Below are 247586 nucleotides of genomic sequence, written 5' to 3'. Positions count from 1 at the left end.
CTCGTTTTAGACATCTGAGGTGTGTGCGCTTCATCGTCCCAGCACAGTAAAACAAACTGGAAACAAACCACCTTCCACAGGTTAGAGATCACCAACAGCCTGTTAACTCTCCCTGCTTCAGTGAGTCTGCTTCAAATGAAGAACGACTGGCTAAATTAAAGAGGAAAATAAATCAGAAAGTTATTAAGCTGAGTGTAAAAATGCTTCCTGTACAGAAAAATCACCTATCACATTAAAAAATAATCAATAAAGGAAAGAAAGTGAACTCAGTGTGACGCCTAAACATCTACAAAATAAACAAAGCCTACTGTTATGAGCGTGACCAAGTGTTGCCTGCACATTCAAAGTTAAAACTTTATAACGTCCAGGTAACAGGAGATCTGCTGGTTTCTACTGGGATCAGACTGGAGGTCATCAGCGGGTTGGTGCTGCACATTTCCGGCCTCATCGACTAAGGCACTGACAGTCATCTCGTCGATTCAAGCAGCAACCACCACGGCTGAGCAGAGGAGGCGACGAAGAGGCGCCTCCTGCTGCAGTTCCTCCAAACTACATCCCAGATCTCAGGTTTTTTTTTTTTACCCCACAAGAAGTTTATTTCACTTCTCTAATGAGCTGATAAATGATGAGAATACCAAGGCTTAAAAATAATTCAACATTTTGGGAAATAAGCTTATTCAGAAGATCAGACGCAGCCAGCAGCTGGTTAGCTTAGCTTAGCATAAAGTTTGGAAAGATGGGTCTTTAGCCTTATGTGAGACCTGAGAGGTATTGATTTTCTCATCTAACTCAAAAAGGACGTGAATAAGTGAATGTCCCAAAATGTCAAAGTGTTTCTTTAAAGAGGAGCCCGTGTTTGACTGACTGACAGACGTTTGAGCCTCCTCAGCTCCGCTCAGACGTCGTCGTCTTTGATTAAATGTGGATTTTCTGTCTTCTGTAACTGAAAATGTTGGCGGCGAGCAGAAAACCAAAATCCAGGACCTGTCAGAAATCCATGGGCGGCGTTACAGAACTTGCGTCCATGTTTTTCTACAGTCTAATGTCTGTTCACGGCTGCAGGCCTCCGGAGTTTTCTCTGTGCCCGTAAAGCTTCTTTCCAACTACAACGTCGCTGACCTCGGGCTGAGTAAACAGCCTTTCAACGAACTTTTCCACTGGCTGGATTTCAAAAGCTCAAACAACAGAAAAAAATAATAAAATAACAATAAAAACAACAAAAACAAACTCGCTGACGGGTTTTACAGTGAGTCACCAAAGACTGTCTGTTTTCACAGAGGGCGTGTCTATATGTCCTGGCATCTTGAGTGTAGTTGTACCATTGGCTGGATGACCACGGGGGGGGCGGTCCATCAGGACGCGATCACCTGGACGTAGTTGGCGGGGTAGAGGCCGACCTGGCCGCTGCTCAGCTGTCCTTTACACCAGCCCTGCTCGTCCTCTTCACCCAGCTTCAGCAGCTCCTCGCCTGGAAGGAAGAGGATGGGAAGTCAGTACACTGTCAAATTAAAAGCCTGCAGGAAGCATTCATGACTGAGGTGATGGAAACTGGAGGAGAAGAGGTCATCTGTACTCACACAGGTGAACTGGTTTGGTTTATATTGATTCATTCAATTACAATTTGACATTTTTGCTTTAAAAAAATAACCCAAACAAATAATCTTTTATTAAAATGCCTGCCAGTTTAACAGGAGGTAAATCTGGCCACGGGTCCTGGTTCAGGCTAAGCAGAGCTGAGCTGGGCTAAGCTTTGCCAAACTGAGGTCTCTCCCTCTGTGGTCCCATCAGGTCCCATTAGCTCGGTGTCCTTCTAACTCCCCACGAAGCACGTCCGCCCACAGAGGACTGACTGAACCAGGTCAGGGCTTTACAGCAAAACACAACCAGCCACCTCCTGCTGAGAAGAGTCACCACACCGAGCACACAAAGCAAATTATCAGCAACTCTTTACAGCCTCTTTTAGCTCATTGTTTTGGTTTTAAAGCGCATCAGCGCTCACTTTTCCTAATTTCCTTATTATAAGTACAGCCCACTTAAATCCACGTCTTTAATGTTCCACTGTTCTCCAGCTGATCTTTCAGGACTCAGCAGTCTCACCAGAAAAACTTGTCTCAGTAAATAATAAATAAATAAGACGATAAAGACGCTAAAAACAATCCTTGTTACTCGCAGACCCATGATGCCTTGTGTGAATTCTGGTTTTTATTCCTTTCACCGATTCAGGCCAAACACTTTCATATACATAGATTTATTTTTTATCTGAACCACCTCCACCCTCTATCTTCATATTCCCCCTGATTCAGTGGCTTGAGGAGGATGTAAATGTGACGACCATGTGTCATGTGACCTACAATGAGAAGTTTCATGGCGGTAGCACAACCTACATAACAGACATAAGTAAGACTCGATGTTCATTTTGTGCCTGTACCATCATCTGGTGTTTTCACGATCAGTTCAGCAACAGAGTCAATGCAGAGATTTGTCAGCCTCCATTTATTTCCTTTTTTTTTTAGTGTTTAAGTTTTTTTCTTTTTAATTAAAGAGCTGAAAAGAACTGAAAAGAACTGCTTCCTTTTGAGCAGCTGACCTGACTGGACTTACCTGAGTGATTATTCTATGATAATCCCTCAAGTTAGGATGAACCACACAGCAGCAATATTCAATATTCAGATAGACTTCAAAACATCCGGTGAATCAGGAAAATAAAACCAGTCAGCGCAGGTTTTATTTCCAGCAGGAATACCAGTGAGTTCTGGGTTCTTGGGTGAGAAGAGTTAAGTTTTTAATAAAGCTCGAGTTTTACACGAAAACTGGAAAAGCAAATTGCTCCATCAAAATAAAAGCGCAGCCTTTCTGTTTGTCTGTTCTGATTTAAAATTCATTCGGAGACAAACTTAAAATGCTTTTACTTCCAAACATCATGCAGTGAAAGAACACACACACTTCTCATGTTATCAGCAATTTTATATGTGGATCTGATGCAGTGATGATTCATGTCAGGTCACAGAAATAAGTCAGTTTTATATCGTTAAAAGAATTTAAATATAACTTTAGAGGAGGAGAAAAATATTTTCTTTAAAGCTCAATAAAGTAAAGTTTGTTCCAGCTTCACAAGTTGTTTGTAAACACAGGTGGAAACTAAAGAGAGAAGCTGATAAAGAAGTTTTATCAGATTCTGTTTCACCTCTCTTCATTTATTCATTGTACAAAAGCTGATTCGTTTCTGTGACTCAGACAAAATCATTTACGCAAAATCCACAAACGTCCAGCGACCGACATGCAGACCGAGGAAAGAAGCAATGAGTGTGTTTTCTGGGTGTGGTCCCCGCTGCGTCACAGTCCTACTGCGTTTAATCATCAGAACTCATGACTGAAACAACGTGTTTGACATGAGTGTGTGTGTCAACGTGTTAAGACGAGGCATCACAGGTGAACAGGTTTTGTTCTTGTTGACTTTTAATTTTTGCAAATTTTATGAGGAAACAATCGACAAGAAAATAAGACCTGTCAATCAACCAAAAATCACCCCGCCCCTCCCCCCGTGATGCCTCCCATCTATCAGCATTAGTAAGGGTTAATACCTGCTTTAAAGCTGAGCTCATCAGCCTCCTGGCCCATGTAATCATAGAGCGCTCGGACTCGCACCCCCTCTACCTGCTCCTCCTCGTCCTCCCCTTCCCCCACGCCGTTCACCGCCAGCACCTTCTTAGGACTTTCCTCGTCTGACCAGTCTGAAGAGTAATCTTTCACCCTGAGAGAGGAGAGAGGAAAGAGGAGGCGACTGAGAGGCAGGAAATCAGACACAGACATCAGGGAGGCGTTACATCGGAGATCAGCGATCGCCGTCTCATCGGAAAACTGTCCATCTGTCCAGGCTAAAGCACTCGAATCACTAGTTCACAAAATAAAAACTGAACTGATTTGGTCTCTGTGTAAAAATCTTTCCACACTTACACTGATAAACTTTTCTCTCTGTTCTCAAAAAAGCATAGATGTGTAAAAGCATCCATTCAACACTGAAATGATCTGATCACTCAGAGAGGGACATATCTGATGTGTCTTAAATCTGGTCTGGACTTTCCACAGTTTTAATAGAGATGGACAGTTGATTAGTGTAATGTGACAGCTTCCTGTCTCATGTGCAAGAGAAACCTTCTGTTGTCCAAGAACAGTCTCAGCAGCTTTATTAAACTATGTGGACCAACAGTTTCACAGCGTGAAGACCAGTTGCCCCTGGGGTAATTACCCCCTAATCCTGCTCTCATTCTTCAGTTCTTTCAAAATACAAAATGTTGATGTTTTCAAAAACGTTTTAAGGATTTGAAGCAGAACCTGTTCTAAGTTTTGGGAACAGGATGGGATTCAATGAAGGAGCAGAGCAGGCGACTTACAGCCAAATGTTTGCTGCTTTTGAGAAAACATAATGTTAGAGGCGTGTGAACAGTGTCTAAATCTGATAACAAGGACACACACACACAGTCAGCTTTCTAGCTACTAATTAGAGTGTGTTATGCACAGGATGTGAACTCCTCAGGGTGACGACAAGGTAACAAACTAAACTACAGACTGCCTCTATCTCTGACACACACACACACACGGCTCAGATACAGATACTGTACTCGGCTGAACAGCCCACAGGTATGTGATGTTTTCAAACTTTACCTCCTCCAACAAACTCAGGAAAACAAAGAATTACTTTGGTCATACTGAGAAAACCAGTCGATGAATCCAGTCCTACAACGAAACGTGGTGATAACGACTGCTGTAGACGTGGATGTGTCCTCCTACCTGCCGGTGTCCAGGGTGATAGGACTCGGCGGGACGTTGTCTCTGCCTGAGGAGACGATGTTTGTGAGGGTGACCACATTCTCCTCAGAGTGTCCACCCCGCTCCTTCCTGCTGATGGAGCGACTCGTCTCCGGAGACCACTCCTGTACACACACACACACACACACACACACACACAGAGTTATCCTGTCATTCACTAAATTCAGCGTCAAACTGTGGTGAAACTAATTAATTTGTTAAACTTATTCATCTGCTTCAGATGCGACGTTAACACACACACACACACACACACACACACACACACACACACACACACACACACACACACACACACACAACACAAACACACACACACACACACAAATATTTCCCAATTAAAATTTAAATTAAAATGAGACCTGACATTAAACTGAGCAACTTTCATTCTTCTATAAATTATACAACAGGCTTTGATCTGGATCCGATCAAAAGCAGAGACAATAAAGCAAAAGTGTTTTTTTGGTCTTGTTGGTGAGTCGCCCTGTGGTAGATAGTCAATGGCGTCTATAAGATCAAACACATGCACACACACAGCCATAATTTGGCCATAATAACATGGTGCTGACAGAAGTAGGTGGCTGGGGATACAGTTACTGGTATTTACAGTCTCAGTGGAGCACAGAACAAACTCCAAACTATCAGTGCTACAGGAGAGGAGTGTGTGTGTGTGTGTGTGTCCTGTATGTCCTGTGTGTCCTGTGTGTCTTGTGTCCTCACAGATTTAACAGCTTGCATGCACAATATGTAGCTCTCAGACAGGAAGATAACAGAGTGTTTACTGCTCCTCGCTTTTTCAGAACCTTTACTTTTGAGGTTCAACTCTGAAACAGACAGAATTAAACTTAACGTTATGAATGAACATAATGACAGAGAGTCCTCACAAGTATAGAAAGGCAAACCTGTGTGTGTGTATGTGTGTGTGTACGTGTGTGTGCGTTGGGACAATGGCTCTCTGTTTGCGTGTCAGTGGTGCTGTGGGAACGCCAGGAGATTCCTCAGAGGACAGAGGAGATTCATTTCTTTCTGCCAACATCCCTCTCTCCCTCCCTCTCCCTCTCTCTCCCTCCCTCTCCCTCCTTATTTTTCAATTTTGGAAAAACTGGTGAAGCTAAATACTGTTCGCTTTGTTTGTGCAGCAAAGATTCTCACACTGGCACAAGAGGTACCTGGATTTCCTTATATCCCACCGTTAATAATTAAAAACACATCCTGACAGTGCTGCTAATTTGTCATCAAGAAAGCTAATAGAATTAAAAAAAAATCTTTTTTACCTCATTAATATGCAAATATATGCAGCAAGACAAACAAACTAAACAAACTAACTAACTAAATCTAATCAGACCGTCTTCTCCATGTGGAGCACCTGTGGCATCAGTACGAAGTTTCTACTATGGGTTGTTGTAGATTTGTCGTGTTTAAAAAAAAAAGTCAGCTCATTAATCTGCACAGATTTATCAACACAACATGTTTTTTTTTTTGCCACATTTCTGGTGTTAGCTTAACATGTTAAGATGTTACAGCAAATCAGTTTTCCCTCTTTAATACGCAACTTTCTGCAGGAACATGCTCCAAAATCTAACAGACTATCTGGTCCATACAGAGTCCCTGTGCTGGAGCCACTAACTGGATCCTTATATATCATCAAGTCTAACTGCAGCAACCAACACTTTCCATTTCCTCATATGATCCTCGTAAATATCAGGAAATCATTAGGAAATTATTTTAATAAAAGATGGCCAAAAAGATCTTTACATGAGGAGCAAACACAGCTCAGTCTGAATAAACTGCTCAGAGCAGGTTCTGTACGAACACACCTTCAACCTGCAGTGGGATTTTTACACATCAACAAATGGACCTGAAACATCTCAGATCTTCAAACCGACTTTCTGAGCTGCAGTTTCTGCATTTTAAGTTTTAGGTGTCATCTTCTTTGTATGATTTGAAATTTGAGGATCTCCCACACACACACACACACACACACACACACACACACACACACACACACACACACACACACACACACACACACACACACAAAGCCAATGTGTAGCTGCCAACAGTAAGTGGAGGGCGGGAGGCAGGAATCCAGATGATTGTATCTCTACTGTGACCTGACAATAGGGTCTGTGGATCTTTTCAAAGACAGAAAACGGGACAATACAGGATCCACAACGATCCCCTCAGTGTGTGAAGAGGGTGTGGAAACACCCGAGTTATATCATCCTCAGACCGGATTCTCAAAACCGCCAAACAAATGAAAGAACTTACTCTGAGGAAGAACCGATGCTCATGAAAATGGTGTGTTCAGATTTAACACTGTACAATTAGAAAACAGTGATTTGACTGAGTGGGTAGAATTATTAAACAAACTGAAACAAAGGTCAGTGACCACAGAGAGAACCAGGACCTGAATGTCCCAGACTTCTTAAGTTAATCTATTTGAGTGGAATCTTTAAATCTCTGGGAACAATCAGAAACAGTAGAAATAATATATTTATATTATATACAATAATAAATGTTGCAAACCAGAGAAAAAAAGAGAAGGTGATCAAATACAAAGAAATTCTTAACTGCACTGCTTCAGCTAATATATCCATGCAGTTACACTCCTGACCAGATGGTGGCACTAATGAGCAATTTCACAGTTGGTTTCATTTTGTTGACAAAGAATCATTTAACTGAAAGAAGCAAAAACAAAAGAGACTTGACTGTTTTCCTGTTATTGTCAGTGTGAATATGTTTTTTAGAGTTTGGCATTTTGGGAAATTCATGAGTGTGCTGTCTTGCAGAGAGCGGGGCAGAAGATACTGCTCTCCAGTCCGTACTGGAGTGTGAAACTACCCAGCCAAGAAATATTTGGGCACAAAGCCTGCCTACAAGAATGAATGTGACATTTTTATACTTTGGTTTTTGAGATTTAACTGTTTTAATTTGCTTCATGTCTGTTTCACGAACAAAAAGGAAGCAAATTAAAACAGCAGCTTGACAGAAAAGAAAATCCTGTTTTATGTTTGTTTACATCCCAGACACATGAGACATTTCTCAGAGGGTGTGATCTGAAAAGAATACTGGAAAATTTCAATTACACACATACACACACACCCAGAGACACACACACAGACACACACACACAGACACACACACACAGCTTTCGACTCTTTTTTGTATCTGTAAATATTTGTTTGTCCTTACTGGCCCCATCTGCAGCGTCAGATCTGTAGATTTCCACCAACAACTACATAAACCTGTGTGTGTGCGTGTGTGCGTATTGTGTGTACGTGTGAGTGTGTGTGTGTATTGTGTGTACGTGTGAGTGTGAGTGAGAGTGAGTGTGTGTGTATTCCTACATTCCTGACCCCACTCAGAGCTCTCAGTCGCACAACAAGGCTTTCACTGGAAGCCTGTTAAATATTCAGTTTGTGTCTCTGAAACTCATAAACACACACACACACACACACACACACATACACACATACACACACATACACACACACACATACACACACACACACAGACAGACACTACACAGAACTGCTGCAGTCCTGCACAGTGCTCTTGTTTTCATCAAGATGTTTGAAAAAAAATGAATGAATGAATGAAGTTACATAAACACCACAAGTCTGAATTGAAATAAAGTGTGTGTGTGTGTGTTTTTTTGGCGTGCATGTCTGTCTGTCCACACCTCAAACTGCGGCCAGTTCATGCTCATGCCCGGTCCGTGGGTGTTCCTCCACCATCTGAGGTCCTCAGAGTCACTGGCTGATCGGATGGTCTGACCCAGGTCCCGGTGCAGGTCTTTGAACCTGTTGGACACAGTGACTGTCAATCATCACATCCACCCCCAACATTTGTCATGATGCTTTTTCTAATCCTTCTTGTTTCCAGACAGATGTTATTATCTCTATCATAGAATATACAGATATTATTACTTTCAATGGAGCATTTAGCAGCTGAAGAGTCAGATTGTTCCTTCAGGAGTTGGTAGAAATAAAAGAGAGAATGTTCTTTGTAAAAAGTAATATGACAAAGTTGTGTTCACTACTTTCCAATGCCAAAAAAAAGAAATTAAAAATCGGTAATTGCAAGTTGTTGGCAAACAAATGCTCAATCATTCATTCACGTGAAGCTGTGTTTATGTCCATCTGATGAATCTAAGTCCAGTGTTCCCTCTCTTTTAGCTCTGTTTTTGGTCTCCACCAGCTCCTGAGGGAAATATCTGTCTCTTGCACCATGTTCACCAGCTGCTCTCTGACTGTGTGTGTCTGCTGTTTGCTGCTGAGCTGAAAACTGCTCGTTTCATTCTTTCTTAACATAAAAATACTGATTAGTGCAGCTTTCAACACAGGTAGAAGGCAAGATGTTCCACCTTTAATCAAGATTTTTAAAAAAAATAAGAAAGTACAGTGCTCATTTCCTGCATGTTATATTTACTGCAGCAGGTTCCTGATTACACTGTGTATTCTGGGGGCTGGGCCGTTTAAATCCTGAAACCTCCATTTAAAGGTGGAATTTCAGATAAGACCATTGTATGCTGCATATTTTCTAGTCGGCATTATCAGCTGCATGCTGCTGTGTTTACACTTAGATTTGATATGAAAAGAACAAACCGTCGACAGATACTCTCTTAACTTGTGCAACTCAGACTCTGAATCTGAATCTTCAATCTTTCAATGAACACACAGCGAGGTGAGAGCTGTATTAAGAAACTTGAAAAAGCTGTGAACCTACACTTTAAGGAGTCACATGATGAAAATGTTGGGAACCGCTGCTCATGGATGGAAATTCACTTCAGCTAATGAGAGACTCCATAAACTAAAGTTCGTCTGAGAGTCTGGACTCTGGGTTCGGACTGAGGTGACTGTAGGAGGCCCAGGTGGTCTTTCATTATTTGGTCTGGGTCAGGAACCTGCACATGGCTTTGATTTTTAAAGAAGAAACCACCTCACACCAAAGTAGAACTTGAGTAGAAAAATTAAATAAAGGCAGAACTTCTACATTCCCACGTAAAAAATCTTGTCACGGTGAGGTTTCTCTTCACAGAGTTAGACAAAGGTGAATCTGTTCAATATTTGGACACAGATCTTATTAGACTTTTACCGATCAGGGTTCCCATCGTAACAACGGCTTGTTTGAACAGAGTGAGGGCTCAGTAGTTAATGGACAACAGCACAAGTTTTCTATTAACTCCTGTGTACATACACACATGTTCACAAACCATGACATCTGCATGCCTTCACCCTGAGTTAAGGATCGTCAGCCATCTAATCGCCCTCTGTTCTCTGAGGTTGTATGTGGATGTACATGAGTGTGTGTGTATGTGTGTGTCCTACCCTTCTTTGGCAGACAGGTCGAGGTGCGTGTGGATGTCCAGCAGGACTTCTTTAAAGAAGCGCAGCCTCTTGCGCTCGGCCTCCTGCGTCAGGTCGAACACCTGCTCCATGTCCTCCATGTAGCGAGGGTTACAGCGGTTCAGCTCCTCCAGCGCCTTCTTGTAGCGCTCCTTCGCCTGCGACACACACACACACACACACACACACACACACACACACACTGAACTACTGAACAACCCTTTGTCATCTCCCATTCAGAAAGAGATATAAATGTGGCCCCATGTCATCGTTTAGTAGGGTGTCTAAATTTTCAGACATCAAACTGAGAGACTGCTCGGCGCTGTCCCCGACCTGAGAATCAAGTCAGGCCGAGTCCAAAGCTACCCAGTCTAATCAGGTCCACCAGGGTCTCGTTTTACTGCTGCTGGTCTCTGTCTTTGTGTCAACGTGTCCAACAATGGACCTGAGTGGATGTGATCACGTGGTGAATCACAATCACTGCAGAGAAAACTGTGTTTTTTTGGAATTTGACTCACAGATATTAAATGTTGTCTCTTCTCTGTTTGTCGTCCATCTCTCTACAGAATGTTTTATTGTTGGTGCAGGAGGTGGAAACAGGACTTTCAATGATTTATCATTGTTTCTGAAGCATAAAAAAAACAAATTATTTTTGTTTCTATAGCTTTACACTTGCTCCTTGAACATATTGTGTAGCTTCTCTGCTCAAATTAACTGATTGGTTAATTGACAGATTAATTGAGAATCATGCTGCTGTCGGTGCTTGTGTTCTCTTTGTGTAAATATCTACTCAGGTCGACTGCGCTTTGTATCGGGTGTAATCCTCCTCAGGTCGGTTCAGGTCGCGATCACCTTTGAACCCCACAGAGAAGGACAGGTCAACAGCCACCAGCAGGTTAGTGATGTAACAGACAAACTATGACACTGGATTTCACTCCTCCTCCTCGGTTGCCTGACACAGCTCGTGCGTCCCGACTGACCCTGAGTTTGTCTCAGGATTTCCCTGTTTTCGGTTGATCATTTCCCTCCTCAGCACCCGCAGCTTCTCCTCTGCCGTCGGGTTTGTGCAGAGCGGAGAACAGAGGAGACAAGTCTGGTCATGTTTCAAAGTCAAAAACACACACACAGGTATGTTTTTCTGGACTCCCCGACACACCCACACTGCTACAAGAGGAGCTCCGCATGGGACTCTGTGTCTGTGTGTGTGTGTGTGTGTGTGTGTGTTATGTGAGCTTTGTACTTTCTCGGCCTCCTGGCTGCAGCGCTCCACCCGGGCCGTGTATTTGCGGACTTCCTCCTGAGACTTGGACGGGTCAGCCTTGGCATGCGTTTCCCTGGTAGCCGCTGTCCACTCCTCCTTCCTGGCCTGATGGTAGCTCTTCTTACTGGACTCCACCTTCAGACACGAAACATGATTTTCTCAACTAATTCGTTTGTTCTGTAAAATGGTAAAAAAGTCCATCACAGTTTCCCACACCCCAAGAAGATGTTGTCACCAAAATTAATGTGCTGTCGCAGAGACTCAACATATAAAAACTCCACATACAAAATGAAACACTGACCTTAATGTGCCACTAAGGTCAGTGCATAACTGTGCATAAATTTGTAATTTCCATTAAGTCACCTTAGTGTGCACAGCGGCCACCATGATGTGGAAACTTACAGGTGAGGCATGTGCTACAGACCGCCCTCAGAAACCGCTCAGGCGGTTCTCACCTCTTTCAGTTTGCGGACCCAGGGTTTCTGGGCCTTGCGGAAGCCGTCGTCTGCGTCTTTGGTCTCCCTGAAGCCTCCCATCATCTGCTTGTGGAAGGCATCCTTCTGCCAGCTGCGCACCTTCTCGCTGTCCTCGCCCGCCAGCTGCTCCCGCAGCTCCAGGTGCAGCTCGCTGAGCCGATCGGCCGCCTGCATGAAGGCATGCCACGCCTTCTCCAAAGTACCATACTGAGGCCCTGAGGAAGAAGAGAGTGAGTTTCTTAAAACAAAAAAGACAAAGAAAAAAATCAAATATTTGCTCATCTAGAGTCAAATCTAACATCTGAACACTACGTTTAAAGAACAAAAAGAAGCCGGCAAACATCATTTTTAGCCAAGCTGAACTGTTCAAATAGTTCAAACTAACGGATAAATGGTTAAAACAAAGAGCTAAAAGTAATATATGAACAGTTTTTACTGACCTTTCTCCACGACGCCCCTCCACCTCTTCGCCCAGTCGCTCAGCTGCAGAGCGTAGCTCTTCTCTATCTTCGCCCTCTCCTGGAAGCAGCTGACCAGCTCGTTGCACAGCCGGTGGCCATCATCTATCCGCTTCACCGTCCTTTTGTAGTTTCCCGGCTGCAGAGACCCACACACAGACACGCAAAGAGTGAGGACACAGAAACAATAATTCACTGCTTGCTGATCATGTAGAGAAGAGTGAAGCAGATTTAACATGAAAAGAGTGAAAGAGGACAGACGGAACTGAGGAATTAAAGGTGTGGAGTTTTTTCCACATGCAGGGCTGTGAAGCAGACAGTCTGTCAGCAGGGACTCATTATGTGTCCCTGTCTCTATCTAAAGGCTGCAGACCAACACAGTGCCTCATCTGACTACTGTGTATGTGTGTGTGTGTGTTTCTGCTGTACCTCCCAGAAGCTGTCAGAGCTCCCCAGGTCACTGAGGTCTCCATTGGAAGACATTTTGGGGTCGGCCTTACAGCACGGAATGATGGCGGCTACAGAAAAGACTGGAAAGATGGAGAGAGACAGAAAACCTTCAAATTCTATTACATGCAGCTGATTTCAGATAAACACTGCATCAGTTGTACACCTGTACATTATGTCCCAGTTTTTAAGCAAAAAATAGAAAATGATGTAGGTGAGAGAAAAACAGTACATAAACAGACGTCAAGATCCATCATAGTTTCCCAGTAAGACGAACAAAAACAGGGGTGAAAGAAGCTTCCTTTTCCCTGAGGAAACTTCCTGCAGTGGAAAACTGACTTGTGTCAGTTAGATTTTTGCCACCTTTCAAACAGAATAAAGAAGTAAAACAACAGAATCAAATGGAAATAATACAGAACTTTAAAGTTTCCCAGTGGGACCTATGAGAGCCCGATTTAACGATAAAAGTCAATGCAGCACAGGGGCCGAAACATCTCGGCTTTATGGGTCAAGACTTTCCTCGACCGGTAAAAACTTACAAATACCATAAATACCACACTTTTTTGATTTCTTTTTGTCAACTTGTTTCCAAGAAGTCAGGAATGAACGCTGAACCTTAACTTTTAAACCAACTTGGAAGAGACGTCCTTTAAATGCTCAAAATTGTAAGTCTGAACATCTACATCTCCACGACAGGCAGGGAAAACTTCATCTGGTGAGGAAGATCATGTGATATTACCCAAAGCTCCAGAACAGCTAATAAATGGGCCTTGAGGTGAGTGTGTCTCCACAGTTTGGGCCTCGGGCAAACTGCAGCTCCACGCCAGCCGACACAGAAAGCCACAGTCTTCCCGGCCGCTCGGCTGCCCACAGAGCCGTTTTCTCCAGGTCGCTGCCCAGTTTTCCTTCTCTACACAACTGGACTGTGTGTGTGCGACAAACACTGATGCCCTGCCCGGACACATCCGCTCCATTACTGAGGCAGGAATGTGTGTCAGCGAGTCCCGAATGCACACAATGGGTCTCATTCATCAGGGGGAAGATGCACAAATCACTTCTGACAATAACTCGCACATACAAATCATTTTTAACTGTCTGATGTCTCCACCTCTTCAAGCTGAGACAGAAGGAGGGACAAGATACAACCTGAAGACAACAACACCTGCGCTGTAACCTTAAAGGTGTGTATTAAGGTAGAACACAGGACCTGACAGCCAATAAATCATTAAACCAAAGCATATAAATACATATACAATATGAATTTCTAACATTTGAATGCATGTCTCCAAAGAAACAAGCAATTTAATTTCAGTTTAACGCTAACCCGACCTGAGGGGCCGTGACTCTGCTGATGAACCCTGTCCACAGTTCACCATGACCTGACTTACGTACAGCCACTTCCTCCCTGCCGTCCTCCCACTGGACAAAACCGCGTTTGAAGGCCGGGCAGCTTCCTGTGGCAGACACAACAACCTGAGAGGAAAACATGCCACAGCTCCAGGCTGAGTGCAGCTCGTCCTCTGAGCAGCAAACGGTGAATGAAGCATTTTCTCTCTGACTCCACAGAGGTGGGATGATCTCCCCCCTGAGGTCAGCGCCTCACAGTCACTGCTCATCTTCCACCACACGCTAAAAACACACTCAGACTCTTTCAACAACCACTGCCAGATATTACCTACGTCTACTACTACTGGGACGTTTCTGCATAGAAGATGAAAAGTTTGGAAATAAAAATAATTTGCATGTGTGAAGTCAGAGTGAAGTGAGATTACCAGACCTGTGTCGTCTTCAAATGTCTGACCAACTGTCCTAAACCCAAAGACACTCAGTTTTCTCTGGTATATGACAAACGATGAATCGACTTATTTTTAATTATAAGGAGTTAAGAGACAAGAGAAACATGTTTTATCCATAAATCAGATACGCTCCAAGCATCTAAACTTTATACTGTGTGAATATAATTATAATTTAAGTGAGTCATTAACTATTTAAGGGGGATTCTTCCAGAACAGTTAGTAGAAACATGTCTGTTATGTAACCTGATTTTTGAGGTTTTATCTCTCTGCGATCTGAGGTTTGAACGGCTTCTGTACGAGACTCTACAGCAAAGCTGGACCTGCGAGAAGTTCCCGGTTATTCCTCCTCCTCCCTGTGTTTCACAATGTTCTTTCTCACTGTAAATAACCAGTTGTCTCCCAGAATAACAGCGGCTGATCTATGCACTGGGAGCAGGCTGGTGTTAAATTAAATGCCGTGCACTACAGTAGCCTTGGTGAACTCTGCAGGGAACAACGTGGGAGTCGGTCTAAAGAAACTCTACAGTATAAAGTCAGCAGTGACGGACCGGCCAGCCACAGGAGACGGAGCGTGCACGTACTCGTGCTGCTTGCTAACGTGAGGATGAGCCTTGAATGAAAGAGACCAGCTTTAATATGTCCGTGTAGGTGTGTCTTTGAGGGTGGGTGTGTTTTGCGGGCGTCTGGGGAGACGTGTGACTTTCAGGATCAAACCGAACGATGACGCTCAACAACACAGCAGCACATCACACCTCTCAGACATGTCTGCTAATCCCCCTCAGACAGCTGAGCTCTAATTTCCTCTCCTCGGTGTGTGGACTGTACGGCACAGGTGGAAGCAACAGAAGGACGACCGTGTGTGTTTGTGTGTGGGTGTGTGTCACACATAAGTGGTAAGTATGCTAATAGCAGAAACATCTGCCACCAGCATGCTGGAACATGAGTGAGTATGAGAAGACCGACTTCACCACGGATCACTAATTACTGCTCCTATAACCTACAGGACAGCAGTGTGTGTCTGTGAGTGTGTCTGTGAGTGTGTCTGTGAGTGTGTCTGTGAGTGTGAGTGTGAGTATCAGGGTGCGGCTCATTGAAAGCACGTTGCTTTGGCTGCCTACACTCGTATTCTCGCTGCACAAACCTGCTGGAGGTGTGCAGACGCTTCACCACAGAGACACAGAGAACAGACACTCATCAACAATTTCACTGCACACCGCTCACACACAGTCGACCACACTGGAACACACGCAGCACCGTGTTTCAGGTGCTGGAGGCTGATTCTCAAAACCCGTACATTCAGTCTTCCACTAGTATTTTAACTCTTAACTTAAACCTAAAGTAAACGAGGCTAAGCAGCTCTGACGCGCTCGCAGTGACAGTGTCAACAAGCTGATGCTGAACACGTAACAGTGACCGGGTTAAAGATCTCTGACCAACACGTTAGTGTGCCAACACGCTGATCAGCACTGAACACGAAGTACAGCTGAGGGTGATGGGAGAGCCATTACCTTTGTAGTTCTGTGGTCATAAATCAGAATAACAATCAATTTTTTTTTTTTTACTCATGATGACGATAAAGGAAAAGTCAGGTAATCACCAAGCTCGTTACAGTTCATCCATATTGGAACCTTTTCTTTTATCTGCTCGTTTTCTTCCTGACTGTGGGGTGTTGTTAACCTCAGCTCTGAAATGACCGGCACAACACAAAGATCCTGAGAACAGCTTAATACTGACCACGTCCTGAAAAGGCACAAAAGATTATCAATAACCTCACACATGTGCTCTATGATTACTCTCAGCTAATGCCTTCAGGAATGTCTTTCAGATTGCCTGTGTGTAAAACAGATAGAAGTAAGTTTGGTTTGATTCCAGGGGCCATTAGACTTGAACAAAGAGTGCCTTAGTGGTGTTTGTTGGCCAGATATGGAGTGGCCACTGATACAGATCCCTGTTTATTTTAACTCTTTTTTTTATTTTTGGATTGTTTCTCTGTGTGTAGGTGAGTTGTCTAGTTCTTCGTTTGAAGATTTGCTGCCTCGAACTGTCCCTCGAGAGACAAATAAAGTCGCATCTTGTCAGTCATGAATTGAAACCTCAGGGGAACACAAACGTCTGAACCGAATTTCAAGCTGAAGGCATCTTGTTGAAATACTTACTTTAAAAATGCCATTAAATAATCCCAATTAATTATTCTGCCATTAAGTCCTTTAATTCTTCTCAGCGGCCTGAGGAGTATCACCATGAACAGACGGTCGGCTGAAAGTGCTGTTCTGAGAACTGTTTTGTGCTCTCTGAGGTTGTTTACATTGCCCCGGTCACTGATCGTGAACTTGGGTTCAGTCCCCTCAGTTTAACCCCACACACACACTGCAACACACACAGACACACACTCTAACACAGACAAACCACGCAGACCATCCTGGAGGTCAGGGCACTGCTGGAGCTGTACAAACATGGATGGATTATGAGACAATGGGCCCCTGGGCACAGTCCTGTCAAAGGCCCCCAAACTGATGCAAAAACACCTGTGTGCGGCCGTTTTTCATCGCTTAGTCGTTTTGTCTCTCGTTGTGGTCATTTTGTGTATATTTGTGGTCGATCTGTGCCTTTGTATCTTTAAATTTTTATGCACTTTCGATGTTTACATTCTTGTCCCTCATGCAGTCCTCAGTCATCAGGGAGACGTCTGATCCGTCCCCAAACAGACAGGGAGTCCTGCAGCAGACGGTACAAACTTAGCTGTGACGAGCTTTTTCTGATCATAAGAGAAAAAAAAAACTCAGCCAACAATAAAAACTCTTCCAACTGTTTTCCATCACAGTTCTGTTTTGTCTTAAGAGCGTTTGTGTCAGTGCGACCCTGGGTTTCATTTTTCCTTTAGTCCATTAACCATCTGACAGCATCCAGAGACTACAGGTTGATCTTTGATCCGAAACAGGCCAGGAGCCTGTCAGGCTCGACCGACAGAGAACAGGAGGACTGTTAAAAGAGGGCAAAAGTGATGGAAGGAATGAGGCTGTGAAAGACTGAAAGACAAGAGGAATCAGAGGCTGAAGTTTGTGATTCGATGAGACGAAGGAAGAGAAGGGGAACATGGAGTCAGTTTGTTTGGGATGAGGTGAGAGCTGCTCGCCGCCTCAGCGTGGAAAAGAAATGTGAAACAGAGGCGGACGTTTATGAGCTGAAGAGACACAGCAGGACGGCGAGAGGGAGGAAGTTTGAACGCACAGCAACACACAGGAAGCTTCTGATGTTGTTTCCACGACACAGCAACAAAACACAGCTTTAAGGGATTAAAGGTGGAGCTGGTTTGTCGAGCTCAAATCAGAGAAGGAGAAATGTGTAAATACAGACGCAGACACACGGACACCAGCAGAATAAATAAATCACATATCAAATGACTTTAACAACAGAATTCTACACCTTCTCTCTGTGCCTGTGTGCTGAGGTGTGGTTATACAGCTCCATATTAAAAGGAACAGTTCGCTAAAAATCTTTAGCGTTTCAGATCAAACAATCAATGCTGAAACAATCCCCTGAAGGTCTGGTGTTGTGCTCCCTGACAGAAAATCAGAGCTTTGTAAACAGGATAAAGAATCAGGACGTCATCGTCCACCTTCAACAGAAAAATGGCGACAGAAAAATCATCAGCAACTATTCTGATAATCAATTTTCAATAATTGTGTTGAAATCTTCTGGTTTCAGCTTCTCAAAGGGGAATATTTTATGATTCCCATGATCTTCTTATATTAGTTAACTCAGCATGTTTAGGTCTCTTTATCAAACGAAACAAGACTTTGGAAAACAGGCAGACTTTTTCACAATTTTATAACATGATTGTTTCCATTATCGATTAACCTGCAGATCATTGTTCTCCAAGATAACGATAATTTCCGGTGTCCTCTTCAAACGTCTGCTGCTGCGTCAAAGCAACAGTTCAAAAACTCAAAGATATTCAGTTTCTAACCTGTATGACAAAGTAATCATCATCAGAATAGTTCAATTAATCGACTGATCAATTCAGCGCTAGTAGCAAGTTACAGAGTTTTTAGTTGAATGTCTCAAAATAATCAACTTAGTTCAAAATGTCTATCATCTGTGTTAGTGCGTCAGATTTCTGCAGCTGGAGCTGAATTCTGCTGAAGGTAAAATCACAACGATTCAGTTCATTTCAGTTTTCACGACTTTAAACATCACAGTTCATCTCTGTTCGCAAACACAAACATGAACAACATGGCGCTGAACGGAGATCTGCATCTAACACACGGCTGCTAAAGAGGTGGGTGATGGTAGGAGAGAGAGGGAGATGGAGAGAGTCATGGAGAGACAGAAGGAGATTCTGGTTGTTGGTTTACAGAGAAGTGGGTCAGGCCAATGAGGAGGAGGAGGAGGAGGAGGAGCAGGGGAGAGACCAGCTGAGGGAGGGATGAGGAGGGAGTGACGGATAGAGAGGCCAGTCCAGACCTCATAAGCTCCACTGGAAAACTCACAGTCATTAATCTGATTAATGTACAGCAGCAGTTCCCCTGCAGCCAGGCCCGGGTCTATGTGCCTCTACGTATCAAGCCTGTGGAGAGCGACGCGAGCATTAGCCTGTAAGCTCCTCTGCTGCGTCTGCATTCCAGCAGAGCTTCAGTTTGTGAGGGTCTGGAGGTATGCATCAAAACCCGGAGGCTCCAAACATCTATAAACAGAAGCACTATGAGATACTTTTTTTTTTTTTTTTGCTCCAGCTGCAGTTACTCTGCCAACAGCTGGCTGTATACCAGAGAACCAGCTGTGTACCAGAGCGCTGCTGTGTGTGTGTGTGTGTGTGTGTGTCTGTCCAACAGGAGAGACTCACTGTTTAAAGACAGACAACGATAAACATGCTCACAATGATTACAAAATGATGGACGCTGGCAAAAATAAACCGCATCACGGGTGAGTGTCCATCCTCAGAGAGGGAGTGAGATCGATTTCAAATGTAAATGTGCTGTTGTGGAATAAATCGCTTCTTCACCACAAGCTGTTTTATGAGCCTTGTTTCCATGTTGAAACCCACCGCAGTGTCGTGGCTTCAGCTGCGGCTGAAGCTTCACTAAAATGCCAACGGGACCTGATCCTCGCGGCTCCTCCTGCCTCAGAGGCGTCACATGTGCCGGGTTAGCAAACACACCAGCACACACATGCTGAGGTAGAAGACGACGACAATGCAGAGAGGAAAAAGTCCCTGCCAACACACCCAGCGCTGTCAAGTCAACAGGCTTTGGAAGTTAAATTTGGCATGCTCCCAGGCTGCTGTCATTTACAGCAACACAACCACACAACAGTAAACCCACTAACACAGTGTCCAGGAACAATATGAAGGGACACAAAAATGTGAAAATATGCTCAACAGAGCAGAAAAACAGATCAAACTGTTCGCTAAACCTGAACAGTTATGACTCCCAAAAGGTAGAATTACGTTTGTCATCCATCAACACTTTTAATCGGTTTATTAAATCAATTACTTTCCTTTTCCTCGCAGGAAACGGAAACATGACTGAGGACAGCGTAAACGGACATCACAGAGCGGTGACGAAATATGTGGTGAAAGTCCTAAAACCCCTCAACACATTAGAACCTGATCCAGAGTGAAATAAAACCAGTACGTTTTTCATTCCCCACCAAACAAACAAACCACCACATTAACTCCAAAATCCTGATGTGAAGCATCTGGTCAGGCTCCATCACACTTCAGAGGATGTTTTTAGACCTTAGAGTAGATCTGCAACCATTGGCTGACAGTTAATCACCAGCTTCTCATAATGAACCAATCATCTCTGTCGTTCTTCAAACACATTCTTTGGTTTTCAGCTTTTCGAATGTGAGGATTTGAAGAAGCAGCTGGTAGCAGGTGGACACTGAATCACAGATGCAGCTTGTTAAATTGCACAGTTCTGTTATTAGGCGACAGAAGAACAATGAGCGTGATCATAAACAGAACATATACAACAGAGAGAGCAGAGCCCAGAGTGACAGCAGGACTTACCTTATCAGAGACAAAAACAGAGACGGACAGATGTCCAAACAGAAGACAGCCTTTGTCTCCGCGGGCCTGAGAGACGAGAAGGGACAGACGGAGAGAGGAGGATCCCTCAGGAGCAGATGCGAAAGCAAAAGGGAAAAACACAGAGAGGCTTGTTAGACAGTGGCGCAGCAGGCAGGTTAGCATGCGGTTAGATCCCCCTGCAGACGCACGGCGTTCAGTCAGCGTTCAGTCGGCGTTCACACGGCGTTCAGTCAGATTTTTCAGACAGCGTTCAGTCGGCGTTCACACTGCGTTCAGTCAGCATTCACACGGCGTTCAGTCAGATTTTTCAGACAGCGTTCAGACCAGCTGCCCGTTATATACAGCCTGGATGCTGACTGGGAGGTGGCAGATTCTGGGAGTCGTGGTGAAATGCCACACATGGAGCCCGGGGTGGAAGGCTAATGAACACAGCCCAGGGACCGGCGAGGGGGTCAGAGCAGTTTACTCGCACCTCTAAAATTACCTGCCGGGACAATGAGTTGGGACGGGAGTGTCAGGTTTTAAAAACACCACAACAACGGTGGTTTTGCATGAGCCAGTTTACTACAAATCACTTCACTCGTTACGTGTTTAATCAATCACAGTAAAACTTTTTACTTTAACAGAAAAAACACAATACATACTACTGTACTAACTGTATATTTCCCTTTTCTTCCCAAAGATAAAAAGCTGAATAATTATCTTTTTAACATTTTTTCATTTAATTATGACACAGTAAACACATACATGAGGAAATGCAGTTTACCTGTTTGATTAGTTTTTATTTGGAACCCGAGTGATAGCTGAATATCTCAGCCGGGTCTGAGTTTGGTGCACGACCTGCTCTCATCTGACACCAGTTTCACTTTTGAACGACGCATGTTTCCTGAGCCAGAGTCGACAACCCCCACCCTCTGTCCTCAGAGCTCAAACAATGAGTCCAACTGGTTAGTAACAAACACGACATCAGATACCGCCAAGCTGCCTCATGACACGGAGGCTGGATGAACATCCACTCGCCTCATTTTAATGCTTCATCCACTGATGGTGCAAACGATGGTGATTCATTATGTCACAGCATCAACCTGCTGAAAGTAAAGAGCCGCTCATTCTGGCTTCAACAGTAAATATGAAAATATCTGAGTCACATTTTTTATTAAATCCTAATTTAAATACGAATAATAGGATCATGTGTTGTCAAACATACATGATATGTGGTCAATATCCTATCAATACCTATCCTATCAATACGTGAGTCATAGGTCGTTTTTTAATTATTAGATGATTCTGATTGAAAAGAATAATAAATGTGTTTGCTTCCTTTGTCATTACAGCTGGAGTAATAAGTAAATGAATCATTTAGTGGAAAGAGAAGAGAATCATTCAGGAGCTACTCTGATAATCGATTTGATGGTTCCACGTTCTCAGCCGTGAGAATCTGCTGCTTTTCTTGATCTTCTGATAAAGTAAATTAATTTTCTGTGGGACTGTTTGTCAGGACACAACGAGACTTCTAATAACGTCACCTCGTTCTCAGCGATAGCGTGACGTTCATTGTTTTCTGATGATTTAAAGACCAAACAGATTAACTGAGAAAATAATCAGCAGATTCATTGATAATGAAAATAATCAGCCCTGTTAGTCAACATATCCTTAAGATCATTGGTGATTTCTCAAGAGTTTCTTGTCAGCATCTTATGAAAGCACATTTAACAACCACTTAACCTTTAAAATACACCTGTGAGATGCTTTGGCTCTACGTCAGGTGTTTGTTGGTCTGAACTGGACTCGACCTTCACATTATACACTGCCTGAAAGCTCCAAGTCTCCTGAGTCTGATCCTCACATCACTGCAACAGCTGCTGACAGAGAACTGGTCCAGATTTGTATGATAAGTGTTTCCCACACAAAAGATCCTTCAACAGGCCTGAAGTTTCCTTTTATTCTACCAATTCCACCAGAATCATGACTGGGATCAAACAGGATGAAGAACCGTGACCTTTTTATTTTGGGTTCATTATACTAACAGGTACATCGTGATGTTTGATGCAGCTCATGTGAAACTCAACATTTCATTCTCTCTCTCTCGTGGTGATCTCATCCCTGTGACGCCTGACAGCCCGAGGCGACGTGTCTAACTGACAGCAAACCATGTGAGGATTCTCTGGTCGAGGCGAAGCGAGGACACAAAACAAAAACGAAAGCAGATCACGGAGGGGCGGAGCACAGCAGAGCAGAGAGCGAGTCAGAGAAAGGGACAACTCAGCCTTGTTCCCACACACACACACAGCTGTTCCTGCAGCTCATTTCTAACCAGAACCACATCAGTGAGGCCACGCTGGGCCAGGCCCGCCTCCGTGCCCGCTCCCCCCCCAGCTCTGCACAGAAACCTACAGTCTACAAAAACAGGACGCGGGCCTCGAACAGCTTGGCACAACCTGCTGCACGCTGAGGGCGGTACTGCCAAACACGAACCCAGAACCTGCTTCGCCTGCTGTTCACATCTGATTCCAGTACGACTGCATGAAGCCTGGTTTCTGCAGGAGGCTGCACAGAAAAGCCAGGACTCACTGATCAAACGCAGCCTCTCACCAAAGGTTCCTGACGGCAGGTTTTTATAAAAGAAACAGAGCTGAAACGATTCTGACCAACAGATCAACAAATTAAATCAGCATTGTGATAATGAATTAAAGGTTTGAGTGGTTTTTCACGCACAGGCACAAACATTTGATGGTTTCAGCTTCTCAGATGATGATGATGAAAATAACTGTTGCAGTCCTGCTTTAAAATACGAGAAATAAAGAAGTGGCAGGAAACTACTTTTCTCTTTAAGTAAACTGAAAGTGAATTAATTTCTAGATTTAATTTATGCTTTGTTTTTATCTTAAAATATTCCGATCAGAATCAGATCTGTAAACGTATTTAGGGCAGTACTTTAGGGAGTAAACAGGTTATTTCAGGAATTCTTGTAACTGCAAAATATCAAAAAGATCTTAATCAATGTTTCCAAACTAACTGTGAATAATAAATATTAGTTTTGGTGAACAGCGAATCATAAAAGGAGAGAATACTGATGGGGCACAAAACTGATCTGAACCATTTTAAAAGGCTTCTCGTACAGTCAGCTGGGTTTTATCAAAGGATGTGACAAAAATAAAACCGCGGCACCTGCTCTAAACAAAAAGTTGGTGTATTTGCAGCATGCAGGAATAATCCCAGTGTCCCAGGATGACCTGCGCACGAGCAGATAAGTGGACCAACCAGAGGACAGCTGAGAGACGGGAGGGAGTTTACGCTCTGCACTGACATATTTCACGTTTCCATGAAATTCCACTTGTTTGACAGGATCTGCAGCCTAAAGCAGGGGTGGGTGGGAGGGGGGGGGGGGTCCACCATGTGGATTTCTGTTAGCCAACAGGCCGCTAACTGTTAGGACTTCACCACATCCGAAGAAACATTCAGTGGTTAGAAATCAGCGACTGTTGATTGTGTTCACTCTGCACTGGGTAATTATTCTCTTTTTCCAACATGTGCTGCAGAGTCACAAAACATTTTTAGGTCATGTCTGAGGTTTGTAAACTGTCACAGACTCAAAGTCTTCAAACGGGCCCTGAATTAACCATCATGAAATGATGTTCCCATTATCATGCAAAACCAAAACACATGACAAAGAAGAAACTGGTGGATTACAGCACATTACCGGGATTTTTAAGAGTCACCTTCTTAAACTTCATCACACAGTTTTTATCTTTAATACTGTTGAATCACGTCATGTGATGGGAAAAGGTCATTTCTAGTGTCAAACCTAAATCTGTAGCTCTGTGAAGCGTTTCACCATCAAATCTTTGACTGCTTCTCTCTTTTTATTTCAAATTTATATCTGAAATAGTCTTTTTCTAAAGGGAGACATGATGAATCTCTTGGCTTCATTTCACATTTAATTTGTAGTTTTGCTCGGATGGTTCACGTTGGTTTCTATTTTCCAACAGTCGACTTGTTTGTGTGATTATTTATTTAGCTTCCGGCTGGTGAGAAAAAAAAACAAACATTCAACAGAAGAAGAGTGAATACTGGACTTAAATTAATCAGATGGACAAAAACACAACTACACTGGGATGCTCATGTTGTCCTGTGCCTGATGGACATCATCTGGTCCACAGAGGACGCCCTGTTGTAATATCCAATACAAACATGTATCTAACTTTAATTCAGGCAAACTGGCAGCAGCAAATATTATATTTCAGCTCTGGACTGGATCAACATCGTATGTGAAAACTCCACAGAGACACCAGATTCACGTCCTCTCTGAAAACATCGGGATTATTCGGATAAATCCATGTGGCTGCTGTGAGAAGAACGTGAAATAACAGCAGAACTCGGACAGTTCGGAGCCGGTTCTGAGCGGTGACTGACGCCGTTTCACAGGAACATAAGACCAGACATGAACGCAGACTGAGAAAGGCCTGTGTCAACAACCACGCAGGTCTGTAGTGCGTTTTAGAGGTTTCCTGCCCCCTACTGGTCAAAAGTCACACGAAGTAGCTTTAAATTGTGCGACGTTGGGATGTTGAACTGGTAAAAATAAAAGGAGAATGACCCTGTGATGTTTTGTGTGAGTCCACATGTTGGTAACAGTACAATCGAGTTGCTTTTCAAGCTAACATAGATACTGCTGGGTTTTAGTTGAGAGAGTTGTTAGTTTCTTATTCAGCAGAAAGCTCAGGGAAACCTGAAAGATGTTACAGGACGACGGATTGTGAAAGGGTGTCAGACTAAACAGTTAAAGCTCCGACACTTTTAAAACCACAGTTTCAGATCTGTGAAACCTTTATTCTGTTTGTGACATTAGTTTTTTTGTAAATCACCATTTACCATCTAGACTTGATCAGGTCCAGATCCAAAACCACTATAGTTAGACTTGGACTAGATAAACATGGAGCGTTTGAAGATTGTTTATTCAGTTTTGTGAAACCTTTATTCTATTTGGGAAAACTCCTTTGATACCAACACTGGACCAGGTCTAGATCAGAGTTAAAAAAAAAAACAAAACAAAAGAAAAAATATTTTGTCTAGACTTGTTTAGCTAGAAAATAGTTGATAAATAATAAATAAATAAATTTAAACAATGTCTTAAACATTGTTTAGCTTCTCTGGGTTGATCTAGACCTGATGACAGATCTAGGTATAGTGGTTCTGGGCCTGGACATTGGTCCAGCTCCAATGTGGTCTATTTCTTTGTGTTTTCACCAACAGAATAATGGTTTCATCGCCATGAAAGTGTGTTTTAAACCGTGTGAAGGCTCTGAGCAGGGTGTGCAGCACCCTCTCACAACAGTAACCTCACAATCATGTCTCCGCTTTATCTTTAAACTTTTCCTGAACTTTTCTACCGAACCAGAAGCTGCTGTTTGTTTCTGATGCTCGTCATGAAGCGTTAGAACCGTAAACATGTAAATATAACACGGGTTTACAATCCCACAGGTGTCAGCGCGTGCTGATGGCAGACAGGTGAGGTCGCTTACCTGGTTCTCTCCGGCCTGGAGGAACAAACCAAAACCAAAATGGTCGTGGAGCTGCAGCCGCTCTCCCCCCGGCAGCCTGATATTCAGACCTGTGTCGTCGTTTTAAATAAATAAGCCGCTGTGCTCCTGCTTTATTTTTTAAGCCTCCACAAACTGCGACATGTCGCTAGTTTCCTCCGCGGTCATCCGTCGGCCCCCCCTCGGCCATTTACACCAGGAGAAGCCCTGAAATCCTCCACGGTTTAAGCGTCGGTTCGGCTCTTTTTCCCGCTCTCCTCGGTTAAAAAGTTAGAAAAAAAAAGTTTTCCCTGAGCAAGAAGTTCAAATGAAATAAAATAAAGTGTGCTGTCTTCCTCAGAGGAGACCGAGCCGCAGTTTTCCTCCTCCGATGCCCGCACAGCGTCTCTGTGTAATCAGACGCTTCTCACCACAATCTCCATTCATCCTCTTACACGGTTTAACCCTTCACTGTCTGAGCCGCCGCTCCGTGCTGCCTTTACGGACCACCGGAAACAAAACAGGCCACATTAGTTATTAGTTTAATAAACTATAAATATAAATCAAACTAAGAAAAGTGTTTACACAACATGTGATATTTAATCAAGAAGAGACGAAATTTGACTTAAGCTCTTTGGTGTTTTATTGTCTTTGGTTTTTATATTATGTGTAAGTCCACGTATGTTTGCAGTATATGAATGTAAATATATGATGTGCATGTTTGTGGATTTTTTTTATTATTTTTTTGGTCTTGTCTTTATAACTCTTTAAGAGCGACTGAACATAAAGAAGCTTGATACCAACCCAAGCACACTTATTTATTTTAAAATAAATGTATTTAACAGGCCAAATCCTCCATCCTTTTTCCACCTTCTCTGCCCTGAAACACCTTCATATTAAGTTTTCCATGTTATTTCTGATCTTTATTGATGGGCTCATACAATTTACACAGTTTCACAACAAACAAGTGTCATTGTTATTTAATGCTGATTATCACACAGGCACACACACACACACACACACACACACACACACACACACAAACACAAACCCAGCCTCTAGCTCTCACATAACAGTGGTCTTAAGAAACTTTATGATAAAAATATATTATTTTCACCTGGAAACAGTTGTTCACCTCCACACACTATGTCTCTAGTCTATATTAAATTTTTCCAGAAAACTTTCCAAAGCATTTGGATTTTGCCAAGTTCATTAAATAAAATCAGTTTTCTATGCAAACAGCGCCATCCTCAGGACAGCAACAGAATCACAAAAACAACAGGCCGCTGTACAGTAAAATGTCTGATCAGGTAAAATAGGTTTCAGTTCAGGCAGGAACATTATCAGAAATTATTTCAGTCAAAAAAGCTTTTCAGTTAAAGATCAAGGTCTAAAATCTTATTTATATTCTCTGAATTTACAATCTCTGGTCTTTTCTTATAGCTGCAATTATTACACAACAAAAACAAAACAGTAGCAGGCACCTGGAAGAGGAGTGACTTGTTAATTCAAGAAAAAAATGCAGAAAAATAAACAGACTCTGCTCAGCTGATGAAATCTGGGCCTGTGTTTATCAAATGAGAGGCAAAGAGGCAAATTCAGGCTGAAACAGTTCGAGCAACGAGGCACGTTTATCAAGTGACTTCGTCCGAATTACTGTCAAGAGCAAAAGTCACATTTAACAGCAACTCTCAGCTGATCACAGGATTGATCACATGATTGAAAAGAAGAAATAACCAATCAAATATAAAGACTGACCCTAAATCTGCCATATTCTAAATAAGAAGAATTTATTCTAAATTCTTAAAAAAAAAAATCCTTACAGTTATGCAGTGGTTTGTTATTTTGTAAGAACATCCTGTATGCAATTTCTTATTTGTGTGAAATATTTAAACCTCTTGAAATACTATATTTATATTGTACAATAAATAAGGATGAAATAACAGGAAATTTGCTGAAATGGAAACAAAATTCTGCTGTGGTTCAACGAGGTACGTCACAGGAAGAAGGAGAATTTAGAGCCACACTGACAAGTGCAGGCAATGAAGATGTTTGGACAGTTATTATTATTATTATGTTTTCATTTCTATTTGTATTATTATCAGACAGAAAACAGGCGTGTTCGGTGTTCGGCTCTGTCTGTGCTGCAGTCATTGAGGATCTACTCTGAACCAACTTCACAGACCTCTGCAGCTTTCAACAGCACTTCTAAGTCAAAGGTTTGATAAACAGGTTTTATTCTTAAGTCTGTGAATTAAAGTGAAGAATTTCTTTTATTTTTCACTTGATAATAAACTGTAATAAACTGTAAGTTTGTATTTTGATAAATACAGGCCCTTTCTTCAGCCACAACAGATCAGGTTTTACATCAGAAGAGTTGATGGTCACCGCTCCTCTGCCAGCAGCGATCTGAAGTTCTTCAGCTCTCGGATGCTTGTGGAAATCCTGCGGGACATTTCAAGAACAGTTATCTCTGGAGGCGTGAACACGTGTTACACAAAAAAAAAACACGAACAGAAATTAAAGCTTTCTTCTTCTTCTACAAGGAGAAGAAAGAGTTGAGCCAAAACACAACAGTGACAAACTCAAAAGCAAAAGGAAAAAAAACTCTGCTTCTCTGCTACGACCTTTGTGGGTCTCTGGGGACCAAATTAAACAAGCTTTTTCACAGATGGTATAAATGGTCATATGACCGTGAGAGGCTCTCACCTTCCGAAGGCATTGAGGAGAGAGACGATCTCCTGCCGGCTGAGCTGGAAACTGGGTCGTCGGTCGCTTGAAGTGGGCAGAGCTTCAATCTGTCGCTCTGAAAACAAAATCTTAAGCGCTGTGCCTAATCCCTGAGTCTGATGACAAGAGAGAGACAGATATCAAAACAAAGAGCAAATCACAATGCGGCTGCACAAACAGCTCAGGATATTTGTTTTCAGCTAAAGATCAAGTATATTTTCCTCCACAGTGTTTTTTCCGCCGTGTTGAGCGGATTATTTCAGGGAGTTTTCAGCTGAGCAGTGACATTACCGCAAGAACGAAACTTATATAATCATTTAAGTAAATAAAAAATGAGGTAATAGATAGTCGGCCTAATAAAGAAAACACTATTTACTGTGCTGTCACATATTGTGTAAACCCCCCTGAGACAAATTTGTGATTTTGGTCTATTTAAATAAAACTGGATTAACTTGACTTTGTCTGGAACCGTTGTGAAACTATTTAAACGGCTTTGCCCGATGACGTCTCCCAACTCACCTGCAGTTTCCCCCACAGTCGACATTTGAAGCAGCCCACGCAGTCCATGATCCTGGAGATGTTCAGGAAGGCCAGTCTGATGTCCTCCTGGTGTAAACACAGCAGAGGAAAACACACACGTCACCGCGACAGCCAAAGAAATATGTTAAAATTGGTTTAAGACAGAGGCAAGAGCAGAGTGTATGTGTTGCGGTTTCACACTCAGCAGTTTTAAATGGCCGCCGACCTTCAGTTTGGCTGCTTCCTTTTCGTCACCAGCAAAAAGAGAAGTCTCATCAAAGTGCAGCGGGAAAGATCTGGAAGAGTGAACACGGACAAGCTGTCAGGTTTTACACTGAATATGAAAGAGCAGCACGTGCATCCTAATAACAGCCCCGCTCTGGACTCAGTATCAGCTCTCAGACTGACCTGGCCAGCTGCAGGATCTGCAGCAGCAGCTCTTTGTGTTTCTGGTCCTCCTCGGGTCTGCCGGTGTACAGCCTGAAGGACGGCTGCTGGAAGAATGGCAGGACTTTGGCCAGCGCTCGCAGCTCTATCAGGTACAGGAAGTAGAGGTTGCGGAGCCTCTTCGGCCCCTCGCCGGCCGTCAGCTCCGAGTCGAAGCGCTGTCTGAACTCCGAAACGTTATGACCCCACTTCTTCTGAAACCAGCTGTCTGAAAATATAAGAGCATTAACAGGCAGAGGGGAAGTTTTAGGACTGGAACAAGAAGACGACAGCAGCTGATTTGTACTAAAAAAGAAACACGTAAGTTATAAGAGCAGCTTTCAATTTTCTACCGTAAAAACTTTAGAAAAAAAACAGCCTGAAACAATAAAAGTGAGAGGGAAGTTCATTTTAAGCCTTTTATCAAATCCAGTAAAAAAAAAAAAGTGTGAATGAGTCAGTGAAGGTTTGTGCAGGTGTTCATTGAGTCTTACCTTCCAGCAGGTATCTGGCGCTCAGGTGTATGTTAATGCTGGAATGGAGGCCCGAGATGAGGCGGTAGAAAGCTCTCTTCTCCACACACTGACCTGAGAGAGCAGGAACAGAGAGGTGACCAAAAACAAAAAACACTAAACAACTCATCAAGCTTTTCTCTCAGTGTCAGTCATCTTCAGGTGAAACGTCAGCTCACCTTCCAGCCAGCTGTAGAAGGTCGTCTCTGTAAATAAACACAAAGTTGTTGTCAAACACTCAGAAACAAAAAAAAAGGTAAAATCCAAATGAAGTGAATCATGGTGCAATGCCAAGTAAACACGTCTCACCTTCGCCTCCAGACCTGGAGCTGGGAATTAGTGGTCGCTTGACAGTATAAGGTCTGTGAGGGAGGAATAAAGGGGAAGGGTTGTTGGCTGCTACTGTGAGAAAACTACTGAAAATAAAACTGTATCGTCTGCATGAAAGTGTTATTTCAGTGTTTTATTTAAGTGTTTTACATAAGCACAAATATTATTTATATATAACATCTAATGTATCTTATAAAAAGTCAAATTCTAAAGTTAGAGTCATCCACTAATCTGAGCTCTGACTGTTTTTATATTGCGTGTTTGTCTGAGTGTTTACTTGAAGCAGTTTTCCTCGTAGATGCTGTTCCAGATCTGCCAGGCCTCAGGTCCTCTGTAGCCCGTGAAGCGCTCCGGGTTCAGCAGCAGGTCGACATACTGGGAGTCCGGTGACTCCTCGTCTGGGAAACAGAAACACTTTTGTCAGCAGAGAGTCACTCGCTGTGGCACCTTTTAGTCGGCCATGTTTGATCTGAACCGCGGGAGATAGAAGTAAAAGTTGTGAAGGATAAGAATCAGGAGACACGTGTGCATCGCGTTATGTTTAGCCACCAAAGTTGGATGTAAAGGACGACTTGTAAAAGTGTAGAAAAATCTAAATGCGAAGGCATTTAGGTGTTCCATTACATTACCTAACAATACCCCATACTTTTTATAATCATTATTTCTTACATTATGTTTGTTCCTTCTTAACCTTATGCTTCTTAATAATAATTTCCTAAAAAAAAGTATGTATTCTATCTGTTCATAGATCCAAAACAAAATCGAAATACATGAAAGCTAATTTTTGTTTCTTCATTCATTCATTCATTCATTCACTCAGCTGATGGACTGATCAGTACCGTCAACCACACAGAAGCGTTCGGCCTCGTCATCGTGTTTGCTCCAGCTGAGCAGAGCCTCTCTGGTCTCGTCACTGGAAAAGAAAACAGAGCAGTGTGTTGATTCAGTTCGACCTCAGCTCTTTAACTGTAAACTGTTTCTGATTCCTTTTCCCTGCTTGTTCTGGTTGTTTACTTTTATTATATCAATTCAATGAAGGCAGAGCGTTAAAGACTAAAATAATGATAAACAACCTCAACAACCTGAAGTTTATTAAAGGACCTGTTTGTAGGATTTAGAGGGATCTGTTGGCAGAAACATAATGATCATAATGATGTTTTCATTAGCGTATAATCACCTGAAACTAAGAATCATTGTGTTTTCGTTGGAATGAGTCTTTCACATCTACAGAGGGAGCCCGCCATGTTGCACCACCATGTTTCTACAGGAGCCCAGAATGGACAAACCAAACACTGGCTTTGGAGAGACTACAGGTTTGTTTTGGTCTGTACTGGACTCAGTCTTCACACAACCTTGATAATGTTTTGTTGTTTAAAATCTCTATTTCTCCTGATTTGATCAGTGCAAAATATTTAAGGATCCACATATCACAACTGCTGCTGACACACAATTAGCAATATAGTAAAAGAACATAAGCACGATGTGGTGTTGAAATTAAGCATGTACGTTGTTTTAGATATAATTATATAAATATGTAATTTCCAGTTCAAATACTCTGAGGAATCATGTTGAAGCGTCTCTCTCCAAAAGGAAACAGTCCACATAAATGTTTACTGATCTCTTTTCTCAGTTATACTCAGTTATTATAAAGTGAGCTGAGTTTTCTTAACGTCTGCTCTGACTTTAATGTTTGCGCAGTGATGTTGTGTCATCTGGACCGAAGAGACTCACCTTAGAGAAACATCCACAGCTCCGAGATGCTGCACCTTCTCACATTCATCCAGCTGCTCGTTTGCTTCTGCCGAATACTGAATACACACACACACACACACACACACACACATACACACACACTCCATTGGATTAGAAATTATTTGCTATAATCCCCAAATCAGTTCAAGTGCCATCATTATATCACACATGTTAATGGAGGGGGTACAATGTGCTAGCTCACAGCATATGTACGTCTTTCTGGCTGCATGTTAAATATATTTTTTTTTACTTTGTGTGTGTGTGTGTGTGTTTTGACTCACCTTGTTGTGCGAGGATGATCTCAGCCCCTCTGGCACCTCGTTCTGTGACGGACAGTTTTAGTCAGTCAGCCATGAATTCAGGTGATTGGTTTGTTTACTGCAGGTAGATCAGAGGGTGAACAGCACAAAGAGGACCTGCAGAGTGGACTCACAGCTCCCTCTTAGCTTATCAGTGATTTAGGTTTCCCCCCAGCAAATGAGAAAATCTGGGATATACAGTATGTAGCTTAGTGACCACTAACATCACAAAGAGATCTGTGAGTCCAGTGTGTGGGTACTCTTTGTACTGCAACTACTACTATTTCTGCTACTCAGGTGAAAGGTACTCACAGGAGAGCAGGGCTGCACAGCGCAGTCCCTCAGACCACAGTGACTGTTGACCGTCCAAAATGGACACGGCTTATTCAGGTTCACCTGCGAAGGATCAAGTCCCCAACACATCAGTGTGTCTTGTCTGTGTGTACATTTGTGTGTTTGTGTGTTTGTGTGTGCTGTCCACCAGTTCACCTCACCTTATAGAACCTGAAGTAGTCAGACTCCAGAAGAGTTTGAAGTTTGGGGAACAGCTGGTCGTTGTTGAAGCCATCGACTGTCTCCACATCACAAGTGCAGTCGTCCAGGTCACCTGTGACCTAAGTGAGGTGGAAAACAAAACCATCTTAATCCGTTATAACCATAACAAAACAAAAAAAACTCCACAGGATCCCTGCCCTTGCTTTAGTTAAACTGTTTACTTCACAAAAATAGAAATAAAACAATCACCGGAACAAAGTTGTCCAAACTGAGAAAGATAAAACAGAGAATGGGAAATAAAGATAGAGAGAGGTCAAATAAAAAACTGTGTGGCTCCACTCCATGCTTGCCTGACCCACTCACATGCCCAGGTAACCACACCCACCCAGATCCCTACGTATTAAAAGTACACACAGTTATTAAAGAAGCCACAACATACCTCCCAAATCTTACAAGGCAACATGAATGACCTAACTAAACATTTTAAACATATGAGCAACAAAAGTGATGTTTAGGCTCCTACACCCTCTGTGCTGTATCCTGTCAAATGGAGTTCTGTTGATTCTTGCACACCTGGTAGACAGGTGCACAGAGAAAGAACATAGGGGGATAAGGTAAACAAATTCCCTTTTGTATCTGTCCTCATTCGAAATTTGAATTTTCTGTATTATATGTTTCCCTTTAAGGTTATGATGAGTATTTCCATTTTGGACATGAGACTTGGACATGGACTATTTTAACTTCTTGTGTTGATTAAAAAACACTTCTTTCAGAGAGCTGGAGATTAGGAAATAAACAAGCAGGTATAAAGTGAGCGGGTCAAAACCACAGTGGATGAAGGGCTGTGGAAAACGCACTCACCCAAGATGCTGTAAGAAAAATTAAAGAACATTAAATGGTAAAAAGACAATGACTTTACCATCGTAATAGGAGAGGGGCTTACGACAGATTTATTTTAGAAAAGAGATGACAAATGAAGTAACACAGGCCAAGATATCCTGACGGTTATTCTCTAGTATGAGTCAAGCTGTCTAAAAAAACTGAATCCTGCATATTTCACTCCACACCCACAGCTGGTCACACAGTCATATTATCAAAAACATGACATTCTGAGACGACTCTGAAAACTCCCTAAGGAACCAAAGAAGACGTTATTCAACAGATTCAAAGGCAGAGATGGACTCGTCCTCCCTCTGATCCTCCAGTGAAACTATAACAACCAATATTATAAAATGTCAAAACCACACTAATCAATCAGTTCTCAGCAGCAGCAGCAGACAGCTGTAAAAAAGCAGTGACAGACAGACACTGTCCTCTACCTGCCCAGCACCACACAGCATGGAGACACAGTCAGAGACCAGCTGGAGGACATTTGGCAGCTAAAGAGCTGAAAGGAGAGGGAACTCTGAGCTGACAGATGTTCAGTGGCCTGAAGCCTGACTCCACATCAGTGAAAGCTGATGCTGGTCTGTGTTTGCTGGATGAGTGTTTATACCTAAAGTCACTACTTGAGAACAAATCATCAGTTTTCTCCATCTGGTTTCTTCTTCTGCAGCAACAACAGTTTCCCATAATATGCATCTGTCACCTGTCACAGGCCAAACACACCTTTAAAAAGCAAGTGTCACTTTTTTTTTTAAACACGAGTGAAGTACGAGCAGATTACTGAATTTAGATAAAGAAAACAAAGATGAGGTGTGTTTCAGAGTCTGGTTCAGTCAGTGGCGGTCGCTCACCTGACAGAAACACCTGCTGTCGGCAGACCCGGACACCTGGAGGAGGAGCAGCAGGAAGACCACCAGCTTCATGACGACCTCTCTTCTAAACGCAGACCTCCGTTTGAGAACCGGACGAACACACTCTGCACGTATGTGTGAGGAGAGCTTCAGCTCTTCAGTCAGCGGAGAGGAGGCGGCGATCGGATGTGAACTTTTGCTTCCTGATATTTCCTCATTTCAATCCTCTACGTGCGATACGTGACAAATTGATCAGCAGCTGAAATCACAGGAAATCAGCCTCAGATAGATGGTCAGGCCTCACAGCATTTTCACATCTAAACTGTGAATAATAAAAGGCTTTTATTTATTTATTTTTTAAACTGGAAGCGCTTTTTTTCTTCCTGTTCGCTCACAAAACAGTCCGAATGAAACCGACAGCAAATACAGGATGGAATCATTTCTCCATTCAATAGACTATTATAGGCTTCAGCTGGATGTATGAAAATCACAAGAATGTCCACAAATATGTTTTCAATTTAATATTACATAGATTTTATACAGTAAAACAATCAAGTATGTTCCAGACTATGTTCATTTTTTTATGGATAACGTCAGTAATTCTATAAAATGTTAAGAAAATAAAAATCCGCAAACGTGCTGATAATAAAACTTTGTTCATTTTCACCCTTTATTCAAAAATGATATTTAAATGTTAATATGTTTATGAGCAGTGAGCTAATGTGATACCAAAGATCAGCCACACGGTGGAGCCACAGGACACTCGTTTATTTCCGTTTACACATAAAGGGACAGACTGCTCAAATGAACTGAAATGAAGTGTTTCTGAGGGAGTTTGGGCATTTACAGGCAAGAGGATGATTTTTATCTCAGTAATAACAGCAACACTATCTGCAACCTGCCAGATAATGTGTCAGTGTGCTCAGTCAAAGGTTTATTATGAAAAAATACCACATAAAATACAAATGTGACTGAAATGCCTTAATCTACTGTACAAGTCTGTTTTGGAAGTCAGTAAAACAAGGAGGAGACAAAGAAATGAATCCAAAATGACCACAAAGAGACGCACAATGACCACGGAGACACAAAATTACCTCAAAGAGATGCAAAAACTAACACACATTTTTAATAATTTCCCAAACATGCCCCCTTCTTTGAATCTGTGTCTCTGTCCATGTTAAAACAGGAAGTGCTGCACACACAGCATCCACTGTGGCCTGACTTTTATTTCTGTGACAGGGATTCATATGATTTTAATTCAGTTATCATCCATTTCCTCTGCTGTCTTCTGCCTTTTGGGGTTTTTTTGTTGGAAATCTTATCAAACATTACATCATGTGTTTCCTTCACATGGCAGATTTTGAAGATGTTTGAAGACTGAGGCTCCCTCTGCTGGAGGGAATTCACTCTGTGGATGAACAAATCCACCGTGAGCCAGAACATCTTCAAACAGGGAGAACAGGGGCACTGGCACACAAACTCAAACGAGACTCGCTGAAAGATGAGTTTTTGTGTTCAAATTAAACTTTAAAAAAAAATCCCATCCTCCACTGCTCTGCTCAGCTCTCTGCCTCTCAGTGAGAGTGGAATTCAGATTAATGTAAACATACAGCCATTCATCAAACATTCACCATGGTTCCAGATTTCTGTGCCCAGGACTGCAGGGGACACAGAACAGAATCAATCAGCGCAGTGGCCAAAAGAAGTGAGGTGTACGGAAAATGTGGAAGTGATGAGCAAAGATGGGATGTGACATGTGGAACGGGTAAATAAATAAAATGACAGCGTGAAGTCTGAAGTATGTGTACAGTATTTAATAAATGCACAAAATGTAGTGAAGAAGTTTAGAGTCACATGAAATTAAGATACTAAAGAAGCTGGAAGCTGAACCTGGAGTGTAAAACTTCAGTAAATGTCCTGAGTCAGATTCCAACTCTGTGAAGTATAAAGAAGCAGAAAGTGAAATTAATGGAGTCATCCAACTCCCCCCTCTCTCTCCTCCATCTGTCCTCCCTCCCTCTCCCTTTCTCTCCCCCTCTTTCACTCTCTGCTTCCCTGCTCCCCCCTTTCTCCCCCTCGCTCTCCTTCCTTCTCTCTCCCCCTCTCCCCCTCTCTCTCTATTTTGGTGCTTCCTCGCGCTGCCAAGCCCCTGACGTAATGCTCCGCTGTTAATGATTAGCATGTGGAAACGAGCAGCGCGAGCCTCTTTGCATCAATGCGGACTGAACGCAGCCGGAAGATGAAAGGTCCTGCCTTCAAAATAAAAGCGCTCACATTTGTCAAACGGTTGCTGCAGGTTGTACACAACAATAAGACTCTAAGACAATGAAATAAAGTGCATCCATTCATTTTACTATAACCCCCCCAAAACAACATAGTTTTGGTGTTTGCTGCTGGAATTGCCACAACAATCCTCTGATGGAAAGTAAGTGATTAAGCAGGCCTATTGAACTCAAGTACTTGAGTATTTCCATTTTGTGATACTTCTACCCCATTACAGTACAGAGACAAATATTGTGCTGTTTAATCCACTTCATTATTATAGTTACTTTACAGATTCATATTGATTATACAAAAAGAAACAACAAATAAATAATGATGATCTATTGTAGATCAAGATCAGACTGTATTAATCCACCAGGCAAGCTGTCCAACAGCATATAAAGTCATCAGTATATGAGCCTGGGACTGAACTAAACTACTTGTGTACAATTTTTAAGTAGTAAAAGTACCTCCACCTTGACCAATTAACTGGCGCTGACGAAGACTAGATTTAGGTTTTCCTACTTATTGCGTTTTGAACTAAGTTAATTGATAAATAAAAGCTATTCATGGCATTATGTTCGAAAGCATCCGGACGATAAAATGTGCCATGTTGTAAGCTGAAACTGGTCTTAACACTTGCTCGAATAAATCAGCAAAAATAAGATTTGGGCACTGGCTTTTCACTTTATTTTGAAAGCGGTAAGCGGAAGTTGTGTGCCCTGTTCCGTGTGCTTTGACCGCGTCTTTTAGACCGGAGCACCGTCTGCTGGGGAGAGACAGAGGAAAAGTTAGTCAAGATGGCAAATCCCTCAGACCCGGAGTGAAGGGGCACCGCTCCCCAAAAAAAGCCGAGCCTGTCGCCCGTCCCGAGACAAACCCGACGATGCAAACTGCGCCCGGAGGTAAGAGCCGCCCGGCCCGGTACTTCTAACTCCGTCCCTCCGACAATTCAAACAGACCCGAAGTTTCTAAAGCCTTTTTTGGTCGTTGTTTTGTCCCCTCTGCTTGAGTATTTATCCAAGGAAAAAAAGGACTAAGATATACTTTCTATATAACAGAACCAGCCTTCAAACTGAAATTACAGTTTTCCCATTTAGCAAACGCTTTTTCTTTTCAGTTAATCAAAGCCTTTTATTGGAAATAATCCGTGAATGTTTGTCATAACAGTAACTTTGCGAACTCCCTACATTTAAAGTCACTGTTGTTTTCCTATTGCGGTTATAGCTAGGAAAGAAAAAAAAAATAGAGATACGGGCAATGTTTTATTTGTTCGTTTCTCTCTCTCTCTCTCTCTCTCTCTCTCTCTCTCTCTCTCTCACACACACACACACACACACACACACACTCATATATCCGCCAACGGTCATTCCCTGTGTGCTGATGAAGCAAAGTGACAGTTTTAGACAGCGGCTAACGCTCAGCCCTGAAACCCGGAGCCTGCTCCCCCAGCTTCACTCCTCGGCGTTTCTTCGCCTGCAGCTCGCCTCTGCGGCCTGTCCTCGGTTTAAAAAAAATAAATAAAAAAAATACAGCTTTTAAAGCCTAACCTGCCATTAAAATAACGGAGGGAAGTCGGCGCTAACGCCTCTTACGGCAGTCCTCAGTCCTGCCAGCGAGCCGCCGTCGGTGACCCGGCTGCCTTTCTTTGGAAAATTCCGGGATGCAGCGCCAGTAGTACCGACGGCTGTATTTTTAGGAATGGGTGGATACCAAAAACGAAAATTATTTATTTTTGTCTCGGCGGTGAATGCCACAAGCCTATGCGCATAGGCGACGGCGAGGAGGCGACCTATAAATGCATGTATGAGTTACTGAAGGCTGGTTTCCTCAAAGCGGGTCTGTTGCAGCTGCAGCAGCACAAAGTCTGCAGAGCTGAAGCAACAGGGGACACTGTACTGTCGCATTTCTACTGAGGCTGTCTTCTCCTGTGCTCTGCAAAAGTCACTGCATATGTATGAAACAGAGGGAGAGAGGTGTACCAGGAGCCACAGAGGGTTATTCTGTTAAATATGTTTTTCTTTTTTTTTAAATTCCCTCCTCTCACATCTAACCTCCTCCTGCAGGCGTAAGAGGGATTCCCTGAAGAAAAAAATGCCAGTGAGGCTGAAGCTGATGTGACACAGCGTGTGCTGGAAGAAAGCTGACTCATCAAATATCAATCCCTCTGGGAGCGACTAAGCAGCCGAGAGCAGCTCATATCTCCTAATGCCTAGCTAGGAGAGCACCTCACACACCCCCTTCCGTCAGCGGAGATTATCAGACAGGAGAAGTCGGTGCAGAAATCCCTACAGCAGGAATATATCCAACACCGGCCCGGAGGCGAAACAAATTTTGGCACCAGAAGCCCTAACAGAGACTGCTGTCCTGCTGCCCCGGCCAGTAATGACAAAGCTAAGAATGGCACTACAGAGCTTCAGCTGAACTTCACCGACTGACTGACTGACCGACCCCCCTCCCACCCCCAGAGACATCAACAACCAGCTGACAAGACCGGAGTCCTCCTCCATCAGTTTTACCCAAACCATCGTTGTAAAGTTTGGGGGGAGGTTGCTCTCTGAGCTGCTCCCCACATCTCTCAGCCCAGCCCGGGTCCACCACAGTCAGTCTGCCTTTACCCCACCTCGCAGACCATGATGTTTCGTGATCAGGTGGGCGTGCTAGCCAGCTGGTTCAAGGGGTGGAATGAGTGCGAGCAGACGGTGGCTCTGCTGTCCCTGCTGAAGAGGGTGAGCCGGACCCAGGCCCGCTTCCTGCAGCTCTGTCTGGAGCACTCCCTCGCCGAGTGCACCGAACTGCAGGTCCTGGAGGGAGAGGCCAACAACCCAGGTAGGACAGCTGCCTGCTCAGACACAGTCAACTGCTACATCATGCTTTAGGACACAATGAAGATGCATTTACAGGCACTGACCAGAGTCATTAACTAGTTTCTCAGACTACATTTACTCCTACAACAACATGAGGACAGTGAACTATGAAATAATACATGTAAAGACTATATAAACACTATATTTGCATCTCTGAGACTAACTGTATAACATTTCCCACTGCTGTGAATTTGCAGCAGTGGTTACAGAAGAGAGAGAGACACTAGTCAGATTCACAAATTTTCCTACTGATTTAAAATTCATAGTTTTTTGGGGGTTTTTTGGGAGTTTTCAGGGACATGTTTTCCCAGAGCCACGGAAGCTTCTGACCCTGAAACAAACACAGGAAAACACACAAGTTCACACACAAGCATTTTCTGTCCTAGACATTCTTGCATCAGAGCAATAAATAGCTGAATCACTGATGAAATAAAACTGTGGAAATGGTTGCGCTGAACTGGAGCCAGTCAGTAAACCATTGTGGAAGGAGGTTGGGGTCACGTATAGTGTTAGATCAGCTGGCACTGTGGCTGGCTGGAGACGTCAGTCAGTCAGTCAGTCAGTGTGCCAGCCTATAGTGCTGTAGCGCTCCCTGGGTTGGTATCGTTCCAAGGCACCCAAGGGGGGCTCTGACTGGGTTTTGTTGCATCAGACTGCAGCGTGGCCATGGAAACAAAAACCCTGGCAACTGACTGGGCTCATGAAAAATAGAATGAAGTGCTGCTGCTGCGATGGAGAGCAGGCGTCTGTGTGTACCTATGGCAACATCTGCATGCAGAAACACATCTGCTGGCCCACAGAGGCAGGAGACATTACTGGAGTGACATAATGGCCCTGCCCTGCTGTGACACTCGCACACATGACATAGTTTCCACCAGGGTTTACAATGGGCAGTGGCTGCAGTTAATGTAGGCTGGTCTCTGTTATTGTTTAATATAAAGCTGGAGACATCAAAGCACAGCATATGAACTTTCCTAAGTCGACTCCTCCCAAAGTCAGACTGGTTCATACAGTCAGAGATGAAAACTGATTAAAGACATGGAGAGGCGCGTGGGGGGGGGGGGGGGGGGGGTGGATGTCTCAACAACAGGTCTTGCTCTTTTTTTGTACTTTTCAGAATACAGTGCATCATGTATGAGTCAAAGAGACACTGTAATGTGATCTTTGTGGTGAAACGTGAGTCACAGTCTTGTATCACTCTTATATTCTGATTGAATCTTTTTTTCCCAGCTAACAAGACTCTGATTTATGTTCTAGGCGGGAATGAGACATGAAGCAAATGTGCCTGTGGGTGGAGTTTTGGTTCGTTGTGTAAAATAACAAAATGAAAAAGTCTGTGAGTTTTGACTTGTGTCGTTGGTATTTGGGGATTTGCACAGTGCACGTGTCCATCAAACAGGTTGGGTGGCTGTGGAGGATATGGAGGCATGTGGAGGCATCAAGAGATCATGCTTTTATGAGGGATAGCAGTTTAACAGTATGGAGTAAACCGTAAGGCCTGAAACTTTAGATTTAATTGACCATGGTTAACAGATATTTTGATAGATGACAGATACTTTATTCATCCCCAAGGGAAATTCACACCGAGGGAAATTCACAAATTTCATTGACCACTGTGACTTTCTGAAAACTACGAGTATTGTAGAAAGTTCAAAGAAATAGCACCACATTAGCAAACATTTATGCAGCATGTTATGTTAGGCTTAAAAAATGCCTGTGCTTTTTTCTTTTTGCTGTGCACTCAGCACATTCTGTGACCTAATTGTATTTCAAACGATGAACCAAATTCCTTTTCATAATTCCAAGTTTTTAACTGTTTATGTGTAACTTTATTCACTATAAATCATGTCTGGTTGAGCATTAGAGCTTGTGCTGTTTTTTACTTTGTACAGTCATGTATGTCACTTCAACTGAAGCAATAGGAACAATTTCACCAAACACAATAACCTCAGACAAATGAGATCATTGAGAGACTTGCTGTCCAGGCTCTGTGCCTCTGCACAGGCTGATGACAGCCTGAACTCTGTGTCATCAGGTCAGGGATTTACACAGCAAGGTAATCTTGTAGCTAAGCTGACATACTGTAATAATAAAATCACAATGGTAAATGGTAAAGCAAACACAGTTTGATTTGTAAATGTTTTCTCTCTGTGAAGTACTGCAGAATATCTGCATGTTTAAATATCTGTACAACAACCTCTGTCCACAGTGGAATCAGGCTAAAGGAGATTTTAATGAGCTTCTACCTTCTGAGCGTCCAGACTGAATTTTGGGCCACGCCCTCCAGATTTCTCTCACCTGTGTCAGCTCATGGTCGCCTCCCGTCTGCTGATTCAGCAAAATAAGATGGAATCAGTGGGCCTGTTTCAGCACTGCAGACTTAACGTCAGGACACACGCTGCTGAAAAGAGGGAGATTGAGAAGGTTGCCCGGTTACGTGATCCCTCTGGTATGTTGTGGTAGCTTGTTTGAGTGCTTATGTGCTAGGGTAAGGCTGATGTATTGGTTTGGTGTTTTACTGGGCCAGTACTGGTCTTGTATTGATTATGGAGAATTTGCCAGTTTGTAATTATTTCTTACCACAGTAAAGTAAGGAGCATATTAAGTTTTCATATTATGCTTTGTTAGTCTTTTTTTTTAAATACATTTCTTAAAAGCCCAGAGGAAAACACAGTAGTTCAGTTGTCTTGGAAAACTTGGGTAAAAAGGCAGGATGTATCCCAGAGGTTGTAGAAGCTGCTGCCATGGACCACTGACTTGTTTGTTTCACTGGCTTTTCTTTGGACAAGAATATAAATATGAATCTTTGGTTTCAAACTCTGCCTTTTAAAGATGTACTAATTAAATAATAGGGATACACCGAAATGAAAATTCTTGGCCGAAACCGAAAATGAGGAAACCAAGGCCGAAACACCTAAAGAAATCATTATGCCAGTTATTAGTACCATTGCATTTATGGCTATGACTGTGTGCTAACCTCATTAAAATTGCAAGGCATTGCGATTACATAAATTAATATGAATGTTTCAAAGAATAAATCAATTTAAACAAGACTGTAAAATTAATATGTTCTCTCATAAAACCACAAAGTTCATATAAGTCAAGTGCATTTTAAAAATTTCGCTGTAGGACTAGAACATAATAGTGTATCAAAACAAAGACTGCCCTAGCCCATATGTTAACCGTAGGCCTTTAACAACAACAAATGCACCAAGAATTGCAGCTTAAAGTTAAGTTTTAAACTTCCTTGCCTTTTCAGAAACGTCCGTGGGGCGTGCTCGGAGGAATTTCCCTTTTCTGCGCTGCATTCCTCTCATTATTCAGCACAGCGATCGAAATTTCGCGATCTTGAAATTTCGACAATACATGTTTTTGCAAATCGCTATCCGCGTGTCTTTCTCTGATTTACTGAAATCCGTCCACGCCGCGGGCATGTTGGCCTTTCCAGACACGCTCGCGCAGGCCGCGGTTTTCGCTTGCGTCATCACAACATCCGGTTTCGGCCGCGTTGTGTCCGCGATTAAAGTCTTTCGGCCGGAAACCGAAAATGGCCGAAGTTTTTCGGTGGCTGAATATTCGGTGCATCCCTATTAAATAATCTAAACTTAAAGCTCCTGTTTAAATTGGATGAACCTCACAGACTCTATTGCAATATTTCACAACAGCACAATATATGTTTGTGGTTTCACTGTGAACGTAAGAGCCAATCACGCTTAACAATAGAGAAAACATTATTTATTTATTTATTTATTTATGTTTCCCTAGAATATTTGCTGCAGGTTGGATCAGTGACTGATACTACTGTTACTACACGAACCAGATTGTTTCTCATTCATTTATATGTATGAAGGCGAAGAGTAATGTCACGTGGAGAAACGCATGTCCCCACGCATTTACGTCAGGACGGAGGACATGCGCAGAAAGAACAGCCAGAAAGTAATCCGGTTCCCTTGTGCAGCTGGCCTTTAAAACCAGTTATAACTGGATTATTTTGCTTCATGTAAACATAACTAATGTTGGGGACGTCTGTAAGGATGGATTTTTCAAGTCCCTTTCCCACACTGTTACTAACATTCACATATAAGGGACTGGGTAAAAAAAAAAAAAAGTTAAACTTCCCCATATAGCTCCATGGAGCGACAAAGCAGTGCAAAATATGGTTTCAGAAGTGTGTCACTCTTGCCAGTTTAACCATCAAAAGGAACTAGGAAGAAGATTTTGGTGAGAGCTATACAGTAGAAAAATGAAGACTTACAAACACAGGACACTGGTTAAACCAGCTTAATGTCCCACACCATATCAGTTACTCTCCTTCTAAAGTACATACATCCTACCTCACAGTATCTTCTAAATATCCAAGATGCAATAAAGAGGATGCAGATCTGATTCGTATGTTGTGGGGCTGTGAGAGATTGAAGAGTTGTTGGATATCAGTAGATCAACAGCTGTACGTAGAGACATTAAGCTTGATCCAAGTAGTGGCTAAGATCTATTTCAGGGTAAAATGGTCTTTGTTGAAATGACAGTAGCTAAGAAATGTATTTTACCACAATGGAAGTCTCACTCTCTCCCCACACAACAACAATGGTGGAATGAGCTGTTATACTATACCACAGAGAACATTATGTTCAGTGTGAAGGGAAAGATGGACAGGTTCTGGAAGATTCTGTCCAACAGAATATTCCTGCACTTGATGTAGGTCAGGTGTGACTGTAAGAAAGAGAGATTTTCATGTTGTTTTTATTTTAGATATTTTTTGAATGAAAATGATTCATTTAAGGCACAGAAACATGTTAGTCTAAAAATAGAAATAAAAGCATGTCCCTCAGATTGTTAATCACGGTAAGCCATGTCAGTTTAGGACATAAGTAATTAGTGCCGGTGCAGAAATGAGGCGTGCAGGCCATTGAAGGGTTAACATGCAGCTGGAAGTCCTGGGCTGAGTGGAAAAGCGCAACTATTTGGAAAGCGGTGTACAAATGAATGGAATCCTCAGTGACCTACTTCTTTGAGCGGCTGAGAGGCTGCCTTGTTTTGGGACCCAGCGAGTGATGCGACTTTATTTGCGACTTGAGATGCGATCCAACTCAATGGGGTCTCTATCATGCTGAGAGACAAGCAGGGTTGCGTCACACGGGATTTATTTTTACTGTAGTAGAGTAATTTGGTTACTTTTAAGAGTTTGTGCATTATTAAGTCTCTGCATTTCTCTCTGAACAGAACAGGATAGATGTGAAAATAGATGTGATTTTCAGTTCAGTCCGAACTCTAAGTCAACAAGGGAGGTACCATCCATCACCAGCCCCGCCAAATCACTCCACAGATCTGGCTGTTTTGGATGGAGAAACCACAGTGAAAGTTAAAATCCCTGTTTTCTTCTGTGATGTTTGACAGGAGTAGTAGCCTGCAGCATTTCAGTTGTGGTTATTAAGGAATGTAACTTCCTGCCCCCCCCCCCTCTTAAGGAGAACAAAACTTCTTTTGAGACAATCCCAAGAGGGACAATATCGGATTAAGTTGAGAGGACATGAACAGTGCGCAGAGCACCGTCTGAAGAACCACGCACACACACACACACACGGAGGGTGTAGGGTTAGTGTAAGGGGTGGGGTGAGGATCGGACAGTGGGCCTGGTGTTCTGAATGACTAACTTCATTTTCGTGTGGTGTACTGCTGACCTGGCCTGCACGGCTGCTCGAGCGGGAAGGAGGCGGGCAGGGATTCGATATGTACAAGCAGCTGCGTTGTGGAACTGAAGGCGACGGAGGTAGAGCTCTGTATTCGGGATGAGTGACAGTGTCCCGGTGTTTAACTGGGAGTTCACCCGTTTTAGTGTGGTTAAAATATACTGTCATTGTCCAAATGTCCAGATTGTGAATGACAGCAGTGCGAGGTGTAAATGGTAGGAGAGATGGGTTTCTGACAACAGAACCTGAAGACTGTTTTTGTTTGTGTCACGACTGGATAAGCTACAGCATTTAAAGGGAAAACACCTTTGTTTACACCTGGAAGCACCAGATCCACAGAATTGTACAGAGGGTTGGGGTGTGGGGGCTGTTTGAATCTAGGTCAAAATATCACTTCCAGCAAAAAAATTACTTTTCCTAGAACCTGCCGACACTAGCTTTGTGTCTAATATTGGAGAGAGAGAGAGAGAAAGCATACTTCTGCATTTGTCTGTGTAAGGTGACTGACATAAAGGGAAAGTCTGCGTTGTATAATGGCTAGTATTACTCAGTGAATTCCTGTTGTGCGCTCTGCCTAAACTAGGTCTGATGAAAACCTGGGCTGGAAATCAGCATTCCTGGCTGAGGCGGTAAACGGTTCCGGTGTTGGGGATACTGTCTAGGAATGTGGGCACGTCGGAGCGCACTTGAGTCAGGCGCAGTTGAATGGGGGCTTTTCCAGTGAGGGGGGGGAAAAGACACAGTGGAAAAGGAAAACTGATTCCACCTTCAGTGGAGCTAAGGTCTCCTGAGTACACCGCGGTATGGAAGAGGGGAGGGTGTGAGGAGGAGGAGGAGGAAGAGGGAGGGGTGGGGAGAAGAAGGGAAAAGATGAAGACTCAGAGAATACTGGTGCCTTTTACAGATATAACTCATTTACTCCTTTCTCTGCCTAGTGTTAACTTCCCCCAAGTTTTTCATTTTTTTGTTTTAAATACTTATTTTAAAAACTAGCTTGAGTTTTTTCTGGAGGAGACGTTCATTTCTTCCTGTGGGGGATCAGGTGATTGGCTGAAAGCTAATATAATTTATTCAGCACTGATATAAAACTTAACAGCACCAAGTGATAAAACAGAATCTTTGACTAAACCAAGTGAAGGCTTCATGGACAGCAGGTCCTGGCACTGTTTTGGTAACCACGCTGAGACATAGTAAGGCAAAGTTATGACATACGCTTCAAAAAACATTGCTATCACCCTTTAACTTGAATCTGATGTAGTTGACCTGCCCTGCTAAGGGAGTGTATATAAATATTGGCTCCCATAGAGATAAAAGTTAAAAGTGGAAGTGATCTGATTTTTTCACACACTCATACAAGCTCCATTTGTCAACATCCTTTGTGCCTTTCTAAACATCTCATTGGCCATTCTGTCAAAGAGAGAGAGAGGGAGAGAGACAGAGAGAAACCTCTTGTCTCCGGATTGGGCGCCAAACTATTTCATCGCACCCACGCATGAGCAAACAGTTTATTTCTGGAAGTTGACGGCGTGTTCTGTGAACTCGTACTGAACCTCAGGAATGGGGACAGACAACCTGCCAAAACGACCAGAGGGGAAAACGAAATAAAGCTCGCCTTTTCCCCTCGGCTTCTACAGCAAAAGCTTTTTATTTTCAGTTCTAGCTTCCAGGTGTGTGTGTGTGTGTGTGTGTGTGTTTGTCTGTTTTCTGTTTTCTGTGTGTGTGTGTGAAAACAAGAGGATGGACAGAAACTGGGGCTTAGGACTAGCTGCCAAAAGGACTCCATGCTGATGGAAGCTACTCGAAGCCTCAGTCATGTCGGGCTCTTGATAGAGGTGGACGAGGTGTTACTGATAGCAGGGATTATGCAATCAAGCTCCTCACAAATCCTGGAGGTTTAGTTTCTCCGTGAATCCTTCTGTGCTTCTTTAGAACTTTGATCCCAGCTTTGCTTTCTCCAGCAGGTTGGATTACTGTGTCATGTGTGTGTGTATCTGTGTATGTTTACACCCGGCCTCAAACTAAAAGGCACACCATCACCGGTCATGATTGAGCAGCCAGCGTACTTGCACGAAGGGAGTGTTTCAAACCGACAGAATAGGCACAGACATTGAATACATTGCTAATACAGTACAATGGTAAACATGAGTTTGACACATGCTGGGATTTGTGTGTATTAAAATAGAAAACATAAGTAATTTGTCAGTATTGCTCTGACCAATCAAAACTATGTACACATGGAGGAATATTATAGTTATTGTAGGGGTCGACCGCTCTGAGCTGAGTATGGAGGCGTATCTGCAGCAATAAACACTCCTACGGTGCTGGTTTGGCCCAGTCTGAGTCTTTACTGCGGTTGGTTGGACGTTGCGGGGAAGAGGACTGGACTGGTCCTTCTGCCTGCTTTAGTAGTAGTAGTAATAAGAGCGGAACTATTTGGTTCTCAGGATGCATCCAACCAAAACAAGCTGTATATCAGCCACATTCCTTATGTATGTACAGTCACACCCTGTGTGAATTATGATGGTTAGAAGACAAGTGCCTCAGTCTAAAAAAACGCTCACTACAAATATATTAAGTTGAAAACTCTGTCTCAATTTACAACTGGGTGATCCGTGTGTGTGTGTGTGTGTGCACTTAGCCTGTAAGAGAGAACGAGAGAGGGTGAGAACAGGTGAGGGATACCAGCCTGTCTCGTAGATGACCAGTCAGTCTCGTCCTGACCAGACCAGACATACAGGCGTATAATGTTTCCCCATATAGACCCCCAGACTCTCAGCCCAGCCCTTCCCCATCCCCGCCCTGCTCTCGGGCAGCTGGCTGTGCTATACAGTACACTTCTTGTGTGAGGAGGCTGTTTAAGCTTGGGAGCCGTCCAGTCCCAACTGCTCAGACAAGATCTGTACGGACAAGGCAGCCCACAAAATAACGTAAGTTTGACTTGGAACGAGGAAGATGTTGGCCCTTAGACTGTACACTGTCACCCAGTAATTTGTCTCATATTCATGAGCTGGGCTCAGTGATCAATGGGTCTAAAGCGTACACCTGCAGCAGAAACTTTAGAAAAAACTGCTTTACATTTTGATAACAACGCAGGTTCAGTTCATAGTTTCTCGCTTCACTCAGAGACATCTGAGATCTCCTGACTTCTACACGTGAAATTTATAGAAGTAGTTAACTCGGAGACAGAACCCTGTTCTCAGCATCATGGATGGATGGAGTCCAGTCAGTCTGGGATCATCTGAAGAGACAGAGACACTGAGACAGACTAAGTTCTCCGGGTTGTTTGGAACAACTTACTGGCCAAGTACCTGAAAAACTGTGTGCGTGTGCACCGAGGAGAGCTGGTGCTGTTTTATACCGATATACTGATTATAATTTTTTTCTGCTGACTGCATTTTGTATGAAGTGAACTGATAGAATTAATAAAAACTTATTATGACATGATTTTTGAAAACATCCTCAGTTTAGTTTTACAAATGAGCATAAGAACCCCGAGTTGTTTATGTCTTTGTTTACCACAACACCTCTTATTCATAACATAGCACTGAAGAAGGCTAAGTGCATCTTAACATGAGAAGGGCTGCTGTTAGGGAAAAAAAAGTATTCTTGGCAGGAACAGCAGCTGAGCCAAAACCTTAATGTGGGACTCTGCTCCAGTCTCAGCTGTGTCTCTGACTGTCCCCTCTGTCTTCACATGAATGGACGGTGACAGTTGAGACACAGCAAGGCGCCGCCGACCACACTCGTTTACTTCTGATTGGCTGACACACTGTTGGCCCACGATAGACAGAGTGACATCAGCAGAACCAGCCCTGCAAGAGGGCCCCATGGCAACGGTTGCCGTGGCGGCCATACAACAGGAGACTCTGAGTCCCCGGTGGGTGGAAATGACCTCATCCAAACCAGACTCCTCCAGGAAGCTGTATTCACCGTCTTCAGCCAGACTCACCAGGGTGCTCACGTCCAGGACAGGTGTCAGATCTTATCAATCACCTGTGATTAGAAAAAATAAATAAATAAGTTTTCACCCCCTCAGCAGTAACAATTACAGCTGAAATTCCCTGCACTTTTTCATTTATGTCCACTCCAGAGGAACGTCCTTGTATTTTAAAGCGGATCCCTGAGTTTTTTTCTTTCCTTCTCATGCATTTTACCGGCTCAGTGTGAAATTTAGCTTTTGTGTGAAAATGGAGGAAGTGGAAAATGTTTTTGTCAATAAGAAAGATGGAAACATACTATTAACACACACTGGATAGGCCCAATGTAAATAGGTTCCTAGACTTTATGGTAATTTTGAACTGATGGTGAAACTGTAGCTCTCCCCAAACAGCTTAAATCAAGCCAGTAACACAGTAACGCCTGCTCACATTCTTTATTGGCTTTTATGTGGTTATTGCTGAGCATGTGACCATAGTCAGTTACACGAGCTTTCCCTTGAAATTTCTTGCATTTAACTTGAAACTTAACTTGATTTATATAATTCAGCTCAGTTTTTTCACAGTACCAAAATCTGTGGATGAATTGGCAGTGAAAAGAATTAGGTTTTTACTACCACAGATAAATATTTCAATTGCAGGGTTTGCTGCTTGCTTAAATGTTGTCGATTGTTGTCATGTTGTGTCGTGGTATCCTGCAGTTAGTTTGCTTTTCCAGGTGAGAAAAAGCCACCTGGCATTTTCAAATGCTGGGTGGATTTGGACATAATGCAAACTGATGTACAACGAGCCACTGCCACCTTTCTTTGCTGATGGACTGAACGTAGAGTCGAGCTCCCGTTGCCTCGGGCTGTTGTGCTGTTTTGTTTTTCTGAATGGGCCTCTGTTTGTGTTTGTGTTGCATCGACTCACACGGTGCAACAGCCGGATGCTGAAGCTGTACCCCTCAGGCTGTGGACAGCCGAGGTTTCTGGATAAACCGGCCTGTCTCACATTCCACATGACACTCGAATGTACATCGCAGGCTGCAGACACACGCTCTTTATTTAATCATTGAGCCGCTACACGCAATGGCATACTCATGCAGCAGTTCTGTCGATGAAGTGAACAGCGTAGCCTGAGTCCGACTGCTTAATATCAGATATCAGATAGTGAGAGAAAGCCTGACATCTAACCCTAGTATGATCACCTTTTTCTGTATCATCTGGTTTAAAGGCCAGGACAAAGCCTCTGCAAGTGTCTTTCAGCTACTTTCAAACTTACTCACTCTTTAACAGGCTTGTTTTTGTTTTTGTTGTTGTTTAGCAGACCGCAGCACTAAAGCAGTTTACGAAGACACATCCCTTTTACGTTCATAAACGTACCGCAAATAATTACCCAAACCGCACCACCAATACACTGTGTGTCTGCACCCTTTTCTCTTTGTGTGTGTGTGTTCTCCTTCTTCCCAGCAGGTACGGAAATAAACCTCTTTTTCCACAAAGGAAAATAATTATCATTCTTGTACAAGGAAGGAAAGGCTCTGAGCAGAGCGAGAGACAGACAGAGAAACGGAGAGGCAGAGAGAGCGGCCGATGGGCCCCTGACTGCCATTTCCTTAAATAGAGTTGTGGGCTTCTCCGGTCCAGCCCTGGCAGAGCGGAGGCTCACATTCCCAGCATAGCTGCGACTGCCACATTCAGAGCCTCCCCAGCACTGGAGCACTACATACGCTTCCACAGGTAGACTGCAAATCACCCTGCTTTCGGCCCCCACCCTGCTTCCCCCCAGACCTCCAACTACCAGTTACTACTGCAGCAGGGGAGAAGAGAGGATGTTGATGAAAGACTTAAGAGGAAGCGGGAAGGGAGGGGGGTTGGAGTAAAGGAAAGCAAAGAATTGTTCTCCATTCATACAGCAGCAGTGTCCTACTATTAGGAAATCTCCCCCACTGCTGGGAAAGAGATGAGACAATAAAACAGTCATCATCAGGCCTCTTCACTCGACCAGAGCACACAAAGTAAGGATGAGCCTTGTAGTCCTGCAGGACAGAAATATTTGTGGTGCAGATGCAGCTCAGGCAAACTTATAGTTTTATTTCTGTTAAAATTAAATCCAAACTCAAGTTATAATATTTGACCTTCAACATTGTAGAAAAAAATTATCCATGGTATCGATCTTTTTAGGGCCGAGAGGAATTCTGTCCATGAAAAAACAAGACCCTCTGTTAGACAGGAAATATTGGTTGATACCTGTTGTTGACAAGAGACAAGGAGCTTTTACCTGTCAGTCCCTCCAGGACGCCACGATGTCATGATCACAAATATTCAGCCAGTCCCTGTCAGTTCTGTGCGACCTTGGTTTTGTCCAGTTACTGCAACTTTTCCGCAACTTTGATCAATCATCGTAGTTTCCCACGAGTCTCACCAGTCATAGCAGTGCCCTGCGCAAATCACCAGTAAAGGTGAGTTAGATTAAATACACCTGGTTAGCAGAATAAATCACAGAGTGATAGAGGCATGCTTTCCTTGTATTTCATTGCAAAAAAAGCCTAAAAACATTGAAAAAATTTACTAGAAAATTTTACTAGTAAAGCTGCCGTGAAGTCAGGCACTTCACACCACAACAATTCCAACAAAAGCCTGTGAGATCCTGGAGGGACTGACCTGTTTAATCTTCATCATTTATGGCCTCCTGTGTTGGTGCCACATGACAGCAGTTGACTGGGCGATGTCCAGGTGAAGTGATGCGGTGTGTGGAGTTTACATGGACCTTTAAGGTTTTTGAAAAGTTGTGGACAAAATGACATAAAGTTGTAAACAGTTTTTTAAATCAGTCGATCATTTGGGACATAAACGATTTTCTTAAACAATAGATTTGTATAATGTGGTTCCCATATTCATTGATTTGCTTCATGTTTTTCCAGGATTAACACTTTTTATGCGGAGGAGTAATGAACGGTTGTGTTGATTCTGTAGCAGATTTTAAGGTATGGTTACCACCTGGATTCACTGACCGGACAGACCTGGTTTCGGTGGGGTTCAGAGTGGATGTGGAGTGACGTCAGACTGTGTTAAGAGCACTTTTCTCTGATGAAGCCGGCGCAGCAGGATGCTGGCCTGCACAGTAGCCGTGATGATTCTTTTCCTTTTCCTGTGAAGAAAGACACACACAAACACACACACACACACACACACACACCGACCGACAAACATGTCCAACTCATCGTTACACAGGTGCTTCCCACTTTGGAAGTATACGCATATGAACACACATGCACACACGTTCGTCTTGGCGACTGTTTAAAGCATTACACAGAATAAATACTTTACGCCTACTGTACACCGACACTGCTGCACACACACACACACACACGCGCGCAGACTCACGCACAATGTGAAAACCAGATGAGCGCCGTGCTTTATATAATGTTCTATAATTTGACCAGGTGTCCTGGCTGTGATGATGCATGACGACTATGAAAAGGTGTTTCTCTTCCTGTTCTATTATGGGTGATAGGAATCTCCCTCTGTGTTAGAAACCGGTCGATCTTTCACTGGGGGGGCTGTGCTTCAGTGGTTTCTGTGGAAACGACACAGTGGCCTCTTTTCCTTATTTAACCTGTTTTCCTATCTATCATAAAACACATTGCTGCAGTGTTTTATATAGCGTCTCCTGGTTTCCGTTATGAGAGAGGAGTGATGTGGCATGAAAGGTTGGACTGAGCAGTGGGTTAGGGTGAGGGATCAGGATCCTGGGTTCAACAACTGTCAGCCATAGCCGACGGACAATGGCATCTTCTACCAGCCCAATCCTAACTCACAGACCACACACACAAACACAATACAGCTGTTGACATATGCACATCTGTCTCCTTTGATTGAGGGAAACCAGATTTCTCGTTCATCTGAGGAGGAAATCACATTTCTGCAGAAAGTTCGTTCACTGCACGTTAACACGAAACGGACGTGAGTCAGTCATGTTTGTTTAAATCAGTCTGTTGTCCAAATATCCACATCAGAGCAGCACGTGTGCAAGTCAGAGGCATCCAGTGAGACCAGTGCAAATCACCTGCTGACTGGTTTCCTGACAGCTTGACTGCCTGTTTCCTGTCACTCAGATTTACCCACCTGGCACGATGACTGACACACTGATTATTTAGATGGACAGGGATAGATTTTCTCTCAATGCTCTCCTCTTCCTCAGCTGTAACTTCACAGCTCAAACTTGTCCTAATATTAATCTTGGAAGCCAAAGCTGACCTTAAAAGAATAATCCTAACAACACTACTACTGCTACTACTACTACTATCTATCTATCTGTCTGTCTATCTATCTTTCATTTTTGATCACATAAACATATACCCAGGCCAGACATGAACTTTTTCCATCTCTTTACCATCTATTATGTTGTGAATGTGGAATAATTTTGCTTCCTTTGCGTTATTAAGAGGCACAATGGGAAATGGCTGAACTTTAGAGTAGACAGGAGTAAACAGCGCTCCTCCTCCCCAGTCAGTTATGTGTCAGTAGGTCAGACTGAGGCCAAGGTCGGGCCGATCCCACAGCACTGACGCTCCCGTCTCTCTTTCAGTCTTTCTTTTCTCGCTGTTCCTCTTTTGTTGTCTTTCTCTTTTACTCCCTTGGCTCTTTGGTTTATTTTCTCCCCTCTTGTTTATTACCTGTGTGATTTTCCCGTTTACAGTCGTCCCTGTGTCTTTTTTCTCCCCCTCTAGTTTAAACCTGTTGACACCAGTGAACTTTCCAGTCCATCTCGTCATATCTTGTATCCACCCTCTGCCTTCTCTCCTCTCTTATCCCCAGAGTGCAGGGCCCCTCAGCTTGTGTTAGGGCCTGTGGGAGCCTGCCTGCTCTTCTTGTCAGGACAGGGACTCTGTTCCTCTGCCTCTCTGTCTGGGTGGGGCGATGCAGCATGTAGCATTAGAACATTTACACCATACGTTTTCTGTACCACGCCTCATTTACTGTATATACACCGTCCCTCTGGCCTTCCAGCTCCAGTATTTGTTTCTTTGTTTTTTGCTGTTTCACTGTTCTTGCTCTTGTTTTTTTTTTTTTTTTTTTGCTGTTACTCTTTCAGTCTTTTTGGTTTAGTATGGAAGGCTGTTTGTAATTTCATTTGTTTATTGTTTTTTTGCAGTTTTTGGTTGAAACTTTATGTTTTCTTACTCTTTCTCTACCACTCAGTTCACACCTCCTCTTCTATATTTGGTCTCTCTTTTTCACTTCATTTCCTTTCCCTGCTTCAGAGCAAACATTGATCAGCCCAGCTGGTGTGAAGTGCAGCTACTCCTTGAAATGTGTCCATATGTGCCTGTCACCTTGTAGGCAGTGATTAAAGCTGATCCAGTAACAAGAGCAGCTTCCCTCGTGGCTTCAGTTTTTGCTCTCCGGTCTTATCCAGTTGTCCCACCTGTAACCAGACCACTGATATTTGAGGATGAAGTGTTTTGGTAGGACTTGAAACTGGCATTATCCCAACAGCTGCTCAGAAATGTAAACAAAGAGCGAGGCTTTGACAGGAAGCTTCACCAAGTAAGTTCCATTTGCAGTAAGTTGTTTTGATGGATAAATAAATAGAAATAAGCACTAAAGGTTTGCAAACGTCTTACTGACTTAATTGATTATTTGATTATCAGAATAGTTGCAAATTAATTTTCTTTCCAACAACTAATCACTTAATTGACTAATCATTGCAAAAATGTATCTTATAATCCAGACGGCCTCGAAATCGAATAACTGCACAATAAAAAAGATAAACATAAACATTATCTGGTGTTACACAGTGAGCAGAAACACGGTGACAGTTATGGAAAAAACAAAAAACTAACTCTGTCAGTGTCATAGGTGTAATGTAGACAACCACTCATTCATGTGACATATTTTCCAACAAGCGTCCCATTTCAGTGTTTTGTGTAAACGACTGGAGAATGTGATATTGTGGCTCATTATATGTGGTGTGAAAAAGACCCGACCCGCCTTCGCTGGTGTTAAACAGAGCCATAGTACAGACCAAGGATAGGACTGGGGCTCTGTGTGTGTGTGTGTGTGTGTGTGTGTGTGTGTGTGGTGTGTGTGTGTGGTGTGTGTGTGTGTGTGACCCCGGCTGTGGATCCGTTAGGAATCACTGCATTTTTAAGCAGCAGGCTCTGTGGTATGCCAGCACATTCCCCACTGCTGAGCTGGAGAATCCACTCAGAAAGCAGGAGCGGGAACTTTTCCTTTCTACCCCCTCCCACCCCTCACTCCACCCATCTACTACTCTGCCTTTCTTCACTTTGTTCTCCTCAAGTAACCTCCACCACCCTATCTCCTTTTTCTCCTTCCACAACTTCTTCTGAGTTGCCTAAACTCCAAATTCCTTCCTCACACAGTGTGTGCCTATGTCTTACTGTATGTGAGTCTAAGTTGTGTAGCTGTGTTGTAATGTGTCAGTGGTTTAAAAAGTAAATTCCAGGATCTTTTCATAAATACATTCAATCCACATTTCATCTCCTCCAGTCTTCTCTCTCTCCCACTAGCCTCCTTGGCAGGTCCTTTCTTAAATTAAGCCCACTGCTCTGTTTATTGTTGGTCAGCGCTCTTTTCGCCTCGGGTTGCTGTCCTCTGGTTGGTAGAGGGGGACACGCTGTGTCTGACATGGTGTTGAATCAACAACAGCTATAGCAAGTTGCCGGTAGTGGGACAAAGTGAACCACTCTCGTGTTTGTTTTGCTAACAGGAGAAACGCAGGACAGAGGTTTACAGGCCACACAGTCGCACACACAGTCGCACACACACAGTCGCACACACAGTCGCACACACAGTGACGTGAAGATTTTCCATGGACGAGATTCAGTCCCTAACTCTCACCCTCCTTGGTTACACCTCAGCTAAAAGGTTTATCTTAGCCCTAACCAAAATGTAATCCTAATCTTTATCTTAAACTCAAACCCCCAAACTAACTTTATTAATCTTCCAATCCACACACACACACACACACACACAGAGTTGGTGTGTCATCGTCGGTGTGATTGGGAGTTAATGTGTCCCTTTGCTAACCACTAATATGGTCTTATCTGTTGTGCTAGCTGCCTTGTTGTGGCTTTGTGTGCTGTTGACCTATCTATATTTAGAACGAGAGGAATCATGTGTCTAACAAACAGTCTCCACAAGTGTGTGTGTTGGTGAGAGTGTGTCTCCGTTGGGGTGTGTTTGTGTTTGCACATGACCAATGTGTAACAAATGAGCTAAAACAATCCCACTGTTTCCACCACTGTCACTTGTGTCTTGTGATCACAGAGTCGGATGCGAAGAGGACACGCCGTGTCCAGCTCAGGGTCAAAGTTTGACCCAGTGAACATCTGCTGCTCTGAGGTTCCTGGGTCCACACTCGCAGGGACCCACGTTACTTGGAGATGTGATGTGATTTATATTAATTACAGAGCTTTTTCAGTTTTGGTTGCTCTTCTCGACTTTGTTAGTGTGTTGGGATGAAAACCTGGGACGGGAATCACTGAGCTACGGATTTGAATCCTGTGCGAATCCACGAGCTGATCTTTGAAATTTCAGCAAGCGACAGTTTCCACATAAATGGCTCATTTTGTTGACCCAGTCACTTTACTCTGGGATTTTCCAGGGAAGTGGCCATGTTTAGTAACATGTTCATGTTACAGTGAAATATCTTATTTAGTGAAGAAGGGCTTTAATTTCCTTCCCTTATGTACCCACATTCCCTTGAATTGACTTGTCCACTTGTACTTCAGTTTTACGTCAGCGCTTCCCAGAATGGGGCTGAACAACCCTCGGAGAACAAGAGTGAACTTGTTGAATTCATCTGTGTGTTGTACACGTAGGTGGGCGGCTTTCTATTGATAAATAATGCTGAGCAAGATGTTTTAAATTTTAGGGAAAAACATGAGTCACACCCCTCACCCAAAACTAAAAAAAAAGCACCTTGTCTTAAATGTTGTGTCACACACTTTTCAAGTGCTGATTTTTTTTTTTTTTTCTTTAATTGAAATACGTCTGGTGTTGTGACCGTCGGTATCTTCCCCCGGCTGAAAAAAATGTGCAAGTCAATCAGACCTTTGTTGGCAGGGTTGACAATGGGAACGTCATCTCTGTATGTCAGACACAGGAAATAACAGCTCAATCAAATGTATGGTTGTTTGTTTGTTTGTTTGGGAAAAAAAAAAAACAGCAACTGCTCCCAGCAGCTGCTGTCGTGTTGTATTCTGTTGACTGATGTCAACTGCCACTGATCAGTTTGGGGCAAAAAAAATAAAAAAAGAAAATAACCCGATTCCAAAGAAGATGGTTGACATGAACAATGAGATCTCGGCTGCTGTGTGGACGGTCAGCAAGCTTCCGTGTGAGAAAAGTCTCATTGTCATCTCCTCTCAAATGTCAGAGCGTCCTTCTCTCTTTCATTAGATTTCAACTCGTGAGTTTTTTTCCCATCCAAAATTTAGATCAACCTTAATATTAATCATTCAAAGCTTTCCAGTTCACTGCAGCTTTTTTTCTTTGAATGACTGCTGGAATAACCTGGACAGTTGCTGGACAATGGCACACAGAATTGGTCTGTGATGGCAGCCAGTGGTACCTGAATAAACCAGCTAAATAACTTCAGAGTACCTGCAGATCACTGCGTAGGTGAAATTAGAGCCTTTTACCCTGTCCACTGTCAGTTATAATACACCACTATACCATTAAACTTTTTTTGTGTGTGTGTGTGTGACTTGTGTAAAAGTGTAAACTCACACTCACCCACTCACTTCCCTGTCTGTCTGTCCGTCTGCTTCCTCTTTCTGTTGTACGTTTCTCAGAGACGATGAAGGGGCCAGGTTGTGGACCGAAGGTGGACAGTCTCTATAGTCAAAGAGGCAGGGCTGTGCTGAAAGCAGCACTATTGTCTTGGTGCCAGAGAGGGTGTCAGAGGGCAGTGCCAGGGCAGGATGGCACTCAGAGTTCAGCAGCAGACATTGTCCACACTGGGGAAACGCTGTGTCAGCCCCCGAGCAAATGACTCCGTCTGTGGTTTCAGTGTTTGTGTATGTCTGACTTTCTTTTTCTTCTCAATGATGCTTATGTGATTCACCAGTTCCCAGCATGCCCTTGTCTCTCTGTAAGAAAGAACAGATTTAACATCCTTTGTCTTGTTCGCTTTATCGCTGAATTTGTGTGACGCTTAGTTTAAAATATTTTTTGGACTTTGTTGAAAATGTGAAACTCACCGGACAGACAGTTATCTGACCGCAGGTCCAGGCCTGTCTCTGAGCTCTGTCAGCTGGGATGCAGAGGTGGACGAGTTTAACAGAGACACCTAGTTCCAGTGAAGTTCACACTGAAACTCTGAGTCAGAAACTACCAAAAAAAGAAAAAGAGGAAAATGAACTATTGGTATCACTTTGTAAGGAAGAATGGCAGCTCAGTGTTTCCAGTGTTCCTCCCCTCTGTCAGTGTCGTAACCTCAGTCTGACCGCACCTCTCCTCATTCCTCCTCCCCTCCTTTTTACTCCAGTTGGATGAGGTTAGCATTTTCCCCTCAGGGTGGGAGCGACAAAGCTAGGAAAGTAGAGAAGGAAAGAGTCAGACATGCATGGGACAATGTTCTCATCGTGTCTACTTTAAATTTAATTTGACTTGTGTGAATTAATGAACAGTTAATGGCTTCTTTGGTTATGAGTCTGCTGTATTTTCTCATAATTGTCAATTTCTGAGCATTTATTTAGACAAGGTTGGCTGAGACAGCTACTCAGTGCCTCGGTCTCTGTTTTGCTGGGTAGAGTCTGATCCATCTGTGTAATAGGTAGACGAGTGTTTCTCCCAGCAGTTGACCTTTGACCTATGCTGGCTGAGACGACTGTGACCCGTCTTTGAGCGGTAAGCGGCGCTGCCTGTTTGTTCACTGTGAGGGGGAACTGCTCCGGGGCTGACTCCTTGACCTTTTAACCTTGGAGCGGGACATCAGTAAGCCTGAGGACTCGATACCTGGAGGCTTCCTGACCTCCAGGTATCGAGTCTTCTTACCTTTTTTCAGCCTTTTTCTCTTCTGATTTATTTTTTAAACATATTCATTCACAACTGACAGGTGTGTGTATGTGGTGTCCATCCAGATACGTTGTGTACTCCTGATGTTCACTGTAGCTGTAGTCAGTTGTGAGAGAATTATTATAGATGTCTGCTGATTTCTCATATCCTGCACGCTCCACCTTGAATAGGAGTTGATGGGAGAGTTCTAGGCTTTGGCGTGTGAATGTGTGGGACTGCGTAGTGGGAGGACGTGACAAGATCTGAGATAAAAGGATTTTAGATTTCTGTCTGCCGCTCACTTACAAGCTCTGTTCAATTCAGAGACATAGCAAAGGACAACAATACACAAGCAAGCCGCTTTCACAGAGCCCATAGGATCGCCATGTTCACTTTTCTACTTTATGTAAAATGAAAGCGCAGATTGTGTTTGATATGATGTGACAGTCACAGTAAACATGACGAGCTAGTATTTTGGGGAACTAGCTGCTTTTAATGGTCCCTTTTTTTGTAGCTTGCCAAGTAAATGTCAAAAAGTTGAAAACATTTTACTGTCAAAAGTAAAATGGTGATGTTTAAAAGTTGGCAGTGCACCACCGCTTCTGTCGGCTCTCTTTGAGCATTTATCAGGGTTTCTGTGTTACATCTTAATGTTTTCCAGTCATTTGGAAATAAACGAGTTTTAATCATGGAACAATTCCTGTTGGACCGAGGCTTGCCTCATTCAGAGGAATGAAGGATTACATCATCCCTGCAGCACCAGAGTGGAGTAACTCCCTGGCTCCCCTCACACACCGTGCTCCCTCCCTCCATTTATTTTCTCCCCCCCCCCTCCCCTCTCAAACTCCTTTATACTTCAGTCTTTCCCCACCTCCTCTGTCTCCTTGTTCTCTATGTCCCCTCTCAGTATAGGCTGTCTGCTGAGCTTTGGGACAGCCTGGCCTAGTTCACTCTGTCATGTCCCTTCCTGTCACCCATTCACATTAGCTGACATGGCTCTGAAGAGCATTTCTTCAAAAAAAGTGCCTGTGAACTGAAGATGAGTTGGCTTTTTTTTGCTTTTTCATCCTGTTCACAGTTTAGTATTCAGTTTCACATTGTCTGGATATAAGAATACAGTTTATAACACAATACACAAGTAGATTGATCAAATAGAATTAAACTTTAATGGCCTAACCATACATTTAACTGTATTAGTTTACACTTTCAGTTGACAATAATGTATATAATGTAATTACTGTATTTCACGGGTTTGATTTGAAATTTTGTTGAACTAACTATTGAAAAAAATGTTTTGCCGGGACACTCACATGCTGCTGAACTTCCTGTGGGCAGAAAAGAGTGGGATTGTATGAGTAAACGTGTGTGAAACTGTCGGTGCCATGCTGTGAGTAGGCTTAAACCTGAATTATTTTATCCTCCAGTCCTGGTCATCCCTCATGGGATGAAATGAATGTGAACCTTGTTTGGAAGGCTCCAGGGTCCGTGGTCTTCCATCTGCCCGATCAGAGCTGCAGCTGTCCTCTCGACAGGGCAGACAGAGCCGTACATCACCACAAAGTAGACTGTGACATTGGGATATCTTTGGACAGAAGGGCTAACAGATGTATTTTCTAGTTTCACATGTTTCATATGTCAGATTTAGAGACAAGATCCTAAGGGTTAAGAATGGCCTCGGTGGTCAGATTCACACAGAAACATCTTCCAAGCAGGAAGTGAAGCCGACCTGCGTCCCGTTGCATCCTGTCTCTATTTGTATGACTGCCCAAAGCCGTTGCCCTGACCTGTTGGTATCTATAGCCCTGGTCCAAGATGACAGGAATGGGCTCCTAACGGCCTACTGACTCGGACAACAATAGAGCTCCATGACCTCCAGGTTATGTATAGAGCTGTACAGCCACCATCAGCAGCCTACAGAGCTGGGTGTGTAGGGAAAGAACAAAATAGAAGGATGACAGTGCAACGGGCCTGACATCATCTCTGTGTCTCCTATTTTTAACCGTACATGTGTTCACTAATCCATCTTCCCAACTATCAATTAAATTCGTCTTTGCTACCACCTTGGATATCGTGCACCCAGCATTCACTGTTTTGCTGTAATCTTAGATTATGTATCCATGGATACTCTGCTCATCACTGTGGTCCAGTCCTGTCAGTCAGGAGCACCTACGATTGGCTGGCAACTTAGTGAGAGGCTAACATTTGAATTCATAGCCATACACCACCACCATACAACAGCTGTTCACTGACAGTTCTCACTGTGTTCTGTTTCTTCTGTCTCCTCTGACAGGAGTGATCAGCCAGTGGCAAGGCGAGCCTAAGGAGCGCGTCATCTCGCTTGTCCTCACCCATCTCCCACTGCTCAAACCCGGCAATGTTGAAGCTAAGGGCGAGTATATGCGCCTGCTGCCGCGCATCCTGGCCCACACTATCGAGCATGGCCATCACCTGGAGGAGTCTCGTCAGCTCCTGTCCTACGCCCTCATCCACCCTGCCACCTCCTTGGAAGACCGCGCTGCCCTGGCACTCTGGCTCAACCACCTGGAGGAAAGGGCTGCTGCCCGGGGAGACTCACTGGAAAGGCCTCCTCCTGCTGGGCCGCACCACCACCACCACCAGTCCACGCCCCCATCCACCCTCACCTCATCAGGATCCTCCTCCTCCACTAACACCTCTTCATCAGGCAACCTGTACTCCTTGCATCACCACCAGCGCTATGGCTCAGACGACCGCCTTAATGGGTGGCAGAGCTCCAGGGACTCGGGGCTGGGCGGAGGCTGGCATCAGCAGCAGCAGGGCTGTGAGAACGGGCACCTGCTTCTCTACCCATCATCCTCTGTGCCTGCAACCATAAACACGGTTGGAACTGGCGGAGGCGGTAACACCAGTAAGTGAAATCCCATCTGTCCTCTGTCCTTTGTACTGCGTTCAGCCCGTTTCTAATCGTGCAGCTTTGACAGCACACATGGTCAGCATGCATGTGTGGTTCTTTGGCAGCAGCCACACGGTGCAGCACCTGATAATGTAATGATAAGATAAAGATAAAGATAAAAATGGGATGTAAAATCGTCGTATATTACTGAAAGGAATTTTCAGAATGTGATAAAACTATTAAATTGCCTAAACTAGACATACATAATATAAAAATGTCAGAATGTGCCCTTTAAAATTTGCAAATATCAACAGAAAACCAACGGGGAAACTGAAAGTTCTGAACTGAAGAGGCCTCTTGGATGAGAGGTTAAAGTTCTTCTACAGCCAAGTCCAGTTGTGCATTTAGAGTGTATTCTGTCCCGGCGTCCTCTGTCACGCTCTGTCTTCCTGTCTGTGTTTTTATTCCATCGACTTCAGTTTAATGGAGTAAACACTGGTGTGTTTTTTACTGGAGGACCCTCTGTATCAGTTAATTACAAGAGACATAAAAGTGTACATAGTGTGTCTGGTACCATTTTCTGCTAAAGATGTGGCTAAAGTCAAACTTCTGAAGTCAAAGTGGTCAAAACTACTGCATCCTGTGAGAACGCCTCAGTGATTACAGCCACCTACTCTGACCTGACCTGATGATCGCCTCTCTGTCTGGGGTGTCCACCCGATCGCCCGCGTCCAGGCGCAGTTTCACACCAGGGTCTTTAAGCTGTACCTCATCAACAGCTCAAAGAGGATCGCTTTAATCGTCAAATAAGAGGTTATGGCTTTGCAGTAGTAAGTGTAGCATTTGGCAGCACAACAGAGACACGAAATTATTTAAATTCAGTTAAAATGCAGGATTCATTAGTATTCCATTAAAGACTCTGAAGACTCAGAGTACACTACAAACTTACCAAACACACCCTGAACACACTAAATAGGCCCAGCACAGCAAATGCACTCTGGTCAGGCAAACTGCACACTGAGCAACCCACACAGCAACTACAGAGGCTGTGTGAGGTTGAAGACAACACACAGAGAGGGCAGGGCTGTTGAAATTGAACATAACTATGGTCAGAGCAGGATATTTCCAGACAAGAATGCAAGGGCTCTGTGTTTTTTTTTTTTTTTTTCCTGGGAGATGAAAGAAACAGCTGAGGGTTTATAAATAAAGACACATTTAAAGCCCTGCTCACTGCTCCAAGAAAGATCCTCTTGTATTTTTGACTGCTAGCAGCTTCAGTCCCACACAAAAGGCCTCAGGATTTCTGATAAACTAGAGTTACCCCGGCGAGCAGCCACGGCGCTGGTGGACACAGTGAGCAGATGCAAACTGGCACTGGCACAAAAGTCAGAGGGAGATGATAAAATATGTTTGATCAGTGCTTTTGTCATCAAATCTTAATATTTAATTTCTCACCTGTCCATTCAAAATGAAAACAGTGATCAATAAACATGCAGCATTTATCCTGTTACTCAGAGTCAGCCACCAGGTCCTCAGGCCCCCCCCCCCCTCCCTACACACTGTGGTCATCCGTGTCCTGATGATGATGATGACGACCACAGGAGTATAATTGTCCAACCACATCAACCTGTGTGCTACTGATAGAACATCCTGGTGACCCCCACCTCCCCCCACCCCTCACCCATCTCTCAGCCTCAGTCCAAGCCACAGCAGGACATACCACCCATCCCTTCCCTTGTAAGGCAGCCTTTGTGGGGGACTGTATTTAGGGAAAATGGCTAATATTTAGGGACTGGAACTTGTAATGTTAGCTGGGCACCTATTTTAAACAGGGCCCATGAAGTCCTATACATAGCGCCAACAGTAAGAGGACCGCATATAGGAGGAGGAGGAGGAGAGAGACTGGAGTGTTGGCGGCAGCTTACCCTGTCAGAGTGGCGACACAAAAAGCTCTTTGGCTCTCCACCTTTTAATTTTGTTTACCTCCTTTGGCAGGAAAAATCTGTGATGCTAGAGCTGCTTGTGTTGGGTTTAAAGTATGAGCATTTCAGTTGTAACGGTAACCTTGGTGTGGCCCCAGCACGTCATCATCGTTAAGTCACGCCGAGGAGCACAGCTTTCAATTGTTAATACAGAAATGAAGTGAGAAGAGAAGCTGGAGAAACAGAGGAGAAAGGTTTATCGTACAGATTTATTTCATTGCTGACGATACCACAAAATAATTTGTAAACCATCAATGATATTTCTGCCTCATTCAGGAGGTGTTGTTTGGTGTTTAGCCTCAAGGCTGAGTATTTAAACCAACAAACAAGTGAAGGAGAGACCTGTCTCCTATCTCTCATATATGGCCTTGTCCTTTCAGCTGCCTCAGTTAATTCACAAACAAATACTGTGTTGTAATTTCCCATCTGAGCTTCATCTAGTTTAGCTCTGGAGATCTACTGTTAGACACGGGTAAAACAAAATGCAGAAGTTTGACCACTGCCCCTACCTGACCAGTCTTGGTTTGTTCTTGCAGTCCTGACGAGTGGAGGTGGCAGCCAGCAGCACAGTCCCCTGAAGCGCTCCGTGTCCCTGACGCCTCCCATGAGCGGCCCCAGCAACCAGGCCCTGGGCCACGTCTGGCTGTCCCAGGAGGACCTACGGACCGCTAGAGGTCCGGCCCCAGACCACGCACCTCTCTCACCCCAGAGCAGCATCGCGTCCTCGGGTAGTGGAGGCAGTGAGCATCTGGAGGAGGCTGGTTTAGGAGGAGGGTCCGGTCTGCATCGCAGTTCCTTTCATGAAGAGGGCAGTGGCATGAGGGGTGAGTAAGAAAGACCAGCGTGTAGTCATTTAATGGTAATTACACCAAGTACATTTGATTATTTAAGACATTTTTATATAGAAAATATAACCAACATATATTAACACAGTGGTAAGGGATTTAAAATTGTACTTTTATATCCATGTATCAATGACATTGCTTTCTAAAGGCATGTCCAGCCCAGGTTCTCTTTTTACTGTTACATGGAATCTGACATGAAACTGGTTTTTCTTGTTGTAAAGTGTTTAAAGACATTCTGGTAGAATTCATGAGAAACAGCTAACTTAGATAACCTGCCCTGAATGCAGGCGTCCCTATTAGACCTGAGTGACAACAGGGAGAGACGAGTTCAGGGGAAAAACTTTTTTTTTTTAAACTTTCTTTTATGTGTGCCTTTCAAGCATTCGGCTGGAGGCTTTGGCAAGTTGTTGATCCAGTCAGAGCAGTTTTTCAGGGGAAGCAGAGGCCAGAGCTGCTGACCCCGGTGACCTTACTCCGTGGCTATCACTGTCTACACAGGAATATAGTTTCTGTCTTTTTCTTTTACAAAGATTTTTCATGTTGTCATCCAGCTCAACAGGGAAGCAAAGCAAACATTTCTCATCAGCAGCACCAAGAGCACACACTGAAGCTTTCATTCGTCTATTTCACCTTAGAGGAGACTGTTAGACCATTTTTCAGTTGTGTGTTACTGCCAGAAAACAGTGCACTGTTACAAGTTCAAGATTTAATGTAAGATTATGTGAACACCCTGGGACAGATGTTTTTTTTTCCTGCTTTCAGTTGGTTCAGCTTGGTTTTAAACACTATCACAATATTCATTATTCAGCTAAAATCAAACAGCTGTCTAACTGCAATCAGACACTCTGCTGAAGTCTGACACATTAGGTGGGGTTGGTGGTGGAGCTGGAAGACGCTCAGTGTCCATATAGTTCCTGGTTTGCATAGTCGTACATGTCCCTGTTTCCTCTCAGAGCTTCTGCACAAAGAGAGTCCTAACATACCATTAACATATGTAAATACAGCAAACGAGAAACATAAATTCATCGTGTTTATTAGTTCTCGTCTGCGTTGCACTAAAGAGACTTTGTTGGTACTGCTGCTGTTAGCACACCAGGCTTTACTCTAAACTGCAGATCATCACAGAGATGTCTCAACAACTCGCTAACGCTCTCAGCAGTTTGAATGTTGAGTACGGACAAGTTGAGCATTAGTAAGCATTTCCAGGAAACAGTGTCTGACTAAACATGTGATCAGTAACAGCTTGATTAGCTGATCAGTTTAACAGTGTGTGTGTGTGTGCTTTCTGCCCCACAGATGTTCCCTCGTGGCTGAAGAGTCTCCGTCTCCATAAATACGCCGCTCTGTTTTCCACCATGACCTACGATGAGATGATGTCACTGACTGAGGAGCAGCTGGAGGCACAGGTTCGTGTGCAGACAGACAATCAGACACAGTCAGGTTCAGTTTTCAGCCTCAGCTGTTATAGTGTATTTTGTGTTCTGTTCACTAATAATAGTAAATTGTGACTAAACCGATTCAGTCAACATTATCAAATACGTTGGAATAAATGGTACAAGACAAATTTAGTGACTGCTGAGCTTGTACTATAAGACGCTGAAGAGTCAATTCTGAAACGGAGGATGCAGCTAATATTAACACAGCTCACCGGGAAGTTGTATACTTCCTCCAGGTGCTGCTCACTGTTTCTCTGTCTGACCTGGAATGTACTCACTGTCCTCTGTTTGAAAGAACCTTCACAGCCTGTGTTCGTACCCTGCTCATCTCTTTATCTCTAACTATTGGTGTCAGTCTTTTGGACGAGTACTTTGCCGGTCACCAAAAGGATGTCTGACACAAAACTCTTTCCACCAACAGAAAGTCACTAAAGGGGCAAGACACAAGATCGTTATCAGCATTCAGAAGCTCAAAGAGAGGCAGAACCTTCTGCGGAGCCTGGAAAAGGTCAGAGTGACTGGATACCACATCTCATTCTCCTCTTCCCTCTCATCATACTAACATTCTCTCATTTCTGCCTTCTGTGAATTTGGAAATCTTATTTGTAATTTCTTTTAATTGGTGATTGAGCCTGTGACCTCGGTGGGCACCACGGGGCGCCGCCTCTCTTCTCCACTGTGTGTGGGACAGTGTGGGAGGGGTGGCCATTCTCAGTTGGTGTTACGTATCTGAGATGGCAGCTCAGGGAACACCTAATCCAGGAAGGAGAGTTTTGGGCTCCCAATTTAAACCCGTCCTGCCTCCCCAAGCCCCTCACCCCTCCATTCAGCGTTCGAAGCAAGACAATGGCACTCAAGGGCACACTGCAGGAGGGACTTCTTGGGCCGGCTAAATTCAGGCTTAACCTTTTCACCAACGCTTCATTTTAAAATTTGTTACCGCTGCATTTGTAGGGCGAGGGAAACAAGACACCTGTTGCTTGGTATTTTGGGTTTACACAGACTCATGTACGCCGCTGCTCTGTGATGGGTGGGTGGGGGGTTGGGGGGAGGCTGATATGATACACGTGGACACAAGTAGTGAAGGAAAACCAGACTTGTGTGATTACATGTAAATTATTGTGGGAGAGTAAAAGCTCCTACTGTTTCTAATCTTTCTGATCTGCTCCCCCTTCTACCTTTCCCTCCCATCATTTACCGTCACCAGGACGTGTTAGAGGGCAGTAATCTGCGTGCTCCGCTGCAGGAGCTCCACCAAATGATCATGACGCCTATCAAGGCTTTCAGTGGAGGTGAGGAGGCCTCCCTGCAGCGCCCCCTCCTGAGCCCTGAGGGCAAGAGCGCTGCACCTGGCTCCCACCTGTCCGGGGGAGGCGGAGGGGAAGCTGAGTCTGGAACCAGCGTCATCGCAGAGGGGGATCTACCTGGCCAGTTCACTCGCGTCATGGGCAAAGGTGAGCTGCAAGCATCAGTACTCATTTGAGATTGTTTCCATGGACTGAGAAAGGTTTTTGTTTTAATGTCTTCTTTTCCGTTTCTGTCCCGTCGTCAGTTTGTACCCAGCTACTGGTGTCAAGGTCAGACGAAGACAACATCAGCTCCTACCTACAACTCATCGACAAGTGCCTTATCCACGAGGTATTTCAATATACACTTGTAGACAGTATGATAAGAAATGACAGTTAGCTTAAAATTGGTCATATGACGTATATTGTTTCATAAAAGTTTCATAAAATAAAAATAAAAATCATGAAAGATCTTTGAGGGTAAATTCAGTGAATTCATAATAATTCCTCATACATTTACGGCTGTGTTCATCATCTCATCCAGACCACTCTGTCTCTATGAAACTCTTGAGCTAGAGATAAATGTCAGTGTCATTATGTTGCAGTATAACTGAGCAGTATTATGCTTTAGATTTTCTCTTTTACTCTAATGTAAATCACAGTTTGGAGTGATGGAGTCATTTGTTTGCGACACAATGCACCTGAAAATCCTGAGCCGTGCGGTCCACCGGTCATGCTTCATTTCATCCCCGATTCATACTCCCTGTTCTCCCCTTCCCCTCCCTGTCAGTCCTTCACTGAGACGCAGAAGAAGAGGCTGTTGTCATGGAAACAACAGGTTCAGAGGCTGTTCCGGTCCATTCCCAGGAAAACCCTCCTTGACATAGCAGGGTACCGACCGCAGAGGAGGTATTTTTTTTTTTTTTTTTTTACTTGTGTGTCACAAAAAACACTTGAAAAAATCAAAGTAACTTTAACTTTAATAAAACAACCAGAAAAATTAAGGTTGTAAGGAAAAAAACTACAGATTTGTGGCTGTAAATGATCAAATGAAAGGGAAATGTTCAGGGGATCAAGATGCAGAGCTCCTTACTCACAGAACTCAAAACAGATCATGACTGAGATCATTTTAAACCCAAACTACAACAGTTTTTAAAGAGGGATCAGTCATTTAGTCATGAATGATCCTCTGGTATTTTGATAAATGTTGCAAATATGCCAGTTTTCATGAAGATCCTCCTAATTTTCTCTGTGGACATGATGTGTACCAATGCAGAGAAACAGGTAAGTCAGTTAGAAAAGGATTTAATCCTTAGTTTCAGACAGAGCATTTCCTTTGTATTCATTAGCAGTGGCGTGTTTTTTTCCCCCATGATTAAAGTATCACCTCTGTTAGAGAATAAAGGTACATTCTAATGAACAGGATAATTAAATCTTTTTTAATTATTATTAACACAAATTCAACTGCTTCAGAACATTTGTGCCCAGCATCACAGCTTCATCAATGCAGAGGAAAAATTGCTGTTATGATGAGTTCTGTGTAAAAGAGTTTGCTGTTATTAAAATGGCTAAAATGGCTCTTATCATGTTAGCTTCACTGTTCAGCTCTTTATTTGTAAACCTTAGTTATCTACAAATAACGACGGTAAATCATTTGCTTGCCTGTTTCTGACTTTTTGTCTCGTCCTGCTGCTGCAGCCGTTTTGGCCAGTCCAACTCTCTCCCCACCTCTGGCTGTGTTGGGGGCAGCGTGTCGGCCAGGAGGAGCCTTCGCCAGTTCCAGATGCCCTCCAGGAGCTTGCCAGGTGCCAGGCTGGGCCTGTTGGGAAGCGGGGGGCTGCTGGGACCCACACCTCGCAGCTCCAGCAGCACACCCACTGGTCCCAAGCAGGGGAGACAGGTGAGTCAAACCAGCAAGGACATTCTAAGGAAAGAGGAAATAAAGAGAAAGAGCAGAATGAGAAAAAAAAACCATCACATCACAGTTTCCCAGAGCTCAAAGTGACATCTTCAAATAGTATTTTCCTTCAGAATAATTTTTATTATTATTACTTAGAATCTAGCATCAGTGGAGCTGGTCAGAGAAATGAGATGAGGATGGATAGTTCAGAGTATTTCCTGTGAAGTTATGTCCTCTCATAGAGAAAAGCTCGAGCTGAATTCATGCTCTTCTCCGATGTGTAGGTAGTGACTGTGATGCTGAATGGCAGCGGTGTTCCTGACTGTACAAAGGAACATTTTGAAATGTGAAATAATACATTCCAGGATGTTTACAATGACCTGAGCAGCAGAATTCCTTCTTGAGCACGTATTCTTCCTGAAATAGGTTTTTTATTCCATGACAAAAAAAAATGCGGGGTGAGGAAGAGGAGCAGTGGCGGTGTTTGGCGAATGAGGTGAGGTGAATGGAACTCGTAGGCAGGTCACCCCACATACCAGAGGCCCTGCGTCAGTGCCGAACACTGAAACAGGAGGAGCTGTGGAGCTGTTTCAGGCCCATCCTGGCACACTTTGGTCTGGGCTGACCCAGTTCATAGTAAAACTCTCTCTCTCTCTCTCTTTCTCTCTCTCTCTCTCTCTCCCCCCTCTCTCTCTCTCTCTTATCCTTTACAATGGGAGGAAATACCTCAGTTCCTCCTCGTCACGCTGGATCTTCTTGTGTGGGACTGTAGTGTGGATGTGCAGGGAGAGAGAAGGAGAAGGAGGGTGGGAGGGAAATATGTGAGTCATAGTTTGGGAGAGGTAGCTGTGGTGTTGGAGGAGGAGGGGCAATGAGAGAGAGAGAGAGAGAGTTTATATGAGTATGTATGAGAGAGAGAGTGAGAGAGCCAGTCAGAGGCAGTGAGAACAGTGCACAGGCATTTCCTGTTTTTCCCTGACCCACGGCACTGGAGAGCCGCGAGGGGGGGTTGCAGAGGGAGACAGGGGAGGGGAGGGGCATGTGGTGTTGGTGTTGGGGGTATAATAGGCAGGTTACAGTGAGGAATTCATGTGGTGAACGTCTCAGACTGTCATTAGGTGTGGGCCAGACATCCAGACAGGAGCGTGGGGGGTGAAACTGTTGAAGCCGTGGCCTTGATCTTACACCCGACTGCTTCTTTAAATCCATTTCACTTCATAACCTTCATGATCAGAGAAAGTTTGATCAGTGTTTGATCAGTGAAAATCAGAGATTTAGTGAATGAAAGCATTTACTCTGTGTTTAACTTTCTTTCCCACAAGCGACATTCAGCATTTGCCGTACACCCTAGAAAGTCATTACATTTTCATTTTGCTTGATCTAGTCAATTATTATAATATTAATATTATAATCATGTGGTTTTTATTTTCCAATACAGAATTAGTCAAGAGTTCAGACAAAACTTACATTAAAAAGTGATTTAATTTTAGTTTTTGTGAATAAAACTTCACAAAAACTGTTGAGCAGATTGTCTCAGAATTTGACGGCTGGCAGGAGATGAGACAGGTGCTGGTTCTGATCTCTGCCACTAGACAAGATGAAGTTACTGATGTTGCCGTGGTGTTAATGAAGGAGTTTTAATGTTCTGGTCAAATGTTCTCCTCAGGGTCTGTGGTTCGCCAACCCTGGAGGAAGCAACAGCATGCCCAGCCGGACCCACAGCTCCGTGCAGAGGACCCGCTCCCTTCCGGTTCACACCACGCCACAAACCATGGTCATGTTCCAACAAGCTGGTGAGAAAGGCCACACACACACACACACACACACACTCTGGCAGTGATATGACAGGTGTAGCTGATGTCTGTAACTTTTTTTTGTTTCCGCCTTCAACCGTTTTTTTTAATACTTTTTAGACTTTGTATATGGTGTTTAGTCTCACCTTGTCTCAAACACACAAACCTCACCACGGCCAGACTGTTGTGTTGGGATGAATGTGTCAAATAACAAGTGTTCCTATGGAACTGTTTTTATTTTGACAATGTTCATCCTTAAAAAGAAACTTAATCTGAAGGGCAGAACATTGACTCTTATCACTGTTCATTTTCTTTGTTATCAGGGCGAAAACCCCATGTTAGCTCATATTGTTTGGTATTGTTTCTTCCAGAACACACTCAGAATAACTGCCGTGGTCACATTAAATATATTTAATGTTGTTTTTGTTCATCTGCTCTTATATAAAGGCATTCTAAGTGCTCCTTGTAATTGGGGGGATTCTTTTTGTAATTAATGAAAGAGCTGACTTTGTGAATTTCTGACATGAGCTGCCTCTTTGCCCCCCCCCTGGAACCCTCCTGTCCCTGACAGTCCCCTCACACAGTGTCCACGCAGGCTTGGGTCATGGTAACCATTGACAAAAGCTAGAGTGACCTGTAGTAGCCTCTGCTGACTGGACTTTGTCCCACAGGAACAGTGGACAGTAATAGGACAAGCGAGGACTTCCTCTGCTCTGCCACACACGCACACACACACAAACACACACACACAAGCACACACCACAAGTGTCTCTTTTTAGAATGAAGAGGAAAAACAAATTTAAAAAAAGCAGGAGAGAGGAGGGAAGTTAGGTGGAGGGAGAGAGGAGGCTGAATGTGAGAGAGGAAGAGATGGAGGCAGGGAGGGAGGAAAGAGTCAGAGGAGGCTCACAATGAGGCTCTTTGTGCAGGAGGACGGGGCTCCCTGGCCCACTTTCCTTCCCTTCCTCCTCTTCCTGATTCACTCTCTTTCTTAACTTTCCCATCTCTCTCTCTCTCTTTCCCTATGTGCCTTCATCTCTCTCTCCCATCCCTCCATCTCTCCCTCTTTGACAACTCTGCAGAGTCATGCACACATAGCACTCACCCTCAAGGGTAGCTAGAGCTGGGTCTCGGCCAGAGTTACTGATTTGAATGGCGAGACATTGTCCACCCCCCCCCCCCCCCCCCCCCCCCACCACGCTCTGTCTCTCTGCCAGCCAGTGGATAAAGACACTTATTAAGTGAGACACAGTACAGAAAATTTGGGGGGGGGGGGTTGAAGACTGTGTGTCCATCCAGTTTTTTTCAGTGTGTGTTTGTGTCATTCTAAGTCTGTGTGTTTGGGGGTTGGGGGGGTGGGGGGGGGGGGGTCTATAAATAGCCTGCTGTGGACTACTGGGCCTAACTCAGCTTTTCTCTCTGGCCACAAGGGATTTTCACCGCCCAGCCTGTGTTGAAGACTCAGCTAGGGGCTAAATGGCTGGATAGGGTTGCCGGGCTGTACTGTGGCCCAAATATAGCCCCCCCCCCCCCCCAATGACACAAACACACAGACACACACACACTCACTCCTCCCCTCTAGCCTCAACCTTTCCATCTACAAAACAGACTCATCCTGCTCACAGTCGAAGCCAAGATATCCAACGGCAGACCTGCAGAAAGTTTGACACAAAGGAGAAAGGTCATGTGTACAGTTTAATTTATGTGATGAGCATTCATTACATTAACATACATTTAACATTATTATAGTCTTGGCTCTAGTCAGAAACTCTGAAGTGATTAAGTATAGAAACAGGAAAGAAAATAGCAAACACAAGCAGAAGAGAAAAAACATCGACTGTTTTAAATACGGTCAGAAATCGTAGAAAATAATTAGTAATGGGATTAATTTGCTGAACCTGAACCTGAATCATGAGGACGTTTTGTCCACATTATGTGTTTGTGTTGTTGTCACTGATCCTGATGTTGCTTCAAATGTGTTCCTGTACAGATCTCCAGTTACCAGTGACAGAGCCGGACATCAACAATCGCCTTGAGTCTCTGTGTCTGAGTATGACAGAGCACGCATTGGGAGGTAACACACACTTTTTAATGCATCCTAAATATTAAACCATGACATTAATACATGAGTTTAATACAGCTGTTCTGGAGATGTAAGGTTTCCCTCCTGTCAGTGTCTCTCTCACTCCCTCAGACTTCAGTCATAAGAGCTTCTGTTAAGTCCAGCAGTCTGACTCACCGGGACTTCTGTGTTATGTTTAAAGCCAAAAACAGAGTCCAAAGTGTCCAGAAGTCTTATCAGTCCATCGTTCACTGAGTCATTTTCAGGCTGGGTCACTTTAGTTGATCTTAACGCTGATCTTCAGGCTGACTGGCCCATTCAAACCCCGAGTCAATTATCCTGTTGTGTGAACAGATTAAAGTCTGGAGGTCCAGGCCCATCGATAACTCCAGTCTACTTGGAGCACTGCAACGGTTTTTCAGATGTGCATGATTTTGTTGGTCCAGTCTGGCCAAGCACGTCAGAAACCTGCCAAGTTTGAAATCTGACAGCTATTCTGAGTTCAGCTCAGGAGGGAAATAAAAGGGGAAGAGTCAGAGGAGAAAAGTTATTGACATCATCAGATATGATGCTGCTGTACGACCTTATTTGTAGGATTACATCATATTTAAAACGCAGACACTTATACATGGAAATCTCATGCTGAGTTTTTCATCCACGTTATCCTCTAACAATGCGACATCAAAGTAAACTAAGTTGAAGCTGGGACTCAGCACAGCTGTCTGCTGCATTCACAATGTGACCTCCCATCACCGCGTTTGTGAGGCCTCGTTATGGTCCTGCTGCTACAGGTGCATGTTCATGAGGACAGGGGACAGTCTGGTGTTCAGACGGAGACTTCAAATATAAAAATACTATTTTTTTGTCTTAGTTTTTCATCCAAGCCAATATCCTAAACCTTTCTGAATTTTGAAATGATGTGCTGCCTTTGAGGGGGTCTCACACATCTTATAAGCTGACTCCATCACATAAACCAGACAAGCCCACTACAGAAACAATGGACTTGGTCTGGTTATAGCAATTGTGAAAGTGAAAGACTTTAAGTCTATCACGTCGGTCATTGGCTGACCTGGGCTGTGCTGAACGTTCCCATGTACAGTGAATTTTAGTCTGGGTTAAAGTCGGTGCCAACTCCCCCCAATCCGAAAACTCCTGAGGTGAAGACAGTGGGCCTCAGTGCTCGGCACAGAGCAGTGGACAAGTGCTGCTTTGTGTGTGTGTGTGTGTGTGTGTGTGTGTGTCAGGAGTAGGCTGTGTTTTACATGTAGAGCAGAACTGGGCAGCAGAACAAAGGAGTGTGTTTAACTTCAGAAACTCCTTCGTAATCAGAGTTCTGCCTTTTTCTAGTCTCTTGCACCCAGACATCAGGCTGGCTGTGGTTGGTAACTGAATCCAAACCAGCACCAGGAATGTACCCAGAACACCACCCAGAGCTGGTGACTGATCCACAGTGAATCCAGCTGCTTGGCTATAAAATACTGTTTCTAATGTCACTTACATTCAGCTGCTCTTATTTACTCACTATAGTAGATCATATTCTGTGCTTTGCTGCGTTATTCAACAGCAGCTCACAGTGGCATGAACCTGCCCTTTCAGTATCATAATGGAGGCTTTATTTTTGTGTAATAAAAATGTCCGCCAGTGCGAAGCCTGATAACATTTTCCTCTTCAGGCCACACCAGAGCCAACAGCTGTCAGACTGTTGTTTTTCTCTGAAAGGCTGTATCAGTGTTTTGACAGATGTGCTGTTCTCTCACCGTGACAGTGTGGGCCCTGGCCCCTCACTGTTCACGGCTTGTGGCACAGTAGGATCACCACGAGCCTTCAAATCAGATGAATTTTTAGTCAGACAGTTGTACAGTAAACACTCTGCTGTCCAAAATGATGTGTCACGGTTAGGAGGAACGTCGAGTCATTGCTGTTTATGGTTTAAATAGAAATAGAAGAATATACACTCAGAGCCCAGTTAGGCTCTCAGTGTAGTTAGAAAGCCAGCGCAGGGTAATCTGAAGCATCTGTTTGTCTCTTTATGTCCATTTGTAAAATGGACATAAAGTTTGTTTTTACAGAGTTAAACCCTAATGCCACTTCTTCTCTCCGTCCCCTCTTTAGACGGTGCCGACCGCACGTCAACAATATGAAATGAGGACTTGAGTGAGAGCAGCAGGACAGCGCAGGTTCACGAGGCTCTCTCACCATAAGTCACCTCGAGGTCACCAGCCCTCCCGTCCCCTCTCCCTGTAGCCAATGGTAGAGCTCAACCAAAGGACCGGGCGGGATCCAAGAAACACAAGACAGCCGATCATCCAACGGCTAACACAAGCTATCACATTGGCACCGTCCATTGGGTCGGAAAAACACACTTCCTGCTCCGCCAGCATGCTCACGGTCACCTGCGTCTGGGTGAGGAGAGAGAAAAGCATTAGACATGGCCTGGACAGTGTGTGAACAGCGCCCCCCCCTCTCCCCCTCACCCCCCGGGGAGTCCAGAAGCAGTGCTGCAGTCCAGTCAGCTCCAGCAGAAGGGAGACGCTGGCCTGTGGATCAGGGCCCAGTGGGACTGAGGCCCCTTCCCTCTCCGACACCTTCTGGTCCCTGCACACTGACCACAGCTCGTGGCACCCTTCATATCCATAAGAGTACCTCAGACCCAAAAACAAGACGAGACAAGCAGAGCTACAACGACGCAGGAGGAAGTCTGGGATTTCCTGGACTGTTGTCAGTGAGGACAGAGTGTCCAGGATTGGAGCTTGGGAAGGCCTCTCGCTCAGTACTGGGTGGCAAAATATCATTTATTTGTGTTGTATGTATTTATTGTTTACATAATGATGCTACTTTCAAAGGGTACAGACACATGTATGAATTTCAGGTATGAATTGTGTGATATTCTGTAAAGCCTCTGGCTCTGCACCACCTTTACGTCCCATGAGTAGCCGTCACGCTAGTTTACAACCAACCTGCTTATTCTTTATTTTATCAGCCAACAACAGAGACGCGTTGGCTCGAAGATTTACCAAAAGAAAGGAGGGAGGAGGATGAGGGAGAGAGAAGGAGGTAGAGCAGCTGTGTGAAGAGGGATGAGAGGAAGAAGGTGAGGCGGAGAAAGACACAGAAAGTAGAAGAAGGAGGAATCAAGCTGAGGTGATACTGGAAAGGGAAGCGGATGTTTAAAGGAGAAGGACATCAGAGGCAGGACCTTTGATCGGCTGAGGGTGACGGAGGAAGAAGATGTCATGTCCAGTCAGTCTGTTCATGAGAGTGAGTGGAGGAGGGGGAGGGCGCTGGTCAGTTACACATTGTTTATCCACAGCATGTACTGTATGAACTCTTTGAATTCAGAGCCTTTGTAGGCACAACACACGAAAACGTAGGTTTTTGTACACGTAAATGGGAGATGAATACGGCTGTGTCGTCAGTGGCATCTGTCTGCATGTTCAGATACCGGGCTCAGTTATTTTTCTAAAGCAGGGTGATGTGCTTAAGCTGCATGTTACAACTAAATATCTTTCTCAATGGGAAGGAAGATTGTGAAATGTGTAAAGCAGAAAAAAAAACAAAACAAAACAAAAACAGGAGGTCGATTTGGTTTCCACGCTGACCGCGTTGCTGAGATGATTGCAACATTGGAGAAATCACACACTGTCAATCCATGAAGGGTAGTTTTCCCAGAGATTGTCTCGTTAGTGCTTACCTCCACCTTCTGGCCAAACACAGTCATGGCGACGCAGACGCTGAAGGCCGTGGACACGCAGGCACTGTGGGGGAAAATCAGGGCTGCAGTGTAACATGGTCTTCTGTCTGCTCTGCCGGCGCAGGCCTACATGGAATATATTTTCTTTTCTTTCTTTTTTTTTTTAAATTCTGAATCTCATGGTTATTCTGTGTCTTAATATTTATCCTCAGTTTATTGTGTATGGAAAACAGACTTTATATAAGAACAGGTTTATATGGAAATAAGCTGGTTAGGAAACTCCCTCCTGTGCCGCTTTCAGAGTCCTGACCCTGCGTGGTCGTCAGCGGGGCTCATTGATTATTATTGTTTAGTTTGTTCTTTAGTTTGTTGGAATTCTATAGTACTTCCTTTAGTATCCTGCACTTGATATGATAATGTGATACACTAAAATCCAAATGTTCAAGGCTCGAGCAACAGTTTTGTGCTTTGGAGCCGAATGAAACGGAGCAGATTGAAGAGATGAGATCGACACTCACTCTCCACTGCAGAGCTACAGTCTCAGTGGACAGAAGAGACACAAGTCAAGCGGCAGAGACGAAAAGCTCTCGCTGACAAAATAATTTCTGTTTGTCTGATGGTGGATGTTATTTCAGCCTGAACTGACACAGTTAAAGGACCATTTCAGAGTTTGTGCATGTTTTAGCCCTTTTACTTTGACTCTACATTACTGACAACTATTTTAGACTTTCTCATTAACCCAAGTTTCCATTCACTCTAATATGGTATTAAAATTAATTTGTATAGTCGTGACACTTTCCTAACAAAGTTCAAATCACACACGTGTCAGCATCTTGTGCAGACCAGGGCTGCAGCTTACGATTCTCATCATCGATTAATCAGCTGATTATTTTCTCAGTTAATGGTTTAGTATATGAAATATTTCAAATAGTGAAAATGGCATTCACAGTTTCTCAGAGCCCAATATGATGTTTTCAGTTCAGCTTTAGCCTGTTTTATCCAACCAACAGTCCAGATAGAGTCAGTTTATCCATATACCTGCTGATTCATTTTCTTTTTTTTATTCGTAGAGCTCTGCACCTCCTCCGACGAGTTTCAGGTCTACACAACCTCTGTCTCATACTATAATAGAAACCACTGGCTATCTACAAGTCTGGGAAAATGTAATATAGAAATCTAAAACACTACAGTGCACTTTAAAAACAGCCAGCAGCGATTCATTCAGCGTGTGACCTGGATTAAAGGAGCTAAAACATGCAGAAACACAGTCATGGTGCCTGTCTGGAGCAAACAGTCCACACACACACACACACACACACACACCACAGGAGAAGAGTGTGTGTTGTAGTTTTGCCGTCGTGACATGTCACGTGATGTGTTTTCTGCTCTCGTGCTTTGAGTGTGTAAGAGCCGATCAGACGTCACGTGTAGGTTTGTGAACGAAGATTCCACCAAAGCACGAATGTGACATGAACCCATTTGAATCCTGAATGGGGGAAAACTGATGTTACACCTCTAACATCGTCTTTTTTTTTTCTGATGCTCCTGCGTCAGGATCTCATCGTGTTCAGACTCTTTGAGTGTCACTGCCATATGAATCAGTACTTAAAGTAGATACAATTATTTATTCTTTTTTTTTTCATAATTTTTTGCAGAGGTGATACTTTTACTCATTTAGGTGTATTATTATTTAAAGTACCATATGTATTAACATGTTATGGCTGGTGACCATACGTACATCTCAAATATTAACATAGTTATTGTTGACTTTGACTATTTCCTTTTATTTGTTGTTGCTGTTGTTGAACTATAATCTCGTTTGTATCGATCAGTGTCACGTTGAGATGTTTCCTGTGACGTTTCGGTGTCGGAGCGCAGCGGGAAGCAAACGAAACAGCGATGGTGTTGTTTTGGCAGGCCAGGAAGTAGACTGGTCCGCTCCGGGCTTCCCTGTCATCGGGATAGGAATAGGATATAGGAGATCTAGGAGATCTGGAGTCTGAACCTGGTGCTGTGGTTTATGGTTCTGAGTGGGAGAAGTTTCTGTTACTTTAAGCGGTAACGGCGGCATTATTCTGTATTTTTCTTATTGTGGACGGATTCCATGAAAAAGCCAAGCACCGCAACGTGTTGGTCCATGTCTCAGAACGTTCTGAACTGCAGGAAGTTCTTTCCTGTCACTGGTTCTCATTTTTCATTAAGATGTCAAAAAATTTTACTTTCAAATTTTCAGTAATTATCAAACAAACATGGAATAGTGTATGTTTCTGTTGGGGACTATTTTCAGCAGCGGATTAATCCACATTTGGTGCTCTAGGGAGTATTTCTAACACCAGGATGGTGTGTGTGTGTGTGTGTGTGTGTGAGACCGAGTAACTACACACACACATACGCACACACAGCACTGAGGATCGAGTCATTGTTGGTTTTGGTCTTTTCATGGGATTTTTTGTCTGTATAAGGAAAAGTGGAGGATTTGACCCGACATAGCCTGTAAATGTTTTACATCGCACGTTAAGATGATCAAGCTGCACTCAGTAATATAACACAAGGGATTAGTGAAGCTGTAGAATTGTTATTCACTTTAATTCACTTTGCCATTTTTGAGTTAAAAACATGTTTATACACAGTTCAGGAGATTTTATTCCCATTGTGCATAAAAACACTAATTCTTTAATTCTCATCTGCGCCTCATTTGACAGAAATACTGACAGACAGTGTTTAAGTAACCTGAGTTAATGTGATTTTTCTAGGTGATAAAACAGAGTAAACTTACATGTTTTGTACGTTGACTAGAAATCAGCACCACAGGCCTCCAGTTTCTGCTCCACCCTGGTTTCCTGCAGCATCTCTGGGTCAGGGAGACGCCTGTGTGGGCTCAGAACATGGAGCCTGTGACGGGACAGTGGAGGGTTTCAGCTCTGAGGTCCGGATCATTTTACACATCTCCTCAAACCAAATGCTTTGTTTTTATTTTTTCTAAACGCGTATCGGCTCTGTGGGTGTCCAGGAACGCTTCTAACGCTGTGCTCGCTGCAGTATTAACAGTTAGATTACGCCTTGATATTCCAAAAAAAAAAAAAACATTTAATGTACTTTAAGTCAAGACATATATGATGTTTTGTATCCTTTATTTTTGTCATAGATTCTGCAGTTTATTCAGTTTATGTCAGTATGGGATGCCAAGACTTTTTTTGTTGTTGTTGTTGTTTTTTTGTTTTTGTTTTTTGTAAATTCAGCAGCATCCATTCTGTAACGAAGTGTTACCGCTTGACTGTGCGTCTTTTACTTCATTTAGTTTTATTTTATCAAAGAGCCGATGTCCTGTATTGACTGCAGGCTTACGTATATATTTGACAAAAGAATATTGTATGTTTAATAATAAAAAAACACAAAAAAGACAAAAAATTGAAGAAAACGCAGAAAAAAGGAAAAGGAGGAAATTGAAAAAAGTGTAATTTATATTTTAAAACTGCATGCACAAGGCTGGGAAAGTCATATTTAGAATAACAAATGGCAGTGCCTTTTTTGTACTCGAGACATTTACCCCAAATGTAAATGGTTTTATATGGACTTTAAAAACTGTAATGAAACTAGCGACAGCGGAGTCGGGTCACGTTCACACTGCAGCCAAACCACTGATGCTGCTTGTGCGTCAGCCTCCTCAGAGCTCACCACTGTGTGTGGAGATGGTTGTATTGTATTGTATTTTGGAGCGATTCACTGAAATTGGCCTCAGCTTTAATAAAAATCTGGATCATCCTTTGTTTAAATTACCAATTCTCCAAATCCTGAGGAGACGATGCCAGCGCGTCTCAGTGCTCGTCTCAGTGCTCACTTCATGAGAAGCGATGCACTCATGTCAAAAATACTAACTTTATACTTATTGTTCAGAAGTGATTGAAGGGTGGACAAGTTGGAGGATGTCTTCAAAGTTAAAGGCTCACAGTCTGATTTCAGTGACTTTTAAAATAAACTGATGTGTTTTGAGCCGTTAAACCTTCACTAATCGAATCAGCTTCATGTGTCACGTTCGTGTCTGTGCTGCTTTTGAAAAACTAAGCGACTGATTTAATGAAAAGACAAACTTAAATCTGAGTTGAACCTCGAAGCGTGCAGTGTGAACGTGGTCTGCGGCGGTGAGCTCGACGACCGCCCCTGTTGTTTCTCTACTCTGTAGGTACTTCTTAATGCTGATATGAAGTTATGAATTATTCTGGTCTGTACAACAAAAAAAAAAAAAATGTGTGGATGAGTGTGTGACAGTGAGAATGTGTGTGTCTGTGCGCTTGTGTGTTTGTGGAAATACATTCAAGTGTTTTTCAATGTGTCTTGCTGTAATTTTGTCGCAACAAACCAGAATGCTGTGACTTGGCATGCCCCGTTATACATAAAAAACAAAAGAAAAAAAAACGTAGCTCCTCCTGTGTGTCTGTGTGTGTGTGACTCAGCTTCAGTGGAACAGGGCTCAGGTGGATTTTGAACAAAAGGTCTTAACAAATTAAATGTAACGCCTAAATTCAGCTGTTTGTTTCAGAGTATTATGGGAAACAGATACTGAGTCTAACGTCTTATCTCTAAAAGAAAAAAAAAAAACAGTTTTAACCATTTTAAACAAATCAGCAAAAATCTTTCATCCAAAACTTTTCAACTCACAGGTTCGTCCTTGAACAGCTTCCAACTCTGAGAGCAGAATTACGTAGCTCGAGCTCAGTCCGAGGGGTTAAAGGTCACGATCCAGAGTCTGAAGTCAGTCAGAAATGAGCTGCATAAACAGAAAACACAACCAAAGAGTTTTCTACTGTGAAACTACTCATGGTCACAAAAGCAGTTTTTATTCTCTTGTTCTTTATGTAACTGTTGATATAAAATGAGCACAAATTCAAATTCAGTCGCATGTTGAGTTTTCTCCTGCAGAGCTGCGACTGAAGGCGAGACACAGCTGCTGTTTTTACAGGAGCGAAGGTTTGAGGGCATCCGTTTCTGCCAAAGGGTTTGTTGGTTTCACCACTAGAGGGCGCCAGTGTTTCAAAGTTTTGAACTTTGAATTTATTTATTTATTAAATTGAAGAAAAAACTATTTTGTTGATGAAGATTTTGGTTGTCGGCAGCGTTTGGTTGGTTGGGGCGACTCTTTACATGTGAATGAATGAATTTTCTTGTTAAAGCTGCAGTTTGTGACTTTTCACAGGTTCAAACAGTAGTTTGCAGTTTACACGACGCAGCCTGTAGGTCAGTGTTTGTGAAGCCGTCTCACCTGGTTGAATGTCATCACCTGACCAGGTGACGTAAGTAAAAATGATTTACTAACTGTTTCTGCAGGATTCATCACTTTTGAAGATGTTTAATGCCACATAGAATTCAGCTTCCTGTTTTACGTTTATGTGTGAAATATAATGGAGAACCAGTAAAGCAGCATACAACAATATCCGCTAATGATAAAAACAATCAAATGAATGTGACCTGAAACCAAACAAACAACGGAAAATGGATAAATTGATTAACTAATTAAAAATGATTTATTCCTTTAAGACACATTAAAGTTTATGCTAAAGTCTTCACTAACAGCCTCCTGCACAGGAATACTACTCTTGGTTTATAGGCATCATGTTTCCCTACAGCCCAGAATCAGATGCAAAGATATTTTATAATTAACACGAGACTTTAACTATTAAATTAAAGCCTTGATCAGGCCTTTTGAAAGGGAACTGAATTCTGTGCTTTGTGTCCAGATACTCTGTGCTTTGTTGAACCAGGTGGAAACTGTCAACGCAGACATATTTTTTTTTTTTGTTGTCATTTGTAGAGTTTGTATAGTTGAACATACGCTCTGCACAGGAAGGATCAGGTCTGAAGGCCGGGCCTCGCTGCTGTGAGGTGATGCTGAATGAAATGCATGAATGTGATGTTACAAAACTCGGGCCATAGCTGCTGAGTCATGCCTCTGTCAGGCTTCCAGACCACGTCTCTGCTGTTCGCACTGGGCCCAGTGCGGGCCCCTCAGAGGGTCAGATTCACCCTCTGAGGGGCCCTGGAGCAAAAAACAGGGCCGCTTCATCTGCCTCCAGTTCAGCTGACGTTTCCTCCAGTTGTGAGCTTCAGCTTCATTCAGCTGTGGAGGTTTGACTGTGGACAGATTATGAGACATTGGGCTCCTGGGGACAGAGTCAGAAAGACACTCCACCTCTTCTACATAACAGCAAGGCATCTCAGAATGAAAGAGTTGTCTTGTGTCTTTTGATTGACTTGGTTAACAGTTACGTCAAACAGAGGCTCTGGCTCCAGAGGCCTCCTGACCCTGAGCCCTGTGGGCCCGTCAGTGCTCCTTCCTGTGTCTGACCGTTTGACAAACTACCCATCTGCTTCACCTTCTCAGAGCCAATTAAAAACCAGAGCACAGAAACACGACACGTCAGAGACGTCTTCATTTGTTCTGCTGCCAAACAAAATGGCCTCAAAGGTCATTTTCTGTTTTCTTGACTTTATTTTTGCAGGATTTCCAGTTTCCACCGTGGACGAAGCCTCATCAAGAACAGAGTAAGTGCAGTTTAATTCTCTGTTCCTCTGAAAAGTTTTCACTCTCTTCACCTAAATGTTCATCTGCACCAAACAGACATGAAAAGTAATTACTTACTTTTTATTTTATGAACTCAGAAAATAGAAAAGAAAAAAGTTATTGTGGCCTGTGCAAACGTTTGGACGCTCTTCCACTTCAGGCCTTAATTACCTTGGTTAGGACTTGTATGTCAGGTGAACAGTCAGCTGATGATAAATTCTCTGACCTTGTGATAAGGCTCAACAACCAATGAGCTGCTCTCAGAACATGAAGCTAACTCAGTCTGTGATGAAGTGAGCATGTTAGCTACGAGCGTAGAGAAGAATCAGTCGTCTCTGTCACATACAGTAAAGATTTATTGTCTTTGATTAAAAAGTCTTTGTAATGAACACAGTACATAAAGTGACAATGATGGCGAAGGGGCCAGAGAACAGGCCGTCCTTCTCAACAAGGCCACGAAAACAACATCAGAGCTGTTTGTTAGAGCTCATTTTCCCTCCAACACACACACACACACGCACACACACACACACACACACACACACACACACACACACAGCTCCAGTCAACACGTTACACTAGTTAAAACCTCTCAAAATCTGTCTGGGGACATTTTGACGCATTGAATTGAAAAAAATCACAAGACTTAATACAAGGACACACACTTGTCTCCACAGTGTTCATCTGATGGGGTGATCACTGTAAAGAATACACACACACACGCACACATTTCATTTGCCTCTCATGGAAATGTATATTTTCTGTTTTCAGACAGTGAGTCTGCAGCGCAGCATCCCGCCGGCTGCCTCGTCACTTCAACTCGTTTTTGGTTTTAATAGAGAGGTGAGTTGGCACAAAGACAGATCCTTTCACAGGATGATACAAAAAAAAAAAAAAATTAAAATTAATTTACTTGTAGAACTGGTGGTTTTCAGATGCAGCCCTTTCACTTCGGTCTGCATTTCGCTCATTTTCTCCCAATAACTTTGCGCCAAACGTTGATCCTGAAACGGCTGTTTTTGTTTGCTTTGTAATAAAAACGTTCATGGCGTGAGATCTAGTTTTAAATCCACTGATATAACCTAAGAAGGTCTGAATAAAAGGAAAGGAAGTGACGGTAAAGTTTGTAAACTGTGGGTTTTGAGAAGTGACAGAGTGTTAAAGTGAGATTTCAAACGAAGACTCAGATCTGTTCACATGTGCCTTTAAAAGCTGTCGTCGTGTTTTAAACTAGGCTGGTACATGAAAATGATCCTGACCAGAATCTCACTGATCATTTGTTAGACATTATCACAGTCGCATGTAAATGTTTGGCCACATCTGAGCAAATTAATATAACACGTCACAATTAAATTTTCTCTAGTTTTAGGTTCATGTGCATTAACTTTTGAAGAAAGGCTCGTTTTTAATGTTGGTTTGCTGCAACTAATTCATGTCTTCTCCACCTCTGGCAGCACAGGTGGAGAAGCTTCTGCGGACAGACTGACAGACGGACGGACAGATGGACAGACTGTCCTCCAGCGTCCCTGACCACTCAGTATTTTTTCAGGGTGGATTTTTTTTTTTTTTTTGTAAACTCTTCTTCTGTATTTTGCCGCTGACTGATATCAGATAACTCGCGTGGCCTAAAGGGGGTAAAGTCTGTCCCGTCGCCTAAAAGTAAACAACGAGTCAGTCAACGGCCTCATCTGACCATTAAAACGACTGGAAAACACAGTAAACACTCTGCCACTGCCTCTGGTGAGATGGACACACACACACACACACTCACACACACACACACATTTAGCACGACAGCTGGTCGTGCAGGTGGAGGTAACCCCAGGCAACAGGAGGAGGAGGAGGAAGAGGAGGAGCCGAGGAGGAGGCGGAGCTTCCTCCTCCTCCTCAGCTCCTGATCAGCGTCAGAAACTCATCGCGGGTTTTTGGATCTTCCCTGAAAACTCCCAACATGGTGCTGGTGACGGTTTTACTGTTCATCTTCTGAACGCCTCGCATCACCATACACATGTGACTGTGGAGAGAGGAGAGAGGGAGGTGAGACGAAAGGAAAGGAAGTGGAGTGAAGGACGAGAAGTGCAAAAAAAGAACTATTTAAATTAAGAAACAAAAAGGAGAGGGAGGGAGGAAGAAAGGACAGGAGGAGATGTAGGAGTGTAGATGGAGGAGTGGAAGTAAATAAAAGGAAATAAAGTGATGATTAAGTGAAAGTAAAGAAAAGGAGGCAAGGAGAGGGTGGGAGAAAAGCAAAGGAGGTGAAGGGAAGGAGACAAAATCAGATGAAGGAAATGAAACCAAAGCAGAGGAGGAGATGAAAATAAAGATGGATGGTACAAAGAACGACTGAAGCGTGTGTAAAAACCGAGAAGCGTACGTCGCCTCGATGACGACGCCGACGCCGGTGGGCTGCAGGGCCTCGGTGATTGCCACGGCAATTTGTTTGGTCAACCTCTCCTGAACTGTGGACGCACAGATGGACAAACATGAACCAGGTTAGACAGAACAAACAACGTCTCATCTCAACAACACTGAACTCTGAACAGCAAAATAAAACGTCTGTGCTGGTGAAACAGAAAACTTATCCCGAGGACCTTGTAGTCGACGGCTGTAGATTTCAACAATCCTGAGGAGGAGAAAAGAGAAAAGGGAGAACACGGCTCAGTGGTGGTGTGGAGCAAGTATTCAGATCCTTTACTTAAGTACAAGTCTCCTACTAACAACATATATCTTATTCCTCTGAGTCATCGAGCTCCATTAAAAACACAAAGCACTTTGTTCGTCTGGTGTAACGAGGGAACGGAAGGAAAATGAACTGATCCTCAGAAATGACCCCGTCCTCCTCTTCGACCTGCTGCTCTTCTCTGTGAGCAAAACCACTTTGGACAAATTCGACCTCGTCCACCTGCGAGAAAATGTCACAAGACCAGACGGGCAGCAGGAGGAGAGGCAGGATGCACTGTACGTACACAGAGGACAGTCAGGACGCTACAGCTACAGCTCACGTGACACAAATAGATTCTCTACTAATCTTAAAGGAAACGACCGCAAACGTCAATGGAGCAAGAAACACGAGCAGTTCAACAATCAGACGGGTCATTAAAAAAATTTTTTCTCTCTGACGCGTAAATTAACCAAATGTAAGTGTAAATGGATCTTTGCAGCGAAGTTAGCAATATCAGATCGATCGGGACAGAAACCGGATGTTAAACGGTTTTAGTTAGCGCCACCCAGTGTGCAGCGGGTGCTACAGCAGCCGCAAAGCTTTGTTTGAGTCTTAATAATGTGAATGGATCAGCTGTTGTGTCATCGACGTGTGTCGAGGCGTCGTGTGCGTCCAGTCCTGGGTTAGTAAGGGGTGTTAGTGCGATAAGCCTTGAGGTATTGGGGTCAGTGGGATCAGATTCTACACTAGTACACACACTAACACACGTTTTAATAATCAGCTTAAACACACACTAGCTCTCTCTCTCTCTAACACACACACACACACACACACTCTATCATATTAGAGTAAATTTACTCACCTTGCCAGCTTACTGAGGCCCAGGACTCTCTTGTTGGGAAGGTAACCGATGTGAACCTGGACAAAGAGGAAAGTTCAAGGTCAAATGTTTTATACTGGTTGATGCGCATAATCTGCAGCTGGATCGGAGACAATACTTTTTTTTTTATTAATGAATGAGGAGACATTTGTTAACAGCCGTGGAGACACTGGGGTGTAGCTGGTGACATCTGAAAAACCCAAAACAACCAATCATCATCATGTAATCTGGTGTTTTGTTCCCTGACTTTAGCCTTCGAGGCAGCGTGAGTACACAGGTAAAACTGAGAGGCAAAAAAAAAAAAAATCTTTAAGAAAACAAAAGAAAATACACCATTATGAGGAAAAGCTGATGTGTGTGAGTTTCTGCACCATGGAACAAAAACACAGGACAATATTTTCCTCCTGATGCCACGTTACAGTCGGTCCAACAGGAAACAATCAAGAACCAGCATCATTAAAACACAGTCGAGTTCACACACTAAGCGCAGTACTCCAGTACATTTATATAGTTACATTACATATTACATTACTTTCACACTGAACACAGAAGTCATGTGGCCCAGTCAGGATTGGCCGGTGGAGGGAGGGGTGGGGTTCGTCACAGTTTACCCACCGACCGTGACACCACTGCATCAGGTACAAGATCATCGCTGAGGCGGAGTGAACGAGTGAACAGGTGGACGAGCAACAGACGAGAGGAGGAAGAGACGGAGTCATCAGCTGGAGAATCACTGCTGTGGATGGCCACAGGGTCTAATTCTCTGTCTCACACACACACACACACACACACACACACACACTCCACTCAAATGTCAAATGCAATTTGTTGACGAGACGAGAGAAAGGGCAGCAGCAACAAGCGTGCAAATATCTCCTTTTCTTCCAATTCTTTCTTCTGCTGCGTCTCTGCTGCAGCAGCCTGATATATGGACATCAAACAGAGCGGCTGTGACGGCTGCTTCCTCACTTATCTGCTCGCGTTGTTCACATTTACCGCCGCATGCTGTGAGCGACGCTGGGGCCAGGTTAAAAAAAAAAAAAAAAAAAAAAAAGAGGAAGAAGGAGGAGAAGAATGAGAGGAATCATCAAGGTTATAGCGTATATCTTAACAGCGCTACAACCGCTTTCAGTTCATGGCTTTTACTGATTGGTTCACTGCGCTCATCGGCTTTGTTTCCAGGCAAACGAGCTCTGATGAATCCACCACCTGAAGGACCGGAAGCTTTCAGCGGTTAAAGGCCCAGATGTTTTCCTCAGGAGTCGGTGGAGACCAAACCGAAGCTAAAAGGAGAGAATACTGGACACAAACACGACTTCACATGAAATGCAGATGTTGCTCTGTGTCTCTTAGACTGTATGAGGCGACAGTGAAATGTCAGGTGCCTGTACGCTTCCTGGAAACTTTCTCCACAATTCCCTACAAAAAAAATGTTTTAAAACAAAACTGAGGGATTTTCAATGCAGCTGAAAACTACAGGGATTAAATATTCTAACATGAGCTCACACAGAGAGCTCGTGTTAGAATATTTAACTCAACAATGAGCTGTTTCAACAGGAAGCGCATCACACGGGGGAGGCGATGACTCGAATGTGAGACCGAGCGACAGATGTGTTCTGCGATGCATTTTCTCTCTAAAGAGTTGATGTGACAGCCTGTAATAAACTGCTCATCGAAACAGTTTATCAAACAGCCAGTGGCTACCTGCACGTCGTCTGAGCAACAATGGAGGAGGGGGACAAAGAGGAGGAGGAGGAGGAGGAGGAGGAGGAGGAGGTCTCTGTGCGGTGAGTCACCAAAGAGACACGAAAGACAGACAGACAGATGAGAGAGGCTGGATAAGAGGCAACGCAAGGGGAGGGAGGAGGTTTAGGGACATAAACAGCCACCTGATGACCACCACACACACAGACAGACACACACACACACACACACACACACACACACACACACACACACACACACACACACACACACACACACACACACACACACACACACACACACACACTAACACATGAGGTGTGGTAAGTGTTTGTGTGATTCACTGCTGTCATCAGAGCCCATTTACACCAGTGGAAAAGGATCAGCTGCCAGCCCCTATTGTCTTAAACGACGTGCACCTGCAGGCAAAGATGGAGGGATAAGGCGAGCAGAGAAAGAAAAGGTGGAGAGAGAGAGAGAGAGAGAGAGAGGGAAGAGGCCAATCAGCCTTTTTAGTGGAGAGTAATGATGTCAAAGCAGCAGGGAGGAGACAAAAGAAACACAAACACAAAACAAAAAGTGAACGTCGGATAAACAGATCTCGGCTAATCTGATTGTTTCTCATGTTCCGTCTCTGCTGCTCAGACCAGAGAGAAATGTTGTCTCCGATTCTCGTCTCTCACCATGTTCAGTTTTTCTATATGCTTCGTCTAAAGCTCGGGGACAAACCTGAAGACAAACGGAAGACAGAGACAAACCACGCATAAAGACTGTTTCCACCAACCTGCACAGACTTTGACAGACAGGAGGAAGCCTGACTTACAGCTGAATATAAACAGAACAGAAATTTACTGTCACCAAAACATAAAATCTGCACGAGAACAGGTAACAGAACACACACACAACAACTGTGCACAAACACAAATGATATAAACCATAAAGGAAACAGTTTGTCAAACTGTTTATTGAACCAGCTGCTGGAGGCTTTGATGTTTATAACGTAAACCTGATGAGGCCCCGTGGTTCCACTGCTCCCCGCTGCACCAAGCCCCTGACTCCAACAGTATGAAAAAAAAAATCCAGTTTACTGATTATTTCACAGAGAAACACGACTCATTCCCGCTCACACGCTCTTCCCAGAGTTCAGTGGGACGTCTTCAGATATTTAGTTTGAACCCAAAAACAGTTTATAATGGTATAAAATCATCTTTCCATGAAGAAGGGTAACTTTCACAGTGTGTGTGTGTGTGTGTGTCTCACCCTGCCAAAGATGGGCACCAGGTGATGTTCACACATGGAGAACATGTCGATGTCCTTGACGATCACCATCTCGTCGTGGTCTTCGTCGAAGATGGCGTCGTTCAGCACGTCTGTGGAAAAAAGAGGAGGAGAAATGAAACGAAGAGGAAAAACCTCCTGCAGCTTCCAAACACCTCAACGATGGAACAAGTTTTTGTTTTTTTTTATTTCACGTCCCTTTCTGTTGTTTATCTCTGGATTTCTTAACGTGAATCAAAGCCATCCTGCGTTATTTCCTCTGTCCTGGAGGACAGACGGACGGAAACCGGCAGACTCCACCCACAGCCGTGTCAGAGGACGCCCGATTCACCTCGACCGCTCCCTTTATCGTCGGCTCCGGTGTTTCTCTCTGGCAAACACCGGCGTCTAATTATAGCTGTGCGTCTGCACACTCGTCTCTGCTGCTGCTTTATTGCATTTTTCGGTTGCCGGGGCTTCAATAAACCGCTTCTGTGTTTGTGACGCTGCAGACGCCGCTCGCTCTCACCGCGGCACTTTTTAATTTCCTGAGTTGCTATCTGTTAGAGGGAAGGGGGGGGGGGCGAGGGGGCCCGAGGTCACCACAACAGCAGAGAACAGGCTGACTTGTTGCTTCAGCCTCTGCTGCTTATTGTGTGACTGTGTGTGTGTAAACAGGGCAGCAGGTCTGCGTCGACTCTTTGTGTTGACGCAGTCTGCGACACAACACGATGGCGGTGTTCGGCCCTGGTTTTTGCAGCAGGTTGGGGTTTTGGTTTCTGGCGCCTCGAGTTTGACCTCAGGTGATGTCATTCAGGGCTGAGATGGATCCGTTTTCATTTCAGGTCCACTGACTGATCGATCTGATCGATCTGATCGCTGCTTCTCCTGAACATCACCAAACACTGAGACACTCGGGTAAACAAATGTTGGCTTTCATCGAACGTGTCTTAGTCATAACAAACTTTAGAGGCTTTTTTAAACGATTTTTAAGTTCAAAGGTCAAAGGTCAAGCTTATCTCTTATTTACTTCATTTTGCATCTTTCATATATATATTAACACACAGACTTGAAGACTGGAGAAGTAGGTAAAACTGTTTGTAAAGTTAAAAACCTGAAAGCATATGAACCAATTGATTTTTAATTTGGCTGAACGTGGCCACTCGGCCGTGTTCGGGGCTTAGTAGCTTGGAAACGGAGGCAGGAGCTAAACCATGTAGGACCTAGAATGGAGGATGGAAGGATCAAGGATCAAAAGAACCTTAAAATTGGTCCTGAACTTCACTGGCCACCAGAATGAACCTGAAAAACACAACCTGGGGTCACACACTGACACTATAATCGCACAATACGAGGAAAGATTTGACTTTACACAAATGTCCTCTGACAGGTGGGAGCAACAACCTTAACAAAAGGATTTTATATCATCAGGATGAAGAAGCACAGAGTCATTTTCTACTTCAGCACTTTAAAGAAAGAAAAGCTGATTATTAACATGAACGGTTTCTCTACCCTGCACAGTACAGCCGAGCAAGCGACCAGGACACGAGGAACAAGACTAGCTTAGCATAGCAGCAATCTGAGCCACAGGCAAACATCAACGTGTTCACGAGGGCAACGCTCAAACCACATGTGGGATGAAAACCACACACATCAGCCTCACGCGGCACCAGAGGAAAATCAGATCACCAAAGTCATTAAGATTCATCGTCTCGAGCTGTGATTGGACGAGAACTGATGAGCAAATCCATCCAGGAGATTCTGAGCTATTTCTCCAAGGGAACACTTCGCTGGTGGTGATACAGGAAAAGTCAGGTGATCAAAGTCAATAGGATTGTTTTTAAATGCTGCTTTAGGAAACACTAAAGCAAGAAGTCCTTCATCCATCTGAAGCCAACGAGCTCCTGGACACAAACCTCATCAACCCACAAACAGGAAAAACAGATCCTGGATCTGCCTTCAGCTCCACACTGTAATAAACTCTTAATCCTGTTTTCAAAGTTTTGTAATCAAGAACAAAGTTTGAGTGAAAGCAAGTTTTTTTTTCCCCTTGATAACATTTTCCTCACCAAGCTAATGATGTGGAGACACAGGGGCAACGATCCAAGGAAGTTAGCAACAACTAAAATAAGCAGAATTAACTGTTAGCAGCTTGTGATGGACGATGATTCACACAAACACTGTGGTTTTCTCAGTGGTAACGAGTTAAAACCTTTCTGATCGTCTGCAATTAACTTTAGGAGAGACGACAAAGTTTTTCTATCTGACAGGAGCAATGGACAGAACTATGAAATGAATAATGTGTTGCTGTGAGAAACCAGAATGGTCCAGTAAGGACACCAGCAGTTACAGTGAAAGTTGCATCTCACGTACACACACATACACACACACACACACACGCATGCACACAAACAAACACCCTGAAGGAAAACGGCGTTAAATCAACCTTAAGTAAATAAAGGGCAGCTGGTGAGGACGGTCGGCTTGGACGCCCTGGGTGACAGAAAGACGAGGCGGGTATCAGGTAATGACAGTGTTACTTATCATCAGCTCTACATTCAATAGCGTTGCACGCACACACACACACACACACACACACACACACACACACACACACACACACACACACAGTGGAGAGGCCACATGTTGACATGTTCTGAATGAAGCCGGAAACTAATTGAAAGACTAAATAAACATTTATGAGTCAGACAGATGCATGCGTGCGTGTGTGTGTGTGTGTGTGTGTGTGTGTGTGTGTTGATCACACACACACAAATTTCCTATACATACTGTAGTCGTAACCCTGGGCATGTAATGATGAGTCACCCCTGTACATTGCCCTCCTTTAAACACACACATAAACACATACACACACACACACACACACACACACACACGTACATAATGTGTGTTTGAGAAACAGCCTCACATCCCATAATATTCAGTCTTCGTGGTGTTTTCAGATCTGCTGAGTCTCAGGAAATTGTGTTTCTGTTCATTTATTGACCGAGTCTGACGACTCCCTGACGCTCTCTGCTGCCTTTTGGTTCCAGGCCACAAAAGCTCCTTTTTTGTGTTGTCGTTGTTGTTGCCGGGCAACCGAACAATCAGCTGTTCAACAGCTGTCAGTCCTTCAGACAGGTGTTGGGTATTGTGCTAAGTAATGTCATGTTAGTGTAGTTGTTATAAGTGCAGGAGAGTTCTGTTCCGGTTCTTTAAACCTTTTGTCTCATGGTTGTGTCGTCAGTTCCGTCGTGTAACGATCACAGATCTGAGATCTGGGAAAACCGTCACGTCTCTGAGAACAAGTCGGACGAATCGAGAAAAAAAAAAACAAGCAGGCGAACAGTAAAATGATTCCTCGATGAAAACACAAACTCAGGCTTGTTCTCTGGTCAGAGATTATTACAACATTTCAGGAGCTCTCACTTTCAGCTTCACCTCCAAACACAGTGGTTTCAGATAATCTGTGTAAACTGTTGGTTTGTTTACAGTCTGATCTGAACTGTTGAACTTTACTGTAGTGACGAAGCTCAATGTGATCACAACTGACAGAAATGTCATGAAGCTCTGTGAGGCTAACGGTGCTGCAGCTTATGATTATCTTCAGTAACCGTTAATCTTTTATCTGCTTCTCAGATCAATCAACTAATTGCTTTGTCTATAAAACATTAAAAAAAAGATGGTGAAAAACATTCATCACAGTTTCCAGAGTTCAAGCTGATGTTTCCAGATGTTCAGATCCAAAATATTCAGTTTGCAGTGATGAAAAGCAGCAAATCCTCACATTCGAGAAGCTGAAATAAGTTTTAAAAGACACGTGTTAAAAATCCTGCCTGAAAACAGCTCAGCTCTTTTCCACGACACTTCATTTAAAAATATTTGGGTTTTAAACTGTTGATCAAACAGAATGAGCCGTTTGAAAACATGTGAAATCTCTGATATTTTAGGGATTATTCACACTTCAAATCTTCTCTTAGCTGCAGCCATAATTCAGACGATTACTTTTGTTAATTAAAGGCAAAAACTAAAAACCGAAACACGTTTTAGTTTCATTAACAGGTTTCCTGTAACATCACACGCTCAGAATTCCTCTTAAATCTCTGCCTCTTTCCCTCATTACTGTTCTGTTGGTCATGTGCTCGACAACAAGAGGATTTTAGGCTCGTGTTGTGATGAAGGCTGATCCCATGACCTGCACACACACACACACACACACACACACACACGTGAGCACACTGCTCAAACAGCGTGACACTTCTCCTAAAACACTATAACTCTCCACAGACTTCCATCGTTTCAGGCTTCAGTCCCAAAAAACCTACATGTTGTTCTGCTTTCCAACAAGTCAAAGGGGAGGCTCCTGCAGCAGCCAATCAGCAGGCGGACAGAGCACCGCCACCACAGCCTGAACAACACACACACACACACACACATCATTATCTGGACCATCCACTGTCCAGAGGTGAGAGCTGGTGAGCTTCAGGTAGATGTAACCTCGGTGCTTGAACACGTGTCTGAGCCGGAGGAATCTTCTCAGAACCAGAAAAACCACCAGTCAAGCCTCGACATCTTGTCACTGGGTGCCCCCCACTTTCTTCTCTCGTTCCACTGCATTCCTTCCTTTAGCATTACAGCTTCATAACACACCAAACGCCCCCCATACCAGCCAAACTACCTCCAGATGGAGGTAGTTCTGGAGGAGGCCGAGGCAGAGACGAGGGGGCGGATCCCCAACTCCAGCCACTCTAACGCGCCGTAGCGAGGAGAAGCCACCCCACATGGACCTGACACCGCGTATCAACCCGCGTCCAGGTGCTTTTTTTTTTCCCTTTCTTTCTTTCCCTCTCCTCATCGCACATGATTCAGCAAATCCGCTCTCTGGGAGTGACTCCGGAGCAGCAGGCCGGCCGGTATGGATGGATCAAACATGAGCCCGGGGAGCGGATAAATAAATCTTAGAGACAGATCTGCAGCTTTCGTCAGCTGAGGGGTCTCATAACAACACAACACAGCTCTGACCCCGAGAATCAATATCAGTTTCATTGCTTGGACTTTCACCTTAAAAAGCCTTTTCTTCTTCTTCTTCTCTTTTTCTCAGATGTACATGATCAAATCTCACAAAGTGAAAGTGCAGCACATGGAAGCACAGGTGAAGCAGACGACACGTGATGAGATGCAGGAAACTTATTTTTCACGCTGATGGCTGCTGTTTGTCCAATCAAAGCTGGCTTCACTGTGGGGCGGATGTATAGATTCATCATGACAAACTGTACAAACACACCAAACTTCCATTTTAAATTCTGATCTTGGTCACCGCGTTTCCAAATCTGAGGATTATGATTAGTCAGTTAGTCAGAAAATGCTGAAAAATGTCTGCCACAGTTTCCTAAAGCTCAAAATAACATCTTCAATTGACTCGTTTTGTCCGACGAACAGTTCAAAACCCAAAATCACTTCACAATCAGATAAAACTGAAAAGAAAAGCAGAAAATTCTCATAGAAAAAAACAGAAAGTGGAAAACATTCAGCATTTTACATAAAAATGACTCAAACAACTGATCAGTTTTCAAAATAGGTGGAGATTAAATTCATCCAGTAATGGATCAATCGTTTCAGCTCCACACAAGTGGAAAAGTGACGTCTCAGATGATTTAATGAAGCTAAAGGGAAGATTCACTCGGATCTTCACACAGTTTAACTCCTGAGTTTAACTGATACTAGACAGTTTTGATTTGCATGATTTTAATTTGACAGGAAATATTTCAAAATAATAGACATCTGTTTTGCATTTAGGCAACAGGAAACAGGTGTGTCAGTTCTAAGCAGGATTAATTACAACATTTATCTCTGATTACTGCAAATGCAGCAATGGAAAGTCACAAAGTACATTTACACACATGTACTGCACTGTGAGGTACGTGTACTGCACTGTGAGGTACGTGTACTGCACTGTGAGGTACGTGTACTGCACTGTGAGGTACGTGTACTGCACTGTGAGGTACATGTACTGCACTGTGAGGTACATGTACTGCACTGTGAGGTACATGTACTGCACTGTGAGGTACGTGTACTGCACTGTGAGGTACGTGTACTGCACTGTGAGGTACGTGTACTGCACTGTGAGGTACGTGTACTGCACTGTGAGGTACATGTACTGCACTGTGAGGTACGTGTACTGCACTGCACTACACTGTTAAATTCAGCTCCACAACCAGATCAAATGCTGCTCAGTTATAATAATTCAGTTTTACACTGTATAATAATATTATGCTGATGGGGGTCGCTCCCTCTGCACATGAGCACATTTACTTTTGATACCTTCTGTACATTTTACTTTAAATATTCATTTTACGCAATAAAAACGTTGAATGTAAATTCTTTTACTGGCAGAGGCACATAAAGAGCCTGAACCCTGACATCTCCAGAGTAACATGGGTTTTGGAATGAAGGACTACACATATACACACACAGAGTTGAACCTGTGGCTGCGTCTGGAGGAATAATTAGATATTTAGCAGATGCATCTCACGCAGGTTGTAAATCATTTTCTACAAAGTCATCAGACATGGGTCATGATGAGCGGTGAGCAGCAGGACATCGTAAAACTCCAGCTTGTATAAACAGATAATGTTAATAAAACGGTTTAAATTAAACGTCTGACAGCGAGGACAGAGGGGAAAATACTGAACTATAAAACTTCAATAAAATAAGGCTCCTCCAATCAATCTCAAGTAAAAATACATGAACAAACATGGATTATGCAGCAGAATGGCTCCTCTCAAGTCTGAATGAATATGTATTATAACATTGTCTTATTATTACTGATCAATAAGCAGCATCTACATTGCAGGTGGTGAAGCTGGAGCTAATCTAACTACCTGATTGGTTATTGGGTAGTTTAATGTTTGACAATACTTTATAAACTCATCACTTGTTTTCTTTTGTTGACTTTTAATGTGCAAAGTAACTTCAGCTGTAAAATGAATGTAGTGGAGTAAAAAGCACAACATTATGCAGTGAAATCACTACTGAGGTCCAGCACTCTGAGCTGCGTTCAGTAAATGTTGGCTGCTTATTCCACCGCTGTTCTCAGATCAGTTAAAAAAAAAAAGTCCTGATTTCACATTATCTGAATTCACAAACTAAAAAAAAAGTTGCATCAACTCTTCTGTGAATCAGAAAGGGTCTACACTGGATTTTGGAGGTGTCCACTCTCCCCTGTCTGTCCTGCCACCTGTTGACCGCAGGACAAATCCCAGCCTCCTCTGAGCGGCTTTGTGGATTTAAAAACTCACCTATAATTTTCTCCTGGTAGCCCTTGGTGAAGAACTGCATGGCGGTGGCGGCCCTCCAGGGGGTTTTGAGGAGCCCCTGCCGCTGCGGGTCCTCCCCGAGCCCCCGCAGGATGGTGGTGTAGGCTGCGGCCAGGGACGGGAGGCTCATCTCGTTGTCCTCCACGCTCCTGGTGCGCTCCTCCTTCCAGCTCTCCATCACCGAGCTGGCCGGTCGGTGCGAGCCGGACTCCGCGCCCGGAGCCTGGGGAGCGGTGGCGCGCCCGGTGCCGCCGGCTGGCCGCTTCACCATCCCGTCAAAGTGTCCGTTGAGCACGGAGCCGCTGTCCCCGGCGTCTTTCTTCTCGCTTGAGCCGTACGGTGTCTGCTTGGAGCGCTCCATCACTTCTTTCTCTGTCTCTTCCTTCTTCAGCTGATCACTTCTCGGTTCGGTTTCTCCCGGACACACTTCGCTCTGACGGGTCACCGGTGCTTGCAGTTGAAGTGGGCGCTGCTCCCGCAGCCTCAGCATCCTCAGGCTTTATAAGAGCTGGATAATCCAGGGAGGGCTCCGATTGGCTGTCCGGCCCCAGGGGGGAGGGTTCGCCTCCCCTTTGACTCACACCGATCCTGAGGATGAAGATCTGCAGGGAATCCCGATCATCATTTCCTCAGTCTGCAGGAAAATAAAAGGAAATAAAAAGGAAACATTAAAAAAAAAAGTGGACATACAGAAATAAAGTCAGCATGAACTCACTGTATCACACATACAACCAGAGACAAGAAGGACAAGGAGTCCTGCATCAGATGGTCTGACCCCGCAGAGCCCTGATCTCAGCATCATGGAGTCGGTCTGGGATCAGATGGAGAGACAGAGACACTGAGACAGACTAAATCTACAGATGGACTGAGACAAGTTGAAGATGCTGGAACACCAGACCTGACAGGTACCTGAGAAGGTGTGTGCAGGTGTAGGGGGAGAACAAAGGGTGGGGAGGTCACAGTAAATACTGATCTGAAACAGACCAACTTTACTTGTGGTGCCTTTATACTGACGGATGAGCTTTTTTAACTCTAATGAATACATGTTTTTTTCTTTTCTTATTTAATATTTAAGCCTCACAACTCACTTAACTAACCGGTTGGTTCTAAGTTGTCTGTTCTGTCTCTGTAATTCTGTTATTCTGCACATTTATTATAATTATTTGTCCATATTCATACACATTTATATAAGAAAAAGTAATTTGTCCAGTTCTGTGGTTTATAACCAAATACTGCAGAAATAACAACATTCCCATCATCCTCAGCGGTGCTTTGTGTTTGGAACTAAACAGCATCAGCATGTTAGCATGCTAAGGCTAGTACACAGCTCGCAGAGCTGCTAACATGGCTGCAGACTCTTCTCCACATATCGTCTGCATCCATGTTACACTTATTTTTTACATTTCCGCTACAGTCGAGCTTCCTTTCTCTGTTTTTATCAGGACAGGGAGTTTGTTTTTTTTTTTAAATCAACTTTACTGGATCTGTCACTGGACAGCTGATCCGTACCAGTGTGAGCACAGAGGTTCACACAGTTCTGGTACCAGCTGTGCAGAGAAGCTGATTAATTTAACACAACATACAACATTAATAAAAACACAGTGTTTCAAGTAAATCCCCAAAAAAAGGAAATTAAAGTCTAAAACGTGACATGAGCTAAGGAACATTTACATTTATTCAAAAGTTAAAATACAGTAATATGTTATTAGAAATAAGTGTAAAGAACCAGGAAACAAAACCAAACGCCCGCTGTTACTGAAACTGGAGTGAATGTGAGTTTTTAGAGGTTTTAAATGTTTAAGTGCCTTAAAACTCACGTCACAGAACATGTTCATCAACACAGAGAACAGATTTAACACGTGTGGAAACCCAAACATGTTTCAGCGATCCCCTTCCACTGACAGGATCCACTGTTCGACTGTTTTCACACATTAATCTTAAAACAAAACAAATTCACTGTTTAGTTTTTGTTAAATGCAAATGCTGAGAGCTTGGAGGACGGATCCACAGATTTCTTCTTCTTGGCGTTATTTTCATCTGCCTCTGCCTGTCCGTTTTCATTTTCTGCATCTCCTCCTCCTTCTGCTGTTCTTTTCCTCTTCTTCAGATCTGCTGCGTCTCCAGTTTGGCCTTTTGCTCTTTCCGTCCATGACTGAACGACAGGAAAAAAAAAAGAAAAAGGACATTAAAAGCACATGTTAATTATCGAACAGGAACAAAACAAAATCGTATTGTTCTTCTGTTTGTATCCAGGCTCCAAACACCTACATGACGATGACTAAACGCACAAGTGGACAACAAGCGGACACTCAGGCGTGCGGTCTGAAATTGCATCCTGTCATGTATAATCACTATTGACAGGCTGCATCTCTTTGGCCTGCTGGCGCTTTTCCTCCTCGTGCTTTTATTTTTTTTTTCCCCCCTCTCTCTCTCTCTTTCTCTCTCTCCCCCAGTCGAGACAAAAGGAAGCGCTTTCCTGGACGTAATGGAGCTGGGATGAATCATCAGGCCTGGTGAGTGGACTGGCAGCAGCACAGGCCACACACACACACTCACACACACTCTTCACCTCCAGCGCCCGATGAAGCACTGTCATTAACCCCATGCATATCCAAACAAGCAAACACACAAACAGCATCGTTACAGAGCTGGTAGATGGTTCGAGCTGCGACGTCTCACCATTCAATCGTCGTTTTATTGTGTTCGGACAAAATAATGTAATTATGAGCAACTCACACACACAGACGTACACACAGGCACACACAGACACGCACACAGACACACACAGCCCCAGGGTCAGACACTAACGAGCTTTGAGGCTAACGTGCCCCCTGCAGGGTCGTCTCACGGCTGAAAAGCACCACGAGTCAAAGCTTCGGTCGTTACTGAAATTCATTTGAATTTTATAAAAAAAATAATTTGCAGGAGGTCGTGATGGTTTTGGCGCGATGCTACAGGCAGAGGCGAGAAGACGGAAACAAAGTCAGGAAGTCCAGGAGGAAGTCTACATGAGCCCATTCTCAGACCTTTGAGAAGAAGTGGACTGGTGGAACCTGGACTCAGGACCAAACAGGGTGAAGCTGCTTTGAGCTCTGACTTCCTGACTGTGCTGTTCCTCGAATTAAAGAGATGAAAAGTTGTTTTTTAAAAAAAAGGAGACGAACACAAATGAACACTGAAAGTGTCCTTTACAACAACTGACCCACTCACTGTCTCTCACACAGGATTATCATAAGATCAATGCTTTGTGCCCTCACTGCCAAAACACACTGAACACAGTTCCCAGGGCAACAGGCGTTCATCCCCTCCTCCTCCTCCTCCTCCTCCCCTTTCCTCCCCCCTCCGGTTCACATCCACTTCCTCTTTCCTTTCTTTCTGTCGAGTGTCATCCAGCCTCTGCTGATAGTCTTGATGTATGCGGGGTCAGGACTACTACACAAACCCACAGACTGACGTCTGTTAGCACTCAGGTGGATGAAAGGATGAGGTGTGTCACCACCACCCGACACGACCGCCCTCATTTATTCACCTCACAGCTGACCACAGCTGGCATCGTGGGCGAGGACGTCACGTTCGAGCGAAGGCTGTGTTTTAGAATCTGGATATTTTTGAGTCTGTGGAGACTTTAACCATCAGACATTAAAATAAAATCAATCAGTTTAGTGTTTTGGCAACAGGAAGATGTTCAGTCCCTTTTGTCCCCAAACAGCTGAGCGCCTGTGCCGCGTCTTCGGGTCGCGCGGTGAGGACGGGGCCAACGGATCTGCGGCTGATAATCACCGCTGTCTCTCACAGTCTAATTGACGGGTTTCACGGGTCAATTTGCTCTTCAGTGCAAACCAGATCAAAGCAGGACGAACTGAAAACAGCTCACTGCCTTCAGAGGGAGAAGATGACATTTGTGGTTTTAGTCAGCTGCTTCAAAAAAAAAATCATGAAAACACAGAGTGTAAATTTGTGTTCTGTGAGTAAACAGATGGAAGTGGAATCAGCAGCAGAAGCTGTTTAAGGATTTGTTGTAGAAATGATGTAAAATGCAGAAAATTTGATTCCCTATGTTCACAAACCACAGCTGGAATTCTAATTAAAGCGTAGTGATGAACCTACAGATGAATCTGCACCTGCAGCTCAGATTTACGGAGCTTTGCTTCAGCTCGTTGTTTATCTGTCGAGATCACAGCTGTTTACCGTTCGGGTTCACACTCACTGCTCTTAAAGCATCATTTTCAGCTACGACTCCAGGTTCCTCAGGATGTAATCAACCTCAGTGTTACGTACCAGTCGCTCCTCTGCTGACAGCGTCCTGAAGCGTCCCATGCCCTCTTTGATGACATCTGTCTCCTCCAGGTCAGGGTGGTCGGCCACGATGCTCTTCCTGTTCTCCTCCAGCCACAGCTGGAAGCCCGTCTTCGGCCTGAACAGACACAGACAGCGACACAACTGAGTCAGAAAATGTCTCTTTTTAAAAAACAAAACTAATCCATTTGAAGAATCTGCCTTTTTTTGCAGCAGCAGCAGTTTCAGATGTTTCTGGTAATTCCATCTTTCACCTCTTATTTTCGGTGTTATCTGCCGGCGAGGCTGGAGGCGGGACGTCCGGCTGTTTCTGCCGATCTGCCGTCGGCTCCATCTTCTCCTGAGTCTTCTTATTGGCTGCTTTTGAGCCAGTCATCTGCAGCAGGGTGGACTGAGTCTGGAGAGAAAAGAAGGAAATTATCAACAGAAAACACTGATGAGTAAATATCTCCAGTTTTATACTGAAGTCTGGCAGCACAGATGGAAGACATGCACGGAGACATCGACAGAGGAGACGTTTGGTGATGACGACACCTTTGTTTTGGGCCTGGGCGCCAGCGGTTTGAGGACGGGACTCTTGTTAGGTTTCCCTGCAGAGCCGCCGAGCGGAGCCGACTTCCTGCTCGATGTCATGTTGTCCAGGATGTTTGTCGCTCGGGGCTGACCAGACGAGGCCGACGGTTTCCCCGATCCAAGAACCTGAGAAGATCCCATTCAAACCTTTAACACTGTGGATGTTCCAAGGTTTCTTCAGCATTCACCAAGATCAATTTAAAACTTTATTATACAACACAGAATGAAATTTAATCGACCAACGTGTGGAAGATGTCGATATATCTTTCCTCCTTATCAATAGAAGTTTGTGAACTTATTGAAGTTTTTAAATCACATTTTTTCAGCACTTCCCAACAGCAAATAATAAAATGTCCTAATAATGCAATCAGTAGTTAGTTTGTTAATTAAAATCAGCCCCGACCTCGAACAATAACACTGCAGATTTGTTTTAGAAAGTTTTTTTCTAAAAAGAATCACACACAAAAAAAAACATTGTACAAGTAACAGTCCTTCCTACGGCAAAAAAATATTTAAGAGCTTAAATAAATGAAACTGAAGATTTTTTTAATACCTTCAAAGGCCTTTTTCTTTGAGGAAACCGAAATCAATAACCTGATATTCACATCAAATAATCAGAGGAAAATCAGATGAGGCTGCCGTCGAGATGTGTCGAGCTCTTACCTTGAAAGGATTTGCACGTCCTACTTTACCAACTGAAAAACAAATGAGAGAAATCAGATCCACGTTCATATTAAAACGATTTAACAACGCCCCGCCCTCTAACCCATGTTAGTACACAGTAAACATGATGCTTTAATGTTTCATAATGACGGACAGATGCTGCTCTAAATAAATGTTGGATGTCTGATACGACTGATCATAATTATCGTCGCCTGCAAATTAAACTTTTGTTCATATGGATTTCTGATCGACGTTTACTCACTTGGAGTCAGAGACACCTTCTCAGGTGAGCCTGCTTCTTTAGCGAACGGATTCACGCCTACAGGATGAGACATGAACGACATGAGACACGTTAGATGGTTTCACTCACATCTGCTGCTTCTGCAGAGAATATAAGGCACTGAGCAAACGTTTAAGGCCCCTTTAGATTCTTATTCATCATCAGCAGTAATCACAGAGACGCCCGCTTGGCCCAAAATTCATTCTGCAGCAGGATCGATCCCAAACACACAACCAGAGTCATGAAGAACTGACACAAACAGGTGATCCACAGAGCCCTGATCTCTCCTTCAGCACCTACAACAGTTTGCACAGGAGAGGAAATGAAGAAAAGAGGTGGAACTGACGTTTCCTGGTCTCTGTTGTCTCCTCGGTCTCCATCTCCTGTCCGTCCTCTTCCTCAGCGAGCTCTTCTCTTTGCTCCTCTTCCTCCTCCTGATTATGTCTGTTGCTGTAACGTCCTCCTGCGACCTCACTCTGGCCATACCTGTGAGGACAAGAAGCCTGTGAATCACACGTCCGTTCCCTCTGCGGGAGCACGGCAAGTTTTAAGATACACATCCTGTCACTGACTAACACTGATGGTGAGACACAAGGTGTGGAAGTAATTATATCACTGCTTTAGTCAAAGCGACAGATCTAGTTTCAGTATTACCCAGAAGTCCGTCTGATGCTGGAGTATTCTGGCTCCACTTCCTGCTCCTCTGGCTCTTCTTCCTGGATCTGGTTGGCTTTCTCCAGGGCGATCTCGCTGAGCCGCTGGGCGAGGGCCATGCGCCTGGATCGAGACGCGTATCGAATGGCCAGAGTCACCACGTTCTGAGTCATCATCTCCGCCAGCTCCACCGAGCGAAACTCCCTGTCCAGCTTACAGGCCAACTGGAAGCAAACATCATGAACGGATCCATCAGGAGGTACAGACGCGCTCTTCTACATCAGCTGATGTTTGCAGGTGATATCACAGCTCAGACTCTTCATACTCACCGCAAACATCTTCATGAGCAGCTCCTGTTGTTCCTTCTGTGATTTACTCTGTCCGTCCTCGTCTATCTCGTAGCCGCTGGAGGACAGGAAGCTGTAGTGGTTGTGGAAGAGGACTGAACGCCAGAACTGCTCCTGGAGGACGATGGAGGACGACAGAGGACGGCGGGTTGGATGGGTGCTTATAATTCACATTACAGAGGAGTGTGTAACTGTATGTCCTCCATCTCAAGCATACTGGTCTGAGCCATCTAAGGTGCGTTTGGTGTGTTTACCTCCATCTGTCCTTTCTCTGTGGTGGTCTGACACAGCGGCAGCTTGAAGGGCAGGATGGCCACCGCAGGTCTGGGCAGGGTGGGGGGGTACCTGGAGCCTTTACATGGGATACACCTGACAGGACAAACACACGCACACACACACACACAGGCAGACTGGATTAAATAGCGAAAAACAAACTCACACACACAAAAAAAAACAAGATTTCATCAGGGACCAGGATCAAATACTTCAGTGTTATTTATCTCTGTTTCCCTGAAAGCTTACTGCAAGTTTTTATATTTACACCTAAACTTTTAGAGCCTCTGGTTTCAGTTTACTTCTGTACGCAGCGTGAAAATCACATCCTTTGTACTGAAAAGTAGTTTTTTGTCATTAAAATCACATCAGTGTGAAATGTGCGTGGATGTGGAGTGAAAAATGTTTTATGATCAGAGGCGGTCTGTGTGTGAACCCATCTACATGAAGACAGGAAAAATTAAAGCCGTGAGCAGAGCGGGAGCTCTGATGTCGGCACTGGTATTCTGTCCGAGCACAGCAGTTCCCGTTTGCAGTGCAGCGACCTGAACGTGTCGAGACCCAGCAGAGCTCACCTGAGCTGCTGAGGGTTCTCGTGCACTCCGACCACCCAGTAGTGATCTGATTTGCTTTTGCAGGTCTCTCTGGTGTTACACACTGGCGTCCATGTGTTTCCCAGGGAGCGGTTCAGCATCCGTACCACCCCATCTGAATCCACGTAGCAAGGGGTACCTGAAAACACAGCCAGGCCGTCGTCTTAAAAATCCAGCAAGTCATCAGAGGGAAATGCCTCTTCTGTTAAAAGTGTTGATTTAATACATCTAAACTAAGTAAAGGTGAATTAAAAGAAGAGCATAAAAAAAAATCTCCTTCTTGACTGACCCTCGGCGGTGAATCCGAGCCAGGACAGGTAGGATTTATGGGAGAGTGGGAGGGGTTCGCCGTTGATGACTTGTCTCTTTCTCCGCCCGAACTGCAGCAGCTGGACACCCAGAGCTTGTTCGCCGTCAAAACCTGTAGCTGATGATGTAAAATGAGACGCACGCATCAACATAAGGCCTTGTCAAAGTGTGTGTGACGCTTCAGTAGAGTCTGCAGAGTCTCGAGCCCTTTTCCCATAGACAAAGACTGAGGGGAGAAAAGACTCACAAGCTGCTGTCGCATGTTTTAAACTTGTGGTAAAAAATAAAGAAAGACACCTGAATACCCATTCTCTACTACGTCTAGCACACTACGTCTGTGTGTGTGTGTGTGTGTGTGTGTGTGTGTCTAACCCCGATGGTAGACAATGAGCAGCTGCTCTCCGTGTCCGGCCATGCAGACCACAGGTCCAGGCAGGCTGAAGATTTCTCTCTGAACGCCTCCGATGGAGAAGAGCCTGAGCGTCAGTGCGCTGGTGGTGACCGCCGCCCAGCCCTGACCCAGACACAGCGCCCTGACGTCCTCGCCCTGCGGCAGGTCCACCATCCACTCCTTATTGGTGTCCCAAGATGAGAAGTGGAGGCACTGCAGCTTACTGTGAAGAGACAGGAGCAGGTTCAAAGATTTGCTAAAGTAACTGACAAAAAACACGAGCAGGATATAAGAGGCTCACCTGGCGAGCTCGTCTGTGCTGGGGCAGGCCAGCAGCACGGCCTCCTGGGATATATCGGCCATGGTGTGACCCAGCGAGTTGGTGAGGTGCATGGCGTGGTGTACGGCCGTGTCGTGAAACTCCACGTCGATGGCGTTGTCCTGCTCGTCGTTGTAACCTCGCACTATTCCCACTGAGTTCCACACCTGAGGCACAATTAGGCTGATTTATTTTTTAATTTTTATTTAGTTTTATTCACAAAGCCTCCATCTGTCAGCGTGTCCTACCATGAAGCGGTGCGTGAGGTGTGCAGGCGTGGAGCCTGACTGAAAGGCCTTCTGGGGAGGCGTTGGCAGGGGTCCCTCGTAGACGGGACGCAAGGGCACCAGAGGGGCAGACGCAGGCACCACAGCGCTGCCTGTGTCGTCATCGTCCCCGAATTTGTCCTGACCGAGTTTCAGTGATCCCGTGTCTAAACGAAGACACACATGAAAAGTGGAAATCATGTTTTACATGTGTTCAAACCGTCTGGCGTTTGTTTGTGGATCCATCTGTGTCCAACCACTTCCCACCCCTCCCCTCGCTCGCTCGCTCGCAGACTCAACCCGTCTTTCACTCACCCAGAGAGTTCTCATCATCCAGGATCGCCCCTCTGTTCCTCACCCGCCCGGTGGCTGGCATGAGGAAATCGTCGTCATCGTCGTCGTCTCCAGCGACATGTTTCTTTACTGGCGAGTTGGTGTCGCTCAGTCCTTCATCCATGAGTCTATCATCATCATCATCAAACAGGTCATCGTAGTCTTTCGTCTGCTTTTTTGCTGGCGCCTCCTGAAGGGGACAGGAGTGATGATGATGTTAATGAGAGGACGTCCACAGTCACAGATTCGTCCACGGTTTGACACAGATAGAGAGAAGCTGAAAAAACATCAGCCACTCGCTGCCTTTTAATTTCCAGCCTATCACCATCCTGCAGTTCGCACACCTGAGCTGGAGGAGACATTTAAATCTGGCGTTACCTTGGTGACGCCGGTGTCTGATGAGGAGGTGCCGAGTCCGTCCAGCAGACCCAGGCAGCCCTCTGTGTCCGTGTAGGCGATCTGACTGCCTGACGGATGCCAGGCCAAACCGCAAACCGTGAAGCCTTTCTCGTGCTTCTGCCTGCAACAGGAGAGAAAACCTCAACTGTAGAGATCCTGAACGACTGGTTTAGCTGTTAGGTGCATAAAACAAGACATGTGTCCTCTGGGATAACATGACGGGCGTCTTTCCAGTGTTTTCAGTATGAAAACCACATTGCTGTGGTTGTTTCTTCTTTTTATGGGAGCATGTCCGTCTTTTCTGTCCCTGTCAAATAAAACTTAAAAATAATAAGAATAATAAAAAAAAATAAAAAAAAACAAGACGGCCATGATGTTTTATGAGCACATTCATGTACTCCCCCAGAAAACAACACTGAAGACGTGTCTGAAACGTCGCAAACTTTTAATTCACCGCCTCACCTTCTAACAAACAGCATAATATATAAACATAAGAACTTGTTCAACACACCTTTCCACACACAGCTTGCTGTTCACGTCCCACAGTGTCAGTGAACCCCCCACGCTGCCGGCTGCCAGGAACTGCCCACACGGAGACCAGGCCACCACGTTGATGGGCTGCACAGAAAACAGGGAAATGTCATCCAGGACTGAGTCCGAAGCACAGAGCGACGGGGCCATTTACTGAACGCCACTTGACCGTGCACAGGAGTGTGTATTTGACTGGATCTCACCTGTGTGAGCAGGTCGTCTGACAGAGTGCTCACGTGATCCCAGGACCCTCGCTCGTACAGGTGCACCTTCGTGTCCACAGGAACGGCGAGGAACTGAACGTACACAGACAGTTCTCTGTTATTTTACGATTAGTGTTCTGTTCTGCTTCTCAGATAATCTTATTTTTGTTTAACACTGATTAATGACAGATATGTAATGACAGCCTCCAGGCTCTGCCATTCAACTGAACATACAGAACGAGTCACAGAGTCGTGTCACTGACCTTTGCCGTCCTGGGCTGCCAGGCCAGCCGACACAGAGACTTTGCATTACTGACGTCATTGGTCTTCTGCAGCAGAGGCCAACTGACCACCTGAGTCTGAAGGGACACACGGTGGATCAGCACACAGGGAAATTAAAAAAAAAAAAAAACTTTCATAAAGTCAGAAAGAGCGCTGACATACCTGCTCCTCGATGTTCCAAACCACGACAGAGCCATCACAGCTGGAGGACGCCTGAAACAAAACCAACATCCAGTCAGCTTAGGTCACATGTTACACTGCATTTACAACTGTAGCTTTAAAACAGCGCCGGGTTAACTCATCTTCTATAACAGAGGAATTATACCGCAGTGATATACTGATGTGATGATAAGAGCCTGACAATGTGCCTCAGGCTGCTAACATCCACCAGACAAATTCACTTTCTCATATTTCTCAGAAGCTGAAACTTGATTCTGAGGTTTTTTTGGTCCAGAAATCAGTTTCTACACATGTATGTTTTCCATCTTTTCCATTTCACAAAGACAAGTTTACTGACAAATTCATTCGTATAGCATCTTTACATTTTTTTTTCATTACAGATTCATCTGCCAATGATTTTCTCAATTAATCAATTAGTTTTTTGCTTTATAAAATGTTCTGATCACAGTCCCCTGGACTCCAAGACAACGTCTCCACGTCTTTTTTTTTGTCTGATCAACAGAATCCCCAAAATCCCCAAAATCCCCAAATATTCAACTCAGAGAAAAATCCTTGTTGAATGATTACAGTGACTAATATCTCTAATAAAGCACAGAATATACAGCGTGTGAAAACACTTGTAAACTGCTTGTAAAGAGGTTTACCCACCAGGAAGTCATCTTTGGGGTCAAAGGTGACACTGAGGACAGGTGCTTCGTGCCCCCGGAGTGTTTTCTGTTGGCTGCTGTCCGACACCTCCACCACTTTAACCATGAAGTCACTGAAGATAGGAGAGAAATTGAGAATAAATATGTTGCTGACATGTGCAGGCGAATCCGTGTTAACACGTGAGCGACTGCCAGCGAGCTGCGGCAGAATCGAGGGGAAGGGGGACGTCAGCTTGAACCAACACGAGCACAAATTGTCAAATCAATGAACAGGAGAAGCAAAAATAATCCCGATTTCCTCCAGCGTCTGCCAGAATGCAAATGCCAAATCCGCCCCGACAGCCCCAGATGCTTGAATTTTCACAATCAATATCACAACAGAAATTACCAGTGTGAAAACAGCAGCATCAATACGGAGCCATGCTCTGCGCTTTTATTGCTGTGATAAACCTGTTCAGGGAAAATCAATTCTGGCAGCAAACAGACGTTTATCTCCAATCAAGTCTAATCATAAGCCAATCCAAAGTGCTGCTCTGTCTGTGAGGCGGAAATATCATTCAGGTACACCGCTGTGTGCAGCTCATTCTGTGCTGGAACAACAATACCGAGCCTAATGAGATCATAGCCCGGGTTAGTCATAGTGTGCACGACAACGAAACACAACACACACGTTACGCACGACGGCTTCACCGGGCCGCCACAGGAGAAGCCGGAGAGGAGTGAACACACATGGTTTGACAAAGTAAAAGTGACATTCGCTCGTGTTTCAGCGCTGAGATCAAATCACCGGTGGAAAATATCTCAGGAAGAAGCGATGGATCAGCCCAGTCAGCTGGACTGAGCTGAATATATATTTACAATTCAGGTTCATGAAACACCCCCCACATCTCAGCAGTGTTAACTCTTGTATGGTTGGAGATTGTCCACAGTAATGGACCAGTCTGTGTAACTGTGATCTGCCAGTGATGCAGAGGTTTGGGTGAACACACAGCCAACACTCTCACGTCTGAGCCTTAAATCTGAGGCTACATTTAGCCTGCTTAGCTTAGCTTAGCTTAGCTTAGCTTAGCTTAGCGTAAAGACTGGAAACAGGGGGAGAACCCTGACTCTGAACAAAGGTAAAAAGTCCATCAGCACTGCACAAAAACAGAAGTGTAAAAACAACAGTGTGTGCTTTACCTGTTTTCTTGGTGTCAGAGAACCAGTGGAGACTCAAATAGTTATGTCACATAACTCCTCATAAAACCACACACTGTTGTTGTATGAATTAAACTAAAGAGATGTGGTGTGTTAACTAGTGGCTTTAGAGCTGGTGTTAGACTGAACCAGGCCTGCACTCCTCCCCTGCTTCCAGTCATGTTGTTTAATGTGAAGCACTTTGAGTGAGTACCTGGACCCGGCGGCGACTCTCGAGCCGCTGCTGTTGAAGGTGACGTGTGTGGCGTTGGTGGTGAACCGGGTCAGGATACCGTCTGGATCCCCATCAGGAAACGTGTGGATCTGCACTGTGTTGTTGGAGCTTGCCGTCACCAGTTTACCGTTCTGCGAGGGAAAGAACACGCCTCAATCCACCACTGACAACGTGTTGATTTATTACAATCAATCATACATCACGAGTCGAGTATCACAGATCTCAAGACAACCTAAATCTGCCAGAGGGCGGCGGAGGACCGACCTTGAGTGCCAGAGAGTAAGCCTTTTCACCGACTGTGATGAACTTTGGATCGTCATCATCCAGACCCTCCCATATCCGAACATCTCCATCGTTTCCACAGGTTACAATGAACCTGAGGAAAATTTGATCAAAGACAGATTAGTGATTTACTGAACTACTGAAACAAATCTACTTCTAATCCTGTACAACAGAATAAGGACTTTCATGTGAAGTTAAATGTCTAGTTAAAGTGCACTGTGGGTTAGTTTTAAGTCAGTGGGTTCCTTCAATCACTCTACACAGTTAGAGGTGGGAGGCAAACCATAGAGCAGAGAAATCTGTCAGTATAAACGGAGGTAGCTTTTCCTGATTGAGCATTTCATTTGACATTAAGTGCAGGAAACGTTTCAGATTAATTAATTTCATTGACTGGATCAGCGACAAATTAACTTTTGTACTGAACATTTACATTTACACACACAGTATACACATACACACAAAACGAAACAAATAAAATAAAAACTGAACCTTTTAACCTTCATTTATTGCATCGGCTCTGGTATGAGTGTATATAACAACTGATCAGTTAAAGGTAACAGCTACTTTTACTTCTGATACCTTACGTACATGTTGCTGATAGTACTAACACGGTTAAGCAAACGTTTGCAGGACTTTTTACTTGGTCCTGGAGCAGTTTTAAAATCGTTTAACTGAAAACATCGGACTTACTTCCCCCGGTCATCGAAGCAGACCTCGGTGTGTCCCTCGGAGTGACCGTAGCGCATCGGCTTCCTCTCACACGGCATTTTACACAAACCAGCAGTCTGGCGGACAGAGGGACACAAACACAGATCTAACACACGAACGGCTCACACACAACAGGGACACGTCCGTAGACCACAGCCACTGATCTCAGATAACCTGCTCGCTGAAGAGTTTAGCTAACGCTAACGACCCAGCGCTGGTTCAAACCCGAGGGTCGGATCGTGTTTACAGCCCGACGCGTTTAACTCGGACCAGACAGAAATGATCTCATCTACGATCTGAGAAGAAAGTAATCTGACAACTTACAACTTTCCCGGGCGACTCCACACACTCGATCCTCTTCGCCTCAATCTCCCGCGCTGCGTTGAAAAAAAAACAAGGAAACGCAGCGTCACAACTCCCGCCACCTACGTCACGACGCAAAACGTCTTTAACCCCTCCTACGTTGGAGCTACGCTGCATGAGGCAGATTTAGGGTGTTTCTTTAATGCATAGGCGCCATTTCTGCACAAATCTGGGGATATTTTGACACATTATGTAGAAAATCAAAATTTATTTTGGTAAATTTATATTTATTATGTAAATCTTGAAATGAGAACAGAATAGCTGGGTTTCAGTCACGTGATCGTGATGACGCACGTAGGCGGAGCGATTTCACATGAAGGATAGGAAGTAAGTTACATGTCAAAGCCAATGGAGGAAATATTAGCAGAGAGTCCATATTGTACGGGTTTAGATCCCGTGTCGAGACGGAGATACACACAATTAATCAAACAATATGTTGGATGTGACCCGTACTTCATGAAAATGAGCGAGTTTTCCACGGACGTTAGAGATTTGCCGACAATCGCGGCTGTTGAGATCACCAATTATCTCGTACTTCAGACCTCTTATTATACAAAACAGCAAATGAAAGCATATAAAAGCCTGGAGGCATATAACTTTTCTGTGAGCGGGTGGGTCCACAACCTTGGTTCCAAACGGCTCCAGGACGATTATCGTTTGGTCTTCGCCAGGGTGAGTGTTTATTCTAATACCGGTTATGTATAGCAAGCAGCTAGCAATAGCGGCTATAATGTCAACAAACACGTTACAGCGATACAAGGGGGTTTATTTATCAACTACATAGAAATACTAATGTATGACATGACAGTCATTGAAGTCCATATTAGACTACCGGCAACTTAATAGTTATTACTATGTAAATGAGCATTAAGCGACAACCTAATGATATAAACACAGCCACAAAAACCAAGTTAGCTAGCTAACATACCTTTGACGAAGTGGTCACTGCAGACACTGGCATTAGCAGACTGCTCCTCCCGACCGCAGACATAGGTTTAAGATCCACCTTTAACGGCGTTGTTCTGTAAGTTTTTTATATTTCTCACCTTTGTGTGTGACTACTTTTGGTACCCAGTAATAGCTTTTTTCTTTTTCTCTATTGGAACGAATTGAGCACCGGTAAACTACACAAAACATTTTTTTCCACTCGGTAGATTCTCAGTGTGTCAGCTAACGGCTGAATCACTTCCTGCCCTCCGTCTGAATTTGGCGCCCTCGCGCCGCTGCGTCGTGACGTCATGTGAAACCCACCTATTGAGAAACAGGATCCAGGGCTGGAACCTGGAACTAAATTGTTAAAACTTTGCACCACTGAAGTAGAACATCAGCTGTTGGCCCTGGTCCCTTCTCTTGATTAAGTTTATATTGAGCTCATTTGTTGTAAATGTGTTTTGTCAAATTGCATTCATTTTTTTCTGTCACGTAATTAACAGATAAAGAACATCAGGCAAGGTGGTATTATTCTACCACAAGAGTACAACAATCATTTTAATCATCAGTAAGCCAGATTTTTATTTTTTTAAATAATTTTATAATTTCTTAAATATAATTTTTTTACATGCCCAAACTGTGCTCCTGTACCCTCTGATGCATTATTCTGAATTCTGAACAGCAGGAAGTAGTACCGTATATATTTCCATCAGACTGGTGAGGGAAAAAAAGACAAGTAAGAAGGGAGAACAGACTGGTGGGTCAAGGGTTCATCCTACAAGATAATGACCAGAAGCATTAGAAGAAAAGAGCCAGATGGTAGATTCACATGATGGAAGACCAGCACAGTCTCCGGACATAAACTCCATAAAGCTGAATTATGAATTATGTAAAAAAACAGCTGGAAAAATCGATGTTTTCTAAAACTTTTGAATGGTGTTTTATCTGTAGGCTAAACATATTATTTGTATATGAAATGATTTGGTCTACAGAGAAATTTGTTGTAATTTAAATTTGCACCATACATCAACAGGCTGTCTTTCCCTATAAACAAGGAACAATTTGCAGAGTATCGTGAACATCATCCTGTAATACACTGTATATTAAAAAATGAACTACAATAATCATGCAGTGTAAATGAATCATTAATCCCACCCAGAGACGTCCATGCAAACTGTCACAGTTAAAGGTCGTTCACATGCTGCTCAGACATGCCCACAGGCCAGATCACATTTTACTGATGAAGTGTTAGAAGCTGTTGTTTTTGCTGATATTTGTTTTTAATAGTTTTTTTCTTTTTTAATTAACAATTTAAAAAATATTTGCACTGAAATGAGCAGATCAAGACATGGTTTATATTTTTGTCTGTTTTATGTTGGGCAGTGAGGAACTTGTTCCATTTGACATCGCTCTCATTGCACATATACAAAAGACTCCGTACATCACCTGTGACTCAGCTCAACATGTTATTTTTCAGACCTCTTTTTCATGCTGCAGTAGCGCCTGAACGTGACAGTGAGAGGTCAAACAAACACACCCAGAAACAAATATTCACTCGCTAATGCTTTTCATTTAATTATTCAGTCATCCGAGCAGCTATTAATATACAGTACATGCACCTCTTGGCTGTTTCCTAGGCTGCCAAAGACAACCTGACCTGGCGGTGGCTGACTGTCCGCTCGCCTGTTTGAGCAGCGTCTCAAGGGAGGATTTGATTAGTGCAACAGGAAGTACTCTGCTGGCAGGCAGCCTGGCATCTGAATATTACATCGCTGAACTCTGATCGTGTACAAGAATCAGCGAGAATCAGAGCATGGACATGTACAACAGGCCTGAAGCCTGATATGTGTGTATTTTGGGCTAAACATGGGTGTATAAAGCAGTCATGGATTAACTCAAAACAGAAAAACTAATGTTTCATTTGTCAGATTCAGATATCAGATGTTACCGTGAATCTAATGTAACACTAGATGTTGCCTCTGAGCTGCTGAAAAATGATGTTCGCTAACAGGATCATACAAGATTACATTAATATTTCATGTGTGTGGTTCAGGAAAATCAATAGATGTGGCTCCGGACTCCGTCCACTGGCTGAGCATTTACATGTAGGCAGACAGAGACACTGACAAATGGGTGTGAGATAAAGATCTAAGTTCATAAGCTGCACAAAGTTGTCTAGTTCTTAATTACTTCCACCAGTTATTGCACTTCCATTAAGTTGGGGGAATCACAAGAGATAATGTTTTTAATGGTCAAAATGGAAGCTGCACATTACGAAACATCCTGACTTTTAGTTCCTGAAGCTGAAAAAAATGCTGCACCCTACATTTCCCATAATACAACAATTATTATCTTAGACATCATACAGCACAAGCTGAGTGTACTCAGAAAAGAAAGAAGGTGCATCTTTGTTCAATAGTTAATGAATGAACAAATGAACAAAGGCTACAACAATGGCATAAAAAGGAAAAAAATAAACCCCAAGGCACCCTGAGCTCTGAGAACAAACAAAAGCTTTAAGGTGACAAAGGGTAACAAAGGCTTTTGACCCCTGCCACATAATTTTAAACTCTTTTTAACATTATATTCTGGACTCAGAGTTCTCGAACTGATATTTTTGTGTAAAATCGGACTTCACTTCAAAGTAGGACTAATTTCCTGTATTCATGGTTGAGCTGAACTCTGCAAATTATTATAGAATTTAACAGTCCATAAAAAAGACTTGTTGAGCCTTTGATTGGAAGCACAGTTCTGAGATAATCTGAGGGTGTGATGGGTAAAAATTGAGGATTAAAATGTGTTTATTTATGGTTGAAATCAGTCTCAAATTTGTTGAGACTAATTTGTTGTCTAACATTACTTTGATGAACAGGATAAGAACAGGAAACGGAGAAAATTAAACAACAGACCAGCAAATTTAAGCATGTTAAAGTAAAATGCTGATATCTGTAGGACAAGTACTGAAGGAAAAAAAAACCTTTCATACCTGAAAACCTAGTGGCTGTATGAAGAATGTGATGAATATTTCATGCGCTGTTTTGTATTCATATGAGCCACTCCAGGGAAGATTTTCCTTTTCTCACTCCTTGTTGGAGGGGGAGAGGCTGAATGACACATAAATCAACTGAAAAATCTGAATTCCACTCCAGTTATGAGAGGAAACAGTCTTTTTCATGTCCTTATCTCTCCATTTGCTCCAGTGAAGCGTTGGCATTTAAAGGTGTCCTTTGCGGAGAGGGCGATGAATTGTTTTCAGTGTGCTTCTTCAAAAGCCACATTTTCCATACCATTAGCCTGTCTGACTGTGACACAGCCCACAGCTGCAGCACCGGCCGTGGACGAGCGCCACCGCGATTAAATCGGCCCAGAGATGACAAAAACCTGAGGAACAGTCGTAATACAGAGGCAGTGTAAATGGCATTTATTGGTTTGTGTATCAGTGAGGTGAATACAATATATGCTTGGAAGGGGTATCACAGTGATTCAGATACTTTGAGGGTACCCTGTACTCCATTCCACCATATAAACAGTTTTTTTTTGATAACAATACTTGTGAAGGCTAAGACTGAACGGTAAAGAAGCAGGTGAGTGGTGTGAAGACAGACAAGTGAAGCAGCTGAAGTCTTCCCAGACCTCTGCTCAGTGCAGTCGTGCTGCCATCTTGTGGCTGCAGAGAGGAAGACAGTCTGACTGAATGAGTTCAAGTCTTCATTAGAAGCCCCCAGTTGTGTTTGAACAGCATGAACAGGTGACATTTTGTGACATTTACTGTATTTGAATCAGGTCATCAAAAATCTTTTTCTGTCTGTGTGAATCTATGTTTCTCTCACCCATATTGCCTGCCCACACTGTTTGAGCCCATTTTGTAAACCAGATAGAAACACAGAATTGTGTTTAGTTAGCTGCTGAAGAATGATGTTTGGATGTAACTAGAGGCAGTCGGAGTCTCTGTACCTTTAACTGTTGACAGCACTCGACGTGTACAGGACAAGACCATAGCAAAGCATCACGTTATGATATTAAGGTACATGAAAGAAGATTTTAGCAAGGTACCATGAAAGGTGCAGTTCCTCTAGTGCCCACTAGAGATACGAGATTCCCATTCAAGAAAACTCTGATTTAATTGAAGTCAAAGGGAAGGTGCCCCAATTCCAAGAGTCAATATTCCACAAAACGTGGGGAGCTAAAGCTTCATGTCTTGGTGATTTTTGAGCATCCCTACTCCTTTTAGGGTAGTGAATGTTTGGATGACAGACAGGACATTATGTCCATGTGTGGTGAATGTGGATTCAGACCTGTAGAGAAGGTTCATGATCCTTTGGAGGTTTGGTTGTTCATTCTCTTGATTGCAGCAAGATCTTTAAAAAAAACCCTCCAGTTCTGAAGCTTTTAGACCTCAAGGATTTGCAACAGCAAAACTACTTGGCAATGTTCTTGCCTCTTTGCCAAAGGAACCTGTCTTTGCTTGTCCTATATTTGCCTTCCATGGTGTGAGACCTGATTTGGACTGTCACACAGCGCAGGCCCCCTCACACTTGATGTTGTACTGTCGGAGGAAGTCCCTGAGCTGAGGTGGCAGCGGCAGGTTGCTTATGCCCTGGTAGGTGGTGCTGCTACATATCACAGCCCTGCACAGGTGCTGGAGGGAGAAAGGGAAGGTCCTTAGTAGTGGCCGAGAAAGGAGGGGCTCAAAGAAGAGGCAGGTGGCTGGGTCACTGTAGTGTCTCAATAGTCCAGTGACACTGGGATCCCGGTACATGCACGGGTCGCGCACATCGAAGCTGAAACGCTTGCCGTTCTGCTCAATCCGTGCGTGCAGGGAGCGGCTGTAGCGGCGAAAGCTGACTGAGAAGAGGAACTCGTCCTGGGCAGAGTCTCGCAGCAGAAACGTTCCCTCTGGCTGTCCCTCCAGCAGCTCCTCTGCCTCAAAGCGGTTCAACACACCCCAGTAACAGGGGCTGTTGTTGATCTGGAGGAGATCTGGGACCAAGATGTATTCAGTGTCACCACAACTGCCCTCTGCTCCCCCATGTGGACAAGAAGGGTCCCAGTCCTCCAGACTGGTGCTTCCAGGCCCAGGGGAGCAGCAGATGTCCTCCCAGGAGAGGGGTGTCTGTGGTGGAGAGGTAGACGAAGATGATACATTGGGTTTGAGGGGAGCCTCCATGTCCTTGAGTGCACTTGGGTGGGTTGCATGACTTTTTATAAGGTGCCAGCATCGGGCCAGTTCAGATTTGGGCGAGAAGGGACACTTGTCCTGCATGAGCTCTGAGACGTGGATCTTACGTTTGGACCAGAAGAGCACTGAGAAGGGTCTCGAGGAGCCTGGTGGATGGTGATGATGATGATGGTGGTGGTGATGGGAGCGCAGAGGAAAACACTGACCCACAGCATCCTGAAACTTCTGCCTTAGAGAGCGCCGGGATAAAGCCTTCCGACATACTACATCAATGTCTGCAGACGTCAATGCGTCCCCAAGAGCACTGCAGCTACACTTTCTCTCTCTGCGCCGCCTTGGACAGGATGTTGACCGGACTCCCAGCTCCTCTGTCCCTTCTGCCTCCAGCCCTCCGGGACTCAACCCACCACGAGAGCTCCGGGAGCGTTTCTTCCCCCGCCAAATGTAACTGTCCGCACTCCAACTGCGGAGACCACATTTGGGACGTGTGTCTGAGGCTCGTGGCTTCTTCTCCGACATGGCTGCTTCCTCTTCTTACTCTGTGAAAACAGATGTCAGAGTCGTGACAGGGTTACAGCACCATGTCCCATATCATGAACACATTCATGAAAGAATATGAATACAAGGAATTTAATATGTCGTCTGTTATCAAAAGGCTGCTTTAGATAGAGTTGTGCATTAGTCAAAGGGAGGTAAGAAAAACAGATACAACATTGTCCCACTGTCTCACAGATGTAAAGCCCCACTGATGAGTGAAACAACAGAAAAAATCATTTCAGACTTGCATTGTTGCAAAAACATTTTTTGTTCCAGAAAGATCCATTTTAGAATCACTTCAGGTGGGAATTTAATTGTTCTATAGAGTGCTCCAACTCATCCCGCTGATGAGAATTAAATGTTTTTCATAGAGCCGCACTAAATCTTTTATTCTGATACTCCACCCTAACCAAAAAAGAACGCTTCAAAAACTTTCGATAATGTGTGTGTGCAGGGCTGCTATCTATTCATTTGGTTTTAGACGAAGATGCTGAGTCTTTCTGATTTTTTTCCGATCGCCTCCCATGGCAACAAATCAGATTAAGACTGCAGAGTTCAGAAACAGCCTGGTAATCATTCTCTGTTGTTATTAACTCTCTGAAGATTAACAAGAGAGATTATCTTACCTTCCAAACAATGTCAGAAAGGCTCCACATCCATGTTATGACCAGCTGTTTGCTGCACATTCGCCGACATGTGTGACCAGCCTGCCGCCTCTCCAGCTCTAAGAGACAGAAAACTGTTCTGCTTCCTATATAATTATGATGCCAAATCCCCGAGGGGGGCAGCAGTTTGCTCTCCGGCAGGGCCGGGTCTGAATGAATGAGGGGAGGTGGAGTTGGGTTCAGCCGGGAGGGGGGGGTGGGTGGGGCGTAAGGGGTGGTCTCAGGTTAATGGCAGTGAGACATCCTCTTCTCTCTCTCTCTCTCTCACATCTCCTTTACACATTCATTGACGAATTCCATCTCCTGAAAAAATAAAAAGATAAAAGATAACCAGAGCAGCCGGAGAGTGCTTTTTCATTCCCAAAGTGAATTATTTCTGCTTGTAATTCTATTTCTGCATGCTCACTCGAGTCTTTTTAATTTCATTAGAGGCCCATAGCTTAACTTAAAGCATCAAAGCACATTTCATGGGGAGCTTTAAATCTGTTTAAGTCCGTGTGTGGAATATGCCAAACTACAAACAGATTATTCCTCAGGTCGACTCGCAGCCAGTGTGGACTTACACGTTACCTGCCTCAGCATAGCAGACCCTGCCTAATTAACAATTCAGCCCAGAAGAGGAAACAACCACGCATTTTAAAAAGCTTCACTTATTGATTGAATAACCTTTGAGTTTCCCAGTTAAAACTTCCAGCAAGTGCCGCTGAAAGGACTCATCCGTCAAGGTGGTGTCATGCACACAGCGTGCGAGTCGGTGCAGGCTACTCGCCCTGGATGACATTTTGGAAGATCTATAATTCATGAAACAAATAGACTACATCTATCAGACAAATAATATTACTCCCAGTGGTTTTAGTGTTTCTTTGTGTGTGTGTGTGTGTGTGTGTGTGTGCCCTTTCAGCTCTAACAGATAAAGGATAGTCATCAATAAATGTCTGACATCTCAGATAATGTAGTGACACTCAACTTCCTCTTAACTGAATATTTAATGCTCCTCACATTATCACAGCCCGGCAGGATGATAACGGCACATGTTCTGGCAAACAACCAGATCAATTTATCTGACTGCAAATTTAAAAACAAAGTCGTAAAGAAACTTAAACCAAACTGTCTGAACTTTGTGTGAATGTGAACACAACTAGTTAGCACTATAAAAGATGACTGCAGTGATATTTTGTTCAGTTGTTTATAATGAAATACAGTTGTCCTTCTTTAGAGACTAGACAAGATGCCTTTTTCTACATTTGTATAGTAAAACTCTAAACATCAATGTAGGAAATAATCATCTATAATACTCTCTCTATAAGAAAACCTCTAAAAGCTCTAAAAAGATTTGTTTCTGTTAAATTTTTTACTTCCTGAAGTAATTTGCTGCATCATTAGCTCTAGTTATTGTGTAATTTCATTACAGCAAAGGAGGACTACTGTTACTATGCAACACTTTCATCTTGTCATTCACAGATTCTCAGAAACTCACCATTTACCGCACACTCACACAAAACATCCACTGAATGACAGCACGTAATAGACTCAGCAGAGTAATGGACACACACACACACAGGTGAACCAAAGAGAGAAAAACTGTCGTGGAAGTGGAAGCTTGTTTTGTGGTCTGATTTTATGCAATACTCTACCTTAATCACATCAATAGTTACTCACTGAGCGAAGCTGACAGTCGAGTTGATTTCATTTAAATATTTGTTTTTCCAGAAAGGAAGACAGCTGTCAGTGTCGCCATGTTTGTAAAGTAACATGGTCTTTAAATAAAAACAAGAATCTCTTGCATGGTACTCATGGGTAAACTGTTCTGTTTTAATTAGTATTGTGTTATACTGAGTTAATACAGTATTGGGTCAGTGCTATATTGAATTGAATTGCATTAAACTAAGTTTCTGTCATAGTGGTTGTTGTTTGCACCTCAGCCCTAAAGCCTTATTTCGTGTCATCTAACTCCAGTGATGGACACATGCTGAGGAGCAGCAAAGATAAACAGTCTAAACACATTTAATCAGTTGTACCTACATATACGCAACTTACCGTGGTCTTGTAAAGTGTGCCAGTCGGGTGTGATGCAGAGTTTTGCCCAGGAAGTGTCTGAAGCAGTGGGTGAAATCCAGTCGGGCCATTAACCTGCTGCAGCCAGGCCTCGACCAGGGGCTCATATCAGTCCACATTACAGAGGCATCGATCCCCGGAGCTGCACAGCCGACAGGAGCATTTATGAATAATTGATGCAGCTCTGAATGAATGGAGACTCGACTCTGCTTGTATTTTTATATGAAGACTATTACAGTTTAAATTGACATTTATGCAGTCGCGAGGAGTCAAACTACAAAATGAACATGTTACAGTCTCAGAGGCAGTTTGTTTGAGTTCAGCATCATCTGCACAGATGCTCGTAGATCTTCCGTGGAATCATATAATAATTTTTTTTACAAATAAATAAAATCCCCACCTTTTTTAAAATTTAAATCCTGTGTCCTGTGTCTTGGTGCTCTGTCCCTGATGGCGTGAGATCTATTTGTCTTCCACAGGGAGACAGTGAAGAGGACAGGGCTTACATTGCCACATATCTGCATCATTTACGGATGACGTGGCCACATCACAAACTTAAAGCTGCTCTAATCAATATTTTTTATACTGACCATGGATAAAATGACTCGTAGCGAATCCAGAGAAGCGTCACCCGACTGTGCAGTTTCCCTCAGTTCTGCAAATTTGCAGAAATGCTAAACTTTGTTGTCATTTATTAATGATTATATTCTCTTTTACTTGTATTTCATTTCCATTTAAATCTTTAATGTGATCTAAATGACAGAAATATTTCCTTTGTTAATCATTTTTGCTCATGCATTTGCCCTTGAAACATCCCATCACAGCCACTGCTCCACTGTGTGTGTGTGTGTGTGTGTGTGTGTGTGTGTGTGTGTGTGTGTGTGTGTGTGTGTGTGTGTGTGTGTGTGTGTGTGTGTGTGTGTGTGTGTGTGTGTGCGTGTGTGTGTGTGTGTGTCGGCTGAGAAGCAGTATGATCATGTGAATTACAGAGATGGTAAATTGAATCAGCAGGGAGTCTCTGGCTCCACTGGTCTCAGTTGTTTCCATTGATCTGTATCAGAAGACTCCTCTGACCAGCAGCAGCGCTGCACCTCTCTCTTTGGACACGGCCGTCTCTCATTACATCTCAGTTAAAGAAATATTCCACCATTTTTGTTTTGTTTTTTTTTGTCCCTGCAGCAGCTGGTCATACATTTGCCTCAAAGAAAAGTGGATGCTGACTGAAAAATTCAATCACTGAATCATAATCAGTGATTTTTTTTGTCCAGCACTGTTTTCAAAGTTTCAAAACCGGCTCCAGTGAAAACCTCAAAAACTTTTGTTATCATACTGATGTTATATATATGTGTTTGCTTCAGCTAATCAGAAAACCAAACCTCATTCTTCTGCACTATGAGTATGTTTTCTTTAGATACTTCCTCCTTTACATTTAAGTAAAATCTTGTTTGCAAATTTTTTGAAATGAAGCTGCCAAAAAAGAGTCATTACTTTTTCTGTGGTCCTGGCTTTGCTTCTCTCAACTCCTTCTGATACGACGACACTTGTTCACGTGTATCACATACAGCGTTTTGTAGTCATTAAGATGCTGAAGGGCTTGGATATTCATCTGCTGAGGACATGTGAGCTTCTGTATCATGTTTCCTCAGGGGAGATTTATTTATGCCTGCCGCCGCTCTGCTTCCCGCAACCAAGGTGCATCCAGAGAGGCTTCTCCTCTTCGTCATATTAGAAAGAGAGTAACCCAAGCCTGGCTTGGTCACTGGGCTCAGCACGCACACACATACACATTGATATATGGATATTTTTTTACACAAGTGCATTTATATCTATGCATTTTCCTGCAGCAGGAAAATGTGGTCATGACCCAAAATGTAGGATAAGTTTTTGAGATTTGCTTGTAACATTTAGACAGGTTAATGCTGAATGTTAAACCTTCAAAGTCACATTTTAAATTCTAGTGAAGTTTTTAAACACGCCAGATATGTGACTCTGAATTTATGAAAAATTTGTTTAAATGCATAAACACATCTCAATGCTACTGTGAAGTAGCATTTTGGCTTCACTTTGTGGGTTTGCATTTTTGAAACCAGTGTAATGTGAAAACCACATGGTCCACACATTTATTGTTTTCACACATGGATTTTCCTGTGAAATCAGCCTTTTGAAAACACCCACAGACACATGCTCACGCTGTAATTACACACCCTCCTGGCCTTGTTGTGCTGTTTGTCACTGTGATATGATAAACTGAGACTGGAAGCAGCAGCACCTTATTTTTCTCTTTCAGTGCTGTTCCTCTTTTTTCTTTTTTTTTCCGGGTGAGACAGCAGGATGTGAGTCAACTCTGTTTTACACTCCATCAGCTCATCATGTAAAGACGCCCTGACAGGACATCACAGCAGTGCGCCTGAATCAATATTAAGAGGATGAAGAGGATGGGACGTCAACAAGATAACATAATTACTTCTTATTAGTGCTGCGTGTCATTGAATCACAAGGCACACAAGAAAGCAGAAATCTACTTATACCTCCTCAGCATCGCACTCCCTTCGTATTAAACACACAGCCTTGCATTGAGACACACAAATCTGTTTCACACTTTACTTTCTGAATGTTGAGATAAATGCTTTTTAGTGTTTACTTGACCTCTTCACATACAGGTTTTGCCTTTTTGTGCTCTAATAGCTGCGTCACATTTTTCAGGTTATCCAGCTCGTTCCTGAAGATTTATCATGTTTACACCGACTAAAATATTCAAGCCAAGTGTCCTTTACAGATTTACTATTCATTGGAAATAGGGCAGATTTACCACTTTCCTCAGTATGAATCCTTTAATTTGTACCTCTGCAAATTGGGTTGTGGTGTTTTTTCGACAGTGTAATACTGTGTCACTGTATTGATCCAAGGAAGGAAGTGTTTTTTTCCTGTCAACCCCCCCTGGGGGGACAGAGGTCAGAGGTCAATGGTAGTTAAGAAACATAACGTAACTGGTCAGGATTCAGTGTTGATGGTTGTGATTTCTGACATTAAAAAGACACAGAGGTTTTTCCCCTTTTGGCTCTCACAGCTGTTATTTTTTTCAGTCACATTTCACCTTTGTTGACATTCTGACCAGGTCTTTCATAATTATACTTCAGCCAACGACCATTAAAAGATGCAAAGAAAAAGAGCAGCTGTGTGGTTTGCTGTTGTGTTGCAAACCACAGGCGGAGTATTGATTAACTGTGGAGCTAATTGTGTGCTTTTGGGAGCTCCGACTTGAAGCATGACATCATATCCTGCTTTGCCCATTAATGATAGAAAACAAAGTGATTTCAGTTGCACTAATCTGAACTTGACTGCTGCTCAGACAGAGAAGAGTTTTTCCTACACGCAGGTTATCAGACAGTGACGGACTGACCACCGGAGAATCCCCGACAACCTTTCAGTCTCTCTGCAGCTTATCGGCCGGCTCACATCCTGCCTGTCTGCTGACCTCTAATGCACGGAGGAGAGAGCAGTGGAGGGGGATCGTTTGAAAAAAAAAAAAAAGCTTGCGGGCCTCTCACTCGTCATGTAAACATTTGCAAACTCCACCGAAAATCAATAGCAGAGAGGAGAAATTCCAGGAACTCTGTATCTGTGCACACAGCTTGTCTTACAGCGGAAGCCTGGGCCCCAGTGACACAAACACATTAGCATAAAGAGCCATGAAACATGGCCTGTGTGGACACTGGGGTTTGACCAGATGCCAGGTTTAATATTAGCTGTGTGATTAGATAAAATTCTTTGGTGGCTGGAAACACGACTTCAAATGAATATTGAGGTTCTCCCTTGTCTGCTGGATGTGTAAACAGTTTGTCCAAATGTTTCATGCATATTAGTCCTAACAGTTTTTATAAAGAGAGATAAAATCTGTGTGTCTGCCAGCCCGTTTTGAAGCTGTCCTGCCCACTAGTGGCAAAAACAAATAAAAGCAGCTTTAATGGTTTGGGATTCTTGAGTAAAAGCAATGATGCAGAAAACTTTACCCACGAAACATGTTTGACTTCATAAGTTTGAACTTGCAGCATGAACAGCTGCTGTCATTCATTTCACCAGACTACAGCATCAATACTGGACGATTCTGCAAAACCCCACATTACATTCAGTGACATTCAGTTCAAGGCCATCTGGTCTGCAGCCATGAATGTTAGCAAGTGATTAATAAAAAGTCTTTACAACGATTCCTTTGGGTGTTCTGCAGGTTTGTCTCCCAGAAGCTGAGGGAGTGAGCAATTCGGCAGATTTCCTGATGAACGCCGGCACTAAAAAGACAAAACGCTGGAGGAAGAAAAAAAACACAAAGTGATTTTTTTCAACCGGGCGACCCAGAAGTTTCTCTTATGGCTTATTTATGATTGATGAAGCATCAGTAAATGATTTATTAAGCACTAACTAATCCCCCAGTCACAACTTAAACTGTGACTTAGAAAGTTGCATCAACATATCAAAACCTATAAAACAAATACTGAGCACATCCTAACGATCATACAAAGTGTACATCAGCTAAATGACTTGAGTTTTCTGCAGCATCAATTATTCATCATATTACATTATTTCCTCTGCATGAGGGACTTATTGTTGAATGCAACAAGAGAAGATGGACACAGGCTGGTACCTGAGACCCTGCTGTGCCAGTGAGACCTTGCAGCCATCAGCATGTCTATGAGCAGAGGCCACAAGCTGTTAATCACCACTAAAACCATTAACTACGCTGCATTGTGGCAGCAGGCGGTTATCTCCCATCTGTTATCTGCAGGCCAGTCATCATCAGCAAGCTGAAGTTAGGAAGCTATAGAGGGAGCAGACATGATGATTACTGTCCCCAGGTGGGTTGTTTAAACCTTACAAAGTACTATTTAGAAATGGAGAGTGAGAGGGAATCACCCTTAATGTTAAATTTTTATCAACAATGCGAGTTGTCTTAATGCCTCAGTGAAAATAGTTACCATCTGCTCAGAAATTAGCCTCTGGTGCAATCTGTGAAGCAGGAACATTTTCTGAGACATAAAAATGGAGAAAACAATTTCACAGATTCAACAGGATCAACTTTTGCCTCTGCACCTTTTTCATTATCAACCAGTACTGAACATGTCTTAGGGTTATTTCACATTTAACCATTGCATTCAGTTTGCTGGAGGAGCTGTGTTTAGCAGCAGTAGACAGCAGGTGACAGCAGTGAGACATGAATGAGGTAGTGTCAAGCGTTTTACACCCAGATGGAGTTAGATATGTCTGAATGTGCAATTTAGTTTTTAATACTGTAAATTTTTTTTTAACATCCTGGAAGATAAGATTTGTTTCTGCATGGTTTAAAATAAGAGCTGCAGGAAAACAGAAAGATGGGAATTTTTTTTTTTAAATGTTGGAAGTTTCACCCCCCAAAATCTAACATTATAACATCCACGTTAAAAATGATTTAACATTAATGTAGTGTGTCATAACAAATGATGACAAGATGAAAGTCAATTTTGACAGCTGACATTTACTGGGGAACAAAGATTTTTAATTTTAAATCTCAAATACTTTTTTTTTCGTATTAGGATTAATGTTGAGAGGGCATAGAATAAGATAAAAGAACTAAATTTAATCCGTAAATGGCCAAAATAAAACAGTAAATGTTTCTTACGGTCATTAGTCTGCTCTTACTTTTAGGATTAAGTCTTAAAAATTCTAATTTAAGACTCATTAAACAACCTGTCCCAAAATCTCTCAAATTAATGGAACTCTGGGGCAATAAATGATGAGATTTTATGGGTAATAAATCATGTATATAAAAAAATGTATAATAAACAGTCACTGAAAGCTGTGACAACAAGTTTAAAACATTATTATCCATAACATGCTTTTTCTTTTGGCATACTGGAGTCTGGAAGGTTACTGATAAAATAAATGCACCAAGAACATGTTTCAATAAAGAAGACAATAAAGTTTGAAAGCCAGTCTGGAAACATTAGTATAACAATCACTGTGCTGCCTGAGCTGCCTCAGACTGCAGCCAGCTGCTGTAAAGCCACCAAGTGTTTTTTTTTTCTGTCTGTGCAAAACAAAGCAGAACAACTTCAAATGTGTATTTCAGCTAGTGAGAGTCTGGAGGAAGGCATCAGATGTTGTGTAGGCACCCCGCCTCCAAAAACCTGCCTCCAACTAAACTTCACATTTACACTTTTTGGCCAGTTTAACTGCTGTACTCTAATGCTTTTACAACTTCTGAAAAACAGGGGAAATACGCACATTTCATAAGAGTTGTTTGCCACTTTTGGGGCATCGAACATCTGAGAACAAAAGGGAAAACACATTTAAAGGATTTATAAGTCTGCATGACGTTGTGGGAATACTTTGCCAGCTCTCCACCCCCACCGACAGAGAACAAACCTCACACCTACTCACAGCCAAGCTGTTTCAACCAGTTTCATCATATATTCTTCAGTTCAACACAAAGTGAAATTGAAACGGGATTTATTCATCCTGAAAATGAGTTGCTGGGAAACAACCTACAAGTGAGGTGTCACTTACAATCAGCAAAATAATTCAGCACTGATAAGGACTGGGAAGTTTTTTAGGAGAATGTGTCAGCTTGCATCATTCATTCATTAGTTTTCCATTCACACTTATCGATTTGAACACACACGCAAGGAGCTTGAGCTAATCCCAGAGTACACCAGGGGCAAGGCAGGGAAACCCTCTGACCGGTTTATGACAGGGCGGACACATTACACGCCAACATCTTTACAGTCCACCTGCACTGTGTCTCTGAACAGTGAAAAGAAACTAACACAGAAAACGTCCCTGCTTCAACAAATAAAGTGTTTCCTCTGCCACAGCAGTTGCTGGCACATTGCTTTTCCCCCACTCCTCATGTCAGGTGCTGTTGGCTCTAAATTAGACATCTTTGAATACATAAACCTTGTTGGCAGTTCAGGTGCTTTTTGAGATTGCTTTGGGTATTTCCCTTTCAGTTCATGTCAACAAACTCAGCAGCCAGAGGGCACTGAGCACGGAGTTCACTTCTGAAATGACATCAGTAACACATCGTGTATTATAGGACAAATAAGCTTTTGCCATATTGTACCTGGATTACCTCTTTGCGTGGACATTTAAAGAGAGAGATATATTAACAGTGAATCAAATGAGTACATGTAATGTGAGAGGGATCACACACAGAGTTATCTCCAGCTTCTCTGCCTTTTCAGCCTCTTTTTGCAGACAACAACAAAGCTCTGATGTTCACTGCCTGCTCAGCATCAAACAGCAGGCACAGTTAGAGACTATAGCTGGTGAAAACTGAGGAGCATTTAGCTGCTAAAGAGCCAGATATTTTTCTGAGGGGCTGATGAAGACAAAAGTAGAGCTAAATATTGGACTAATATATTGGGCTATTGAATATTGGAAGTCAGGTGTTGTTGGCTCTAAATTAGACATCTTTGAATACATAAACCTTGTTGGCAGTTCAGGTGCTTTTTGAGATTGCTTTGGGTATTTCAGTTTTCATTTCAGTTCATGTCAGTAAACTCAGCAGCCAGAGAGCACTGAGCACTAAACATCTAAAAAGCCCAAAACACTTCTGTGTATTATAACACTAGATCATAATTATTGATGCCTCAGTGTGTAAGCATTCATTTAATACTGGTTATTTTGCAGTTTTGTGTCTCTTTTTGGTTGTTTTCCATTTGTTTGTAGTAGTTTTATGTTTGTGGCCATTTTGTGTCTGTCTTTGGTCATAATGCAGCTCTTATTTTCTGTATGTTTGTGGTTGTTTTCCATCTCTTTGTTGTAGTTTTGTGTCTCATTTTTCATTTCGAGTCTCTTTGTAGTCATGTGATTGATTTCCCAACCAGTAACGCTGATGGTCAGTCTCTCTCTTGTCCACTCTCTCGGGCTGTTAATCAAAACTGTATTCATTTAGTTCAGTTATAACTGTATTATGCAATGATGGGGCTTTTCTTCATTTTCATCAAAAAGGGTATAAAAGATAAAATGATGCAAAAGGTAAAAAATTATGAGTAGATGATGCTGAGGAAATATAATTTAAAGCACTGTCAGCATCAGGTAGATTATATGAGACCCATCGAGCTGAGAGAGGCTGGCTGTGTGTGTGTGTGTGTGTGTGTGTGAGAGAGAGAGAGAGAGAGAGAGAGAGAGAGAGAGAGGGAGAGAGAGAGACGGCGGATTCCCATCACAACCAAGATGGCGGCGGAGCGGACAGCCGGCTCGGCTCGGTGACTGACAGGAGAAGCCTCGCTCGGTTGGACGGCTAACTGTTAGTCCTCTCAGAGGAAGAGAGAGAGGGGGGAGAGAGAGAGAGAGGGGAAAAAAAGACGAATAAAAACACCCGCACCGGTCACCTCACCTCTTCGGTACCGACATCGCTGCGATGAATCAGCACCGGTAGGCGACACCGGCCGAAGTTGTGTGAGAGGACCGATTTGACGTTCACAAACGGGGTAAGTGCGAAATGATGAACCGTTACGGTGACCGACCGGCGGGGGGATTTATCCAAACAGCTGCCCGCGGCTGACTACCTCTAGAACAAGCTAGAAACCCCTCATGCTAGCGCTGTCACCGCTGGTCGCTCGCGTTGTGTACCTGTTTATATTTGTTTTGTGCTTTATCTCGGAATTAACTGTCGGTGAATGACAGTTGCGCCGTCCGGAGCGTTTAACCCGATGCCTCCCGAACCCCGAAGCTAAGCGTGTGCCACAGGTTGTTTTGCATTCAAAAACCCCCGATCCCTCAATATCTGAGTCGCCGAAATGCAAGTGGAGTGGAACCACGTTAAACCTCAGGTCATCCGGTGGTTCGTGTCGGTCTTAACCGCTGCTGTGCGGTCGTTTGGGGCTAAAAATAACCCCCCAAAACACCACACTGCCCTCTGCGTGCACATCCATCTGCCTGAGGATATTTCGGGTCTGTTGAGTTTGAGCTCAGAAAACGCCTCAAATTTAACCTTCGTTTTATTCTGCGCCTGGTGCAGAGCTGCGATGATTAATCGATCAGTCGACAGACATTAAAATAATCAGTGACTATTTTTGATTATTGAGTGGCACAGAAATGCTGATTTCAGCCTCTCACCTATGAAGAACTCCCTCCTTCCTCTGTGTTATATTCATCTGACACATCTTGGATATTTTTCACTATTTTCTGACACTCCGCAGAGTAAACAATTAATTGATTAATCAAGAAAGTAAGGTGCAGGTTAATCAGTATTGAAAATAGTGGTTAACTGCAGGTCTAGTCTTATGGCATATGGCAAAAGACACAGACTTCCTCAGTGAGAGTGTCACGGTACTTGGCAGGTAGGATGTTTCGAGCAAAACTGTGCCAGTGCAAGGTGAGGAAACTGATGTGCAAAGGGGAAACACGCCGGGAGTCCGCCTGAAGTAGATCACCATCCCCATCACGGCCGTCACCGCTGCTCTCGTCTGACAGAGGAGATCAGACAGGAGCAGCGGCGACGCCTCCCACTGGGGCTTGACATTCTGGAGGTTTACTTTCCCCCAGAATTCCCCCTCGCGTCATTTAGCGGTGTCGCGCGGGACAGACAAGTCTGGTCAAATCATATATGTGACAAAAATACTCTCAAGCCTGTCATTTGAAAACCTCAGCTTCCACGTACCAGAAAGGTAACCTACACTGCAACACCATAAATCTTCTGCCTGCTCGGCTTTGTTTTGCATTTTCACTGGAGTGTTGGTTTCTTCACGTGGCCAGATTTTGTCAACGTGCAAATGAAAGATGGTTGAAGGTTTGTGTTCTGTCTTATTGTTGTGTCTGATCGTGTTCAGAGGGCAGAAGGGCGCCTTACTGAAACACCAGGAGAGAAAAAGAAAGAGTCAAAGAAGATGTTGTTGTCTGGCACATGTGAGCCAAATGGCATGGTACTCGTAGCCATGCACAGGACCATGGAGAGGGTTTACGACCGTGAGTAAAAGATCAAAGAGACAGACAGCTAGATGGTGTCTGCTGAACTGATTGAAGACTTCAGGTACACTCAGTAACCCTGCTTCCTCTCATCCTGACACCACCCTCGGGGTTAATGCCTGCTGTCCACCTATAACTGCCAGCGAATGACCCCTCCCGTGGCAGCGATGGCTTTAATCCCCGGGGCACAGGGTGCATGTTATTCCCCTCATCTTGCGTAATTCGGTGAACTCAAACACAGCGGGGAGACAGGAGTCTCACTTCATAGAGCTGTCAGTTACAGAGACTGGCTGCTCGCCCCTGTCATGCTCGAGGGATTGTTCATGTATTTCACTTTTGAATACACTTTGACTCGTTCTGCATAACTGCATGTGCTGAGTGTCTGAAGTGAAGATTGTATCAAGGCTTGCTCCGTCGACAGTCAGTGGAAGTCAGAGGGTTTGTTTGATTTCCAAGTATTCCCGCGTTTATTTATTTATTTATTTTTTTCCTGCAGAAACTGTTAACACGTCCCGCAGATTCACTAGATTAAGCTAGTCTCAGAATATGCTACTAGGTTCATTGCTTTCCAGGAGTGTTTTGGTAATGGAGCGGAAGAGGGGATGTGAAGACACTATGAAGAACACCACAGTGAAGCTGATGATGAGGGATTCAGTCGCCTAATTCAAGGTAGTTTCTACGGATGTGAGGCCACAGCTTCATGCTGATGGTCCAGTTATAAGGGTTATTAACAATGCCCTAAATTTTCCTTTAATGCCATTCAGCAGCAACTTGTTGTACTCAGTGGTTTCTCCTAAGAGCTGGAGGGAAATGGTGTCAGTGCAGAAGAGCAAAAGATGTAACTGCTGAAAATGAGTGACAGTCGCGCTGTTTTGCATTCTGCTCTGTTTCCTGCTCCTGTGTGAGCTAAAATTGCTCACTCTGTCTCTGATGATCTCTGTATGATTGTTGACTGAAGCAGCATGTTGGGTCTATAAGGAATCTCGCTCTTTGGCTCTGAGGGATGGATACTGTGCGTGATGCCGAAACGTTTTCTGTTTTTAAACTTAATTACAGCTCCTGGAGAAATGTGGAAGCAGTGGAACAATGTTTACATGTTGCCCGTATACAACAAAGTATTCCCTGTACAGCACTAGCATCTGTTTTTAGGTTTCCTGTAAGGATATTGAAAATGAATAAATAACTGGGCTGTTTTGTTTCAAGCTTTGGTTGAGATTTGTTCTCATGAAATATTTATGCTGAAATATTCAAGTCCACTAAAATCACAGATGTTTTTCTTTTAAGCTTTTTGGAGATAAATCTTAATATCATTCCTTTTTTTAAAATATTGGCGTTACTGTCTTACCTGAACACAGGTAAATAAACTAACAATACACTGTCTATACTTTGATACAAGATGAAACTTGAGATGTTCTGAGCTGATGCTGAGGATCGGTGTCATGGCTGATCCGTTCAAGCTTAAAAGATGCTGATCAACATCTGATCCCTTCATTACTGCTGTGTTTCATGCATCTCAGCCTGCCAGTGTATCGGCTTCTCTACTTTAAGACAGCTGGGCTCTACAGAGCGGCATCCCGCTGCCCAAGCCAGTGAAAGTTAGTGTGTGTGACTCTGAGGCTGGAAAAACACAGATTCACTGAGCTCCAGTGCTAATAATCATTAACAAAGCACAGCAGAAAACGTTCAGCTCGCAGGTTCTTATTTTAGCCCGAGCTGAGCGTCACTTTTGCCAGTTAGAATTACAAATGTCGCCGGTGGTACGTTACGTCAGCTGTCACTAATTAATGTTAATTCTGTGAGTAACCTGATGTCAGGCCTGAAGTAAACTTAGCTTTTGTCAGCTTGTGTGATCTCTGCACTTGTCACTGACAGTTTGCGTGCTAAGAACCTCCACTCTGTTAAACCTCTGTACAACCACAGGTCAACTGAATGTTTCCGAACAACCATTCATATCACATCAGTAAGTTAAGCTTGTAAACATTTTGAGACATGATCCTCAGTATTTGGATCAAGAAGTTCAAATAAATAAGGTGGGTGAGATTAAGTCGTTTACGGCTGTGCCAGAGACAAGATATTTAATCAGCATTTAAGGAATGTAAATACAGATATTGGATTGGACACAGTAATGGCAGATACCCAATATTAAAGGACTTGGATCTGGATTGGGGCCAAAAAAAACTTGATCTTCTCTGTAAAAACCCTCAACAAAATAAGCCAAACTCTGATAGGTGTGTAGGAAATGAATCAATTTATTGAAAAACAAAAAACTAAGAGTTTTATCAAGAATTTGATGCCAAGTTTGGAGGTTTTGATACGCACTGCTACAGACACCAATATACTGAAAAAGTACAGAGGCTCGATAATGATAATAATACTTGTTGGAAGGAGAACTGATGTTTCAGTGATGTGAAGAAGTCTTTGATAGAAGCAGGATTTAGTGTCAGGCTGAGGGTCACAGCACAGCGTGGATTCTATGCAAAGTTTGTTCAAAAGGAGAAACTGTATCAGAGAAGAAAAGCTTCCATTGATTTGCATGCAGAACAACTGAGAACGGGATTACATGTTCCCAGGGAATACCATCCACAAACACTAATTAGCTGTAAGCTCAGGGCATTGTCTGCAGGGAGAAAGGCGGGATGTGTCCTCGGTTGGTGGGTGGCATCTGGCGTGAGACAAGATGGATTTGGACGTTGGGTACCGATCTCATCACAAAGTCATCTGTCCGAACACCGAAACCCATTTCACTGGGCTGAGCTGTTAGTGCTTTTTCTCTGTGGAAGATTATGCAGCAGTCTGCAGTGGAATAGTCATGAGAATTGATTGAGCCCTCGAGGAGCCGGACTGGTGCTCAGGCCGAAGAGATAGATTGGGAAGATGTGAAAAAGTGTTTCAGTTTCAGAAACAGTGTTGGGCAAAGGTGCTTGAAAACTGTGAGCGGGTTATGCATTACACATTACTCACTGAAAACGTAATGACTTCACTAATTACTGAGCGGCAAAAAGTAATCTGTTACATTACTCATTACTTAAGTTATTCAGCTGTCAGCTCCGTCACAGGTGCTTTATAAACAAATCCAAATCCTCCACGCCCATCACGCTGCAGTTTAACGAGCAGGCAGACCCACAGTTTATTTATTCACTGACCATCCTGCAGTTGGTTTTTCCTCGGTGACTGCACTCAGCTCTCCAGAAGAACACACACCGAAGGTACACACACCTGTGGAGGACGTTTTCTGTAACTTCTGATTCATAATATGAAATAAAACAAAGCCCATGACAACAAATCTTATGGACAGAACTACATTCATATGTTCTGAAGTATGCACGTGTTTTCTTTGCTAATTTACATTTAAGTCTGAGGAAACTTCTAGTTTAGTTGATTTAACTAAAACTTTCTTGGATGTAGGTGTGTCACACTCAAGGCTCCACTGGTGGAGGCTGTAATTGTCTGATTCCCACATTATTCTGCTGCTGCTGCTGCTGCTGTGTGGTCTACTGGGTTCACAAGGGTAAAGGATTATTCCCCACGTCTTTTTTTTTTCTAACCATTCAGACAGAAAAGGGTGCTAATCATTAAGGAGACAAAAGACATCACTAAAAAGAAACTGCCAGACTCCAAAGTTAACAAGCTGCAAATAAAAAGAGGTCGCACTGGAAAACAAACGTGCATGTTTATACAAAGCACTTTGTCTCCACTGAAGGCAAAACACCAGCCTTAAGAACGGTTTTCTGCCAACGAGGGAATTAAAAGATCAGGCTGGGAGAGTCGGCTGGTCGGTGAGATCTGGTTTCCCGGAGACATGGCATTAATTCCCACAGGTCTCTGCATTAGCACTTCCCTGTGCTAATACTGTACGCGGAGCCAGCATGGCAACATCTTGTATAATGTTGAAGCCTGGGAATTCTTATCCCAGAATTTACCTTGATATCTGTATCCCAGAAAGTGACCATGAAATACATCTGAGGTGATTTTCACAGTGCAGCAGTTTTTTTCTGGATAACACTGGCTGATAGTTGCTAACATTATTGTCGCTGATGTGCAGTGGAAAATCTGTAAAATGAAAAATAAGTTATGCAGGAGCCTCAGCAGACGTTTTCCTCCGATTTCCAAGCCGGTATTCCTGAATTCAGACCGCAGGTGGAACATCGAGTGCTAGAACAAAACGTCCAGTGACAAACGGGCCTGTACCTCAGGTCACTGAAACAACTGGACCTCATTCTGCATTGCACTGATTCTTGTGACTTATCCCAAAGCCCCACCAGATGTGACATGTCGGCAGTGTTTTAAGCACGACTGAAGCATCCATCCGTTCACTCACTGGCTCTTATCTCTGTCACTGCCAGTCAGCAGCGTCTCTTTTGCCTGCACAGCTCCTGATCAGAGCCGATATTAGCTCATTGCACATGTAAGGCTGCCCCCCCACCAGAAGTCAAATGAGTCGAGTCATCAGTCGATAAGACCTTGAGTCAACTCTTGTTTTGTCAGCCTAGTCACTGTACTTCTGCGCGACAGTACACAAAACAATGCAGGAGCAGCAACACAAACAAGACGTCAGTGTTAACGCTGAGGTGTGTCCACCCCGCCGTCTGAGCTGATCGAGCAGACGGATATTGGATATTCTGTCTTAGCCAGGCTGACTAATATAAGACATTTCATTTCCAAGAGGATTATACAGGAATAAAAGTTAGTCATAAGTTTTACCTTCCCCACCCACCGTAACGTGACTCATCTGCCCACAATGAAACTGGAAAGCTCGTAGTGAAACTGTTTTTGTTTTGTTTTTTTAAACGATCATAGGTGGTTAACATGTTTACAACATGTAGACATCAGGAGACTTCAGTGTGATTTCAGTGGGTGACTATAGAGAGCCGAAGTCCTGACGCCATTTCACGGCAAATCACGGCTCCATTGGTTTCTGTAACTGGGTGCATTGGTGCACTGGTAGAAGTGGAAGTGTTTTTTCCTCTATGTAATCATATAATGATGTTAATGGTATCAGTTGCTGGCAGGTAAAGTCTGTCACTGCTGTGTCTCATGTTGCTGCATCCCCGTGCATCATGGGTTGTGCTTAATTATCCACAACAAACACATCACAGTCTCCTGCTCATAATAAGAAGGAAAGTTTGCATTAAACTTGAGCTGAATTTCAAAACGTCTTTTCAAATTTAGGTCGAGACCATGCACAAAGTTTTTAAAGGTACTTTGTATGCTCATCAGTGCTTTTACACCGAAGCACGTTAAAGCTCCGTTTGCATATTCATGCTTGGTATAGGTTCGTCCCAGCAGGGCACAAATTGCTAACCCTGACGTTGTTATTTCCGTGTTTTACCCGCTGATCCTCCTCTGCATGACGATCCGTTACATTAGTCACATTGATCATATGAAGGCAAGAAGTGAGTGCTGATGGATGAAACCTCAGCGTCCGAGCCCGAGCATCCTCCTCCTGCTTTGACAGTTGTCTGACTTTGAAGGTTTAATTTAAAGTCAAGGAGAGAGAGAGAGTTATTCTGGAGGCAGGGTGAGCTCCACATCTGCAGCTCCACATCTGCAGCTACACCTTTGCTGTCTTCCCTGAATACAGCAGCAGGTTTTCTCATCCTTTAACCTTGATGCTTGCTTGACAGTATTTTTGTTGTGCATTTCTCAAAGCGGAGAGAGTTAAGAGGGTTTCTGTTTTTTAATAAGACAGAAAGTCCCTTCTCCTCGGTTATGCAGGAGAGATGCGAGTGGAAATTGTGAGAGAAAAATAAGAAATAATGAGAGAAATAGTAGAATTTACAGCTTCTGTGGTTTAATATAGTTGCTTCCCGAAGGCATTTTCTCTTGACTTCATATAGCTGTAAATGTAGTTCGTGTCAACACCCACGGAGATGTTGTTGATAATTAGTGCTATTTTGATTTTCTGAATTAAAACCATCAAAACTTGGATCTGTATTTAATTAAGACTTGACTGAATTTTGACAAAACATGAGAGTAAATATTTTCCACGTTGCACCTCAGGACCACGGACCGTGTTTAGCTGAAAACATTATACCAACCACCGAAACTGGCTGCTGCTGTGGGTGAAAACACGGTGAGTGTTTGCGACTCACTGGCTCAGAGGAGGAACGCATCATTTGTGGGGGAACACCATGTTTTTTTTTTTTGGTACCTTGTTAGAAAACGAAACGCCAGCTGAATGATGGGTGGTTGTAAGATAAGATTGTCTTTATTAGTCCCCGAGGGAAAATTTGTTTTCAGACTCACACACACACGCACATAAACAGGCTGACAGCTACAAATAGTCACATATCTAATTAAAACATACAATATCTGTTGACAAAGGTTAATGCATCCTAACTACCTCATCTGCATAATGTCTCCTCTGTTCACACACACACACACGCACACACACACACGGTCACTCCATCTAAGAGCTATCAAAGTACATATTTAGTTCTAGTTGTTCTGTAATTAAATTGACAAGGAAACCAGGAGGAACATGGTTGTCTGCTAAAGAGGCTGGTAGTACGTACAGTTCCTGTGGTACCAGTGGTGGGAGAGTCCATAAGATGCAGCTGTGCCAGGATCAGATGTCACTCCACGTTTCATTTTGGTTGTTCGGATTTGTTAGGTTAAATAAATAATAAGTCAGGTGTTAAGGTTACAGTTTTACATGTGAAAAAAAAACAAACAGGTAAAACATCTTTCTCACAGAGGTCATCTTTCCTCCGAGATGTTACACGACCTGATGCAGAGACGAGGCACGAGAGCCAAACGCCCACCCCTCTGGGCTAACTAGAAGCAGATGCTTGGCGAGTGAGGCTTCCTACTGGCTTGTGTTTATGTTCTTGAGCACATTCCTTTTCACCTCCTCCACGTGTCTGCCCTGCTGTGACCGTCTCTGTGCTCGGTGTCTATACAGCTGGACTCGAGAGCGGCGACTGGGCCGTTGGAGCCTCGAAACGAGAGTCCCTTTGGTGCGTTTCATTGGCCCCGGCTCTCGTGAACTCGAGACAGCTGGAAATCGTTCCCCTGTCACGTCGGCTTAAACAAAACCCTTGTGGAAGCGACTGAAGGCCTGTTGGGTCTGGACATCTTATCGAACTCCTCCCTGAAGTCCTGCTGTGGTTATAAGTCAGCGAGTTTGGGGCTGGGAGGCTTTGTCTATGGCTCTGGCACCAGGCCCTTCATGTGGCCGAGTTTAAAGTTTCTGGGCCTGTGGTGCTTTTCCACCACAGTCTGTTTCTCTTGTTTCTCTGGCTCCCACACTGCTCTCTTATCCTGTGTGATTACTGCAGAGAATCAGACGGAACCCAGATAATCTGTGCATTCAGCGGAGCCACAGCACAAAGTACCTTTAAAGCAAGTTAAGCACATCATTTAAGGTGCTCTGTCGCTGAATGCTGACTCCAGGTTTACAGAGACAAATAGTCTGCAAGGTCTTGGGGAAAACCGTGTCTTAAGGCATTTGCAATGAAAGACCCCACGTCATAAATGATTCAGAAACACATGAATATATTCTGCAGTGCTTCAGGGCCACTGTGAAGGGCCCCAGAAACCCATAAAGAGGCTTGCGGCCTGAGCACATCCCCTCTTAAAAATTCACAGCTTTTTGCACTGAGAGGAATCAGCTGTGACTTCTCTCTGGGCGTTTACCTCAAGACCAAGTCAAGCTTTCCCTTCCAGGTCAGTCTGCCAGGGGAGAAGTAGGGCAGCCAGCAAATTAAGATATCTTGATCAGACTCACTTAAGCTGTGATGCAGATTTTTATTCTAATGTCAGGCACAGTGTCACGGGATCACTGGATGCAGTTCCTGGGAGGGAATCCAGTGCTGCTCTGTGCGTGAAAACCCGTGGGCATTAAATAGGCATTAGATGGGTGTTACACCCTGGTTTAAAAGTTTCTTTTCCAGGTTTCATCATCAGCATGTCAGTGCAGCATGGTCTAAGAATTTCTCAGACTGGATCAGTTTTTGTTGCGTTACCCCCAAAACCCTCACGATCACCTTCACAAGAAGATTCACGAATGGCTCAGCGAAAGCAGGAGCTGTGAAATCTACAATTTCATTTTTTTTTCTATTCTTGAAATATAGGGCACGTAGAGAGAGAGCAGGTTGGAGACAATAGAGGCGGTTTGATTTCAGTGGGAGTCCAGGACTGTCCCACATATGCAGTGCATATATATATATGTAATCCTTATGTAATGTGCGCCACAGCACTGCTGCTTTGGTTTTGCGTTGTATTTTTAGCAGGCTGACAACATGGCAAGGATGAGTGCCATTCTTTGGCTCACCACGTGGCTCAGTGGCTCAGTCAGTGTTACGGGAGGTGACGCCGCAGAGCTCGCCGCTGTTTTGCATCCGTGGGGCTGCGATAAATTAGGTCAACACCTTTCTTTTGTTACAGTTTTTCTGCTGAGTGAGGAGTTAACTGTACCTACTGTGTGTGTGTGTGTGTGTGTGTGTGCGATGAAACGAAACCCAAGTCCGTTTTTTTTTTTTGTCAGTTGAGTCTCATGAAAAATCTCTCTGGGTCAATAAAGCAGAAGTCGCTCGCAAGAAAGGAGATAGCCGCTGTACTGGCCGACACCCTGCGTAATCCCACCCTTCCTTTCACTGCACATTGCATATGATGTTATGATCGGTCTGTCATATATGTCAGCACAGGCCTGTGAATATGTTTTAAACGAGGAACAGAGTGTAGATTGGCTTTTTTGGAGGATTTTGCGTCGACAGAACCTCACGTGTTGACCATGTTAGTTTCTGCCTTTCATTATGTCTGTGAAGTAGAAGAATGTGACCCCGGGACCTTGTGCTAGCGCACATACGCACACATGCACGCAACTTCAACACACAACTTAGACGTCTCACCTCGTCTTCAGGGTGTCTGCCAGCCTTCCTTCCCAGACTTGTGCGTATGCAGGCTTTTTATGGCAGAGTGTTGTGAGCAGGCGTGAAGGTGTGACAGGAATGTGTGTCCCACCACTGTGAGCGTCCCCCTGGTGAGAGCTTGAATCAGGGTTAAAGTAAAATCTAAATCCTGGATCGATATAAAGATGAGTTTAAATTAGAAGAAGTGAAGCCAAACTATTCAAACCAGCTGAGTTTCCTCTTGCACCAGTGCTGCGGTTGAGCTGTTTTCATTTTGAAACGGGAGACGAGTGTCTTCTGTATTTTGTATATTTTTTAAAACATTTCACTCAGTTCCCAAGTAAACATTTATAAAAGACAAGAGAACACGTGTCCCACATCCTGTCCTCTGAGTGTTACACCAGTGTGTTGTAATGTGAGCGTCCTAGGACATTTATGAGCCTGCATTATGTGCAGGACAGGAAGTTGAACGGAGACTGTGGTCTTGGACTCAGGAGGCTGTGCAGATGTGTGGCCCTTAGATCTCCTCTGGTCAGTTTGACCAGTTATTCCCCAGTTGATGACCACAGTAACACGGTAGATTTAAAAGTCTCGATGCTGGATGAGGAGCGTTTGGACCGGAGGCCCGGATTCCAGTCACTCCCCTTGCCTTATCGCAGCTGACCAGACGTCACGTCTTCTCATCAGTTTCTCACAGTGAGGAAGCGATGAGGTGAGATGCATTTGTAATCTGAGTGTAAGAGCCAGGACACAGTGAACACAGCGTTTTCTCATTATCGGTCAATATCTGGACGTGCCAGCAAGAGAAAGAAACACAAATCGCTCTTTGTTTGGATCTAAGCTCAGCGCATTGACCCCGCAAAGATTATTTCATTAGGCCAATAAACAGCCAGCTTTAGTTAGGTTTGTGTAAATAAACACTTTTCTCCACCCGATATTGTGTCTGAAACAGCTAATGATGGACAGAACCAAACACTGACCCTGTTACTGAAGAAAACACGGAAGCAAATGTGTGTGTGTAGCATGTGCTGCCACCTGCAGCCCGGAGGACCATCTACAGAGGTCAAACCTCAGGTCACCGTGATCTGTCCGTGACCTATACGAGTCTCTGATGGTGAGCTGAATAAAAGGAGGCACTAACAGTGGTTTATGTAGCTGTGGTGGCAGCTGGAGTCTTGCTCACGTAGCATCACACCGACTGGAGTTGGCAGTTTTTTTTACCTTTCGCCTGAGCCAACACATTTAGACTTAGCTAACACACCCTGCTAATTAAACCTCTCTTACCCCCCCACCCTCTTACTTCATGTGGTTGGAATCACAGAACTTGTCCAGTTGAATTATTCAGAATTACACTGGGCAGAAACTCTTGGATTACAAAATCTGGTTGCAATGAAACGGCTGTCTGGGTTAGAAATCGCCACTGACTGTGACACCAACCAGGGAATGGTTTTAAAGAAAGGAAATAGCTTACACATCCTCTATTTGCGATCTATGCAAAATTCTGTTTTTATATGAAAACCCTAAGACATGTTTGAATTGTGTTCTGTTTCTCACATCCAGTCTTCTCCCACCTCCTGATTTCGGCTGTCACGAGCCCAGTGTGACCGACCGGGGAGAGAGCGAGAGCACTGGCAGGGGTAGAGTTTCACTTTAACCCACAGAGACTCACTCGTGGCCCGGAGGCTCGAGTGTCAAGAGGCTGAGTGATGAATCTGGTCACTGAGGCACTGAGACTTTACACCACCACTCCCACAGGCTGCCAGAGGAAAAAAAAAAAGTCCACTGTAAAACAGTATTTCTTGGTTCCTCAGCACTTTAGCACTTTGTCAGACTTTTATCCATAATGTAGACCCGCTTTGTCAAGAAGAGATAAGAGCAATATTATGTAACTTCTCTTTAACCACAAGGCTCAAGGCTATAATGTGTGTAGACTGGAATAATTGGCTAAAACTGGCAGCAGTAATAAAGAGAACCATTTTCACGTTCCAGTTTTTTTCTGAGTTGTCTCACATATGAAACCTTGTGCGTTGCCATAGGTGATCTGAAGAACTGATTTGTGCTTGCAACAGTACAAAAGTCTGCTTTCTTTATGTGACATAGTTAGTTGTAATGAACATGTGTTTAATTATTTCACACTTCGATCAAATGGAACCAAATCCCCATAAAATCAAATCAAGGAGGTAAAAAAGTGCCTTTTAAAGGCAGAAAGGACAACGCACATTTAACACAACATTACTGGTGAAACCTCCAGCAGCAGATCGTTTCAGATTTGCCATAATTTCTCCTCACACCAATAATTTTGTTCTCAGTCGAGTCTTTGGCCCAAAAACTTCTCAGTGGTTTTGTCTCAGACTCTGACTTTTTTTTTTTTTTTGTTTTCTTGAAATGGCACTGTGATCATGACACTGCAAACAGTCCGTGGTCAAGAGCCATGCTGCATGAAAATAACACTGTACTTGAAGATTCACTGGCTGTCCTCAGAGGGTGGTGGATGTGTTTGTTGAGTCTCCCTCCTGCGTTTCTGTGTTTCACTCCGTGAACCTTTGCTTGACTGAAATCATCACAGCTGTCGCTCGTGTCAGGGCTGTTTTCGGGGGAGTTGAGAACAGGATTGTAATAATAAAAACTGAACTTTTGTGAGGATGACCTGGCAGAAATACAGCGCTCATTCACCCAAAGCAGCTTTTGATTCGGTGCAGATTGTACGGAGGGTAACTTCACCCATCTTGGTATAATTTTCAGCCTGTGTTCTTCAGAAATTATAGATGATGATATAAAATCAGAACAGGATCGTCACAGTGAGGAAATAAGGTCTTGTTATGTTTTGTCCTGTGCTATGTTGTCTTGTGCATTCAGCTCTTATTTTGTAATCTGTTCTCCCTTTGTGTTCCAGGTAGCTTGCCCTTCCTCTTGTGTTCCTGCCAGTCTGATTGTCTTCCCTGCCCTGATTGTTTCCACCTGTTCCCCATTACCTCGTGTCTATATATTGTCTGCGTCTCCCTTTGTTCTGTGCCAGTTCGTCCTGTAGTTCGATAGTAGAACCAGCGTTTTTCCTCAGTCTGTCAAGTCTCGATCACAGTTTACTCATTCTAGCCATTTGTTTAGTTTTGTCGGTACGTTGTTTGGTTTATTTCATTATCAAGTATTTTCCTTGCTAAGAGTGATTTTGTGTTTTTTTTTTTTTTAGTGGTCTTTCATTTTGTTTGACTTTTGCCTCGCCATGAGAGAATTTTAGTTTGGAAATAAAGACTGTTATTTTGAACTCCTTGTTGAGTCGTGCATTTGGGTTCAAATCTTGCTCAGTCGTGACAAGGATTAGAGAAACTATTTGACTTGAATCATTTCGTGGGCTCCATGATATCACAAAGCTTGCAGTCAGAGGGTTTTTATGTGGGACCTGAAGAAACACCTCACAGCTCCCTCTTTGTAAAATTCACACTCAGGTCTGTGCAGCCAGCCGGCTTTTTACTGTGCTGTCTCACTTTTTAGAATTAGAGAAAGGTTCAACACCAACAATGTTCTGTCCTCGTCAGAGCTACGTGTTTTATCAAAGTGTCCTTGAGCCGGGACAATGAACCTTTAGCTGGTCATGTGAACAAAAGTCCATCTGGTGAAAGACTGTTGAAAAAGAAGGAGGGAAACTGTAAATGGCTGCCTGGGATCTAATCATAGCTCCTCTCATCCTCACATTTTCGCCCTCTCTTTTCATTTGTCCTTCTGCTGGCCTCCCCTCAGTGAGATTTATGACTGTCAGATTTTTTTATTTTACCGCCATAGCAAGGACGCAAGAACTGTCTGTACCTGCTACCACAATGAAAATTAATCTCCCCTCCCTCTCTTCCTCTCTCCCTCTCTCTCTCTCTCTTCCTCTCTGTCTCTCTTCCTCCTCCCCCTCTGTAACCGTGCAGGCAGTTGGCGGGGATGGGAGATGATGGAGGACAAAGGCCCTCGTGTAGCAGACTACTTTGTGGTGGCCGGCCTGACGGACCCGTCCAAGCCGTTGGACCAGGAGATCCACTTTGATGACGTCTGCCACAAGACGGCCAAGCCTAAAGCGCCCATCACCGACGTGGCTCTGGTGGTCCGCTCCATGGGCGAGGAGGTGCCGCCGGGGTTCACCTGTATTGAGACGACACCAACTGGCCACTCAGCTGATCTTAACAGCGGCGGCCTCATCGCACCCCAGATGTTCCTGTGCTACAGGCGAGGTCGCGACAAGCCGCCACTCACTGACCTGGGGTAGGTATTAAAGGAGTCTTCATGGTAAAACTGGTTAAATGGTTGTGATAACCTTTATATTTTCCATACCAGCTGAAAACAGCTGCTGTTATCAAAGCAGTGTGTTTGCTGTTGTTTCTTCAACTGCCAGTCTTCTACTTCCTGTGAATCTCTGCCTTGTGGTTTTTGCTATTGTGAGTGAGGAGTAGAGTTCTTATCTTGAAAGCAGCCCATATCATGTCTGTTCTGAGAATCAAGTGCTCTTAACTTTAGAAAGTGCGCTGCTTCGCCTGAAAGTTCCTCCTCCGCAGCAGCCTTCTGTCTGCCTTTCAGCGCTTCACCGTTCTGACTTTGCCACAAAAAGGTGAATAGCGTGTAACGCCTTTGCAGGTGTCGCCCCTCAGCAACATCTTTTGAGCTGCGCGAATCCAATACTGTTGGTTCAGGCCTCTCACACCTCTGTCTGGCTGAGGCAGGTGGTGACAATGCTAAGGAGGCTAATACTGGCCTCTGACACTACAGAGTACGGTGCTTATCGGGCACTGACACAGAAACTGTGCTCAGACGGTATCAGCAGCTTTTGTGTGCTGATTGCCCAGAGGGGCTGCACTTCCCAGACACTGGTCGGACTGATGGGAAGCTGAGGTGTGTGTGTGTGTGTATGTGTGTGTGTCTTTGTGCAAGTATCTGTTTTTTTCTCATTGCTCCACGTGGTAGTGAATTGGTGCTCAGGCTGCCGATGGAGTAATTAGTATGTGCAGCCGTCATACTAACATCAGTTTGGCTTCATTCAGTTCTGACAGCTATAGAGGAATATGAGGAGCAGTGACGCCTCCAGGTTTTCCATCAGTAAAAAGTGTTGAGCAGATACACAAACAGTGACACATCATGTTTTGTGATCACTTAGTTAGCAGCTGGTGGCCTAAACAATAGCCAAGCTCATTGAGTGTAAACTTCTTCTGTGGGAAATAAAACCTCTGCTCCTTTTCCCCTGAAGATGAATATTTTATTTCATAAGTCTTTTAATGTTTTATTATATTATTTTCGTGTGGAGGTTCACCGCCTCAGCAAAAACAAAGACCAGCTCCTTCAGAAAATACTGGAAAAAAAAAAAATCCTGATCTGCTTTCACAAGTGTAGCTGCTTCAAGAGGTGTTAAGATCCAGTTCAGCAAACACAAAGGCCAATTTCAGATTCTTCAGAATTGGCTTTGCCACTGTTGAAGACATAATGTGAACTGCACTGGTCTGATGGTGGAGGCTGAATCAACAGAAACCGGTCTGGTATAACAGCAGAGAAAGACGTGCACTCAGTGTTTGGCCCCGCGAACCGAGCAGAGTCATCACAGCAGCGAGCGCTGAAATGGAAGAACAGACAAAATACAAAAATCCCGCTGTTGACCACTTTAGATTCTGTTCTCTTTTCCAGCTTTCAGATAGTGCCACAAAACGCCTGTCGAGTTCCACTTCAAACAGTAATGGATGATAAGTGCATAATGGAAGCGCAAAGAGGGATGTTTGAAATTACTGCTATGATTATGTACCTCTGAGTACTTGTCCTCTAAGTGCTTTGTGTGAGTGTCCTCTTGTGCCTAATTGTAATGCTGTACTGGGTTAATATGTTTTGACTGACGGTGTCCTGTACATAAACCTACAGGCATACGTTGCATGTGGACGGTCAGATACAGCAAAAGACTCCAAATCCAATTGTCTTTAAAAATTCTAAAATAAGTTTAGAAAAATATTCATATTTTGGTCGGGACTTTCAAAAAAGAGACCATTGTGTTTATACAAAGGTAAAAAGGTTTTTATCTTTATATAAAAACACAATAATTTTCTATTAAGATTTAAAAATAATTTTGTTCTAAAAGACACTTGTACAACAATACCAGATGTAGATCTGGGTCAAAGTGTGCTCCATTTCAAAGCACGGTCCACAGACGAGAGGGTGACAGGGAGAAGTGAGTGGGCAGGAATAAAAATATTAAGCTCTCAGTACAGCATTGCATCAAATGTGCTGGAGGATATGAGGTACAAAATGGACATTTGGCCTAATCAGCTCCATCCTCGCAGCCACTGGAAGACTGGGATAAATTCCCAGTGTTACAATAAAACGTGGAGCTCCACCTAATTGGCCCAGTGAGATCATGACTGCATATTGTGTTGATTAATTCTACATGGTAATCAGACTAATAACTACACCATGCTGTAGAGTATTGTTTGGCTGACTGCCGCCTCTCTGCCTCCTCTCCCCCCCCAGCGTGTTGTATGAGTGGAAGGAGCGACTAAAGCAGGGCTGCCACCTCATCCACACCACGCCCTACGGTCGTTCGGCCAACATCAGCGGCAATACCACCCAGCGAATCTACGTCACCTACCGCCGGGCACCCGAGAGCCAGCCGCACGCCGCCCTGGCCGTCACGGACATCTGCATCATCATCCCGAGCAAGGGAGAGGCGCCTCCCCACACCTTCTGTAAGGTGGCGAAGAATGTCAACAGCACCATTGTGAGAAACACACCAATGTGTAGAAAACTGTGAAATTCCCCCCTACAGTGATGTTCCATCGTCTTTTTAGAGCCGCCATTTTTAAAAAACATTCAACATTCGGAGGAATTTGGCGTAGGGAAAGTGAAGAGAGCAATTTCTACACTCAGAGCTTAGATACATTAAAACCTGCCACTCAGACACTTTGTTTATTAACAAATTATATTTGAGTCCTACAGACAACTTTGCTCATTCTCCTTCTGATATACAGTTCTGATAAAATTTTAGGCACAAAAAGTAAGGATGCTTTCAAAAACAGTTCCATGAATAGTTTTTATTTATCACTTAACTTCATACAAAGTGCAGTAAAGAGAAAAAAACCATATAAAACAGCACCAGTTCTCCTCCGTGCACCTGTACTTGTCAGATAGGTTGTTCCAAGCATCTCGGAGAACTTGCCACCGTTCCTCTGTGGATTTAAGCTGTCTCGGTGTCTTCTGTCTCTTCTGACTCCGGCTGTATATTTAGAATTTGAATTTAGGACAGGTAGAGGGTGCAGACTCACCTCACCTCAAATCCTTCTTCACTTGTCAAAGGTCCTAAATTGAGCTTTGGCCACAGAGCTTCTCTGTGTCTTTGGTGCTTAAACGCACTGTGGAGCTGTGCAGCACAGAGGATGAAGAATAGACTGCAGCTCACCTGTTAATTCTTTCAGTGAGCTAATTGTGTTTTTTTTTTTTTCAGTAGTTAGGAGAAAGATTTCAGCCCTGGGGTGAGGTGGTGCTTGAACTGGCCAGTGCATCCAATTATGGAAAATAGTGTAAAACCATCCTACATGGCCCGAGGAAGGTTTTTAATGCTGCATGTGTTTCTGTTGTTTCAGTCTAGTTTCGCTGTGAGTGGAATCTGTTGGTCTGTGGTCTTCTCCTGTGTTTGGTTTCTTCCGGAAACCAGTATTTGTGCTGCAGAAAAAGCTCTGTTGTGTTCCCTTTATGTCTCTATGCTGTTCTCTCTCCCACCCACCCAACCACACACACACACTTAGTAGAATACTATAAAAGTCTTTCCTCACATGTGTTTTAAAATCTATGCAGCCAGAGATGTTAAGAAATGCTTCAGCACAGTATATAAATCTGCAGAGACCTTTGGTGCATGAAGGAGAAGATGAGGATTCTACACTAAAACTGGGATTTAGCTGCGCTGATTTTTCAGTCTGACTGATGTAGGAGCTAAGAGCGATGCAGGAGATCATCTTAATATTTCAGCGCAGCTCTGGGAGCATACTTCTGGTTGTTAAAGATTTAATACAGATTTTATCTGCCAAAGGCCTGCTTCTTCCCTCAGTGACTAACTATCACAAACGTGTGTTTATCAGATGCGTCATCGCTTCTCTCTACATGCTAGTAGTTATGTTACTAGTTGCACATCCCTGAGTGTAGCTGGACTAAACTGTTGGAGGGGTAACACATCTTTGTCCATCTGTGTTGTCCATTCTGTTTATAATTACACTGACTGGCCTAGGATCATTTCTTTCAGTTAAAGTACTAAAACAGTGTAAAAAATACCACGTTAAAAGTCTTAATTTTTTGGTATTTTAGTATTAATTTTTAGGACTTTTTCTTGTGAAATGCTTGATAGTGCTCCGTCTTTGGGTCTCAAACAGTTCTTTAAATGAAACCCTCTGAGACATTTAGCCAATGTCTGCAAAAGTAACTGTATCTTTCATGTAAATGTAGTGGATTAAAAAATCCAGTATACCTCTGTGAGATGTAGTGGAGTGGAAGCAGAAAGCAGCATAAAACTGAAACACTCAAAAAGGCACAAGTACCACAAAAGAGTTCTTAAGCAGAATACTTCAGTAGATGCACTTAGTTCCTTCCCGCCACTGTTGGCTTAGTGGGGACATTTTAGTTGTGGCCAAATGGTGAATGATAATGGGAGAGATCATGAAAATCCAGCAAACAACAGGATTCTCAGCTGGTTTGAGTCATAATCAGCCAAAAAAAAAAAAGCAAAAACACTTGAATGGTCCTTTAAAAAAATATTGTTCCAACTTGTTCGAACAATAATTTGAAGGAATGGCCCAAAGGTGATGTTGTTCCTCATTCGCCCGAAGGAACAACACGCTAACGTTTTCCTTTTTCGCTCTCGTTTTCAGTGGGGCTCGTCTGTCTTCCTGTGTTACAAGAAGTCTGTGGCCAAGACCAACACGATAGCCTACAAAGCAGGTAAGCCTTCCTAATCCCATAACTACCAGTGCACACAGATGGGTACTTCCTGTTCCTGATGAGACAAGATATCAAATGTGTTGTCTGTAAATACCTTCTCTCCCTCCTCACTTCTTCCCCTAATCACCAGTTTCTTGTGTGAGAAACACTGAATACTCAGAGACCGAGGGTAACTTGAAATATGTTTCGAAGGTCACCTGCAGTCGTATGAACAATAACTTCGAGTTTTAGAGTGATAATAATTCATTGCAGTAAACATATGACTTGAGTTTGTATGTGTTGCACCTGTGCCGGTGCAGAGATGTCTCCAGAGAGGAGGGTCTGCTGCAGGGTGAATCGGCTACAGGAGGAAATTCTGCAACAGCTGTTGTTGCGTGTTTGGGCTTGTTGAAGCGTGCTGATGCTTATGATGAGATAAGCCTCTGCACGCCCTTATTCTTCCTCTTTAAAAGCTTTAAATGGATGAATGTGATTGTAATGTGAAGCTTATTTAACATTAAATCTGTCCGACCTTTCGGTGCTAAAAACACTTACAGAAGAGTGTCATTTTCTGATAGCACTGTTGGCTCAGTGTGGCTGTTTGGCTCAGCCTCAGGTCGGCTGGCTGAGGTTCTGTTGTGCATGTCTTGAATATGCAGCAGACTGTGAATGGAGCGATCCTATCCGTTTCTCCCTAATGCTTTGGATGAGTCAGCTCGAAGATATGGAGTTTATTTTTCAACATTTCAGGCCAGCAAACATCCAGCACGCATCAGGATCTGAGTTTCGGAAACAGACGTGTTTTGCGGCATCTGACTCCGTTCATGACAAACGCAGGAGTTTGATCCAGAGCGGAACACGCTGAGTTTGTTTTGTTGGTGGAAACGTGGTTTTCATTATGGAAAGAAATGACCAATACTAATGTGCACATTTAGCTGCAGGGCAGTGCTCACACAGGACATTCCCCAGTGTGCGTGGTACAGTGGACTGATTCGAGGATGGAGAACTGGCAGGGACCCACTGAAATGAAATCATGTGCATGTACGCACAGTTGGCAGTTTATTAGGAACACCTAGCTAAAACTAATACATTCTAATACATGAGTTCTACAACAAATCCTCCTTCACAGAGGTTATAATGTTCAGTTTGTGTTTCAGAAAAGTTTTGTTCCAGCCCAACTCTATGGTCCCTCTGGAGGATGTAGTTTGTGGTGCTGTTGAGCTGTATGTCGTTATACTGGCAGGTGTTTCTGGTATTTTGTGAACCCTGTTTGTATCAGCGGGTAAGCTACATAACAGGAACACCTCTGTATAATGCAGCATAGTTGGGCAGCATCACAAACTACAGCCTCCAAAATGAATCATAACGTTGACTCAGCATGGCTCTAGAACAGTTTTAACTCGACCTGAACATTATAACGTGAAGCAGTTGCCTCCTTTCCTCACAGAGCTGTCCTCACACTGTGTCTGTGTTGTGTTGTGCTGTTGTATTCCATCTTGGAATCAAGGATCAGGATTGTTACTTGAAATAATCATAGTTTTAAAGGGTGGGCCTGAATGGTGATGAGCTCACTGGTGCTGCTGATGGATGTGGTGCTATTTTAACTCCTTGTCATTATGTCAGTGTCAGTGAAGAACAGCAAACAGCACTTTTTTTTCAGCTCTTTTTCACAGTTCTAATCACAGTGGTACAAACTATCATAGCTTTAGCTGCTCTTAGATAAAGTTAGATAAACGTGATCAAACTAAAATCTCTTCATTGTCTCTTGTTAGCGTCCACTGACTGTGACCAATTACCTGAAGGTCTGATTTCTTATTACAGAGCCACTGAAACACTGACTCACTAAAGTTGTGTAGTATCACAGTGATTATAATAAATTTACCTTCATTTGAAACTCGCTGTAAAGGCTGTTTTGCATCTTCATTATCTTTTAATTGGTAATCACAGGGGAGAGTTTGCACTAAGCAGCTCTCTAAATTGGGTCCTCAGTTTGTTTGTTTTGTTTCTCCCTGTTAGGTCTGTTCAGCAGATATCCAGAGGAGGACTATGAGTCATTCCCGCTCCCGGAGTCTGTCCCTCTCTTCTGCCTTCCCATGGGGGCCACGATTGAGTGTTGGCCGGCTAACACCAAATACTCCCTCCCCGTTTTTTCCACCTTCGTCCTCACCGGAGCCTCGGGAGAGAAGGTAAGGCAGAGGGGTGGCCGGGTTCGCTTCTCTCTTCCACTTTGTCGTATTCTCTCCTCCAGACGACGAACAAACGTCTCGGTAGCAGCATCAGAAGAGTCTGGCGGTGACCGTTAGACCTCATCAGCACACTGTAACTGCCATGCATACAGCTGACACGACCACAGTGGGGAACGAGAAAACCACAATGCTGTAGATGCCAGAAGGGAAAGTGGGTCACGCCTGCAATGCTGCCATTGTCTGCTGAAAACCTCGTATCTCCACAGTCGTTCTCTCTCTCTCTTTTTTTTTTTAGGACGGGTTTATTGGCTGAAGAATGAAAAACAGATAAAAATGATCCATCTGAATAATGTAGTAGCTGCATTAACACCACATTAATGATGAGTCTGTTTATTTGATCTTGTGATGTTGATGCAAAGCTGTGAGGTTTTCATCAGACAGCGACAGACACCCCAGCACAGAGCACAGGAAACAGCATTTCTCTGTAAGGGACTTAATATTATTGGCCATCCTGTCATTGTCCTGTCTGTTTATCCTAATCCATATCCATATCCATATTTCTAGTTTAAGATACCACTTACACACACAAACAGACCCACACACACACTCACACTCACACGTTCTTGGTTTCCAAAGCTAAACACGAGCCCCGTCTCTCTTTGCCGGTCTGTGGGTTTGGAAAGCGGTCGAGTTGGGACGAGGCTCTTGTTGACACACATTAGTGAATTATGTGGTGAAACGCAATCGTGATTGAAAACAAACAACGTCCAAAGCCCACTGATGTGTAGATAGCGGCTGCTCTGCTGAACAAGGCCAGTTAGGGGTCAGGAGCGATCGCCCGTGCCAAACCCTCCGCAGGTGGCTGCTGCTGCGGCGGCGGCGGCGGCGGCGGAGTCAGGTCTGTGTGTATACAGGTGTGTGCTTTTGCGTGTGAGTTTGGAAGACCTGCTGTAGAACATGCAGGGGGATATTTGGTGAGGACGGTGACTCGTGCTTTGCCGGCCAAGGTCAGAGGGAGACTCTGCAGGACCCTGGCAGTCTGCAGACTCCATGTTTAACTGAGGGGTCACCTGTTGACCAGCGCTGCACACACACACGCACACACACACCACTCTATACTTATGTTGACTATATTAGATGACTTAACCATAACTCTCATCTAGATAACTAGATAACTTATTCCGAGTTAAACTGAAACCCACAGTTTTATTTGCCCACTCACGCTTGGTGGGCACCCTGAACTCATGCAGGATGGCTCCTGCCAGTGTTACATAATTATACATTATGCTTTTGAATTATTATTAATGATGCATTAACATGTAGGCAGTGTTTTACTGTTGCAGACGATCAAAGTGGAGCAAATTTGGGCAGATAAGCCCGTTGGCTTTGATCTGTGCCTGAACTGGGAAAGTGTCATATTTCCAGGAAGCAGAGGTTATTTATTTGTCCTCATGCTGATTCTGGCTCAGCTGTCTGCTGTTTGTTTGGCCACAGCCGGCACTTACGGTATTGATGTTCAATAAAGGTTAAACAGCAATGCACTTTACTCACTTTATTTCCATGCTTATTGATGTTTCCCGTTTGTGTAAACTCTCTGCTCCTGTTCATCGTGATTTGATCAGGTCATCTGCTGGACTTAAAGCTTCTTCTGGAAATAATTGTTAAACAGGAGCTGTTTGTGACCTGGATGCAGGTCTGTTGTTATCAGGCCCACAACTAATGCATCCAGAGGTAAAACAGATGGAGTGAAAGGTGCATTCGAGAAAGGCTGACACGTCTCCAACACGTCTCCTGTTTTCAGGTGTACGGCGCTGCCATTCAGTTCTATGAGCCCTACCCGCAGGAGTGTCTGACCGACCAGCAGCTCTCCCAGCTGGGTCTCCAGGGCCAGGATCCACACAAACCCTTCTCCTCCAGCGCCACGGCGGCATCCACCGACAGCAGCACCACCGACCCATACTTGGTCTACACCAACAAGTGCATCTGTCTGCTGTCCCACTGGCCCTTCTTTGACGCTTTTCGCAAGTTCCTCACATTCCTCTATCGCTACTCCATCTCCGGCCCTCATGCCCTGCCCATCGAGAAGTGAGTCTTCTCTGTTTTGTTTGTTTCTTTATCTCACTGTCCTGTGTTCATTACTGTCAGTCTTGAGCAACGTTGGTTAATGTTGCTCCTGGTTCATGCTTTTTATGTTTTACTGCTGCTCATGGCTCGTGCCCTTCTTAGAGGTGCATTGACGGATTATTCAGCCGCCCGCTGCTGTTATTTTTGGCCTCACGTCCCCATAATTCTTCTTCCTCCCAGGCACATCTCTCATTTTATGCACAAAGTTCCCTTCCCTTCCTCTCAGAGGCCCCGCATCCTGGTGCAGGTAAGTTTTGGTGATGATGATGAGAATAATTTTATAATAATGTTGTTGTTTTCTGAAGGTGTTTTGGATTGCCTGTGGGGTGCAGTAGTTTAGGTCCTCCTTTATAGATGAATATTTAAATAATTCAGTGCAGGGTTTGGGTTTTTTTTTGCTCTGTTGGTTTTATCTAACTTTCCAGCTTTTCTGCAGCTTTCGCCTCATGACAGCCTGATGCTGAGCCAGCCAGTGTCTTCTCCTTTGCCGCTCAGGTAAGAGCAGCTGTGCTAAAGGTTTTCCTGGTGATATCTGATGCCAAGAATTTTGCTCTCACATCTAAAGGAACAATACATTTTGTTCGTCTGATTGACCCAAGGATTCAGTGACCAAACAAAACAAAAACCAGAGAATAACAACATCAAATTTACACAACAATTAGAGACCCCGTTGTAGTTCCCTCAAGAAATACAGACAATAGTGTACATATTTTATTGAACCTAAATTTGTGTTTCTTTGTAGTGGTGGTCGATTTTCCACACTGCTCCAAAACCTCGGCCCAGGGAACGCCGTCACCCTGCTGGTGTTTGCCGTCACCGAACACAAGATCCTGGTCCACTCGTTGCGACCGGCGGTGCTGACCAGCGTCACTGAAGCTCTGGTGTCTGTGAGTTACTGCATTCAGCTGTGCAGAGTGGTTTCACCTCTCACTCTTCATGCTGCTGTCCTCTTCCATTTGTGATGATGTCTAATGTCGTCAGTTGTATGGAAAGTCAGTAAAATTCATACCTCGAGTTAGGTTGACGGGGTACGGGTGTATAGCAGAATTTCACCTATATTCTTACATACAACATATTTTGGAGGTTAAAACTCAGTTTGAAAGACACTGAAGCGTCACAGAAGGAGCCACGTCTTCCCTCTCACCTCGTCTTCTTTTTCTCATCTTCATCCTTCTCCTCAGATGATCTTCCCGTTCCACTGGCCTTGCCCGTATATTCCTCTGTGCCCTCTGGCGTTGGCCGACGTGTTGAGCGCCCCCTGTCCATTTATTGTGGGGGTGGACTCTCGCTACTTTGATCTTTATGATCCCCCGCCAGACGTGAGCTGCGTGGACCTGGACACAAACACCATCTTCTAGTGAGCACACCCACACCCCAAATCCTCCCATAGCTGTAGTTAATTAGGCAGTTAAATCTGTGAAATGTGAGAACTTAATCTGTCCTCACTGCTCTGTGAAGACTTCTCATGATTATATTGTGTGAAGGGTTAACTACAGGGCACCGAGCCGCACATATAATGTTCAGCCCTTCCAGCTAAAAGCTTAATATTGTTTCCTTTGCCGCATATTTTTTCCAGACCACATTACTGCCAGGTCATGAGTTCTAAGTTTAGAGACCAGGCCATTATCCCGGAGCCTTCGTGGAAATGGTTATTTTTGTAGTGTCAGGCTTGTTTTAATATGAAGAGAATGCAATTTTCTGGTACGTCAGGTAAGGCCAGTAATGGTTCACCTCACTTTTGGCCTCATTACCCGCCAGACAGCGTTAGGGTGGTCTGAACTCCCCCAGCCCCACCACTGTCCGTGTTGGTTTTGGCCTCTCAGCCTCTCCAGAGCTCAGTGTATGCCTCTTCTTTTCCAGCACTGAAGATAAGCGAGCCCTCACATGGAAGATCCTGCCAAAGAAAGCCTGTAAAAACCTAATGAATGTGCTGAGCAATCTCTACCAGCAGCTGGTTGACGGTGAGCTGATATTTGAACTGGTGGAACAAATGATTGTACAGATGTGTGCATGGTAAAATACACTTTCAGCAAACTCTTCCATCTTGTGGTTCTTTTTATTTTGTGTTCAGTTGAATGGAGGTTGGTAAAGCTGAATATCAAGTCAAAATCCAGCATGAAGAGAATGAATCTCCTGTGAGACTTGTTAGTATATCACTACCTTTTCTGACGCTCGGTGAAATCAATAAAAGAACAACATCAGGTCTAATTAAAGTCCTCGCAGAGTGTGTTCTGCTTCGTTCATCATCTTTAGTTTTGGATTCTGTTGTCTTTACAATTTGTTCTTTATTCAATCCAATCAGCGAATTGAAAGCCAGCAATAATCCCATCATAGCGTAATTTCCTCATTACCCGTCTCAGTTGTGGTGCTCATTGTATTATTGTCAACTTCACAGAGCACGCTCAGTGAGAGACCATGGAACCTGCTGCTTGTTGGGATGTAGGAATTGAATAAATCAATTTTCTGATTCAGTGAAGTTGAAAATCTACCCAGTGGCTGCCAGAAGGGCTCAATATTGATATGCCTGCCAGAGGTGTTAGTAGAGACATTTAAGCCTCATGGACCTTCAGAAACTCGGTTATCAAGTGAAGTTTATTTATTCGAATTACATAATTCTAATCCTGTAGTGACTGTCACTAAATGTATTTTGTCTCTGTCTTCAGGTCAGTACAGACCCGACGGGCTGCTGGAGCTGAGCATGAGCGATTCGTCAGAGCTGAGCTGTGGGAAGAGCCTCCACACGCTGGAGCTGGAGATCCAGGAAGCCTTCCTGCGCTTCATGGCAGCCATTTTGAAGGGCTACCGTTCATTCTTACGGCCTATCACCCAGGCACCGTCTGAGAAAGCCACAGACGCCAGCTCACTGTTTGACTTACAAGGTATCTGGAATAATGTCACTCTGACTTCTTCCCCAAACCATGTTGAAAAGACATTTTAGAGCCGGACATAGGAAACAGGACCCAGCTGTCCGTGTCCCCTGCAGCCTCCTCACACACAAACCAGAAGAACTGTTTACTGACTGCAAATGTTTTGAGATTTACTGTTTTAATCCCAGTAATCTTGCATTTGCACGACCAGCAGGTCCACCTAAGAAAGATGGAGCTGATTTTGTGCTTGGTAGAATTATTGGTTGTTGGATATGTCATCCACCATGATGTTGTAGCTCACAGAAACTTCTGAGTATAGTCATTTAAATGGATCAGAATCAAAAGGAGGTTTGGCACGGTTTGACAGATGTCCTTGTGATGAACACATTGTTAAGCTAATATAAAAAGTTAGTAAGTCGACCTTGAGTTAAAGTTGTTAAGCCGCTATTTTCAAGGTAAGAATGAACTTTCATACTCAAGATTTGTAAAATGTTTAAGCCAAAACTTTTTAATCAGAATGATATTTCTTTTAGAGAGAACCTGTTTACACCGATGCTGCCATTTTTTTTATGATTTTTTAGTGGAATAAATGGCTAAAGTTCACAGTAGCACATACAGTACAAAGTCCCTAGCCTAAGCTCTTTGAGAAATGTCACTGTATTCAGTTTTTATCCAGAAACATGATGTAGAGGTGACACGTTATCTGCTGTCAGTTTCAGAGATCAGTCACAGTCTCAGATCAGTTCTCAGTCGAATCTTGTGACAAAGAGCTTTGCTGATTTTTATTTAAATCGTCTGAGATCTGATCTGATAGACCGATTGTGCAGATTAAAAGGTTAAAGTGGAGGAAACCAGTAGTATTGTGAGTATTGAGGGCTTGTATTAGATCCAGTGTGCAGGTTTGAGGACCACACTGATCAGCAGAGGACAGAAAAAAAAGTTTAGTTTGCTCCACTTTTTAATCATTGCTGAGTCTCCATCCAAGGCCGTGAAGCCAGTTTGAGTCACAGTTGTACAGTTACAGTGCATCATTAGCGCTAACGAGTCCATGAATATAAAAACTAACACCGCGTCATAGCACCTTCCTCTCTACAGCTGGACAGCCTGGAAAACAGATGGTGTTGTTTAATACATGAGGTTTCGTAAGTGTCCATCCCCACCTCTGGGTAAACACACACACAGAAACTGTTTGCGTAGGAAGGCTGGGGTCTGAGAAGATGCTGGGGTTGGAGGTTCAGGGCTGTTTGGAGACGGACGGTGGGTTACAGAGTCAGTTAGCAACCGCAGCTGCAAAATGCTCCAGAGGCCGGAGTCTGGCCTCTGGATCGAGAGCCGGTGAAAGCTGGTTCACATCGCAGCTGAAACGAGTTGGGTGAAATCGCGGCTGCTCCGCCAGAGGATAGCTGTAGCCAAGGTCGTGTCCAGTGTGAGTTACATGGTATAACAAACAGAAATGACGCCGGCACATTACATAATGACCTAATGAATTTTTAGACCCAATATCCACAACAACAAATTACAGAATTTGTTGATTTTTTTAGTATAATCTTGCTTTTTTTTTTTTAAACTTGCCTGTTGTGTGTCTAAGTGCATTCTGATTAATGTCACAGCTAGGGCTACGACTAATGATTATTTTCAATTATTGATTATTAAATGTCAGAAAATAGTTTAAAATGCCTGTCACAATTTCCAAAGGTCCAAGCTGACAGTTTCAAAAGTCTTGTTTTGTCTGATGAACAGTCCAAAACCCAGAGATATTCAGTTTTCTGTTGTAAAAGACAAAGAAAACCAGAAAATATTCACATTTGAGAAGCTGGAGTCAGAGAGTTTTGATTAATCAGTCATCAGAAGTGTTCTCAATTAATTAATTAAAAGTTAAGTAACTGAGAGGAGGTTTGGCCAGAATCAGCTGATGATCCAGGTTGCAGGCGGCCAGTGTCGGGATTAAAATATTCATCAGCTGCAGGAAGTGTTCCTCTGCAGGGGCTGGTGTTTGGCTTCCACCTCTGTGCAGTGAGCCAGTGGCCATCCATCCTGCCTCCAGTCTCACCACAGCAGTGGCTTATTAGTCAGTTAAGCTGCTTTCAGCATCTATCAAGGAGGTCATTCATTTTCTTGTACATCCCAAATTGGCCATTAAGACAAATGGAAGTGTTTTTATGAGACCTATATATATATATATATATATATATATATATATATATATATATATGGACATAGAGCCTTTTATGGGATAATGGATTGTTTTGCCACAAAATCACACACCTTTGGAACCAAGTTAAATGCAAAATATTTTAAATTATCTCTGAATCATTTATCACATTAGCTGGGAAAATAAGTTTCAGCAAGGTAGGATGACTGTGACCTTTTATTTTTAAAGGCTAACATAAAACATTTATGTCCTCAGGGTTCTTGAAGAGCCGTGACCGCTCACACCAGAAGTTCTACTCCCTGATGACCAAGACCCAGATGTTCATCCGCTTTATTGAGGAGTGCTCTTTTGTCAGTGACAAAGACGCCAGCCTGGCCTTCTTTGACGACTGCGTGGACAAAGTGAGCTTGTTATTCGTGAAGCATGGTCTGTTTACGTTTTCATGTTGATGCAGTGGAATTAGGCCACACACAGAAATCCACAGAAAGACTTCCTCCTTTTCCTCTTTGGCTGTTTCTGTTCATTTTGTTCTCATCTGTTCTCATCCCTCTTTTGAAATGGTCCTGTTTTTCTCAGCAAGCTTCCCTTTTTCCACGTATAGTAGTAGTAGTAGTTTTCACCCTCTCCTGTGCCACTTCACCTGTCTTCAACCAAAACCTGCTTCTCTCCTTTTCTTTTCTAATTTTCTTGAGCTTTTTCTTTCTCTTTCTCCTTCTGCCTCCATACAGCTCTACAGTTCAGAGCGGAGTGCAGACAAAGGAGCCAAGGTAAGTCTGTTATTACGTGGTCGATTCTCGCCTGCTGTGGGTACATTTTGTCTCTGATCTTTTTTTCTTGGTGCATGGTTCTAGGAGTCAACAAAACTATTTAAGATCGAAACAGGAATCAGTATTTGCTTCAGGGTCCTGCATTAATTAATATTTGAATATTAACTGTCCACTTAAGATTTGCTGCATCAGCAATGTGTGCTGAGACAGTCAGGGAAAATCCATATGCACAGTTTTCTGCAGAGATCTCTGCCCTCGGTTTTTCATGAGGCCAGTGAGTAAGGGCTTTTAGCGCTTCAGTGGTTTCTGAAGCACGAACAGAGCTTGAAGGTATTTTTTGTACCTCCCCTGGGCTGATATATCCAGTGTGACAGCGTGAAGAGCTTTGGAGAGACTGTCAGTGCATCTTCTGCTCCACTGGGAGCATTTTGAGTGTTTGACCCCATGTGCTCACAGGGCGGTGTTCCTCCATCAGCTGTGTTTGTTGAGGGTTGAATTTTTTGCGTTTGGAGTCTTAAAGTCCTCGCAGCCACTCGGCTCCCCAGTCACGTCTGTGGGTCACTGCTGTTTGCAGGTGACATTTGTAACTGACTCTCAAATAGACTTGGCTGTCCTTGGATTACACGTGTGTGTGTGTGTGTGTGTGTGTGTGTGTGTACACGTTTTTGTTACCTCTTTGCGACCTTTTCTGGTTTAAACACCGACCTTGTCGGGCCCAGTCGTCCTCATGGGGACCAAAGCCCTGCTCCTAATGAGGCAAAACGTCATTTCTGAGGCCCTGGTGAAGGTTCGGGTTATGAGCAAGGGAATGCATTATGTCAATAATGGGTCCCCATGAATACAATAAATCAAAGGTTTCTGTGTGCGTGTGTGTTCTGGTTGTAATTGAGACATAGTGGAAGTGAATCCAGAGGCCAGTATCCACAGCCTCCCCTTCCTGCGTTCCCAGACCTGAGGTGGGGTCCGGGTCTCCTTGTCCTCTCTGTGTGTCAGATCCATGGGCAATTAAATCCTCTGAAAGCAAAGCTCACCTCTCAGCCCATAAAGATGTTATACTGTGTGTTCACACACACACAGCAGTCACACACAGAAAGATAAGGTTAAAGCGTATTGATCCCTGAGGGAAAACAGAACATTGAGGCAACTGAACTAATTAAATCCAGCAGGGGAACAAGAACAAAGAGAAACTAATCATACAAACAAAATATAATTAAATCAATTAAAATCTGTAAAAAACGTAAACAGTACAGGGCAAAGCTGAATGTAAACAATTGTGTGATTCTTGAAATACATCAAGACCAAAATTCCAGGTAACAGGTGCGTTACACTTCACTGTTGTTTTGAAACTTGACATAATTCACTGCTAAATGTAAAATATTAAAATGTTGAGAACATTTTGGGCTCCGAGGCCACAGTGGCCATAACAGAGAAGTGAATGTATTGGTGAGGACTAAGTTAATCTCCAGTCAGACTGAGTCTCTGTCTCTCATGGACTCAGTCTATTGGAACCTGTCTGATCCAGATGGACCAAATGTTCCCTCAGAGACACAGATGTTCTCATCTCACCTGTTTGGTGTCTTTTTTTCTGATGTGTGAGCTGACAGCAGACCTGCCTGTCAGACAGATGCCTCTTCACCGTTACAGCTGTCTCCAGTCTTCGTGGAGCAGTGTAGGTTGTCTCACACTAAAAAAACAAACAAACAAAAAACATTTGTTGTTTCAATATCCACAGGTAGAAATCACGTTTGTTAGTGTGTATGTTGTGGGGGCGTGGTTAAGTTTCGTGACAGCTCCATAGACAGGCACTGGCAGTTAGCTCTTTGCTAAAGCATCGGCTGGGCTAGGCGGCTACATCCAGAGGCCTCCGGCTACTTCCAGCTGTTGAAAGAGACTGCAGTGTCCGTGTTTGTTTGCCAATGTTCGGATAGGTTTTTGTGATAGTATGGCTTGTTGTAGTGTAGACTGTACTAACCGACCGTCGAAGGAGTCTGTGTTGTAGTTTTTTCGGTAAGTAAATTTCTCACTATTTTACCTGGATGTTTGCGCTAATTAGCATGTATTAGCATATTTTTCCGCTAGTTTATGATTTAATTGCCGATTTCTCGTCGCTGCTGATACAGATAGAGGACCGGAGCAGCTAATGTTAGGAACGCTGCTGCGGCGTGTTCCGTGCTCTCAGAGTCCGTTTATTGCGGGAATACTAGGCTACAATTTAATTTCGTCTCATTTTTCTGTTTAAAAAGTCCGACATTGCATGGGCAGAGCAGCTCCGTCAGCAAGCGGCTGCTGTTGTTTGTGTGCTGCTGTAACTGTAAGTGGATAGTTGGTGGAGGCAGCGGTGAAAGCCGGTAAATATTAAATATTAAAACATTTTAATATATTATTATTGTTATTATTTTGATGGTTATCATTAATAATAATGTTTTAATATACGTTATACGTATAACGTTTTAATATATTTTATCAATATGAAATAATGATTGTTTCACCGTTAAATAATAGGCTAGAAATAAATTTCCCCCCACAACTCCACCAAACCCTGCAGCTCCACCTAAAACCTCTCTATCTGAAACAGACATGTTTGAAACACAGCAGCAACATTATGATCTCTGTTGTATGCTGAGTGTCGCGGTCGTACGGGCTCGAGCTAGTCGGGTCGGACTCCGGGACTGTCGTGTGGTGGATGTAGCTGCCGCTTAGCTTGTTAGCCTAGCTGATTAGCTGATTAGCCTTAGGCTAGCTCGGTTGCTCCGAGCTAAGTGGCCGGGTTCTCGGCCGGCTGACCCATAGAGTAACCGCCTCTCCGCCACGTATGGAAAGTACACTCCCACTAAAATCCAAGATGGCGCAGCTCCAATGCCCATGGTTTGGTCACAAAACCGACTCCCCGAAACCAATGGGTGACGTCACGGGTGCTACGTCCATGTCTTATACAGTCTATGTCCCAGACTCCCTGTGTTTCACAGTTGCTTCAACTTTTTTATACTTTTAACATTGTGGTTTAATATACTCAGCGAAATATCACAGAACATTGTATTAGCCTTTGATGTGCTGAATGGAATAATGAAAGTTTCCTTAGCCTGAAAGGCTTTAGACTGCACCAAAGAACAGACGCTTTACTTTCCCACACTTTACTGCTTTGACTGAGGTTGTTATCAAACTTTAATTACTATCAGACTAACTCGTCTAAATTATGAACTTTCAGCAAGTACTTCCCCTCCATTTGCCATGAATGAAATCATTCCTTGTGGTGCTAAAGCCTGTCATTAAGCACTTCTCAATTTATGATGCCTCCCTCTGTGACACCTCCTTTTTTATATCCATCATAAAACTCAGACGTCCTGTTTTAAGATTCACTTGGAAAACTGGAAGTCTCCTCGGTCCGCTCCACCAACACGACTGTGGTAAAATGTGTCGCAGTTGAAAATGATGCGTGACATCCGGTGCACTCACTGCCTTTCATCGGGTCACCTAGATGTGTTTTTTTCTGGCTCCCTTTACTAAAAATCGGAGCACTTTTCTCCACCACTGAGCAGCCATAACCCGTTATCATCTGGATAAGGGCTTATGGCTGGAGATGTGCTGCTGGAAACTCTGCTTTTCAGTAATTTAATGCTCCTGCTGAGTTGATTGCAGGCTTGTGCCTGCTATGTATCAAACACACAGGACTGACTGCTGAGGACTGAATTCACATAAGAGCCATCACAATGGATTCTGTACTACAACAGAATGTCAGTTTATACTTAAAGCATGTGGACGTAACGATGTGACATGATCGCTGGCTTATTAGTGTTTTATTGTGTAAATCAAACCGATCGATGATCCTGATACTCTGTATTAATAAATCAGTTTTTGTGTCCAGTAGTTTTGGCAGTGTAAAAAATTTCTGTGGTCCCTAAAAGAGGGTGGAGTATAGGAACAGTTTACGTCCAGGACGTGAGGGGTCTGCAGTGAATTTTTATTTATTTATTTACTTGTACCATTTTCTGACTTGGGAGCAGCACAGGACTCTGAGGGAGCATTGGTGCCAGTGATTCAGTGGTCTTTTCTTCAGTCCTAGCTGTCCATTGTGTCCAGTTTTCCATTATTTAGAAATAACTTGTATCAGTACATAAATTGTGCCCATACTGTATGTGTTGATTTCTGTCATTTAACAAATTTAACAATTTTTTTTATTTACTAGGCATTAAAGATAGTTCTGCACAGTAGGAGACAAATGGAGGAAGATGGAGAACTGAATTGCACAGGCTGGTTTCAGCTTTTTGTGTGTGTGTGTGTGTGTGTGTGTGTGTGTGTGTGTGTGTGTGTGTGTGTGTGTGTGTGTGTGTGAGTGTGAGTGTGTGTGTGTGAGCTGCAGAGAGGTAGAATAAGTATAAACCAGAAGAAAGAAGAAAGGGAAGCATGTTCACTCGGGAAATCTAGGTCACCTGCCGTCATCCTCCCTCGGCTTGCTCACTCTCATTTTGTAGAAATTCTACTATCAGAGTAAGAGCTACAAAGCTGTGTCAGAATAATGCTTTAGAAAAAAAAATAGTAAAGGTAAATCATCCTGTGTCGGACCACACACCAAAATATTTATTACAGGGCATAATTTCAAGATCTGTGCTGTAGAACTCACCTGTCCAATGGGATACTCCCTACTTCTGGCTACTGTGATGGATGGAAGGTCGTGGTACCAGCCCCCTGACATCTGTGTGTCCTGTCTGTGTGTCCTGTCTGTGTGTCCTGCAGGTGGACAGTGACAGGCCGGAGGAGTCCAGGCTGATAGAGATTGATGAATCCCAGCGTAGTGAGCACACAGTCTTCATCACACCCCCAGAGCTGCCTCCTCTGCCTGAGGGGGAGGAGTATCCACTCTGCTACAGGTTCAGAAATAACCTTTCCTCTCACATGGGAGAATAGATCTAAACATGTTAACTTTTCTGTTTTATTCTAGATCGATTTTAATATTTGGTGGCTTCTAAACTCTTGGTTATTATACAGCCAGTCACACCACATCTTCTTACACTGACCAGCAACATGAATCATGTGCTAAGTTAGTCATTTACACAGACTTAACAGGCTGCTGCTTATGCTTTTAAATCACAAAGTGGAACTTGTAATGTTTGTGAATGTAAAAGATGCACCGCTCTGCCATCTTCCTGTTCGACATCTTCACTGAGACCAGCCGAACACAAGACTGACACCGAACAGCAGGAAGGAAATTGAAAAATCTGAATAATACATTGAGCTGCAGATTTGGTTAATTCATACTTGGAATAGCTGATTGAGGACCAGCAGGAATCCAGCTCCCTTACTGGGACCAGAGACTGAACACTGCTGCTGGACTGTGTGGATCTGAATATGTGCCATTTGTGTTCTGTAGTCGTGTTTTGCTCTAAATGATTTATGCCAAGAGATTTTTCGGAACCACTTAAGTTAAGCTTCCCTAATAATCCATAATGACCAGCAGCTTTCCATATTTTTAACCAGCTCTCTTTGTAGATGATTGTGACCTTTTTATGGTCGCTGTGACCTTAGATGCTGCCAAAATGTGCCTTTTTTCTTTGGCGGCACTGAGCGCTGGTTGATTCCTCTTGAGTTTAAATGAACATGAGCATCTAACAGAAGTGGTTTTAAGGATTTACAGCCTGTTTAGTTTCCATGTAGACAGCAAGAAGAGGAAAATGTTTTAGCGGTTTGTACAGGGAGACAGGGAGTAAATCTGTGTGCCGCCTTTCACTAATTTGTGACATGTATGTTCTTCATCAGGTACGATGGTTTCCCCGTGTTAAGTCTTGACCTGTTTGACCCCGTGGAGGGCCTGCGGACCCCCTCCTCCCGCCTCGCTGCCAGGCACAGCTGTCCCACCAGCCCTGCCCCCATGTTTAGACGCACCAAGCAGGTCAGCACAACAGTAACTCACAGCTGTCACACATTTGTTTGTCGAGGTACAGAACTGGTGCCTAAAACGAGAGCGAAAGTTCTAAAATTATATTCCTAAATGGCCAAACTTGCAGCAAGGGAAGACAACCTCCAGGTAACAATTTACGGTGGTGAGAAATTGCTCTCAAAATAAATGAAAGCCAATTTTACACTCAGCAATTCAGCATACATACAGAACTGCCAGGAGCAATTCACACATTTCATAAAATAGCAAAGGAAAAAGTTCCTTATTATTCCTTATTATTCTCTGGGGGTATTGAAAAGAGTTGATTTCACTGTAGATTTAGAGTGATGGCTGCTCTGATGACTTTGATTTGACTCACATTAAATCCAACTTTCACCTCCCCTTGAGCCTGAATTGTGCATTAAACAAAATATATTTTCCTTTACTCTTCCTCTCACCCACAGGAGATCAAATTGGCCCAGAAGATAGCAAAGAAGTACTCATCCATCCCTCAGCTGTGGTCCAAGTGCCTGCTCCGTCACTGCTATGGTCTGTGGTTCATCTGTCTGCCTGCATATGTGAAGGTGTGCCACTCCAAGGTGAGGGCACTTCGAACCGCCTATGACGTCCTCAGGAAGATGCAGGCGAAGAAACTGCAGCCCCCTGACGAGGTACATTACCTGTTCCCAAAACTTCCTCTGTCACTTTTATTCAACCAGAAACACTTTTGTTAGTTTTTGCTGAAATATTTGCACTTTAGTTCCCGATGTGTTCATTTTAATTTGGTTAAAACGATCACGTATGTACAAATACAGGTGTGCTACCGGGTGCTGATGCAGCTCTGTGGACAGTATGGTCAGCCGGTGTTGGCGGTCCGGGTCCTCTTTGAGATGAAGAAGGCAGGAGTTCACCCCAATGCCATCACTTACGGCTACTACAACAAGGTACATACCTCGAGTCGTCCTGTGTGATGTGAGTCTGCCGGTAACGGATCATATCAGATGTGATTAAAGAAATAAAGGTTTAATGAAGTTAATATTAAGAAAAACATCATGAGTTACTCAAATATTCTAAATTAGATTTGTTATGTTATTAATCCCATAAATGATGGAACAAATGAAGTTAAGCCTTGCCTTTGATAAAAAAAAGCTTAGCAAACAGTTTGATATATTATAGAGCAGAGTGATTGCAGCCTGGGTGTTGATTGTTTATTCATGATTCACAATAGCCGCATAAATAATTGCATCCAAATTATTACACCACTGTGCTCGTTTGCTTCGTCACTAAAATTCATTCCTCGCTGAGACGCTTCATCACAGTGATGCCACCGCAGACGCTCGGCTTTCGGATGAAAAGAAGCATTGGTGACATTTGCAGTTTCCCCCCAAGGTTGTACGGCATCGTGTGATCATCACACCCAGGTGTCAGGATGAATCGTGGTTATCAGCGTAACCTGTCCCTGATCTGGCAACCCGGGGAGCATAAAAGTAAATTGGGTGATGTGGGAGCAGGCTGTCAGAAGACAAGGCCGCAGTAAAGGTTATTCCAATGTGTTCTGACACCTCAGAGGATTTTATTTCATCTTAGAAATAGAAACCTCGGAGTCACCAAGTGGCTGATTCCTCCACAGACGCAAACAGTGTTCACTGCAGCTGCTGCCCTGGATGTTTTTTTTTTTTTTTCCTTTTATGCTTCTTTAGGTCTTTGAAGTCGAGGGATGGGAAGGAGGCGGGAAGAGATTTTGCGAGTGTGTGTGTGTGTGTGTGTACATATCTGTTCATTCTGGCATTCAGTCCCAATTAAATTCAGATGGCCTTTAGTTGCACACAAAATGGGGACCGAATATTTTTGGGCTTAGCTTTAACACAGGTTTCTAAAATAAAACCTCACTGTAATAAGTAAGGGAGAAGTGGCTAAATTAAAAGTAAAATTAAAAGCTAAATTAAAAGTGATCAGCAGCTCCAGATAACGAACCCGAAACCAAACTGAAACGAAGAACACAGCAAGATGAAACAGTTGATGATTTTCTGGGGAAAGAGCTGAAAAATGACATTTACTCAACTAAAAGGTTAACAAGAGACAGTACAAGAGAACACAAAGCTGCTGAAAACACCAACCAAATGTCAGATTATTAAACGCAGCTGAAGAGTGTTAGAAAAACAAAACACTAAATCGTCTCCATCACTTGTGGAATCTCTGGGAGATCTGGGAGTTTTATTTGGGAGGTGGAATCCAGCCTGGGTGCACCAAAGAATTTTACACACAATTTGTTTCACATTTTTTTCAACCCACTTGTTGTGTTAGATTTTAGCGACAACAGTGGAAATCCAGACGGTTCAATCCTGTAGAAAAACAACAATAACAAACCAAGAAGCGGCAACAACATGAAGCCGGGACAGACTCAGCTTGGTCAGGGAAAATCAGGGGCTGCTATCTGTTTTCATCTGCACTGGACTTTAGACTTAAAAACAACACTGAAATCACATGAACCATTCTCCAAAAAGGAGAACTCCGTGGTGAGATTAATGTATTTGTTGAGCAAGAACTCAGGTTGATAACAGCCTTTTAATCCAAATTAGGTATTGACCAGTCTTGTAATTCACTTGATGGGGGCTTGTAACTAAAACACTATGCTGCAGAGGTCTGGTACGCAGCTTCTTTCTAACTCAAGGTCTCCAGATTTTTATTTTTTAATCTTCAGACTTCTGGTCTTCAGCCCCAACAGATTCCAGTGGTGTTACTTGAGGACATTTATCAGATTCGGTGCAGCTCCCACTGGAGACACACAAAGCTTCATACAACTTTCACATATGCAGAAGTTCTCTCCCGGCCATGAAAGTCCATCTTTGGGGCCCTCACACATAAACACAGTGAATTTAGAGCCTTAACCAAAGCTCACAGTACTCTCTTAAACGCTCGGTGAGCCTGTTGCCATATCGCTGTGCTTTAATTGTCTTAACAGAATCACTGACAGCATCTCCAAGAGGGCAGACTCATTTCACCTGGCCTCGATCCGCAGAGCCTCCGCGCAGGAGCAGGAGCAGTGTAATAAAGCCAGGCCGGTGCAGTGGCATACCGATCGTGCTTTTCTCAGAGGGCTTCTGAAGAGTATTTTAGGAGCAGACAGGGACTGTCGAACGTGACTTGGCCACCAACAGCTGCAGTGCTTTTTCTTTTCCTTTTCTGATGCTGAGTCTGGCTGTGGATCTAATACCATGGCAGTTAAAGCCTTTGATGAAAAATTCATTCAAGGCGATTTTATATGGAACTGGGATTGGGTCAGTTTTAGTTCACTCACATCAAAATGTTGAGTTGAGACTGAAAGAATGAAGTGGGAGCTGCAGTTCACACAGTATTCAGACTCTTTATGCTCAGTGATTTAGTGAGTAGATGAATATAAGAACATTTCAGGGTCTGAAATAGAAAAAAACTCCCGTATACTTAATAATTTGAATTAAAAGTGAACCGCTACGAGAAAATGTGAGACTTTTCAAAGTAATTTGGCAGCAACATTTTTCCTTCAGTCGCCTTCTCTTGGTCTCCTTTCTCATGTTCTTCTCTCCTCCTCCATCTCGTCTGGCTCTTTTCTCCCCGGGTCCAGGCGGTGTTGGAGAGCACGTGGCCCTCCAGCACCAGAGGAGGATATTTCCTGTGGATGAAGCTGAGAAATGTCATTCTGGGCGTGGCGCAGTTCAAACGGGCTCTACGCCGGCACGCCCCCTTCACCCACAGCCCATTGTCAGGTACCTGTGATCAGTAACACTCTGCATGCTATCTCTGCTGTTGTGGTGAGACTTGGGATGCTCCCGCAAACACGACCAATTTCCAGATCTGTGGTTTATGTTTGTTTTTAACTTTATAAACAATACGTGATCCTACTGCCTCTCAAACAGATGCACCCGAGTTCAGAAAAGAAAATCAAACTAACCTCCGTTCTTTCTAAAATCACATTTGTCCCAGTTGAAAGGTAAAACTATAAAACACAAGTATCTCAACGTGTGATTTAACTCACCTGCATGCCGGTGAACACCTGCACATGCCCAGTGCATGCTAATCCCCCGTCCTGCTAATCCCTGCTTTTTTAAGAAGCTCCCTGTTAGCAGTGGTGAGCATTGTGTTTGTCAGCGCTCCTCGCCTGAGTTCAGTGGTGATAGTGTCACTGATACTGGCACAACTTGTCAAACATGGCAGGTTTTAAATCCTCTCATATATCTAATACGTTCCCAGTGACACAAGAGGTGAAAATTAATGGCCAGCGCTTAATTTTACACGTCCTGTTATTTTTCTGATAAATTCCTGGAAATGACTCTGTGATTTGGTAGTTATTATAGGGAACATATAGAGAAAGCTCTGCAACAGTTATCCAAGTCAGGAGTTGGACTTATTAACATTCAGTGACTTCTAAAGAGAACTAAAATCCTGACTTAAAAAATCCCGTTTAAATCCTAGTAAATATTCATGTATTTTTTTCCATGTATGTTAGATAGATGTTAGTTTCACATCTCTGCATTTCTGTTGTGCTGTGTAGTGATAAAAAACGAGCAGTTAGTTGGGATGAATGCACATAAGAACCTTCCTAAACATTTTATCCTGGTAACTGGAGATTATTCAGTTTGAAAAACGATTTGCTAAATTTGTCACATGTCAACTTTAGGATTTATATCAATTTACAGGTGGAAGATACAATCAAGGTACTGTTGCTTTGTGAGGTTTAAAAACTCCATGGAAAGCAGACGCATTGGGACATTTCTGGTCACCTGCTTGTAAAGATTTAAAAATATATATATGTTCAAAAGAAGAAGAGCAGGTGACTCCTTGTGGAGCAGAAATGGCGCTCGGTTTCCTTTAACTCGCTGTTGTCTCTGTTCAGATGGCAGCGACCTGGACGCTGTGAGTCACGGCAGCCTGGATAGCTCTGCCGACACTAACCTGGCCGAGCAGGGCCCCTACGCCACTGACTCCGTCAAAGTAGACCCCACTGACGATAGATCTAGCACAGGTACACTTCAGATGGCTGCTGCTTGACTCCACCTTTCACAGGCAGCCATTTTGTTCTACATCTTCTTCTTTTCTCTCAGTGACATTTTTTTTTTTTTTTTTATCCTCCTTCCTCATTTGTCCCGCTCACTGACCGGCCTCTTCCTCGTTTCCCTCTTAAACCTCCTTCCCTCTGCTGCCTGTTTTTCCGCCTTCCTTTCGTCCCTGTCGTCCATCCACGTCTGTCCCTGGTTTTGCGGCTGTGGTTTCTGCTCTGCTCTGTCCCTAACCCTGCCCTTCACTCTGGCCCTGCCTGTGTTGCCCTTGCATGCAGTCGGCCGTGGGGGCGGCGGCGTGGGCGCCCTGGTGGCCCACTCACACTGGGGGGGCTCTGAGCTCAGAGAAGCCACCCTCCACCCAGGTAAACCTCTCTGTCCGTCTGCCTGTCTGTCTCTCTCTTTGGTTGCATTTCTGTCTCATCTTACTTGCTCTGCAGTGTTTTTATTTTCTCACTTCTTCATCCGTCTCATTGCTACTCTTCTCCTCTCTTTCTCTCTCTTTGTCTTTATGATCTGTCCCCTTCTTTCTGTCCTCCACTTGTTCCTGTCGTCTCTCTCTCTCTCTGTCTGGCACATCACAGTCTGCTGCTCATCTCTCGCTCATCTCTCCTTTGCGTTTCTCTCTTACTCTCAGCCCTCGCTTCACCACCGAGTGATTTGTCATTGTCAATTACGGCGAGTAATTACCCAGAGGCACATTCTTTTTGATTACGGAAATCATTTTAATCACGGAGATGGCACCTCTGCAGGAGACGTTGCCCTGTGTGCAGAAAAAGTGAGAGAGAGCCACAGCTCGCAGCACAGCGGGAGGGAGGGACCTCGATGTGCCGCTCATTGATTATTACAGTCCTGGAATGAGTTTTGTCACTTGCCATCAGTTGTGAGTTGCTCCGTACTGTATTACGGCCGTGCCACGCCGCCTCATGCTTTATTTAGAGATGACGGCCAGCGAGGGTCATGGGAAAGATGAAAGAGGAGAACAAATGCTCAGACAGCTGGTTGCCTGGAGACCCGGCGAAGTTCAAGAGAGAGATGGAAAAGTCAGCCTGGAGTGACGGCAGCTTTTCTTTTTCCTTAATGTCAAGTCTTAACAGTCAAATTCATAAGCGGCTGTGAAACTGCAGCCTGTTTCCTCACAGTGAGCGTAGACCTGCATGCCCTGAGGAGGATTCTTTTGTCCAGCTCAGCTTAGCTGGTTTTTCTCTCTGCTCCCTTCGGCAGCGGTGTCTCCCATAATTGAGGAGATGAAAGCGAAGGAACGCCTCGCTAGTTTTTTCCCTTATATTTCATTTACCTCTCCTGCCACAGTGTAAAGCAGCAGTAGATTCACATTTTTTTTTTATTCCAAAAAGCCTTTAATGGTTGTGTTCAGGAGATACGGTGAAAATAAAGGACTTGGCTCTCAAACCTGTGACATGCAGTGGTGTTGAAGAGCAACTGTTTTAAGAGAAGAGGTGCTGTTTCGAATATTTTGTGCTTGAATCCTTCCTACGTAGATTTATCACCAGCTGCGTTTTACATTTTTGTGATTTTGTGGTTCAGTATTAGAGACCTCAGTACCTGCTGTGCTCCCTTTCTTCTGTTTAATCTGTTTCCTTCTCTGTTTTTGTTGTTCTCCAGGAGATCAGTCAGATTTGGGTTATAACTCTCTGTCCAAAGAGGAGGTTCGGAGAGGAGACCCCAGTGCCCAGGACGCCGGCCCTGACAAGGATGACAAGAAGGAGAGCGACTGCAGCTCCTGTCAGTAGTCTGTCTGATCTGATATCACCCGATATTTCTGTCTACTGTACTTTCTTCTAAAAAAATGATAACTTGGCAGCCTCGTAGCCACACGGGATTTCCCCTTCCTCCGCCTTGATCTCCCCGTCTCCTCCAGAGATGATTCATTCTTTTTGGTTTCTCATGCACATCAAAGCATTTCAGCCGTGTGTTGTCCTCCAGTGGATTTTTTTTTTAAAGAACTGTAGGTGATTCAAGCTGTGCAGATAGTTAAAAAGCATGATTTTAAATTGTAATTTTTGTGTCTGTAGTGTCAGAGACAGAGAGCGCCAAAGAAGACTGCCTTCCTCAGCTGGACATCCATTCCTCCTTCAAGCCCCGTGGCATTGTCCGCAGCAGCTGTCCGTATGACGATTCATCCTGTAAACCCAAGAGCTCTGCCAGTGCAGGTACAAAAGAAAACTTTAGTGGGAGTAGATGCTGGTAACCGAAATGTTTTTCAACATAAAAACACAGGAGCCTTTGTAAACTGTTGGTGACTCTTACATACTCTCTCCCCCTCTCTCTAAGGTCATGTTGCAGGTCTCCTCTTCACCTCCTCCCTGGATGAGATCGGTGAAATCCAGACCAACAGTTTGCTCAGGAGACATAAGAGCGCTCTGGAGGAGGTGGTGGGCAGCGCCAGCAGCGGCTCGGCTCTCGACTGGCAGGGCGTGAGGGGCCGCCGTCTGAGCGGAGACACGGTGGGCAGCAGCGGCAGCGGCACCACTGTCCTCGGCCTCGGTATGAGCCAGGGAGAAACCGACCCAGAAAAGATCGCAGGACACCTGGGCGCAGATGCCATGATTCTCTCCGGCGCCAGCTTGAGTAAGAGTAAGAGGCCTCATTCGCTGGCTTTGGGAGGGTTAGAGGGGGCTGCTGCTAAGGCAGGCGCTGCCAGACGCGTGGACTACAGGACGGAAGTAGTGGAGATAGAGGGACAGGACTCCAGTGATGAGGACAGGAGTAATGCAGACGCCATTTTTGATTTGGAGGATCTGGATTTGGACAAACCTGGCGTCAGCTCTCATAAAACCAACAAACCTCATAAGAAAGTTGTGGAGCGCAGCGCCAGCTACGGTGCCGTGAGCACCCTGACGTCCAGAGGAGCTGTCAGGCGCACAGGCATCGAGATGGGCTACGACCCTCTGTCACTGCTGGCAGCAGAGTCACAGTCGGAGCCGCAGAGTGAGGATCAGTACCCAGAAGGGGATGAGGCCAGCACACCGAGCGCCCACAGGCACCTGGCCCAGGAGATAGAGCTCTACATGAACCACATGGGCAGCCCACTGAGCAGCCGCACGCCCAGTCTGGACCTGCAGGATGCAACCAGCCCCCTCCTCCTCCACCCCTACTCGCTCTCTGCCCCCCGCAGAGCCAGCCTGCCCCACAGCTCCCCCCTCAGGACTGCCGGAGTGCCACGCTCCCGCACGTATTACCCTCCCTCACCCTCCCAGTCAGTCTCACGCCAACGTCTGTGGTCGTCACCGCCCTGTCGCAGCTCTAGCACCACTCCCAGCCCCAGCCCTCGACCCAGCCCTCGACCCAGCCCCTTCAAAGAGAGGTTAGACTGGTGGAGCCAGGTGTCGCCTTCACCGTCCTCCTCCTCCTTCGCTCTGGACACTCTGCTCACACCAACGCTGGATGTGTTCAAGACCAATGTGGTCTCGGCTGGGAAGGGTGTGGCAGAGAAGGCGAGCCGCTGGTATTCCCGACTTGCCACATACACCACGCCTACCAAGGTACACAGTCTCGTTGTCTGACTTATCTTTATGCACTGCACTACCAAACAACAATTTGACAAATTAAAAAAAAAAAATGAAGACATGATGCCCAAATTACTTAATTACCCGGCACAAAAATTTAAATCACAGGGTTTCTTAACCTCCTCTGGGCCTGTTTTCAGGCCTCAGCATTCTCGTGATCACTTAAATAAAATTGTTATGTGAGTCTGAAATTTGACTGTTATTTTCTGTTTTTAAGAGAAAGAACGCTCCAAATAAGTTATCAAGAAATAGTGACCTAATTTTAAAACTATATGGTGCATTTTCACTTAAATATCAGCCACATCTCAGCCTGTTAGTGTTCAGTAATGCAAAGCAAACACAATTTGTATTAAATGGGCTAAAACCTGCATAAACACTGGTGTGATTATAGTTTAGCACTGTAGCAAATCATTTTTCCGTGGCATATGAAGCTCTCATAAAAGCTGTAGTTGAAGAACTGAAGGTTGGGGTGCTGCTGCCATCTTGTGGCTCAATGGTCAAAAACAACAACAAAAAACAAAACTCCGCTGAAACCACGCAGACAGCCTTCGGTTTTTTTTTACAGTCACAGATTCGTAGTTGGTGCCAGCCCTCTCCTCCTGACGTGCAGAATTAAAGCCATGAGATCAACCTCCCTGCCAGACCTTTTGTTTTGTTCTGAGTGCTAAATGTGGTTTAGAGATCTGGAAACTCGAGTGTTTGCAAACTCTTCACTGTAACTTCTGTTACTTTAATCAGCAGCACAGTGTGTGTGTGTGTGTGTGTGTGTGAGGTGTGGGGATATCAGTACAAAATGTCTCATGGTTCCCATTAAATTATATTGAATTTTTATTTATTAGTCTCAGTTCATGACGACGTTAACCTGCCTGGTTCTTCTCCGTTCATCCAGGACGGTCACAGTGACCGCCTCAGTGTGTCCTCCCTCGGTATCGGAGATCCAGACTACTCCTCCCTGCTGGATGAGGACGACTACAGGGAGTCCGAGGGCTCCTTGGTCTCTCCTCAGAAGAACGGCCACGTTGGCCCCTCTGGGCCCCGCAGGAGCCCCAGACGCAGCCCCCTCCGAGGCAGACTGGACAGCCCCACTGCAGGTTCCAGCCATGGGAGACCCACATCGCTGCTTCCTGGTAAGACTGACCCTCATCGCAGTGAGAGTGATGGTGCAAAGGTCAAACAAACAAAGAATTTATGCTGAAAACTAGAGGAATTTTGAAAATTTTTATTTGCAACATTAAAGACTGACAGTAACAAAACTGTCCAATGTCCATTTTTCAGTTTTTCTCCTAAGAATATTTCTTCAGCAGTTACTAGAGTTTGAGTAATTGAACGTCTGAATCACTGACTCCTCGTGTGCCGTCACATGTCCTGATCCTTCTTTATTCTCCTGCAGGATGCGTCCTCTCTCCACCTGGCTTCCCTCTGCCAGACAAGTCGGACCTCGGCTCGTCGCGCTACACCAGCAACACCAGCATCTTCAACAACTACGCCATGGAGGTGAGTCAGACTACAAGACGAAAAGTAAAAAAGTAGAATTCAGTCATGGGGTCAAAATATTTAAAGACTGGATGCAGAAGCCAGGAAACCAGAAATAATGCTTTTAGGCAGAATGTCTTAATTTTAATTCATTTTAATCTTTTGTTTATCAAACTGCTTCGGCTTTGGCTTTGTAATAAACATATAAAGTATCATACTAGTATCATACTAATAAAGGAAAAAAGTATTGTATATGAAAGCTACCATTGGTCTGTGAGCTCACTTTGCCCAGTAACAGTCGCTAAACTGAGCTCTGCCTCTGTGTGTGTGTGTTTCCAGCTGCTGATCTCCAGCTGTTCTCGCTGTAAGACGTGCGACTGTCTGGTCTACGATGAGGAGATCATGGCCGGCTGGACGGCAGACGACTCCAACCTGAACACCACCTGCCCCTTCTGTGGAAACCCCTTCCTGCCCTTCCTCAATGTGGAGATCAGGGACATGCGAGGACCCGGCAGGTAAACAATAAACTTATAAACAAAGGATATAAAAACATTTTTATTTTTCAGATGAATTTTTAAAAAATATATTTTTAAATATATATATTTTTTTTTATTTATTCATCAAGATTTGCTTGATGGAGCCTTTTCTCCATCAGGCTTTTTACAGTTATTCCTTCCTTTTCTCTCTTCCCCACAGGCTTTTCCTGAAGGGCAGTCCATCTGTGGACGAGGCAATGACCTCATCCTACTCTGCCTCGACAGGTTTGGACACAGGGACGTCCACCTTGTCCACGCCCTGTCCCACGACAGCTGTCTTCCCTCCCTCCCCTGTGATTGCTGTCCAGGAGTGCTCGGGAGGCGAAAGGTGCTCACTGCATTTCAGCGTTACACCACATAAACACAAGAGTCAACATCAACAGAAAATACTTTGCATGAGATAAACATGTCGGTGTGGATGAACACGGTGACAGTGCTGACAGTCGCCATCACCATCACAGCTTCAGAGCTTTGAGCAGGAAGTATGACACAGATCTACCTCAGAATATAAAACTTTTTTGTTGTCAGGCTGTATTCTTGGATTTGCTGTATGATTTTTTTTTTCATGGCTCATCTTCATGCAGCTTCCAGTTTGTCTGATTACACAATGCTTTTGAAGTAGGAACCTACTGTAGCTGCGTCCACTTGCTCCCCATCTGCATTGTAAACGAGCGACGTGAGATAATCTGCAGCACCTGGTCCTAACAAAGCTGTGTGTGTGTGTGTGTGTGTGTGTGTGTGTGTGTGTGTGTGTGTTTTATACATGCTGGTATAAAAACCCTCATGTGGTTATGAAATGTGTGAGCAACAGGGATGAACAGTGTGTGACACGCTGATGCCAAGATATCAGCAGAAAAGAAGCTATTGGCTGTATTTTGTTTTATTTTATTTCCTGATTATTATTAATGTGATGTAAACATCTGGTGCCAGATGAATAAACGACGCATATGCACAAAAACCATGCATATGCTAATTTAGAAAACACCAGTTTAATGAATGCAGTGAGAATGTGCACAGCTCATGTGGACATACAGAACTCACACACCCAGTTTCACAGTGACTGAGAATCAAAAGACAGAATCACCGAACGTGCAGCTTTATGAATGTGACAGAAATAAAATGCATGTGTATGCATATGTCTTTGTGCGTTTACACAGTTTTAGTCACAAATCTTCAGGTTTATACACCTGGGTGCTGGATTCTGCTTTGTCTCTGTGATCTTTCCTATAAAGTAAAACAACAACACATTTTATTTCACTGTTTTGAAAACTAAAAGAAAAAAAGTCTCAGCTTCTTGTGATCTGTTAAATGTTGTGACTGTGAGCTGAGTTGTGCGTTGGTGTTAGGAGCTGACAGTCCCCGCTGTGTCTTCGCAGGACTCGATCAGCCAGGGCTGAAGGTATCAACATCCCCACAGAGCGCCGGCGGGGGGTGCTGTCGCAGGGAGCGCCCATGGCCCGCAGCGTCAGCGCCTTTGGCCCTCTGGACGAAGCGCCTCAACCCAGCCGCCGCATGCAGACATCGGGCAGCCTGCCCAGCCGTCTCAATGAAACCACGGTCTGTCTCAAATCTGAAATATCACATTTGCAGAAGTATTCAGAGCCTTTACGGTGCACTTCCTGTTCTTATTCACCCTTATTCAGCCTGTGACCTCCACAAACCTAGGTCTTGCTTTATGCATAGTAATAAATCTAACCCCTAACGTTTTTGTCCCACCCAGGATCCACTGAGCATGGAGTGGCGGCTCCACAACCCTGAGCCAGTGACGGTTCCCTACCTGAGCCCGCTGGTGCTGTGGAAGGAGCTGGAGAGTCTGCTGGAGAACGAGGGCGACCCGGTGATCACAGAGGCTGACATGGTGGACCATCACCCCATCATCTACTGGAACCTGGTGTGGTACTTCAGGCGGCTGGACCTGCCCAGCAACTTGCCCGGTCTCATTCTCACCTCCGAGCACTGCAACAGGGACTCCCAGGTGGTGGTGATGATGATGATGATGATGATGATGATGATGATGATGATGATGATGATGATGATGATGATGATGATGGATCAAATGAGCTGATTATGTCCAATAACAGTCAAAACACACACACACACAAAAATGACTCTCTCCTCCCCGTCTCGTTAGGTTCCTCGTCACTGGATGTCGGAGGACAGTAAACACGTATTGATCCAGATCCTGTGGGACAACCTGAAGCTGCACCAGGACCCCATCCAGCCTCTCTACATCCTGTGGAACACATACAGTGAGTCACACTGCTCTGTCTCTGTCTCTCTCTGTCTGTCTCTGTGGCAGCAGAACAGACCAGTTAGAAATTCACCAGACGAAGACATTAGATCTGTGTGGCCTTCAAACTGCTGTAAGATAAAAACAAACGTTATGTCTGTTATGTTTTGTCGTTTCTGTCCGTTCGAGCTCTGACTGATGATTTTTTTTTAAATAACATCGTCTCACTGCAGCATCTTCCTCTACAGTGGTGTTATGGAAAATCAGCACCACCAGCTGTTTATCTGAGATCAGAATTTGAGTTAATCGTGAGAACAACTGCACCACAGCTGGATTTATGATCACTGTGAATGAACAGGCTCTTGTGCCAACATGTTCGTCGCTTGGCTCAGTCTCTAGTAACTGATGAATGGGGAAGGAGGCGTGGAGCTGCAGCCAGCTCCTCCTGGCAGTCGGCTAATCCTTGTGCTAACAGGCTCTGTCTGCTCTTTGTCTTTCAGGGCTTAATTGTACTCTGTTGTTAGAGAGTGAGTGTTCACCTCTGCTGCAGACTCCCGCAGATGAGTCCTGTGGTTTGTGGTCTGACCGTCCTGTCTGAGGCCTGCTGTCCCCCTCTCTCCCTCTCTGTTGTGTGTTCTTTGCTTGATGCTTTTCAGTGTGGTCTGTGGAAAGTCGGCCTGTGCCTCTCGTGGTTTTACGGTGTTGGGAATGAAAGCCTCTGTGTAGCGTGAAATCTTCTGATGATTGTTGACACAGGGGTTGTTTTTGTTTCATGAAACACTGTTGACATGGAACGTGTTTGTCTCAAATACAGCCCTGCTCTGTATTTGAATGTGGGTTTGCATCTCTGGTGAATGTCCACTGTTCTCTTCCGCTTGTTGACATGGACATTAAACGTTTTCATGTTGCAGCTTTTAAAGATGAATGTTGCTGTAGTGCTTCACGGGCTGGGCACTGATCACCAGCCATGTCACGCTGGCTCTGCTGAACCTTTAGTCGTTTTATTGGTTTCATTTTTAATAATTATAATTATAATGTAAACAGGAAGTCGCTGTTTGCATCACGAGCTGAAACAAAACTTCCACAAGAAATTACAGGAAATTTTCGAGGAGTTTATGATGTATTAAACTTAAACTGTTCGTCCTTTGGTAAAAGTAGGTTTGACATTGATTTATTTATCATTCATTTATTAATTATTAGATTATGATTTAGATTCTGCTTCATCCTGGTACAGATACCCAGCCCCAAGCATGTTACAGTGAAGTGAAAACCTCAGATTCTGGTCAAACCATCCTCATTTTGCATTCATGTTCTACTGTATGTCTTAAGCATTAATATGATGAGTCTACTGCTGAACTCTCTGTGTGTGTGTGTGTGTGTGTGTGTGTGTTGGCAGACGTGGGTTACCCTCTGTCTCGGCCGGTCCCGGAGGAGGAGGAGCCGCTCAGCGAGGAGCTGCTGCAGAGTGTGGTGAAGAGCATCCAGAGGAACGACGTCAGCCGACCGATGGCTAAGCTGCTGCAGCTGCTGGGACAGACGCTCGGGGTCAAACGGCAAAGGTCAGCAGCGACGTGTCATTTAACTCCAGGGTCATGACTAAGGGCTATTGTGCTTATGAGATCCAGGTTCCCAAACTCTGGAATGACTTACCTGCTGAGATTAGGTTTACTGAGTCTTATCACATCATTCTTAAAAAAAAAAAAAAAGAAATATGTGAATTTGAATTTATTTTTTTACTTAATGTTTTGTGCTTTTGTGAAACATTTCTGTCAGTTCTGGTTCATTGACCTCTGCTCTTTCCTTTTCAGGAGTTTGTACAGAGACGTCCTCTTCCTCTCCCTGGTGGCTCTAGGAAAAGATAACATCGATATTGGTGAGTCATTAATTTTATGTTTCAGTGAAGTTCATTTTGGGAGCATGTTTGTAAATAGTAATTTACACAGTCATGTTTCTTAAGCTTGGCTGATGTCTGTGTGGGTTCATCACTACTAGTGTTTGCAGTCATTTGGTCTGTTGGCATTTGGTCTTCCCTCAGACGCCTTCGATCGTGAGTACAAGTTGGCGTACGACCGCCTCACGCCGAGCCTGGTGAAGCTGACCCATAACTGTGACCGTCCTCCCAGCACGGGGGTCATGGAGTGTCGCAGGACGTTCGGAGAGCCTTACCTGTAGACGCTCACCTTCACACACCTGGAAAAACCCTCACCGCCCACGCCATCGCTTTAAGACGAGCTCAGGAAACCTGTCGGAAAACTGTGAATGTGCACTACCGCACATAACGTTTTGGGAAAACTCTGCAAGTGATCAAAAAAGGTACAGTGGACTGTGGTCAGCGTTATGTAGCCCGAAACAAAACAAACAAAAAGTTTTACAGACGTTATCTTGACTGATGATGGAAACACCACTCACACAGCTCATAAATAAACACCACTCACCTGGTCTCTGTGGAAATCCTGTGAAAATTATACAAACTGTCAATACACAGCAGTAGAGGATTTTTTTTTACATGCAGCATTTATATTGTATAGTCGTTCAGTATATAAAGACTAATATTAGCAATATTTTAACTTGAAGTCTATTTATACAAAGCCAGCTTTATTTATTGTAGTGTCTTCTTTTTGTCGGGCATAGTGTTTTATCGTGTCCCGTAGTCGCTGGGCGTCGTCGTCTCACAGTTTAAACCAGGACGACCTGAACACACACACACAGCTCATCTCCACCAACGTGTGGAAAAGATGCTGCAGTGTGGATGTAGTGTCTGTTGTAAATAATGACCAAGTTTCCATGATTTATGTGACGGAGCATAAAAAAAAAAATCATGTGCATTAGAGCTGCAGTGATTAGTCAATCCACAGAAAATTAATCATCTGTTTTGATGACTGATCGTTTTAGTCATTATTAGAGCAAAAATACCAAATAATATTCTGGGATTTGGAGATGAACAATATTTAAATCTTTTAAGTTTTCTTCACCAGTGTAACACCGCGCTGTTCATCAACGAAATGTCAGTATTACTGTTCGTCAGGTTGACACACGCCTGTGATCATAAGATGTAGTTTATGTTCGTTTCTGTGGTTTTTCCTGAGCTGAGAGATGAATTTAAGGTGGACTGACAGCTCACTGCACCATGAACCGTCAGATCTGAACACACAGGAGCTGCTGCTCTCGGCTGCCATGTTGGACCGGTTACACTTCTTAAAGGAGAATTCTGATGAACTGCAGCTTTTTATTTTCTCTTATTTTAGTTTTGCAGTCGTTTAATGTGATGTTGTACTCATCAAGAAAATAAGTGACGTCTCTACAGCAAAGAAACATGGTGGGAATGTTGCTCTGACATTAGCTTAGCTGCACTTTAAGGTTTAGGTTTATACCTGATCTGTCTGGGTCAAAGTCACATGCACATCATGTGACTTTATAATATTATGTTTATTAATTAGCTGGACCTGTACTGAACTACAGCTAAGCTCCTCAGAAGCTAAGTGACAGAGAAACAGTCAATCAGACAAACACATTTACCCAGAACACCTGAACCACTTTACCTGGACGTGAAACTGAAGGTGAGCTCACCTGAGGCCTCGTGTGCGAAGGAGTGCGCAGCTTTCGTACTGAAAGATGGCGTACGCCCAAAACTACTACTACTGCAGGATGAATGAATCATGAGTTGATCCAGGCCAACATACCGTATACATCGTTACATCCCCATAGACGGTCACTGGCAGTTAGCTCTTTGCTAAAGCATCGGCTGAGCTAGGCGGCTACATCCAGAGGCCTCTGGCTACCTCCAGCGGTTGACAGGGGCCGCAGTGTCCGTGTTTGTTTGCCAATGTTCGGATAGGTTTCTGTGACAGTATGGCTTGTTGTAGTGTGGACTGTACTAACCGACCGTCGAAGGAGTCTGTGTTTTTTCGGTAAGTAAATTTCTCACTATTTTACCTGGATGTTTGCGCTAATTAGCATGTATTAGCATATTTTGCCGCTGGCTTATGACTTAGTTGCCGATTTCTGTTCGCTGCTGATACAGATAGAGGACCGGAGCAGCTAATGTTAGGAACGCTGTTGCGGTGTGTTCAGTGCTCTCAGAGTCCGTTTATTGCGGGAATACTAGGCTACAATTTAATTTCGTCTCATTTTTCTGTTTAAAAAGTCCGACATTGCATGGACAGAGCAGCTCCGTCAGTAAGCGGCTTCTGTTGTTTGTGTGCTGCTGTAACTGTAAGTGGATAGTGCTCGAACCCGTACGACCGCGGGTTCTTTTTTTTAGTCGGGTCGGACTCGGGGGCTGTTGTGTGGTGGATGTAGCTGCGTGTAGCTGCCGCTTAGCTTGTTAGCCTAGTTGATTAGGCTTAGGCTAGCTCGCTTGCTCCGCGCTAAGTGGCCGGGTTCTCGGCCGGCTGACCCGCAGTGTGACTGCCTCTTTGCCAGATATGGAAAGTACACTCCCACTAAAATCCAAGATGGCGCAGCTCCAGTGACCATGGTTTGGTCACAAAACCGACTCCCCGAAACCAATGGGTGACGTCACGGGTGCTACGTCCATGTTTCATACAGTCTGTGGTTGTGTACTTTCTGCCATATTGTGATTGGACGGTTTGTAAATCTGATCTTTGGTTACCATCAGAGGTGTGGACGTGTCTCTCAGTGCGATCTCCGACCGTCACTTTGATCGACAGCCAAAGATTTTACCACATTTTTCTCACGATTGTCGACTTTTGTCTCAGGCTGCAGAGAATCACACAGTGCACAGAGGCCTCATGTGATCATTGTAGTTGCACAGTCTCAAAGCGCCTTAAGGGGAAGGACACTGGTACAAACCACTTTAACGTGCACCTTGAGGCTGTGAAGTATTTGTTGTAGTACAGATGCAATCAGGACGTAAACATTAAAAACCTTTGCGCACACAGGACGCACAGATCTTTAATGTGAAAGTCCTGATTTGTAAATGTGTAACTTGATATTTGCGTTTACACGCTGAGGTTTGTAGATGTGTATCCACGTTCGCAAAATGTGTTGATCTTTTTTTTTGATACACAGAAAATGTCTACACATCTGCACGTCTGCCTCTCTATTTTTAAAGCTGAAGTTCTGGTTTCTTTTCTTTAAAAGGATGAAAGAAAAACAGATTTTTCATTGGTTATTTTAAATTTTGAAGACTAAGCTTCTGTCGGCGAAAAAAAAAGATTCTGGATGTAACTGGATTTTGACAGGATAGAAACTTGTCATTGTCACCAAACTTCTGACGTGATGGTTGGAGGAGGACCTCGTGTTAAAACTCACAGAGGTCTCATGAATGCCAACCATGTGTGTGATCTGTGGCAGAGAAAACCAAAACTGGGAAAGTGTTTGCGTTGAGCCTGGAAATCTCGGCGGGTCCAGGCGAGGACACATCGACTACGATGTCAGCAGCTCGGAAAAGCTGCCGTCCATCTGTGGGTTTTTGTTGTGTTTAAAAAAAAAAAAAAAAAAAAAAGTTGTACAAACGAATGATTTTGCAGAATCTGGGCCATGTAAATTTTAACTCGCCCTTTGTAGAAACCCCATTTTATAACAGTTTAATTCTCACATGTGCTGGAGTCCTTTCAGATGTGGTGAAGGTTCTGTACAGTGACCATATCTACGGGACTGTCTGACTGTAAATAAAATCACTTACACTCTCATTTTGGCTCCTGGTGCAAAGTTTTGTTTGTTTGAAAGTGAAATTTCAGTCTCTAACAGAAGCTGTGGGTCATTCAGATGGATTCTGCTGGACCCTGAATGACCCAGCCTTTTGATTAAAGACGCGTGGCCTGTTTTTTTTTTGGGGGGGGGGGGGGGGGGGGGGCAGCTCTTTGTTTTCTGACTTTAATGACCTCTGCACACAGCTCCAGTTCACTGTTAGAAAAATAGTTTATTGCAGCATGGATTTTTAATTTGAAATATTGACAGTTTTCCTATCAATAAATACACGTTTGCATCCACTTCAGTCCAACAAGAGCATTTAACAAGACAGTAACAGCTGACAACGCGACACCTGCCTGATACACGTTTACCTGACGCACATACAATCACTGTCGACGCAATGAAATATAGTTTCATACACAAAAAAAAACCTCATGTACACACTGAACATGAACAAACACTAGTCTGGTTGAATACAGAACAGAGTTTTAGGGAAACAGCTCAGAAAATACTGCACATAGAAAAGTGAAGTTGCATCCACTGATTTTCGAATCGCTGCACGGTGACTCTGTCCCGTCACTGCTGCAGTGGACATCACGTGTTTAGTTCATTTACTGAAGTCACCTCAGGTGTTTCCTCAGGCGTTTAAAGGAAAAATCCACCTGCGCGGTGGAGAGACTTCCTGCAGCTGCAGTGGAGTCAGAAAACGTATCTGATGGATGGTTTCTGTGATTCACACTTTACATTTGGAGTTTCTGATGCATCAGATTTCATTTGTTCTTGAATAATCTTCCTGCTCACGGTGCTGACCAGCTCTGCTCTGAGTGACTCTGCCGTGCGCTGAAGGTGGATTTCTCCTTTAACGTCACTGCTTGTTTAGTTATGTGTTTCTACTGTGTTTCTACTGTGTGCCAGGTCCGCCTCTTGACATCACGCTTGTTACTAACACATCCTACATACAGTAGCATTGATCCTGTCCGGTCCACGCACGGCGGCTGCACGTTCGCTCTCTCCGCCTCGGCAGCTCAGATCGAAACTGGGCAGATGAGGACCCGGTCCTCCAGCAGGACGCTGAGGACGAGGAACACGAAGTACAGCACGAACATGGTGAAGCCCAGCTTTCGGCTCATCTTCCAGCGACAGGCGGCGATGGAGATGATGACGAAGAGGAGCATGAGGAAGAGCAGGACGATGGCGCAGAACAGGCCGTTGGAGCTGACGGGAACCGGCTTGCCGTTGTGGAACAGAGAGAACATGAGCCACGGCACCGGCAGACTAGAACCAGAGAGGACAGACGTGTTTGTACTGATGGACGATACCGAGGTAATTATACTGTGTCATCTTATACTCCTTCTCTTGTAGCTACTTTTCAGATTAAGATTTTACATCAACACGTAACAAGCTGGAAACACTTCATTTTACAGATTCTGCATTTTCCGGCTAATTTCCTCATAGTTTCCCTAAAATATTAGCTGCTGTTGAGCTGTAAATCATCAGGTAAGGCCTACGCAGTTTGGTACTAATGATAAGGGAAACGGAGAAAGCGTTAATTGCTGTACTTAATAAAGTCCTCGCTCGTTATGTGTATTATTTATTTATTTATTTATTTATTTATTTTAGAGAAAAATTAGCATAAATAACCATTTCCACGGCTCAGACTCCATCAGTGCGCCAAGTGTTTTATTAAGGCATAAAATCAATCAAGAGTACAGCTGAGTTTGATATGAGCTGCAGGAACTCACCCCACAGTGATGTCAAAGATGTTACTGCCCACTGAGCTGGACACGGCCATGTCCCCCAGACCCTTCCGGGCCACGATCACACTGGTGATCAGGTCTGGGATGGAGGTCCCGGCTGCCAGGATGGTCAGGCCCATGATTTCCTCCGAGATGCCCACGGTCTCGCCCACCTGTGCAGGAGAAAAGACGGCGAACTTACAGACACCTGTTTTTTCCTTTGCCTGAGCGGCTGTTACAGTTAGCGGTGTCGCTCGTTAGCTTCAAACGTGTGTCCCGGTAGTGTTTAGTGCGTACATGCTTAAAAGCTGGGTGTAACGTTCATTTGAGAGTCATTTTCCTGCTTAGCAGCCTGTTGCTAACGGCTAAGTTAGCCTATGAGCCGTACGAGGCTATATGTTAGCTTGTTCGCAACGCTAATACGTTCCGTTTGCGTTTAAAGTCCTTTTACTTACATCAGTCATACATGTTGAACTGCATTGCACGTTATACTTACCGTTTATTATGTATTGTCGTTTCAGACCACACACTCACACACTCACTCCCTCACTCATTCATTCACATACCCACGCATTAAAGGAAGTACAGAATAAATTGACTAACTCAGCTGGACGTCTGGCATGTTCTTTAATCGGGACGCCTCCATACTCTGAACCACTCTAAGAAAGAACATCTCCTCTTCAGCATTGATGTTTATTCTGATTACTCATAAATGAGTGAAATTAGTTTAAAAATAGCAATAACACGTCAGCCTGGGTGAGAGTTAGATTTTAAAGTTGTGTGTGGATGGTCTGTGAGCGGGAGTCACATCAAAGTTCCTGTAAACGTGAAGTGTGAACCAACCTGATGAGCCCACCACACCATCAGGTAGGAGAAAACTCCGATCCACAGGATGGAGCCGATGAACGTTACGACAAAATATCTCCTGGACGCCTGGAAAAAAAAAAAAAGATCACAAAAGACGTTCAGAAAAAAACTACGACAGAACTTTCTGAGATGTGGATCCAGATGTGTAAGGTTAGATCACCCTGTTATTCACATCTGTCTTTTTTTGTACTGTACCCTGTGGTAACACCACCGTCTTTTAAGTGGCCATCGGTGATGCTGTACACTGACCGTGGCTGCAGCAGCTGCATGCCCGGTGTTTTGATGCACTGCAGCTCACGCTGGTTTAAACTCACCAGGTTGCGGACGTCGGGCAGCGTGAGCCACAGCGGTAACACGATGGGCAGCAGGAACAGGTAGGTGGCCTGCTTGCGTCTGGTCTCAGGCCACTCTAAAGACAACGGCTCATTCTCCTCCTCCTCCTCCTCTGCTTCCTCCTTTTCCTCTTCCCCCTCGTTTCCATCATCATCATCATCGTCGTCGTCCTCGTCTTCGCTCTCGCCGGAGTCACTGCTCCCCTCGTCACCGCTCCCGTCCTCAGCGTTGCCCGGTGACCCACCCGCGGATGCTGCCACCGCCTGCAGGAAAGGAAACACACACACAGGAGTGAGAGAGTGATGGAGAGTGATGGGGAGTAGGGGTCAGGGTATAATGAAGACCTGAATCAGACCGGAACTGATGGAAATAACGTGAAACCTGAACGCAGCATGCTGCTCCATGATAACCACTACAGATGCATGCGTTTATTGGAAACCATGTCCTCGTACCTTCGGCTCGTCCGGCTCGTCGGACGCCTTCTCAGCCGTCTCTTCTGTCTTCGGAGGCTGTGAGGTGGACGGCTCGGCCGCGGCGTCCCCTGGTGGACGGGCGGCGGCAGCAGCAGGCGCCTGCTCGGACTTTGGCTTGTGTTCAACATCTGGAAAAAGAGACACAGAATGTTCAGTCGTCTTTGTTCATGTCAGACTTCAGTCACTCACTAAGGAAAGTTAATTCAAACATTCCGTGATTTACCGATTTGAAGATTTTATTGATTTATTTAATATTTTTTGTTAAAATAATTATTATTCTCTTTCCTCTTTACTTACAGTCATTAATTTATTAGTAAATAAAGATAAATTGTTTTTTAAAAAAACATGTTTGGTTCTCCACGTGTGGCCTTTAACCTTCATACTGATGGTCGTTTATAATGATCTTAGAGTTGAAGCTTATTTTACTGCTGAGACACTGGGTGTCACTTCGGTCAGCTGGAGGCCTCAGAGTTAGCTGAACGCTGCCCACACACACACATTTTAAAATCCTCCGAAGGTGTTCGGACTGACGCTCTGACACAGGGGTGGGCAAACTGTTCCACAAAGGGCCGGTGTGGCTGCAGGTGTTTGTTCCAACCAGTGAAGAGCACACAGTTTGACCAATCAACTGTCTGAAGACTGAGATCAGTTGATTAAATGAGTCAAGTCTGGTGTTCTGCTGCTTGGCTGGAACAAAAAACCTGCAGCCACACCGGCCCTTTGTGGAAAAGTTTGCCCACCCCTGCTCTAACAGATCCGCTGCCTGTTTCCTACTTCAGAGACAAAACAAATCAAAATTTTAACGATAAGCTGACACAGAATGATTATGCTGCGTGGGCCGGTCTGAAGTGCCAGTGGGAGTGATTGGAGTGTTTGGAGATAAACGCGCTGCAGACACGGAGGAAAAGTGATTCAAACACACACACTCCCATCTGCATGTTAATCCCCGGGCTGATTGATGCCGCGCTCGTTGAGGCCTCTCCAGGCTCCGTGCCGCACCTCAGACTCTGAAGCACCTCATTACTCCACACTGTGACGCACGAACACACCGACTGAGAGGCTCCGCTGATTGTGGAGCACAAGCTCCTTCAGCCCCAAACCTCCTCTGACCGTCGACTGACAGACAACCAGCCTCCACACGCTGCTGCGCCCCCAGCTATCCCCTATGCTAGCAGTTTCCACCTGCCTCCAGTCTTTGTGCTAAGCTAACACACATTTCCTGATGGGACTGTGGCCTTTTATGAACATGTCCATCTGATCGTACCTTTAAAGACAGGTGTTAAACTCACCTTCAGGGTGGCGTCGCTGTGACTTGCTCTGTAATTCGCCCATGACCGGGACGTTCAGAGGCTTTACTTTGTTCTTTGCTGCAATTAAGAGAAGGACGACTCAAACAAATCAAGGACCCACAAACTAAGACTCTGTAAAAATAATCCTGTGATTATCATCCAAGGTTTTCCAAACAGCCGGTGTGTGAAAAAGGTCAGTGATGTTCACGACGACACAGAAACAACTGGATGGAAACACACGAACATGCAACCGAACATGCAACACCAACCACTGAACATCAGTTCAGAAACACATCTGGGACAGAAGCAAACCGGACTGAGAACCACAACGACCACAACAGAGCAGGAAACACAAACACGACACAAAAACCTCTTACCTTTCCTCTGCACTGACCCCTCCCCTCTCACATCCCCATTAAAGGACGTCTCTGATCGAGACACATCAGAGCAAACACTGACATTTGTCTCCTCCAGTTATGTGACACTACAATTACATACAACCAGGCATAAATATGAAATGAGAGTTTTCTTTCTTTAAGTCTATTTTTTAAACTCTATTCAAGGTCAGACTGAAGCTGCAAAGTCAGGGAATTGTGGCTGATGCTTTGTTTTAGGGTCCAGAATTTTCCAGCCAATTTTCTGGAAAATTTTCAGAATAATTGTCTGAAAATCAGCAGTTGTTCATTTGCTGGATGAACCTGTGGGAACGTTTGTTCTCTGTCGTCTCGACTGTGTTGCATGTGGATGCAGCGCAGTTCAGCGTCAGATGAACGAGAACACAACACAATCACAACAAGACGCAACAGGAAACAACAGCAAGGCCACAACTTGTTGCCGCTCTTACCTCGTCTGGCTTTCCTGGGGCCCGGGGTTTTAAGGGCCCCTCTAAGAGCTGCCTCTATAGAATGGAAACCAAGAGCAGTGATTTAACTTCAGGGCCAAGTTTTATTTAATTTTCATGTTACTGCGTCGTCTACATTTTAGTTTTAGTCCGTATAATACGTGGCATAATAACAGCTCAGCGGAGGAGAGGACGCAGCGACGACTCATAACCGATCAATAAAACTCAATTACTTGAATTTATTGAAATTAATTGGAAACTAAAATCAAAACCGAAACAGATTCTTTATGCTCACGACATCTGGTCGCACCACAGCCTCCTCGCTTCCTGTCAGTCTAAACACTGGGTCACAGTTCAGAAACCCGCTGCAGCACACTCACTGACTACCTCACAATCCGCTGCTCCACATCTGAATATATGCAACTCAACAAAAACAGAAAAAAACAGAGGCTCAGTTCTGTGGAAGCTTCATTAAAGATGCTGACAGTTAACCACGGTACTGACACTGACACCCAGTCCAGCTGCATGGAGCCGGTCTCGGCCCCGGGCCTCACCGCTACTCCATGGCTCCATGGAGATAAAGAGCTTGGTCTGCTACCACGCTGGCTCTTATCCAGCTTTTATTAGCCTGTATTGAAAAGCTGATTAAGGCTCAGCGGTGGCCGAGCGCAGCGAGAGCGAGGAACAACGGCCTGGCGAGTTCGAGGACGCGGTGAAGGTCGCCCTGTCTTACAGGAAGGGACGGGACGGGACGGGACGGGACAAAGCAGCACGGAGCCGAGTCACTGCTTCGCAGAGCTGGAGCTTTAATCCATCAGTCAGCTGAAAGTTAACTGATTAATCTTTCAGTGATTTTTTAAAAGACAACGTTCAGACAGGTTTTCAGAAAACACTGGCTTCTTGGATGTAAATTGTTTGTTTCCTGAAAAGTATTAATTTATAAAATACTACGAAAACCAGGAAAAAGGTCCATGGTGGACAGTTTGAGCTTCTATACGTGACTGAACTTGATGGACAATATTTAAGTATTAAAAAAGGTGAATTTAGTGGTTTTGTCTCCTCCTTTTAAATTTCTCAGGGATTTTATAAATTGCATCATGACCTCCGCCACCGGGCCGCAGATTTTATCCCATGACTGCAGAAGGTTGGCTCTGGTTGTTACCTTCTCCCAGAGGGTCCAGGGTGTGGATCATCAGCTGGAAGATGGTGCTCCGCAGCGACGTGTTGTGGAGGGAGGCCGAGCTGCCGCCTCGCTGCAGGACGGGACGGACCTGCAAGGCAGAGCGGTCCGACATTAAACTCCAGCTCCAAAAACTCTGTGTTTCCTGTGGGAACATCTACAGTGCTACACTTCAATGACTCTCCACTGTATAAATCCTAAAGTGAAATAATCTCTGGAGTTAATTTCTCCTTTTACATGAGGAATTAATTTCCAAACAACATAAATAAGAAATTACATGAATGAACAAAATGAGGATGGAAAACTGGCTGTTGCTGTTCCTGCAGGTGTTTACAGGTGTCAGGTAAGAGCCGCTGACACCAACCTGCTGACCTCTGCTGTCTCACTCCAGTAAACTCCAACAGTAAAATCATTTTTCATACCCTGAGTCTTGCTTTGTCCTCTTGCGGGTCTGATGGTGGTTTGTTGCGCTGAGGGCTGCTCGGAGGTGGTTCAGGTCCCGGTTTGGATTTATCCTCGGCCTTTGGTGCAGGAGGAGGAAGAGGAGCAGCAGGAGGTGGAGGAGGTGGTGGTGGTGGTGGAGCTTCAGACTCCTGTAAAGTCAGTGACGACCAATTCAGTTAACAGCACCTCAGCAACTGCAGCTGACACATAAATACACAAGCTCATCGACGCTTGATGGGCAGAGACATGGACAGATTATGAAATATGGATGTCTTGTGTCTTTTTGTGGAAAACTACACGCTGGGCACAAAGAGGGGTAGCAAACACAGGGTTAACTGGGGTCCAGCCCCTTTCAGGTTAATCAGACTGTGGCTGTCATAAAACTGTTTGATGAATTGTTTGTAATATTTGTTTTCCTTTCAGATAAAGGGATTATGTGTGTTTATTACTCTATGTCCAACAGGTGTCCACGGGTTGTCGTCACGGAACGCACTGTTAAAGACAAAAGACCAAACGTGTTAGACGTGTACTAATAAGAGTAAAAATGCATCTGTTCCTGTAAAAGCGTGACTTGGATTCCGGTGACTGTGACCTGTTCATGTGGCAGCACGGCTCATTACACTGAGCGCGGTGACTGAAGCGCCACACAGTGACTGCAGACGTGCTTCAGGCTAATTGGAGAATGTGCTGCTGATACTTGAAACACTGAAACACAGTTGTGCATGTTAATTACAGGCTGAGACATTTACTCTCTCTCTCTGTCTGAGAAATACGCCTTTTAAAAACAAAACTTTGGTTTGAGGTTGTTTTTTTTTAAAATCCCAAATTGTAAATGAAATGAAACGAAGTCCACGTGTTGATATGTCAGGGCTGCGACACAGAAACACAGTGACATCTCCAGCACTTCATCAGCGTCTGTGACACCTGGACTCCTTTCTGTTCAGCATCATCAAAGGATTGTACACAAATACGGGCTGTCACCTGCTCAGACGCACAAATCACCGTCCCCCTCGTTCACTGCGTCTGAGCAGGCAGCAGCTCCGACTGTGAGCAGATGAAAGGACAGAAAATATACTGTGTACAGGCAGAGGCTGCGAGACACCTGCCAGAGTTCATTCATCATTCAGGCAGTTTTAGAGGACATGACTGGAGTAGACTAACTGCTTGTTTCTGACCAACAATCCAAAACCCAAACACATTCAGGTGTATATTCACAGACGACTGAGAAAACCAGCAAATATTCACATTCAAAAAGATAAATCTACATTTATGTCCCAGAGGCATCAGTATTTAACTATTAAATCAACTTTAATGGACACAGACTGATAGAAACACTGGCAGAGGTTTGTTTTCTATGGCCTCAGTGGGAACAATACAGATATTTATTAATTTAACCTGAATATTTCATCTTTAAGCTGCTGTTTCTCCAGATATGCGTCCGAACGTGATACCGACTGACCTTCTCCGGCTCCTCTGCCGTCCACACCTTGACGATACTCATGTGCTTGTTGAGCTGGGTCTTGACCGCCTGCTCGATGTGACTGTTGAACTTCATGAAGCTCACGTAGCAGATGTAGCCGAGGAACAGCATGACGCTCTCCCACCACAGGATCATGTTGTCCAAGAAGAAGACGATGAGCATGATGAGGTCCAGGATGTAGAAGGTCACGTCTCGGAACAGCGGCCACCAGGTCAGGTGCAGCATCTCCCGGGAGAAAATGGCGCACATGCCGATCACAAACAGGATGTTGAAGACGGCTGAGCCCACGATGGTGCCGATGCCCACGTTGCTGTGGGCGATGAAGACACCGATCAGGGAGGTGAAGAGCTCAGGGGCAGAGCCTCCGGCCGCCATGAAGGTGGCCCCGGCCACGTCGTCGGAAATGTCCAGCCTGACGGTGATGACCTCCAGCGCAGGAACGAAGAACTCATCGCAGACGATGGCCAGGGCGACAAACATGTAGATCATGCCTAGAATGTGCAGGACCACCCAGCCTTGTCGTCGCTGCTCCACTGAGAAGATGTCCTCTGGGTACTCACCCTTCCTGTGAGGGGGCTGGAGTGGGGGACGTGGGGGGACTGTGGTAGTTGACGGTGGTGGAGTCGGAGGAGGTTTGGGGGGCTGAGGCTCTACGTAGATACACTGTTCGATGTCCGTCCTGTTGACGATCATCACCAGAGGAGGTTTGCTGCCCTCAGGTGAGACGGCCTCTTCCTGCGTCTCATTGGATGCCGCCACCTCTCGAATGTTGACCTCCAAGACATCATCATCACCTCCCTCTGCTCTGAGAGCGTCATCCGTCCGCTCAGACGCTCGCGGCTCTGACAGGCCGGCTCTCAGAGTCAGAGTGTAGACGACACACAGCAGCACACCTGAGATAAAGAAGAGGACGCGACAGCGCCTGAGTCTCCTCCTCGGAGGCGAGTGCACGTTCATTGCCCTCGTGGTCTCGACTCCAAACAGGAAGCTATGTCAGATGCATTGCTATTCCCTGACAGTTCCGGCACCGCTACGTGGCGAGAAGACGCCACTGACAGAGAAGACACGCACACATGTGCACACGGTGTGTTTCATCTTTTGCAGCTGGCAGCTTCAACCTGTGGAAGGACTGAAAACAGAAACACACACACACACACACACACACACAGCTGAAAACCACAGCATCATGAACATGTGTGTATTTTAATGTCTTCTCTGCTTTTGCATAGCAGCAGAGGCAGATCCACTGAGAAGTGTGTGAGTGTTGAGGGGTGTGGGGGGGGGGGGGGGGGCGTGATGGGGGATGCAGACAGCCACCTGTTACTATGGCTACATAATCACACGGGCTTTGGCTTCTTATAAAACAGGAGTCACGTTAAACGCGTTAAAACGGTGGGGAAAAAAAACGGGACTTGCGTCAAAATAAAACCGTTCGTTTCCGAAATGACTCTTAATTGTGTTTGGTGGTACAGCGTGAACGCGCGCGCTCGGAAAGAACGTGACGAAATGCTCGCGCACTAAACGATTGTTAATGAAACATTAATTGACGCTCCCGCCAGAACATTAAGACATGCGTGTGAATAAAAAGCGCCGAACCTGTGGCTGGAAGCGGCGGGCTGAGGTTTAACTGTGGAGTAACTGAGGTCATCGCGGATTATCACGCAAGGTCGAAGCAAACTCTTAATCTATATTCACCCACCGGTCCAAAAAATAAAAATAATAAAATGCTAACAAAGGGACAGTAAAATCCAGAAGGCAGCCGTGTGCGGTGAGCGCTGCTGCGGGTCTTACCTGTACCGCCGGCCGCTCGCCGCCTCGCGGCTGCGGACCGTCCGCCCAGCTGTGCGCAACGGACGCAGAGATGCTGACTCCGGTTTTTGGGGAGCTACAAGGGCGCACCGCATGTCAGGGCTTGAACGAGGCTCAGCATAATGCGGCTAAGAGGATTAGGAGCCAAACACCTCTCACCTTCCCTCTCACACATAACTCTGTATCAATACACCAACATTCAAACTGCTGTGCTGGTCGAAGCAGCCGCCGCCGGTTTGAGGTGAAACCTCGGAGGCGGCTCTGAGCGCGGCGCCTGTTGCACGCAGAATAATTACACGATCAGAGGCTGACAGGAGGAGTTCGGTCGTTATGCAGGGTGTGGTCCGGTCAAGCCTCGTTTGAAGGAGAGCGGAGAATTCTTCCCTAATAAAACAGCAAAACGTGATTTAAAAATACGAGTGAAAATCAAGCGCTTTTTTTTTTTTTTTAAATCAGGAACAAAATGTGTCCACAACTCAAACCTGGTTGGTCATTACATCATGTATGACCAGATTTTTTTTTTATAATAAATAATAATAATCAAATTAAATGTGACCAAATTATTTTTCATCTACTAAATTTACAAAACTAAAACATAGCGAGAAAAACAGAATTCACTATATTAAAAGAGGCCGTGTAAAAAGTGATGGGGTCACCAAAACGTCCAAATAACGATGATGAAGGTTTAAGTTTTAAGGTCCAATCAGACAAAGTGAAAACGCCCCAAAGAGGAGGCAGGAGGAAAGTACAGCATCATCCAATGACAATACTCTGATTATAAGTTAATTAGACTGTTTAATCAACATTGATTGAAAAAAAAAAAAGTAAAATAGTGCTGGAAAAAAAACAAAACTGATAAGATCAAACCCCAATTCTGAATCGAAATAAAAACAAATGCAATATTTGTTCAACTGGTAAATTTTCTTTCTTTTATACATTCGGCTAAACTTAAAGGACGGGTACACAGATTTTCACATCTCTCTTAAAACATTATTCAGGCGTCCATGAGCGTTGAAACAGAGGCTTTCAGCAGAAATCAGGCTGCTGAGGCCTCATAACAGCTTCAGATAAACTTTGGAAAACAGTCCCACAGAGCGAGGCCTCTGTCAGTGGTCAGTCTGATGGCCAGTGTTCATCCTTTAAAGGTCCAACATTTACTGTAAACTAATAAGCACAACATGTCAAAACAAACAAACAAACAACAAAACTGTAACTGTGACAGCGTCAGTCTGAATGTGTCCGCAAAAGGATTTCTGAAAAACACAATAAAATGGACATGTAAGTGTCCAAGAGACACCACAGGAAATAAATTAAAAGCAACAACTCCAGTACTCCACATAAATAAATATAAACAAAAAAACACTGAAGGCTCAGTGGTGTACAGGCCAGAAAGAAACAAAAACAAACAAACAAAAATCAAGTCACTCACAGTTTGAACATGTGGACTGTGGTTAAAACATGGGTGGACAGCTGATCCGGGACATCTGACAGTCCTGAAATATCTTTCCATTACCACAGCACTGAAGAATCATAGGTCTTTCAGACAAAAGCCGCAAGTTTAAAGTAATGACTTCATTCCACTTCATTTTTGAAACTACCACTAGGAGGCACCAGACTAAATTTTAAAGTTCTACACTGAGCGGTTTTATCAAGCCTCTGCCTCCACCCTCCACCCGTCTCTGCACTGCTTTGTATTCTTTCAGCCTGTAAATACACAAACGACTCCAGAGCAGTGAATTCTGATGTTCACGCCTCCACCAGCCTCACAGAGCAACTCAACACCCGCTGAGAATCTTGCTTTTGTTGCCCTTCAGCATTTTAACGTCTCAGCTTGCCACAGTGATGCACAGGTGTACTCCAGGACCCCGTGACATCACTGCTGGGCGAGGTTACAGGTGCAACAAATCCCATTTCTGACCACACCCACCCACGTCCTTCAGGGACGCCGGCTGTCATCACAGGATTTCAGGGTGTGCGCTTCATTAGGTCTTCATTCACAGTTCAGACATTTTTCTTTTGCAGCTTTAAACTATACTAAACTAAAATATTTCCCTCCACGTTAATTTGCATGACTTTGTTAATATTCAAAGCAGCGACTGACTGACACTTTCAGCCGAGGCTCAGTGTTAGGAAGCTTAAAAATGACCGTTTATAGTTCAGAGTTTTCACACAGAAGCCTCTGAAATAATTTCTCTATTGATACAAGAACCACAAAAGAGGCGTTTCAGGTTTTATCGTCAGCTCAAAGCTTGGTTGCGTTTGCTGTGTTGTGTCTTCATGCAGCTGCAAGCAGCAACAGTTTTCAGACGCTCATGGTGTGTTTAAGTACGTTCCTGTGAATTCAGTCATCGGACAAAAAAAAACATTTTGTCCACAGGCTGTGAAGAAGAAAACAAGCAGACACGGACATCGCGGAGATAGTCCAAGGAACCTGCTTGTCCTTCGTTTTAAAATTGAACACACCACAGCAGAGAGTAAGAAAAACTGTATCTGCTTTCAACAGAAATATAAAGGTGTTTGCATGTTGACTAATGCCTTTGTGATTTGTAATAAAGAGGTAAAAAGGCCATAAAGCACCATTACACCATGGAAATCTTGATTAATTTTTTTTAGAGAATAAACGAGATCCCGACTCAAACTCACTGCAGCGCAGGATCAACCTGTGCAGCGTTTTCAGGTGACGTCCGTTCAACAGTGAGTCCTCGAGCTGGTGCGGTAGGATTTACAGGATTTGGTCTGGAGAAGGTTTATTGTTCACCCAGTGGAGGAAAAATGGCGATCAGTGCCCCCGCCACCAGATCAGTGTGATTGTGAGTGTGTGTGGAAGATGACAAAAGGCAGTAAGAAGAAAAGAAAACAGCTGCTTTATCTGTCAGTGGACGGCAGTTCAGGGTGTGTGATCAGTTAGTGGACTTTCCTTTTCCTCGAGCGGTACCGCCTCCTCCTCTGCTTGTACAGGTGACGGAAATTGATGAAGAGTCCTGGAGAGAAGAAGGAACCTCTGTCGTTACTTGGTTCACAGGTTAGTTTTAGCTCAAATGATTTGTCAATTCCTTGATCAGTTGATCAACAGAAAAATAATCGGCAATCATTTTTCAATTTCCCCCCCAAAAAATGGTGAAAAATTTCAGCCTCTAAAAAAAGTTTTTTTTAAAGGAAAACTGACCAAAAAAATATTCATGACCTTACACGTAATCTCTGAAAACTAGGACAAATTTTCATCAGTGAGTTGAAACTTAATGATCGTTTGAAAGTCGGTTGAATGGACAAAAAAACGAACAACGAAATCCATCGCTGCACTAACAAGTATCCCTGTGCATCTCAGTTAGTTTAGTGGTACGTCAGTGGATGTCTCACCCAGAAACATGAGGACCAGGTAGAGCTGCAGAGTGTAGGAGAAGCTCAAAGAGTGTCCCAGCACAGCAGGGAGGGGGAGGCTGAACAGACGGGTCTCATCAAAGACGGGCAGGGACTGGATCACAGCCACCGCTGGAAACATGTCATGTCAACACACCGTCAGTCACAGCTAACAATGACTGCCACCATTTTCATCAGTGGACACAACAACCTGGTCACTAACCAGCGAGTCACTGACCTTCAGCTACAACCCCCAGTGGGTACAGAGGGATCCAGAGGCTGTATCTCAGCCACGTTAACAGCTTCCATTCTGTGCCGATGCAGGCCAGCATGTAGAAAGGGTACCTGGAGCAAGAGATGGACGGTCTGACGTTACAGCAGGCGACACAACAAGTTCACCACAGAGAAGAAGAAGGTGATCTGAGCTGACCTGAAGATCTCAATGGTGCTCCACAGGTAGAAGACGAAAAAGACCACAGGCTTGTTCTGCATGTCCTCCAGGCTGCCGAAGATAACGAACAGGATGACGTTCCTCCCTGCCACCTGCAACATCACAGAGCAGAATAAACCCAGATTAACTTCACACAAATATCTGATTCTGCATCATTTCAAGTTCAGTTCCAAACATCCGTGGAGGGAATTTTAAACTTCTTATTTTGTGCAGCACTTTTCGAACACATTGTTATGATACTTCACACTTGAGAGGAGGAAAATGAGAAGTCACTGTCTCCCCTTTATTACCTGTATCATAGCAGGAAAAAATCCAGTCTTGACCAGACCCAACAAGGGATTAATGACCTCGAGCACGGCCATCATCTGACAGAAATACATCATGTCGGCCGTGGTGTGGAAGGTGTCGTAGAACGAATCTGTGGAGGGCGAGAAACAAACAGACATAATTAAACAGCACATTGTCTGAGCCACTATCCATAATAGTCATCATCCACGTTATTTGCAAAACAAATCCCTGCTGTATAACTGTGTTCCTGTTTCTATTCAAATGAGCTCATCAGTGAATAGCTGCTCACTAACAAAAACACAGCCCTCTCTCTCTCTCTCTGTGTTTTTGTTACTGCACAGTGGTGCTAATTGTGTTTCTGTCTTTTCTGCTTCTGTATTCCACAAACACTGAGCCAAAAACTGTCGTCCAGTAATTAATTTTTTCATCCATAAAATTCAAACGCTATTAAAGAGCACAATTGTTTTAGTTTGAATCCCCGTTTGTGTCTTTATTTAGCCCGTCCCTCTACGGTCTGCCAATTCTGCTTTTACTCAGCTGTTTCACGTCGAGCGTCTTTGTTTTCACTTTTAAATTCGATTTGTGTGATGTATTAAATAAAGTACGAGGGCAATGTAACTGACAGCAGGGCGACTAAAAATAAACTGTGATGGATGACCTGTCTCGAGCAGGTTTCATGTCTCTGCAAGCTGATTTTTAATGGTAGACTGAAATGAACTTTGTGGCTTAATAGTTGCTGCGAGGAAGATTGGAAATAACTCTAAAAGCAGTTGGTAGAAATGTTAAGAACACACCATTTGTGAGCAAGACACACACAAAACTGCACTTAAAGAGATTCAAAGGGAGAACTCAGTCATTATTGTGGATCTTGTCTTCATAGTTTTAGGCATCTGTTCTCTCAGTTATGAAAACACTGAACTCACACTGCAAGTTAACAGTAACTGTTCAGATCTGGGAACGTGGAAGCATCAATAAATACCAGAAACATGAGCAGCCGGACGATCACACAGGTTGTAAACAAAACCCACAGGTTAGCCAAACCTATTTGCCAGACCAAACAAATGCAAACAGCAAAATTACAACACAAATATTTTTTTATTTTCACAACTCCAGTACATACAAAAATCTCCATCAAATTTCAACAGTTTGTGCAACAGAATCTAAAAATCTCCTTTTTTTTTTACAAACCTTGACCAAGAATGAAGAGTCGAACAGTCATGTTGACAAAGATCCAGGAGAATCCCAGGAACTGCACAAGGTTGTACATGAATAAGTAGCCTTTCTTCAGACCAAGGTAAGCTGAGGAAACAGAAGAAGACAACTAAAATCAGCTAATGCTAATGACACACCCGCAACATTCCCCCTAGAGCAGACATGTCAAGCTCAAGGCCTCTGGGGCCTAGAGGACAGAAGACGTTTGTCCAATTAAAAACATCTGTGAGTGAGATTATTTATTTATTTATTTATGTTTGGTTTGTTTTATGTTTGCAGGTGAAGAGCTCAGTGTGACTCACGGTCTTTACGAACTCTCGACTCCACGCTTATCCTCTTTATCTTCTCCTCCTCCTGAAAGAAATCACACTTTACAATGACCAAAGTGTTTACCAAGTGTTGTTGTTGTTTACGCTGTGTAAAGTGAAATTAAAGGAAAAGGAAAGTGCAAATTTACAGTGAAGCAAAATATCTTAAATCTGTTGTTTCTATGATGAAACAAACAGTTTATTTTTTTGTTTTTAATTAAGAAAATCTGAGGAGGCACAAACTAAAAGTAAAAAAAGACCCATGCCAGGTCAAAAACCTTTTCTGGGAGACGACATTTTACTCTCTCTTCACAGTGGACTCATTTTTATTTGTTTGTTTTTTACATTCCTACCTTAGCCTGAAGCTCCATCTCTGCGTCAGACTCGTCCAGCCAGCGGTCGAAGTCAGGAGCCAGAAACAGAGGCTTCTTCTCCTGCAGCGTCAGCCGGTCCCACCAGCGCTCCTCCTGCTTCTTGATCTTGATGTCCACCTGACGCTGGGTGGACTTATGGTTGATCTGCAGGAGACAGCCATGATGGACACACACACAGAGACACACACACCGTTTGTGATGTGTAAAACTAACGAACATCACCAGACATCACAGGTCTGATCTTAAGTCACTCCTCCAAACCCTGAACTGGGCAAACAGCATCTACATCCATTTCAGAATAAAAACCTGCTGCTCTTTGTCTCTCACATTAATTCACTGATAGTGATCTGGCTGAACAACCCCAGGCTGTGGTGTACCAGCTAATCAAGCCTCACTTCAGCTAGGAGGCGTTTCTCAATCAGCGTTCGCCGTTTCTCGCTGGTACTCCTGCTCAGTAAGCACCACGACACATTATCGTGCAGGCGTTCACGTATTCTGCTTTTTATAAAACTGTGGGGTTTTTTTCTGGGCAGCAAGAGAAAAAACATGAAATGTGCTATTGTGCAAAAACTGGTACTGGAACCCTGATCAGTGATCAGTAATAGATTGATAAAAGATCAATACCTCAGGTCTGACAGGTTCCAGGAACTCCAAACTGAACTCATACTCATTATCTCCTTTAGCTCCATGGCCCTGTGCTGTAGAAAAATATTAAGGTTACTGTTTTATAGAATAATAACACAGTGGACCTTATCTTGTGTTTTAAAGTCAAATACCAACCTCTGAACTGAAGCGTGTTGTTTTCTTGCAGGCTGATGTCAAGATTCTGAAAAACACAAATACGTCCATTACAACCAACCTGACGCTGACGCATTCAATGGACATACCGTGTGTGAGGCAGATATTAATATCACTGTGTGATATTCTATATTTTTCTTACTGTCAACAAATTCCACAAAAAGATCAACAATGAGTTAGCTTGACTTTCTGACTCACCCAAGGCTTTCATTTTTAGAAAGGGGTAAATAAATCAAACATATAAATAAAACAGCTGGACACCGTAGTTTTTATCAAACGTTACCCAAACAGAAGAGAGGAGGTGGATTTACTGGGAACTATTTTTAGCAGCGGATTAATCCACACTGTGCGCTGAGTATTTCCGACAGCAGGACAGTGTATGTGGGATTAACTCACAGTAAACAGCATGTGTGTGTTCATGGTAATGAAGTAGCATGTTACCCATATTTAACTGTTTCTGGTCATTTTGGAGCTGTAATATGACGCTAATGAATTACACTGACTTACACTGAGAGAACATTCTTATATTCAGCCTTTCCTCACTGATATAAATGGGCCCAACATGTGAAACAGGACAGGTGTTCTTCTGCCAGCCTGTTTCAGTTGTCATCTATCTCCTAAGAGGCTAAACAAGATCCAGAACTACCATTACAAAGTCATGCATCTTTTATGAGACATTTGTCCAACAGATGCAGGATGAGGATGGAGACGTCTGAACCCGCAAATACAGAGGAGGAGAAGAACCTGAATTTCATGCTACTAATGCAAACAGATGGAATAGAAGAAATGACGGGCCCAGTCTTGAGGTGTCACTTTCAACTGTCGTTCTCCATTGACTCTGATATGGCACCATTTATAACTCCTCAAGCAGAAGAAAAGGTGATCAAACTAAAGCTGCCATTCACAGCTGTTATTCTCGAGTTAATACAGAAACTATCAAGCCGGGTAGCGTTGTTTTGTATTATGTTAATTTAGACAAACTTCCTCATGATATTCAAAACACCTTATCGTTTGTTGTACGACAGACAAACGGTTATCAGTTCCACCTTAAATCGTGTGCTTTGTTCTGCAAAAACACAGAAAAACATCGATTTATTTCGTTTTTACCTCCACGAAGGAACAGTGGAAGTTGATTTATCCTCCTTTTAACTGAAGCTACAGCATCACTTAGCTAACAGTTTAGCTAACAGTTAAGCTAACTGTGTGTACTGTGCAGTACCGCAGAGAAAACGTTAGCAAACGTTAAACTCACAGCAGTGAGAAAATAAAGTTTAGAACCACTTAAACAGATTATTTGATCCGTAGAGGACACGTTTGTGTAAGTTAAGGCTGAAAGCAGCCAGCTGGAGTCTGTGGACTGTCCTACCTTGGCGTCGCTCAGCTCCACCCGGAGGTAAATCTCTCCGTGTCGCTGAGCCCAGTAAACATGAGGAGTCAGGATCTGCATGGTCGCTCGCTGTTTTTTTTTTTTTTGTTTGTTTTTCTGGTGTCTACATGCCAAAAATTGCGAAATGTTACTCAAACTGATGAAACGGAGTGCTCATCTGACGCTCGCTCAACCCCCACACGCTGCGGAATGGATATGAGACCGGACGATGGAGAACACTTCCGGGAGGAAGTCGAATACTAGTCGAAAAGGATTTCAAAATAAGACACCTAAAGTGCGGCTTCAAAATAAAATTTTTACCGCTTGTAAAAACGAAATTGCCCAAGATCTGTAAGACATACCTTCTTTACTTTTTGTGTGTTTCTGTTTTCTGGTATTATTTTCCAAACTATATATTTATTCTTTTTTAAAAATGTATCTTCTTACAAAAGTATAAAATTACTGCAAACAAATACTGTATGGCCTGTATGGACCTAAAAAGACATCCAATGCCAGGTTTTTGGATCCAGATATTATTCATAAATATTGGAGCCATTGTCTGTGTTACCTCTTACCTTCTGACACAAGAGGGCATTATGAGACTGCCTTTTGAAATCTGACCTGCCTGTTACCCTGTGATGATTTTCTTTGACATACTGTGACTGCATACCAAGGGGGGAGTTGTAGGTTTCAGCAGTGAGGATCACTTCCGCGTTCAAAAAAACTGCAGTTCCTCGGCTGCCGCTGGGGGCTGGCTCCAGAAGTGAGCAATTCTCCACTGACCCACATGTAAAAAGAGCCAACTTTACAGCCTAAAAAAAAACATATTTACAACCTGGTATATTTTTTGTTTTTGGTCTCTATTGATAGTTTCCACCTCCGTGAACACTGGGGGGGCTAACCGACCGTCGAAGGAGTCTGTGTTGCAGTGTTTTCGGTAAGTAAATTTCTCACTATTTTACCTGTGCGTGCTAATTAGCATGTATTAGCATATTTTGCCGCTGGCTTATGACTTAACTGCCGGTTTATGGTCGCTGCTGTTACAGATAGAGGACCGGAGCAGCTAATGTTAGGAACGCTGTTGCTGTGTGTTCCGTGCTCTCCGAGTCCGTTTATTGCGGGAATACTAGGCTACAATTTTATTTCGTCTCATTTTTCTGTTTAAAAAGTCCGACATTGCATGGACAGAGCAGCTCCGTCAGTCAGCGGCTGCTGTTGTTTGTGTGCTGCTGTAACTGTAAGTGGATAGTGGATGGAGGCAGCGGTGAAAGCCGGTAAATATTAAATATTAAACATTTTAATATATTATTATTATTGTTATCGTACGACTAGCTCGTACGGGGTCGAGCTAGTCGGGTCGGACTCGGGGACTGTCTTGTGGTGGTGGATGTAGCTGCCGCTTAGCTTGTTAGCCTAGCTGATTAGTTGATTAGCCTTAGGCTAGCTCGCTTGCTCCGGGCTAAGTGGCCGGGTTCTCGGCCGGCTGACCCGTAGAGTAGCCGCGTCTTCGCCAAATATGGAAAGTACACTTCCACTAAAATCCAAGATGGCGCGGCTCAAATGCCCATGGTTTGGTCACGAAACCGACTCCCCGAAACCAATGGGTGAGGTCACGGGTGCTACGTCCATGCTTTATACAGTCTATGCTGCATACAGTGCCACTGTTTGCTTAAAGGAAGCCACTTCATTGGCTGTACCATCCATGTAAAAGTCTGTCTTTGGTGTTTGAAACTCTGTCTGGTGTGCACATTTAAACACTGGATCCAAGAGCCATTTCAATCCTTTATTAAGGGTAAGGTGAAACAAAAGATGCTTGAGTGGATGAATGGAGGATTTTCTGTACAAAAGAATACATAATCAAAATTCTACCATGCATGTCCCAGCCAGCTAAAATAAACAAACAGGAAACAACCTGCTTACATGTTTATGCATCCACCAAAGGCCTAAAAAACAGCAGTTAGCATGGAGTAAGCATGGTGTAGCAGCATGGCTTTACTTAAGATAAGATAAGACTAACAAGAAAAACAGTAAAAAAGGATAAAGTGCAGAAAAACAAGAAGTGTGCATGCAATTCAAGTACAAAAAAAAATGCAAAGTGCAAAAAATAGCATCTAAGAAAGTTAAGTTAAAGATACAACAAACAGTAAACAAAAAAGTAAAAACTGGTCATATACAAATTTACATGATAATGGAGGAATGATGAGTAGGATGCTGTGCTAAAGTGTGAAACTAGTATTTCCATTTTATTCTTCTGCTCCATTACATTTAATATGGAAGTATTATACTTGCCAGTAATCTAAGTATATGTAGGTAAAGGTGTCTTTGTATACAGTGATCAGTTTCACCTGGGGCTTCCAACGATGAGTCAGTTATCTATCTGTCTGTCTGTCTATGTATCTATGTATCTAACACCATTAAAATGAGCTTGGACTCCTGAGATGTTCAAATTCCGACCTGAGCAGGGGCGTTTGAACGCACCGCGGTAGTAAACTTCCACATTCCCGGTTGATCGTCTTTTCCTTTCTCCTTTAATAAGCGTCGCTGTTCGGCCAGTTTCTTTTTTTACGGTATTTTCGACAGGATATGGGCTCACGGACAGGTCCATCTGTCCCCTTAAAACCGAACACTTCAGTTTTCCCATAATGGATTATATTTTGTCGTAACTAGCTAACGTTAACGTCCACCTCGGTAACGCCCCCGTGCCGCCTCTCAGCTCCAAAGTACAACCGACGTTAGGTTTACTGGCTCATGTGAAAGTTCACTCGGGTTAAAGGGTGTTATTTTACCGGGCGAGCGACTCCTCGATTTTAGCCTCAGACAGTTTGACTTCCACCGACTTTCACTTTCCGTCACACGGTGAAGTTACGTTAACGGCACCGTAAAGGTGTGTTTTAGGCACCGAAATGAGTCGAAAAGGCGAAACGACCGTGGAAACCCCCGGTGCCGGCCAACAACCGGAGAGGACGAAAGTCATTTACATCGTTTACATCATCGCTGCTTTGGACATAACATGGATGTTTTTGCAGTTTTCTGTAACCCCTGTAAGTATAAGGCTATCACGTCTGTTATGTCAGAGCAGGAAGCCGAGATTTCCGTGCCCGTCGTGAACGTGAAAACGCTCCATAACGACAAAGCGAAATAACGCTGCCAATGTATTTAATGCCCTTTGTTTAGTTTACTAATTAAGATTTTTGCATGCAGAGCTTATGAGAGAGGCTTTGTTATGCAGTACATTAAACAACCGAACACGATAAACAAGTAGAGCCGACGCGAAGAGTCGATTAATCAATCGGTCGATTGGCAGAAAATTAACTAGCAACTAAGTCATTTAAAGTCATGTAAAAATGTAAAACATTTTATGGTGAAGATTTGCTGCTTTTCCTTTTTTACTTGTAACAAGAGTATTTTCACATTGTGGTATCGCTGCTTTTACTCAAGATAAAGATTCCACCACGGCTTAAATAAACATATACTCATGTATTATCAGCTAAATGCACCTAAATGTACTTAATCAAAAGTTAAAGTGCTAATATTTGTTTATAGCACTGATTTATTTTATCCTGTATAATAATATTGGATTTATTAATGCACCTTTGGATTTATTCAGGAGAAACGCACCTTTAGTCCATGCAAACACATTAACATCGACATTAAACTCAAAAAAGTGCAGAGGGAGATTAATTTCTGTCTCCGCCTTCCTCAAATATCATCAAAAGTCACTCTCGTCAAAGCCGAGCTGGTAACATGTTAAGATTAATGAGTTTGACTATTTTTTTTTTGTAACTAAAGCAATATCAAAGCTTCTGCTAATATTGTACTAATTTAAACTGCCTGTGATTAGTTGACTACTGTGTTTTGATCCCCTTTCCTGATGGAAATAAACCTTCACCAACATTAGAAACATCTGATAATTAAGACTAACAACATGACTTCAGTGAGGACTTATTTGATTGTCTTTCATATGAAATACAGCAATGCGGGGATCCTTCTTAGCGTAACGGTTGAGGTGAAACAGAACTTGACAGAAAAACTCAAAGTGAAAGCTTCACACAGTAATTAGAGTATGGTGAGAAAAGAGGGTGAGATACTCTGAGATTTCAGTTTGTGCAGACCTTCCTTAATGTGTTTGAAACCCTTCATTACTGATGACCCTCATACCCATTACACATACATGCATTTACTTGTTGATTCAGTTTATTTGTACAGGCGTGACGGTGGGTGTGTTAAAAAGGGGAAGGCGCCCAGATTTTTGTTCTACACCTCTGCATGCTGTCGAATTATGTATTTTAATGTCTTTATTTTCATTATGTCTCTGTGTAGTATTTGGCAAAGAAGCTTGGCTTTGACACTTTGTGGTTTGGTTATTTGCAAACCATGGTGGGCATCACTCAGCTGCTGGGGGGTCCTATGTTTGGAAGGTAAGTGCAAGGCTTTGCTGACAACACAAAAAAACACTTCTGCTACATGTGCTTTCACAGACCTGCATGGAGATTGTTCCTTATGTGTTTCACAGGCCAACAGTGGCGACCTACACTGTTTTTTGTGCAGCAGAAAACGTGGTTTCTGGGTTTTGTTTCGTTGACAGGTTTGCAGATCTCTTCGGGGCACGAGCAGCCTTGTCTCTGGCCTGTTCTGCAACTGTTGTTTTCTTCCTGCTGCTGGCCATAGCAGACCATCCTGCCATGCTGTTCATCCACAAAATACCCACGGTCTTCATGCACGTCCTGCCTGGTGAGCACCGCACATCTACAGCCCTCCTCACTCATCTAAACATTTCAAACATCAAACGTAAAATATTATTAGCTATTAATTATTCATGGTTATTAATTCCTTCCTTCCCTCTTTCTTCCTTTGCTGAATATGTGGCTTAACTATTTCTACAATCATGGCCCCTATAAAAAAATCAGTACCATGATGATATTTCAAAATTTGGAAGAAAAATATTTTGAGAAAATATTGTGTTGTAATATCCTGATTTTATTTTTATTTATTATCCTGAAAATGGATGTAATTTGACTTGCCTTTATTTTTTTTCTTCCCTCTCCTGTCTGCAGCGTCTCAGATGGTTGTTGCAGACCTTTCAGAACCTGAAAAACGGGCAGATGCTTTGTCCAAACTAGGTCTGTGTTTTGGCGTCGGTATGATCGCGGGCTCCACGCTGGGCGGACAGCTCAGCATGCGCTATGGGTGAGTGTCACTGTATGTGTGTTTGTATTGGGAGGTGGCGTCCTGGTTTTGAGTCTTACCCTGTTTTTGATTATGTATGAGAATGTATGGTATTTACATCAAACATGAAAAACCTGCCAGATAGCCAGATATTTCCACCAGGACTCAGTGGAAACCAAAGCAGAGCAAAAAGGAGAGTGAATATGTTGCTCTGGATCTTCTTAGTGTGTAAATAAACAACTGTTTCAACAACATGTTCGCCACAAACTCTTCTTAAGTTGATAATATTTCAGTGTTGAGTTTAGAGCTTGTTTCCAAGTGGACCAGAAAAATCAGTTATTACTTCTTTAACTCAGCATGAAATGTCCCGAATGCTTGTCCACCTAACGCTGCTTTTACTTTGTATTTCCCAGGGAGACATTTACTGCATGTTTTGCGGCTGTGGGGAGTGCCTTCAGTTTACTGCTGGTTTTAAAGTTTATCCCAAAAACTACTAAAGCTCAAGCTCCAAGAACCAACGCTGAAAGTAAGACACACTTCTGCCTACGACACCTGATGCTCTCAGCTGTTTGGGAATTTGTATAAAACGCTGATGTTCAGGCTTATGGCACAGAGGCATTAGGAAGCAAGGGGTGAGCCGGTGTAGAACTGAAACGATTAGCTGATTAATCGATAATTCAATCAACAGAAAAGCGAGCCAAAAAAGTGAAACAATGCAAAGTATTATCTGATTCGAGTTTTTCAAATGAGAGGATTTCCTGCTTTTCTTTGTCATATATCATAAATATTAATGGGTCTTTCTACTTTCGGTCTGGACGTCTGTGAAAACACGATGGCTGTTTTTGGAAAATTTTTGACCAAAGGATTAATTGAAGAAGTAATCAGCTGATTGCTCATGAATGAAAGTAGTGGATAGTTGTAGCCCATGTCCTTTTGTGTTGATGATACACGTCGTGCCAGTTCGAGCCGTAGATGTTCTTCAACTGTGAGTCATGCAACACAGCTTATGGACAAAGTTAATGGGACTTATCCTATGGGATAGACTGAGTGACTGCATGGCTGTGGAATTGGAATTTACTTCACTGAATCACATTCTGTTGGAATGGTCTGATGTCTTAGATAAGATAGAAACCTGTACAGTTCATATCTAAACGAGACCCAGTGTCAGGCTGCAGAAAGATGGAGTGCCTAAATACAGTGCTATTCGACAATGACGACAAACATTTGCATAAGGCCGGCACCGTGTCAGCTTATCATCGCTACGTCTTATCGTCAGTCCTTCCTGGCGCTGGGCAGGAATACGCCCACATGCAGAAGAAAAACCAGACGCTTGAGAGGGAAAACAAGGCCCTCAAGAAGAAAGTTGAGCTTTTGACGACTGACGCTGAACAGTTCAAGGCAGAGCGGCAAAGAATCCACCAGGTGATCAAACACAGAGACCACCTGAGGAAGGAGCTGGTGCTGTGCAAAAATGAATTGCTGGTGATGGGTAAGAAGATTGGCATCCAGAAAACGGACCTGAAGAGGGGATGCAAGCAGAGCGAGGCACTGAAGGAGGAACTGGAGTCAGTGAAGAAGGAGCTGCAGTCAGTAAAGCAGGGTGCTGTCAAACAGAGGGCAGAGCAGCAAAACCTGAAGGAACACCTGGACCAGGTGATCAAAGAGAGAGATGGCCTGACTGGCAAGTGGCTGCAGAGCCAACACGAATGCTCGGAGCTGCGTGACAAAATGACCATTCAGCAATCGAGCCTGAACGTGAAGGACGGTCAGGTCAAAGAGCACATGAAGCACATCCATCTCCTCAAGCTGGAGAACCTGGAACTTGAGAAGGAGAGGGTCATCATGGAAAGCAATGCAGATGACCAGAGGCGGGCGCTTCGGAAGCGTGAGGAAGAGCTTCGCACGCAGAAGGAGAAGCTCAAAGAGAGCGAAAGCTGTCGCGATCTCGAGAATCGGATTGGAAGAAAAGTAGTAATTCTCCAGCAGAGACCTCAGAAGATGAGGCAACCCAGGCAAGAGGAGCCTGTACAGAAGATTAAGTCCTTACAGAAAGAGCTGCTCACCCAGACTGAAGAGCTGAGGAAAGCACAGAAGCAGTGCGAAGAGCTGAAGAAAAGTCTGACACAGGTGGCAGTGCAGTTGCAGCAGCTCCAGAGGACGGTCAGAGAACAAAAAGAAAAGCTCAAAGCAGTAACAGCACAGAGGAACGTGTACAGAAGTGAGGCTGAAAAACTGGGCAAAGAATTAGCAGACATCAGGAAGGTGCACCGCGCTGAAAAACTGCAGAGCAGACTGGCCAAGAGGACGAAAAAAGCCAAGCTGTCCCCTGGAGACACATCGGGCCCGTCCCACCTCTCACCTGCCTCTCCAAAGCACTAACATATCCTAACAACGTCCCCTGAGGTCCAACTATAGTCAGATTTCAGAATTGTAGGAACAAGAATTTAAACATGGACATTTGCAGAAATCTGAGGAGGGCACATCTCTCTGTAAATTACCTCTCCCCAGTGATGTTCCTGGTTTTCAGAGAGAGCTCGGGCTGGTTCTTTCCACCGTTCACTGAGATGTTTTTGCAAAACTGGGTTATAAAAATAAAAATAAATTCATTTGACTTGATACTGATCTGATTCTCTGTGATTTTTGTCAGTGTAACAGTATAAACATGGAACGCATGGTATGACTTAAATAAAAAAGTCACCTTACATTATTCATTTGTAAGATAATTAAATATGTTATTAGAAAATCCTGGCGATTATGCACAGTCAGTCACATTGGTTTGTGTGGTTGGCTCATAGTGAGGCCATGCTGAGAGACTGTGCTGTTACTGTTCTTTACAGGAAAACTTGGACATTGTGTGATTGACTTCCTCTCACTCCCGTGTCCATTTAATATGAAGCGAGGCTCAGCAGCTGGTTGTCCTGACTTAGCATAAAGACTGAAAACACGGATGAAACAGTCACTTATTTAAAAAAAAAACACCACACTTCCGACAGCTCTAGAGCTTTATTGTTATTGATACTGTTATTGTTTAAGTGTAAAAATGTTAAGTGGTGGTTTTACATGAGGTTACGTGCTGGACTAGCTTTTTGGCCTTAACTCCATATTTAATGGACACGATCTTCATCAAACATCAAACTTTTTTCAAAATGCGAAATCACAAGTTTTAGAGAAATAATTGAATTTTCAAGTTCATGGAAAACTGCTCAAAAAATAATTCATGCTTCTGCCTGTGTGCCTCAAATTCTTGTTTTTTTTTTTAATTCACAAATTTCAAATTTCTTTTGCTGTGGTTGTTTCATTGGGCCTGTTTTAAATTTTGTAGTCTGGAAGCTGCTGTTTGTGTAGTTGTACATCAGTTTTACTCTTTGTCTTTGAATCTGCTGCAGGTGAGAACAAAAGCAAGTCAGTATTCAATGTGGGAGAGATCACAAGACTGATGAAGTTTCCAGGTGTGACTCCGACTTTTGCTGTGAAGATCGTGGCCGGGTTGCCATCAGGTGAGAGTTTTTTTTAAACAAGAGTGTATATAGTACAGTAAATGCAAACTGATATATGGATTTTTAAACGCAGCCATCTTTGATTTGTAAAATGACACACGCTGAGTCAGGTCATTAAAAAATGGTGGGGTGAAAAATCTAATCTGTAAATGAAACTGAAGAATTTCTCTTCTCTCTTTCCAAAGGCATTTTTCAAGTGATGTTTTCTATCATTGCACTGGAGTTCTTCAAGCTGCAGCCTGAGGAGAATGGTTATCTGATGGCCTATTTTGGCGTCGTGCAAATGGTGGGTTTCGCTGAAATCCAGGACAAGTTCGTTGTAATTTCGGTGCTTTATTTGTCACATGCAGCAGCTCAGGATGGGATCGGGCTCTAAAACTGGGATATGTGTTCAGGTTATTCAGGGAGGAGTGATCGGTCGACTCACAGCGAGATACTCTGAGAGCTCGCTGCTGCTTCTGTCCATCGGCGTTTCTTCTTTGGTGGGACTGGCTCAGGTACTGTGATCAATACTCAGTCCAAAGTTCAAGCCTGGACTAAACTGATGGTCTGTAGTTCCAGGCTGAGGTGACTTGCATTTGTCATTTTTAGTAAAGTGTTATTGAATTTTAATATTAATCAGCTGATAATGAAACTAATCCACGGTTGTACCCCCTGCTTAAGTGCTTTTATTTTGATACATCTTTCTTCCTGCAGGCTTACATGCAGAACGTGTTCCACTTGTGCGTCATCGTCGTCCCCATGATGTTTTCCCTCAGTATGTTTAACGTCATCACAGACAGCATGCTCACCAAGAGCGTACCGTCCTCTGACACAGGTGAGCTCATCCTGCACAGCGCGGCACTGAAAAAAATATCACATTAACAGAAACAGGCTTTAATTTTGCAAAGCAGAATTTTGATGAGTCGTTTGTGTGGCAGCATCTGATCAGATAAAACAGAAAGGAACCTGAAAAGAGGATTAACTCATAAAAGATAGTGAGAATTGCATAAATAAGGCTGGAGCAACATTTTTTAAATATTTCAAAATGAGAATTTCTAAGTTTTTTTGTTTTTGTCCAGTTACTCATTAAACCCTCGCTGCTCTGACACACAGGCACAATGCTGGGGCTGTGTGCATCCGTTCAGTCTCTGCTTCGCACTGTTGGTCCGACTGCTGGAGGCTTCCTGTATGTAAACTATGGTATTTCCTCAATAGGCCTAATCCAGTTTGTTGTCAACGTTGCAGTGTTTGTTTATCTGCTGCAGCGTCGGCTCAAGAAGACAGACGCACAAAAGAAATGAAAACACTTAGTTCTTGAAAAGCTGTTTTTCATCTCCACACTGTCCAAAACCAAAAACAGGAAGTGGAAATCAATATTTGATTTTTTAGGAACAATCTCTTCTACACTTGCACAAACTCATTCTCAAAACACTGTGATGCAGCTGTTTACAGTTCTGCATTATTCATGTTTTTCACTCTGTTGTTCAATCTGTGGTCGAGGCACCAAACCGGACCAAACCACTAGATGGCAGCAAATCCCCCATTTTAGTTCATTGTTCTCACTCACATTAGAGAACATTTTTTTTATCAGTTTGCTGATAATGAGATTTTATTATCTTTAGTCAAAAAATATTAATTAATAGAACAATCAATCAATCATTTTTAAATGAATATAGCTAGCTATATCAGAACATTTTTTAATTTGTAATGAAAGTTTATTTTCTTATGTATCATTGTTTTTCATTAAACATATAAAAATGATTCTATTTTTGTATTAAATTCATTTTAATGTATTCCCGAATGAATTCCTTTGGATTCAGTTAAAACTTTTAGTGTCCTGTGATAGTCTCCATGCATTTTCAGAGGTTTATAGAATCAAAATATAAAGAGAATGATCATCAGAACAGAGCACTTGTAATTTCGTTCAGGTCGTTTTAAAGACTAGAATAATGAGGAGAGTCTAATCTGCTGTAGTGTTTGTGTGTAAATTTTAATGTAAGGAATAAGAAACAATGGGACAAAGCAGTTATTTTCTTTATATGAAGTCCAAGATAGAAAGTTAGAGCCGTGACAACAGTCGATACACAGCAGCTCCAGTTCAAAGGATTTCACCATTTTTTTGTTCCTTCCTCTCCATCAATCAGTTCATGACCCCTCAGATTTATCCTGTGACCATTGGAGGGAACTCGACCCCTAGGTTGGGAGCTACTGGCCTAAACAACCTATAGTAGCTGAACATAAAGTAGTTAATACTAACTCCACCTCAACCAGCTACAACAGTAAAGTGCAGCTTAGTAACACATCTAATAACGCGGCCCATTTTTCAGTACATTTACTTCTAATACTTGAAATAAATTTTACGAATAATACTTTTGTACTTCAGCTTTCCTGTGTACGAGCAAATATTAAAAACAAGTGGCATACTGTGAGGAGGATAAACAAATCCTTTAGTGTTAATCACAGTCGTTCTCCGTCATATTTATTCACAGTTTCCTGCCGAGCTGCAGCATGTGGAAGTGATGTCACACAATCTGGAGCAGGTGTTTTCATTGTTTCCTCAAAATACTGTGTTTTAGAAATATTACGTCCAGCGATGCCAGATAAATATGATCTTATTCTAACAGCAGGGGGTCAGCCGTGTTTAAAAGCTATTACGGACCAGGCTGCATCTTCAACAGATGTCACTGGTGTGGTTTTCTTTGGCAGTTTGTTGGCTCGAATGTCCAGTGCAACTGGTCACCAAAACAGGAGACTGTGACCTTCAGATTAAATCATAAATACTGCCACAAGGCCCCGTGTTTGTGTCTTTATAGTCAAAAATGAGAGAAGACAGAAAGAGTGTTTTACTATCAAACCGAGGATATAAAAGACAGACATTATGTGAAACATGAACTTCATTTTCATGACACTTTTAGATATTTTATTTCAGTAATTAATTGATTTTTAAAGTATTAAAAATCAAAATCCTGTCAATAAGACAAATTTAAAGAAAGCATATTGGAAGCCCATATTTAATAACTCCTCTTAGCTGTGGCAGGGTGTGACAGCCTGTTTAGGTGGACTGCACCTTTAATGTGATCAGCCGTCTCAGTGACAATCCCATCATCTGAGCCTGATCCCACACCTCGCTCGTTACTCGCTGTAGCCCGACAGACGTTTTCTTCAAAAACACTCGTTTTATTCGCGGCTGTCGACGTCGCTTCAGCTCCACTTCCTGATTTTTACACTCAGATTGTTAAAAAAAAAAGAAAAAGGCCTCTTGAATCTTCTGTCTCTGTGTCTCTGTCTGACTTGCAGACACTCAAAGGACTGTAGATGGATCTAAAGGGTGTCACTGTATCTGTGGACCCAGGGGGCGGCCCAGACCACTGGAGGCGGTGCCTTGTTACACTTGGCCCTTTGAGTCAGGGGGAGCTGGGACAATGCTGTTGTTAACACTCCTGACGGGGACCTTTGGGTCCTCTGAAAGTTTAATGTGACTCAGCGAGCGACCCGCGCTCACCGAGGTCAGAGATGAGCGCGGCCCGGCGATGGTCCAAGGTTGCCTTGTGTCGGCGCATTGGAAACTAAACGCCGGTGGGGGTGGGGAGGCATCGGGTCCTGGCCTTGTTTTGTCCCCGGTGGCATGGATAATGAGGCATCTGTCTCCACCTGCCGCATGGAGAGATGAGGCTCACTGTCTCACTTAAAAAGAGCACAGGTTACCTATCTGATTTGTCCTGAACAGGCCAGGGACATGATCTGAAGCAGAGGAGCCTTCGGTCTAAATGTTTTATACCACGGAGTACTTATTTCTCTTTGAGCCTCACCACACAAGGCTCCTTTGGCACAAACACTTTGCACAGTGTCTTGTTAGCCGCATCTAGAAAATTGCAAACCAGATCAATCAAACATGAGTCAGTTTTAATTACTCTTCCCTTAGAAAGGGTATCGTCTTGTATTAATATAAGGAAACATCACTTAATCACAGCTCTTTGTTATAAACCACAGATCACAACACAGAGCTGATTCCTGCTCAGAAATAATACAGTGCTGAGGTGCACGTGACAGCAGCTCAACATGGCTGCACAGCTCACCAACCCCCCGCCATCCTGCCCGGTGGACCTCGTGGAGCTCGTGGAGTTGGCCACAGGAATGAAAGGTGATCTTAGGGGGGTTTTGTCTTGGTGTAATCAGACAGCGACATCATCAATCATGAGAGGGGGAATTACAGCGGGCTACAATGGGAGATAAGATAATGAGTGGGGCCACAGCGACCTGGTGAGGGACAGCTCGAGTTCCCGTCCTGATTACGTGGCAGAGGCCTGACTGGCTGCAGAACTGCTGGGGGACGCTGGTCTCACAGATCCGGGATGAGCAAAACACGTTTCTGTCCCGCTAAAGTTCACTGAACGAATCAAAGCGCTGCACGAAGGTGAAAGCTCTTCTACTGTACTTCATGATCATCGCGCTTTTAAGTCTGGTTAATCCTCAGGGGAGCATTAATGTGCTCAGCAAATTAAATGGTAATTTCCCTTTTCATATTTATTATTTTGTGTAAACAGAGAAATCTTGGTGTGACGGTGGCACCAGGGGAAAGACCACGGGCTAATCACAGAAACATAATGAATAATCCTCTGGAGACAACAAGCATCCACATCAAATCTAATGGAAATCTGATCATTAGTTTTCAAGTTTCACATGTTACGGTCCAAAGCGTTGGTCAAGGAAGAATCTCTGAGGCACACCGTGAGCGTCAGCATGTCAGCTGCAGCTTCACTCCTCAAACAGTGACCACACAGAAAGTGTTCAGGCACAGGGCATCAGCGAAGTCTGTGAAGTTTTTTATCTCTCACACTTCCCACAGTGCTTGAGCACTGTCATATCTTGCTTTGGACCAAGCAGTTGTCTAACTAACCAACATCATTATCTAAATTCCAATACCTTATTACAGGTATTGATGACAAATCTGTACTGATTGAGTACTGATCATTTAACGTGTTATCAGTATACACTTCACTGGTCGGCAGGTGAGAGTCACGTGTGTTGATCACCGGGCATCTTAGGAGACAGGCTGTCCCCTCCTCTGTCTGTGATGCTGCGATGGAGCGTGCTCGGTCGTGTGTCAGCGGCTCTGAGCCGTATGACGCCCAGTCCGACCAGCACGCTCTGGTCCACACTCTCACTCCCTGACATGTGCCGCTGCCCGCTAATCCTCCACTGACGCCTCTCTGAGGCATCACACCCGACAACAGAACAATGAATGACCACTGCGCTGACCTCAGAGGGCGACCGGCTCCCTCTTCCCTCTGTGGACGGCCATATTAGTCTTCCATACCATTCAGTTAATACACAGGAGCTGCTGTATGTTAGCAGATTATCTTGTAGCATACCAGGGAACATAGAGGAGGTTCCCCTATAATGTCTGCGCTGCTGCAGGGAAATTAATTGTTTTCCTCGGGATTAGGACAGTTGGAGATTTGAATGTTTGGAGCTAATATGTTACAAAAGAGAGGATGTGGATATCATTTTAATTATGGCTGAGCCGATTAGATAACAATATGATGCATTAGTAAAAGGCGGGAAAAGTGTGCCAGGAGAGGCATCTGTTTGAATTATCGACTGTAAGCTCTGCATGTTGTTTGCATGACTCATATGGAGCAAGCATCTGTGTTCTGCGAGAATAAATCTGACCATTATTGGTCATATTGCTCAGCTTAGCTTACCGTGTATGATGCAACCAAGACTTCATATGGGCCAGTCGAGAGTTGTTCATACAGCCAGTTAAATACAAGTTGGGGTAGAGCTGGATTATCTCTCTGGGCTCTACAGCCCCTGGAGAGTTCAGTTTGAGAAGGTGAATATCAAACTTTATTAAAATTGTGACCCAAATATGATATTTTTTATCGATGCGTATGCCACAAAGCCAATTTAGATTTAAAATGTGCCTGAGAAAAGTATATTACTTTTTTATAGTTATGTCATGAAATAATTCCACTTGTTCTCAGTGCAGGAAGATTCCTATACATCAACAAGCTGATTTATCCTGACAACAGGTGATAGACTGTAAGTATACTGTCATTTGAAGAAAACTTTTAAAATTAAAATGACCTGCACAGGTGTTTTCAGATATTTGGGCTGATTAGACATCGTCTCCAGTTGGAGCTGTGCTGGAAATAACGTGATGTGAGTAAATGAATACAGTGAATACAGTAAAGGTGTAAGTTTTCCTTTACTATATTCACTGGCAGTGGCTCTTCGCCCTACGTCTAACCCTGTGGAGGAAACTCATTTCAGCCTCTTGTATCCGCAATCTCATTCTTTTGGTGAGGGTCGGACTTAAACTTAGAATGATGAATTACTGACTAAGCTCATCAAATTAAAACTTAAGTCATGCGAAAATGATGAACTGCATGTAAGTTCATGTCCAACGCTTGGACATGAACTTACAGAGTAACACAAAGACAGGATGAGACTCACAGTGAACACACCCACTGTGCTGACCGCCTGTTCCTCAGGGTCAGCAGTGAAACACTCTCTAAATTGGCCTGTAGTTTAATTTTACTGAGTTAAATGAGCTGATGTGCCTCTGATATTTACTCAGGCAATTGATTTCATCACACTGATTATTATGTGGATGGCAGATGGCGAGCCGGTGGTAATCCCAGCTGCCCATTGGCCTGACCCTTTGCACTCAACCCACCTCCTCCCAAACCAACACGCGACACCCCCCTGAAACCTTAACGAACCCGCTGAGCCGCACGGCCAAAGAGCTGCTTTACACTGGTGAGTAATAGCTGTGTCAGCAGTCAGTGATGAGCCAGAGGGTGAGGGGGGGAGGTGGGGGGGTGAGTGGGGGTATTAGAGCCCCATTAAAGCTAAGTGGGCTGCATTGTTAATGAAGATTGTATTGTAAACAGTGCGGCTACTGTTACTGTACACTCCTGACACCCACAAACACAAGGTTTTAATTCATTTATGTTTTCCTCATGGAATAAACAAAACTGACATTTTTATCTCAAGAGTAAAAGAATTCTGGGATTTTGACTTGGAACAACAAAAATGAAGGAAAATAAAAACTTAATTATTGATTCATAAAACAATTAATTTAGTGTAAAAATCAAAAATAACTACATGTAATTCACATTGTCAGAATCTAAGCTGATGCACTAAAATGGGTTATATATAAAAATTCAGTGACATTAAGGACAAAAATTATTTTTATGGGAATTTTGTCAAATCCACCTCTTTACTGCCGCTTCGTATGACTGCAGAGATACTGCTGAGCCAATACCTTCTGTCTCCGCGCAGCATATAACAAAAATCAATCACTTTCTTTCCCCAGATTTTTATAAAAATATCCCTCATAGGCCGTAAGGTCACGAAACACAGGAGACAACTTTCACATGTCTGATGTGTTGGGATAATCTTAGTTTTATACAACTTTATCAGTTACCACTTAAAAAGTGCAGCGCTCCTCATAGTGCATCCTTCCATCTGTTAAAACAAAGCAGTGACACTGTATGTAGCTTACAGAAATGTAACAATGGTCATTTCAGTTACCTCATTTGCTATAATCTTCTTGCTTCCTCTGCGTTTCCACAGGGGCCCTAATCTAATCTAAAGTCATCTGAACTAATCCTCAGCAGCAGCAGCAGCAGCAGCGGTCGAGGTAAATTAGTCCTTTGACTGATAGCCATCTGCCAGACGTGTCTAATTAGTTTGTTTTACTCGCCTAATGCAAAAATGAAATTTAGATAGGTGAGAAGTGGGAGTGGAGTTAGCAGCTAAAGCTAAAAGGTGTCATGCTTCAAAGACAGATCACTGTTTTCTGCCTCCTGCCGGGGCAGTAAGTAACGCTTACTGAATAAAAAGTCAGAGTGTGACGCTCTGGGCAGTGATATGCTAAATTACCTGGTGCTGTCATACCTGGTAAAAAAACAGAATACCTGGAATTTTTAATCCTACTCTTTGACAACAGATGACATTCAAAAGGATTATTCAAATCTTCTTAATTCGATTCACCGTTGAACTGAGACCTCACTGTGCTGTCAGAGACATAATCATAACGATGGCCTCGACTGGCTGAAGACTTATATATAAATATTAATATAAACATAAAAATGTAAGGACATTATTTATTTACATATCAGGATCATGATATCACTTAAAATGTGATTATATTTACCGAAAGTCAAAAATTGAATAGTTGTATGCATGACACAACAACGCAATTCTAGTTAATCAATTTATTACTTAATTAATTCTTATTAACCTAAGTCAGAATCAGAAAACTGATAAGAGTAAATAAACTCGAAATAAACTCGAAATGTTTGTACCATAACCAGACAGGGAAAACAGGAACTCCCTTGTGTGGTACTTTTATTTTTTCCCCTGTGGACCACTGTACATGACAGAAAATTAACTGGCAACTATTCTGATAATCGATTAATTTTTTAAAGTGATTTTCAGCCACAAATGCCAGAGATTCACTGGCACCAACTTCTCAGGTGTGAAGATTTGTAATTTGTGTTCTGTGAACATTTCTGACAAATTTGTGATGAATCCGTTTATGTAGGCCCAAATGATGTGGAGTAAACATTCTGTATTTGACCACCTGTGAAATATCTGTCCCTGTAAACCAGATGGACGAGGACGAGGTTTTCAGAGTCACCTTTTCACCTTTAGTTTAAATTATTTTTTTTTTGTTGTTGTTTTCTTTTGTTTCTCATCAGTCAAACACGTTTGATGCTCACTGAAGCAGACACGGGGCCTCTGGTTTGTTTTTTTCTCTATTGTACGACTTGAATGCAAACAATATTAATTAAAACAAAAACAACACAATGCCGCCAGCAGCAGCAGCAGCAGCAGTTGGCTGCTGAGTGTCTGTGGATCTCCTAAACAAACTGCAGGGCCCTGAGCTGCATCAAGAGGCTCAGCCGAGGTCCAATCTGACATTTATCTCTCCGGGCCGTTCTGCTGATGGCAGCACGACGTCGCTTTAGGAAGCAGCTGTTTACTGTCAGAGATCTAGGTCAGGACAGAGAGAGCTGGACCCACCGCCAGGCAGACTCCTGCCAACAGCTTACACACAGACTGGCCTCCAGTGCATCTACAGGGGCCTCTGAATGATTCGGGGGGGGGGGGGGGGGGGGGGACCTAGAGCGGGGCCGGGATCCTGGACCATGGCAGGGATTAGAGATATTAACAATTTAAAACTTCATTATCATTCAGTGTATTTGATAGGAATTATGATATGATAACAAGAGCATGACCACATTGAAGACGTCAAACAAATGGTAAAAGCATAAAATATAAACTTTAAAATATTTAAAAACTTTATGCATTAAAAGAGGTAAGACAAGTAAATAGCTTATCAAAACCAGCATTGCATCAAAACCATAAAAACACTGGTACGTGTGCCATCGTGTTCATGCCATTAAAACGCCCTGCGGCATTAACATCACAGGCTGAGAAAACAATCAAGCACATTTAGTAGATGTTCTGGAACTTTTGACATGTTTGACACATGATCTTCATCAGCAGGTCGACTGCTTTGGTCCATTTTAACGATTGTTGCACTACATTTCTGAACAGGTGGATTGGGTGGATGGCAGGTGCAGTGACTGGGTTTGCATCCACATTCGTATCCGTGGTTTAGGCACCAAAAGCACTTTGGTTAAGGTTCGAGAAAGTTTTGGTTAAATGTAAGTCACTGCAAACTTTTTCCATATTAAACCAGACCAGGATCTTCCACTCACCTTAACCACGATCTTTATTTAACTTTATTTAGAAAACAGCGTTCACTGAGGTGATTGATGTGGATGATGAAGATCCGCTGCCAGAGCTTTCCACCAGACACACCTGACACACAGGTAAGAGGCTCAGCATCCACAGTCAGATCCCAAAGGCAGCTTTATCACACTGTTATATAACACACACACTCTCATACATACACTGATGCAAGGCTGATGTGAGGACGCAACCACACTGCTGTCGTCAGCACTGGCCAGATCAGATTTAACAGCCCCCCCCCTTCATGTTTCATGATCCATGGTAACACCCTCCTCCCTGTGTGTGTGTGTGTGTGTGTGTGTTTTTATCCTCTTTCATATGCGTGGCCCGCTCAGGCAGGTGAGGTTACTGAGTGTTAGTGGTGATGTAATCAGGTGTGTTGTAATGTGTGAACAACAGGTGTGACAGCAGGAGGTCGTTCCCAAACAAGGAAAAAATGGTGTAAAAAAGAAAGATTTATCACATGAAACGTGATCCTCATTATAACGGCCACAACGACAGGAAAAGGATAAATGGATAGCAGAAAATGCAAATGACATAATTTAATGAAAAAATAAAGTGAAGTATAAAATAGAATAACAGGTTTAACATGACAAGCAACAAGTTTAACCTATTAAACCTGTTTTCTACTTATTACACATTAAAGTATAAATCTGAGGCTAAAATAAAAAAAAAAAAACAGGAACCCAGATAATGATATGATGAAGTTTTCATCACTGTCACGTTGCTTTGTTGTGCAGTGCACGACTGCATCTCGAGTCATATTAAGGACACACCTGGGTTTTCATTCCTGTAGTTTCCATCATTCACGATCAATCTGTCTTGTGATTTACCAAAAAATCTCACATTTACTTATAAATGACAAATACTTGGATTTCTTCTTATTGCAAAACCTCAAAGTAACAATTCGATAATATAAAAACAAAAAAAGCAAACAGTATTTTAAGCTGTAATCAGGCGTAGGCCAGTTGACGGAGGTTTGCGTCGCCTCGTCACACTTGTTTTCAAACTCTCGTATGAAATATAGCAGAGACTCATTAATGTCATTACATAACACGGCTCCTCTAATCATTCTTTGAATCCTAATATTAGGCTGCTCCCCAGCTAATCTATTTCTCTTGGCATAATCTATGGCCTGCTCATGTAAGCAAGTCTTCACCTAAAACTTGATGGTGTCACTGTGTACTTCAGCTTATTATTATTATGTAAACTGTTATAATGCTGCGATTGGCCCGGGCCAACGAGCCGCAGCCGCTCGTCTCCACGGCAGAGTCATCGTCTAAACATAGAGCAGATCTGATCTGCGGCTCAACACCTTCACGCTCCTGCAGCAGGTGTCAGTTTTATACACGACAGGCCTGAGCGATGTTTTCTGTTACTGTGAATTACTGTGCACATCCAGGCCTGGCTGGGTGAAGGCGTAGGACAAAAAAACCTCAGCAAGCAAAACTATTTACTTTATGTTTATTGGTTTAGATTTTTTTTTACAGATGTTTTTTTGTTTGTTTGTTTTTCACCTTGTTTATTAGGGATTTATTAGCCGTGGATGATAATTCTGTTTTTTGTTTTCTGTACAGGACTTAATGATATTTGTTATGAATGAAAAACAAAGTCAGATGCAGGTCAAGATTTAGATGCAGATTACATTTTCTAATTTTAAAAATATCTGTGTGAGAGCGGAGAGATGAAAACACTGGGAGGGTCATAAAAAAAACTTCACAACAGCCTAAGCAAAGCTTCCTCCTTTGTAGAAACAATAAACGTTGTGTGCAAGGCACAAAGCAGTGAGGGGGTCTTAGCCAACCAAAGTCAGCTGCTTAAAAAGCTGAAATGCTGCAGGAAAACATTTTGTGAAGCACAAATATTTCAAAATGTTTAGACCCACCGTCCTTCTTTAATTACTTTTTAGTAATTATACCTGAGCTTAATAATTGAAGATTTGCCAAATCTAACCCTCCGTACATGGCACATATTATCTGAGTGGCTAATATATACGTGATTTCAATAAATAATAAAGCAATAATCATATCTCTCATGAGGTCCTTTTGCTCATAAGATATTAAAAGGAACCACCAGCATAAGTAAATTAAACCTGCATAATATATGAAGAGGAGATGAATGGGATACTAGTCGGTCAGTTGATTTTGGGCTAAATCATAAACTCGTCTAAATGCTGTCGTGAACAGTCTGATGGCTCTGCCACCTCTTTTCATTCTCACACCTGTAATATGTTACTCTCATAATCTTTTCAAAATAAAATAAACTCTTAATTGTTCAAAAATTTAAAAAGTTTGGTTTTCATTCTGACTATAACGAATGTAAACCATAAAACATAAATGTAAGTGTGTGAATGCATCAAAATGTGATGCCCGTAAAACTTTGGCAAAATAAAAATGAAAGGTGAGCGTGTGTTTCCATCAGCACAGGATTACATAACGAATTAAGCACCTGCTGCAGAGAGGAACCACCTCACGCGCTGGTGTTTTGGGTGAATTCTACTTTTGTGAAATCTGCCATAAAAACGTCTTTAGAGCATGTAACAACAGGAGCGAGCTCTCTTTTCACACACCTGTGGTTTTTTGTTTTGAGGCCTGTTAGCGGTGAGTAGATTCATTGTTTGTGTACTGTGTACCAGGAGCTTGATTTTCTGCCCCAGTCCCCCCCACCCCCAAACTCATCTGCTTTTACACAAAACAAAAAAAAGTCTCCGTGTCCACATCAGTAATTGGTGTGTAATTGGGTGAATTCACGCAAAAAAAGCCTGACCTGAGAAGACTAATTAAGTGGTAAATCTTACAAAGGTCAACAGTGTGTTGGCCAAGGATGAAGAGAGTAGCCACCATATGGCTAAAGATGCCCACAAGAAGTGTGTCTTCACTGCTCTTTTAATCTTTTGAGCTAATTGTGTTTCTTGCCCCCCCACCCCCCTCACCCACCCTCCGTCAGTCTCCTGTCGACTCCGGCCGGTGCCCTGGCAGACAAAATGTGGCCAAACTCTAATCTACTTAACTGCTTTCCACTTTGTTTTTCTAATTATGGTCGGGGCCTTGTTATTGTGGCTCTGAAACTCGCTGACGTCGACATTAATTTTGCTCTTCCAGCAAATTTTCTACTTAGAGTTTATCAGAGATGAAACGGTTAAAGCAAGAAGAAGAGAGTTGCATTAAAATTTGACAGATTACACAGAGAATCAAAACGATGATAACCAGTTGTTCAACATTAACTAATTGACTCTGCATTCTAGTCCGGATGAAAGTATCATTTGAATTAAAGTCAATTAATCAATATTTTTCAAATGAATAACGGATCAATAATATGTAATATGTTGTTCATTCAGGCTGTAGCCAGGATTTTAAGCAGATATACTTGATATTTTTATATTATTGTTTAATGTGGAAACGTTAACAGGACAAAGGCGACCTACAGAGACTTTACAGATCTCTGACCATAGCTTTACGATTTGGGTTCACTCTCATTGCCTCGTATTCAGCCGCAGCCGTTTTCACCATTTAGCAGCCAGATGTTTCCCTGAGGAGGTGGTGGAGACCAAAGACAGAGCTAAAATACTGGATGTGTTCATCACAAGTTAGAAAGTTATTTTAAGTTTCAGAGATACTGATATGAGAGGTTCAGACCCCTCAGTTTCCTCATGGTGGGCTTTTCTGGGTTAACTGAGTCTGAGCACAGACCCCATCAGCTCTACTGACCTTTTTTTTGCCTGTCATCTCATTGTTTTAGTTTTCTGACCCACAGCAGGTGGCAAAGTTAGTGACTGGCCCTGAAAAGCAAAGTGAATGTTGGACTTTCGTCAATCTGGAGGCCAAAAGGCGCCAAAAAGGCGATAACATGTCAGATGTTGTGGTTTCAGCTTGGTCATCTGCCGCACTGTGGCATAAAAAAACATCAATTACTGCAAGTGCTCACGTGTCCAGTCTAAGATCAGTCATTAGTGCAGTTACTGACGCGTGTTACAGGCACAGGACAAACAGCAAACAGTAAAACAAACAGTCAGTACAGATGCCAGCGCACAGATGTCAGAAACATGGCGGCTCGCGTCCTCTTCAGATTAAGATCATTCACTTGAACCACTCAACTGTGTGAAGAAACAAATGCTGAAAACGGGCAGAAAGTTGCATGAGCGTTGGGGCGCGGTCACACCGTTTGACACCTGCTTCAAAGTTTGGAACTGGAACATTTGTGATTTCACAGGGATCCTCTGGCTTTTCTCCAGTTTGATTTTCACTTTCATGCTGGGAAATAATGTTTTTAATGACTCTGTTTGCCTTTGTTTGGAGACCTCAATCATAGAAATAATGCACAGTGCTTTTCATTTGGCCCCAAATTGTCTGACATTTTAGTAAACGCCAAGTCAATTTCATTTAAGTGTGATTACAAGGCTGCGCGGTTCATGTTCTCCCCCCGAGTTCTGTCCTCTGGTTCTCCGTCCTCAAGTCTCCTGTCGGCTGCAGCTGAAAACTGCTCCCTGTGTAAACGCCACATGTGTGATGGTTCTAGCTTCTTAATAATAAATGGGAGACCGTCATGATTGAGCTAAATTAGTGTCGGCCGAAACATCAGCCATTCAAAACTTCATTGTTCCCTCTGTGACCTTTTTCTTCTGGCGGCAGAGGGAAGCGGAATATCTCTAGTTTGTTAAGAAAAAGAGCAAAATAGGAGTTAATAAGCAGTTCCTCAGCAAACACTGGGAGTCACTATGAATGGGAGGCAATCATACAGATCAAATATACAGCCGGGGGAAATGGAGCTGGAATTTGGAGGCAAAAAAAAAGAAAGGAGGGGAAATATAAATCGAACAGGCGAGTAAATATAATAATGTGCGCCTGATGTAATCATTCTGTTGCAGATACCGAAGAGGAGTGTTGACTGATGGATGCCGGCGTGGACAGAGGAGACACAGGGAGATGGAGCAGGATGGGAACTGGTCTAAAGTTACAGCTCTTCCAGTAGAGAGCTTCGGGGCTCATCACCGTGGCTGTTTCTTCCTCTTCCACGTCTGTTTTTGTTTGCAGACTCGATGAGGATCACAGTCTGAGCAGCACCAATGTTCTGGCAATGTGACTGATTGATCCAGTAGATGAACAGTAAAGATTAAGAGGATGACAAATAAGCATGCTGCTTACACAGCGCTTGGGGCTAATCCTCCCCCTCCACCCCCTGGACTCCCTTTTGAGGAGCTGCCGCCGAGGAGCACCCACAGACAGTGACCGACCCCGACGGCCAGAGGGAGGACGCACAACCTGTTGACGTGCAACAAGTGTCAGCTCGAGCTCATGGCAGGACCCCAGCCCATCTGCATCTCCACACCAGAGCCTGCAGCACAGTAGAGGCTCAACCTGCCATCTGTCCACTGGGGACCAGCGGAGACCCCACAGCTACACAATTTAAATTTTTCACAAGTGTTTTTTGTTGCCAAAACAACCTCAAAAGGAAGTTGAACTTTTTTCCTGGACGTTGTAACTTTTCAAGAGGACGAATACTTCACGAAAAAGTTTCTCATCTGCAGACGTCGTCGATCAAGGAGACATTTTCAGAGGAAAATGATGGAGGATCACCTGACGAAGATCCCCATGATGCCGTCCTCTTCCCCCACTGAGTCGTCTGCCAGCGGCGGGACTGATGACAGCAGAGGAGGTAAGAGTCCACCACGTCCACCAGCAGCGACAGGTGAAGCCTCAAAGATCGGACACAAGCTCGGCCTTGTGGTAGTCAGGAAAAAAAGTTAGGAAGAAAAAGTTTCTTATGGAACTTTTTGATTCTTTGTCTTGAGTTTTTAATTAGAAGTTTCTGTTTGAGATGCTCAGAGTAAACGTCCCAGGTGACAAAACTGTTTTGTGCTTTCTGTCTGTTTAATAGCAACACTGAGAGATTAAAAGTATGAACATGAATCCATTATTAATTAAATAAAAACAAAGAAACAACAGCTCCAAGCTGTCACAACTACATTCCTTAAATACAGATTTAAACTCAAAATAAAACTCAAAATAAATATTTATTACGAACTGTGAGCAATGCCGGCTGAATTTCTTTATAATTAATAGGTTTATTTGGATTAATTTCAGTCTCCCTGCATGGTTTGTTTTAGTTGTTAATCTGCCTCCAGCCATTTTTTTTTTGTTTTAATTTCATAATCATCCACTAAATGAGATTTTCAGACCTAAACGGCTGTTGCAATATTGACTCGTGTGCTCTGTCAGACTGTGGAGCCTCATGCAGCCTGAGCTGGCGGTGCAGATGGCAGACACACGTACGAAACAATACCAGACTGAATGAATGGCTCTAACCGACCTGCCCTGTGTGACTGTGTCTGACTCACAGCCAGGAGTCCAGCCCCGGGAAAAGCTCTGAGCCCGGCTCTGGTCTGCAAAGTGTGCGGAGACACCAGCAGCGGGAAACACTACGGGATCTACGCCTGCAACGGCTGCAGCGGCTTCTTCAAACGCAGCGTGAGGAGGAGGCTCATTTACAGGCAAGAGAAAGCTCCAGCTCTGCTGCAGCACAACTGCGTTCTCATCTTCACATACCAAAAATTCATCATCCAGAGTTCCTGTCCCACTGAACCTCAAGTGCATTATGGGAAATGAAGGCAAAAAATAGAAAATGATTCAGCTTTTTAACTGATATGTTCTCTCAGCCATTAACTTCAGTTATATGCTAGAAAACCACAAATTTGTGTAAGATTACACAATAAATGATGGACTTTTTTTTTCAGAACAATAGTACAAATTCAATTCATGATCCAAATGTAAACAAAATTAAAAATTGAAACCTGTTATCACTCTCAAATTAACTGACCGAACTCATGAAACACAGACAACAAACAAACAAACAAATAAACAACTAAACCTACGTTATTATTGTTTTCAGATTCTGATGAAAAGCTCAGTTTATGTCAGTACTGATTATAAACAGGCTTAAATTTTCATTTATGACCAGAAGACAAACACATACATTTTTGCCCATTTGGCATCATAGTCCGAAATTTACAGCTTTAATGTTCACAATTATATTTCCAGATATTTTGTATAAACCCAAGTTTCATGATTTTTTTCCAATAATTTTAGACACCACAAAAACGAAAAGCAAAACACAGTATTTCTCTTAGTTTTGAGTGGACTCTCCCTTTAAAAGCTTCACTGTCGGTTAAACAGGTGCCAGGCCGGTACAGGCATGTGTCCAGTGGACAAAGCTCATCGTAACCAGTGCCAGGCCTGTCGGCTGAAGAAGTGCCTGCAGGCGGGCATGAATAAGGACGGTGAGTTTTACGCACAGAGCATCAGATAAAGCCAGAAACCTTCACTCCCAGCGTCAAAGACTGAAACTCTGTGAGGTGAAAGTCATCATCACTTTCTCTTTCCTGTCTTCTTCTCTGCAGCCGTGCAGAACGAGCGGCAGCCCCGCAGCACAGCTCAGGTCCGTCTGGACTCCATCGACGTGGACCCTGAGAAGGAGCACCTGGCCACCACTCGGGAGCCCACCTCCTCTTCCTCCTCCTCCTCTTCCTCCTCCTCTTCCTCCTCCTCCAGTGGCTCTGTCATCACGTGGCCCCACATCACCTCCTCCATGTCCATCACCTCCTCTGTCGCCCCCCAGCGCTGCGTCAGTCCCCAGAACAACCACCGCTTCATGGCCAGCCTCATGACGGCTGAAACCTGCGCCAAGCTGGAGCCCGAGGACGGTGAGGAGGGTTTGTCATTTGACACCGAGGCTGCAGCATGAAAATTACTCCCAGTCCAGAACAAACAACAACAAAAATAAACTGCTGTAAATTTAACTTGCACCTTTATCAAGTGTCCCATCTCGCATGGAAAAAGCCTGCACACTGCCACAAAACCAGAAGTGTCTCAAATCCATTTATTCCATGTGCAAAATGTGACAAGTGAACGTATCTGTTGTACCAGACACGGTTACTTTGGTGTAAGACGTAATGCAGGAAGGGATTGTTCAGTGGAGACAGAGAGTAAGCCGGTTTTAGTGGGTGGGAGGGGGCAGAGGGGTGGGGTTGGTCTAAACTCTGTGATGGTTTTGGCAGATGGCAAATGGCAGACTCAGAGAACACATAACAACAAACCTGCCCGGGGCTTTGGGTTAGACCCAGTAACAGAGCACAAACTGAACTAAAGTGTATTCTCTGCGTCTTTGTTTCTAACCTCGTCCTTTTCTGTTTCAGTTGACGAAAACATCGACGTAACCAGCAATGAGCCGGAGAGGGCGTCCTCGGAGTACCACATGGCTCTGTACCCGTCCAGCTCCGAAAACGTGTACGAGACCTCGGCGAGGCTGCTCTTCATGTCGGTGAAGTGGGCCAAGAACCTGCCGGTGTTTTCCAACCTGCCCTTCAGAGACCAGGTAATTTTAAATCTGCTGAATTCTAACAGATGCTCGTCACTGTTCTCACAAGAAAATGACAGAAAATCCTCAATGGTAGTAATTTAAAAGCCTTTAAGAGTCATAAAATAACTTTTAGGGGTTTAATCATAATTATAATAAAAAGTAATAATTCTGTGTTATTGGATAATAATTCTGTTATAATTTTAATTTTTTTGTTTTACAAATATAACATAGTAAATGTATTTGTCATCATGTTTTTTCGGCAGGAACGAACTTCCATATTTTGTCTTTGTGAGCAGTAAAGCTGAAAACAAGGCAGCATTTCTCAGCTCTGTCAGATTATCACCATCTTCCTCTCCACCAGGTGATCCTGCTGGAGGAGGCGTGGAGCGAGCTCTTCCTGCTCTGTGCCATCCAGTGGTCTCTGCCGCTGGACAGCTGCCCGCTGCTCTCCCTGCCGGACCTTTGCCCCGGCATGCAGGGCAAAACCAGCTACACCAGCCTGGATCTGCGCCTCCTGCAGGAGGTCTTCAGCCGCTTCAAGGCCCTTGCCGTAGATCCCACAGAGTTCGCCTGCCTCAAGGCCATCGTGCTCTTCAAGCCAGGTGAGGAAATACAAGTATCTTTCAGCCTTGTAATCAGCAAAGGACTTAAAAACCAGATCAATAAGTCTCCGACTACTGTCGGTGTCTTGTTTCGTATGTGTCTTGAAATTTTGTCCTCTAGATTTTTTGCTTAGTGACTCACATTGGTGGTTTTTCCTTCTCCACAGAGACTCGTGGTTTGAAGGATCCAGAACAAGTGGAGAACCTGCAGGATCAGTCTCAAGTGATGCTGGGACAACATATCCGCTCACACTACCCCAGTCAACCAGCCAGGTAACATCACGTCTCATATCACCATTCAGCCTTCTGTGATCTAAGAGTCGATTTTTGATTGGAAAGAAACTTTTTAGGGTGAATAAAACCTTTTATTAGAGCCATAGTCAGCTTCCTTCAACTGTCCAAGGAGAGCTTTGTTCCTGTGTTTCCTCTTCTACAATGAATTTCTCTTTCTTTCTTTTTTTAAGGTCTCACCTTTTAATCTTACAGGGCAGATGCCACAATAATTTAACATATATGTATTAGATTCATAACTCAAGGCAAAAATCAGACTTACTAACAGCCAGCAGAGGGACCCCAAAACATGCAAATAATAAATACAAAGTCCAGTTCATTTTCTGCGTCATCAAAGTATTTATCAAAGTCCTTTGAAGTTCATAGTTTGGGATCTGGGGGCACTACAACAAAATCATGCCACAATCTACCTTTAATTACTTTTCTTTCTTTCACTTATTTCCACTCTGTTGTGGCTGATTATTGTTCTGCAAATTTGCTCGTTGCGAAGTTGAATTAAAAAAAAAGTGGAATTTACAGTTTTAAATATGGAAGCAGAAAGGTTTGGACCAGAGATCACTGAAACTCTTTGTGTTTTCAAACATCAGTGTAGCTTCAGGGAGTGAGTGATTCAGCACTATTTTTTTTTTTTTGACGATTTATTCAAAGGATTAATAAAATGCTCCTCTTAAAAAACTAAATAGGCTTAGACAGCAGAGTTGTAGATGTGAAACTTAAATCAGACTTATGTCACAAAAATGAGGATTTGACTTGGACCTCTGACCTATGAGTGGAGATTTAAAAACAATAAAATAATAGGAAAGCCTTGTGTGGCCTCACAGCTTGAATAAATGATCATTAGGCCTGTGCATTGAAAAACGGTTAATTCCCAGCTTTTTTTTAAAGCAGGATTAACAGTTTTAAAGCACTGAGACTTGCAGTTTGCTTAATAACCTTGGTTTAATAAGCAAAGTCTGACTCAGATATTTTTATAGTGTTTTGTTTGGTAGATTTTGTTTTTCTTTCAGCTGAATGTTGAACTGTCACATCCTCGTTGTATAAATGATGAAACTGTTTATACATGCTGTGCTTTTTAGTTACACGCAGACGCTGATTTGATGTGAATTTCTTGTGTGTGTCCAGGTTTGGAAAGCTGCTTCTTCTCCTTCCCTCTCTGCGCTTTGTGAATTCGGAGCGGATAGAGCTGCTGTTCTTCCACAGGACCATCGGGAACACTCCCATGGAGAAACTGCTGTGTGATATGTTCAAAAACTAAAACCGTCACCATCACACAGACCGGTGCAGTCATCAACAGATACTTCCTTTGTATATCTGTTTACATATCAGAGATTCTGTGTGCTGTTATTTTTTTTTTTTTTTTCGAAGGCCACTTTATTATTTGTTGTTTCCACATCAGGTCGTTCAGAAATTTAAAATTCACTTCACTCCATCATGCTTGCTGCCTGCCTGCCTGTCTGTCTGTATTATATTTAGTCTTTGATTTGTGTCTGAACAGACTCACCATCACGATTCATCCTCTAGTATTTCTGTGTTTTTTGTGAAAATTACAAAGCAGATCTTTATTTGTTTGGTGATAGATGGACTGTATATCCCTGCTGTCAGTAATGTGACTCATATTCATGTCGTCATGCCTTGATAAAGGTAAAAATTGCTTGAAATTGGTTTTTGATTCTGTTTTTATAACTTCACAAGAGATGACGTCGCCTTAAGACGTTCACTGATAAATGGTAGCAGCTTCTTTGTTCAGAATCTAAAGAGACGAATGAGCAAAGAAAATAAAAATAAACTAGATTCACTGTTTGTCAGCTTCAACACACACTGAAACCAGTTCACTGAGACCTGGGCCTTCTGTGCTGCACAGAGTTAAACAGCGCCCTCTTCTGTCTGGTTTAACACACAAAACACTCACACACACACCGTAAACATAATCTCTAAGCAGCTGCACTGTTAGAACAATAGGTACAGTCAGCAGAAGGTCAGTGCTCGTGTTTTCTGTATTTATTCCAATTACTATCTGGGGCAGACGCAGAGTTAAGAGCCTGTTAAGGGTTTTTCTTGGACACAAACTGAAGTCCTGTCTTTAGGTCAAAAACTCTGTTGCCATCTTGTTATGAGATGGATGTTTACTATGGTGGTTTAAATGGGAAACAGAAGCTACTGATGTTGTTCTTTGTTCTCACTGACATGAGGCCATTTTTAAAATATTTTCATAGCTGCAGATGAGATTTTTTTTTTAAACTACCTGGTAGAAAAATTACTTTTGTTACTGACTTTAACCAACACTGTGTAAATGATAATACAGAGACTGTCCCCAAAAGAATAATGAAATAACTGGCAGCATGTCCTGTACATGCTGTGACTGTGGAAATGATGACAGTTGTCCTGTTGTCCAAAGGTAGAAGTCGTCTTTCGCTGAGCCTTAACCAAAGTTTGAAACTTAACCAGAGCTGTGCCACATCAGAATACCAAGGGGGCAGTTGTAGGTTTCAGCAGTGAGGATCACTTCCGCGTTCAAAAAGCTGCAGTTCCTCGGCTGCCGCTGGGGGCTGGCTCCAGAAGTGAGCAAATCTCCATTGACCCCCATGTTAAAATAGCTAACTTTACAGCCTAAAAAAACATATTTACAGCCTGGTGCATTTTTTGTTTTTGGTCTCTATTGATAGTTTCCACCTCCGTGAACACTGTGGGGGGTGAATTTTTTTGTACCACAACCGTTTTAGTGTTATATGGGCTTAATAAATTAGGGCGTAGTTACGTTGAGTGACAGCCCATAGACAGGCACAGGCAGTTAGCTCTTTGCTAAAGCATCGGCTGGGCTAGGCGGCTACATCCAGAGGCCTCCGGCTACCTCCAGCGGCTGACAGAGACTGCAGTGTCCGTGTTTGTTTGCCAATGTTCGGATAGGTTTTTGTGACAGTATGGCTTGTTGTAGTGTAGACTGTACTAACCGACCGTCGAAGGAGTCTGTGTTGCAGTGTTTTCGGTAAGTAAATTTCTCACTATTTTACCTGGATGTTTGCGCTAATTAGCATGTATTAGCATATTTTGCCGCTGGCTTATGACTTCATTGCCGATTTCTGGTCGCTGCTGATACAGATAGAGGACCGGAGCAGCTAATGTTAGGAACGCTGTTGCGGTGTGTTCCGTGCTCTCAGAGTCCGTTTATTGTGGGAATACTAGGCTACAATTTAATTTCGTCTCTTTTTTCTGTTTAAAAAGTCCGACATTGCATGGACAGAGCAGCTCCGTCAGTAAGCGGCTGCTGCTGTTTGTGTGCTGCTGTAACTGTAAGTGGGTAGTGGATTGAGTCAGCGGTGAAAGCCGGTAAATATTAAATGTTAAACATTTTAATATTATTATTATTATTATCATTATTTTGATAGTTATTAAAAATAATGATAATAATAACTCCACAACTCCACCAAACCCTGCAGCTCCACCTAAAACCTCTCTATCTGAAACAGTCATGTTTAAAACACAGCAGCAACATTATGATCTCTGTTGTATGCTCTGTGTCGCGGTTACACGGGGTCGAGCTAGTCGGGTCGGACTCGGGGACCGTCGTGTGGTGGATGTAGCTGCCGCTTAGCTTGTTAGCTAATTAGCTGATTAGCCTTTGGCTAGCTCGGTTGCTCCGAGCTAAGTGGCAGGGTTCTCGGCCGGCTGACCCCGGCTGACCCGTAGAGTAACCGCCTCTTCGCCAAATATGTAAAAGTACACTCCCACTAAAATCCAAGATGGCGCAGCTCAAATGCCCATGGTTTGGTCACAAAACCGACTCCCCGAAACCAATGGGTGACGTCACGGGTGCTACATCCATGTCTTATACAGTCTATGCAGAATACTGAACCTCTCTGAGGCTGCACTTTGGCACAGTGTATTACAGTTTTATCACAATAAAGTTTTCCCCACTTTGAAGTGAGATGTGGAAGTAGACGTGCGGTTGAAGTCAACGTTGGTGTTTTCATCCAAATGTCAGTCTGATAAGAGACGTCACTCAGTATTACTTTACCTTCTGATTCAAACACAGGGAAAACATCAGAGAGGCACAACAGAGGAGCAGAGCTGGACACCTGCTGCAGGTAATACACACATCAGACACTTCTGTGAGCAGGTACTGCAACTCAGAGAGTAGAAAATAAAACACAGGGCTTTGCTTATAGTGCAGTCGTTTCTCATTGTAGGACTTAAACTCTTGAATTTAAGCTCCATTTAAGAAGCCATGAATAACATCCAGCCTTTTATTTTGAAATGGCAGCAGCTGAGCACTGCGGGTCCCGTGCGAGGGCCCTCATACACCCGCAGGGTCTGAAAATCCTGGGGTCAGATCAGCTGGCCCTCTGCGGCCTCTGTCATATGAGTGAGCTCACGGATCCAGATTAAGAAACTTTGAACTCCCAAAGGAAGTTTGTCTGATTTCACAGCAAAGTCTGTCACTTTTAGCTCTGAGTAATGTGACTGAAAATGTGCCTTTAAATAAATATTCTTTATGGGAATAGGAAGACCTGACTGCATCACTGAGTCCATCTCTGTGCTCCAGTCCGGTAAAGTTATCAGTCTGTGATCTGTGTTCGTCCTCCGCTCGTCTCGCGGTTTCTTCCTCTCTTATATTTATATCAGAGAAATAAAGCACAAGTTCTGAGCGATCCTAAACTCAGGCTTTACCTCACATGTCAAATGATCAACATTCTCATTTTGGCCTTTCCTAATCTCTTCGCACACAAAGGTTCACTCTGTTTTACATCTTATTATGAGATTAGTCCCTGAAGTAACAGGCAGAGGGAGGCAAACAGGTTAACGCCATGTTGCAGCGCAACAAAAGAAATGACATACTTAACAGGCAATCACACAGAGTGCCTTTATTTCAACATGAGCACACCACACACCACAGTAATACTTTAAGATGCTTCGGACCTTTTCAGTGTGAAGACACAGCTGAAATAAATGCTGATGGAGAAACAGAATTTATTGTTCTGAAAATAATTTCAAGAGAAAAGCACACAAATAAAGAAATACACCCTTTGGTAAAACTTTGAAATTGAACCACTGCTTAGAATTTTTCCAAATTCTCTTCATCTGATCCCAGAACTCAGATCAGGGCTCTGTGGAGTCCATCCATCCGCTGCAGGACTCCTTGTTCTTCTGTTCGTCTCTGAAGAATCTAAACATCTTAACAGGTGTTTGAGACTTTAGCACAGTTGTTTTGTCTATAGCTGATTTTGTCAGTGATTTAAGTTCTGTATTAGTGTTTATTATGAATTTAGACAATTGAAATGAGAAACAGGACGACATAGTTTCTTGGCTTCCACTGAATAAGATTCAGTTTTCATTGATTACAGTCGTCTCTTGAATAAATACTGAAGCTGAATGATTTCTGAGGATTATTCTGAGAATTTAATCCCTGAGAGAAACGATGTGACTTTAAGAAGCACCAGAGGTCACTTTGGGTCAGTTTCTTCCTCCACTTCTTCCCTCATTCACAGTAATGCTGAGCCTCCCTCTCTCTCTTTCTCTCTCTTTCTCTCTCTCTCTCTCTCTCTCACACTCCCCTCTGTTGTTAATCTGCTGTGTTTGGCTCTTGGTTGAACTGGAATGTGTCGGGGTTGTTTGGGCCAAACTGTCCCGACACATCGCAGCTTCAGCAGATCCCCGAGCGAGGCTACCCGACTTGGAGGGGGATCCGGACTCCTCTGGATCTGTATCTTTATTTGCTTTAACCCGTCTGACTCGACCAAACAGCTGCAATGAATCACAGCAAAGTCGAATTTGAGCCTTTCGAATATTCCTACTATGACTATTCAGACTGGTACTCAAACAACGCAGAGCCAACCAAACCACCCAAAGAGTGAGTATCAAACCCCTCTGAAGATGATCTCAGGTTTAGAGCAGAAGTTTGGACGGGTTATCTGAGAAATCCTCTGATTTCCATTCCTGTTTTCATGATTACAGCTGTTCAGTACTGATTCTCTGTACGAGTGCAGAGTAGATGTTAGTAAGCTGATTGCTGAGGAGCTGATCTGACATGTTATTGCACAGTTTCAGAGAGTTTTGTTGTTCTGAATGTGAAAAGCAAAAAAACGATTTTCCGAGTTCAGCTTTGCTTGTTTCAACATCATTTCCTTTGCTGCCACAGAGTTATTTTACCATGTGACCCCACAGCGGACGACAAGCTCTTCCACATATGCATGCTGTCAATATCTGTGAGTATCCTCCAGTTAAATAAGTCACTGTACATCTGAAATGTAAAGGCACATTTGTTCATTTACATTCTGTAAATCCCAAAAACATCATGTGGTCACATTTGAGAGACTGTGGTAACAACGATGGGAGCAAAGGAGGAGGTCATGTGACGCTGTTATAGAGACCAGTAATGATAAAGGATGAGGTTGGAGTGTACATGGGTCAGCATTTTTTTTTTCATAATGACGAGGGTCCTGCTGACAGCACTGACAGATAAAAGCAAAAACTATTAATCTAAAAAGTGAATATACAGAAGTATTTATACTCCAAACAGCACACGACAGAATTAAAACATTTACACAACATTACGCTCCATCCACAGAGTGTGGGATTTTTCCAAAGTCTTTGAATCTTCCGTCGAATCCCTGAAGATGCTGTTTTTTTTTTCTGTGAACTGTCTTTGCCTCAGACAGACGTCAAATTTAATGATGTTTACTCTCATTTTGTCTTCACCCAAATTACAAGTGAGGGCCACTTTAACTCGGTCAAGAGACCCCCCCCCCCCTCCCCGTTCCTTGTTCAGTAGATAATGAACTGTGACAGCTGGGTCACTGCAGCTGATCAGAAATAACAAGACTCTGGTCTGAAGAATTCAAAGCAAACTGCAGTTCTTTTTCATTAACTTTAGATAAAAATGTTTTATTCATTTCGTGTTGATTCAGTTTAAAACACCAGATCTTATTAAAACATGGAGGCGTTTTGACTTTAATGTGATTTGAAGCAATGAGTTGAATGAATGAACTTATCATAGTTCACTCAACTCATCAAATTAAGCTTCTGAACATGTAAGCAGATTTCCCAGCATGCTCTGTTCGAGAGCTCAAACTTCGTTTCTCTTTTTGTGGCACAACTGAACCATCGAAGAAAAACAGATACGATGGAAACAGAGAAAACTCCTGGTTATTTAAACACAATAAAGGCAAAGCAAATCTGATTTATACATTTTTCAGTGTCACTGATCAGTTGTTGGTTCAACTCGATAATTTAAGAGCTTTAAACCACGTCCACATCTATCCGTTTTATGATGCGAGCAAATGTCTGAGTCTGTCAACATCAGCTGAGATGAAAGACAGTGATAAGATTTAGCTGATGTTCCAGTTCACACTGAACTGCGCAAAGCCCTGATGAATGTCGTCTTTCCCTGTAGCTGGTGATCATGTTAATCCTGGCAGCTCTCAGCAGGAAAAACAAATTCTGCCAAGGATTCGCAAGAGGATCCTCCAGTATTTTCAGGTGAATTTAGTTTACCAAGAGATAAATGGGGACGTTAGGCTGCAGGTTTGACTCATGTCCTCTAAATGTTCCTGTTCAATCTCACAGTCCAACCAACTTCCTGGACCAGACTCAGGAAAAAGGCCTGGTAATGGCTGTTTTTGGACTGGTGTTCAGCAAGCTGGCCATGCTGGTGATCGCCCCGGACCCACTGCCTTTCTCCAAAGATACTCCAGCAGAACTTAAAGGTGGACGTTACCAATGTTTAATCTGTCCTAAGTGATCAGAAACAGCCTGTACATGAGGCAGCTTTGTCTTCTGTTCAACCAATCGAATGACCCGTTCCTCTGTGTTGTCCCTCGTTTGTCAGAGTACATGAAGATAATCGCCATCTTTTACTACCCAGTCCTGTATTACCCTCTGTTGGTCTGTGGCACTCTGCAGCGTAAAGCAGGCTATGTGTTCGGGACCCTGCTCTCCTTCAGTCACTTCGGGGTCCTGGTGTGGCAGAAGTTTGACTGTCCAAAGACTCCAGAGGCAAGACACCACCAGCATGTTTACGCTTCTCTAAGGGAAGGATGAGCTTTTAGGATCTGTGTCACTTTGTGATCCTGCTTCTGCTTTATTTGTGGTTTTAAAAGTAGTATTAGAGCATAAAAATTCATTTTCAGCAACGCTACATGCAGGTAAACAGGTAAATTAACATGGTAAATTAGCTTTAGCCCAGGCTACTCTGTGGAACGCAAATTTTAGAAGTGGTTTCCTCAAAAGTCGTGCATTTCTTTGGAACAATTATTTTATTTTTTTAAAATATATTTTTTAAATAAAAAAGATAAAACAAAAGTCAGATCTTGGTCTTAGCTCAGTTTTGACTAAAGAAGTAGTTGCAGTGTTTGGGCTTTGTAGCGCAGTGCAGCTTTAACATGTAGAAATGAATGAAAACTGCTGACAGAACATTATTAAGACCAAACAGAACATTAGTGTTATTGAGTGTTATTTATTTTAAATGTGTTAATAAACAAAATTCAACTAATTTCAACTGAATACAAAAACACCAAAACTTGTAAATATAACCAAAAATGTTTTGGGGGATTTTGGTTGAACTGATCCTTTAAAGCCTTTGTTTTTCTCCACAGATCTATAAGTACTATGCTCTGCTTGCGAGTTTGCCTCAGCTGGCCTGCCTTGCGTATCTCTGTGTCCAGTTTCCTTTGCTGTTTGTCAAAGGACCAAAGACCGATGAGGTGAGAAAAGGGAAAGCACAGACATCAACATTCAGCCGGAGACAAAGTCCCATTTGTCAAACACGTTTTCTGCCTCACGATTTATGTGTAAATACCAACATGTAAACTGTCTCTGGTGCAACTGATGTAAGAAACATGAATTTCAACTATGTAAAGCAGAACCGTGATTATTGTAAGCAGCTTGTTCAGAACAGGGAGGGTTTAACTCAGCGTCCTTGAGCTGATTATAACAAAGGAGGTGATATTTTTCCCCTCTGAAACAAACCAGTTTGTTTTAAACAGCAGGTTTAATCTGTCCACAGTTTTGGTCAGTAATTTTTAGAGAAAACTCCAGGAAAATCAGCACTTTCAGTCATTAATTAATCTTTTGAACTTGCATGTCACCTTCAGCTTTCTCTTGTATTTTTATTTATTCTTGTTAAAACTAAATTGTTACAGCTCATCTGAGAGAGAATCATGGTTTTCATTTCATGTTATGGTTTACATTGATTTAAGCTCAGTGTTTTCATATCAAGCAGTATAAAGACAGCAAATTAGCCAGAATATAATATAATTTTTATCACCTTGAAATGATGCTGAACATTTACAAAAAGCCCCATTTGGACAGGATTTATTTCTGGGGGGAAAAAAAAAAACAAAACAAAAAAAACAGCTAAACAGCTACAGCTGAACTGGGCTGCGTTTAATACTGTGACTGATTGGAGAATGGGAAACAGGTGCAGGTGACTGGGAACACTGGGGAAATGACCTCAATGAACCAGAGCCAAAGAAAACTAATGTTTCTTTATTATTTTGACCTCCATCATTGATATAAATGGACAAGGTCAACAGCAGCCTCTCATTTTCAGCACACATGGTAATTGTCATGACGTAGGATTCACTGTAGGTCTGCTGTATTAGACATTATTCATTTTAGCTAAGTGAGTTGAGAGTATTTCGTAGTGTAGAACCGTGGTTCTCCCCAAACACAGACGAAGCGCTCAGTTTGTTCTTTCATCCAGTGCTTTGTGCTTTTCCTTTCATGGATAACGTGACTGAATCTGACGATTTTCCTGCATAATGTCCAAATCTGTCCCAGACCACAGGTCACAGACCACATCCTGTCATACACTAAGTTTAAAATCCCGTTTGGAAATATGAGTTAAATTACCAAAGAATATTTTATCCCCCACCTGCCCCTGTAAGGTTAATTCCATGGGGTTTAAGAAAGTTTTCCACTGAAAATTATCAAGAACATTTAACACATAACCTCCTTGTTGTACATCCTGTATCCAGCGTGATATTTTAATTTATTTGAAATCTCAATTTTTTGTCTCACAGGACCTCGACAGCAGCTACTACACCAACTACGTGAAGTCACTTCTCAAGAAAAGGTCCTCGGCTGTCAGGTGATCGGAGCTGAGGCAGTGACTTTATGTTACTGGACTGATCAGTATATTAGCACATGATACAATGTGATGTGATGATATTGCTGGTTTATAATAGGCATTTTTCACAGCAGACATTTTGACCTGTCAGAGCAGGGAAAGCACAGGTGGAACACAGTTCATTAACACAGGGCTCAGTTCCATCCCGTGTCCCAGTAAACCAGGATGACAGTGGAAAACCAGGTCCCTGGAGCGAGCTCAATGAAACGTGCTTGTTATTGTAGTGATCAGTTACACCTGAGTTTGAGCTCTTCCTTCCTTAAAATCAGAAAGTACATAACACAGTATTGAGTATTTCTACTGGTTATTTTTGGTCATTCTAAAATTCTGTCTTTGGGCCAGTTTGTACATACAGTGCACGAAAACATAGATCAGTCCATCTGACTTGAAATGTGAGTCACTGTTATTGTATGTAAAATGAAAAGAAGAGGTTTCGGATTCACAGTCCTTTCACTGTGTTTGTATATTTCAGCTCTTCAACTACCGACAAACCAACTCTGGCAGAGAGAATACTGGAGGTGCCTAAGGGCTATATTTATATTCCTGAGAAAGGTGAGTGCCATCTCACCAGTGTTATTTTTTATTTAAGGACAAACAGACATTAGCTAATCTAAACACAAGTTAAAGGTTTGATAAATGCTAAACAGCTGTGAGTGAAATAAGATCCTCTGTGACAGCAGCGACTGACTTTTCCTCATTTCCTGTCAGTGTTTCGTTTTCCTCTGAAGCTGGCGGTGTCAGCGTTTGTGGCCTTTGTGGCGATATATCATGTAAGTCGTCCATAAACCGTCATCACAACATTTTACCACTTAAATCTGAATAAAAAGAATGAATGATCCTCGTGGAGCACAAACACACTGTTGGCTCGGTAACTTCCCTTCTCCCCCTTCAGGCGGCCCTGTTGCTGGTCGTCCTCGTGGTCCCCACTCTCCACATCGTTCGCGCTGGTATCGATGAAAACATCGCCTTCCTGTTACTGGGCTTTGGGATCGTCCTATCAGACGACAGGATGGAGGTCGTCAAGATCGTGACTTTCTACACTTGGTTGCTGGAAGGTGTGTGGGGTCACCGTTTGGCATTTCAGCAAAATCTGAGACTGTATCTTTAAAACAATTATAAGAATAATAACTTATATAGAATAACTTATTTTGGTTTTCTTTTCCACCGCCTTGTTTTTTAGTGTGCTACCTCTGTGCAATGACCCTGTCTTGTTTGGTCAGTCTCATTATGCTCATGAGGTCTATGGTTCTCCACAGGTATGTGCAGTAAAACTCCACAGAGATGAAGCTGTGGTTTCAGTAGATGAAAATTTTGATTTGAAAGTTTAGTTTTATTTATGAGCTAAATATTTCTACACTCTTCTCAGTAACTTTTACTATATGATTATTTAAATACCATTGTTTATAAATGTTTCAGCTTTATTCCTGTTTTTTTTTTCTTAGTGGTTCTTTTCTTTTTGACTTTTGTTTTAACCTTCAGCCTTTTTTTCAGTGATTCTCTTTTTATTTGTTCTGATGATTGAGCCACAGCAGTTTCATGTCTCATGTCAGTTTCATGTTCATGTCCAAGTGTTGCAATAATCACGTGAGGAGCAATGGGGGCAAACTAAACTGTTGCTGTAACCCTCCATAATTCTCTCTGCTTGTTTGACTCACTGGTCTTCGAGTCTGAACCTAATGCATCAATGATTGGATTTGTTTTAGGTCCAACCTGAAAGGTCTGTACAAAGGAGACATTTACAACATTTACAACAGCCAGAAAACCATCTGTCCATCTAAACCTGGCGTTGTTTGCTGGATGGGCTTGACGGGGTTCCAGGCTGCAATCGTCTGCCTCGGTAAAGCTAAAAACAAAGCAAACCAGTCACCACTGGTTTTAACTCAATGCTGGTAACATTCTACAGTTTTCATATTGCTGAGAAATCCCTCGAAAAGACCAAAACAAACAGTAAATTGATCCTGTGAATGATCATCTCTCTAAGTTTTTGCAAATTTATCAAAATCAAAAACTGGGTAAGTCGCTAAAAGCTCTGCACACCTGGATGTGGGCAGTTCATCAGGTTCTTCCTGGCAGATCCTCTCATACTCTCAAGGATAATTAAAGCAAAGAGGAAACACCTGACCACAATGTGGAGAGTCGCAGCAAAGCACCGCAACACTTCAATTAATGAAAGACTTCAGTTTTTGGTTTTTAATACATTTGTTAAAAGAAAAACTAAAAACACATTTTCACTTTGTCCTGGAGGTTTTTAGATTTTCTAGATTAATGGACAAAAAAAGCAATTTTATTCATTTAAAACTCAATCTAGAACAAAGTAAAGTGAAGGGCTCTGTTTATTCATGGTTTTGTTGACAGTAAGAAAAATGAACACTTAATGTTCGGGTGAAGGATGAAATAGCAGAATCCATTATTCAGATTCTCACATCTCAAAAAAAAAAAAAAATTAACTGCTTTGAAAAAACAAAGCAGGAAATTCACTTGGAATGTGTTTGGATTTCTGATGAACTGTGGCCTGTCTCTGTGTGTCCTCGGCAGGAATGGCCGTCCAGACTGTTGTGTTTTTCATCTGCTTCTTGTTCCTGGTGTTTTTGATCATCATCCCTGTTTTTTACGGCCGTAACCTCATCGTCTTTGAAATCGCTGGAAAGGCATGGTGAGTCAGCGACGTCTCGTGTAGCTTTTTTTAAACAAAATTTTATTTTATAAATTCAAAACAGAGAACTTTTTTTTTTTGTGATGTCTCAGGCCAGCCTGGGTCACACTCATACTGGTTACTGCGCTTCAACATGTGACCGCTAAGTTTGCGTTTATCAAGAAGGAAGCTGGAACAAGAGACTTGAAAAACAGGTATGAGAAGCTCCTTTACTATACTGGAGTTTAAAAAAGAGACAATTGTACAAAATGAATCAAGTAAACTGATGATTATATGTGAAATTGGTGTCGTGTCCCTTTACCTGAATAAATAAATATTTCCTGGTGGTTTTGCAGAGAGAGTCTGTTCCTCCTGACGTACCTGCTCTTTCTGGTCAACACCGTTCTGGGACTGATAGTCGCGATATGGAGAATGGTGATCACAGCTTTGTACAACATCATCCATCTCGGTCGCATTGACATCAGTCTGCTGCACCGCACCTCAGAGTCCTATGACCCAGGTACCGCAGTACGACACCTGTTAGAGGGATGAACTCATTCCTGCTTTTGGTTTCATCACGTGATTTGTTGATCTGACTTTAGTCATGCTCTGTGACCTTTGACCTCATCCAGCCTACCGATACTACACCCAGTTCTTGAAGGTGGAGGTCAGCCAGTCACACCCGGTGATGAAGGCTTTCTGTGGGCTGCTGGTGGACATGATGGTCGAGGGCTGCAGAGCTGGGCAGAAAATACGGGACGCGGAGGAAGGTAGAGACCCTGAACCGCACACGTGTGAGGACGCTGAGTGACAGCCCCTTACCCTACACCTAATCCTAACCTTAGCCCTGAAACTGAGTCTTAAACCTCAAACAGAACCAAAATGTCCTCACAACATTTCCTCACATGCATACAGCTTCAGTTTTACATGAAAAAATGGCTCCTGCTCCTCCTCCATGCTTTCAGGGATCCAGGAGAATAGGCCGAGCAAGGCGACCAGCAGCCGGAGGATTCGCTCTCGCTGGCAGCTGCTGTACACGCTGGTCAACAACCCGTCCCTGCTGGGCTCCAGGAAGCACTTCCAGACGCTGCAGACCTCAGAGAGCATCCTGAACGGCACCCCCAACCGCAGCTCCAAGAAAGGCAGCAAGAAGGAGGCCAGCAAGGCAGCCGCCGAGCCGGTCCAGTCCACCGAGGCCCCAACAAATCAAGATAAAACTGAATGAGATTCCGAACCTATTCGGTAAAGTTGGTCGTTTACGCCAAACACAGTCATATAAAGTGAGTGTGGCACAGTCTGGAGGAATATGTTGGGGTGCATTCAGATGAAGCTCGAAACTTCAACTTAACAAGTAAATTAGTTATATTTGTATCAGAAACATGGTCTGCAACCGATCACAGTTTTGTTCTATAGATGCAGCTGACGCTTGATGAATGACTCCATTTGATCATTTCGTATTTTTGATGAAGTTGGTTCACCCACCAATACTGAACCACTCCTGCTAAACCTAATATTCATTTGTCTAAAGTCAAAGTTTTCCAGTTTTTGTGAGATGTTTGGAGTTTACAGTCACTCTCATTCACATGATGATAGATTGACCCTCAAGGGTATTAAAAGCAAAGGTTTCACATATGAATAAAAGCTTCAAAATCACCAAGAAGTTATAAGCGGCACCAATTCCAAAAATATGCAATCCCATCATCCCCGGCTGTAAAATAAATCAGATCCCAGTGACTGATGATAAATTAACTTTAACAGTCTCACCCTTGTGCAATAGTCTAGTCAGTAATTTCCCACTGACATTGCACAGATTGACAGTGCTGATCAATGTCAGCAGCAGAAGCGGGGTGGTGGGTCGATAAGGGGCCGTACATTGGCTTGTTTTTGGCCCCGGGTTAATCCAGCCATGTCAGCAGATTCTCAACATGTTCTCTGTTCTCTTTGCTTTGATCTTCAGGAGGATCGTGTAAGATCACGGATCATCAGTCATGAGAAGTTCATGATCACTCCAGTGTAACCTTTGGGTTTTATCCCACAAATCACAGTGTAATGTACTATAATTGTATTGTGCCATTCTACAATATAAACACTGATGTTATTGGATTCATTATCACATATTAAGATGGCAGATTATAGTTTTTTGTGACATGATGCCTCTTATTTCTTATCTGCTGTTTTAATGGATAAACAAATGACATATGACTGCTGAAGCAAAATAAAAGGCTCAGATAGAAATATATTATCTAATAAATTGTGATGTGTTTTATAGTCCCATTACTATCTGACTTTTAACTACAAAGTAAATATGATTTGACGTATTTATTAATGTGCTTTTTAAATGAAGCCTTTTACTAATCCATCTTACCGTATGATCCGATCAGTGTGATATTAATTGGGATTTATTAATCCATTATGCAGATAACTTACAGTGGCTAAAGGATAAAATATGCAAAATAATGAAAACTCGTCATTATTGTTTTGTCCAAACTTTATTGAGGCACATGGGATTCGGAGAGTTAGTGAGGATATTTAAACACTTTGGTAAAAACACAATATTTTCTTTATTACAGAGATAGAAAAACAGAAAAAAAGGAAGCAGCAAACACCAACCCAAAGTTATTCTTTTAGCCAAGAATATGTACACAACACACTGCATACTGCGACTCACAACAACTGGCAGCATGCAGATGGTGTAACACAGCCACAGGATGGACACATGACCCAGATACGACGGAGCAAACACTCACACACACGCTCATTAGTGCTTTGCACACTGAAGTAGCCTCGGTGGACAATACTGAACGCACTCGTCCACATGTTGACATCGTGACAGAGAGCCTCTTTAAAACACCCACTTTTACCGAACATGGAAACAGTTACCAGAGGAATTATTCACAGTATAACTGGACGAAAAGCTCAGAGCTGTGGGACACAAAGGTTTTCTCTTTGAAACAACACAGTTTTTCTAAACACTTAAACTCCCTCCTGAGAGGGTCGAGTGTACTTTCAAGTTATTGCACTGCTACAATATTACAACAGCACAAATTTACTGTAAGTAGCTTAAAGCAGGATATTATAGTGTATATTTTAATTACAGTTACATCTAGTTTAAATTATTCCTAATCATTTTGCAACTCATTTCACATGTGACACAAGCGTTGTTATTTACTTCAGCGCATCTTTTTGTTGTCAAACTCGGCTGCTGTCCTCATCCTGCCGCTGGACGGCAGAAATAAGGTCAGTTCGCTCTGTGAGCACGTCTCGTTTTCACTCACTAGCTTTGTACGAGGAACAGGTCCAACAAAGATGCTCTCACCAAACAGACATAGAGGCAATAATAAGACACAAAGCTGTAAAGTTTGTGAGATTATTTCTTCACAGACTATTAATTTTTAGAAACAAAAAAAATTAAAGCTCCTACAAACCCATACTGTAGTCCACCCACACAGATCATATCACTTGCATTGCCTAATATCCTAGATAGAGTCAGTGTGAATCTGAACACCTGTGGGCGGGGCCTCTAAGGACCCATTTACTGTTATTTCAGGGTTGTGGGAAAATGTGACTGTAACACAAAGTGCTGCTCAACTGTTTTGCAGACTGTTTCCATAAACTTTTCAGGTGGATGATGGACATTTCACAGAAATCTTTCATGTTTGGTCTCATATTCCCTCAGACAGTGAGGTTATATTTTCACTTAGTGGGATGTCTCTGTCTGATTTTATTGAGATTTGGTCAAAAGTTGGACTTTGGACAAAAGAACAAGGCCTGATCCAGGACTCATCTGCCATTAATCATCAATGATATTTTGCTAGAATATGAAACTGCGCAGACATTAACAGTTTTGATACTTTTGAGAAATGATTTATAATTTTAACTGAACACAAACTAATTGCATTTTTAATGGAAATTATTTTTGAGAAGAGCTCATGAATGACTGACTTAGCCTGCACTGGGCCTAATACAGCTTCCACTGACAGCTGATGGAGTTTGGCAGAGATACTCGCCCTCCCAGTCACTGAATGTTCTGCTAGCTTTGGATGTAGTTTAAAGCAGATAAATATATGTTGAGTCTTCTCAGATGACTTTAGAACAAAGCTGTATTTCTAGGCTGCTTTCGCAAAAGGCTAAAGAGAACTTAAACCATTGGCACACACTGAAAAAAAAAATCCAGTTTTAACCTTTAACGTAATGCAAAATAAATAAATAAATACCCATTACTTCACATCACAAACATTCAACGTTTACTGATTTGGATATTTGTAGTTGCTAGTGATGTTCACTGCTTCAGCTCCCAGAGGCAGCCTATCGCTGTACTCAGATCCTACCTCGCAGTCGTCTAAGTTCCCCCTGCACTGAGACAAAGTGAATGACTCGGTCACCACACTTTCCTCCGTGTCTGCCTCTTTCTCTCCGTCCCCGCTCTCCGTCTCGCCCTCCTCTTCGTCCAGCTGGCTGCCGTTGATCTTCCTCTGGGAGTCGGTGTGAGTGCCGTGGATGTTGAAGTTGGCCGTGAGGTTCCTCTCCATGTGGTACTGGTCTTTGGCCTTCAGGATCAGCTTGTACGTCTTGCTGCGATACTTGTACACCAGGTGGAAGCACGTCGCGCCCAGCAGAGGCACGGTAGACACGGTCAGGAGGCAGATGCTGACCGAGATGATGATCAGCAGGTTCGGGACCCTCCTCCTGGTGGTGAACAGCACCTGGACCTCACAGTCGTCCCCCCTGTAGGTCAGACACAGGGAGTAGTTGGTGCCAGGGCGTAAACCGCTGAACAGATACGTGTTCACGCCTTCCT

At 43.6% G+C, this 247586-nt stretch overlaps 13 protein-coding genes and 1 long non-coding RNA gene across 21 annotated transcripts in view; 6 read left to right on the top strand and 8 right to left on the bottom strand.

Annotated features, from left to right (window-relative positions):
* Positions 1 to 519: 519 nt before the first annotated feature.
* On the bottom strand, positions 520 to 26602 carry pacsin3 (protein kinase C and casein kinase substrate in neurons 3). 4 transcript variants are annotated; one of them, XM_041055195.1, is made up of 11 exons: positions 26170 to 26602; positions 20627 to 20692; positions 12800 to 12900; positions 12353 to 12509; positions 11892 to 12127; positions 11416 to 11571; positions 10158 to 10333; positions 8510 to 8630; positions 4789 to 4931; positions 3582 to 3751; positions 520 to 1468 (listed from the first exon to the last, which is right to left on the bottom strand). In XM_041055195.1, the coding sequence occupies exons 3-11, from the start codon at positions 12851 to 12853 to the stop codon at positions 1353 to 1355; spliced, it is 1329 nt and encodes a 442-aa protein (XP_040911129.1). In that variant the 5' UTR covers positions 12854 to 12900; positions 20627 to 20692; positions 26170 to 26602; the 3' UTR covers positions 520 to 1352. The 4 variants fall into 4 exon arrangements, with proteins under 4 accessions (XP_040911129.1, XP_040911047.1, XP_040911209.1 ...); XM_041055113.1 differs by lacking the exon at positions 20627 to 20692; XM_041055275.1 differs by lacking the exons at positions 20627 to 20692; positions 26170 to 26602 and adding an exon at positions 16770 to 16883.
* A 383-nt stretch (positions 26603 to 26985) lies between these two features.
* ero1a (endoplasmic reticulum oxidoreductase 1 alpha) lies at positions 26986 to 35248 on the bottom strand. Its single transcript, XM_041043440.1, has 15 exons — positions 34966 to 35248; positions 33229 to 33348; positions 33047 to 33130; positions 32717 to 32758; positions 32415 to 32491; positions 31523 to 31596; positions 30961 to 31081; positions 30663 to 30715; positions 30533 to 30559; positions 30336 to 30428; positions 29824 to 30070; positions 29642 to 29711; positions 29416 to 29502; positions 28876 to 29012; positions 26986 to 28611 (listed from the first exon to the last, which is right to left on the bottom strand). The coding sequence occupies exons 1-15, from the start codon at positions 35035 to 35037 to the stop codon at positions 28551 to 28553; spliced, it is 1365 nt and encodes a 454-aa protein (XP_040899374.1). The 5' UTR covers positions 35038 to 35248; the 3' UTR covers positions 26986 to 28550.
* A 2756-nt stretch (positions 35249 to 38004) lies between these two features.
* On the top strand, positions 38005 to 81228 carry samd4a (sterile alpha motif domain containing 4A). Its single transcript, XM_041037707.1, has 13 exons — positions 38005 to 38132; positions 39294 to 40056; positions 62020 to 62616; positions 65120 to 65407; positions 66725 to 66834; positions 67286 to 67372; positions 68072 to 68318; positions 68417 to 68502; positions 68941 to 69059; positions 69849 to 70050; positions 71717 to 71843; positions 73834 to 73917; positions 76018 to 81228. Exons 2-13 carry the CDS (start codon positions 39861 to 39863, stop codon positions 76044 to 76046), a joined length of 2172 nt encoding a protein of 723 aa, XP_040893641.1. The 5' UTR covers positions 38005 to 38132; positions 39294 to 39860; the 3' UTR covers positions 76047 to 81228.
* Positions 81229 to 84490: 3262 nt separating this feature from the next.
* Positions 84491 to 98434, bottom strand: gch1 (GTP cyclohydrolase 1). Its single transcript, XM_041037836.1, has 6 exons — positions 97954 to 98434; positions 90659 to 90768; positions 87677 to 87732; positions 86744 to 86775; positions 86527 to 86611; positions 84491 to 86166 (listed from the first exon to the last, which is right to left on the bottom strand). The coding sequence occupies exons 1-6, from the start codon at positions 98330 to 98332 to the stop codon at positions 86040 to 86042; spliced, it is 789 nt and encodes a 262-aa protein (XP_040893770.1). The 5' UTR covers positions 98333 to 98434; the 3' UTR covers positions 84491 to 86039.
* A 1079-nt stretch (positions 98435 to 99513) lies between these two features.
* wdhd1 (WD repeat and HMG-box DNA binding protein 1) lies at positions 99514 to 112281 on the bottom strand. The gene is made up of 26 exons (XM_041034349.1): positions 112236 to 112281; positions 111894 to 111988; positions 111186 to 111297; positions 110901 to 111052; positions 109512 to 109623; positions 108846 to 108896; positions 108665 to 108760; positions 108402 to 108494; positions 108179 to 108285; positions 107647 to 107788; positions 107251 to 107458; positions 106918 to 107102; positions 106652 to 106836; positions 106332 to 106573; positions 105940 to 106077; positions 105633 to 105789; positions 105039 to 105153; positions 104767 to 104898; positions 104438 to 104661; positions 104130 to 104269; positions 103766 to 103822; positions 103504 to 103535; positions 102802 to 102966; positions 102522 to 102664; positions 102250 to 102385; positions 99514 to 100123 (listed from the first exon to the last, which is right to left on the bottom strand). Exons 2-26 carry the CDS (start codon positions 111968 to 111970, stop codon positions 99932 to 99934), a joined length of 3393 nt encoding a protein of 1130 aa, XP_040890283.1. The 5' UTR covers positions 111971 to 111988; positions 112236 to 112281; the 3' UTR covers positions 99514 to 99931.
* A 5433-nt stretch (positions 112282 to 117714) lies between these two features.
* On the bottom strand, positions 117715 to 119637 carry socs4 (suppressor of cytokine signaling 4). The gene is made up of 2 exons (XM_041040546.1): positions 119547 to 119637; positions 117715 to 118922 (listed from the first exon to the last, which is right to left on the bottom strand). The coding sequence occupies exon 2, from the start codon at positions 118900 to 118902 to the stop codon at positions 117715 to 117717; it is 1188 nt and encodes a 395-aa protein (XP_040896480.1). The 5' UTR covers positions 118903 to 118922; positions 119547 to 119637.
* A 10227-nt stretch (positions 119638 to 129864) lies between these two features.
* On the top strand, positions 129865 to 181943 carry LOC121175525 (C-myc promoter-binding protein-like). 5 transcript variants are annotated; one of them, XR_005892746.1, is made up of 34 exons: positions 129865 to 130105; positions 144343 to 144673; positions 146912 to 147158; positions 149296 to 149365; positions 151361 to 151530; positions 153332 to 153615; positions 153835 to 153901; positions 154091 to 154149; positions 154397 to 154541; positions 154836 to 155011; positions 155515 to 155615; positions 156318 to 156533; positions 158929 to 159074; positions 159402 to 159440; positions 164172 to 164305; positions 165192 to 165324; positions 165774 to 165980; positions 166125 to 166253; positions 168911 to 169052; positions 170180 to 170308; positions 171966 to 172085; positions 172376 to 172513; positions 172635 to 173845; positions 174759 to 174996; positions 175260 to 175363; positions 175682 to 175857; positions 176039 to 176206; positions 177255 to 177435; positions 177599 to 177853; positions 178010 to 178127; positions 179505 to 179667; positions 179917 to 179981; positions 180144 to 180928; positions 181071 to 181943. XR_005892746.1 is itself a non-coding variant. In XM_041029347.1 (33 exons), the coding sequence occupies exons 2-33, from the start codon at positions 144363 to 144365 to the stop codon at positions 180278 to 180280; spliced, it is 5979 nt and encodes a 1992-aa protein (XP_040885281.1). In that variant the 5' UTR covers positions 129865 to 130105; positions 144343 to 144362; the 3' UTR covers positions 180281 to 181943. The 5 variants fall into 5 exon arrangements, 4 of the variants coding, with proteins under 4 accessions (XP_040885281.1, XP_040885380.1, XP_040885450.1 ...); XM_041029347.1 differs by having other exon boundaries at positions 180144 to 181943; XM_041029446.1 differs by lacking the exon at positions 159402 to 159440 and having other exon boundaries at positions 180144 to 181943.
* Positions 181944 to 184068: 2125 nt separating this feature from the next.
* LOC121179749 (sodium/potassium/calcium exchanger 1-like) lies at positions 184069 to 193363 on the bottom strand. Its single transcript, XM_041034771.1, has 10 exons — positions 192386 to 193363; positions 190905 to 191075; positions 190465 to 190573; positions 188839 to 188889; positions 188462 to 188539; positions 187152 to 187300; positions 186681 to 186962; positions 186343 to 186432; positions 185506 to 185672; positions 184069 to 185038 (listed from the first exon to the last, which is right to left on the bottom strand). The coding sequence occupies exons 1-10, from the start codon at positions 193361 to 193363 to the stop codon at positions 184789 to 184791; spliced, it is 2325 nt and encodes a 774-aa protein (XP_040890705.1). The 3' UTR covers positions 184069 to 184788.
* A 3431-nt stretch (positions 193364 to 196794) lies between these two features.
* On the bottom strand, positions 196795 to 202589 carry LOC121179769 (very-long-chain (3R)-3-hydroxyacyl-CoA dehydratase-like). Its single transcript, XM_041034793.1, has 11 exons — positions 202370 to 202589; positions 200986 to 201031; positions 200830 to 200903; positions 200185 to 200349; positions 199826 to 199877; positions 199500 to 199610; positions 198314 to 198441; positions 198003 to 198115; positions 197811 to 197917; positions 197573 to 197704; positions 196795 to 197196 (listed from the first exon to the last, which is right to left on the bottom strand). Exons 1-11 carry the CDS (start codon positions 202448 to 202450, stop codon positions 197120 to 197122), a joined length of 1086 nt encoding a protein of 361 aa, XP_040890727.1. The 5' UTR covers positions 202451 to 202589; the 3' UTR covers positions 196795 to 197119.
* A 2246-nt stretch (positions 202590 to 204835) lies between these two features.
* Positions 204836 to 212733, top strand: slc22a18 (solute carrier family 22 member 18). Its single transcript, XM_041034782.1, has 10 exons — positions 204836 to 205410; positions 206690 to 206787; positions 206955 to 207100; positions 207424 to 207556; positions 207949 to 208061; positions 210922 to 211032; positions 211218 to 211318; positions 211428 to 211529; positions 211729 to 211849; positions 212128 to 212733. The coding sequence occupies exons 1-10, from the start codon at positions 205273 to 205275 to the stop codon at positions 212313 to 212315; spliced, it is 1251 nt and encodes a 416-aa protein (XP_040890716.1). The 5' UTR covers positions 204836 to 205272; the 3' UTR covers positions 212316 to 212733.
* Positions 212734 to 220586: 7853 nt separating this feature from the next.
* On the top strand, positions 220587 to 226274 carry LOC121183978. The gene is made up of 3 exons (XR_005894256.1): positions 220587 to 220700; positions 220787 to 220868; positions 225653 to 226274. It is a non-coding gene; the product is annotated as an uncharacterized LOC121183978 (long non-coding RNA).
* A 72-nt stretch (positions 226275 to 226346) lies between these two features.
* On the top strand, positions 226347 to 231679 carry LOC121180088 (photoreceptor-specific nuclear receptor-like). The gene is made up of 8 exons (XM_041035227.1): positions 226347 to 226440; positions 227125 to 227275; positions 227958 to 228061; positions 228182 to 228484; positions 228977 to 229155; positions 229502 to 229742; positions 229910 to 230015; positions 231156 to 231679. Exons 1-8 carry the CDS (start codon positions 226347 to 226349, stop codon positions 231286 to 231288), a joined length of 1311 nt encoding a protein of 436 aa, XP_040891161.1. The 3' UTR covers positions 231289 to 231679.
* Positions 231680 to 235777: 4098 nt separating this feature from the next.
* Positions 235778 to 244013, top strand: LOC121182357 (receptor for retinol uptake stra6-like). Its single transcript, XM_041038822.1, has 17 exons — positions 235778 to 235878; positions 236167 to 236233; positions 237421 to 237506; positions 237594 to 237733; positions 237856 to 238022; positions 238622 to 238729; positions 240050 to 240117; positions 240629 to 240708; positions 240865 to 240926; positions 241049 to 241211; positions 241337 to 241412; positions 241860 to 241993; positions 242692 to 242809; positions 242902 to 243003; positions 243145 to 243308; positions 243421 to 243558; positions 243754 to 244013. The coding sequence occupies exons 1-17, from the start codon at positions 235778 to 235780 to the stop codon at positions 244011 to 244013; spliced, it is 2034 nt and encodes a 677-aa protein (XP_040894756.1).
* A 3019-nt stretch (positions 244014 to 247032) lies between these two features.
* LOC121183514 (immunoglobulin superfamily containing leucine-rich repeat protein 2-like) overlaps positions 247033 to 247586 on the bottom strand; it is a 2163-nt gene continuing 1609 nt past the window's right edge. Inside the window, exon 1 of the mRNA XM_041040627.1 lies at positions 247033 to 247586. This exon is cut by the window's right edge and continues 1609 nt beyond it. Within this exon, the coding sequence (XP_040896561.1) occupies positions 247033 to 247586 (554 nt within the window).

This window comes from Toxotes jaculatrix, chromosome 1, assembly GCF_017976425.1.
Source record: "Toxotes jaculatrix isolate fToxJac2 chromosome 1, fToxJac2.pri, whole genome shotgun sequence".
In the NCBI taxonomy this organism is placed as follows: Eukaryota; Metazoa; Chordata; class Actinopteri; family Toxotidae; genus Toxotes; species Toxotes jaculatrix.
The sequence above is the reverse complement of the archived record's forward strand: the minus strand, read 5'-3'. Positions and strand labels throughout refer to the sequence as shown.

Bases quoted from the DNA above. Each gene is read 5' to 3' on its own strand.
- pacsin3 (XM_041055195.1), bottom strand. From the start codon at position 12,853: ATGTCTTCCAATGGAGACCTCAGTGACCTGGGGAGCTCTGACAGCTTC. The intron at 4,932-8,509 runs GTGTGGACAGAC...GTGTGTGTACAG, and splicing joins TGAACTGGCCGCAGTTTGAG to GAGTGGTCTCCGGAGACGAG. The intron at 3,752-4,788 runs GTAGGAGGACAC...CTCCTCTCTCAG, and splicing joins ATCACCCTGGACACCGGCAG to GGTGAAAGATTACTCTTCAG.
- ero1a (XM_041043440.1), bottom strand. From the start codon at position 35,037: ATGAAGCTGGTGGTCTTCCTGCTGCTCCTCCTCCAGGTGTCCGGGTCT. The intron at 31,597-32,414 runs GTGAGTCTCTTC...TTTCTTTTCCAG, and splicing joins GCTGTGGATGTTTCTCTAAG to TGACGAGACCAGAGAGGCTC. The intron at 30,716-30,960 runs GTAAACACTCAG...CCTCCCTCACAG, and splicing joins TACGAGGAAAACTGCTTCAA to ACCTTATACTGTCAAGCGAC.
- samd4a (XM_041037707.1), top strand. From the start codon at position 39,861: ATGATGTTTCGTGATCAGGTGGGCGTGCTAGCCAGCTGGTTCAAGGGG. The intron at 62,617-65,119 runs GTAAGTGAAATC...TTGTTCTTGCAG, and splicing joins TGGCGGAGGCGGTAACACCA to TCCTGACGAGTGGAGGTGGC. The intron at 65,408-66,724 runs GTGAGTAAGAAA...TCTGCCCCACAG, and splicing joins AGAGGGCAGTGGCATGAGGG to ATGTTCCCTCGTGGCTGAAG.
- gch1 (XM_041037836.1), bottom strand. From the start codon at position 98,332: ATGGAGCGCTCCAAGCAGACACCGTACGGCTCAAGCGAGAAGAAAGAC. The intron at 90,769-97,953 runs GTGAGTTTTTAA...TTTTTTCCACAG, and splicing joins CTACCAGGAGAAAATTATAG to ACGTGCTGAACGACGCCATC. The intron at 86,776-87,676 runs GTGAGTAAATTT...TCTCCTCCTCAG, and splicing joins GGCCTCAGTAAGCTGGCAAG to GATTGTTGAAATCTACAGCC.
- wdhd1 (XM_041034349.1), bottom strand. From the start codon at position 111,970: ATGCCGTGTGAGAGGAAGCCGATGCGCTACGGTCACTCCGAGGGACAC. The intron at 104,662-104,766 runs GTGAGTATGAAG...GTTTGCTTCCAG, and splicing joins TGCTCATGAAGATGTTTGCG to TTGGCCTGTAAGCTGGACAG. The intron at 103,823-104,129 runs GTCAGTTCCACC...CTCATCCTGTAG, and splicing joins GACAACAGAGACCAGGAAAC to GCGTGAATCCGTTCGCTAAA.
- socs4 (XM_041040546.1), bottom strand. From the start codon at position 118,902: ATGTCGGAGAAGAAGCCACGAGCCTCAGACACACGTCCCAAATGTGGT.
- LOC121175525 (XM_041029347.1), top strand. From the start codon at position 144,363: ATGATGGAGGACAAAGGCCCTCGTGTAGCAGACTACTTTGTGGTGGCC. The intron at 164,306-165,191 runs GTTCAGAAATAA...GTTCTTCATCAG, and splicing joins GAGTATCCACTCTGCTACAG to GTACGATGGTTTCCCCGTGT. The intron at 170,309-171,965 runs GTACACTTCAGA...GTTGTTCTCCAG, and splicing joins TGACGATAGATCTAGCACAG to GAGATCAGTCAGATTTGGGT.
- LOC121179749 (XM_041034771.1), bottom strand. From the start codon at position 193,363: ATGAACGTGCACTCGCCTCCGAGGAGGAGACTCAGGCGCTGTCGCGTC. The intron at 185,673-186,342 runs GTTGGTTCACAC...TCTCCTGCACAG, and splicing joins TGGTGTGGTGGGCTCATCAG to GTGGGCGAGACCGTGGGCAT. The intron at 185,039-185,505 runs GTGAGTTCCTGC...CTCTGGTTCTAG, and splicing joins ATCTTTGACATCACTGTGGG to TCTGCCGGTGCCGTGGCTCA.
- LOC121179769 (XM_041034793.1), bottom strand. From the start codon at position 202,450: ATGCAGATCCTGACTCCTCATGTTTACTGGGCTCAGCGACACGGAGAG. The intron at 200,904-200,985 runs GTTGGTATTTGA...ATTTTTCTACAG, and splicing joins CAACACGCTTCAGTTCAGAG to CACAGGGCCATGGAGCTAAA. The intron at 198,442-199,499 runs GTTTGTAAAAAA...CGCCCTCCACAG, and splicing joins ACTCTTCATTCTTGGTCAAG to ATTCGTTCTACGACACCTTC.
- slc22a18 (XM_041034782.1), top strand. From the start codon at position 205,273: ATGAGTCGAAAAGGCGAAACGACCGTGGAAACCCCCGGTGCCGGCCAA. The intron at 206,788-206,954 runs GTAAGTGCAAGG...TTTCGTTGACAG, and splicing joins GGGGGTCCTATGTTTGGAAG to GTTTGCAGATCTCTTCGGGG. The intron at 211,530-211,728 runs GTACTGTGATCA...TTCTTCCTGCAG, and splicing joins CTTTGGTGGGACTGGCTCAG to GCTTACATGCAGAACGTGTT.
- LOC121180088 (XM_041035227.1), top strand. From the start codon at position 226,347: ATGATGGAGGATCACCTGACGAAGATCCCCATGATGCCGTCCTCTTCC. The intron at 229,156-229,501 runs GTAATTTTAAAT...CCTCTCCACCAG, and splicing joins ACCTGCCCTTCAGAGACCAG to GTGATCCTGCTGGAGGAGGC. The intron at 230,016-231,155 runs GTAACATCACGT...GTGTGTGTCCAG, and splicing joins TACCCCAGTCAACCAGCCAG to GTTTGGAAAGCTGCTTCTTC.
- LOC121182357 (XM_041038822.1), top strand. From the start codon at position 235,778: ATGAATCACAGCAAAGTCGAATTTGAGCCTTTCGAATATTCCTACTAT. The intron at 240,118-240,628 runs GTGATCGGAGCT...TGTATATTTCAG, and splicing joins AAAAGGTCCTCGGCTGTCAG to CTCTTCAACTACCGACAAAC. The intron at 243,004-243,144 runs GTATGAGAAGCT...GTGGTTTTGCAG, and splicing joins ACAAGAGACTTGAAAAACAG to AGAGAGTCTGTTCCTCCTGA.